Source organism: Polypterus senegalus, chromosome 1 (assembly GCF_016835505.1).
Source record: "Polypterus senegalus isolate Bchr_013 chromosome 1, ASM1683550v1, whole genome shotgun sequence".
Taxonomy (NCBI): domain Eukaryota; kingdom Metazoa; phylum Chordata; class Cladistia; order Polypteriformes; family Polypteridae; genus Polypterus; species Polypterus senegalus.
In genome coordinates, this window is record NC_053154.1 from 284,498,540 (window position 1) to 284,732,346 (window position 233,807).

General features: G+C 38.8%; 2 protein-coding genes across 5 annotated transcripts; one reads left to right on the forward strand and one right to left on the reverse strand.

The window, feature by feature from the left end:
* Window positions 1-101,908: 101,908 nt before the first annotated feature.
* Window positions 101,909-202,817, reverse strand: nhlrc2 (NHL repeat containing 2). 3 transcript variants are annotated; one of them, XM_039775972.1, is made up of 12 exons: window positions 202,634-202,817; window positions 181,908-181,967; window positions 181,482-181,634; window positions 152,853-153,308; window positions 150,131-150,252; window positions 148,795-148,924; window positions 116,262-116,355; window positions 114,161-114,392; window positions 112,072-112,194; window positions 108,984-109,193; window positions 106,692-106,902; window positions 101,909-103,456 (listed from the first exon to the last, which is right to left on the reverse strand). In XM_039775972.1, the coding sequence occupies exons 1-12, from the start codon at window positions 202,797-202,799 to the stop codon at window positions 103,203-103,205; spliced, it is 2,211 nt and encodes a 736-aa protein (XP_039631906.1). In that variant the 5' UTR covers window positions 202,800-202,817; the 3' UTR covers window positions 101,909-103,202. The 3 variants fall into 3 exon arrangements, with proteins under 3 accessions (XP_039631906.1, XP_039631925.1, XP_039631915.1); XM_039775981.1 differs by lacking the exon at window positions 181,908-181,967 and having other exon boundaries at window positions 101,911-103,456; XM_039775991.1 differs by lacking the exons at window positions 181,482-181,634; window positions 181,908-181,967 and having other exon boundaries at window positions 101,910-103,456.
* Window positions 202,818-203,286: 469 nt separating this feature from the next.
* Window positions 203,287-224,655, forward strand: dclre1a (DNA cross-link repair 1A (PSO2 homolog, S. cerevisiae)). 2 transcript variants are annotated; one of them, XM_039775950.1, is made up of 9 exons: window positions 203,288-204,302; window positions 210,796-212,268; window positions 213,711-213,844; window positions 215,606-215,724; window positions 216,105-216,248; window positions 216,377-216,522; window positions 219,348-219,502; window positions 221,706-221,847; window positions 222,292-224,655. In XM_039775950.1, exons 1-9 carry the CDS (start codon window positions 203,846-203,848, stop codon window positions 222,462-222,464), a joined length of 2,943 nt encoding a protein of 980 aa, XP_039631884.1. In that variant the 5' UTR covers window positions 203,288-203,845; the 3' UTR covers window positions 222,465-224,655. The 2 variants fall into 2 exon arrangements, with proteins under 2 accessions (XP_039631894.1, XP_039631884.1); XM_039775960.1 differs by lacking the exons at window positions 219,348-219,502; window positions 222,292-224,655 and having other exon boundaries at window positions 203,287-204,302; window positions 221,706-221,821.
* The last annotated feature ends 9,152 nt before the right edge of the window (window positions 224,656-233,807 follow it).

A 233,807-nucleotide genomic window follows, 5' to 3' on the forward strand; every position in this document is an offset into this window, starting at 1 on the left:
CCTGCTAGTGGTGCACTTCTTATGCAGCATTTGCTGTGTTGTTTCTGTTTTTATTGTACTGTTTCAGTTTTTAGTTTGGCACTAAATTATAATCTTCTTGACCATTGTGATGGTGTATGCTAGTAATGTCTGTTTGTACTAAAAGATATTAAATTATTGACTGTAGTTTGCTTCTCCTGAAGAAGGTTAAAGCTAATTCCTGAATCTGCTTAATCCAAGTTTAGGGTCACCGGAAGGTGGAATCCTCTCTGTCGACACCGGCTGAGGTTGCTGTCCATCACAGGCCACATTCATACACATCAGCTCAATTTATAAATGCGAAGCAACCTAATCTGTACATCTTTTGATTTTGGGAGGAATACTGGAATATCCAGTGAAGAGAACAACCTCAGCTACAATCGGTGTGTTGACTATTTGTGTGGGCAGCACAATTGTGTGTGAGAAGAATCTCACAATATACTGTGGCCTGAAGCGAGCGCTCCAACTCCCCAAACCTGACACAGACAACACAAGCACAAGTTTAGCAACACACACAGGCTTTTATTATGCTGTGGGAAACTCTTCCCCACCACTAGAGCAAAGTACAGCAAATAACACACAGCAATGCCCTTTTTCTTCATCATTTTCTCTTTCTTTCTCTCTGCCTCCACTCTTCCCAGTAAGCTTCGTCTCCTTCCTCCTGAATCTGGCTCTTGGAGCAGTGGCAGCTGGCTTCTTTTATGTAGTACCCAGTAGGCATGGTCCGAAAGCACTTCTAGGTAAGGTGGGAGCCCAGTGATGCAGGGCTCTGCAGTCCCTGCAGCAGTCCCTGGCAGCACCCCTGGAACCCAGCAGGTTTGAACCACTTAACTGTCCCAGCATGCCCTGTTGGAGTCTGGGGTGCTGCAGAAATTGAGAGGCACTGCCATCTAGCGATCTGGGGTAGATAATGCCCTGAGCACGCTTTCTCCCCTGCTCCTCCCATTAAGAAGGAATCCCGGCTGGGCATGGGCGCCAGCCGTCTGCCACAACACATTAATCCATTTGTTGCTTTGATGTGGCCACCATTTTGTAATACTTTATGTAATACAGCAACACCGTTGGAAAGGTTAATTAACTTTTTTGTTGTGAACCACTGAGCTCCTAAACAAATAGTAAAAAAAAATACTCAAAATGCACACTTGATAGGGAAAAACTGTCAAACCCTGTCTAGTACCTGAAAGGGACATGTTGAGTCTTTTTAAATAAAGAGATTTAACTTACAAAAATGCTCTGTAAATATCAAAGTTCCAATTGCCTGAAAAAAAGCATTGCAAAGGCAACAAAGTCTCAATATGCAATTCTGAAGGCAAAGTTGAAAATAAAAATTCAGGTAAAAGTGAGAATAACAGAAATAAAATTAGCAAAAAAAAAACCAACAGAACTCACCAGTCAGCCAGCGTATTAATGAACTGCAAGGTGTTGTGGGATTTTCTTCGCCTTTATAGGGCCGAGGGCAGCCCCGTGACAGAGGTGGGCTGGTGGCCCTGCATCTTGGGGGACCAACCACAAAACACAAGGAACATAGCAGAAGATACTTGGACATACAGAAACTGAAAAATCAATAAAGTTAACATAAATATTAACATAATAAGCATAAATGAGAGTTCTGAACCCCAGCCAATGGGAGGGGAACCCTGGCTGAAACTTGACACTGTTTTTAATCATCGCCCATTTTCCTTTCCAAATGTTCTGGCTAAAATCAAGAGCTTTATGTGAAACCATTTTAAATTTGACATTGAATTGAGTTCTTTTGTGCCTTCATAAGCATCTGTTAATAGTGTTCTTTGTGAAAGGTACCATATGAAATAAAGATTGTTTCATGACAAAAAGGAACATGTAGTGGCATGGCGGATTTAGCTAGAGCTGCTTTCACTTCTCAGTTGTCTCACTTTGTGAATCGTGTACGTTTTCTCTGTGTCTGTTTTTTGTCCAGATTTTCATGTTTATAAGTGAACATGAGTGAGTATGTCATGTGATTCCTTATGCCCTGTCCAGGTTTGGCTCCTGCCCTGTGCACAGTACTGCTGAGAATGGCTCCAGCTACCGTACATGTGACATGTGAGCAGTAAAGGGATGGACTTCAATAAGTACCACACATAGCATATCTGCATTTTACTCTAAAATGAGCCCTGCACTCCCAGCCAGACACGGTATTTTGAAGAGATTTCACGGAAGAACTGCCTTTGAGCTCTGGGTTGTGAGAGGTAGCATGACAACAGTCCTGGCTGCCTTCTGGACTTGGATGTTTGAAAACAAACTACAACAGCAAAACCCAGTGATTTTGGGCATGTGGAAGAAGAAAGAAAGGAGTCTGACTTGATTGTTTGAAGAACAGTCAAAAAGTAGAAAAATGTAAATGAAGGGTAAGGAGATTTGGGCATGGAATCAGTGCTGGAGAAACTCCTGCTGCCACAATAAAAGATCATGACATGCAACTTCTGGGCCTGCATCAAGTACAATTACTACAAGCAGAATGTTCCTCTTGTTGTGATGTGCTGTCTCTAACAACAAAATGGATGTGAAGCCTCCTAAAAGGACCATGAAGGCGGACCAAATGATGATGATGATGGTGATGATAATAATAATAATGATATTAATAATAATAATAATTTCTTTATATAGTGCCCCTCCTCTTAATATCAGCTACTCTTCACTACTGATTGCTGGATTCAACTTATCAGACTCTAAAACAGGGAGAGGTGGCAAAATCAACAGAAAATTATTAACTTGTAGCAAAAGAGTCTACAAATAGGCAGACCCCGTTTTTACATGGATGGGCAAACAAGGAAACTTTTAAAAATTAGGATTTCATCACAAAAAAGCAGGCAAGAAAATGCTCAAATGTGCAATCCAGAAATTGTAATCCTTAAACATAAGCAAGAAGCCAGAACAATTTCAAAAAAACTAGCACCACTCACAAAAACTGAATGATCTCATGTTCCTGAGCCTTCTCTGCTCTGGCTTAAATAGTCAGAGGGAGGGCTCAGGAGTGGCGATGGCACGGTGGCCCGTGCTCTTGAGGCTCCACCCATAAAGAACAAAGAAACACAGACAAACTTAAAGATAGTGTGCAGAAGTTAACCCAATTATGGACTGGTGGCCCTGCCTCCTGGAGGACAACGCACAAAATACAAGGAACATAGCAGAAGATACTTGGACATATAGAAACTAAATAGTCAACAAGGTTAACCCTTAAACCGCAACAACTGGCTATAGTCGGTTGTAGCGGTGCCAAATAGTTAGTGTTTAAATGTCAGTTCTGAGTGTGTCTCGTTTCATTGTTCCATTGGCTGTGTGTATGTGTATCAGTTAATGCTGTCCCCGTAAAGGAGGACGGATGATGGGAGGAGTTCACAACCACAAATCTGGAAAACACCTGTGTCAAATTAACCAATTACTACCGTCACCGACTATTTAAGTGGAAGGAAGGAGGAGAAAAAAAAAAGACCCGTTTTTGTGTTCACTACTACAACTTGCTTGCTGACTCATTTTATTGCGCTTGGTTCCAGTTTGTTTTTCATTCATCCGGACTGTCTTTCAACCTGCATCTGCTGAGACCCCGGGGTCGATTCATCATCCACCATACGCCGAGGAATCACGGTGAGGTTGCTCCAAATGCCGGGAAATTCAAACACCACAATTGCTGTTAATCAGTCATCCGTATTCAGGACATTTTTCACTTTCGGACTCAAGTTCACGATCATTCTGTTTGCTAGTCATTTTGTCGTTTGCGTGGTGTGTGTTATATGTTACGAGGACAAGGGAGGGGTTTTGTATGTATATTTTTCGGTGTTTTGGGATTGCTGGGTTGGAGGAATATTTATGTGTGCATTTGTTTTGTGGCATGTTTTGTCTCATTTAATACATTTACTCCGTTTAATTTTACATTCTGCCTTTGTGTTATTGCATTTAAGCCGTCGATTGTGGGGAAAAGTTTATTTGTGTAGGAGTACGGTTTGACAGGTAAGGTTTCTCAGTAAATTATCCAGGCCACAGGTCTTGGAGGTGTAGCTGCCGGCTGGGTAAAAAGGGGTCGGCCGTTACACGGTTCCCAGTGCAATTTGCCAGCACACCAGAGCTGATCAGTCAGTACCGTACATTCGTTGAGCAGCCAGCTCATGACCCCTGCCGCCCCCTAGCGAATCAGCATCAGTGTTCCTTTGGACTCAGCCGCTGCACTAGACTAGCCTGCAAGCATCAGTGTTGGCCTCTGTGTGCTTGTGGACAGCCAGTTCAAGCACAGTTGGCTCTTGTGATTTACTGAATTTCATCAATGGCATCAATTGCACCTTGTACATATAATAATAGATTGGTGTAGTAGTTTTGTTTTTTTTTATATAGTTTTTACAGTTCATTGGCAGTGTGTAAAATGATCAGTGTTGCAGTAACTGTGCTGCTCATTGAATGAAAAAAATGTGTTCCATTTAAATTGCACTTTTTCTTGGTAAATTGTGACGTTTCCTTAAAAGGTGCAGCAAAAAAGTATTTGGCATCCGGGGGGGCATTAACTCTCCAAGTATGTGGCAGTTTAAGGGTTAACACAACCAATTAACAAAATAAACATAATTGAGTGTCTGAACCCTCGCCATTTCAGGGGAACGCTAGCCTCCTGCAGTTAAACAATTATAAACTAAATCAACAGACATAAAAATATTTCTCTATTATATAAAAAAAATCCTGGAACGAGACGTGACTTTTTCAGAGAGAGAGAATTTCAAGTCCCATGAGACGAGACTTTGTGCCGAGAGATTTAACCAGGGGCCGGAAATAAAAGACAAAGAGTAGATGATAAAGTAGAACGTCGTAAAGAGGTTCAAAAACATTGGTGCGATACACATACAGAGCTGGTTAGAGATAATGAAAGTACTAAAATTGAAAAGTCTCAAAAAATTGATAGTAAAGATCGCATTAGCGTAAAGCGTAAAGAAATGGAAATTATTACTTGGTGAAATAACAGAACATCGAATATACGGACATAGGTGATATGACAGAAGTATGTAGATATTGTTCAGATTTAAAGTTTAAGTCGGAGACTTGTAGATCGTCTAATTTGTGTTGGCATCAGGGGAAAGTAGAGTATCTGTGAGAATTAAAAGATTTGTTGTTCGGTGAAAGTGAAATCCACATACGTGAGTGGCAGAGATGGAAAATGGCTGGCACGGTCTGGAGGTTGGAGAGTGAAGCGAGCAGGGGGCAAAGCCCCCTAGTATAAAAACAAAATTCAAGACTGACAAGAAATCATAAAATACTGATAAATTACAGAGTATTACATGACACTACCCTAATACCTGAGTTAATTTGTTTATATCAATCAGCGACTACTTTAAGAATTTAAGAATCCTCCACCCACAGGATGGCACATGAAAAAGCAGCTACAAAAATAAATACTACATTATCCTTGAATATTTATTTTGTTATTTTATTATTCTTAGAGGCTTTTGTTAATTTGACTGATCATTTTAAAGACTATGCCGAATAAGGTCTCCATGCAGAGTGAAGCAAAGTTCCGTCTAAATAAAAGAAGGTCATTGAAAGTTGTTTGGAGTTTATTGTTCTCCCTTTTGATTTGTCGGTTTCTTCATATTTTGGCTTCTGTTTTTGAGATTACGATTTCTGGATTATGCATTGAGCATTTTTCACTTTGGATTATTTTTAACTCCGCTACTTTTTATGCTTTTTCACTTTTAAAAAATAATTTCTTGATTTATTAAAATTCTTTGTGGGACTTGTCTCACTGAGCCAGAGATTTTACAATTCCTCATAAAGCATTTTTTAGCATTTTGAACTTTTAAAAAGAGGAAGCCTCGAATATAAAATTAGCTTATGCTCAGAAACATGCAGGGACTATTTTTTTTTTTTTTACACAAAAGTCGTGATTTATAAAACACGAAGCTGCTGTTGAAATGAACGTTCTAGAAACGTTTGACCATCGATAAGCCATACACAGACTTATTTTAACAACCCCAGGTGGCAGGACAATGAAGTGAACAGAAAATCTTGTTTTATTGCTCATTTCAATGATGTGTCAGTCTCATTCTGATGTTTTTGAACTAATTTATATCACAGTTTCATCGTTGGTAGTAACATTAAGCATATGCATTAATTATTAATGATCTTAATATGTAGCCTGTTATTTTGTCTATAGAAAGGGTGTGCTGTGTAACTAGATATGGTAGCATTACCAAGAAGCCAGCCATCACAGACAGCATGACCCTGAACTCTGCTTCCCACACTACTAATTGACATAACAGAGGAATTGCCAGTTCTGCTGGTCCACTTTGCAACAACGTTAATCAGACACATTGAGCATCACATATTAGTTGTATATTTATTGAATGAAAGTGCTTTCTGTTAACAATAGCTGACTCATTTTGTGATGGCATCTTTATTGTTAATTGCACCGATTACACCAGCAAAATCAGCAATCACTTGAAATTGCCCTTTGATCTCCACTTGCTCCCCCTGACTGTAAGGAAATTGCATGTGTCTGGCTAGCATCTTAATTATACCATCTCATACAGATGGCATAACACGGCTCAAGGACTGACTGCAAGATTCCTGCCCTGTCAGCCAGTTCATACTGAAAAGCACCCCTTGCCAGATACAGCTGTTAAAACCCATAACGGAAAACAGATTGTGTGATTTCTACGTGATGGTCTCCAGTTCAGCACATAACTCCAAGACGATGGCTCTAGGAAGTCTAAATCGGTTTATAAGTCATCATCATGAAAAAGTACTTAAGTACTGTTAACTTTATATTTAAATAACAGAAAATAGTGCTTTTTTAAGTTTTAAGCAATTGTGGCAAAATAATCACTTACTTATTTTAACAGGTTAGTTAAATTTCATGATTATTTTAAACTGATATAAAAGTTATTTGCTTCCTCAAAGAGATAAATCTAATTTTTATTTTTGAAGTATTTTGTCATGGGGTGAGTGTGATGTGTGACCGAGATTTGCACAGACCGCCACGCTTACATTTATATTTTATACAGGTAGCCCATGCAGGCAGAAGCCCTGCAGATGTTTTAATCTCTCATGTTGAATACTGAACATTGGTTTTGCTTACAGGAGTGGCTACTGGACATGTAAAAGAGGATAATACTGAATACAAAATATTCCAATTAAAATAAACTAAACAAACTAAATTTGAAACAGTAAACTAACCTGCAATTGAAACTGTGAAGAGTAGGACAGATTACAGTATTTATTGATGCAGTATGTCCATCATCCAAACCCACTTATTCAGGGCTGGGGGCAGCAGGAGCCTATCCCAGTAACACACACACATATTAAATTCTGTGTCACCACAAACCTAATTTATTGATTACTAACACATCTACATTAACTGAGGACTTCAAAAAGAAAATTCTGGAAAAAAATATCCTTTATTTAAGATTTATTTTAGTAACATAGTGCAGGGGTCGGCAACCTACGGCACGCGAAACGATTTTCAATGCTAATCTGATTAAATTGAAATATAGTAAAAAAAAAATTATATTTTAATTACAGCGAACGCGTTCGACCCTCTCCTACGTTTTGCAAATGCGACTCACATGTCAATGCAGGCAGTGGTACATTAAAACAAACCTCTTGTTATTATTAAGTAATAAACTGCCCTAAAATGACTCATCAAAGGCAAAAACTTGATGTTCGCTCTTTTCAAGACTCTTGGACAAATGAATACGGATTTGTACAACAGGATTGTGCTGTGTGTGCGTTATGCTGTGAAAGTGTCGTGTGCCCTACGTCAAGTGTACAAAGATATTATCAAACTAAACATCAGTCCACGTTTAAAAACTCAGATGAGAAAAGTGAAGCTATAAAAAGGGCTGTTAAGCAAACTAGTTATTTTAGTCAAATAATTGGAACCAAAAATAAAGCCACCGAATGTAGTTATACAATTGCTTCACATGAATTGATTAATAGCTCTGATTAATAATAAAGAATGATCAATCATATTATAATTCTTTTTTCTTATTCAAACTATTTATTTATTGTATTGAAGAAATATGTAATTTATAATTTGTAGTACAATTTTTAATAAATGTGTTGAAAATTAAAATTTGACATATGATCCAATATATTTTAAAATATGACCAATAGTATAAGATCTGGTTATTATGGGCTTCAAAAGTATGCCCATTATAACTGGACCAATTTTTATACTATACTGTATACAGTGATCCCTCGCTATATTGCGCTTCGACTTTCGTGGTTTCACTCCATCACGGATTTTAAATGTAAGCATATCTAAATATATATCACAGATTTTTCGCTGGTTTTGCGGATTTCTGCGGACAATGGGTCTTTTAATTTATGGTACATGCTTCCTCAGTTTGTTTGCCCAGTTGATTTCATACAAGGGACGCTATTGGCGGATGGCTTAGAAGCTACCCAATCAGAGCACGTATTACATATTAACTAAAACTCCTCAATGATATGCGATATACTTCCCGAGCGGTGCTTGATTGTTTGCTTTTCTTGGTCTCTCTCTCACTCTCTCTATCTCTCTGCCTGACGGAGGGGGTGTGAGCAGAGGGGCTGTTAGCACAGAGGCTGTTTGCCTAGAAGATACGGACGCTACTCTAAAAATGATGAAAGACTACCTTCACATTGCTCCCTTCTGTTGCGGCTGCTTTATCGCGTTGTGCATACTTAAAAGCCCAACAGCACGTATTGATTTTTTGATTGTTTGCTTTTCTCTCTCTCTCTGCAATTCTCTGCTCCTGATGCAGACACTCCTTTGAAGAGAAGATCTATTTGCATTCTTTTAATTGTGAGAAAGAACTGTCATCTCTGTCTTGTCATGGAGCACAGTTTAAACTTTTGACTAAAGGGTGTTATTTCATGTCTAGAGGGCTCTAATAATGTTAACAGTGTGGGAGAGTTTCTAAGGGCTTAAAATATATAAAAATAACCATACAAACATATGGTTTCTACTTCGCGGATTTTCACCTATCGCGGGGGGGTCTGGAACGCAACCCCCGCGATTGAGGAGGGATTACTAGTGTCACAGATGACCAGGGACACTGCCCGGCCAGGACGCCTGGATAGTCCCCGAGTTGGACAATACTTTTCCTTGGCCACTAGAGGGCAGCCACCCGGTGCTATTTGGGGGCCACAGGGACACAGCTGGGACGCTCTTTATGAGAGGACGTGGCCACCGCCAGGGGGCGCCCGGACAATGAGAGAAGCTTGGATGACAACATTTCCGCCACACCAGGAAGTGCTGTCGGAAGTAATTCCAAGGTCACCTGGAGGTCTTCCAGGTGCTTTCCTGACACTTCCGCCACACCAGGAGGTGACGTCAAGGGGAGCACCTGGGGCTCATCCGGGTCATGATAAAAGGGGCCGCCTCCTTCCAGTAGACGAGCCAGAGTTGGGAGGAAGGAGACGAAGCTTGTGAGGAGGAGGAAGGAGGTCGAGAGAGAGAGAGAGAGAAAGAAAGAAGATGAAGAAGAAGAAAGGAAAGACAGTTGGTGAGAGAAGGCATTGTGGTGCATTGGAAAAATAAAATAAAGGAGTGTGCTTTGGACATCCTGGTGTCAGTCTGTCTGTGTTTGGGGGTGCGTTCTCCACACTGTATAACAAAAATGGTAGAATTATGTCAGCACGTGGAATAACATTGTAACATAGGTTTGGCATGACTCCACTAAAAAGGCTGCCAACCCCTGACGTAGTGCATCTGTTTTGGGGTTGGGCAATAATATCTCACTAATACCACAAGTTCACATTGACTGAAGTTTTGTTTCCTCTATTCTCCTTCATTTTCCTCTGTTCTAATACTTTAGTTACGGCAATGTATTACTCACTTACTTTTATGTACCAAGACCTTACTTAACAAAGGCTTCTTTTGTTCCACATAAAACATCAGTAGATAGGTTATTCATCTCTGTGCCGGGTGGTTCATCAAGATTCTTTGATATGCCGATAACATTACTTGTTAATGTGAACGATTCACACATATGCAGTATGCAAGGACGCATGTCTCCCTTGAGCCACCTTGGACCATTCCAAAGTGAACTTATTTTAGGAGATTGCATTGTAGGGATGAATAACCACTTAGTGATGCCCTGCAAGTGTTATGAAGACCAAGAGAAGGCTTTGTTAAGGTCTCACTACATAAGAGGAAATGAGTAATCAATGCATTTTTGCAGTACTTAAACTAAGATGTTAGTGGTATGAATATTCAAAAAAAAAAATTTTAAGCCATACATGGTTATAGGAGGGAAGGAAAGGGAGAGGCTAAAATGGAGGGCATGAGCAAGCTACTTTTAAGTTGATTTGACATTTTTATAGGAACTTGCCATAGCAATTAAATTTTTTTGTGTGTACTTTGTATTTTCCTTTCGAGTGTAAGCAAAATTTTAGTATGGAATATAAGCAAAATTTTATATATGAGGCCTCAGCAACCCATTTTCGGGCCCGTGTAGGCTGAAGCCTGCTGGTTGTTGTTGCCATATCTGGCCAAACCAGAAATGTCCTAGCCTGCTTTGAGAAACTCTTAAGAGACCTTGCATCCCTTTTGTAAAATTAGTAACTGAATTTGACATCAGACCCTGGGTATGACTTACTTTAGCCTGGGAGAGCTGACCTGAGACTTCCAGAGATTAATGAGTCCCCTTCTCCCCATGAAGGCTGATTTTCTAAAAGATTTCTGCTAACTGAAGTTTTCATTTTCCTTATCGTTTATTGTCAAATGGTCATATTCTTGGTTAGCTGAACATTCTACCAGCACAACTTTTGTTACATTTTTGGCAAAGTTTAAATTAATATGTTTTCTTAGGTATGCAATTGATTCATGGTCATCTACTTTCTTACATATGTAAATTTGTGTAAATGTCTCTTGTCACTGAAGAGTACTATATATAAATGAAGTGAACTGAGTAAAACTGAACTGAGCTGCACAACCTCCTTTAAATCTAAAAGGTGTAAATGGGTACAGAAAATGGACAGAAGGATGGTTGGAGAGATTGATAACACGGGGAATTATTAAACTGCAATGCTGTATTCTCTATTAAGGAATGTAATGTAAGAAGTTTACTGGTGTCTTTCCATTTGTTCCAGGGTGCATTGCGGTGAATACCACGTTTTATTACCAGCATGGACACTTTCTGCTTCTTCCTTTAACAGCCTAACTCAAGTAAATATAAAGATTTTCTTCAACAAAATTTTATTGTCTGCATGGAAAAAATTCTCCCATCATTCTTTAAAAATTAGATTCAATTGTAAATGCATTTATTTAGAATTTGAAACATCCACACATCCAAAGGGGATCTCTACAACGACCTAAAGCAGGACGTGGCATGGCACTACCTAACTTTCAGTTCTATTATTGGGTGGCAAATATACAAGCTATAAAGACCTGGGCATGATGAACACAAGCCTGGTCTGCAAATGAAATAAAGTCTCGCTGTACATCTGTATATGCCATGGTTTGTGCTGCATTAAGAACATATTATCATCAATATACTAATAATCCAATTGCCCATCATTCACTTAGAATATTGAACCAATTCAGGAAGCACTTTAAGATGGAGAATCTTTTATCTGTTGCACCTCTACACGATAATCACCTTTTCTACCCTCTCAGACCTACACAATATTTAAAACACTTAGAGAACTATATATATAGATAACATCTTCACATCTTATGAACAATTATGCTTAAAATTTAACTTCCCGTCAATACAATTTTTTTTACTTTCAAATCAGAAGCTTTGCTAAAAGGAACCTGCCCAATTTTCCACACTTCCCACCCATTTACATTTCAGAGGCAATACAGAACAGTCTTGAAGACTTGGACAGCATCTCAATAATATATAAAAACATTTTAAAGTCTCTTCCTTTCAAAGATCACAGGGTACGATGGGGAAAGGATCTTTCACTTAACACTTCAGGAAAGGAGTGGAAGGCAGCCATGGATAAAATACACTTCAGCTCCATACACTCAATGCATTGAATCACTCAACTTTTAACAAGCACATTTATCTTGTTTAAAATTTTTCCAAAATGTATCCAAAGCAAGATTCAACCTGTGAATGTTGCTGTCTATTTCCAGCCTCACTTGGTCACATGTTTTGGACGTGCACCAAATTAACAGCTTTGAATGCCTATCAGACAGCCTTGGAGTTACAAACACTCCTAACTCATTAACAGCCATGTTTGTTGTACTCCCAGATGGGATTAAAGTCCATCAATCCATTATCCAACCTGCTATATCCTAACTACAGGGTCACGGGGGTCTGCTGGAGCCAATCCCAGCCAACACAGGGTGCAAGGCAGGAAACAAACCCTGGGCAGGGTGCCAGCCCACCGTAGGGTGTGCACACACACACACCAAGCACACACTGGGGACAATTTAGGATTGCTAATTCACCTAACCTTTGGACCTTTGGACTGTGGGAGGAAACCGGAGTAACCGAACAGAACATGCAAACTCCACGCAGGGAGGACTCGGGAAGCAAACCCAGGTCTCCAAACTGCGAGGCACTAGCGCTATCCACTGTGCCACCGTGCTGCCCGGGCTTAAAGTGGAGAAGGACAAATTGGTTGTAATTGCTTTTACCTCACTGCTAGCATGTAGTCTTATCTTGCTCAACTCTATTCTCAATCTTTTATAAGTCAGTGGGTAAATGATGTTCTGTATTATTTGTAATTGGAAAAGAATAAATTCTCACTTAGAGGATCTGTTCAAAACGTTTATAAAATATGGCAGAATTTAATTAATCAAATCTTAGAATAAGCATTTATATTGGGAAAAAGGGACATTACGGGTCGGCACAGTGGCGCAGTGGTAGCGCTACTGCCTCGCAGTTAGGAGACCTGGGTTTGCTTCCCGGGTCCTCCCTGCGTGGAGTTTGCATGTTCTCCCTGTGTCTGCGGTGCTCCGGTTTCCTCCCACAGTCCAAAGACATGCAGGTTAGGTGCAATGGTGATCCTAAATTGTCCCTAGTGTGTGTGTGCCCTGCCTGGGGTTCGTACCTGCCTTGTGCCCTGTGTTGGCTTGGATTGACTCCAGCAGACCCCCGTGACCCTGTGTTAGGATATAGCGGGTTGGACAATGGATGGATGGATGAAAAGGGACATTCTCCTTCCTTTGTTGTTTTTGAAGATTTGCTCTTGCTGTTGGCTCTCCTCTCTTTCTCTTGGACAGCGAATTGAATTCTGGTTTGTTTAGTTTTGTATAGAAAGCTGTTTTCTTTAAATAAAAACAACAAAAAACTAACACAACAAATGTGAGGAAGGACAATATTATCATAAAGGTGGAGAGTATATTTACATTTTTATTGCTCTAAAGCTTTTGAATTAAGTGCTTTATGATTACTCACACTGTGAAAGGCACTATACTCATTACAGCTCCAGTACCTCTACGGCGTGTATTCTCAGTCAGCTGCTAGACATTTACTGTCTGTTCAGGATTTTCCATTACTAAAGCTTTAAACAGTGGATAACAGATGAATGACACAAAGATATGCTTTGGAAAAATAGAGTTCATATCACTCTGATTTAATGAGCCTTTTAATAGTGAAATGTGAAACCCTGATTAAAAAACTGAAAGCCTGTAGTTGAAAGGCATGAAATGTGTGGCAGGTTCTGAAAAATCTGAGGGCAGCTTTATCATCGATCAGCTTTGAAAAGCAAGCAGAGTACAGCTGCTGCTGCTGAGCGTCCAATAGTTTAAAATGGACCAGACGTGCTGTGGTTCAGCTGTGAGTGTGAAGTGTTGGGGATAAAGAATCTCACAATAAGTGCTAACATCTGAAAGCTGCATAGATATTGCGTTAGCTGGCAAATGGTAAATTGAACTAAGTCGCAAACACTATGTCTGAAGGGCTTACTTCAAAATGGAAGAGCTACGTCATTATCTGATGTCTACAGATCTTCGATGAGGGTGGGAGTGTCTGAAAGTCGCTCCTTATTATTTAGTTTGGAATATTTGTGTTACATAATCAGTTGCACTCACACCAGTTGTCGCCGAGACAGAGTTTCAGTTCACACATTGTAAGATTATGGAGCATCAGTCATAATAGCAAATACTGTACATGTTCTTGTATGCCCTGCTTTCTCTGCTGTTCTTTTTCCGGTTTTCTGTGGTGCTGATCTGCGCCACCACCAGCTGATCAAAGCACCATGCAGTCCCAACATTGATGGATTGAAGCCTAGAGGTCCACATGGCCATCATCATCTAATTCTTCCACATGAAGCCTGAAAACCACGAGGACTGATTGAGATCATTTATGTTGGGTAGAATGTCTAGTGGAGGCTGGGTAGTCCCGTGGCCTTGGAACCCCTGCAGATTTTGGTTTTTTTCTTTTCCAGCCCTCTGGAGTTTTTTTTGTGTTTGTTTTTTCTGTCCTCCTCGCATTGGACCATACTTTATTCTTTGTTGCTTAGTATTGCCTAATCTTATTTTTTTAATTTTTTTTTCTTCTTTCTTCATCTGGTAAAGCACTTTGAGCTACATCATTTGTATGAAAATGTGCTATAGAAATAAATGTTGTTGTATAAAAAGAATTTGGCAGATTTTTCGTTAGCCGTATGTAATTTTCTTTTAGACGTCTAAAATAGAGTTTAGATAAGCATTGTGGTCTATGGATATACAGTACAACATGTTACTATGTAGCAGCTATTTTGTGAAGGCATGTTTACACTTACAGTTCGAAAGTAATGTGACATTTCTTTGAGTATTCATTTAGACGTGCAGTCCGGAGGTGGTGGATGTTGTGCAGCCTCATCTGTGCATCTGCTGGTGGTGTTAGGCAGATTTGTTAATTCCAATTTCGAATACTGAAATCCGCATCTCCTGTGGCTCTTCATTATCAGCTCTCTTCACAGCAGACATTTGACAGAGGGGAACACATACAGTGGTGTGAAAAACTATTTGCCCCCTTCCTGATTTCTTATTCTTTTGCATGTTTGTCACACAAAATGTTTCTGATCATCAAACACATTTAACCATTAGTCAAATATAACACAAGTAAACACAAAATGCAGTTTTTAAATGATGGTTTTTATTATTTAGGGAGAAAAAATCCAAACCTACATGGCCCTGTGTGAAAAAGTAATTGCCCCCTTGTTAAAAAATAACCTAACTGTGGTGTATCACACCTGAGTTCAATTTCCGCAGCCACCCCAGGCCTGATTACTGCCACACCTGTTTCAATCAAGAAATCACTTAAATAGGAGCTGCCTGACACAGAGAAGTAGACCAAAAGCACCTCAAAAGCTAGACATCATGCCAAGATCCAAAGAAATTCAGGAACAAATGTGAACAGAAGTAATTGAGATCTATCAGTCTGGTAAAGGTTATAAAGCCATTTCTAAAGCTTTGGGACTCCAGCGAACCACAGTGAGAGCCATTATCCACAAATGGGAAAAACATGGAACAGTGGTGAACCTTCCCAGGAGTGGCCGGCCGACCAAAATTACCCCAAGAGTGCAGAGACGACTCATCCGAGAGGTCACAAAGACCCCAGGACAACGTCTAAAGAACTGCAGGCCTCACTTGCCTCAATTAAGGTCAGTGTTCACGACTCCACCATAAGAAAGAGACTGGGCAAAACGACCTGCATGGCAGATTTCAAGACGCAAACCACTGTTAAGCAAAAAGAACATTAGGGCTCGTCTCAATTTTGCTAAGAAACATCTCAATGATTGCCAAGACTTTTGGACTGATGAGACAAAAGTTGAACTTTTTGGAAGGCAAATGTCCCGTTCCATCTGGCGTAAAAGGAACACAGCATTTCAGAAAAAGAACATCATACCAACAGTAAAATATGGTGGTGGTAGTGTGATGGTCTGGGGTTGTTTTGCTGCTTCAGGACCTGGAAGGCTTGCTGTGATAGATGGAACCATGAATTCTACTGTCTACCAAAAATCCTGAAGGAGAATGTCCGCCATCTGTTCATCAACTCAAGGTGAAGCAATCTTGGGTGCTGCAACAGGACAATGACCCAAAACACACCAGCAAATCCACCTCTGAATGGCTGAAGAAAAACAAAATGAAGACTTTGGAGTGGCCTAGTCAAAGTCCTGACCTGAATCCAATTGAGATGCTATGGCATGACCTTAAAAAGGCGGTTCATGCTAGAAAACCCTCAAATAAAGCTGAATTACAACAATTCTGCAAAGATGAGTTGGCCAGAATTCCTCCAGAGCACTGTAAAGACTCATTGCAAGTTATCGCAAACGCTTGATTGCAGTTATTGCTGCTAAGGGTGGCCCAGCCAGTTATTAGGTTCAGGGGGCAATTACTTTTTCACACAGGGCCATGTAGGTTTGGATTTTTTTTTCTCCCTAAATAATAAAAACCATCATTTAAAAACTGCATTTTGTGTTTACTTGTGTTATATTTGACTAATGGTTAAATGTGTTTGATGATCAGAAACATTTTGTGTGACAAACATGCAAAAGAATAAGAAATCAGGAAGGGGGCAAATAGTTTTTCACACCACTGTAGTTTACTTCAAATCAGTATTTTGCTGTTCATATTTTCCTGAATATAGCTGCCAATTCATTCAACTTACATTGACTCCTATACTATTGCCATAACAGAGAGCACACACAGCACCTATGATGACGTATCGTTCGCATTTACTGCTCGTCCATTAATGCTGTTGAATGCCAATGTGTAATCTAATGCTACAGAAAGATTTTTCCTTTGCATCAGGTTAAAGCATGTAATGTGCTCATGTAGATGCAACACACATTATATGTCTAATAAGGTTTCTGAGGAGGCTTGTCAACTGTAGATGGTTCATTGTAACCAGAAGCTTAACGAGTTTAACGAGAGCACCTCTGATCGTTGTGGTTCAAAATCATGAGGTGTTGGATTGTTTTAGAAAAGTGACACTCAGTGAGATGTCTAATTGTTCCCACCCATATTTAAGTAAAATTCACTCCTGGTTGTCTCCAGACGTAATACATCTGGCTTCAGCGAGATTAATGAAGTAACTGAATACACTAACTGTTGCATTGTAACAATAGGTACATGGTTAGTCCTCATTATAAGCTTTATTAAGCAGACTTTTATAAAGCAACTTAAACCCTGTACATATTTAAATAAAGAATATAAAAGGATTTACACATATTATATAAAACATTTTAAAATATATGTATAACAATACAAATAACACATTTAAAAATTAAAGTAATATCCTTAAATTCAAAAAAGTTAAACAACCCAATTTCTAGGCAATCTAAGTAAACATTTCTTTCCATAGGTTTCTGGAGATGGGGCAATCAAAAAATAAAAGTTGTTGAACTTCTAATTATGAAGTACCAAAATGTGCATTTAATATCTGTATCTGGAAACATTTGACTTATAAGGGCATTAACTGGGTACATTTTATGAAGAATTTTAGATTGGGTTTCATAAACCTTCAACAAGAGAGCTTAATTCTCAGTACTTAACCAAGCTTTCTGACAATTCTTTTTATCTTTAATAATCACGCCCCCCCATGACTATACACTCTTGGAGTAATCTGATTTAATAAAGAGAGATGTCATATTATCACCCACTTAACCTGGATCACAGTTGCTGGGTGTGCTAGACCTATTTAGCTAGCATAGGGTGCAAGGCAGGACTTACGCACACACATCCATCCACTAAACACACACTAGGGACAATTTAGCATCGCCATTTGATTTAACTTGCATGTCTTGGGGCAGTGGGAGGGGACCAGAGCAGCAGCAGAAAACCAATGAGGAAAACATGGAAATTCCATGCAGGGAGGACCGGGGACGCGGACCCTGATCTCTTTACTGTGACGCAGCAGCGCCACCATGCCGCCTTAAAGAGATATGAGTGCTGATGTATGTATTATTACATTTTTGCTCCAAATTATTTAGAGTGCCAATAAATAGATCAAGAAGGCTTGGAATAATGGTATACTAATTCTTACATAAGTAAAACAAGCTCAATAGAATAGCATTTAAAACTAAAATACATTTTGGAAAAGATACATAGCAAGTATATTTTTATATAAATTTTGGTAATGTATAATACTGCCATAAAAGTCAAAAAAGTCAAAAGGAAATCCTGGGACGAGACTTTCTCGAAGGTAATTTCAGGTCCCAAGAGACAAGACTTTTTGCCAAGAGATTTTGACAAGTCCTGCCCTCCTCTCAAACATTTACAGCTACACCCATGGTTCCAATCACTTCTCATTCGTGTGAATGCTATTGTCAGACTCAGTTCCTGTGCTGTCAGCGCCAAGCGGGGTCGGAAATAAAAGACGAAGAGTAGAAGACAAGGTAGAACATCGTAAAGGGCTCAAAAATATTGGCTTCATACATATGCAGAGCAGGTTAGAGATTATGAAAGTACTGAAAATCGAAAATCTCAAAAAACTGATAGTAAAGATCACATAAACACTAACAAATGGAAATTATTACTCAGTAAAATAACAGAACATCGAAAAGAGATCAAATATATGGACATAAGTGATATGACAGAAGTATGTAGATATTGTTCAAATTTAAACTTTAAGTCAGAGACTTGTAGATCGTGTAATTCGTGTTGCCATCAGGGAAAAGTAGTGTTTCTTCACAATGAAGGGGCGTATCCGTGATAAATAAAAGATTTGTTATTTGCTGAAAGTGAAATCCACATACGCGAGCGGTAGAGATGCAAAGTGGCTGGCTTCTTTCATTTGACAATTTTTACTCTAATACATTTGGATCTGTCTACCTCTCAGATTAATGGAACATCCTTAGAAAACATTGAGATTGGTCCACCTCAGTTTCAAAAATGAGAACAGAATTATTTGATGCCTGTTGACATCACAGTTGCAGCACAATTAGGTTCATTTGGCAGTGTTCCCTAATTATTGTCCTTCTCTTTATTTATGCATTTGTTAAATTTATCTCTGCTGCTAGCCTCTGGGGGGTGGCTTTGTGGAAGGGTACTGGGCACCATTTGGGGCATACATATTTATTCTTTTCCCTATGAATTTTTTATGTGTATGTTATATTCCTTAAATTAGCAAAAAATTTATCACTTAAAGTCACACTGAAGAAGAAAATTAAAACCAGCATATTTCATAAAGATTAGAGTTTAAATTGATCCATATGGAACAAAACCTTTTTAGCTACATAATTCTAAATGCACTCACTAAACTACTAAAACTTACAGCTTAAATTCTACAAAATGAGTTTCTGTTTTTAAGTACTAAGTTAAAAAACGTCAAAAAGATTAGCAGCAGAAACGTATTGTTTTCTGTTTACTGCGATACAGCACATTCCTTGTGGATTACTTGACATTAAACATATGTCTGCATGGCTTATTTGAACTGACTTCTAATTAGATTTTTTGATCTTTTGGATGCTGGGTTAGTTTGAACAATCTTGTAAACCTTTTGTTTGCATCAGATATGGTGAATGGAGCATAGACATATATAGGTAGATGCTGCATTCACTGTGTTGTCCAGTCGACACAATACGTCAGCGTGTCCACCATATTGCGAGTGGCAAAAGTGCCATTTAAACTAATTCAGGTAGACGTGAAAACCGGGATTTCTGATGAAAAAACAATAACGTTTAAAACAGTATCGTTTACATACAATAGATTTTGGCGAATCGTTTAAATGCAATTGTTTATATCCTTTTATACATTAATAATGGCAATTATTAAATAATAATAATAATTATCATTATTGTTATTAAATAATTCCTCCTATATAAGTAACATTTCTCTGGCTGCCTTCTTCCATCTCCGAAACATTTCTAGACTTCGTCCTGTTCTTACGCAACACAGTACTGAAGTATTGGTTAATGCCAGAGTCACCTCACGTATAGATTACTGTAATGCTATTCTATCTGGCATCCCACAAAAACGTATCCATTGCTTATAACTTCTTCAAAATTCTGTTGCCAGGATAATAACCTGTTCTAAATCAACTGAACATATTACATCTATTCTCTCTCAACTTCACTGGCTCCCTGTTAACTACAGAATACAATACAAAATACTGCTAACATGTAAAGCTCTCCACCACCTCACTGATCTCCTACAGACTTGCACTCCTCTCGCTCACTCGGATCCTCATCTGCAGCTCTACTTTCCGTACCACACATCAAACTCTGTTCTATGGGAGCTCAAGTGTCTCTCCTAGTGCTCCTCAGAGGGAATTCTCTTCCCTCTCATATATGTCAGCTCGATTCAATAACACATTTTAAAACTGCCCTCAAAACTTATCTTTTCAAACTGGCTTACTGCCAGTTATCTTTCTTTGTTTGCTAATTGCTGCTTTTTGATTTACTTTGTATCATTCTCTTGTTTTAATTTTACTAATGTTGTTTAATTTTATTGTAAGGTGAACTTGAGTGCTAAGAAAGGCGCCTATTAAATAAAATGTATTATTATTACTAATTATTGAGATGAAAACTTGACCAATGTCTGAAAGTCAAAATAGTAAGAACGCAACTGGCAGTCTGGTCTTTCTTTTAACAGTGAAATGATTATCTCAATGACAAAAATAAACAACTTTATTGCATACAATTTGGCTTAATAATTTCTGAAAACATTTCACTCATTCCTCTCTCAATCTCTCTCTCTCTCTCACACACACACACGCACACATACACAATGTAGTTAATTAAATATATACAGGATAGAATCTAAAATCCTTGAAACAGAACTGTCTTACATAGCTTTTTCCATGTGTTGCCACTCTGTAATTTGAGAGTATTCAGTCTGGCAATATGGTGCAGCCTTAGTTTTTGGAAGACAGACACAACTAAAGACATGAGCATGAAATGATGGTTGTCAATTTCAAGCTGTGTTTCCTCAATGTGCTCCTTGAGAGAAAACGCATCATCTGAACCAATCTCAGCTCGAACAAAGTGATTGATCAAAGATACACTGACAGCTTGCCCTAATGTCGACTGTCAGATAACACGTTCAGCTACTTTGACCACCTTGACTGGACCCTCAGAAGGAATCATTAAACCTCCTTTGTTGTTTAATGTGAACAAGTGGTAGCTTTGATCATATGATGCCAGTACAGCATCAGTTACCAGACTAGCACGGCACATATCACAGGACAGCTTTCTCAAAATCCCGTCTAAGGGCTAACTCCCACTGCTTCCTGAGGTGGATTTCTTTGGGAAACCTTCAGAGTTTGGGAAATGTTAACAACTAACAACAATCTAAATAGTTAGTGACTAAATACGTTTAGCCAAAACATTGTTTGGAGGCTTACTTGAGCACATAAATGCATAGCTTTGCTATCTTAGCCTGGTGTAGCTAAAGTTAAGATTATAAAATGGGATTTTCTAATGGCCAAATATAACCAAAACAATTGTTCAGCCTTACCTATGAAATGTAATCCCCCAGGATCTGGTTTGGAGCGTACAGCGGTTTGTAAAATTCCAAGCAGCACATGCGTCAGGCATCTTTATCCATTACTTCACTCCACAGCAGTGCCACTCGCAATATGGCGGCAACGTTGATGTACGATGCTGCTGGTCATGCGGCGTCTAGTAATTCTATGTCTATGGAATGGAGTAACGTTAAAAAACTGATCTTTTCCCGAAAAGAATTGAAAGACCAACTATCACACTCTCTCCTCTTCCCAATGCTTTTTCTTGCCTTTCTTGTCTAGAACCAGGAATTTGGATTCAATTTAAACAACATTTAAACAAAACAACTGACATGGTTATGAAGTCTGTAGATTTTCCTCCTCTACAGCTGAAGTGTGTGTGGACCGGGCTGAACCAAGGTGGCTAAAAGAGAGGGGGGAAATACAATGTTACTTAAATTGCTACATTTGGAAAAAAAAAAAATTTAAATTGTAAATAAATTTTTCTTTAAAATGCATTTTTGATAACTGGCTTGTAAAACCTGATAAAATTATGTTTTATTATTTCTGTCAGTCACAAGCCCTTGGAATTGTTCTAAACTTTGTTCCTGTTATGGCGCCCATCCCCGCACACGGTGTCAGTGATACGACATTCCAGTGTTGTGTACCATTCAGATGTCTATGTTTGTGGGTATTTTCCAGACTTTTAGCATATTAACTGAATTCTTGGCTTGTTCTTTATGACTATGACTACTGGGTTTGGTTATATTGTTGTTCAGGTTTGACTCCTGCCTGTCCTCTAAGATTTTATCTCCCAGTCCTGTTAACACTATTGCATTAATGGCCTGCCCACTCCTTCTTTAGCCAAACAGCATACACACTGTATATTGTTCTGTTCAATTTTTTTGTTGGTAGTGTTATATCACTGTCACTATTCTGAGGAGCCATGCAAGGAAGGATTTCATTGTATTCTGAACATATAAACCTGAACTTGAAGATCTACAGTGGATGATACAATCAGGCTCCTTTTTATAATATTTGTAATTTTCTTTTTTTGATGAATTATCTTTATAACCATGACGACCCTGTATAAGGTGCTATCTGCCAAGTACAGAAGTTGCCTATGGCTGATAGCAGAGAACACCCTACTTTGTAATTTTCTTATTTGCCTGAACGGCAGGTGTTTGTACCCATTCTTGAACTATCTGTACAAAGAGTGGTCGGATCCCAGAAAGGATGATGGGGAAATGTACAGGCACTCTTTAGAAGTGATGAGTGAACCTTGCGGAATTCACTTCACTGTGAGTTTGCCGACACTTCATATATATAAATCATTGCGCTCACAGAATTTCATCCTTTAGGTCATACATTGGCTGTTTCGTGAAGCAGCAGCATGGCACTGGTTCATTCCAGTGTCTAAGGTCACAATTCCAGGTGCAGCTCAAATATCTTTTCCATTTCTTATGCATCTGTGCAGATGCTTTGCACTATTTTTTTCCATCAAGAAGATAAAGATGCCTTGTAAATAGTGAAAGTCTTGTGTTAATATTATGTGACGGACAGCCGGGTCCCATGCCCGGCAGGGACGCCCCTGCTTCTTCTGTTCCGGGGGAGTCGCCATGGGCAGTCCAATATCTCCCCCGGGACGCTTGGTGGCAGCCTCCCTGGCCGACGGTGATTCCCCAACCGCCCGCAGGGCTCCATGGGAGATGGAGTCCTCCACAGCTTGGTTGGGGCCCGGCATGGCCGCTAGGGGGAGCTGCCTGCTTCCCACAGCCCGGCTGGACGAGCTTTCAGCCCCACCCAGAAGTTCAATTAGGACCAGGTGGTTAATCACCTGGAATGCTTCCAGGTGGGCTATAAAAGGCCCCAGCCACCACCACTTGGAAGAGCCAGGGTTGGGAGGAGGAGGACTAAGCTTGCGGAGGAGTGGTGGAAGAGAAGGTGGAGAAGTGAGTTTTGTGGCTTTGTGCTTTTGGGACTGTGTTTGGGGCTGTGTGGGAAGACGTGTCACACAGCTGAAGAAAAATAATAAAAGCCTGTGTGTTTTGTACACGTTGCCTCTGCGTGGTCTGTGCCGGGTCGGGCGCTATATAGCGCCTTTTACAATTATTATTTTATAGGGTCTTGTGTTTTCTGACTTGGGGATCAGGAGGGAGAGGTCTCTTTTAAGACTTTATTTTAACTTGTAGCTGCTGTGTGTTGGTTAATTATTCACGTGCATGTGAAATTATCCTTGCAGAGCAATAATGAATGGCAGAGTGCACAAGGATCGGAATCATTTATTTGGTGGCAGTACTCATAATATTCTTATTATGGTCAGCTAATGTACCCCTCAAATGAAAATAGTGCAAGTTTTGTTACATTTTTTTTTAAGCCTGTTGGGTGAAAGGCTGAAGTACGGATCGAGTCGTGATAACACACATGTGTGAAGCAGATCGGGATGTGACATCAAATTTGAGGTGAAGTACGCTTACAGTACTCATGCATGAAAACTCTGTGCATTACTGTTACAGTCCTGCGGTATCACATTGGCCTTGCAAAGTGTTACGGGGTGCCGAAAAATAATGTTTGTCTTAGCCAGCTGCACAATGAATTTCCAGGAAAATATTCAGTCAACAATGGCAGTGGTGAGCATATTTGCTGTAGAAAACGCTTTGGTAAATTTTGGTGATCAACACCAATCATTAGGGATGGGCCCTTAGGATGTGATTGTGTCTGCTCAGGAGTGCAGTAATAGAAGAGCCACAAAGCACTTATATAGACTAACACTGGGCCTTTTAAAGGAAGAATTTATACAAACAGGACTTAAAAAACAGGACTAGACTACTTGAGGGAAAGAGCTTTAGATAGCCATGAAAATCTTCATTGTGGAGATGTGTGGTGTTTTAAGGTTCAAACACTGGCACAACCTGAGTTTAGTAAAGCCCAAAGAGTGTTGTTGTGGATTCGGGGTTCTTAACTCCTCTCCCATTATCTGCATATATCATAAGCATAAATCATCTCTGTTATGGCAGGAACCGGAGCCCTATCTATGGGTGGAAAAAAAAATTAGGCCAAAAAGGAGAGTAAAGGACTTTTAAAACTTCTGCGATGACTCTGTAGTACCACTGATTGTACGTCCACCGCTAGTGTATCGCCTTCACCATTGAGTCATAATGAACTGATAAAGATGGAATTGCTGTTGAAGATCTGCGTCTGAGAAGGAATTTCAAAAGTGACTTGATTCTTGTATGAGGAAGGCACTAAACCTGGAGGAGTACTGTAATAACTGTTAATTATAAAGTGAATAGAGCACTTTCTGTAGTCAAATACTTGGGAAAAACTGTGATGTGTTGAAACTACTGTAAAAAGTAGCATTAAGCTTGCTCCAGTACACTAAAATCCATTTTTTTTAATGAACTTATAGCGGGTTGGGCAATGACTGACTGACTGACTATCTTCCTGTATAAAAAGCTTTAACTATAAGGCTCAGAATTGACTCTTGTGCAGGTAGGTGGCTTGAGTTCTCTTGTGCTGCTCACATTGGCTGCTGGTGTGCACTCCCAAACATTTCTGAGAATTTCTTTAAGAGCGCCTGCTTTATTTAGCACTTTAATGGACTTCATTTTCTTTGTCTGAAGGTTCTCAAGTTTTGACAAGACATCTGTGAAGACAGCAACTCTTGACTAATGAAATCAAGGTATAGTCAGAGTGATCTGAACAATGCCAGCATCACAAGGCAGGTTGACGTACTCTCATTGTTTTTTAAGACATACATACTCATACATTACAGAAGGAAAATCTGTGGCTAAAAGCCCTATTAACAATGCTGGCAAGCAATTAATGAACTTGTTTCTTTTTTCGACTGCTAAAAAGCAAAGTAGTCCGCTATACTGCTCAAATGTTAAACACATCAAAAGACTGATGGCTTATTAAAAGGTTGGCTCCCTTTTCATATTCTCATCCATGTGCCAACATAAAACAACTCCTAATGCATTGTGAATGTTACTTAATTTCATGTTCAGGCAATTTAGCACTTTAAATGCTTAGCAGGACTGAAGGAAAGAAAGTGGAATTTACTATAGGCCCTTCAGAATTAATTATAAATATAGGAAATGGCTAATTCTGACTCCCTATTCTTATGTGTCATCAGTTGTCTCCAGAGGTTGTGTCTATCTGTATTCTATAGACAGTGTTTCCCATAAGCTCATTTGTATTATGTTTGAGACTCCATTTTATGACAGCCTTACAGTTTGGTTCTGGTTGCCAGCTCATTTTCACTTCTTTCTCCAAACCTTTGCTTTTCTGCTTGATTATTCCTTTTCCAAAACTTTTAGGTCTTTGTCTCATTGTCCTTGCCATAAAATTCTGTCCATTTTCTTTTGACTCTCAGGCTATAATGCACAACGTACAGTATATGTACACTTGATAGAGTGTTTGAACTACCAGACTAGAAACCTCGGTGTGGGATTTCCTTCTTGACGATGACATTGCCAAGATCTTGTATGAAAGTATAATTTCATTTGATGCCTGCTTTGGTGGAAATGCTTAAAAACAAAATGGTGGATCCCTTCCACCACGAATCCCACATTACCAATCCAGTCTCTTTTAATCACGATTTATCCTTATTGTTTAAATATAAGCAGCCTTGTTCAGAGCCAGAATTTCTGATGTTTTTATAAACATTTTAGGCTTCTGGCAACACAAAGATTATATTATTCCAAATTATTAAAAACGATGTGGAATTTTTTGCACACTCAATAGTCTATTGTGACTCTTCAGTTTACATTTTATTGAAGGCTGCCCACAGGGAAATAAAAAGGAGGCCCATTTTCTTACATGCATGATGTACACAAAATAAAGAAAAATGTTGACTTCTTCAGTTTCAGATTCGTACGACTGGTAATGGATGACTAATGTGAAGGGATCTCCTTATAAGGGAGCCTGTGCCAGATGTTGGTGTAATGTCTCTGGGCAATGTCAAGCAGCATCAGATTTGGCAAAAATATATAAATTAGCTAAAGAAAACAGTAGAGTGTCACTGTGTGTGTGTAACTGCGTGCTCTTCATACAGTACAGCTGCTGCTGCTGCGCCACTCACCTAAAGAGACCGAGATCCTTGGAGATAGCCGTGCAGCCCACGTATTCTGGTAAGCTTGTTTTGAGCGTAGGAAAAGGCGAGCAACTTATCAGCTTCAGGCAAGGGTCCTGGTATTGATTTCTTTCCCGCTGCAGTGTGGCTTAGCATGTGTGCTGCTAATTTCCTGAACTGTCTGTCTAAAACTTTTTTGCATTTTGACTAGAAATATCAAGTAATCATTTTGCATCTACTATGGCACTTTCCAGGTTGTAATGCATCACAAAGTTCTCTATTTACTTGCTTGTCCTTTGTCTTCCTGTGTTCTTTATAATGAAACTTGTAATGGTGTAGAACAATTAGTGATTGATTGATCTATTAATTTATAGTATACTACGATAGCAAACCTTGTGAGCACTTATAACGTCTCCTAACTCACCACCTCTTCTCACTCATTTCAGACACTTTGTTCAAACAAATGGATCATCTCATCATCTCAACCACTGGTGAGGGTCACGATGGCAGCAGGTTAAGCTGAGTAGCTCAGCAACTTGCAAGGCTGAATGCTAATGTCTGTTATAGTTGCATCTGTATAGTCATAAAGTAATGCAGAAACAAGCTGTGTTAGTCAGTCTGTAAGGCTTGTGACTAGAAATCACAAGATGATTGACTCTAATCCCACTTATGGCCCACTACATTTCAACAGTAACTGCCAGGCATACTGTACGTGTGCAGAATCAGTGTAGGGAAACACTTCCAAATGGTGACTAAACACCTTTCTTTCTGGCACACACTCTACTGGTTATCAAACACCATTTATTTTGTGAAAATTTTTATAAAGCAAAGCTGAAAATTTTAGCTGTGAATCACTGGCTCATCACTACAAATAAGCAGTCATGTTACCAATCAATCTCATTAGCTGATGGGAACACCAAACTATGGAGTATCTACATTGTTTTTATTAAGGTTCATAACGATCTTATAACTTCCCAGCTCTCCCTCCATTACACACACGCAACACTAAAATAGCAAAATGTGGGTGAACAGGCCTATAGATAAACAAAAACCTGACCAGAACTTAACTGGGCAGTCTCAGGACCAGGCTTCCACACTGGAGAGAGTTATCGTCGCCTTTATTTGAGAGACACTTTATGATGTTTTGGGACATTTCAAGTTTATTTTTGAGGCCAGTGGAGCTGAAATTGAGCTTTTGGGTTTGGGCCTTTTTCAGGAAGGCAAAGTAGGCCTGGTCTGTCTCTTAACAGGAAGGTGGTGTGAGGCCTTTAGAAGGCTTAAGTTCGTGACTCCATTTCAGAACACCTTCTTGACGTGACAACTGTTGCTGTAATCGGGCCTAAATAAGAATTGATGAATTAGCCGAATGCTGAGGCCTTGGCTCCTGCTCATGTTGTTTGGCTTCCTGTTCTTGGATTCCCTTCTGTCTTTTTGTAAGTTCTCATGTTGATTTTCATTTGTTAATAAACGGTATAGTTTTGTGTTCTTTTTCGGCCAGGGGTTTTATGATTCATCTCTCCCTTTTGAAGGCTTGTCTCTTTTTTGGGATTCTCCACTGATGTTACTTGATTGGTGGATTCTTATACTGATTCAGATTTTTTTTCCCTTTATCCCATTAAAAACTTTTTGCACTAAGCTCATGCTTAACCAGACACATAAAAGCCTTCTGTCTATACTGTATACAGTACATACACATACAATTAGTTACTTGGTATTGGCAATTAACACTGCTTAAAAGTAAATATGCCTGCACTTATGGGTTTTAATCATTTTTAATCATTAATTGCTTTTATTGCTGTTAAAATATACATTTTCTATATTTATACAGGTTTTTTTTCTTTAGTGTATCTGCTAGACATTCTTAATTCTTGAGTTGTAATTATAAATATGGATTGCCGTTTTAATAATGCAGTACTTGTTTCTTACCAAGATTTACACTGTATGGCACCTGGCAACAAATAATACAATACAAATCTTAAAAAAAGTCAAAAATATATCAAATGTTCATAAGCAGTTTATCAAGAAGACACAAGACTAACTTAACAGGTATATAAATAAGACATTTTGCTGTTAAGCTAACAAGACTATTGTTAACTAAGCAGCAGTTTCCAATTCTTCTTTTACTTTTTCCAGTTGAAAAGCTTGCTGTTTAACTACACATGATGACTTCTCCGACTCCTTTTTCTCAGTTTCTTACTCCACTTTCTTTAACATAAAGACTAATATTTCGATCTCCTTTCGCTCTCTTGTAAAACGGGTCTTGACTTGCTTTGTTTACACTACATGAAGTTAGCTGGAAAAAAAAGATGCACCTGGCTCAGTTACCATAATATTTTGTGTAAAGGAGCACTGAAATTTAAATTACCATAAAGCCTGAAAAGATTGTTTTTTGTGTTTGGCCAATTTACCGATCATCAATCTTTTTTTAGATCAGTGGCCAATCAATCGGAGCATCTCTAGTTTTTTCTTGAATTTGCAAACCTGCTTTAGTGGTTTAGTGTCAGGTCTACTTTGTGTTTTATTTAATAATAATTCTTTACATTTATAGAGTTTTTTTCTCATTACTTAAAGCACTTTATACAGAGTGAGTGGGGAGCCACGTCAACCACCACTAATGTGCAGCATCCACCTGCTTGATGCAATGGCAGCCATTTTTGTGCCAGTACACTCATCACACCTTAGCTATTAGGTGGGTAGGTGGTGAGAATGAGAGACAATTAGAGACGAGTGATGATTAGGGGGTCAGAATGACCAGGCCATAGAGGGCAATTTAGCCTGGACATCAGGAGACACACTGCAGTTTATGAAGGATGCCCAGGGATCTTTTATGACCACAGAGAGTCAGGACCTCGGTTTTATATCTCATCTGAAGGACAGCACCATTTTTACAGTGCACTGTTCCCACAGTGTAAGTGCCCCCTGCTTATCTCACCAACACCTCTTCCAGCAGCAACCCAAGTTTTTCCTTGATGGTCTCCCATCTAAGTATTGGCGGATGACCTCTTCTGAAGTGCATGTGGTATGGTTGCTGGATTAAAAAAGCATCCTTTAGTTTTGAGGCCTTGTTTTGAAGTTGAAGCCTGCATTTGAGTTTTCTGGGCTAGTTGCCTCAACGCTAGGGAACACCAAACAATTCTAAAATATCAAACAGAACATAATACCGGATTATATTTACAGAAACCCATCACTAACATCCATAATAAGAGAATATGTTAACTGAAACCCCACCTCTAACACTGATTTTTTTCTTCTTCTTGTTTATCTACTATGCAGAGATACAGGAAGATATTCAGAGAAGGGGAATGCTGCCAAGATAAAAACAATAGATAATGGCTTTAGGTGTTTTAATTAATACCTCATGTTTTGAAAAAGACCTTTAAATTACTTATTTAGCACACCACACACACACACACACACAAGTTTAATGGCCATTAATTCATCAAAGAGAGAAATGAGTAAAACGCATCACTAAACTACAAGATCATGTAATTAGAGAGATAGCTTTGATCAGCCTTTTCTGGTAAGAGTTATATGGCCAAAACAGAACAGTCCACCTGAACTTCAGCAAATGTCTTCAGTTCCTCCTGAGTAAATGGTGGACTGTCCCCCTTTAATGTGTCCTTTGCCTTCTCATAAATGGCCATATTTGGTACACACCCTGTAGACACCTGCAGGGTGTCGAAACTACAATCTTCTTACTGTGTGCTAGCTCCCTTATTCTTTTAGTTACCATCTAGCATTTGCAAAATCAAAAGCTTTGTCAGAGAAATTAGTTTTATCTCTTTTGCGGCAGCAAAGCTGCTGCTGCACCCATCCTTTAATCAAATGCTTGATCAGCTCTACCCTGGGTGAACAAGACCCCTTTTGTGCTGTTATCTGGGAGATGACCTTCACCTCAGGTTTGGAGGTGCTAATTCTTATCCCAACCTCATTATACTCAGCTATGAGGTTCACCAGGATGTGCTGGATATCTCAGCTCAAGTATGTTATGAGAACACTCATGTTATTCTTTAAATGAATTACCTAAAATTCACTCTCCTCAATTATCTGTTTTTGACCAATTCCAACTGTCAGTAGCACTACATTTTGAATGATTGTTTTAATCATCTTTATAAATTTAAAAGTTGTAAGATACGCGTGTTGCACCTTCTAGCAGCATCGTCAGCCTGTCTGTGCCACCATACCACCAGAATTTTGTTCAGCTTGTAAATCTCATTAGTTTAGCCAAAAATACAGTCAGCATTAAATTTCAGACATTTACATTTAAAATTACATTAAGTCAGACTCGGCATGTCTCTTCCCATTATTAGGCAGATCCTCCTGTTTATCGTGACATCAAGTGAGGTTAACCAGAAGCCAGTTTTCTGTGGATCAACACTTATAAAGTGCCGTAAGTTAATTTTGAGTTGTACTTATCTCCTCATGGCTTATCATGAGTTGAAACTGTTGCGTATCAGACACTGATACTTTGAATTGCATTTCTGTGTGTTGTGCTAAATGCTTGTGACAGCTGCTACATAAAGTCAAGACTGATAGATGTGACAAGAGCTTCCCATGCCACGCTCCCTTAGATTCAGATGCCAGATACTGAGCGGGCACAGTTTACCCTCTGTGTAGCTTCAGAACTGCAAGTCCTAAGAAAGCAATCAACGTCATGTTTGAACTGAGCGGACATAAAGGCACATTACATGGCCAGCATATAGAAACCCCAAAGCTTTTACCGTATATGGGCTGAGCAGATCTTTAGCAATTACAGACCAATTAATGAATTTCATGCTCTTGTGTACTCGGCTGATGATTATCAGACTTTTGACAGGAATTTGTGCACAGAAAACATTGGCAGGCTTCATTACACCCCTTCATTTCCAGGAAAACCAGAGGACAAAAAAAAAAAAAGAAAAACAAGATTAGAATAGATTTTGTGAGCAGAAGAATAATAATGTTTGAAGTTGTGGCTAACTGTGTTTAATAGCTAGAAAAATAATGAAAAGTGCCAACAGCAATGCTAAAGGTTTCTATGGTTCTTAACCAGAGAGCAAGCAGACAGAGGTCTAGAAGCAGAAATGAGCCACCAGGGGAAGAATTGTGTGGGCCGAGTCTGCTGGAGGTCTCCAAGTCTAGGATAACCGAAAAGAAATGTGCGAAGGTCTCTAAAATGATGAAACCTTACTTCTGTCCTTCTACCCTGAGGATACATCAAAAAGGAACCTGGCAACGAACTACCAGGATAGCAACAGATGCAAAGTATTCAGAAGGGATGAAGATGCAAAAGAAGAAAATATGTTGAAACGTCTGAGGACTGCTAGAAACGGCTTACAGCCTTTTGTAAAGTAAGCTGCATGGAGCCAGAAGGCCGGTGTCCAGTGTGTGGATGTGAGTTGAACTCGCAGACTATCAGGAGCTGTTGGTGTTTGTAGTGGTCCGGTGCTACTCAGATTCACACTGTCGATGGAACGGTGATTTATTTATTTTTTCGGTGGGGATTCCAGGAATGCACCCAGCCTAGGCCCGACCCGCACACAGTCACAGACAGAGACACGTAACAAACAAATGAATAAATAAGATATTAAATGGAAAAATCAAAGACAAACAACAAAAATGAGACAACCGTCCCTTCCCCTTTGGCGATACAATTTTAACACAACAATCAACCACAACAATAAACACTCACGACAATGTCCTTATACAGTACTAATGTGGCAGGAACGGATGAAATGGGATGAAGTAAAGATGACAATCCTGGGAACAGCTTCCGTAACAAATGAATTAAACAGTCCTACCGGTAGTCTGGAACATCGAGGGGTGAGATTTGCAGGAGCGCTCCCTCTGAAGATGACTAATCCACCACAATTCACACGACAGGCTGGCACAAGACAGTCCGTTCATCCTTGCGAGAAACAATTACGGGTACAAATGACTTTACTGTGGTTACGTGGGACGGGACACATGGGATACACAGAACACAGATCCCCCTCTTGCTGCTTCGCCGGCCCCTTTTCACGTTTCCCGCTGGCCCTTATTGTCCCCAGCAGCCCCTGCGCCCATTTCAGATATCCAATGAGGGCAATCCCCTTTTATGCTGCTGGGAAATGGAGTCCTTCCAGTGGTAGCACTGCTACATGTTCATTCTAAGCAAATTTGTAACCAGAGGCCAATTCTTCTTTAACATGCAGGACACTGTAAGCAGTGTTGTGCACTATAAACCTTATGTGTAGAGATTAAGCATCTTATTTTATTGTGTTTACTTAGCAGCATCATTTGCTGCCAAGATAGGCTCTGCACCCCCTGTACTGGCACCTGACCCCTAAGCAGTTTTGAGAATGTTGTTTAGAAATATTAGAATTTGTTTGAAGTGAACAGGCCATTCAGCTCAACAAAGCTTTCCAGTTCTGTCCACCTAAATTTTAGAGCATACCACCAAGTCAGCATTTGAAGGTCTCAAAGTCCTACTGTCTATCACACTACCTGGTCATTTAGTCCATGTGCTTATGCTTCTCTGTGTGAAAAACAACATCCTGTGATGTCCAGGTTGCCTGCATTTCCTTAAACCTGAGACAGAGATAGTCAGGAACAGGATAGGCTTGTGCAATGAGGACACACAAACAACAAGATGGATGCAAAAAATGGCATTGTGACCAAACAAATAAGTGCAGTGCAGTTTTGGTTCTTTAATAAATAAATATATTTATATAGTATATAGTTACATAAATACAAGTGAGAGTAAAGGATACAATGAGTTCCAGTAATATGTTAGAAGAAAATGAAGTCTAGTTTGGGTTCCCCTTCATTTCCTCACCAAACCCAGCAAGTCTTTCTCTTCCGTCTCCTCTGCTCACCCTGTGGGTCTTCTCAGCTGGTTTGAGATGCTGGTAAATGGGTTCTCCCCTCCAGTTCTAATCTCAGCCATCTCAGTCAGGTATCTATGGGATTCATCCTGCTGCCTATCCTCAGTCCAGCAGAAGTCCTGGAGCACCTGATTGCTCCTACTCCTCCATATTGTTAAGGGGGAGCGACCTGCTCCTTGAGTGCCATTCTCCTCTCTAAATGCTGAACCCATGACCGTTTATTAGAATACACTGGTGCCTTACTCTGGACAGTACATCTGTTTTTGAACTGCAGTGCAGATGTTATTGGGGGACAAAGCTCTTTGACTGTTTCATTCCTTATCAGTGTGCCAGCACCTGCTGCTTCCCGGGGTCTCCAATGCCTTAACCCCCTTGATCGTGTATCATTTCCTCATGATTTGCGGGATACCTCAACCCCCAGATCGTCAATCAACTGTTTAAGCTTTACAGGGGGCACATTTATAAGATTATTGTGATTTATAAAGGTAAATTAAAAAAGATTTAAATTTTATGTACAGTTAAAATCTTATTTTTTTAGTTCAATTTATTCACCGTCAGTACTGTATGTGGTTCAATTTGCAAACATAAATCAAATATTTTTTAGGGGTACGAGGCATAAAAAAGGAAGCACTGGTCTACAGAATATCTGTTTCAGGGTCTCCGCACCATCAGACCAAAGACAGGAAGCCACCTGGAGTTGGGACTAACAAAACACTTACTAGCTAATTGTAATAATCTGATTTACTTTCTAATACTAACTTTATTAATAAGTGAATCTCATCCTGTCTTTCTACAAGATTTTAGGCGCTGGGAGTGTGGAAACTGGAGTTAGGAGTAATAATAATACTACATTTTATTTATATAGCACCTTCCCTATACTCAAAGCTCAGGTATGGTGACTTGGTGCTTTCTGTTAAGTAATACAAGCTTGTTTATTAAGACACAGGACAGTGGTAACGTGTTGCATGCAGTTCATGTATCCCAGTAAGATTTCACTGCACCGTGTACACTTGACAAAACTACTACTACCATTTGTGATTACTTGTACTCATTAATTACAGTAAAATCGACATATTGCATGTTGATTAAGAATTTCACTGTACGTGTGACAGCAATGACCCTGTAAACCCACTGTATTACTGCCAGAAGGGGTCCTGCTCCACTGTGCCTTTGAGAACCTGAAAATTGCTCTAGGGGGCGCTGTACAATGGTTGACCCTGCGCTCTGACCCCACTACCCAAAAGTCTTAGTTCTAGTAGAGAAACATCACCACTAATTATGGTGGCTGGGTCCATTTATTAATCATTATCAATTACATTTAATCGTTACTTACAGCCTATAAATTGCTCTAATGATTTCATAATATTTATTTAAATTACCAAGTGACCATGGGTTTGTGAAAGGCGCTATAAATGCAACTTATTATTATTATTACACTGTATTATTATTCTTACTGGTTAGTTCTACTTTCCCTGACTAATTACACTTATTTAATCACAATTACTAACTCTCTGGATTATCTGTCCATCCACTTTCTAACCTGCTTATCCAGCTCAGGGATCATTTGAATTACTTATTATTTATGTTAATTCCTTTCACTCCTTAAGTAAAGTGCTATCTGGTTCTCCAACTGTAATTCTCACAAAATATCTACTCTACATCCTACCCATCTATCCATACTGGTTACATATATCCACAACTTATAATTATTTCTGTTAATATTCATGTTCACTCACTAAATAGTGTTTGTAATTAACTCTTATGGCTGACAGTTATTTCTAGTAAATACCCTTCCTCACTAATTTCACTTTCTAGTCCCTTTTAAGAGATATTATGTATCAAGGGACTGAGCTGAAAAATACGCCATCCCTGACCACCTCAAAGAAAGGTAATCAAGTTCACGCCAGCAGGACTGCAAGTTTGTTTGTTAGATATTTATTTATTTAATTTTATTTTCCAACTCAGTTACTTATTTCGAAGCCAATCCTCAGCACCCCCAGATCTTATTTAATTTTATAGCTTCTTAGTGTTTTCTTCCTGCCGTATCAAGTTGTTCAGATATTGGAAGTTTTCTCAGGACTTCATCCAAATAACATGTGGTCCAGAACTGATTATTAATTCTTAGTCATTCACTTTTTTCTCTTCCACTCCTTTCTAAATATTTTATTAAAATAGATCTTTAATGTTGAGCACACATAAGTGCAAACTCAACCAAGTTAGATACTGTAGCTGTACTGTTTGTAGTGTATGCCACGGTTATATGGAAGCAGCTGGAAACTAAAAGAAGCCATTAAAGGCTGGGAGTCTTAACAGGCGAGTTAAACTGATAGCACGTTACGTGACTTCTAGTTGGAGAGGATGTCAAACTTGACGACTGCAGGTGCTGATGTCGTCCCTAAGCATGGCAGAATACTGGACTGGAAATCACAGGATGACAAATTAGACGACTTTTCAGTACAGTGTTTACATTTTCAAAGTATTGCGAGGTTTCCCTTTTATCTGACGGTCTAACAAAGCTGGTGCTTTGCTTGTGCGTGAGTTCAGCTGCAACCACTGGCCTTATTTTTTAATAGTTTTTCATTCTGTCATGGTACGTAAAAGATGAGACATCAGACAGGCGAGCCTCGCTTCTGTTTGCAAGTCTAAAACCCTGTGTTCCTTATTCTTTGTAGCTGCGTTTTTATATATATATATATATATATATATATATATATATGTATATATATATATATATATATATATATATGTATAAACTCTCACTCGCACACGGACCTGCGCTTACAACTTAAGACAAACCTCTCTGACTTAGTCAGGGCAAGTCACGGACTGGTTGGACTGAGCCGCTGGCCATCACAGCAGTGTGTGACGCATCTGCTCCTGACTTGCTAAGATTGTGTAAATGAAGTCTGTGGCTTAAACATTGCTAGAAAAGTCATGAAAAGTGAAAGGATCTTTTATTGCAAATGAATCCCAAAAACGTTGTTTGGGCTGTAATTAGTTCAGCAGCAATTATTGCCTATGAATTAAGAAAACTGAGCAAGAGCAAATACCTGCAGCCACAGCAGTCGTTCATAACTGAACTTGAGGACCTTAACTGAACAGAGGCCACTAGCATTCAGACATCTCCTCTTGAAGACTCAGCTTTTCACACAACACCACCGTATAGCGTGTGTTTTCTACCGTACTTAAGATTCTCATATCCTTTTACAATTCTAATAGACTTTTGATTATTTTTCTTTGTATTTGTTGGTATTTATATCATATTGTCCTGGTACTAACTGTACTAATCAATGTTTGCGTCGTTCTCAAATCAGTTAACTAAATGCTGGTATGGGTTTTTATCTTTCTAAGTTGCTTCAGTGAAAGGTATAATTCATTACAGAGTCTAACCCTCCATTTTGTAAACCCGCTTTATCCTGAGTCTGGGCAGGGTGCCAGTCCATCGCAGGATCAACTTACTCACACTGGTGCACATATTTAGCGTCCCCAATCCACCTAAGCTGCATGTCTTGAGACTTGGGGAGGAAACCCACGTGGACCTGGGCAGAACATGAAACCTCCAAGCAAGGAGGACCTGGCATTTGAACTGCGAGGCAGCAGCGCTACCACTGCACCACCCTGAACATAATCAATTAGTCCTAATTACTCCTCCTGATTATATTTACCCTATTTATATTTAATAAAGACTCACCCTTTATTTTTTTCCCGTTTAAATATTTTCTTCTAACATTTTGAGCTGCCATTTATTATTCTTCTGCTAACTGGCCCCAGTTTTACATTGCCTGCCATTGTTTCCACACATTTTTTTTGGTTTGGTTTAAGAAAGCTAGAAGCCCTTCCTCATTTATTGTGCAGTCATATAAGTTGTAATTTATTTATAATTAGTTCCAGAAGTTTTTGACGTTGCCTCTGACCTCTTTGCCTCTCTTCTTCATCATGTGTTTTCCAAGCGCTAAAGTCTTTTCTGACTACTGTAGTACTTGTAATCGTTGCATACCCACGAGACTTTCAGTCTGGTGCTGCATTGTGCTCTTATTTGCTGTTTAGAGCATCCTGTGTTGTTGGTCCATCCACCCACCTGGCCATTGCTTAACCCGATTTAGAGCAGAACACAACCTCTCGACACATGATGATCCATTGCAGACACTGCAGTAAAATCCAAACTACAGTATGTGCCACCATCAGAGGCAGATCTACCATCAAGGAATTCTGGGTGGGCGCTATGGACAAATGGTAGCAAGAGGCTTTTACACCAAGGTCAACCTCACCAGGGTCGGTGAAATGATCGTGGGGGACCTGCTGTAGGGGTTCATGAGGTTCTGGATTTTTAAGATCTTGAAGGATGGTTAAATTGCTTTTCTAACCATGCAGTGAGTCAAAATGACCAAGTGGAGACCACTCAACCCTCCCAACTCGATTAAACACTTGATTATCCGCGAGACACAATCAAGTCTCACACCAAAATTAAAAGTGAAAAATACAATGCTGCATTAAACAACCCGATGTCTACACGCTGCATTGTTGAAAGTATGATCAGCTCTCTGTTCAGTAGCTAAGACACCCAGGGGCCTGTGGGGGTCTTAATTCACCCTCAGCCACCACGCCTCCCCTTACTGTGAGCGCTTGTATATGTCGGGCATGGGAAAAGGCACTTCCCTAATTCTCATATTTTACTGAATAGCAAATCCCACGCTTAATTTTCTTTTCTCTGTGAATTTTACATTTAAGAGTCAGTTTTTTAAATATGACATTGTGTTATGAAAAAAATCAGTCTGAAGAAATATATTGAAGAATTTATCAAAGGTATGCATATTTTAATATAGAAAGAGGTTGGTTTATGATCTTGTTTTCATGGCTCACAGCAATGCTCATATAAACATTAAGAGTTTCAATTATTTTATTAATAAGCTAAATTTAAATGAGATTAATGTGATAAAATATTTTTGTGACTGAGCTATATATCGGATCATATTAAAAAGACGTTTTCAAAGCTTGAATTCCAACTGTACACATTTCAAACCGTATGCCAGCATTTCTCAACCTTTTAAATATTTGCGACCCGAGTTTTCATAACAGTTTTAATCGTGCCCCCCCTAACATTTTTTTGAAATGTAGATGCATATTTTATTATACTTACTTAACTTCTATTGACATTTATCTAACTCTATATTTATTGTTCTAGTATCAGAATGTAGTTTAAGTTCATTTGTTTTGGTTTCAACAGATGTTTTTCTCATATTTTTGATTCTTGTTTTTTTTTTTCACATCTTCGTGCCCCCCTTTTTGTTACTTGGCGCCGCCCTAGGGGGGCCCACCCCACAGGTTGAGAACCACTGCAATATACAAATGTACATATTGTAGAAGATAAAAGTTTATGTCATCCTATTCTGAACTTTTAAACAAAAAGTAATAATTATGAATTAGAGAACATGCCTCTTTTTTTAGTATAACAACACTGTGTATAATGAGATGCAGTTGATTGAGTTACTAAAATAAACCTTGGGCCCTGCTAGTTACAGAAGGGCATGTCTCATGTAACTCCTTAAACATCTCCAGATTTTGGTGTCTTTCATGCTTTCTAATAAAATTCAATAACATTTGCCTGCGTGCTGTGGATTAACAAATAGGGTTCTTTTGGGAGGAACAATGTCAACATATTAGATGGATCTGGTTATAAGATTGAAATGAAAACATTTCCAAAGCACCTGGCTAGCAAGCACGTTCTCATAGCATCGCTCCCGATAGTATTTAAAATTGAGCTGCTGCCAAATGAGACATTAATTAGATCCTGCCAAAGGATACCACCCTCCTGCCAGGCTACGATTTTCCATTTAGCCAATGGAAAATCTCCTATGGCACTGAACGGCCAGCTGTTAGTTTCATTCATGCCTAATGCTGCAGCTACCCCTCTCTGTCACGTTGCACCCGTTGGGTCTAAATGACCTCCTAATTAAGTCCAGCAGAATTATTATAATGTTGTCCCCTGGGATCTTCTGATCTGCTGCCCTCACTGTTTCCTTGTAGGGCATCCAAAATGAATGGATGTATTGGATGTGTTGTATTCAAACTTTCTCTTCTTGTGACAGATATATCTTTTAAATCAAGCAGCAGTGCCCTCCATCACCAACTTTTTGAATGGCTGTGACAAACCCTCATTGTTCACATAAGCACAGCACCTGTGGAAAAGGGGCAGCCTACTCCATTACTGGGAAGAACAATTTCCTGTTGTGAAGCGTGATGCTGAGAGACGTAAGCTTCAGCCTGATGCAGACTTGGCAGACAAACTAAAAATGTCACTTTTCCAATTGAAAAGAGTTCAGTCCTGACAGATCTGGCTATTAGCCTGGAGTTTTATGGCCACAATTCTCCCAAATATCTGGTTTCACATTTTTTTTCTTACTGTGCTCGAACTTAGTTATGGGAAACCATTAGAAGACATGTGTATATGTGAACACATGCCTACTTCACATGAAATATATTTAAATTAATTTATAGAAGACTTCATGGTAAAATCTGAATTTGCAAAGGAATTGCTGAAGAAAAGGTCTGCAATGAAGTGTGAAGCATGGCGCACATGTGGGAAATGATGGCAGAACATCAATGAGTATCTTTAAAAGCAAGTAAAAGAAAAGAAGCTTTGATAAAAAAAAAAGTTGTACAGCACCTCAATTGCATGAAACCACCAATGGAATGCCAGTATGGTGAAGTGTTAAGCTCCAGGCCAACACTAGAGGTCTACATATTGAACTCATCTTGTAAAGATGACACCAGATATGACAGTGGGATGATAGGTTTAGGAAGATCTTATATTTGTCCAGAAGAATTTATGTAGTCCAGGGGATCAAAACCACTTACAAGTTTAGATTTCTCAGTACCTGCATCAACTTTTGTTCACAGTCTACAGAGCTGTAGATCCCTCTGTGGATCACCAGTAAGCACCCTGGACCTGGAGATGGTGATTCAAAGTAGGGAGTCCATTCCTGACCTCCATTAGGACATTTGCCATGAGCTGCTTTTGAAAGTCTCAGGCTCAAGCAGTATGACCTACCTTTGACACATCTTCAGCAGTTGGGATGGATTGCAACTGGATTTGTAAATGGAATTAATAAAGACATGGCACAAGACCAAATAAGCAGGTTTTACCGTTTAAGGAGGCTTGAGTAACAAATAGTCGTCTGTGATTGCTTACCTGGGGCTGTTTGACTATGCAATGCTACTGAAAATATCTATATCTATAAGCTTCCTGTTGTCGTTTTCCGGCAGTTCATGACCATAGATGGCTGTCATCTCCTGGGAATGGCAATGCTATGTCAACAGAAGTTCATGGCTGGCTGTATCCTCTTGCCTCTTCCAAAACAGGACATTTATGGATCAATCTGGGATGCAAAGTACACCCACCACAGACATTAACTTTCTGGAACACATCGCCCACATTGCACACATTGTTTGGAAAGATGGACAGATAGATAGATAGATAGATAAAGGCACTATATAATTGATCAATAGAAAGATAAATTAGCCAATAACTGGTAGGTTGCAAGATGAAAATGTAGTATTGGAGCAGCCTACAAATATTAACAGCAGTCTGGTATACAGCAAAACTACACTTGAATCTCAACATTGAAACAAATAAATACAGACATACACTAAATGGATAGGATGTAAATAAAATATGTCCGTAATTTGTTTGAAATTAGCATGTTAAAATGACTAAAGCATTTGACCAGAATCAACCATCATTTGAGGGCACCCACCCACACTTACCTGATTTAGAGTTGCTGTTTAACTGAACAGATGTGACCCAGAGCTAGATAAGTGGGTTAGAAAATGGATGCATGGATTTCTATTAAAGTGGAAGAAAATACAGTTTAAAAACAGGGTAGTCCATAAAGTCTGATTCCACTTGGTAAAAAAGATCTCTATTGACACACCCTGGTTCTCAGGCCCTTTTTACGCAAGGCCCACATTAATTCAAGCATTTTAGCTCCTCACATGTTAGCCTTCGCTGGCATATAATTTATTGCTCATGCGTTTAGTAATTGGGGGTAAATATTACCAATATACAGTATTATGTAATTTTTTCTGTACATGTTTAGTTGCTCATTGCTTGCTACACAAATACAATAATAAATAGAGAGACAACGATAATCATCTGGTTTATTTTATTTTCATTTATGTTAGTACAGTTGTCAAAGATGATCATCCTCCATGTTCATTCTTGACCGATATTTTGTTTTCATGGCAGTCAATGCAGAAAATGAAACCTAGCAACAAATAAGTTGTTGAAAAAGGTATAAGAACTTTCATCGCTAGTGCTGACAACAACGGATATTCAAGCGAAACTATGCACCAAAAGGAAGAGATATCCGTAGCAGGATCATCAAATTTGATTTGTAATGTGCGATCGCTAGACAGCTCCTTTAATTCATCGACCGGTTAATTCAGAGGATGCACACTGAAAAGGATTACGAATCCAGTCAATCAATGTCTTTGGACATGAAGTTTTTGTCAAAATATTCAGCAAGAGATGTCAGATGCTGTCTTATTACACCAGTGACCCGTTTCAGCATCTCGCCGTTGACTTCATTGCTCTCTATAAATTCACAAAATAACTGAAACATGTCATGTGAATTGCTTTCGAGTCGCGTGCGCCAAAGTCGTTGCTTCTTCTTAAAAGCTGCCACTTTGTCATATGTCTTGAGTAAACTGGCATCTTTACCCTGCAGTGATGTGTTCAGACTGTTCAAAAGACTAAAAATGTGATCAAGGTATGCCAATATGGCAAGCCACTCAGTATCTGCGACCTTACCGGCCAGGTCGAGATTGTGTTCGGTCAAAAACTGCAACAATTCGAAACGAAGTTCAAACACCCTTGCGAGAACTTTCCCTCTGGATAGCCAATGAATAGTCGAGTGCAATAGGAGATGCTTGTGTTCTGCATCTGCCTCGATACAAAGTTGAGCAAATAATCGACTGTTCACTGTTCTAGTTTTAATGAAGTTTACAATCCGTACACAGTCATCGAGTACAGATCCCAGCGTTTCGTGCAAATTCTTTGAAGCCAATGCTTCACGATGGATCGTGCAATGAGTGTCTACAATTTCAGGTGACACTTGCGGGCTACAACACCATTGTTACGACCAGTCAATTTGGCAGCACCGTCGGTACAAACACCGATGCAGTTCGTCCACTGCAGGCCAAAAGTTGTGAAAAATTTGTTTATAACACAAAATAGTTCATCTGCTGTTGTTCTTGATGGCAATGACTTGCAAAAAAGAAATTCCTCTTCCATAACATTTTGCCAACAATAGCGAACATAAACAAGCAGCTGTGCTTCGCCAGCGATATCAGTTGATTCATCTAATTGAATCGCAAACTTAGTGGACTGTAACCGTTCAGTTAACTGCGTGACAATGTCCCCCGACATTTCAGAAATTCTTCTGCGGACAGTATCATTCGAGATGGGAATGCTTTTCAGTTTTGTAGCATATTCTGAGCCAAACAATACATCACAAATCTCAAGAGCAGCCGGCATGATAAGATCTTCTCCAATTGTGTGTGGTTTCTTTGCTTTTGCAATTCTCTGAGCATTCAAGTAGAATGCTTTAACAGTTTTTTCGTTGAGAGTAACTCTTGTTTTTAACACTGTCTTCTGTTTATTGTATTCCGTGGCTTTACGCTCAAAATATTCAATGGTTTTATTCTTTGGTCACTGAGTAGAAATAAACTTGATTTAAACAAGTATGAGTTTAGTATTAGAATTAAAAATATACAACCCCAAATCAAAAAAAGTTGGGACAGTATGGAAACTGCAAATAAAAATAAAAAAAAACAAAACGCAGTGATTCTTAAATTTACTTTGACTTTACTTTTATTTCATTGCAGACAGTACGAACCCAAAAGATTTCATGTTTTGTCTGTCAATTTCATGTCCTTTGTTAATATACGTCCATTCCTGCATTTCAAAAAATGTTGGGATGGTAAAGAATTCACCACTTTGTAATGTTTTCATTTCTTCTCACAACGCTTAAAAGACATTTTGGCATTGAAGATACCAAGCAATGAAGTGTTTCAGGTGTTATTTTGTCCCATTCTTCCTGCAAACATGTCTTAAGGTGTGCAGCGAAGTCATTGTCACATTTTTCGTTTGAAAATTCTCCACACCTTCTCTATTGGGGACAGATCATGACTGCAGGCAGGCTAGTTCAGAGCCCATACCCTCGTCCCCCGCAGCCATGCCTTTGCAATGTGTACAGAATGTGGTTTTGCATTGTCTTGTTGAAAAATGCATGGATGTCACTGGAGAAGATGTCATCTTAAAGGCGGCAAATGTTGCTCTAAAATCTCAGTGTATTTTTCTGCATTCATGCTGCCATCACAGAAGTATAAATTAGCTTTGCCAAGGGCACTGACACAACCCCATACCATAACAGACCCTGAATTTTGGACCTGTTGCTGATAACAGTCTGGATGGTCCTTTTTGTCTTTGGTGCAGAGAACACATTGTCCATTTCATCCAAAAAAGGTCAGGAATACTGAATGACTGACCACAATACACGTTTCCTCTGCATGATGGTCCATCCTAGATGCTTCCAAGCCTAGAGAAGTCGATGTCACTTCTGGACATGGTTAATACAAGGCTTCCTTTATGCACAGTAAAGTTTTAAGTGGCATTTGTGAATGTAACTCCGTATTGTAGTGCTTGACAAAGGTTTGCCAAAGTAATCCTATTGATGAGTGACGGTTCTTAATGCAGTGCGCCTGAGGGATCGGAGATCATGACTGTTCAGCTCAGGCTTGCGCCCTTCCCCTTTATACACTGAAATTCCTCCAGATTCCTTGAATCATTTAATGATATTATGCACTGTAGAGGGAGAAATATGCAAATCCCTTCAATCTTTCTTTGAGGAACATTGTTTTAAACATTTCAATAATTTTCTCATGAATTTGTTAAGAAGCTGGAGACCTTCTGTCCATCTTTGCTCCTCAAAGTCTCATCCTTTAGTGGATACTGCGTTTGTACCAAATCCTGTTAGAAATTGCTTCACTGTTTAATTATTTTGACCTCATTGCTGGCCCTAATTTCCTCCCGTATCAACTCTTTTTTTAGAATGTGTTTCAGGCCTGAAATGTAGGAATGGTTGTATGTTAACAAATGAAATGACGTTGATCAGACAAAACATGAAATATCTTGGGTTCATACTGTGTGAAGTGAAATAAAAGTCAAAGTAAATTTAAGAATCACTGCATTTTATTTTTTTATTTGAATTTTCCATACCATCCCAACTTTTTCTGATTTTGGGGTTGTAGTTTAACATTTTGAAATATGCTTTGTTGCCATGTAAAAATGGTAGTTTCTGATTACTGTCACTTTTCCAAGAACACCAGTGAGTAAAAAAAGAAAAAAAAAAATGTAGACATGACATATGGTGCCTTATATTGTAATATAGTTTACTGTTAGTTTATGTAAATGTATTATGGTACTACTAACTAGAAAAACACCACAACAAAAGCAATAAGTGGTTTTGAACATTTTACAATAATATTCTCCAAATTAGAGAGAATACTTGATAATAATTAAGTTAATTGCTGCTGATATTCTTGTTTATGGGAAAGAGAATGTATTACAATTGATAAAAGAATGCTTTAGTGCTTGATAATACAGGTACAATTCCATTACAACAAACTCCCAGGGACCTAAAAAATATTTCGTTATAACAAAAATTTAGTTGTAATGAGATTCTGTATTTGTCGCTAATAATTCTTTAACTTACGCCCAGGCATTTGCAATCATTTCAATAGCTTCTCCTGCCTACAAGTTATGCTGATGAGAATTTTTCTCAGCATTTCCTTGCGATAATACACTTTCCTGAAGTGCGATTGCAGCATCTGTGGAAGATTGTTTGTCCATTGCTGGGGCAGGGCAAAAACAGGCTCACAGTGCTGCAGTGGAGTCACACAGAAGCAAATCATAAAAGATCGGGATCGCGCTATAAGTCCATGTCTTGCACCCCCCAAAACACAAGGCTGAGTCTCAGTACGTTAGGAAAACCAACTTAATTCAGCTTGAAATAGGAACGGCACACTTATTTATTCTAGCGTGATCTGCCACTTTGCTATACACAACACAACAGTCAGGCTGCATCACCCATTGATATCTTTTCTATTTGCTTTGGCAGAGAGACTCAGAATATCTTTGAGCCAGCTGTTGTCCCGGCAACAGATAAACAGTCTTCCATAGACGCAGAGATCAGATTTCGCGACGCACTTCGGCGTGTCGTCCGGTTAGGGGAGGTCCCAAGTGAGTTTACAAACCTCACATTTTCTTGAAAGAGTGCCGCATTAATAGGAATGTTTCTTGAACGAGCATCTCTGAACCACATAAAAATTGCTTTTTCAACGTCTTCAAATGCAACAGTTCACATACATTTGCAACCCGATATTTTTTTTTTTTGCTCGATCTTTCAAGAAACTTGACAGTGTCAATGGCGAAATTCCGAATTCAATGGCAATGTCTTTTTTTTTTGCCACAATCGAGAGCAGCAAAAATGTAAAGTTTTTTTTTCTCTAATATGAACTGTTATTGTTTTTTCGTGTAGTGTCGTTTCTATAGGTGGGTGACAATGAGTTAAATTCCAATGGATGTTTTTTAAATGTTGATGAGCAATAAGCAAAAGGTATCACTGAAAACCGCAGGAAACAAAAAAGGGCAAAAAAAAAACAGTACAAGGAAAGTTCGAAGAAAAAAAAATTACAATGTTTCTGTTTGGGGGATTGTTGTGCACAACTGAGCTGCGACCACAGAACTAGCTGCTCTGCAGATGATTCATTCAGGCATTTCAAGGTCTTTTGGGCACTTCGTTGTAATGAAAGTTTCTGCTGAATGTACTTTGTAGTAACGAGATTTCTATTGACTCATGTCATATGGGGAAACTGTCGGGACCATAAAAATACTTCATTGTAATGAAAATTTTGTTGTAAAGATAATTGTTATAACGGAAATTTACCTGTATTAGTAAATATTTTCATATTTTAGGGATTTCATGCCATTCGTAAGTTATGTGTATTTAGTCTTGAGTAATAAAAATAAGAAACCTATGTTAAAGAGCTGCATATGTTACACGTATAAGTTTATGCATTATGTGCCTACTTATTATAAATTAAATTGTATTATGTGTGACAAATATAAATGAGGTTTGCTGAAATACTGATTGCTGTGCTGCAGATTGTTTTCTTTTCCCCCGTGGATTTAACGTCCATGGTGAATCAGCTGACTGGACACTGTAACTATTCTTCATTGCATGCAATGACTTCATGTCTTGATTTCTGGAACATTCTCCACAACAAACTATTTATCTGATCCGGATGCAGATAAGCAAGTATGCAAACTCTTCAATTAATTTGAACTGCTATTGAGTGGTTTCGGGCTCTTATTTTTGTCTGGTGCATTATTTTTCCTGTTTTCTTTTCCACAAGCCCAGTCTTATTCTGTGTTCATGCGCTCTCAGAGTTTTCGGAGCTATGAGTTGTGATATTTCACCTTTCACGTCAGACCTGGCGACACTGCTTCCAGTGTCAGTGCATTCACGTGAATTTCCAGTCAGATGTTTCAGGGAAACGTGAGGTCACTGTTGATTTGTTACTTGGTCTGCAAAAAAAAAAGCAATTTGAGAGATACTATTTTTTTAATGAAAGTAAAGCACAAGTTAAATGTATCACTTCGCTCCAAATGCTGTTTTACCAGACACCTGGCTAACCAGGCTAGATTTTATACAAATGACTAAGGTGGAAGGTCAACATTAGTCACAACTCCGAGAATTCGTAGCTTTCTTTTCTCTCAGTTTTCCGGCTAGCTTCAGATTTGTTGGGAATTCACGTTCCAACTTGGAAACTCATATTTACCATCTGTTTGATAACATGTCAGTGCAGCGTAATGCTGGTGTATTTTTGCTTTAATAAATCTGCCATTTTTTATGCACAGTCTTCTCTCTCACTCCCATTATCGGAACCTGGAATACAATTTTAAATTGAAATTTCAAAAGTTGAAATTTGGAGTACCAGCAACAAATGGCTGTCTCTTCCTTGTCACCTACTAGGCACGCATTGTAGAACAGACCTGGAGGTCAGGGAGCACCTAAAGGTCCTTTAAGGATGAAGGGTCCAGTATGATGTGGCTGTATTTCCCTCTTAGAAATGAATCCAACATTGACCACTAGAATGGGGAGAAAAGCTGCCCAAACATGGGTTACTAGGTCCATTACTGTTACATGTACCGAGTTCAGGCACATTCTTACTTACATGTACTAATCAGCATGCAACACATCGCTGTTCTTCAGAACCATAAATAGTAAGTAGTTCTGACTTGTCTCAAAACATCTGCCTTCTTACCTGATAAGTCTTCAAATATGTGTGGCATTGGTGTCTGTGTGCTTTGCTCATTCTGGTGACTCTAAATGCATACAGTATGACTGATGGACATGCATATTCTCCTCAGAATCTCACTGAATTTCACGTAAATCTTAAATAACTGTCAACTGAATATTTCATTCACCCAAGAATTACAGGAAATTCATCATATTGCCACATTCACCGTCTCAATTCAAAGCGTTAGCTCTACAGAATAAATGAAGCAGCTTGCAGATGAACAACAACTGTGCCGCCACTTGTTCGTAGTCATTTGTGTTACTTTGCAAGGCAGGTCCTCAGATCCCATACCTGGAACACCATTCAGGAGATCCACATAATTGTGGGGCTTTTGAACATATATTCATTTTTGAACTTCAAACCAAGCTATTCTTCTTTAAAAAAAATGGTAAGCAGATCTTCTACCATGGGGACTGCTTTTACAGACAGTAATTACTCCCTTTGGAAATGACAGAGAGTTTTTATGTGTTATCATTTCTCCCATGCACAATGCAACCAACAGAGAGAATTTGAGAATGAAGATACATGTGGAGTGAGAGGGGCTCAGATATGAAACCACAAATGTGGCGTCAGTGTCATGAGAAAAACTCAGGAGAACAGAAAGGAGAAGATGCCTGGGACAGCAAGGACTTTTATAGAGAGGATTGTGATAAATCTACACTAGACATTAATTTTCTGTATATTGTAACCAGAATATAAGTTTAATATGTCACTGTGCTCTGTGCAAATATTTTAAATCTGCTTTTCTTTTCTTCTCACATGTACAGCTAACACAAAGCCAGATTTAGCACACAGGGGCTCATCATTTAGAATTGCTAGGGAAGCATTTTAAGACAAGACAAGTTAAGAACAACTGCAAATGATCAACGTGCACTATTTCTGTGTGTTAGAGTCAGCATGAAATTGTATCCTCTCTTTGCCTTTTTTGGATTTGTATTATTCACCTAAGTTGGGGCCTGCATAAATGAAGAAAGGGTATAAAACCTTGGAACATTGCCCGGCACACCTTTAAAGCCGACAGATGGATGGGAGATAATGTCATCCGATACTGAAAATCCTTCCAACGCAGAGATGAAAAATGGCAGACTCTACACAAGGTCTTGTCATGGCTTCCCGCCTGTTATACTGTCATTAAAGAAAGCTGTTATTTTCTCTTATGTGATTTCTTACCACCATATCACTAAGGGAGGGATATCGCCTCTTTATAATATATCTATTTAGGTTCAGGTTACTTAAGATGCCACAATTGCAAAACAAACGTATTTCCTGGGAGCTGGCACCTCCTAGTGGAAACACATATTTCATGGGTGGTTAGAGCTTTTGCTACAATGGATGCCAGCCCATCTAAGATGGCACAAGCTTGTATTGGGTTGATTCTTTCTAACCCGATATAACTCAATCATCTTTTTGGGCTGTAGGGTCAGAGAGGCAGTGAATGCCGCAGAACTAATCACTGCACCAGCAGGCTGCTCACAATACACATTCTTGTTATAATTGCCGGTGTTTTATAAACCAGTAGCATATTAAATGCCTAAGGTTTTAATGTAGATTGTAGGTGGGTGATCTAGCCTGGCCTCACTCTCTGGAGGTCATTTTTTGTCCAGAAGCTGGGGCTCGTTGGTAACTTTTCAGATCTGCTGTTTAGATAATTAGTTTTAACACTGGCATGCCATCTAAACAGTTTTTCAGGTATGGATTTGACTCTGTGCCCAAGTGCATATAAAGATAATCCATGTTCTATTTTGGGTATACAGTGGAACCTCAGGTCACAACCGTAATTTGTTCCAAAACTCTGGTCGTAAACTGATTTGGTCGTAACCCGAAGTAATTTCCCCCATAGGATTGTACAGTATGTATATACAATTAATCCGTTCCAGACTGTACGAACTGTATGTAAATATATATTTTTTAAAGATTTTTAAGCACACATATACCTTGAACAACACATAAAACTAACAATGCAAGAGTTCGTGCTATAGCGCTATGAACCGCTCGCTAAAAACACTTTTTTCTAATGAGTTTTAAGCACAAGGAAGAAAACGAACATTTGAAAAATCCGTAATTTAATAAACCACCAAGAAAAGTAACATTGCAACAATGCACGCTACGAACCGATCGCTGTAAACAGAAGTGAATTGGAGGTTAAAATCCAACAGAAAAAAGTCTTCATTAAATACAATGAGGTTAAAACAATGCTAGAATCTCTCTTTAAAAGCAAGCCTGGTGCATTCTTTAACTGCCTTCTCGGCCTTATGCGGTCAGCCCTCTCTCTCTCTCTCTCGCGTGTGTGTGTGTGTGTCTCTCTCTCTTGTGTGTGTCTGTGCGTCGCTCTCTCTCTCTCTCGCTCACTCCACAGCGAATGCACAGGGAGAGACTGAACACGTGCGGAAACCGAAAGGGAAACTGGCTTGTTCGTATACCAAGTGTGTAGTCGTGAACAGATGCAAAAGTTTGGCGAACGTTTTGGTCATAACCCGATTTGTACGTGTTCAGAGACGTTCATGAACCGAGGTTCCACTGTACTGTGTATTAAATGTAAACGATTTAAATTAATTTAATGACTATTTCTACAAATCCATAAAAGCAGATCAACTAGTATAAAGGAGAACACTTAAAATGCAATGAATGATTAGATGCCCATAGGCCTCTTCTAACTTAAACTTATATAAAAAGACACGATTCAGTTTCAGCTTTGACTTCATTCTGTTTAAATAAAGCAAAAGAGAGAGATGCATTCACTGCAATGGCATTGTTTGATTAGAAAGAAAAATGAATATGTATTTCAAGAACGACAGAATACAAAGGAAAAGATTTGGGAATCCACTCTGTATACTGTGAAATGATTTTGCAAAAGTGAGTAATCAGAAAAGACTGAGTCCAGACGCTTAAACATGCAATGAACTGAGGAGATATGGCAGCTAGGTCAGTATTGTAGTAGGAAGGCAGGAATGGCCTGTTTTAGGGCCGAAAGTGGAAGTGAGGTCATCATCAGAACCCAGACGTGAGATCAGGATTGGAGGCAAACATGAGATCAGGGTTGGAGGCGGAAGTCACATTTTCACGCGGGCTTTCCTTCTGGAGATCTGTAGAAAAAGAAGAACAGGCATTAGTGCTCATTGCTAACCCTCGGTCCAGCATGTCATTACCCTGAGTTGAGCCCTTTGATAGCCTCCCGGGCACACGAGTGTGACAGTATAAACCTGTACATTATTACTGAAATGTAAGTCATACGATGCTAGTATAAGTGTTGTGTTCGGGGGTCTGAGTTTCCACAGGAGACATCGTGGGCCTTCACATTGAGTGTTACTGGCACATGTGAGATTTTGAAGGTTATGATGATGCCATTTGTTTAGGAGTGCCCATCACAATTCTGCCAAAAGTGTAAAGCGCAAAATGTGACTACAGGGAATACTGCAATTTGGGGGCCTAGAAAACGCATAATATTATGATAATATGTATTAATATTAATTTTCATAATCTGCTATTATGCATTATTAACGAAACTGATCATTTGTTATTAATACCAAAGTAATTGAATGCTGAGAATTGCAGCAGAGCTGATTAAAATGAAGACAATTAACTATGAAACCAAGGACTTTAGGGTCTTCATGAGGTGTGCAGCTGGTCAGCTCCTAAAAATGGACACCTTGTCCCATAAAGGATCACAAAGATGGACTTCATACAGGCTAAGGAATCTGCTAGCAGTTCATGAAAACTCATGATGATGATTAGAATACCATTCTTTGATAAAGTTAATGAAATAATAAAATATTTATCAACTTAATGTACTTATAGCTTATTAATATTGATGATAATAAAAAGGTATGAAGTAAAATAAATTGTAAAATAGAAAAAATGGAAATAAATTAGTGGTCACTAACATTTGTCACATTGTCTACATTTTATGACTGAGATCTCATGGCAGGAAAGTTCCACAAAGTTGAAGATGACTTTGATGTCCTGTGCCAGCTAGGGTTTTAAAGATATTTTTACATTACTTTGATTACTGGCACCATCAGGACTTCTACAAAAGCAGCTTGGCTATGCGTGCAGCGTGCTAAAGATGCTCACTGTAAAGGATGCACTTAAGACACAAAAACACATCATTGCAAGCCTGATTTTTGTCTGTAAGCTCATCACAATATTTAGAAGTGTGTTACGGGTCACACATAGGCAGGGGCCGGATTGTAAACTACAAGGGACCAGTTTCAGACCTTTTAGCCAAAGACCATATAAATAAAATAATTAAAATCATTTTGCACTTAGCAACTCCATAATCCAACATAGACAAATAAAATGTGAAATTTAAAAATATAAAGAAAAGGAACAAATAATATGAAAATGAGGTAAGCCAACGCAGAATTACTTAACAAGAAAGACCACCGTCCAAAACATGCAATGCAAAATATAACTTGAAACTCAGAAACTGCTAACGTTTCTAAAGGAGACGTCACAAAACAGTGCAGATTAACACAGTTTTGGAAACTAATGGCACTGCAATAAAGCAGTGGCTGCCTTAAGTTTCTATAGCCGCTGCATTTAAAGAAGCTGCAGTACCTGAGGCCTGTGGTGCTCATTACTGGTCACGTGCCTTGATGGCCATTCTACATGCACTGTCACACTTGCAGAAGAGGTGGCAATGCTAGCACCCAAGTTTTTGAAGATTTGAACAAACAAATGATTTATGTGCATTCGTGATTTTGGGATTGGATCAATTCCATTACTTTACTGGATATGTAGGTAAGTATGACTAGCACCACTTATGTCTGTTGAGGCCTCTAGTGAGTGCTGTTGAGCCAAGCTCAAATGTTGCCTGTGACGAGCAAATAAATAAAAAAAAAATAAAATAAAAATAAAAACAAATGACCGTTTTACTGGGTTGGTAAGTGTGTTCGATACCAATCGGATGCCACATGTGTTCTACATGCTGGCTTAGTACTGCTTGGTGTGCACTGTTCATGTTGCAATTCACATCATGCCTCAACATATGTGTTAATGTAGACTGAACTCTTTATGATCGAATGCTTTATACATGAGCATGTATTGAAGTGAATGTCAGCGGAGAAAAATGTATTTGCATTAAATCAACCTGCCTGCCGCCTGCAATGAGCACAGCTCACAACAGTCCGTCTGTAGTAACCACAACTCAACATTACATCTTGTAAGAAGAAACAGTAAAACCTCCACTACTTCGGGTCCACGTCCCCTGCCTCTACTTTAAAATTAGTTCACATCTCTGAAATATCGGATTCCATAATCAAGCATGCTTTATACGTTCTAGCGGCTGGACTAGTATTTAGGTTGGCAGGACTTTTGCATTGTTTTCTTGACTTCTGAATTTTTCTAATTTGTCTTTGACAACTGGTTTTGTTTTATTTCCTGTTTTGATCCATGAATGTTCTGTGACAATGTTCACGATTATTCCATTTGGCAAGCTTTATTTCCAGTTCCTTATATCTTATTTTTCCTTTTGGACAAAGCATTTCATCTGATGAGATATGTCCTCCGCAATTAAATACTTGGCACAGAATTGTATATCACTTTTGGAATAATATGGAAAAATGTAATTTAAACATCTGACTTTTAACATCTAGATTCCATTACCTAGAAGAATCAACGAAGATCTCAGATTTATTCAAAACAACTCATCAACATGCCTCAGATCATTGGAGTTAATTATCTTTGTGCTATTTACGTTGGATTAGAGCATTAGGGTGTATCAGATATCTGAATGGACATTAAAACATGGCCATTCTAACTGAGAAAGTTATAATTTCATTTAAATCAGCCTCAATGTCATCACTCTGTGCTAATCGTGGTGCTCATGTGGTGATTTACTGCATTATTCCAGCTAAGCTTTCATATCATTTGTTATCGTTGCTGTGATTCTGTTAGAGTTTTAGCATGCGTACCCCAAAAGCTTCTGGGGTGGGCTTCAAATCAGACGCCAGGCCCCACCAGTGTGGAGTCGATACATTCCACCTGCGTGTGCCAGTTTTCTGTAGTATCCATTACAGGTCACCGCTGATGGACTGGAGCCTCATCCTGGGTTAGTTCTTGCCTTGTGTCTGAGGCCGTCATAATTATGCACAGTTATTTTGTGTTTTTTTCAGATTACAGACCCTATTTTAAGGGTTTTGATTTGATTTTACCAAGTTTACTTTTGTTATGTATTTATTTGCATCTCATGACCACAGTAGTCACACCATAATGTAGTGGATGCTACACTGTAAACATGGCTGCAGGTCCGTGTAGCAGCATCCTGCAGTTGGATGAACAAATCTTTAGCAGTAGTTGTTTTCTTCAGACAAGCAGATTGAGTGTTCCATTCTGATTTTTAAACTCCTCCTTTCTTTTCGACTTCTGATTCTCGTTTTTGCTCTTTTGCCTTGGTTGCCAGGTCAGTAGTGTTTCTGGTTATGATTACTTTATTTTCACTGTGAGAGAAGATCACGCTTCCATCTCCTGGGACCTCATGTATAAACGGTGCGTACGCACAGAAATGTTCCGTAAGAACGTTTTCACGTTCAAATCGTGATGTATAAAACCTAAACTTGGCATAAAGCTACGCACATTTCCACGGTAGCTCATACCCTGGCATACGCAAGTTCTCCACTTGGTTTTGCAGACTGGCGGCACCCAGCGTCAAGGCAATGCTACTGTTCCTGTGTGGTTATCCTTTCCTTTCCTGACGTGGCTTTATAAATACACTGAAATTAACTGCATATTGTTTATTCGTTTAATGCATCTGATTGTAATTAACCTGTAACAATATAATGGTCCACAGAATGGTCAAACTATTCCAAATATCATAGCTGCTTTAGCGTTGTTACTCTCACTGCACCTTATTTTACTTCTTTCAGCTGCTCCCGTTAGGGGTTGCCACATTGGATCATCTTTTTCCATATTAGTCTCACTGCACCACTCGGAGCAGCTGATCGGAAAGAGAATTATCGGTATACAGCATCAAGCACACGCTGCCTCAGCCATGCTTCCTATTTGAAATGCTTCTCATATGACAAACGCTTCAAACTTTTCCTGTACGGACCTCGCAGTTCAGAAAGAGTTTCATCCCAAGAGCTCTAAACGCACTCAGTCAAGTGCTGCTTGTAGAACTGTTTGTACTTATAAATACAATTACCTCACTGTAAACTTGCACTACAGTTATAATATTACACAACCTGCGCTACTTTATACAGCGCGTATTTACATATGATGACAATATCATTTTTAAGATGAAATGCAGCAAAATATGTTTATTATATTATACAGATAAAACTTTAACTTCATTTAAATAATCTATATTTTTAATAATTCAAGGTTGTTCCTGCCTCGCACTGTATGCTTCACTGAGACTGGTGTGAAGGATTGAATAATTAAACATGTACTACAAAGATATTTCAATGTTCCTTAAAAGTTTTGAAGAATCGGCGCTCTAAGCTTACAAATGGCTTAACGTCTATTACAGAGCTGATTGTGTGGTGATCGGGTATTTGGAGAAAGAAAAGTAAGGACAGGAATTGGGGGTGAGTACCTTTGAAAGAGACAGTACTGCGGGGTGGCCATGCCAATATATATTGAATATAAAACAGAAAGAGAAAATAACGACACAGCTAAAAACACAGCGGCAAATTTCGACAAAAGTTAAACGTTTGTGTCATGAGCACAAGGTGGCTATGCAGTGTCTGCAACGGATGTGGCCATCCGAAGTGCATAAGATACCATATTGACTTTGGCGGACAAAGGGGCCACTGATTCTTTCTCTGCCCAGGGCCGCCATGAGCCTAGAGCCACCCCTGAGTACTGCTACAATAAATTATTTCATCGAAGGCCGCGCACAATCACTGCACCACCGTGTTTCCATGTTTAATAACATGCTTTAACTCCTATCTTCATGAAAATGATATCACATTTACATCTCAGTATTTTAGTTATTCAGAGAGCTGTGATATTACGAATGTAATGGATTCTGTGTCCTGTCGGAGGAAGAGAAAGACAGTTTAAGAAGGACATAGTGATTCACACACATAGAGCACATACAACATTTAACGTGCTACTTTAATTACGATGGGATTTGAGAAACTAGTAAATTAAACAATTTTAAGATGGAGTTTATGATGTTCTACTTTAATGACAAAATAAACTATGTGATTAAAGTCGAAATTTTGAGATTGAAGTTGACATTTAATGCTTTTTCCCCACTGTGTGCCTTTTTTTTCTCTGTACCCTAATAAGCTTTCATATGACACTCAGACTGTGGGCTACGACTTGCCTTTTCACGGCGACTTTGATATCTGACAAGTTCTTTTTTATTTAGGGCACTGTGCGACTTTGTGAACTTGAGCTTTCGAATTTCTCCGACACTCTGTCAGTCAATCAACTTCCTTTTGTTGTTTATACCTCTATTTAAACCAACAAATAGTAAGTTTTTCCTCCCCTCCACTTGGTATTCACTGAAATTCTTCCATTTTCCCTCTTGCTTTTCTCATTGTCTTTTCACAGAATGCTGATCTTAAGGGCTATTTATATTGATTTGCATATTCAAAGAGGCGTATTTCTTTGAGGAGTTGGGGCGGGACAGCACACGCGTGCACGAGCGTTACTTTTCACGCTGACCAGGATTTATGTAGCAGAAGAACGCAGAAGTTGCTCAAATTCCTGCATCTGGATTTTTCTGTGCGTAAGCACATTTCGGCTTTTGTGCTTAATTCAGTGCGAATTCTATGCACGGCGTTATGCATCAGGCCCCTGGTCCTTTACACTTGAAATAATCCTCTAAGATGCTACTGGGGTGTGCTGCCTTTTGCCACAATTGTGAGACTGTATTAACTTGTGTCAGTGTATGGAATAATCAATGGACAAACACTGAGCACAAACTAAATTTCAGAACAAATTAAGGCTGAATTTGTAAAATGAGTGTAATAGAGTAACAGGCCTGGTGAGACTGGCTCTAGAAGGTCACCCCAAGAATAGAAAACAAAACAACATACCACATCGAGCAAGAGGAGCTTTAGCTTTTCATTACACATACATTTGTTGGGTGTAAGAACTCTGCCGTTTTGAACTTTGATGCCATGGTATTGTCTACCAGACTGTAAAGTTTTTTTGCTCGTTGTTGGGGGCTCAGATTCATTAACATAACACAGGATTAGTAAGGCAGCTTTGGAAGGCAAGTCAGACTTTAAACTTACTCAGGTACCTCAGCAGGTTGAATGCTCTCCTGGGCCTTTTTCCATTTGCCCTCTGTGCTGTGGGTTCATGTTGGATTATGTGTAGAGTGCCTGTCTGCAATCTGAGAAACCTGCTGCTCCATTGATGTCATTTAAGGTGCGACTCTGTGTCTCCTAGTTAGATTCTTTGTCTGCGTGGTCTTCACTGAGGTTCTTGTTGTCATACTATAGTGCCTTGCTAAAACATTCAGTCCCCCAAAAGTCATTATCATTCTCTGGATTTCAAAAGACTCCTCACCTATTCCTTCTATTAATTTTTTTATTGACAACCCAAGTGTTCAAACAGTTTAATTTTAAAGCCAAAGTAAATCATTTGTCAAGAGTATATTTCTAAAAAATAACAGCTGGGAAAATGGAGGTAGCAGAAGTATTCAGACCCTACACATTAATATTACATATGGCCTCTTTTTGCCTCTATAACAGACTTTTGGGTAATTGTTAATTGGTTTTGCAAGCTGCAGTTCTGTCTCATACTTCCTGGCAGAATCTCTACAGCTCATTCAGGCTGGTGTGAATGGCTGGAGTGTCAGAGATTCTCAGTGGGGTCCTGACTTAGTTGAACCAGGCCATTGTAGGCCATTGTAGAATATTTGGATGTTGCTGAGCTACTCTACTGGTGTCTTGGCCTTGCACTAAGGATTCTTGTCTTGCTCATGGGTGATCCTACTCCCAAGCCTCAGTTTCTCAGCTGAGTGGAAGACATTCCCTTCTAGTAGCTCCCTGTTTTCTCATTCCATCTATTCTTCCATAATTACTGTAACTGCAGAGATAGTGTTTTTTGAGGCATGGACAGTGTTTAGTCTGCACCATAAATAGAACTTTCTGCCAAAAACTCTTTCTTTAATTAATGTGACAACAAAACCTTTTCCCAAATCTTAGCTGGGTCTCTCTCATCTACCAAATGTAACTGTTCATGGATATTCCAGAGTAATGTCTTCTTTCTTGCCACCCTCCCAGGTAGACCACTGTTATGGAGAGCTCTTGACATTGTGGACTCATGCATGCACACTCCAGTTACAACAACTGACTTCTGTAGGTCCTACAAGGTGATATCTGGCTTCTCTGCTTCCCTTACCTGTCCACATCTTGCTTGGGCCGACCGCTATTGGGTCGTGTAACTATTTGGCAAGTGGGAGTCTCGTTCGTTTTCGGAAATAATCAGCCAAATCGCTCCACCAATTAAGAACTGCCATGCACCACCACCCACAGATTCGAGAAAGAGCTATCAATCTGTCAATCCTCTCCGTGTCCAGGCCGGGTGAGGTTTCCTGTGTTGAGTCAAATGAAGCGAAAGGCTTCACACCTGATGGTGCCCTTCCGTCAATTCCTTTAAGTTTCAGCTTTGTAACCATACTCCTCCCTGAACCCAAAGACTTTGGTTACCCGGTTGGCTGCCCTGTTGCGGGCCTGCATTGGTGAAGCAGGTGAGACGGTAATGAAACAGAGGCACAGGGCTTATTGGTTTTTAAAGACTGCTTCCTTCATTGGGTTTTAACCAATGCACGGAACGAACCAACACACAATCGTCCGTGTGGCGCGGAGGGTGGAACGGGAGGAGAGGAGAAGGACATCCACTCCGCTCCCTCCGTCATGCTAGTCTGCTGATTTCTCGTTCAGTATGCACTGCTTGCTCATGTGCTCACCTTCAACTTGTTACTCGAGTCATTGTCGTCTTTGTACAGTCCAGATGCACCTGTGACTCACTTAGACTTTTCATTGCTCTGTGCGGTTTTGGCTGCCTTTCTATATTTAATCCACCAAGACACCCGACCACGGTGGGAGGGGGGTGTGTACAAAGTGCAGGAGCATCTAAGAAGACGCACGTTTGTCGCGGATGCGAATTGCTGTATGTAGCGTGTAAAACAGTTTGCCAGGGTGCACGCGGTCGTGCGTCGTAACCAAAAACTCGTTTTTTAAAGACTGCTTACTTTATTGTGTTTTAACCTCAGTTGTAAAGGAACGTTTTAAGAATCCCCGTTTTACACGCTGCATATGGCGATTCACCTCCGCGAGAAACATGCCTCTATTAACAGTCAGCGTGGGTCGGAGCTGCATGTTGCCTCTACAACAGACGAATATAAATGACGCCATTTTTTCTGTGTCGTCGCGTCTGAGTTGGTGGGCGTGGCTCTGCGAGTTGTCATCGTATCCAATGGTCTTGGAGTTGGTGGGCGTGGCTCCTTCCTGCGTGCGCCATAGGTGTCTAACTTGTCGGCGGCTTAGTGAATCCACGCCCCTTCCGGCGTGCTTTCCATGGTCGTCTTGCCTTAGTGAATTATATATATAGATAATCAATAAAAATTCTTATTGGAGGAATATGTGTATGTAGCTTTTGAAATATGGAAAATGGTGATGAGTTTGAAGAGAGCTGAATATTTGTGCAAGGCACTATACTTTGTCAGATTTGCCATGTCATTCCTATAGTCCACATTGTGTGACGGTGCAATCGGCTCCACACTACTGGTTGCATCCCAGGAGCCTCTTGAACCTACTACTGCCAATAACGTACATGAGGGATGAGCCAGCGGATGAGGACACTCGCACAAAGCAAAGGGTAGGTGCATAAAAGTGCAAAAGTGCTTTTATTAAAAACTTCAAAACAGTAAAAACCGAACAGTGTTCAAAAGTGCAGTGCTCTAAATCAATAATCCAAAAAAAAGTGACGGCAGAGGTTAAAGTCAATCATATAAATGATGCAATAAAAATGAGGCTAAAAACATAATGCAGGAAGCTGTCCTTAAAACACAGTCTCCAGTGTAACCCGATGAAATGGAAGTCTCCTTAGCTTAACCCCAAACGGGTTCTTTCAGCCAAGGAGACACCTAATCGGCAGTTCTGCCAACCTTCTTAGCTGCTCCTAGGCTTGAGCTCCCTGCTGCCATCTGTGGCCCCAACAGGGCACAACGCCAAGCCTCCGACTCCCGCTGCCAGGCTCGCATCCCTGTGGCACAATGGCTCCACCTGCAGGACACCTCAGTACGCCTTCCAATTCCACTGCAGCTTACACTGCCTTTCTCCCATCCTTACGCGGATAGTCGTTCCAAACGAGCAGTGCTTTAATCAACCAAGCTCCTGGATCGCTTGACTGAAGTGGTCTCCTTCCGCCCCTGAGTGTCAGCTGCACACTCCCTCAAGGGACTTCCACCCGGCTGCCTGCCTTCTCTCTCTTGTTCACCTGCACCATGTCTCTCTCTGCCTTCTGTCTCCATCCTTTAACCTCCTTACTATGATCTTTCGTTCTGTCCCCTCTTCCGATTTTTGTGCCAGCTCTTCCTAATATACCTCTGTGGGCACAGCGCCTCAGTTGTGCACCGCAGGAAGCTGATGAAGCAATCGAGCTGGACCCTCACGTGTAGGTGCATCTCACCCCAATTAACTCACCACCCTCCTGCAGCTGCGTGAACCCCCACACCCATGGAGATCGAGCCGGCCATTCAACTATTTATTTATTTAAAAATCAGCCACCTTTTTCTGAGCTGCAGACCTTCTATACCACAAATTGTTATGTCAGAGTTGTCACAAAAAGAACAGATTATTTCTCAAAACTTTTGGTGAGTTTAGAAAAACCTGCGTGTTAATGAATGTATTATACAGTGTGTACCTTTACTAGCGTCTTTTACAGGACGTCTCGACAAGGAAATTCTACGATTTCTCCTGATATACAGCTTTTACTCTGCTTAACTATGATTTGGCTGTTTGAAAATGAAACAATAGGTCTATTAATTTTATTCTAAAAAATTTCAGCATAACAAATGTACCAGAATGACAGGTTATTTTCAAGATGGATTTTTCCCCTTATTTATTACAGCTGTAATACATTTGGTTGCCAAAAGCTAAGTAAATAAAAATGTTAAATTACAGCCATATTCATGCAGTACAGATAGGATGACCATCTGGCTCCATTTTCTATGGACATGTTAATCTTTCTTGCTTATTCTTAAAAAAAGAAAGGGTTTCAAAGGCCAAGACAGCAGATTGAAAAAGTTGCCCTTGAAGAGAAACCGTAAGGACGGCTGATCAATGCTGATTACCAAATAGATTACATTTCTAGCTAGGAACTTAGAATATTGCGATTTGCGTCATGACAAGGCAACAGGGCATTAGTGGAAAGATCATGTCCCTTCATTGTCTCATTCCACTTAAGTCAAAATTGCTTTCACACTTCTGCAGAATACAAGACAACAAGGAGAAAGTTGCAAGCAATTTTGAGCAGGGGGACCAAGCAGCCTGAGAAAGGCTGAATAATTGAACTGCACTAAATAAATGTCAGGTACTGGAAAAAAGCTGAATAAATAATACATTACAAAAGACCAAGTTAATATTTATTTATTATCTTTATCAAAAACTGAGTTTGGGTATTACAATTTTAATAGTTCTCTGTACTTATTTTAAGATTATGCAATTAGTAAAGCTTCTCTGTATTTTAGCAAGTGTGCCTCCCCTGGCAGAGAGGGTGGGTCCTGGACTGCCAAGTCATTTTCCAACCCTCTTAACATTAGAATCCCTGAAGCCTACGAAAAAATTGCAATGCCAGGCCACCTTAGATTCCTTTGCAAAGGTATAATGAAACAAGTGTGATTTTGTTCAAGAATAAAACTGAATAACAAAAAATTCAAGTGACACCATGATGACAAGCAGACGTGATTCACCAGTGTCCGATATCTTTTACAGGTAGCAAAAATTTTCACCGGCTGCTACAGACTGAAATCAAATGTATGTTCTTATTATGAAATAGTAAGAGCAGCTCACTACAACAACAACATCAATATTTATTTATATAGCACGTTTTCATACAAAGTACTTGTACTTCAACATTCTTCATCTCTTTCTTTACAGGATGAAGAAAGAGAAAAAAAGACAAAATATAAAAAAATAAAATTAGGCAATATTAATTAGCCTATAATAAAAGTAAGGTCCGATGGCCAGGGAGGACAGAAAAAACAAACCAAAAAAATCTCCAGACAGCTCCGAGGCCACGAGACCACCCAGCCCCCACTGGGCATAGAATGACCTCACAATCGGTCCTCATGGTCCCCACTACTCAAAATAGAGAAAGTCCGACCTGAAACCCACAACCTTTTGCTTATGAGGCAGCAGCAGCTCTTCCCTCTACACCAGCCAAGCAGACTTGTTGACTTTCTTTCCGTCAACTGATATTTGGACTTGAGTTTTTACTCATTGACAGCAACATGTAAGTTGAACAATTTGTTTTCTTTGCTTATATTCTTAATTATAAGTCCACTTGTTTTGTTATACTTGTACCTTTTGTGAAAGTGTTTATTTGATATTTGGACTTCAGTCTTCACACATTATACACTTCATATCATTATTAGTAGAACATGAAAAAACTTTCTGTTTTCAGCAATTCTTGCCTGGCATTTCCTATCATCCTACACTTACCCATATCGTTGTAGACACGGAACACACATGAAATGCATGTATTACAAATAACAATATATTATTCACCCTATACAACTCCAGGCACCTCACACCCAGATTAACAGACTGGAGCTGAGAGAACTTCAGCTGTGTCAGTGGGGTATGGAATAGCAGGCTGCCTGCTGCTTGTGCTGATCGACACATTTACAAAACGAAAGATGCTGATGAGGAGGTGAGAAGGAATTTAAGATGGCCCGGTATTACGACTTTTCTCATAGGCTTCAGGGATTCTTGTATTAATCCAGACCAAGGGTGCAGGTATGGGCTGGAGCCTATTCAAGTGAGCATGGGTCACAAGCTCAGAGCAGGTTACCAGTCCATTGCAGGGCAAACACACACAAATAAGCGTCACCAATTCATCTAACCTGTGAGGAAACCTTAATAGACACGAGGGTAGGGGAAGATACAACTGCCATGCAGGGATGATCTGGGCTGTAAACCCTGGTCTCCTTATTACAAGGCAGCAGATCTGCCACTGTGCCACTGTGCCACCCACATCATGGACTGCAGCTGACAAAATATATCACATTTTCAACTTCCTGAACCTCAAGAAATGACAATTAATTAAGCAGTTTCAGTAATTTTTAACTCAACACTATGAGCAAGTTGCCTATTGTGTATGCCACACCAATGTGAAGCCATGGCCCCGTGTGCCCATGTACTTTACAGGTTGTTTTTTTATTAAGCAGCCTGTGGTGCTGTTCTGCTATTATAGCCACTCAAATCAGTTTGTTCACTGCCATAGAAGAGATGAGGCCAATTTTTTTTTTAATGAGAGAGGATCAGAAGATGAAATGTAAAGTCTAGCAAGGTTCATGAAGCAGAAAAATGAAAGCCAATCTGTTGTCAGGCACAAATACGCACAAGAAGCAAAGTCAAAAGAAAACAAAGCTTTGAGTCGTAACCAGAAGGCTTTATAAACAAAACGCTCATGCCACTATTAAGATTTTTATTCAAAAACTCAGATAAGTGGGAAGTTCCTGTGCTGACCTTCTGACCTTTGATGTGATGCTCTGATCACTTCCTGCCATCTGAGGCGATCAATCTTTTAATAACAGAAACTAATGTTGGGGCCCATGAAGAAAACAAAATAGTGCTGTGGGAAGACATTAAAATATTTTAGTGTTTAAATAAAGGCTTAAATGAAATTCAAAGTAAAAGCCACAACATATGATTAATATGAAATTAAGCCCTACAAAATTCAGAATAATGACAAATCACAACAGTTCAGGAAGATGGGGCCAGAACCTGTCTCAAAAACACTGGGCACAAGACAAGGACCAACCCCGGCTCCGTGCTGAGCAGATGCACACTGGCACTCATGCTGGACTGCTGCCGAATGACCAGTGAACCTGTGGATGTGGGAGACGAACAGGGGCATCTTGAAGAGAAACCTTCTGAAATGCAGGGAAGATGATGTGCACGCTCCTTGCCTAAGGGCCGGACTGGGATTGGAGCCCATCTTCTGAGGCAGTGCTGACCCTTTCTATCAGTGGAACAACATTTGTTTTAAAAGAAATGCACACACAGTGTCTACGCATCTACAGTAAAAGCGAACAAGCTGAGGAAACCTAAAGCAAATGCTGCGTTAGGCACGAGATAACATTTTGTTGTATTGAATTTCGGTTACAGCACATTGGTTCATTCAATAAGTAAAGCTCCTCTGAATTTTAGCAAACGTGCCTCCCCTGTCAGAGAAGGTGGGTCACAGAAATGGAAAGCATCATGGACTGTCACGCCATTTTCTAATCCTCTTAATCCAAGTGAACATGGGCTGCAGGGTGGGAACAAACTCGAGACAAGCGCCAGTCCATCGCAAGGTGAACACGCACTCCTGACACGCACACCAGACACGCACATCAGACGCGCACACCAGACACGCACACCAGACACGCACACCAGACACACACACCAGACACACACACCAGACACACACACCAGACACACACACTATGCTCAATTTAGCATCACCAGTTCTTCAAACCTGCGTCTTTGAACAGTGGGAGGAAACCGGAGGGCACCCACGCAGAGAACATGAGGAGACCCTGGTCTCCTTACGGTGAGGCAGCAGCCCTACCACTGCACCACCTTGCTGCTGTGTTTTCATTTATACATGTATAATAAGAAGTAACACTAAACATACTGCACAGTTCTTTTATAATATGTTTTATTGTGGAAACACTATATTGTAAAGCCTAATCTCAGTATGGAGTGCATCGTGAGTTAAGTGTGTTGTCTTATACCTGCTATGTATGGCCTGAAAACATCTGAATTAGATAAGTGGTGCATACATTTAAACGATGATAGTGTCTCATTTGATTGACTTCAGAACAACTTTCATTTTAAATGGTTGGTTTTAATTGCTATAAGGCCAAAAGCTGGTAGAATTCAGTTAAATACAAGTTAGTTTGGATCCCTTAAATTTATATACTCTTCAAACAATAAAAAGTAGAAAGATAAATAGAGAGATGAAAAGTAATCGATAACCCAAGTAGATACATAGAATTAAAGGGCTCTATGCTGTGAAGTGCTTTGAGCATGGGAAAGGCTCTATATAAATAAAATGTATTATTATTATTATAGATAGCATCTAGTAATACAGTAGATACAGTAAAGTCACTATAGAGAGAGACAGAATAGGAGTGACTAATAATGGATGGATAGATAGATTGATAAAGGCACTATATAATTGATAGGTTGGCAGATAGCTAGATAGAGTCACTATATAACAGATAGATAGATAGATAAAGGCACTATGTAATAGATAGATAGATAGATAGATAGATAGATAGATAGATAGATAGATAGATAGATAGATAGATAGATAGATAGATAGGAATGAGACAATATAACAGATAGGTTGATAAGATGCTATGTCATAGCTAGATAGTGTTCAGGGGTCAGAGTGCGTATGGTGGGGTGACAGGCTGTGACGATTTCACTTGACCAGACTTCTCCTGTACAAGAAGTTCTTAATGGAGGAAGCTGAACACCAATGACCTTTGATGGCTGACCTGTGCTGACTTTTGGCCTGACATTCTCCTCAGCGTCTGTTCAAGTTAAAAGTGCTTCTCAATTTCAATTTCATTTGTACAGAATTAACCTTTTTTTCCCCTTACTTTATATTTTGTTAGCTCCTAGGAAAATAGCTGCCATTAGGGGTGTTTTTATTGTGAGTGTTTCTGTAAAACAAATGCAGTTAATTTTTCAGTAAAAAATCTGTAATGAAAGTTGGTTAAAATGTTTTAAATAGGTAAATGTATATATTGTATACAGTATTTATATTTAAGCAGCATTTTAGTAATTGTTTTAATGTGTCTGAAGATTGTATACATAATTGTTGCAATACCATAAACTCCCAATGATACTTTATTAAAACAGTGAAAATTTGTATGTTATATCAAAACATTGCAGCTCCCAGGTTTTTTTTAATTATCTGACTCAAGTCATTTAGGGTTTTCCTAATATATTATTAAAATAAAAAAATCCTAACACTTGGGATATTTTGTTGAATGGAGCAATGAATAACAGAACCGTATAATACATTCTTTATTGGTATTTTAGATTTCCTTACATAGAATTGTTCATTTTACTGACACTTCTGTCTGTTTTAGATGCTCTTTAAACTCTTTCTGGTAAACTTCTTTCTTTTCTTTTTTTTCAGTGCATATAAATCTATCTATCTATCTATCTATCTATCTATCTATCTATCTATCTATGGATACAAAGGACTGGGCCACTAAGACCTGGGAGACTTTTGTATTTTTTATAACTTGAAATAATCTGACACCGGTGAATTAGACACACTGTTACATTCCTGTATCCCAGTATACTATATCTGGTGTTCTCTTGTAATCACATTCATGATTTTTTTTTTAATAAATGTGAGTTTTTCCACATCTTTGGGGAAACCGTGTCAGACCAGTGCAGTCACAAAGAACAGACAAAGGCAGCAGCAGCAGCACTACACACTGTGCCGCCACGCCATCTCATGAGAGCAACAGCAAATGCAAAAAAGACCAGTAAGGAAAGGCATTAGCTAAAGTCTTAAAGTTAGGCAGGTCTCTCTTATTTAAACAGTTCAGTTCACCTCACTAGAATCAGGGTTGGCTAATTACCTTCCAGCAGTGGCGTAGCTAGGGGGGGTAAGGGGGGACATCTGTCCCCGGGCACAGCATGCAGGGGCACCAAATTGATGTTACAAAATTTTAGAATGAAATGTTTTCCATTCTTAAATGCACTAAAAAGTAAATGAAAAACATTTGCATACTCAATCCATCACTCCATCAGTATGAGGACATCTTTTTCCTGTGTTTTTTGTCTCTTTCTGATTTCGAGGCCTATATTAGTTCTGTATACCCAAGAGACAATAATTTATCCCCTCCACTACTCTAACATGCTTGACTCCCACCCAGAAACATTTTTGACGTTATTCAACAGGTCGCGCGACTGACATAAGGCATTAGTGTATCATTGTCTAAGTCGTTGTAAACGCCATTTCTGTGCGCCAAGTGATTTGTGTTTATGTGTTTGATAGAAAATTGATTGGCCTGTGGTGAAGTATTCTAGCAGATGGCTGCAAAAGTCTACACGTTTCCCCATCATATGTTCGTACGAATAAATTGTAAATAATGCAGTTTTTATAAATATATAATTATTGTGTTTTATAATTTGCTATATACATTCTTTAAAATCATTTTAAAATGTGGAAAACTCATTTTTTCTTACAAAAACTAATGACGGATTCAGATTTTAAAGGACACGAAGTGGTGTTGTCATTTTCGGAGACTTATATGATTTTTTTTTTCCTAAAATACCATTATTTTAAATACATTTCCCTTCCCCACTGCATTTTGGCAAACAGGAGGGGGCGTGAAATCTTCAGTTGTCCCCGGGCGCTGAAAACCCAAACTACGCCTCTGAATACCAGATTATGGCTGATATGATTATCATGATGGGCGGCCTGGTGGCACAGTGGCTAATGCTGTCGGCTATCTAATGACCTGAGCTTGACTCCTAGTCTAGTGAGCAACTGAGCGCAGTTTTGATTTTGTCCCCGTGTCCTCTTTCCTTCCTAGTCCCAGACATGCGAGTGTCAGGTTAACCAATGACAATGGGTGTGGATATGTGAGTGTCTAATAGAATGGACTCGTGTCCACTGAAGATGATGTAAAGGAGACAAGATGAGCTTAATGGAAAATAGTAAAGCAAAACATGTTTTTCTTTACATATTTTATATAAATATATGTTTTATATAAACTGCTCAAAAAAATTAAAGGAACACTTTGAAAACACATCAGAATTCAATAGGAAAAAAAAATCCTGCCGGATATCTATACTGATATGGGCTGGGTAATAAAGGATGCCACATCATTTGATGGAAATGAAAATGATCAATCTACAGAGGCCTGAATTCAAAGACGCCCCAAAAATCAAAGTGAAAAAATGATGCAACATGCTAGTCGATTTTCCCGAAATTTCATTGCAGCAACTCCAAATCGAATTCAGTAGTTTGTATGGCCCCCACGTGCTTGGATGCATGCATGACAGCGTTGGGGGGTCATGCTCCTAATGAGATGACGGATGGTGTCCTGGAGGATCTCCTCCCAGATCTGGACCAGGGCATCACTGAGCTCCTGGACATTCTGAGGCGTCGGATGGGACGAAATATAATATCCCAGAGGTGTTCTATTAGATTTAGGTCAGGCGAGCGTGGGGGCCAGTCAGTGGTGTCAATTCCTTCATCCTCCAGGAACTGCCTGCATACTCTCGCCACATGAGGCCGCATTATTGTGTACCAGGAGGAACCCAGGTCCCACTGCACCAGCATAGGATCTGACAATGGGTCCAAGGATTTCATCCCGATACCTAATGGCAGTCAAGGTGCCGTTGTCTAGCCTGTCCCTCCATGGATATGCCTCCCCAGACCATCACTGACCCACCACCAAACCGGTCATACTAAATGATGTTACAGGCAGCATAACGTTCTCCATGGCTTCTCCAGACCCTTTTACATCTGTCACATGTGCTCAGGGTGAACCTGCTCTCATCTGTAAAAAGCACAGGCACCAGTGGTGGACCTGCCAATTCTGGTATTCTATGGCAAATGCCAATCGAGCTCTATGGTGCCAGGCAGTGAGCACAGGGCCCACCAGAGGATGTCAGGCCCTCAGGCCACCCTCATGAAGTCTGTTTCTGAATGTTTGGTCAGATACATTCACAACAGTGGCCTGCTGGAGGTCACTTTTTAGTGCTCTGGCAGTGCTCATCCTATTCCTCCTTGCCCAAAGAAGCAGATACCAGTCCTACTGATGGGTTAAGGACCTTCTACAGCCCTGTCCTGTTCTCTTAGAGTGACTGCCTGTCTCCTGGAATCTCCTCCATGCCCTTGAGACTGTGCTGGGAGACACAGCAAAACTTCTGGCAATGACACGTGTTGTGCCATCCTGGAGAAGTTGGTCTACCTGTGCAACCTCTGTAGGGTCCAGGTATCACCTAATGGTACCAGTAGGGACACTGACCATAGCCAAATGCAAACCTAGTGACAAAACAGTCAGAAAAGATGAGGAGGGAAAAACATCAGTGGCCTCCACCTGTTAAACCATTCCTGTTTTGGGGGTCGTCTCATTGTTGCCCCTTTAGTGCACCAAAGAAGCTGAAACTGATCAACAAGCCCCTCTGCTACTTAACTGACCAGATCAAAAGCCCAGAATTTTCACTGACTTGATGCTATACTCTGATTAAAACGTGTTCCTTTAATTTTTTTGAGCCGTATATATATTTAAATATATGACAACGTTCCCAGTTTTTGGCTCAGATTAGGGCTTTACTAAGAGAGCTCAAGTTGAGTTGCTAGTGACGTCTCGTGTGGTCATATGAACTCCTGTCACAATCATGTTTCCCTTACTAACAGTATGGAATTCCACAGAGTCACCTGTACTGAAACTTCTCCACACAAGATCAAACTTGGGATAGATGAGATAACAACAACAACATTTATTTATATAGCACATTTTCATACAAATAATGTAGCTCAACGTGCTTTACAGGATGACGAAAGAGAAAAAAGACAAAATAAATAAGAAAATAGAATTAGGGAACACTAATTAACATTGAATAAAAGTAAGGTCTGATGGCCAGGGAGGACAGAAAAAAACAAACAAAAAATAAAACTCCAGAAGGCTGGAGAAAAAAAAAACTAAATCTGCAGGGGTTCTGAAACCATGAGACCACCCAGCCCCCTCTAGGCATTCTACCTAACGTAAATGATCAGTCCTCATTGTATTCAGGGTTCTCATGGAAGGACTTGATGATGACGGTCACGTGGACTTCTGGCCTTTAATCCATCAATGTAAGGACGTCACGGTGCTTTAATTAGGTGGTGGTGGCGCAGGTCGCCACCACAGAAAACCAGAAAAAGAACAGAAGAGAGAGTAGGGGTTAGTACGGATTTTGGTGCCACCATGAATGGTATTTATAATTAATTGAATATACAGAGCATCAGGATTAAACTAAAATGAAGTTATGAGAAAGCCATGTTAAAGTAATATGTTCTAGCAGTTTTTTAAAGTGCTCCACTGTGTTAGCCTGGTGAATTCCTATTGGCAGGCTATTCCAGACTTTAAATGCATAACAGCAGAAGGCCGCCTCACCACTTCTTTTAAGATGTGTTGCAACTGGCAAGATTACAGCTTGGCAGATAGCATTATGGATTCAGACCCCTGAGGCTTTGGTTCCATAAACAGTTAGCGTGTGTCAGGCATCCTTGTGGTACTTCTGACAGTCCAGAGACTTACCGAAAGCCAAAACCCAGTTTAAGCGAGAGTGCCAGTGTCTGTGGGCACCAGAGATAACTCCTGTTCACTCCAGAACTGGGTGCTCGGCTCAGACCCCTCAAGACAGTCGTACCTGGATGTGCGTCTTCTTCACAGGGTCATGTCCTCAGTAGCTGAGCCGCTAAATCGAAATAACAGCTTAAAAGTTTGTCCTACCAAAGAACTAAAGAGCTCACCATGAAGCTTCATATATTCATATACTCTTCAAACAATAAATAGTAGTAAGTTAACTAGATAGAGGAAGAGCAACTGCTAATATAAGTAGATAGACAGATAGAGAGGGAAGACTCTATATAATAGATAGATAGAAAGAAAGATTATATAATAGACTCTATATAATAGATAGATAGGGAGAGAGGAAAGACTCTATACAGTATGATAGATAGATAGATAGATATTTTGGATGAGTTAAGCTGAATGGGCACAGCACCTCATGGTTGCCCTTGTTGACTTATTGGAGTTGAATTTTCAGTTGTCTACTTAGAATCATCGGTGTGAAATGTGGTGGCCCGAACACACCAAGCCAAGCAAACTGCATCAGGCTGATTAAACACTTAAATCCTAATTAAATTATGCAATACTAGTTGTAAAATGATGCTATTGTCAAAGAGGAAAAGCAGCAATACAAACAAAATCAATGCTTCATACAATAGGCTACTGGCCGCACTGAAGGAGCAGTTGTTTCTAGAGAGATAGAGAGACAGAGAGCCGGTGTACGCATCCAGCCCCACGTATTCAGCGCCACTTAATTAGCCTGGAGATCTTTAACACGAAACACAAGCTGTCTGCTAACTGGCGCACGTCAGAGCTGAGAAGGCCGAGGCCACCTGCTATTGACAGTTTGGTGAGCAACGAAAAACACACCTCAGCACCTGAATATCAGCCAGGGCGTCTCGAGTGGACTGCTGCCCAATTTGTTGACCCCTCCAGTTTTTAGGGTGTGTTTAGTGCTGAATTGAATGCAGTGAGTGGGGTTTTATGACACATCAGCACAATAATTTTCAAAAAATGTCCAGTCAAGCAGTGGACGAGGAAACAGATGTGACACTGCAAGGTTCACAGTGGCCTCTAACTGAGGCCGGACCCTTAATTGGTTAAATAAAGGCAGCTGCCATTTCAATAGGTACGTCTCTCTAGTACAGGGTCACTTCACCGTTTTCATTTCAGTTTTCAGGTGCTGATTTTGCTGCTTGCTGACTTGATGGCAGCCCCTGTAGATGTTAAGCCTCACATTTCTGATGTAGACTTTCTGTTCCTTCTCCAGTTTTGGGGACTGTGAGGTGACTGGAGTAAAGAGATGAGGTGGTACTGGCACATTGTCCTGCTGGAAGTATTCGTTTGAAAAGGGCTGACCACTGGTTTTCTCAAGGACCCTCACGGCTGCAGGTTTTAATTCCCACTGGTCTCATGACCAGGACACAATCTTCCTTTTAATTGATCTCATTGTTTTGCTGTCCTGCCTACAAATATTGCTAAGAAATGCATGAAGGTGTATTCTTTGCCATGACATCAAATGCTTATCTGTTTGCTCTTTTAGTTTTAATTTATCATTTGCTGTGGAGTTTGCTACCTTCATTGTATATCCAAAATGCTGATGGGTATGGTTAAGGGAGAAAACTACACTAAAAGGTAAATTTAAAAACAAAATGGCAAAGGACTCTCAAGCATATAAAGTCTATGATGCAAATATTAAAGAGTTTCTTAGAATAAGAAATAAAATAAAAACAGCACAGCTCAATAAACAATGAAATCAGTTAAAGTTAAAAATGATGCACCTATTAGCTAGAATAAAAAACTGCAGCCATGGGGGTCCCCCAAAACTGGGCGTAGGAACAACTGGGGTAGACGGTGACCACAGAAGAGTGTGTATAACCAGCAGCAATATTAAGGTAACACTGCTGCACTGAGATGACGCCAGATTGGTATTAAAAGGCCAAACGTGGTATGCCAAGAAGACACCATCATGCCATCATCCCCAGTGCGTATCACTGACACAAGACGCGGTAGATCCATGGACCAGGCCTGCCGCCAGAAATATTTGGGCCCCAGACAACTGGGTATGTGTGGGCCCCTCTGCCTCAACCCCCAGAGTCCCCACATGCCAAAACCTTCAAATACGTATACAAAATGATCGAAATGTAGTTTATCCGATAGCAACAACACTGCATTTATGAATACCATACTTGATGAGTTAAGCCTTCTCGCACATCAAAGTTTGACTGCAAGAAGGAAAGCCAGTGCTAACGGAAGCTTGTAGCGGAACTGAAACAATACATTAATGAGATAGGCCTATGTATTATCTAACGTGTAACGGTACAATTATACCAATGCAATGAATAGGAGTAACATCTGAACACTTTAATATATGCTAACGGATAGGGTTATCTACATGGTGTACAATCAGTATGGTAACTTGCTGTATCAAACTTCAAAGTTTTCAAAAAATCCGGGTGATCCAGAATCTTTAGTGATACACACAAAACCAACACACACTCCTCACTGCTTTAAAAGCAACAATAAACACCCAAGCGAATGAATTATCAAACTACGGAGATGGACTTCTGCTACACCATACACGTCAACCTCCACCCTGCGGAGGAAACTCATTTCAGCTGCTTGTATTCGCGATCTCGTTCTTTCGGTCACTACCCATAGCTCATGACCATACAGTAGGTGAGGGTAGGAACGTAGATTGACTGGTAAATTGAGAGCTTTGCCTTACGGCTCAGCTCTTTTTTCACCACGACAGACCGATGCAGAGCCCGCATCACTGCGGATGCCGCACCGATCCGCCTGTCAATCTCACGCTCCATTCTTCCCTTACTCGTGAACAAGCCCCGAGATACTTAAACTCCTCCACTTGGGGCAGGATCTCGCCCCCAACCCTGAGAGGGCACTCCACCCTTTTCCGGCTGAGGACCATGCTCTCGGATTTGGAGGTGCTGATTCTCATCCCAGCCGCTTCACACTCAGCTGCGAACCGATCCAGAGAGAGCTGAAGATCACGGCCTGATGAAGCAAACAGGACAACATCATCTGCAAAAAGCAGTGACCCAATCCTGAGTCCACCAAACCGGACCCCTTCAACACCCTGGCTGCGCCTAGAAATTCTGTCCATAAAAGTTATGAACAGAATCGGTGACAAAGGGCAGCCCTGGCGGAGTCCAACTCTCACTGGAAGCGGGCTCGACTTACTGCGGCAATGCGGACCAAGCTCTGACACGGTTGTACAGGACCGAACAGCTCTTATCAGGGGTCCGGTACCCCATACTCCCGAGCACCCCACAGGATTCCCGAGGGACACGGTCGAATGCCTTTTCCAAGTCCACAAAACACATGTAGACCGGTCGGGCAAACTCCCATGCACCCTCCAGGACTCTGCTAAGGGTGAAGAGCTGGTCCACTGTTCCGCGACCAGGAAAACCACACTGTTCCTCCTGAATCCGAGGTTCACTATCCGGGACCCTCCTCTCCAGAACCCCGAATAGACTTTTCCAGGGAGGCTGAGGAGTGTGATCCCTCTATAGTTGGAACACACCCTCCGGTCCCCTTTTAAAGAGGGGACCACCACCCGGTCTGCCAATCCAGAGGCACTGTCCCGATGTCCATGCGATGTTGCAGAGGCGTGTCAACCAAGACAGTCCTACAACATCCAGAGCCTTAAGGAACTCGGTATCTCATCCACCCCGGGGCCCTGCCACCAAGGAGTTTTTTGACCACCTCGGTGACTTCAGTCCCAGAGATGGGAGAGCCCACCTCAGAGTCCCCAGGCTCTGCTTCCTCATTGGAAGGCATGTTAGTGGGATTGAGGAGGTCTTCGAAGTACTCCATCCCACCGACCCTAGCGTCCCGAGTGAGGTCAGCAGCGCACCATCCCCACCATATACGGTGTTGACACTGCACTGCTTCCCCCTCCTGAGACGCTGGACGGTGGACCAGAATCTCCTCGAAGCCGTCCGAAAGTCGTTCTCCCTGGCCTCTCCAAACTCCTCCCATGCCCGAGTTTTGCCTCAGCAACAACCGAAGCCGTTCGCTTGGCCTGCGGTACCTATCAGCTGCCTCCAGAGACCCACAGGACAAAAAGTCCTATAGGACTCCTTCTTCAGCTTGACGGCATCCCTCACGCGGTGTCCACCAACGGGTTGGGGATTGCCGCCACGACAGGCACCGACCACCTTGCGGCCACAGCTCCGGTCAGCCGCCTCAACAATAGAGGCACGGAACATGGCCCATTCGACTCAATGTCCCCACCTCCCTCGGGGCGTGGTTGAAGTTCTGCGGAGGTGGGAGTTGAAGCTACTTCTGACAGGGGACTCTGCCAGCCGTTCCCAGCAGACCCTCACAACACGTTTGGGCCTACCAGGTCTGACCGGCATCTTCCCCCACCATCGAAGCCAACTCACCACCAGGTGGTGATCAGTTGACAGCTCCGCCCCTCTCTTCACCCGAGTGTCCAAGACATATGGCCGCAAGTCCGACGACACGACCACAAAGTCGATCATCGACCTGAGGCCTAGGGTGTCCTGGTGCCAAGTGCACATAAGAACACCCTTATGCTTGAACATGGTGTTCGTTATGGACAATCCGTGGCGAGTCCAGTAACAAAACACCGCTCGGGTTCAGATCGGGGCCATTCCTCCCAATCACGCCCTTCCAGGTCTCACTGTCATTGCCCACGTGAGCATTGAAGTCTCCCAGCAAAGCGAGGGAATCCCAGAAGGTATGCCCTCTAGCACCCCCTCCAGAGACTCCAAAAAGGGTGGATACTCCAAACTGCTGTTCGGCACATACGCACAAACAACAGTCAGGACCCTTCCCCACCCGAAGGCGGAGGGAGGCCACCCTCTCGTCCACGGGGTAAACCCCAATGCACAGGCTCCAGTGGGGGCAATAAGTATGCCCACACCTGCTCGGCGCCTCTCACCGGGGGCAACTCCAGAGTGGTAGAGAGCCAGCCCCTCTCAAGGAGATTGGTTCCAGAGTCCAAGCTGTGCGTCGAGGTGAGTCCGACTATATCTAGCCGGAACCTCTCGACCTCGCGCACTAGCTCAGGCTCCTTCCCCTTCAGAGAGGTGACATTCCACGTCCCAAGAGCCAGTTTCTGTAGCCGAGGATCAGACCGCCAAGGTCCCCGCCTTCGGCCACCACCCAACACATACTGCACCTGACCTCCTTGGCCCCTCCCATAGGTGGTGAGCCCATGGGGATGTGTGTGTGGAGCGTGCAGCTATTAAAATACTCACTTGTATTGTTGTAAGCTAAATGATTTAATTTTTCTATTACATGTAACTTGAATAATTGTCCGAATATATATCTACGTGCACAACATCAGCATAAAAGGCCCCCTTCCGTTAGGGCCCCGGACCAGAGTCCTGTTTGCCCCCACGGCAGCGGGCCTGCATGGACACTTGCTGTTCATACAGTTTACAATACAATTTATTTTTGTATAGCCCAAAATCACACAAGAAGTGCCACAATGGGCTTTAACAGGCCCTGCCTCTTGACAGCCCCCCAGCCTTGACTCTCTAAGAAGACAAGGAAAAACTCCCAAAAAACCTCGGGAAAGGCAGTTCAAAGAGAGACCCCTTTCCAGGTAGGTTGGGCGTGCAGTGGGTGTCAAAAAGAAGGGGGTCAATACAATACAATACAATACACAGAACAAAACACAAGTAATCCTCAATACAGTATAAAAATATGGAGCAGAATTTAACAGTGGATGATATCACATAATAGGATTTGGATTTGTGTAGAGTCTTGGAGACCTCAGCCATCTCGCTGCCTCCCCCAATTGGCCTTTCCACAGCAGAAACAGCTCTGGGCCAGCCAATCCAATGAAAGGACCCCTCTACCCCACGATTCCTGCGATCCTCCATCAGGGATGACTTTACCTTAGTCAGGCAAAACAACTTGGCAGGTGGGCCGTGACACCAAGTGCCACATTTGAGTACCAAGAAGAGAAACAGAATAGGTGAGGGTTAGTAACAAATTAGAACTATAATGTTACTTATGTTTTAGTGCAGTGGTTCTCAACCCGTGGGGCGGGCCCCCCTAGGGCGGCACCAAGTAACAAAAAGGGGCGCGAAGATGTGAAAAAAAGAAAACAAGAATCAAAAATATGAAAAAAACATCTATTGAAACCAAAACAAATTAACTTAAACTACATTCTGATACTAGAACAATAAATATAGTTAGATGAATTTCGATAAAAGTTAAGAAGGTATAATAAAATATACATCTACATTTCAAAAAAATGTTAGGGGGGGGCGCGATTAAAACTGTTATGAAAACTCGGTCGCAAATACTTAAAGGTTGAGAAATGCTATTTTAGTGCTAATGACCTACAACAGAGATGCAGTCTGTACAGTTAATCAGCAGCTCTAGTCAGGGTGTGCTAAACTGAAGTAGTGAGTCTTCAGCCGGGATTTAAAAGCTGAAACCGAAGGGGTATCTCTTATAGTAGCAGGCAGAACAGTACACAGTTTAGGGGCCCTGTAACTAAAAGCTCGACCTCCCACTGTTATTTTATTAATCCTTGGAATCAGAAGCAGACCGGCATCTTGAGATCTTAATGTGCGCTCTGGTTTGTAAGTCACGATAAGTTCAGACAAGTAAGCTGTTGTTAATAATGTTAATACTTTATATGTTAAAAGGAGGATTTTGAAATCTGCCCTAAACATACCTTACCACCTGCTTGTTGCAGTCTTCATTTATTCAGTTATGGTGATCACTGTTGCCCCATCTTCCTGTTCTTACCTGACAGGAGGTGAGCCCACCATGGTCTTCTACTGCTGCAGTCCAGCTAGGTTTGTGTGGCGCCTTGTGTTCTGAGATGACCATCTGCACATCACCTTTATGCAGAATCACAGCACAATCACCAAGGTGCCCACTAAAACTCCTGAGCGTGTCTGCGTAAATTAGGCTGCAGCCACACAACTGGCTCTTTGTAAGAGCTGGTCATTTGTGTTAACAGCTGCTACGTATCTTGGCACAGCAGTCTATTCCAATTGTGTAAACTCCTGGTCAGGGTTCCTTAAAGAATCTGAAACAGCGCTGGGGAGCTTTCTGGTTGTTTTGGAATAACGCAAAGAAAGAAAGAGCAAACAGATCACCCAGCGTGACAGAAGCAGACGGATTGCCAGGTGATCATCTCTCCGTAAGATAGTCACTAGATCTGTGTGAGCGTGTGTCCCATTTAGGTGTGGGACTACATGACCTCCTAAACTTTTGTCCTGCTGGTGCAGTATATGCTGTAATGGGTTTTGATGATGAGCTTTAATGATTTGCATTTAATTTATAAGGAAGTGCAACTGCAGACTTAATGAAAGCATAAGTGTCTGTGTGTCCGTCTGGTTGCTCTGCTATTTCAACAGATGGGCATCACAAACATTTGCAGTAATAAAATGCATTGCATGTGTCATTCCAATAGATGGCACATCACAAATCATAACACTGCTTTCACCAATCCCATACCAAATGGTATATAACTGAGACACATGTATTGCGTGGTGCACTGCAACGTTAACACGATGATTATGTAGACTACTTGTATGATAGCACAACTGGTTTCACCTAATTCTTTCAACAGATGGTTTCCAAGACACTGTTTGGGAGCTTAGCCCATGTATACATTGTGTCTTGTGAAGAAATACTTTCTAACACTTGTGTGAAATTTATCCTTAATCAGCTGTAGTCTGTTACCCCGTGTTGCTGTGCAAGAATTCCTTTTAAAGAAGGGTATTCTACAGTTACTAATTCAGGAGAGTCAACAATATAGAATAGAGTGGAGAATAAAGAGGACTGGGATAAAGTCTACAAATGAAGAACAGAGCAGAAGGACACGGAGTAACAATGAGCACCAGTGGGGCACAAGTGACAACATCCATCTAATAGGACTGTGGTCACAGGGCATTGAAAGAGAACATTCAGTAAAAAATACAGTTTAACGTATAAAACAGGTACTTAGCAACACACATTAAAGTAAAATCAATAAATACCATGAAAAAAGCAGGACAGAGAAATGCAAATCAAAACAAAGTTGGAAAAAAAAATATGAATGCGATGCAATAACTAATACAGCAGTACAATTAATAAATCAAAAGAATTATCCAGAAATATTTACCAACAATACAAAAGAAAAACTAAAGAATAAAAATACAATTGAAAATATTTATAAATCTTACAATACCACAAATATAAATTGCAGTTAAATTTTTGTTTTGTCATTTTTTTGTTTCCTTTTTCTTTGTTCTTCTCTATTCTTCTAATTTTTTTCACAATTTGCAGACCGTACCCTGTTCTTTTTTAGTCTCCTGTTTATTCTATATTAGCCATGGTGCCTGTCAAAGACGAGTCATAGATTAATTAAAATAGTACTTGCTCTCTTTTGCACTGCGTAGACCTAAAGTGCCATTCCTCTGTATTTGTGTGTGTGAAGCGGTGGTCCGCCTCTCGGGTGTGTTCTTGTAAAGCCTGCTACTTTATTATAAAACTTACAACGATCCTCTTTTAGTCACTGTCATTGAGATACAATAAGTTCATCAATGCAGCAGTGTAGTGTAGTGGTAAAGGCTTTGGACTTCAAACCCTGAGGCTGTGGGTTTAAATCCCACTTCTGACACCAAGTCACATAACCAATTGTGTCATAAATGATGTAAGTCGCTTTGAATAAAAGTGTCAGCCCAATAAATAACTGAAAACAATACGCTTGTCCCAGCACTTCTTCCATTCCTGTTAACATTTCCTGCTTTTGTCTTTTGTTACCATGCCTAGAGCCTCCTGCATTTCTTGCTTGGTTTCTTCCATGGTAGAAAGTCTTTTTCCCTTCAGTCTCAATTTTAATTTTGAGGATGAGATGTAACAAATACTGGAGTCGAAACAACAACCACATTGTTTTTGGTCAAAAGCTCTTTGATGATGCAGGTGTGCTGTCATGATGTACAATGTACAGTAGATCTGATGCTTTCACTTTTCCAGGCGTTTGTTTCCCTGAGGTTTCCTGCAGATGCCTCAGCACTTCAATGTAACGTCTTTGATTAGCAGTCTGTTCATGGAGAACAAACTCTTTGTGATCAAATCCATCAATGCTGAAAAACACGACCATCGTTGTTGCTTGGAAGTCTGTTGTGGTGGCTTGGAGAAAAAAAAAATTAAAATCGCCGAAGTCATGTGCACATCACTAGAATAAACACCAGAGATATGGACTCAATCATCTTGGCACGATGCCGCTCAGCGGACTGATTACCCAGACTAGTGGCACATTCGATAACTGCACCCACTTCCTGTGCTATTGACCGGTTCTAGAGAACTTTTGGTTCCCACCTCGTATTTCCTTTGTGCTTTTGGCTTTGCACTGGGTGATTCCAGAAATGGTCACAGCTGTTCTTATTCCTGTCAACCTGCTCAGACAGGGATACTGTAATGCAAAGCAAGACCGGCATTACCACTTCATTGAGGTCTTGAGTGTGTGAAGGCCTGAAAGGCCACTTATTGTGCTAATACTTTACCATTCATCCAAACCTGCCAAGGACTGCAAAGAAAAGCAGACCCATGACTCAGTTGACTTAGTTGTCCAATCAGATATACAGGGTGGGCCAAACGTAGGTATGTAGTATTTATTCATACTTAACCTATGAACTTCTATTGTTTTGGGGCGTAGTAAAGGAGAAGGTCTTTGAGAGGAAGCCTCACGCATTGGACGACTTGAAGGAGTTCATCCCACTAGCTTTTATGGACAGCTTGTGTGTTATTGTGTGTCACAGTGTCGGGGACTGGTTCCCAGAATGTTACAACCTTGCTTGAGGACATTTTGAGTACCCAGGAGACTAAACATGGCTGTACAGTATTGCATAACTACTCATTACCTGTAAATTAAAAAGAAATGATGAGCACATGCGGCATATCTACTCTTGTCTCACCCTGTATTGTTAGTTAATGGCAACTTTCATTGACTTAAGCAAGAGCGGCTTTTGACACCAACTTGGAGGTCACCCACAGACAATGCACAGTGGAACCTCGGTTTACGAGTGTTTTGCAAGATGAGCTAAAATTTTTAATAAATTTTGACTTGATAAACGAGCGACGTCTTGCAATACGAGAAGTATGGATATGCTTTGTCTGCTAAGCGTCATGTGATCACAACTGAGCTGATGGTTCTTCGTGTGTGTGTGTGTGGGTCAAGCATGTGTCTCTCTCGTGTGCGTGTGTGTGTGTGTGCGTGCGTGTGTGCGCGTGTGTGTGTGTGTGTGTGTGTGTCTCTCTCTCTCTCTCGTGGGCAATCGTCTCCTATTCTCCGTCTGAGTCTGCGTGCCTCACTCATATAATCAACCTTCGTACGAGCGTATACTGTTTACTACAGCATTGTGACTGTGCATGCGTGTGCGCGTGTGTCTGTGTGTGTGTGTGTGCGTGCGTGTGTGTTTGTGTGTGTCTCTCTCTCTCTCTCTCTCTCTCTCGTCGGCAATCGTCTCCTATTCTCCGTCTGAGTCAGTGTGCCTCACTCATAGTCAACATCCGTATAAGCGTATACTGTTTACTACAGCATTGTGACTGTGTCTGTGTGTGTGTGTGTGTGCTGTGACGTGCGAGTCCCCGTCTTGCACCACCAGCTGTATTTAGCTTGAAACAGCAACAGCGCGGTTATTTATTGTAGCAGGATCTGCCACTCTCCTATACACAGACACAGCAGTCAGGCAGGGTCATGGCCAAGCAGTACTGTGCCCTGCGCGTTTATAATGTTCCTTGTATCACCCATCGACAGCTGGAGCTTATAGCATGTCGGCGATCTTTTCGGATTCGCTTTTACAGCGAACTGCTACAGCGCTGGGAGACTGCGATTGCTTTGGGACGCTCTTCCGCGCGTCGTCCCGTTGGGTGGAATCCCACAAGAATTTAGAAAGTCACTCACACCAGCCATGATTCTTTTCAAAGGTAAAGTGCAGGTTAATTTGTTTTATGTATTTTTACTTTTGTGGTAGATAAGGGGCGCTCTCGCTCCCTTGAACCCCTGTCCACGACTCCAAACACCAGGTAAAAGTCCTCAAATTGACTTTATTCAATCGCCACAGTGCACAAAGCAGACTCTTCACCACAATACTCATATAAACCACAATACTAACTCACAAATACAATCCTCCACTCCCAGACACGTTGCCACCCTTCCACCCAGCTCAGCTCGCTGTCTGGGAGCTCCCACAGTCCTTTTATATCTCCTGACCCGGAAGTGTTCCTAATCCCCAGTCCATGTGACTCTCAATCATTTCCGGGTCAGGTACAAGTTCTTTTCTTCACCCTGGAAGCACGTCATTCCTCTTGTCTACGTGTGCTTCCGGGGCGTAGGGAAAATATCCATTATTCCTCCCTGCAGCATCCCCTAGTGGCCCCCACGGCATCCAGCAGGGCTGCGTATGAAAACTACATTGTCCATGATGCCCTGCTGATCTTCTGGGGACCTCCATACTGCAAGGAGGGCTTCACCTGGAGGCTTGGGGGTATTGGCCGGGATAAACGGCTGGCCATCCACCACACTTTATATTTTGTATTAATCATTTTTATATGAATAGTTCTGGGTTGTTGAACAAATCACAAATCATCTGAGTTTCCATTATTTTTATGGGGAAATTCACTTTGATATACGAATGCTTTGGACTGCGAGCACGTTTTCCGGAACAAATTATGCTCGCAAACCGAGGTTCCACTCTACTGCTAGACACACATGCCACCTGAATCATGAATGGGAAAGGACTACTTGCTCAGAGTCGGTGGAGGATGATTTGGTTAACTAGCTAACAGTATCAGGGTGCCTTCAGTGGATACCAATGAAAGAGGTTATTCTGGGGAAGACGGGTGGCAACAGGAGGGCACATTGTCTCCTGCTTTGTTACAGATAGAGGTTCAAGGCCACATGCAATCCTGAGGCTGCTAGGGGTAGCAGTTAATGGATGGTCTCAAGAAGTTCTGTGAAGCTTTCCGGACTTTGGAAGTGGTTTGAGGCAGGGATGTGAAGGCTCTTCCAGCTCTTCCTGGACTTGAGCTATATCAGCTTAGAATGAGGTGAGGGAGATGAGGAGGACTGGGCTTTCTGTAGTGGGGCAGTGGACCACAGCCAGGGCTCATCACCTGCGCCACCAAGACTCAGAAGGGTGTGGGGTTTCTTGTTTTTGGTTGCAGTCCTCCCTGAATGATTCCTCCCTTTGTTACTATTACCTGAGTTTCCCTGGCATTGTTCTGGGATTGGCGTCTACTCACAAGGACGCTTTAAGAACTGAAACTATTTGGCACTTCAGGGGTGACATGCTGTTCTTTTGAATCCAAAGTTGCAGGAAAGGTTAATGGTGTTTTTCAGGCTGGTGGGCTGGAGCTCGGTGAGGGAAATGAGTCCGAAAGGGAAAATGCCACCTCTGCTTGCCTGTTGAAGGCATTAAAAAGGTGGAGCACATTTCTTGATATAATGGACAGCGCTGGGATCACCTCAGGAGTCTCTGGAGATGACATTTGAAAAGAATTACTGTACTAACTTGGGTTATTATATTTAATGTTTACTTTGCCCTTTCTGAGCGCGTCTAACTGCAAAATCAGAAAATAATAAATAGACACTCCTGCTCCTCACCAGCAGTGCGTGGTAAATGACTTCTTGCAGTCATGTATTAGAATGTAAATGTCTCTAAGGCCTTTCCTCCATTTCAAATGTGAAGATGATAAAAGAAAGAATATTCTCATGCATTTTCTTGTTTGCCCAAAGAAAGCCTTAACATTTAGATTTTTAGCTATTCCCATATTTTGGATTCCTGCTTTTCATGTGTCTGAGTCAAAGCGAGAGCAGTTCGGGGGTCTTTATTTATAGGCACCTAGAAGGGCTTACCTGATTTTAATCTGTCGATTCATCAGTCAGTCAGTCAGTCAGTCAGTCATATATATAATGTGCCATTTCAAGTCTGCCACATCACAAAGCAACACTCGTCAACTGATCGATCCATGCATTTTCTAATGCAGTGTGTAAGGCCTTGGAGCAACAGGGCATACTTCTGGCATACATCAGGTTGCGTCCTCCATCTTCATGGTGCTCATAGCAAATGCCAATTAACCTGTAATCATGGATTCTAGAAAGAAGAAAAGCACCAAAGGAGGCTCAGATGCAGACTTCACTCCGGAAGCACTTCAGCTCTGTTAAGGTGTGCAGATACTGTGACAAGATGAGCCCAGGATGTCTCTAGAAATTTTCATCATTCCAGTTTCTGGTTGTTTCTAAAGACGGAAGGATTTAGAGCTCAGTTGTCTCTCTCCATTCTGATCTCAATCTACAGAGTCTGCCATCTTGATTTCACAGTTGACGTCAGCAGCCAGTGCCGAGGGACTTCCAGAATCCACCTCGTCAGTCTTCTACAGGAGGGCATTTTCTCTTGATTCAACCTGGAAGATGTCTGACATCCGCTGGGACTCTGATTAGTGAGACTGGTTTGTTTTGTCTGGCCCATTTACTTCAGGATTGGCCATCATTTCTGTTCATTACACTTCAAGGATGTAGGCTGCCTTCATCAATTTCCACCACAGTTGCTGTCCCAATCTGGACTTTGTGTGTTTGGTTTGTGGTAGTTTTTGTATATATTGTGTAGCACTAGGGTGTTGTGCCGTGTTAGCCATTATGGATGTAATGAGAAGTCAAGCAAAATGACACCTTTTATTGGCTAACTAAAAAGATTACAACATGCAAGCTTTCGAGGCAACTCGGGCCCCTTCTTCAGCTTAAATATTGTGATCTCTTTAGTTAGCCAATAAAAGGCGTCATTTTACTTGACTACTCATTGTATGTATTGTGTGTGATGTTTATCTGGTGTAGAATGTACAAATGTAAATCAAGAGGTAGAGGCAATTTGAAAATTACCGAGTAACTGCAATGGATAGAATCTGACGCAATACAACATGGCTTATGGGTAGTTTGACCTTGGCTTCAACTAGACTAACACCAAAGCTCTGTCCTGCGCTTGTTCAAACAGACGTGGATGCTCTGAAGCAGGATTGCACCATTGTTGAACAATGCACGCGAATGAGATTTATTTTATATATTATTTTTATTTTATACCTGTTGAAATTCACCAAAGGATGTTGGCTCAGTATGGAAGTGAAAACAGCACGACTCAGAGAAAAGTTTATTAACGGGTAGAACAGTTTAAAGCAGGAAGAACAACTGATGAAGTTCGATCTGGGTGACCATCAATATCGCCCACGTCGACAGGGCGAGTCCCTTCATCAGAGAAGATCGATGAATTACATTGTCTGCTGTTTACACATAATGGGTACCCAAACAGCTTTCTGATCAACACAAGTCAGCATCCTTCAGTGAATTTCAGGAGGTTTCACTTACTGTGCCTAAAGAAATCTCACTACGGCGTGTTGTTCAACACTGGTGCCGTCTCACAGCGGATTGTCCAAGTTCATTTGATTTCAATGGCTTCAATAAGGCAGAGCTCTGTGCTGGGTGCATCCAAATTACCCATAAGCCATTGCGAACGTGTTGTACTGCGTCAGCTTCTATCCATTGCGGTAATTTTCAAATTGCCTTTACTTTTGAATTTACCCCATATAAAGTGTTTCTTGACTGAGGATACAAGGGAGGGCAATTTTCTGGTGTATGCTGTTCAGTTTTCTTATTTCTTATTTCACTGTATATGTGGTGGAACTTTCTATTATTTATGTTTAGATTCACCTTGCATTATAATATGTTAACTTTTCTTCTTTATATTTTGTGATTTGCTGTCTTTACATTGCCAGTCAGGGGAAATGAGATTAGGAAACTTGTGAGCAGTCAAGTCCAAACCTTTTCCAGGGGGTCTGTCCGGGGAAGTGAACCAGCCAGTCGCAGTATTCCTGAGCCGGTCGTTTATAACTGCTCTTTTCGGAATATGAGAATCAAAATAAAAACAACAACAACAAGAAATGAAAGAAAATCAATGTGAGATGAAGCGACTCAGTGACTGGGAAAGTGGCAGGGAAACCAGACCTGCTGCCCCAGGATTTGATGTGATCCTTCTTTCTCAGGCCGCTTCAGATGCAGAGCTCACTGAGGAGCCGCGACGCGCTCCCTTTCTATCTGTTCATCTGCACCTCCTGATTGGACGACAGACTTGTGGGTTTTTTTTTCCTTTTCTTTTAAAAACATTGTGCCTTTCGTCATTTGCTTGCCGTGCAGCACTAGCAGGTGTCTTTTTGGCAATTAATCATCCCTAGGTATCTGAACCTTATTTGAACTTGAACGCTGAACCGGTTTATACCACCCAAAGCCGACTGATGGAGGACTTTCCAGCTGCCCGTAGGCCATGCAGTTGTTTACCAGCCAGGCTTTCTAACTACGGCATTGTGATGCTGTGCTTTTACAGATTGTGAGCTTACACCCTGACAGTTTGCTTCTGCTGCTTGCTTTTCACTTTTTTAAGCTCCGAGTAGAGACGAGTCCAACTAGACAGCTTGGAGTGGACTCATAATCTCGACAGAAGCTTTTTTCCCCTTTTTGGTTTTTCTTTAATGTCTGACTTATTGGCAAGAATGCTGAGGTCAGAACTTGGGCTTAGCCTGGACCAGTGGACATGGAGGGGTCTTCTGGCATTATTGGGTACAAGGCAGTACTCCGCCCCAGATGGAGTGCCATTCCATCACAGTGCTGCCAGTCACCCGAACTTGTATGGCTTTTGGAATGAAGGAGGATGAAACCAGGAAACCCAGAGAAAACACACAAGGACACTGAGACACCACAAAAACAGAAAATGGAGACTGAGGTGGAAGCCTCCAGGCCACCACACAGCATGCAAGAGACAAATATTTAGCTTGCATTTGAACAGCGAGACCTCAGGAAGTCAACAAGCAGAATGGTAAAGTGAGGTCTCTGGCTGATTGGCACCTTTTTAGGTAAATAACTGGTGCACTCAAGGGCGCGGTAGCGTGATGAGAATTGTTCCCAGGCGCGATGCGGGAGAGGGCAGTTCTACACTAAGTGCACTGGTATAGGATCGTCCGTCACCCTAATTGGACCCGGGAGTTGCTAAGCGACACAGCTGTGCCACGTCCCCATTTTAAAAAGGGAAGAGTGAGTGTGAGGTAAAGAAAGAAAGGAAAACGAATGGAGGCTAAAGAGAGTCGGCGGCAGGAGGAGCCGGTGCGGGAGTAAGTGAGCTGAGGAGAGCAGGCTCGAAGGTGAGAAGACAGGCAGTTGGGAAGGAAAGCAACTCGAACGGCATGAAAGGTCAAAGCCCAGGGGCTGAAGGAATGACCTCTATGGCTGAGCAACTCAGGAAGCCACAGTGATGTGCGGAACTCGCCGTGGTGGTTGAGGAGACTTGGCAGGAGAGCCTCAGCATGAGCATCCTGGCCGTTGGGGACCCAAGTCTTGCTCTGGTAAGGGAACCTGTGCATAGCCATGAGACAGCAGGCCACCGGATCTAAGGAAGGTCAGCTGCGTTTGCTGTTAGGGCGACTCCTCTGCTGCAAGGCCCGCATAGGATAAGTAGGGGAGCCGCCAATGTTCAAAGGAGAAGACACCGGGTTTTTAAAAAAGACAGTTTCCTGCCAGCTGTTTTTAACCTTGTTTTAATGGATCGATTTATTATGATTTTAACCTCCACTTCACCTTTGTTTTTTGTATTGGATTATTTATTTTTGATGGAGCACTGAACTTTTTGAACACTTTGTTTTTATTAAAAGCACTGAACACTTTTTGTACCTTCCCCTTGCTTCATGTGATGTCCTCATTTGTACAGCTCATGACTATCGATGGTGCCGGGTTCAAGAGGGTCCCAAATGAGAAGTGGGAGCATGCAGCCGGACCTGCACCATCACAAAGCTGACGCATCAATAACGGCTTCAGAGGGGAGGCACTGCCATGAGGCTCAGAGGTAGTTTAGTAGCAAGCGGCCCACTGGTGGTCAGCCTGCTCTTTGATATGAACGCCAGGGTGGCCAAGTAGTTAAAGCCTTGGACTGCTAACCACTGGCAGTTGACCCACTCCCTTGTTTCAGAACAATGAATAGAACTGCATGAGACACTCACTATGAAGAAAGTGCTACATAAAATGAACAATTGACACCACCCTGCTCTAGTAAGTTAGCGGAAGTGACAATTCTGGTCATCAATCTTAGGGAGCAATTTTGTAACTCACCTTATAAATAGATGTGGGGCAAGTCCTAGAAAATGTGTAACAAGTTTAATTTGCAGGTAGTGTGGTGTAGTGGTCAAGGGTTTGGACTGTGGGATCAAATCCCGTTACTGACACTGTGTGACCCTGTGTAAGTGACTTGACCAGCCTGTGCTCCAATTTGAAAACCAAATGAAATACAGCATTCGTGATACAATTTGCCTGGGATAAAAGGTTCAGCCAAATACGTAAGGGCACATTTGTGCCAGGGGCCCACCTCATAGTTTCAAACTGAGAAGGTCCTGTGGTGAGAGAGACACAACAGCAAAGTTCAGGGTGTTAAAAGTATAATGTGCAGGTTTATCATAACTAAAAAGTATCCAATGTGCAGTGAATATTCAATTATTAAACGTTCAATAAATATTTCATAAAAGGAAAGGTCATAAAAATCAGTGAAAATTCCTCAGCAACATCTTTGTAAGCGTCCTTTCGTTTATCCGGCCCACCAATAAAACCCACCCACACTCACTCCATAAGCGCAAACCACATCCCCATAAGTGGCAGCCACCTTCCAAGCAATGAATTATCACCCTGCTCACCCCAATCTTGTGCTGCGTCTCCAGTGGCCAGTCGACTGCAGTTCATCACCCGGCTAATATCATCCGTCTCCGCTTCTCTGAGTCCGCAGCCCTGAACCTGGCCACGTCTCCAGCTCTATTACTGCCACCTCCAGTCGGTACCCACAGAGCGTAACCTAATCTGCTGTCTCCCCCACCTCCCCAATCCTGACGCAGGTTCGACAAAACAACTTCAAGCTGCCCGAGTTTGCTCCAACTGGCCTCTTCACCACGATCTCCAAAACTGCCCTCTACAATGGACATCCAAAGCTAATTCCCTTCATTCTCCTGCACTGTCCATTTACCCTTCGTGATGGAGGCGTTGCCCCGATTAACCTCCTCATTCATGCCTCAATGACAAGGAGTGTCCCCGTTTGTAACTGTTGTCTCTCTTTGCCCTATCTGTCCTCTACTGGTCATGCTACGCCAGCTGTCACAGCTTATTTAAACTGCCTTGGACATGTACGCTCTGCGAGGGGATTGCAAGTTCTCCTCATGGCCTGTTAGGTTGCGAAGTGACCAGCCATTGTACACTGGGATGATGTGTGCTATGTGATGGTCTGGAGCGCCGGTCCCTTCACTGTTTGTAAGAGTTTCAAACCCTAAGCTCCTAAACCGGTTGAACAGACAGTTGCTGTGAGGATTGTGAGAATTACTTTGAGCAAGGCATGAAATATGAAAAATCTAATGAACTCCTTGGAATGGCATATTTGGGATTAAAATTCTGGTCTGCAGACTGTGAGAAGGGGCAGAGTCACCTTGAGGAGCTGGTCATGGTGAGGACGTGCGTGTGAGAGAGAGACAGTGAGATGTGATCAGACGATTAAAAAGCAGCACTGACTTTCACTTCCAGCCATTGCATTGAGTTTGTCTTGGGAGTCTTGGTAAACATCCTGGCTTGGATTGACTCGTAGATTTCGGGAATACGAGTGCAAATGCTGTTGATTCAGACCCCAAATGTATGGTATTAGGAAGAGCCAGGCAGGTAGGCAGAAGACACAGCAGAGAAATGATCGTCGGAGATGTGTGGAGAAAGCCATGGAAGAACGGAGGGGCTACCAGTATCCTTGATGATAAAATGTCAACCGCATAGTGCTACAACCAAAGACGCACAAAATGAAAACTAATAATTATATATTACTCATAAAGTACAACCACCAAAGGACAGCATTAAATCTCTTATATATATTTCTCTTCTGGTTCGTCCTGCTTCCACTGCAAAACAGGTCCTGTCCCCACGCAGCCGACATGGCATTTCTCGACAAGCTACTGAAGTAAGCTTACAAAATAAAGCAAACTCTGTATTAGGCAAAAATTTAATTCTTCAGCTAGATTCCATGCTCAGAACCTTCAACCCCTTCGCTAAATCAAATACGTGCATGAAATCGATTTGCATCTATCCCATAGGCAACTCCTGTAAACAGATTTCCACGGTCAATATGAATTCCGATCCTATGGTTTACCCACTTTTATTCCCTTACGGAGACATTGGCTGGCACAATAGATTTACAACATGATCTCGATAAAAGAACAGCCAAACGAATAAGGCTTACTCAATGCCAGTTTTACGAGTACAGATTAGCAATGAGGAATACATTTAGTATTTTGCACTCCAGCGGCAAACTATTCCAACAGTACATCGTAGATGCGTATGTTAAAACAGAGGGCGCGCGTCTCAACTATCTCAGATTACATCAACAAGATCTGCACGTGGAACAATAAAAAGGACTATCAGACGCGCTACAAGAAAACGCGGAAAATAACAACGTACGTGTAGGCAAAATGATCATATTACCGTCCACATTTCCAGGAAGTCTAAGATACATGCATCAAAACTATCAGTATGCCATGGCCATAGTACATAAATTTGAACAGCCTCATTTATTTATCACTTTCACAATTTAATCCTGCTTAGCCGGAAATTCTACATGCACTGTTGGATACCTAAAGACCAGAGCCCAGACCTGATATTGTAGTACAAGTCTTTTGGATTAAGCAGCAGGAATTACTTAGAGACATTTTACAACAACATCTTTTTGGGGTTGTTATTGATTATATTTACGTAGTCGAATTTCAGAAGCGTGACCTTCCTCATACCCACATGCTGTTTATCCATCCATCCATTATCCAACCCGCTGAATCCGAACACAGGGTCACGGGGGTCTGCTGGAGCCAATCCCAGCCAACACAGGGCACAAGGCAGGGACCAATCCTGGGCAGGGTGCCAACCCACCACAGGACACACACAAACACACCAAGCACACACTAGGGCCAATTTAGAATCGCCAATCCACCCAACCAGCATGTCTTCGGATTGTGGGAGGAAACCGGAGCGCCCGGAGGAAACCCACGCAGACACGGGAGAACATGCAAACTCCACGCAGGGAGGACCCAGGAAGCGAACCCGGGTCTCCTAACTGCGAGGCAGCAGCGCTACCACTGCGCCACCGTGCCGCCATGCTGTTTATTCTTCACAATAATTGTAACAACCAGTCTTCAGCCACGGTCAGTTGTACGTGGCTTTTTCTAGGGTTAGATCTTTCGACTCATTATCTGTCGTCTCCACCAAAACACCTATTCACAACTGCGTCTTTCAAGAAGTATTTATTTCTTCTTGATTTCTGAATTCCTTTCTCACCGTTTTCTGTTCCTATTCTTACACCGTCGTATGCTATATTTAGTATATTATATTACTCATAAAGTACAACCACCAAAGGACAGCATTAAATATATTTCAACACACATCAAATAGTCAACACTGAAAGTAGAAACCCAAATGAATATCCATACATAGCTGTCAAAGCTCAACACATTCACAACCTCAGTCCAAGGTCCTAGAATCTAATTCTTCAGGCTTATGTGGTTGTGATATAGCGAGTCCGTGGCTCAGAAAGAACGGTCAGTTTTAAAATAAATAATCGCCACACTTGCAGCTTAAAGAGGGGGTGTGGTAGTGTGGCCAGAGCGGGATGTGGTGCGGGAGTTTCCTCACTTAAGTGCCCAGGTGAGGAATCGTCTGTATCCATAACTGATGGTGGGAGCTGCTAATTACCGCACCTGTGCCACGTCCCCATTATATATAGTAGGAGCGCGAGTTTGGGGGGAGGAAAAAAGATCGGAGGTTAAGAGTGGGAAAAGAAGGCAGGAGGTGAAGAAGCCAGTGCTGGAGCGAGCGAGAGTGTGAGCGCGAGCAGGTTTGCTGGAAGTTGCATGCAGCTAGTAGGAGAGCCCCTAAGAAGGAGTGTTAGGCCAACACTTGGGAGGGCTTAATGAAGTGGTCACTCCAGCTGAGCAGTTCCGAGGAGCTGGAGTGACTGGCAGACTGGACGACTCGCTGTGGAAGAAAGCGGCAGTCAGGGAGGCTTGGGAGTGTTGAGCCCCAGCATGAGTGTCCTGGCCACTGGGGAGCCCTACATAACCGGGGAACAGAAGGCTACTGGACCAGATAGAACTCCCCTGTTGCAGGGTCCATACAGGAGAAGCAGGGGAGCCGCCAGGCAGAAAGAAGAAAGCACCGGGTTTTGTTTTAAAAAGACTGCTTCCGCCATTATTGTTGTTTTAACCTGATTTTAAAGGAATTATTTCTTTGAATTTTAAGCTCCACATTTCACCCTGGTTTCATGGATTATTTATTTATTGAAACTTTTGAAACACTGCACTTTATTTGGACACTGTTTTGGTTTTGACTGTTTTTAATGAAAGCGCTGTTTGCACTTTGCACCTTTCCCTTTGCTTCGTTTGGCGTCCTCATTGTCCAACTCATCCAGCTACATTACCGATGGTGTCGGGTTCAACAAGCTCCCAAAAGAAAGATGGGAGTATGGAGCAAGAACCCGCATCATCACATGTGGTCTCAGATATTCCCTTTTCAGCTTTTGTTCAATATGCAAAGTGCTAAATCGTATTGTGCTTAAATAATCACGGTGATTCATGATGATGATGATGATGACCACTTGAGTGCAGCTTGACGTACAGATTCATGCAGCCCTCAAACTGCATCATGGATCCTTCACGTGCCAAGGTGGAATCGAGAAGTTCAGGCTGCTCCACATGTGCACACCCGCTGAAAGCTCTGCCAAGAACATTGCAGTGTCTAAGTGTGCACAATTGTGGTCGCCGGGGGGGACTGCAGCTCCCTGAACACCCGACACAAACAGGCTTGGACCCAGGTTCTTCAAGCACATAGGATTTATTCGTGGGAAACTCTTTATAAGCAAGCGTTTCGCACACCACAACCACAATTCATACTTTGTCTTCATCTTTCTCCTCCACAAGTTTTGCCCATCTTCCAATGTCCTGAAGGTGTGGGTAATATTGGAGTCTGTCCAAGTAGGACTTGCCATTCCCTTTAGCACCCCCTGGTGGCACCCACGGAACCCAACAGGAACGAGTTGACGATCTCCAATTCCCAAGACGCCCTGCGGGAACTGGTGGCAATGCTGTAGTCCTGGGGGGCTGCCATCTGGTGCCCTGGGGGGAAAGGGGCAAAGCCCTGTCCTGGCTGGGTAAGGTTCCTGGGTGGTATCCTTTACAACACTCCAGAAAAGAAATACATTTCCTGATATGAAAGTGCATTAAGCAAATCACAGAAATTGGGGAAAAATTATAATCGCTAAACTGGATTTGCTAACTAACATTTTAACAACATGTTAAATTACTGAGGCGAGTTTACTATTTATTTACATTTTGCAAAACAGTGCCATCTGTCAGAATGTGGAGCAGTGCCCCATTTGCCCCTAATATAGACAACCACAGATCCTTTGGACTCTCTGAAAGCTTGATAATCAAAATTGTGGGGAAGACCCGGAAAGTACATTTTCCAAACTTTGTTCTTAACTTGCACAGAGCCTGAGCCATCGGGAAGTCCGTGGAATGCAGGCACCTGCCAGGGCCTGGCAGCAGACTGTCTGGCTGGGCATGAAGCACACGCCCTTTGACGAGTCTCAGGAGGTGTCAAGACAACAGGCAGAGTCAGAGGCTTTCAGAGAAAAAGTATAAATAAGGGTCCGAGAGAACCATTAGAGCCCCCCATTATGTCAGTGAAACTTTGGGTGCATTGGTGGACTGCAGAATGTGGCACCGATTGCTGCTGCTTTCTGCACCTTCTGCACTGCAAGTTTAATGGATTAGACTTGCAGTGCTGGTCTGCAGCAGGGTGGTGAGCGGGTTCATTATGCAAAATTACTGTAATCTTCACAATAAAACGGGCATTTTAATGTGGCACATATGGCGTCTAAGAGTGGATGTGTCATATAAAGAGCTTGTTCTTCATGGTGCTGTGCCTTTGTGTCACACACTGCATATTCCTCTATGACGTGACTGGCCTGTTTATGATCTTCACAAGTGATAGCATTTTGTATGTAGCAACTAATGGCAAATTTCACAACACAAAAAGTACTGCAAGGTTTCAGTGTTTAGCCAACTCTACAGTAGAGCACTAACGGACAGGACCCCCCACTCTGAGGTGCCATGGGCACTGGCAGCCAGCCAGCCAGCCATCCAGCCTTGTGAAGAGTGCTGTGGTGTGAAAGGAGCTATAAAACTGATGGATTAATGTGTGTCCAGTCTGCCATGCTGTCAATTGTTAGAGGAAGCCACTGGTCTTGGTGCTCTGTGGAGCCAGTCTATCTGATGTGACCGCATGGAGAGTCAGCCACGCTGGTCACGTTTCTGAACGCTGGGCTCAAGTTACACAATCACACTGCCTGGAAAGCAAATGTTTTACCAGTTATCAAGCCATCTTTTAAGGAAAAATATGCCAACTAACAGATGTGGTTTTCATATCTTGGCCTTTATCTTTCAGTGGGGTCCAAGCTTGATGAAATGATGTGTGGGGGGAATGCAAGCGAGGATTAAAGAAGAAAAAGACAGGAAAAGAGGAGAAAAGGTTGAGTTTAGTAAAACAATGTGCATGTATGTGGATTCGTAGCACTCTGCGGCGGGCGAACCTCACTTAAATCAGCTTGGTGATCTGACCTGTAGGCCACCATAAGTCTGCCATGACTGAACCTGTCAGGAAATGGCCCTGGATGAAAAAAGACAATTAAAAAAAAAACTATTTGATGTAATTAAATTCAGAATTGGTTAAATTGATTCAAATGTCCATATTCCTAGCTTTACTTACTCCAGTACATGACTGAAGATGTGGCAGTTAGAGCAACAAGGTAGGAACCATCACTGGATGGAAAACCAGTCCACCACAGGGAACTTCATCTGCACACCACACACCTAATTACTAATCAAACTAACACACGCACATATTTGGTAGGCGGAAGGCCAATTGGTGTAACTCAAGGAAAACATGCGTGCAATCTCCACATCGACAGCCACCGACTGGGGTCCTGGAATTGGGAGGCAGTAGTGTTACTCGCTGTGTCACCTCAAATGCGCATTTCAAAAGTAAGCTAACAGATGCAAACAAATTCAGAATAGTTGAAAGTATTCATCTGCACATCTTTTATCCCCCACTGATTCTAGTGCAGATCAATGGCACATGTCTGGAAATGTCCCTGGATGGGACGCCTGTGCACCATAAATCATACTTAACCTTAGGAGTTGAGAATGATTGAACAACCTGACATTAGACATCAGGGACGGATGACATAAACGTGGACTGATCGTGCAAATGATAAAAGTTCCTGGTTATTTCCATACTGAAATTACAAGCCAGTGTCTCACAGTTACTTTCTCTCCAGCTCCTCCAGTCTCTGGTACACTAAAGGCTCTCTACCTCTTTCAGAGTTCCTTAGACTCGACTGCCTCTGCAGCAATGAGGCAGACTTCTATAATGAATGAGGAGTCTTGAACCCCTTTCTTGTGTTGTGGACAGGCCCTCAATCACGGCACGAGTAGACCCTCATAACATGAACCCCAATAATGAAACTCATTCCACCCTGACAGTCTGTACTTATTGACCTGTTGGGTAGACGATCTCCCAGTTTTGCAGAGTGATCCTTCCACAGGAGCCTTTTATCCAAACCCTCCCTAAACCTCCATCCATCAGCCACCTAACCGATGCAAATGTCTCATCCATAGCTCACAGAGCAGAGCCACAATTCATCCTCAGGCACTTTGAAGTGTAACAAGATCCGCTGTGTCACCTGCAAATACGTCACCAACCACACCCTTGCATTGGTCCCTCTGGTCAAACCAACATTAGACAATGGGCCTCTTGCCAGTCTAAAAATCGAATTGCATTTCTTGTAGGAAGCATCCAGCCATCTACATAGGTGAAACAGGGAGACGGCTAGTTGACCATGTCAGGGGGTACATCGAGCTGATAATACTAAAGGCCTCACATCTCTTGATCATAGCCACGCTATCTCCGCATTTATGTTCTCTCACAGGGCTTTATCAGAAGAAGCTAAGCTCATCCTCTGCCAGGGGTCACACATTTCTACAGGACTTACTGACCAAATCATATTTAAATCTCTCCCCTTGTCTTCTCTAATGGCAGCTTTTCCTCACCTACTCTCACCTTTTCTCTGTTCATCTGCCTTGGCTTTGTTTCCCCTTTCCCTTCCTATATTTGTCACCTACTCCTCTCATACTTGATGAAGGCTCTACAGCCAAAATGTTGTGTGTTTAATCTTCTTTCCTTTTCAGCATGGAAGTAACCTTTAATCTTATTTTCTTTTGCAGATGCCCTTGACGCAGCCCCACAATAAACACACAAATACCTCGCTGATGGCCAGCACTTGAACTGGGATTCTAAGTCTGGGAGGGGGCAGTGCCATTCACTGTGCCACCACACTCAGCAGTACAAATGACAGGTATCTATAGAACTGCGGCCTCCAAAGGATTTACAACAACAACATTTATTTATATAGCACATTTTCATACAAACAGTAGCTCAAAGTGCTTAAAGTTGACTTTAGTGTCTCCTCTGACCAAACATTGCAGGCTGTCAGCCAGCTCGCCTCACTCATTCTTGGTAGACATCACATTTCATGTAGGACGTCAGAGAGGCTGCAACTGCTTTGTCAGTGTCACCTTACCGCTCGTGATGAGGCATGCTGCTAATTATAAAAATGCATCAACAACAAAGAAAATCTCCTGACTTCACCAGAAAACAAATGTCCTTTCCTGGGATCCACGTAACTTGGCACTATTCTCACACTCACAGCTGACCACGGGACCTCAACAAGGTTAGAAGGCCAAATGACTGCAAAGCCTAACTGAAGGGCATCAAATCACAAAATAAGGTGTGGGGGTGGGGGGGCATCAGGAAGCTAAAGAATCAAAGAGAACAAGGTGTGCCTCTGCAGAAGAGCCCACACACCCGATTCAGAGCTCACTGGGTGCCCAGCGTGAACCGCAGGACACCAGTCCATTGCAGGGAGCACTCATTTTTATCAGCACATTTGGTGCTGCGAGGGGAAACTTCAGCGACTAGGAAGTCAAGTCAAATTGGGGCGCATGCACGTACAGTGCGTTGCCACACGCACTACATGACGAAACAACTCAGATCCCGGTTTGCAAACCCCCAGGCAGACACACGGTCCAGTCCCACTCTCCGGAAATGACCCTCTATCTGCCACAGCCAGGTGTTACGTGGGCGACCCCTTGGCCTGGTCCAGCTATTTGGGTCCCCAACAATAAGGATCTTACGAGCCGGATCACCTTCGGGGAAACTTGCCACATGGCCATAGTGTCATAATTGACGCTCCTTCACAATGCAGGTAATGCGCTCAGACACTCAGACTCCTCACTCAGTCTCTCAAGCGCCCCGATCACAGCCTCCATTGACTCTGCGAAGATCACAGCTTCATCAGCAAAGTCAAGATCTGTGAATCTTTCTTCACCAACAGATGCCCCACGACCTTGCCCAACACCTAGTCCATAAAAGCATTGCACAGAGTAGGAGCAAGAACACACCCCTGACAAATCCCAGAATCAAATGGGAAAAATGCTCACAGTACCAGTGTACAGGCTGGCCATGATATCCAGCAATCTTGAGGGGATCCCAAGAACCCTCAGGATGTCCCACAGGACAACTCGATCAACTGAGTTGAACGTTTTACAAAAATCGACAAAGGCTGCAAAGAAACTCTGCCAATATTCGCGTTTGCGCTCCATGAGAACCCTCAGTGCCAGGATGCGGTCGATGGTTGACTTCTTAGGCGCAAAACCAGACTGTTCCAGTAGCTGGTAGGTGATCAAGTGATCACTGATGTTATTGAGGATGACCCTAGCAAAGACCTTAACTGGCACCAACAGCAGTGTTATCCCCCTGTAGTTGCTGCAAACCAGGCGATCACCCTTCCCTTTCCAGATAGGGACGACAAGTCCCATTTTCCAGTCAGTTGGGATGATGCCAGTCTCCTAAATGGAAGCAAAGATTGCTTGCAATGCCAGGAGGACAGCCTTACCACCAGTCTGGAGAAGTTCACCCTGGATACTACAGATCTCTGCAGCCTTTCCACCCTCAGCTGGTTCACCACCTGTAAAATCTCAGTGAGATTGGGTGGTTTACAGCTAATTGGAGGATCAGCCTGTGACGATGCGGGTTTGTTGAATGCTCTCATCTTCTGTCTGGGAGCCCTTGAACCCGTCACCGTCAGTAATGTCACCGATGAGCTTAGCAGTGAGGCAACAACAAAGCAAGGGGATGGTGCAAAAGTGTCAAGTGCTTTTATTAAAACAGTCAGTCATCAAAACAAAACCAAAAGTGTCCAATTAAAGTGCAGTGCTTCAAAAGTCATTAAATAAATAATCCATTGAAACAGACGTGGAGGTTAAAACCAATAAATAGAAAAAGTCTTAAAAATAATGAGGTTAAAATCCATCCATCCATTTTCTAACCCGCTTAATCCGAATACAGGGTCACGGGGGTCTACTGGAGCCAATCCCAGCCAACACAGGGCACAAGGCAGGAACCAATCCTGAGCAGGGTGCCAACCCACCGCAGGACACACACAAACACCAAGCACACACTAGGGCCAACTTAGAATCGCCAATCCACCTAACCTACATGTCTTTGGATTGTGGGAGGAAACCGGAGCGCCCGGAGGAAACCCACGCAGACACGAAGAGAAAATGCAAACTCCACGCAGGGAGGACCCGGGAAGCGAACCCGGGTCTCCTAACTGCGAGGCAGCAGCGCTACCACTGCGCCACCGTGCCGCCCTGAGGTTAAAATACTGCAGGAAAACAGTCTACAGTCTCCTTTAAAAATCAAAACACAACACAAAGCACGGGTCTTCTTTTTACTTATGGCTCCCCTGCTTCTACCGTGTGGACCAGGGCGCCCACACTGGGGAATACACTCCCCAAGTCCCAACTCTCACTGCCTTCCACGGAGAGTCATCTGCCTTACAGCCAATCCCGTTCTATGATCACTCAGCGGGAATGACCACTACTACTATTCCCTGTGTATCGGCCCAAACACCCAGGCTCTCTGTCCAACTGCAATGCGAGCCTACACTCGCTCACTCTCCTGCACCGACTTTCTTTCTTTCTCTCTCTCTATATATCCCCTGCTTCCTGCTTTCTTCCTGCAACCTCTGTTCTTTTCTCTCCTTTCTTCTTTCTCCCCCCTCTCTAACCGACTCGCGCTTCTATTTATCAAGAGGGCATGGCAGCTGTGGCAAATCAGCGGCCACAGGAACAATCAGGGATGTGGACAGTTTCTAACCTGTGCACTTCGCCCACACCGCGAATCGCCCCGAGAACCGCTTCAGCCACACTACCAAGCCCCCTTGCTAAGCCACGAGAGTGGTGATTATTTATTTAAAAGTGGCCCTTTTGTTGTGTCCTGTGGACCCGCTACACAACACAGCCTCAAGGACCATGGACCCAGAGATATCCAACGTCCTAGCCGGAGGATCAGTTTTGAACAACTGCTCAAAGTAGCCAGCCCAGCAGGTCACAACTGCAGTGTCACCAGTAAAAACTGCTCCATCAGCCGTCCTGACTGTGACTCTCTGAAGAACAGATTCGGATGTGTGTAATGCTTCGATTTGTCTGTAAGCAGGACGTGGGTCGCTAGACCACAGATGGTGTGTCACTTGCTCACAGATTCCTCTAACAAACGCCTCCTTATCTGCCCTCAGAGCCCTCGCAGCCATTCTTGATCTTATACAGTATCTACACGCAATGTCAGTTTTTCAACTATCAAATAATTTAGGATTTTTTTTTCCATGGGAAATGTTCTTGGAAGCTGTGAGGATAGTTACAAGCTTCATTCTAAATGAAAGGTAAGCTATGCAGCCATCTAGACTTTCTAGTGGAGTAAGGTGCTGAGCTTCCAACATTTGGTTGTGCAATTGGCTCAGATGAAAAAAGGACTTTGACTAGATAAAGCCTGAAGAACAAAATATGCAGGGTGTCCCGTGAGTGTTCAGTAAACTCCTATGTTTGGAAATTAACAGTAAGGAATGAAGCCAGAAAAAAATATTTACTTGAAGTTGTGGGAATCTGCAAAAATGACTTAAGACATGGAATTAAAGCAGAAACCTTAACAACCTTTGACAAACATCTGGATGAGATATTGGGACAGTTCAGCGATTAGCTAAACAAACTTGATGGACTGAATGGTTGCATTCTGTTTGATATAATCTCATGGTCTAGGTTTGGGATGAGTTCAGCTCTCACCTCTTGTATGGCATCTCTCAAAATTCCATGGGATTCCATATGTTGGAGATCCAGTTCTAAATATTTGAGAAGTGGAGCTAGTTATAAGGTGGTTGAAAGGTGGCTGGTGCCTGTCCTGGTGACAACCCTCTGACCCTCCTGATGGACATAAAAAGTGGATACAATGTCAGTGTCAAGGAGATATTCATGATGAGTGTCTCCTGGCCCCTGGGTCTGCTGCTCTCTCCGCCCTGCCAGCCATTCACCTCATTGCAGCACATACGGGAAGCACAAAGCTGCATACAAAGAAGTTCAGTAACTCACTTCTGAACGACCCAGCGGTTATTGCTAAATTAATGTTGTTATGCCATTTCCTTTTACAATGATAAGAACTATGATAAAGATTGATGCTAAAGGTGAAAGTCAGTGATTGGGAGGATCAAGGCACAACTGTGAAAGAGAAAAAAAGTTGGAGGTTAAGCTTTCTACTGAGTTTAGTTACTGCAAGTGTTGTAAGAAGCAAAGGTTGAAGGGCTGAAGGTTTGGTAAAATTGTTAACATGTGCAGGCTTGGCACATCCCTTAATATGTACTGCTCAGAACTAAGATTTAAAAAGGATAGAAAGGAAAGCAGTGGCTCATTCACATAGTTAGGCCAAAGAAAAATAAGAAATCTTTTACAGTGTGGGGACAGCAGTCTGGAACAAACTACTTTTTCACCTTCCATAGCTTTTTTTCGTTTGCATTTATATTTTGGCAGCCCTCTGTCTTTATATTTAAAAAAAAAAAAGTACCCAACATGCATAAACTGGTTAATATTGATGGTCAGAATTGAAATTAAACTGATTAGCAATGCAAAGCTGAAAATAAGTTGATTTACAAAACAATATCAGATAACCAGAAAAGTTAACCAAGATACAAGCAAATTATATAAAACAGAAATCAAAATTTAACGACAGAAATAACACTGTGAAGAAAGTTCACATAAAAAAGGCACAATTCAACATCATATTGTAGAACACAAAAGTAATATTAAGACCAATTTCTGCATCTAGAGATTTTATTGGGGAAAAACCAATAAGCCTTGGACTTTGTTTTCAAACTGCAGTCCAGATGAGGTAAATTTCGGCAGTCTGCTCTGGTGCAAATCTTTAAATTAAATTCTCTTCATCCTATTGGTTTAAATCAGGGTGGGCAGTGTCAGTCCTGGAGGGCCACAGTGGCAGCAAGTTTTTGTTCCAACCCAATTGAAACCAATCCTTGTCAGTCTCAGACCTTATTTAATTTTGTGGCTTGTTATTTTGTAATGTTAGGCTCCTATATCATAGATTTTTTTTCCTTTCCATAGATATCATCTAAATAATTTGAAGCCTAAAATAGTTAATTACATCTTGCCTGAAGAAGAGGCCTAAGTTGCCTCGAAAGCTTGCATATTGTAATCTTTTTAGTTAGCTAATAAAACTTGTCATTTTGCTTGACTTTTCTCTACAAGCCTAAAAGAGAGAATTTCAGTCTATCATATTTTTCTCTTAAGTGTTTTATTAAACCAATAGGGCATTATGAATCCACATAAATGTAAATGGAAACAAGTTACGCATAGAACTGCTTCATCTAATTGTTAATAAGGAGCCATCAATAGCAATAAGTAATTAAGGGTGGGGAACCTTGACAAATGAGACCACTAAAATGAAGCATCAAGATGTCACTTGAGAAAGAAGTGCTTCATCAGCAATAATTGACTTCTCATTAAAAAACTTGGTTAGAACAAAAACATGCAGCCACTGTGACACCTCCAGGAACGATGTTGCCTACCCCTGGTTTAAATGAATCACCTGATTTATTGAGATTCCTATAACAGTTAATCAAATCTAATATAAATCATGAATGTATTACTTTAATTAATGGGGCACAGCTATAAGGAATTAAGATTTATCAAAGATTCTAAGTATTTTCTAAATACACTGGGTGATCGCATGCAGCACAAAGAAAAAGGAAAAAATTGAGAAAAACAAAAAAACAAACAGCCACTATGTCTTATGAGTGTAAAGTATGGCAGCAAATGGTACAAAATGTTAAAGTAATTACTGTATCTTTGAATCTTCAACCAAATAACAAAGCATATGGAAAAGTAAATATTTTGAAAGGACTTTTACTAACACTGTCACTGCCATTTCCAGGAATAACTTGATCAATATTTCTAGCTACAGATAAATATATACATCTATAAAGAAATAACTCAATATTTAGCATAATGCAACTGTAAGCACAAAAATATACATTGGTAGACCAAAGGGCTGCATTTTCTTGGAAACTGCAACATATTAAAGGTCTAGAGTAATTAACATTATATAAAAATGAATTTCCTTCACAAAAAGCACTAATAAATGCTCCACCTTAAGGTAATCTCATGTTTCTCTTAAATGTACTTGTGTTCTTCATGTTAATGTAAGATTCCCTTCACTGAGTCTGTGCCTACCGGAAGCAAATCCACACTAATAGCTTCCATATCCGCTGCCTCCAGAGGATCCTGGGCATCACTTAGGAGGACAGGATTCCATGTAACTTGGGTCTGCCTTTCCCAGACTGGCTTGCTCTCCCACCAGTGTACACATAGGAGGGGGAGTGATGGAGATGGACAAATGGATGGACAGCGTCATTGTCTGATCAACGGACAGCCATGATGAATGTAAGATTGTCAAATTAATTTTTGGACCAATCACTGTCCTACAAGGAAAAAGTCATCGGATAATTATGTAAATATTATTAATATGTCTGTCAAAAAACAAGCACCATGGATGCTGCCAAACCTTATATACACAAAAGGAAACTTTTTTTTTTTTTTTTTTTTAATTATACAGATGCATCTTTAAAATCCATATATATCATGTATATAAAGTCAAATAATACAGAAACGGGCATCTGGTTAAAATAATAATGCGACTCCCAGTTGCTCGTACAGCAAAATAATGTACAATGATTAATGATCTAGAAAATGACTAAGATAAAATATATAAATAGAAAAGTAACACTAAGAAAAGACAGAAGTTAAGGGTTAACTTATCGATATAAGGGAGATTTTTTCACATTTATTTTAACACAAGCTGGTGTATGCTGAATGTGATGCAGACACACAATTTATGTACCTATATTACATAGTATTTTAAGTTTTACCTACTTGTATTATATATCTTTGCCTTGAAACATCCAATGGGTAATGTCATAAATAATATACTGAACTTACTTGAAAAACGTGATTGTCATGAAGATATTCCAAACCCATTTTTACCTTTAAAAAAAAGAGCCACTGCTGGGATGACAGCATTTAATTATATTGCCATTTTTAAAAAGGAAGTCGTTCACAAAAACAAGTGGGTCAGAGAAATAAAATCTTTATTATTTTCTTAGTTGTAAATATTTTAGAAAATAATATTTTAAAAAACTATGTTGCTTTAAGGCAGTTTTGTTAAATAAAATCCACAAGTACTTAGCTTGAAAAAGTTCAAGGCTAACGGAATATTTTTAGTAATTATCAGCAAACTGTACACACTTCGTTCTTCTTTGTGTTAAATTACACATTTTGAAGAGAGAGGAAAATGTAATACCATACAGAAATAAAATAAATAGTTTTAATTATTAAAAGTATAAGAGCAGGAGTACAAAACCAAAAATATTCTCATCCACACAGTGTTTTCATAACCAGAATTATTTGGTATCTGTTTACTAGAAGCTATATTGTAACATGACTTTTGATGTGCTTGTTTGGTTTGAGCTACTTATTTGAAGAGGCTGCCTGAATGTCACCCCCTTCATCATGCAGGCCCCATCCTTTTTACTGCAAAAGTACAGGAAGACGTCCACAACAAGCACAAGGCCAGTGACAGGCTGACCTAAAGGTATGGTTACAGGGATCAGCTGTGGTATTGATAGGTCCTGTATTTGGCCCATCGTATTCTGCCCTTGAAGCCAATCATTGCCTTAAAAAAAAAAGTAAACATTAGCAACAAATGTTCATACACCAATTCTTAAAAAGAAAACTAAAACAGTGAAGACTCATACAACAGCACTGTAATATAAAGCACATATTTTAATGCTGGCAATTCTATCAATCAGTTCATTCTTTAACATCACGTATGTCCATTTACTGTTGTTAGATAACCTAGCACCAAGTAGCTGACACAAGAGAAAACCAGAAATCCCAAATGAAGTCCTAACAGATACAGGAGAACAGAAAAAATCTTCAGAGAGGCCATTTTATTTGTGAAAAAAAAAAAAAACAGTTTCCACTCCTCTTGGAAGACATTTCACAAGATTGTGGAGTGTTTCTTTGGGAATTTGTGCCATTCACTCTGTAGAGCATTTATGAGGTCAGACACTGATGTTGGATGAGAAGGACTGGCTCACAATTTCCATTCCAGTTCATCTCAAAGGTGTTCAATGGAGTGGAGGTCTGGGCTCTGGGCAGGTCAAGTTCTTCCACACCAAACTCATCCAACCATGTCTTTATGGACCTTGCTTTGTGCACTGGGTCACAGTCACGTTGGAATATAAAAGGGCTATCTCCAAACTGTTTCCACAAAGCTGAAAGCCTAGCGTTGTGCAAAATGTCTTATTATGCTGAAGCATTAAGATTGTCCTTCACTGGAATTAAAGGGGCTAGCCCAAACCCTGAAAAACAGCCACACACAATTATTCCTTCTCCATCAAACTTCACAGTTGGCACAATACAGTCAGGCAGGTAGCATTCTCCTGGCATCATCCAAAAACCAGATTTGGCCATCTGACTGCCAAACAGAAGCGTGATTTGTCACTCCAGGGAACACATTTCTACTGCTCCACAGTCCAGTGGCAGTGTGCTTTACACCACTCCAACTGCCGCTTGACATTGGACTTGGTGATGTGAGGCTAGCATGCAGTTGCTCGGTCACTGAAATTCATTCCATGAACCTCCCACTGCACACAGCTTTGTGTGCTTACATTAATGCCAGTGGAAGTTTGGAACTCTTCAGCTATGGAATCAGCAGAGTGCAGGCGACTTTTATGCACCATGGACCAGCAGTCGTTCTGTGAATTTACATGGTCTTACGCTGCGTGCCTGGGTTGCTGTTGTTACTAAACGTTTCTACCTTCCAATAATACCATATACAGTTGACCACGGAATATCCAGCATGGATGAAATTTCATTAACTGTCTTATTGCAAAGGTGGCATCCTCTCATTGTACTATGCTTGAAGTTACTGAGCTCTTCAGAATGACCTATTTTGTTTCACAAATGTTTGTACATGGGGACTGCATGGCTAGGTGCTTGATTTTATATACCTGTGGCAATGGATCTGATTGAAACACCCGAGTTCAATAATTAAGAGGTGTGCCCCAATACTTCTGTCCATATAGTGTATTTTTTTATATTTTGTATTTTAAACCGGAGTATAATTATAAGAAGTGCATCCCACTTGCTGCATTATCATTTATTACTCACCATAATTAGATGTCATGATTTACATATAATACTCATAAGATTACCTGTACATCAAATAGCAATGGTAATATTTTTAATAAACATGTAAAGCATCTGCACCAATAATTCATTTTAAGGAAAATTCGTCCATCCATTTTTAATAGCTACTACTCTGAGTCAAGACGGAGAGATTGAGTGTATTTTCAAAACAACAGGTACAGCTTTAGGATAACAAGCAATTCTAAACTGTGATGCTATGAGTGAGCATGGCTGCGTCCATGACAGTATTCCGTGAAGGTTTAAAGCCTCATTTAGAATTAACTTCTGCATTGGACTCCACATGACGCTAAACATGAAAATGAATTGATAGATTTTGATCCTGAAGTTTTCCAGGCATTCACTGGCTTACAATCCATGGTCAGGCCAAAAGTTCAAAGTGGCAATGGGAAAACAAACATTGTGCAACTCAGTTGACAGTGGGAAAGTTTCAGAATTTGTCCAACAGTTATACGATGCTCAGGTCATCAACAAAGCAAATTTATTTCAACAACTTAAGGATGGAGCTTCTTTAGTGATACTCTTAATTTAAGTAAACATAAATTTATATATAAGAGCAGGATAAACAGACACCAACCCACTGCTTTAATAATAGAGACAACAGCTTATATTTTAATGAAAAATTAAGACACACATACTTTGGTTTATTGCTGACAAAATATATTAGTGAGACTCAACAAATGCATCTTGTGTTTATATTGCACCTTTTACTGATTAAGGAAGAGGAATTAAAGTAGCAGGGTGCACCGCAGAAGGCCAAGTGCTTGTCTCAGACTACATAAGATAAAAAGTTCAAAGGTAAAATTCAACCATTTATTTACTCAAGATTGTGCTAGCTGAATACTCCAGTTAAAAAAAAAAAGAAACAACATAATAATAACATCAAATCAACTAAGCCAAAAGTGAATCAAAATGCTTTGAAAAACAAGGCACATCACCTTTTTAATACAACGTGTTAACAGAGATGTGTAATCGCCAAAACATGTAGTTAATAGGACAAGCAATACAGCATATTTCACTGCTAAATATGATCTGCGAACACTGAACTCATTTGGCTTTTGTAAGCAAACTACTGTTCTTTAGTGTAACCCGTAAGTGAAAGTTCATGTCATATATATGAATGGTTCATTGAAAAATATGATGCTGTCTTAAATTTATAAATTTATTGAGTACAAATAACAACAACCCAAGTGGTTTGGTAGCAGTACCAGTGTGCCCTTGGAGAATCACTGATAATGTCAAAGTGGAGTAATGTCTATTGCTTAAACAACCCATGGCAACCCGTTGCGAGACCCTTCACAAACTTATGAGACCCACTGGCATTAAATACAATGTTGAGTTACAACCATATGTGACCAAACAGTGGCAATCAGAGTCCCACTTTGTGATATAACCCATAATTTAAGAAACTGTGATTTAAGTGATAGCTGGCTAACTACTGTATTACAGAAAAAAGCACAATACTGTTCACTTCAATAAATAGAGGTACAGTACTTTGAAAAAAGCCACTGAATGGGATTCCTGTTTTTGCCATGGTATTGAAAGATATGGAGTACTAGAAAATTTCAGTGGCATCGAATACAAAAATTCTGGTAACGTGGCATCCCTAATTGAATTACAGAAGATTAGTTCTATGACGATTAGCATAGATACAGTGAATGAACAGAAGCAATGTATGTTGCCAAAATAACATGTACCTTCAGAAGATAGGGCCCAAAGACTTGGAGCTTCCTCTGTCAGTTTTGTGTCTGCTGGGAGTGATAGTGCAAGCTCACACTGAAGACTCTGCCCCACAGACACAATTACAGATGACATTTCAATCCTTGGGGAGGATCTGGACTGCTTGGGCGGTCTTATTGGACTACGTAAACTATCGACTGTATCAGCTGGCCGCAGAGTGACAGGTAACTGAAATAAACAAAAAGCAAGAATGACATTTTCTGTATCACCATAATCAAATGTGTGATCTATATTAAATATGTACTGAATTTTTTGTGTTTCTTTAACTAATTTATTCACACCAGGTAAAATAAAGAATACAGAGATAAAATGGATACTGTACACTGATTGGATATAAGGAGACATTTATTTATTTGTAATTTTTATTTTATTTATGAACAGCAGGACTTTAACACAACATATACTTATCAACATACATACTTACTTATGCTTATCACATAACTTGTGAAATTACAGCTATATTCACTTTACCCTCATCTTATCAGCTATTGAAATGCACACTCATCCATTTTAACACTAACATTAGTACCTGAAGTGAAGACTGAGTAATCCAGGAATACTATATTCATACATCTTGCTGTTTATCATGCTTTATTTTGATGACTGTGTATATGACATTCACAGCTGCCCATGGCTTGTGCCCATTGCTGTCAGGGGCTTTAGAATACCAGGAAATAGGATACACTAATTTAAACAGTTCAAATGTACTGCTCATCCCTCACTCCAAGAATGTTCATGGTACACATACCTCAGCTATGTGGTATAATACAAGGGATGTGAAAAACAGATTTTTTAACAGAAAAGTAAAAATATTATAAAGATATATACCTGAACTTTGCATAACTCAGAACTACATTATAACAGCCAACCAACTCACCTTTGGCAACATTTTGATTCTGGTATGTTTGCTGACATTATGGATAAATGCAAAAAGTAGCATTAAGCTGACGTGACATAACATGACTTCTAGGGATTTCCAGTTGTAGACTTCATTTATGTAATGTTACCGAGTCAGTGGTGTCCCCTGTTATTTCCATTTGTGCAGTTTGATATACCCAGCAACTCAACTGAAACAGGTTTGATTTTCTCAGAAGTCATAGGGGTGGGCTCTTTGTAAGCATTTGTTGAAAACCAATGAAGACTAAACTGGTAGCACAGTGAATATAATGCAACAACAAGGAATAAGAAATATGGGTGTTTTGGAGTTTTTCTATCATTTGTCTCACATTTTATGTTTAATGAAAAGGAGTTAAACTCCTCAGTTCGCACACCCACTGGTTCATTCAGGGAGCATGTTATTAGCTATGAGAAAAAGGGGACAAGGTGCGATACTTTGGAAACATACAAATACCCAGAGATTTCCAGCATGTAAACTGACATGCTTAGGTGTTCAGGTGCAGTCATCAATTTGACATTCCCTAGAAGTTGTGGAACATGACAGAACATCTGCTTTACAGTACTCTCATTTTTATACAGACTTAAAAACTCCATATCTTTAGTAATTTTGTGTCAGTAAGGATAAAGGCATTCTGATGCCAGGATAGGCTTGGGCCACACCACATGCCTGAACTGAAATAAGTTGGTCCAAAAGATTGATGTTTAGCAGCTTCTGACTTAACACTGATCCATATACATTAAATACTGTACATATCTGATTTTTTCACAGTCTCCTGGTAAATACCTTGTTCAGTATCATCCACTAGTCACAATTTCAACATTAAAGTACTTTCAGTAATTGTAGTAGAGGCAAACGTGCATTTGCCAAAGTAAGTTATCCATAAAATGTCACATGAATGCAGTACAGATCTAGGCAGCAAGAGACGGAAGGCTGAAACTTAACTTGAATGTCATGCAAGTCTATTTTAGGTCACAACAACCCTTTAAAGACCTGCCAGTGCAAAATTCAGATGTCAACCAAAGGGACAGCATATCTTTGGACAGTGTTACATGAAGATCATTGAATGAATATTTATTTAAGCTTCAGCATATATAATGTAAAACTGTATTTCAGAAATGTTGTTCAGCTATAACTGATACATTTCTAATAGGATTACTACAACACACATCTACTTCTAAAACTAAAGCAAAACTAATCGGTGCACCCAAGCTAGAAGAAAAAGAACCATCATTCTTGGGCAATTACATTTTCAGGCAAATCTCATCCATGAAATAAAATATTATGTGCTTAATTTCTTTAAGGGACTAGCAATAAGAATATTTTTTAAATAATGTTAGTATTTGCTTCTTACCAGTGACACATGTTGTGCTTCCAAATCCAGTACTTTAATCTGGTGATTATTTGTATCTGTTATATATAATAATGTTCCATTTTCATTGACAGCCAGTCCACCGGGCTCATTAAAAGCACAATCAGTAAGGTTTTGGGCAAAGGAGCTGCCAGCTTCACCCGTACCTGCCAATGTAGTGCACTCCTTTGTTTTGGGGTCAACAACTTTAATCTGTTTTTAGGAAGCAAAAACAAACAAACAAACAAATAAGCACAAATCCACAAACCATTAAAATGTAATTTCCTGACATAGCTGAATAACACACATTGCCAAATATTTTATCTGATTTGTTGAGAGCAAATAATTTTAAGGTCTGGGTTTACAGGAATGCTATTACTATTAACGCAAATGTTTGGTCCTATGTTGTAAAACAAAAAACTCTCTCTAAATCTAGAGATTCATTTCCTTTAGGATATGTAAAGTACTCTGAAATGTCATTTAATGATGATTTTTTTTTAATGTTCTTCAAAACATTAAATTACAATGTGTATGGCAACAGTATAACTCAATGTTTTAGAATAACACATACCTCCTAAACAAAGAAAAAAGTGTAGAAATTCGTATTTAATCTTTAGGTTGCAAAGACAGAAAGTAAGATTCTTCTTTATTGTAACTGTGATCATATGGGCCTTAGTATTATTATCAGAGGATTAAACAAAATGCAAACTCAAAAATCATATTAAAAAAAAAGTAAAAAAAAAAAAGAGAAACCACAATATCAAATAGACAAAAACAAATACAAAATAGCTCTTTTTACTTTCTAAAAAACTTTAAGCAAAGTACTGCATCTTGAAACAGAATTTAACTTCCCCTCCTCCCAAATGACCACCAATATATAATATGTGGATTATGAGCACTCCAATTGTGACACAGTAAAATGGGGTTAAAACAGCTTACTACTTAAATGTGACAATCTGAGATTTGTTTAAACTGACCTGTTGTAATGTTCAAACTGAAAATGCACTAATCATACGACTACTGTATTTAACTTCATAATTGCTGCTAGTTAGGAAAGTAGGCATAAATGTAAGTTTTCATTAGTATTAAAATATTTTAAAATGAAGCATAATTAACAGTCACTGCATTAAACAAGATATGACAGATTATGTTTGGTAGTTTGCTAAAAATCTACTGTAATTCCACAGTTCCCCAGATGCTTTTAATTAAAAGTCTTTTTGACTACTTGACCTCTACAAAATAAGTAAAAGACTGTTGATAGGGTGAATGAATACCATGACCATTTATGAGAATAGGAAAACAAAACATACTTTTAGAATATTCCTACGTCTATAACATTCCAAGTTCCTGACTGGAGGACATGCAGCTTTGAGAAAACAAATATAGGATTTAACATTACAGTATTCTGTTATTTACAAGAGTATATGAAGCAAAAGACAAAAATAAAAAAATCTGGTATTACCAGCACAATCTTCTCTGCATTTACAATAAAAGTGCAGTAGACTCTGTGAATTTACCAAAATATATGAAAGATACAATACCACTATAGGTTAATTTTTTACATTTCATTTTGCTTTAAAAGCAGATCTAAAAAGCCAACTTCTTGTAGTAGAAAATTTTTATTAAAAACTAGGGGGCTCTGCCCCCTGCTCACTTTGTTTGCCAAGCTCCAGGGTGGGCCTGAGCTGCTCGAAGGGCATCAAGGTGCTCCTCTGTTAGAGAAAGCAATTCTCTTTAAAAGAGATGGTATATTGAAGAGTATGTAGGGCAGGGGAGGAAAATAGTTTGGCGCTTACAGTAGTTATTATAGATAGAATATCAGTTACTGGAGTATTTAACTACTGTACAACTGTCTATTTAAATAGCAATGAATAATAAAACATAGTAAAAAGTAAAAGTAGAAGTAAAACAACAAAATGTAATAAAAAGTAAATAAAAAATTTAATTACAATAAATCCTTGTCAAAAACAATATTATGAATTACTTTATTCTCTAACTTACATTTTATAATCATTGCTTTTTTGTATTTCTGTTTGCATATTGTTTGGGATATTTTTCTCTTTTTCATTTATTGATGATTTTCTTTCTTCTTGATTTTTATTATATGCTGCTCTCTTTTGTTCATTCTTTATCAGCTCTTGACACTCTTTTTCTATCATGATTTAAAATTCGAAGTTCTTGAATAGATAATTTGCTTTTGTGCCCGGACATTATAACCGACTGCATTGAAAGGCAAATTAGCACTGAGAGTGTCATGGGGTGGTACGGACAGACTTCTGTGCACAGCAGAAGTAATGTCGCGGACACGACAGAAAACTTATTTAATATAATAGAGAGAAAAATCCCTGCCACACACAGGCACCCTGACAATTACAAAAAAAAAAAAACAAACTATAAAATGTAAACACTATTTTATTTTTTTAATTAAAGAGTTTAGATATTTTTCTACTGTGTTAAAAAACACAAAAACATTTAAAGATAAGAACACCACATTTAGACTGAACTGAAAAATTCACCAGTCTTTCTTTCAAGTCCTAAATGTGTATGACAAATTTTGCGAGCTTCTGACAGTTGGTTAGGCTGAAGCTGAATAGCTGGAATTCCAATAATACAAAATAGTGTAACGATTGGTCAATTCATTCTTCATTTACAGTGTACACAGAATATTTTTAGCACACAAACATTGGAACTCAAATGTAATATGTTCTAGTGGAAAGTGCATTTACAAAGTTTCCATTAGTACATTTACATTGTTACTGTCATTATTTTGATAAATTTTGTTCTAAACATCTTTCCTTACATGCTTAAATCCAAAAAACATGACAGAATATTCTGACATATGCCTGTTTTATACCAAACTGTAGGTGTGACCATTCTTCCATTCACAGAAAAGACTAAATATTCAGGTATTATTGATTAATACTGATGACTACTGATCAGCTATAATGTATGGAGTGACTAACATCTTATCAACCAAACAATAAACTGAGAAATTAAATAATGTTTATGCTGTCTAACATGCAGAAACAGAAAACATGAAGGCTGCTTTAATTTTATTTTAATATGTGCAAGAAGTATTTTCTAACTTTACCTTGTGGTTATATGAGTCAGCAACATAAAGCAAACCTTTCTGTTTATTCCATGCAACTCCAAGCGGATGCTGAAGCTTTGCATTAAATCCTACTCCATCAATGTCTCCAAAGGCAAATAAATTCTAGGAGAAAGAGGTAGAAAACAATATATTCATTATTACACTTCCATCCTAGAATACTTCTATACCTGCAACTGCTAATTATCTTCAATATAACAACCTATACTCAATACATAATACATTATATTAAGTACATAAAACTATGAAAAAATTATACCGCACTTCAATATGTAGGTCAAATTTCTCCGCTTTTAGAAATATACTTTTAGGTACAATTTTTTCACAAATGCAGCAGCATAGATAAATCAGTGATTGAAAGTTTCTAACAGCAGCATAGTTTTTCACACCACTGTATTTCATATTCTATTTGCCCCCTTCCTGATTTCTTATTCTTTTGCATGTTTGTCACACAAAATGTTTCTGATCATCAAACACATTTAACCATTAGTCAAATATAACACAAGTAAACACAAAATGCAGTTTTTAAATGATGGTTTTTATTATTTAGGGAGAAAAAAAAATCCAAACCTACATGGCCCTGTGTGAAAAAGTAATTGCCCCCTTGTTAAAAAATAACCTAACTGTGGTGTATTACACCTGAGTTCAATTTCTGTAGCCACGCCCAGGCCTGATTACTGCCACACCTGTTTCAATCAAGAAATCACTTAAATAGGAGCTGCCTGACACAGAGAAGTAGACCAAAAGCACCTCAAAAGCTAGACATCATGCCAAGATCCAAAGAAATTCAGGAACAAATGAGAACAGAAGTAATTGAGATCTATCAGTCTGGTAAAGGTTATAAAGCCATTTCTAAAGCTTTGGGACTCCAGCGAACCACAGTGAGAGCCATTATCCACAAATGGGAAAAACATGGAACAGTGGTGAACCTTCCCAGGAGTGGCCGGCAGACCAAAATTACCCAAAGAGCACAGAGACGACTCATCCGAGAGGTCACAAAAGACCCCAGGACAACATCTAAAGAACTGCAGGCCTCACTTGCCTCAATTAAGGTCAGTGTTCACGACTCCACCATAAGAAAGAGACTGGGCAAAACGGCCTGCATGGCAGATTTCCAAGACGCAAGCCACTGTTAAGCAAAAAGAACATTAGGGCTCGTCTCAATTTTGCTAATAAACATCTCAATGATTGCCAATACTTTTGGGAAAATACCTTGTGGACTGATGAGACAAAAGTTGAACTTTTGGAAGGCAAATGTCCGTTACATCTGGCGTAAAAGGAACACAGCATTTCAGAAAAGAACATCATACCAACAGTAAAATATGGTGGTGGTAGTGTGATGGTCTGGGGTTGTTTTGCTGCTTCAGGACCTGGAAGGCTTGCTGTGATAGATGGAACCATGAATTCTACTGTCTATCAAAAAATCCTGAATGAGAATGTCCGGCCATCTGTTCGTCAACTCAAGCTGAAGCGATCTTGGTTGCTGCAACAGGACAATGACCCAAAACAAACCAGCAAATCCACCTCTGAATGGCTGAAGAAAAACAAAATGAAGACTTTGGAGTGGCCTAGTCAAAGTCCTGACCTGAATCCAATTGAGATGCTATGGCATGACCTTAAAAAGGCGGTTCGTGCTAGAAAACCCTCAAATAAAGCTGAATTACAACAATTCTGCAAAGATGAGTGGGCCAAAATTCCTCCAGAGTGCTGTAAAAGACTCATTGCAAATTATCGCAAAATGCTTGATTGCAGTTATTGCTGCTAAGGGTGGCCCAACCAGTTATTAAGGTTCAGGGGGCAATTACTTTTTCACACAGGGCCATGTAGGTTTGGATTTTTTTTTCTCCCTAAATAATAAAAACCATCATTTAAAAACTGCATTTTGTGTTTACTTGTGTTGTATTTGACTAATGGTTAAATGTGTTTGATGATCAGAAACATTTTGTGTGACAAACATGCAAAAGAATAAGAAATCAGGAAGGGGGCAAATAGTTTTTCACACCACTGTAAGACATATCCACTGTGATTTCTCCGTATTTCATTACAGCTTGATCAGTCACCAGACACTTACCACTGGATCTCTTTCTCCTCCTACAAGATGTTTCACTGCACCATCCTTTAGGGACACCATGCGGATGGTGCTGCTTTCACTGTCTGCAATAAAGATACAATTCCAAGGCTCTTCCAAAGCAAGAGATAAACCTGATGGCTGAGCAAACCCAGCTTTATGAGGATAGGCATTATTCCGGTTTTCCTCATTCCCACTGCCAGCAAATCGAACACATGTTCCCTTTTTTATTTCACTATAAATTAAAACAATGTGTTAGTGTTGAGAAATGCACCACATACACCACACTCCAGAAGAATATGTAAGTGAAGTCAAAGTTTTGATATGTGTTGCTATACATGTAATATATTTAGTTATTTTAACAATATCAATTCTCATGCTAAAGTATTCATCTCAGGAGTCAATACAGGTTTTTGTGCTGGGCGCTTTTATCTTAAGAATTAATTTGTCAAAACCTAGAGTAGTCATTGATACTTTTAGCCTTGATTTTCATTTTTGGAAAGACAATGTTAAATTTCCATTAAATCAGATGATTTCAAGTCTACTGGTTATCAAACTGTGTTTCTAACATAAACAAAAAATGACAATTCTATCTAATAAAATGAATTTTATTTCTTGAAAAGGTTATATCATGAACTATCATAACATTTCATGCTCATATTAATAATATTATTATGTTAGATTGCATCCTTTCCATCTCTTTTGTGTGCAGTGAAACTGATGCACTCACTGATTATAACTAGCAGAGTACTGTAATGCTTTAATTTGTGGTTTCAATTTTCATACTATGAAAAAGATTTGGAAAATTCAAAATACTACAATATGGGCCTAGGCATTTCTTAGCAATTGAGAACTGCATGCTTTCCTCATTAAGTACCCCACTCATTTCATTTGCATTAACATAAATTACCTGCTCAAACAAACCTATGAATGAAATATACATGGGATTTTCAAGTGGACGGCTTATGGCAACAGAGGACCATGCAGGGTTCTCCTGCTATCAGCTAAGAACAGGAAGATGATGTGATTTTTAGGCACATTTCCAATAAAACTGGTGCTACTGAAGACTGTAAAGTGATTGCGTCTGACAAATCTCACTTTTGGTTCTCACTTATAGATGGCCTGTCTGAATATGATATATACTGTTCCTTCTGTGAATCATACAATCTGCTAGTGGTAAGAGTGTATGAATATTTTCTTGTCATACATTAAGCCTCTTAATATCAAATATGTGATATCTGCATTCAATGGCATGTCTAAGGAATACTGGTGACCATGTGCATCTCTTTATGGCTATAGTCTACCCTGTTCAAATGGATACTGCCAGCAGAATAATGAGCCATGTCACAAAGCACGCTTCTCCTGGAGATCCTTCCACAAACATGATAGTTACTTCAGTTTACTCCATTGACCTGTACAGTTTCCAGTTAGAAAAGCATAGACTAAATCTCTAAGGCAGGGGGGTCAAACCCAGATCCTGGAGAGATGCCATTTTCTTAACTAGAAACCAGTTATTACCGCTAATGGAACATACAACTTTTGCCTTGTTTCTTTTTTTATTTAAACCTTTGTTTCTATATTCTTTTAACCATCAGCCTTACAATAACATACAAATGAAACCAATAAATAACAAACCAACTCAGGGGTCTCAAAATTGGTTCTTGGAAGGCCACCATTTTTTCAACAAAGAATTTCTTAGAGCCCAACTCTTGCCGTTAATGAAACATATTAAAATGAAGCCAAATCAATTATGTGTGGTTAGTGGCAGTAACTACTTACTAATTTGAAATAGAACAAAACCCCACAGCCACTGCAGCCCTGAGCTGGATACCTCTGCTCTAAGGAATGTTTCAAGAACTTTGTTGAACTGATGCCTCCAAAAATTCGTTCTGGAGGAAACATACCGAATAAAGTGTCTACATAATATGTTCATACACTATATGCTGTATATGTTTTTTTCTTATTACAGTATTTTAAGGAACAGGAATATTCCAAGATTGAAATCAATAAACCATGCATGCAAATATGTTACAGTATAAGGTTAAAGAAGTATTTATTCTATTATTAGTTTATTCTATTTCACTTTGATTATTTTTCTACTTACCTTCCTTTTGGAAGTTTTCCATCATCAAGAAACAAAGCCCAGATCTGATGAGTCCCAGCCATTGCAATCCATAAAACATTATACTCATTGCTACCTGTACAAGAAGGAACACATTTGTATCTAAATTAAAATTACTCTGACAATATAATTAACATGTCCAAAATTATATACTACGTAATGTCATAACAAAGGTAAAGTAATACAGATTATTGTAGCTCAGATTTGAATTGTGAAACATTAAATTAAATTATATTAATAATACCCAAGAGGAATTTTATGTCCCCATACCACTTCCCTCCTATTTATAATCACCTCATAATATGCTCCATAGGAGTGCAGGCTTGAACCATGAGGAAAAGAAATGAAGCCTTAGTCAGCATGAAACTTTGTTTTCTAATACATTCATAAATATAAGCAGGCAAAGGCAACATACAGTAAGTAAATTTAACGAGTTACTTAATGGGTGGAACCATTTTTGTGAAACTGTTTAACAGCCAGTGTGCTTTTATGTAGTACTAGTTATTATTCTACTTGTAATAATCCAAATATGTTACGCTATTACAAAAGTTTGTTATTGTTTTGTAATGTAATAGGGTTACAAAACTATACACTTATTAGTAAACAAAGTTCAGTTTAAGATATTGTCATTTTCAAATGAAAAGAGATGAAGACAGCCTGCTTAAAACACACTAACGTACAGCATATCTTTATTTTTTTAAATTTAATATCTTACAACAGTTCTGTTTTGCTTTAACTGTTTATGCAAGTAGTGTTTCTAAAGGCATAACAGACTGCTTTTACTATTGTCAAAAAGTATTCCACCCACTTGGGACCTTTTTTTATCAATTTTATTTCAATAAAGAAAGCACCTCAACTGCAAATTGAGCAGATTATAGATCATTAAATAGATATACTGCTTTACAAATAGAGAAAACAATTCTATTAAGAGGAAGAATTACAACTTCAGCATTGGAACACAAATTATTTTTATAACCTTGTTAGCTGAAACATATGAATGACAACATTATTTTAAACAAAAACCATACAGTAAATCAAAACGTGTCATTTTTCATTAATGAAGAAACCATCCTGAATTTCCATTTAATTAAGAAAAAATATATATTTTCAGCAGCTTTTACATTCTTTTAGTAGAAAACAGCTTGAATGTTCCACAATGCAATAAAACACATTAAAAACAGATTGCTTTCTAAATGTTGAGCATTACAAAATTGTTTCCTAATGAGATTTTTAAATTCTGAAGTCACAACAACAAATATCTAAACACTAATGACTGCTGCTGCCAATTCATCACTGTTAACATACATAGTTGATACAAAATATTTCAGGTTCATTTTTTAAAGAACGTTAACTTCAATTGAATATATGCATACACTTCCATCATTTCACTTGTCAGAGCTATGGAAAAATACACAGAAATCCAACAACAATGTATCAAAACACGGTTTCATAACCTATATCACCCCTTTTATCTTGTGGTAACTTTTTGAAAAAAAATTTACCCCCATCCTGTTTTGATCATTAATTTGAGTGTATACTTCTGCCTATACTTCTGATAATCAGTACATAATCTAATGCTATCAGATGTCACTCTGAACAATGCTGTTGAAGGATTAGGACCACTAATTGGTCTTACATTAAGACAGTCAAAAAAAATATATAAACTAGTGAGCCCAGTGCTAGATGTGTACAATGCACAATTTTGTTTGCAACAATGTTTTGCTTTGAGTGAATTTGTATTAAAAATTACTGAGCCTCTGTTCCTTTCCTAAGATATTAACTGAGGGGGTCAATTTCCCAATGTCATCTAAGGTCATCTAGAGGTGCACGGTGTGGCATTATTTGATATATTCTAGGAATGCCACCAACAATTCTTCTCATTACTTGCTAAAATGAATTCAGGAATGGATACTGATGCAACATCAGAGACGTTAGAAGTTCCTTTTAACAAAGTTATAGGTTTGTTGAAGGAATTCCACATTTAAGACACATATTGATAATGTGTTTGCATCTTTTGATCGACTAAGTATCTGTAAAGGTCCACAGACCCAACGACTTACATGTATTAAATCTAGTGGAACCTCGGTTTGCGAGTAACTTGGCTTACGAGTGTTTTGCAAGACGAGCTAAATTTTTTAATAAATTTTGACTTGATAAACGAGTGATGTCTTGCAATACGAGCAGTATGGATACACTGTCTGCTGAGCGTCATGTGATCACAACTGAGAAGATTGTTCTTTCTCTCTCTCTCGTCTCCTATTCTCCATCCGAGTCTGCGTGCCTCACTCATATAGTCAACAGCCGTACGAGTGTATACTGTTTACTACAGCATTGTGACTGTGTTTGTGTGTGTGTGTGTGTGTGTGTGTGTGCTGTGAAGTGCGAGCCCCCGTCTTGTGCCACAAAACACGAAGCTGAGTCTCAGTACTTTAACAACACCAGCTGTATTCAGCTTGAAACAGCAACAGCGCGGTTATTTATTGTAGCGGGATCTTTATAATTTTTCTTGTATCACCCATCGACGACAGGCGCTTACAGCATGTCTGCGATCGTTTTGGATGCACTTATACAGCGAACTGCTACAGCGCTGGGAGACAGTGACTGCTTTCTTCCGCCTGTCCTTCTGTTGGGTGGAATCCCACAAGAGTTTAGAAACTCACTCACACCAGCCATGATTCTTTTTAAAGGTAAAGTGCAGGTTAATTTGTTTTATGTATTTTTACTTTATATTTTGTATTAATCATTTTTATATGAATAGTTTTGGGTTGTAGAACGATTCATCTGAGTTTCCATTATTTCTTATGGGAAAATTCACTTGATATATGAGTGTTTTGGACTGCGAGCACATTTCCAGAATGAATTATGCTCGCAAACTGAGGTTCCACTGTACTGTATATATTAAAGAGGGCTAAAATATTAAATTATCTTGCTATGGAACCAAAGAAAACAACATCTTTGCCTTTTCTACATTGGACTCATATTTGAGCGAGTGATGGAAAATCAAATTGCAAGTAAACTGATGATAATTAAAATAATAATTAAATACAATATTCTTTTAACAATGGTGACTGTGTACTACTTATGCTTTTGGATTTAACAGCAGCCTTTGACACGACAGACCATGAGATCCTCATCTCCAGGCTGGAGCAGTGGGTGGGAATCACAGGTTAAGCTCTCTAATGGTTTAGGTCCTATCTCTAAGATAGAAGTTTTTGTGTCAGTATTGATGATTTTACTTCCACCTCTGTTGCCCTCCCCTGGGGGGTACCACAGGGTTCCATCCTGGGACCTCTTCTGTTCTCCTTATACCTTCTGCCACTTGGCACTATTTTTCAGAAACACGGTATTTCCTTTCATCTTTATGTAGATGATTGTCAGGTTTATTTCCCTCTGAAGCGCCAAGGCCTATGTTCTTTCCAGCCCCTGCTTGACTGCCTTATTGACATAAGGAGTTGGATGGCATTGAATTTTCTTAATTTTAATGAGAACAAAACAGAAGTCATGCTATTTAGATCCAATAGCACCAGCAGGATCCCCTGCATCGACCTTTCCACTGTGGCTCAATTTCAGAAAACCACAATCACAAATTTAGGTATGAAAATGGATCCAACTTTGAAACTTGATAGCCATGTGAACGCAGTGGTAAAATCTTGCCTTTTCCAGCTGAGACGGCTGTCAAAAATCAAGCCTGTCTTGTCTAAGCGCAACCTTGAAACAGTGATACATGCTTTTATAACATTTTGTCTAGATTACTGCAATGCTTTTCTTTTTGGAATTAGCCAGGCCTTCATTGCTCGCCTACAGCTGGTGCAAAATTCTGCTGCCCGATTTTTAACTGGCACAAGAAAGCATGAGCATGTTACCCTGAATTATGCTTCCCTTCACTGGCTTCCAATTCGCTTTCGAATTCATTTTAAGATCCATGTATTTGTTTTTAAATCCTTTAATGGCTGTGCCCCTCTTTATCTGTCGGAACTGCTGCACTCTTATGTACCATCTCGTTCTCTCAGGTCAGCAGACCACATGCTTTTATGTGTTTCAAAGGCACGATGCAAACTCCGAGGTGATCGAGCCTTTTCAGTTGCAGCCCCAAAACTAAAATTTGCCGTTGTACGTTAGGCAGGCTCCTTCGCTAGCTGCATTTAAATCATTTTTAAAAACACATTTTTACTCTCTGGCTTTTAACTGAGTATGGGATGTTGGCTAATTGTATATTTTTTTTAATTAAGAATCTCTTCAGTTCTTATGTGCTTATTTGTTTATGTGTTTCTGTTTCATTTACCCTTTGGTTTTGTGTGTCTGATATGCTGTGTTTTTATTGTACAGCACTTTGGTCAGCCTTGACGTTGTTTTTAAAGTGTTTTATAAATAAATAAAATAAATAAATAATATAGATTGAAGCATAAAACAAGGGGGGTTTGAATAAGATTTCTTTCCATGTTAAACCAACCAGGTGCATTCACATGACCTTCCACTTCCTTCCACTGTGAAAGTAAAAATATTCATAATAATGGGATTAATAAAGTATCTATCTATCTATCTATCTATCTAATAAAGTAGAAAAGTTGGAAGTCAGTTAATGCTATATCACCATGTACTTTCAATCATTGCATTGTCACACTCTACAAACTTTAGATTGTAGTGAAGCAGACACTCGTTTCAATGACTTCCTCAGAAAATTAGGAATGTTGCAGATCAATACACTGTTTATAGAAGTTGATGAAATTCAAGATGTTTTAAATTTTCTATGAAGTGGGAAAGCCACAGGTCTATAGGTCTATCCAGCTGAATTTTACAAAAAGCTGTCGGTTAAATTAATCCTATTAATGGCTGTTATGTTCAAGGAAGCTAGACAACATAATATTCTACCACATACACTACACCAGGCATTGATTACAGTCATGCACTAAGAAGAATAAAACACCTTTACAAGGCAAATTTTAAACTAAATAATGATGTTAGCAAGAAAAATAGAGAAGGTAAATTTTCAGTAATGTCAGAGGATCAATGCAGACTTGATAAAAGTAATGGTGGACCATCATCAGTCTAAGTCTGATACAAAAAAAAGAACAGGGAAAAAAAGGCATGGAGCTTTGATCTTCGCTACAGCAGCAATTAAAATTCTGAAATTATGTCTTGCTGCAGTGAATCTGAACTAAGATTTATAATGAGGAATGGGAATAGAAGAAAACAATGCAGTAAAGCTAAGTCAAACAAATCTTTAGAAAAAGAAGTTAATCTAAAGAAGAAAAAACAGACAGCAGAAGAAGTAAATGAAGAAGAAGAGGTTATAGTGCTCTATAAAAAATGAGTAAAAATAGGCATTATAGTCAGAAAATGCTAGTAGAATTTAAATTTTCAATTGCTCCAAGAACTTGCTTCAGAGAAAATTAGTTCAAGGCTAAAATTGCTGAACAAATTTATTTGTTGGTCATAAAAAATGTTTTTTTTGGGCCACCTGTACAACTATTTGATGGTTAGCATAGGCACGAGTAAAAAAGGGCAAGCATTTTGAATCATACTTGTTGAAAATGCAATCATCAGGTGGTTAAGGCAAATTGGAACAATAAATTAAGTGGTTTTTAATTTTACCTAAAACACACCAAGCTTAATTTTTACCTTTCTCACATTTACAAAGTTAATAAGTCAATTATTTTTTGGTTTGGCAGGGCTTCAAAGTGGTTAGATCCAGAGCTCAGGATTTAAATCCTGGACCAATCACTGTACGTATTTGAGTATGTGGAGTCTACAACTTCTCCTAGTGTCTTTTTGAAATCTGATTTTCAAAAACTCTAAACTCTAATATCAAGACTAACTTTAATTCAGTTAGCAACATATAAATTAATTTCTTTTACCATATTAACACTTAGATAAAAGAACAATTTATAGGTAAGCAGACCACGAAGCCACGTTTCATTGAACCTTTAACTTAAAACAGGCTCAGCAACATGATAATTTACCTCTTAGGAACAGTACAATTTAAACCTGCTCTGACCTTTAAATATATTACAAAGGTAAGACAAAGTCAAGGTTGTAGGAACCTAAATATTTGAATACAAAGAAAAGAAAGCTGCAAGCTACTAATTCGCCCTGTGAGAGAGTAAAATACATCTTAAAAGAGCCTAAAACAAAACTTGCAATGATAATCTTTCTTTTGTTATATGCTCACATATAACAATATTGTAACAGATGTAACCTTCAGTTTAGGCCTTTAGGATCAAATGTCACAGTTCAAATATAATTTGATTGTATTAAAAAAAAAAACTTGCAAGACCAAGTGGCATTCAACAGCATCATGTTACTCCAGACATTTTTTCACATCACTTCCTGGATCAGCTAATTTGTTTTTGCATTGCTTGGCCTGCATCACTATTGGTAAAACAGACTTCTTCTTAAAAACATCCCTTTACAATGCATTTTATGAGAAGTCAAGCAAAATGACACCTTTGATTAGCTAACAAAAAAAGATTACAATATGCAAGCTTTAAAGACAGCTCAGACCCCTTCTTCATGCTAGATGTATTCAGATGTAATCTGAGGCTAGAGACCTGTGCCAGCAATTGGAAGGCTGCTGGGTCTAATCCTGTTGTGCCTTAACCTACAAGCTCTGCCCTGGGTATGATGTTAACCTTCTTCTAGTCCTGCAAGCAGGTCATTCAACTTGCAGGGAGTGTAAAAAAACTCACCACTCCATTGGAATTAATGCAGTGCTGAGTTGTTACCTGTTGCACAGTTGTGCTTGAGTCCTAATTTGGGACCCTGAGGTGGTTCGTTGTGTGGGAGGTAAGGCATCACTGCATGCTCCCAACCACTTCTCTGCTGCTAGATCTACAGCTGGATTAAGAACAAATACTATAACTATACTATACTATAACTATACTATATAAATAACACTATTATTCTGATTCTGATTTGAACGAATAATTCTCGTCCTACTAATTTAATGCTACAACTGTTAAGGATCCACCACATCATTCAAACGCTGATTTCCTTTTTCATTAAGGGATAATGAAAAGAAAAACTGTAAATTTCTGGTTAATCTTTTTTATTTTAATGGATTAAAACCACCACTTTAAAGTGCTTTTTCAGTGTTAGCTACCTCAGATAATAAGCAGTTTCATATAGCCTGTGTAATAGCTGGCTCTTAACTTGACTTTACTTGACACACACTGCCTAAAACAACAAAGCATTATGTAAAAAATTATTCAGGTCTGAAACAACTTTGTTTTCCTCGTATGTGTGCGAGTTTCCTCTCAGAGTTCAAAGACAGGCAAGTTAGGTGGATTGGTGACACTAAATTGTCCCTAGTGTGCACATGTGTGCTCACCATCAAAGGATCATTGCCCTTTTCAGAAGATTGTTTGTGCCTTGCACCCTCTGCTAGCAGAGATTGGCTCAAACCCTAGCAAACCTGCTCAGGATTCAGAAGGCTTAGAAAATAGTAAGCCTACTCCTTGCTTTAGCACTGAATTGGCATCTTGCACCACAGAGCATCAACTTGGGTCCCGCTTTTTTTTGCTAGTTTTCATCTAATCAATTAAACTAACTGTAGCTTATGGTTCCTGCGCTTTACTTAAAATTTTTGTTTGGTTTCTGACCCAGTTTACAGATTTTTTGGTATGTTGCTTTTAATAATGGTGTCTGCTGACTAATTGATTATAATGAGGAAGAGATACTTACAGTGGTGTGAAAAACAATTTGCCCCCTTCCTGATTTCTTATTCTTTTGCATGTTTGTCACACAAAATGTTTCTGATCATCAAACACATTTAACCATTAGTCAAATATAACACAAGTAAACACAAAATGCAGTTTTTAAATGATGGTTTTTATTATTTAGGGAGAAAAAAATCCAAACCTACATAGCCCTGTGTGAAAAAGTAATTGCCCCCTGAACCTAATAACTGGTTGGGCCACCCTTAGCAGCAATAACTGCAATCAAGCATTTGCGATAACTTGCAATGAGTCTTTTACAGCGCTCTGGAGGAATTTTGGCCCACTCATCTTTGCAGAATTGTTGTAATTCAGCTTTATTTGAGGGTTTTCTAGCATGAACCGCCTTTTTAAGGTCATGCCATAGCATCTCAATTGGATTCAGGTCAGGACTTTGACTAGGCCACTCCAAAGTCTTCATTTTGTTTTTCTTCAGCCATTCAGAAGTGGATTTGCTGGTGTGTTTTGGGTCATTGTCCTGTTGCAGCACCCAAGATCGCTTCAGCTTGAGTTGACAAACAGATGGCCGGACATTCTCCTTCAGGATTTTTTGGCAGACAGTAGAATTCATGGTTCCATCTGTCACAGCAAGCCTTCCAGGTCCTGAAGCAGCAAAACAACCCCAGACCATCACACTACCACCACCATATTTTACTGTTGGTATGATGTTCTTTTTCTGAAAAGCTGTGTTCCTTTTACGCCAGATGTAACAGGACATTTGCCTTCCAAAAAGTTCAACGTTTGTCTCATCAGTCCACAAGGTATTTTCCCAAAAGTATTGGCAATCGTTGAGATGTTTCTTAGCAAAATTGAGACAAGCCCTAATGTTCTTTTTGCTTAACAGTGGTTTGCATCAGTGGTTCACACAGGGCCATGTAGGTTTGGATTTTTTTTTCTCCCTAAATAATAAAAACCATCATTTAAAAACTGCATTTTGTGTTTACTTGTGTTATATTTGACTAATGGTTAAATGTGTTTGATGATCAGAAACATTTTGTGTGACAAACATGCAAAAGAATAAGAAATCAAGAAGGGGGCAAATAGTTTTTCACACCACTGTAGTTGTTTCATTTGTAAAATATGTGAAGAGTAGCACTACCTTTTAAACATAAGAGTGTTGGTAGGGCCACTAAGCCTTCTAGACTCTCTATTGTTAGAAAAAGAAAGGAAAAAAAGATTAATTGCTGATTTTAAAGTATTTGAACAATTTTTGTCCGGGGGTTAATGTACATCACAGTTAGAAGTGGGAGTGTAAAGTGTGCCCTATTCCTCTTTCTTTGTGCATAAACAGAATTCCATTTTTTGTGAAAGGCTGCGTTTTCAAGCATTAAAAGCTTCAGATAGCATCTGAAACCTTCTGTTTTCAACTGTGTTTATTAGGCAACAGTTCACAAGTCATAACTACTTCATGTTTGTAGACGTCCCTTAAGCAAAAAGGTAAAAAATATAATAAAAAAAAAAAGAATAATTAAGAAATAGCACATACGGTACAAATACAGGTAGTCCCCAAGTTACGGACATCCGACCTACGGCTTACTCACGGGGCAGCAGCTACGACGCATGCACCTCAGTGAGTGCTGCTCCGTCATCTTCAGCCTGGGGACGCTGCAAGCGGTGGCTGGACGGAGGCAATTTTGCTGCTTGCGCAGTGTAGTGTCCCTCGGATGGCTCCCGGCGGCAAGCGGTAACCCGTGGTCCATAGTCACTGGGGCCACAGCTATTGCTTGTGTGCAGGACGGAGGCTTGATGGGGCGGTTCACTGCCCGCCCACCACACACAGCGGCCCCATTTGTTCTCAGTGGGCAGCTGGTAATGCTGCAAGCAGTGACCCGGTTGTGGCTGAACGGAGGCCATTTAGGGTGAATAGGGCGGTGTTATTGGTTAGCATTGTAGTGTGCCTTGGGTGGCTACCTGTTGAATGGGGGCGGTGGTGAGTGATTCACTACCCGCCTTTGGCCACACCGTGTTCGTTCTCGGTGGGTGGACGTTGCAGGCGCCATACTGTAGTGGAGGTGACTGTGTGGTGGGTGGGTGGTGAACCGCCCCTCGCCGCCCCCATTCATTCTCAATAGCAAGCCTGCTTGTACTGTTATGCACATAGCAGGAAGTTGCCTCTTGTCAGTACATAAGACGTGTTGACGACGAGTGCCTACCTGCAGTGACAGCGTGTAGAGTGCTGTGCAGAAGAGCTCATCTTAACCTTTTGTCTTCACCCTTAAAGAATGTCTATGAAACACAAATCTGATGCAAGTGCTGGTGATACAGTAAAGAAGAGAAAAACCATCACCATTGAAAACAAAGTAGAAATAACAAAAAGGTCAGAGAGATGTGAAACTCCATCATTCTTTGGCAGAGCACTTGGTTACAGTTGGTCAACAATAGCATTTATTAAAATAATGTACCTGTTCTGATTTACATACAAATTCAACTTAAGTACAAACCTACAGTCCTTATCTTGTACGTAACCCAGGGACTGCCTGTACACATAAATCACTCTGGATTCTTAAAGTACGTTTGGATATATATATATACTTTGAATATATAATAGACTTTATTGTGCTCCTTGAGATTGATAAAGCCTTTGAGATTTTTTTGTATCCATCTCCTGCCTTATGTCTGTCCACAACTCTATCCTCGAGATCTTTTGAAAGTGGCTTGCCACCCACAGTCAGTTGCACTACCAAGCAGGGGGATGCTCCAGGAACAGCTGTTTTTATGCTTCACTAATCACACTGATTACAATTGATCACAGGTAGAAGCCAGTAACCAATGCAATGGACATGGTGGATACTTACACCTGATTGAGTTTACAAATATTGTTTGGTTAATCCTTTATTAATCTCAGTATTCCTTGTTTTTTACTTTTTAAACACTGTAGCTTTGATATCTTTTACTTGGCGGTTATACTTTTCATTGAGAAGGTAAAGCTGGAAAAAATATTGGTTTGTGTGTTATATATATATATATATATATATATATATATATACACACACACACACACACACATATACATACACAGTGCATCCGGAAAGTATTCACAACACCCCATAATGACAACATGAAAAAAAGTTTACTTGAGGCTTTTGCAAATTTATTAAGAATAAAAGAACTGAGAAAGCACATGTACATAAGTATTCACAGCCTTTGCCATGAAGCTCAAAATTAAGCTCAGGTGCATCCTGTTTCCCCTGATCATCCTTGAGATGTTTCTGCAGCTTAACTGGAGTCCACCTGTGGTAAATACAGTTGATTGGACATGATTTGGAAAGGCACACCACTGTCTATATAAGGTCCCACAGTTGACAGTTCATGTCAGAGCACAAACCAAGCATGAAGTCAAAGGAATTGTCTGTAGACCTCCGAGACAGGATTGTCTCGAGGCACAAATCTGGGGAAGGTTACAGAAAACCTTCTGCTGCTTTAAAGATCCCAATGAGCACAGTGGCCTCCATCATCTGTAAGTGGAAGAAGTTTGAAACCACCAGGACTCTTCCTAGAGCTGGCCGGCCATCTAAACTGAGCAATCGGGGGAGAAGGGCCTTAGTCAGGGAGGTGACCAAGAACCCGATGGTCACTGTCAGAGCTCCACAGGTCCTCTGTGGAGAGAGGAGATCCTTCCAGAAGGACAACCATCTCTGCAGCAATCCACCAAATCAGGCCTGTATGGTAGAGTGGCCAGACGGAAGCCACTCCTTAGAAAAAGGCACATGGCAGCCCGCCTGGAGTTTGCCAAAAGGCACCTGAGGGACTCTCAGACCATGAGAAACAAAATTCTCTGGTGTGATGAGACAAAGATTAAACTCTTTGGTGTGAATGCCAGGCATCACGTTTGGAGGAAACCAGGCAGCGCTCATCACCAGGCCAATATCATCCCTACAGTGAAGCATGGTGGTGGCAGAGATATTTTTCAGTGGCAGGAACTGGGAGACTAGTCGGGATAAAGGGAAACATGACTGCAGCAATGTACAGAGACATCCTGGATGAAAACCTGCTCTAGAGCGCTCTTGACCTCAGACTGGGGTGACGGTTCATCTTTCAGCAGGACAACGACCCTTAGCACACAGCCAAGATATCAAAGGAGTGGCTTCAGGACAACTCTGTGAATGTCCTTGAGTGGCCCAGCCAGAGCTCAGACTTGAATCCGATTGAACATCTCTAGAGAGATCTTAACATGGCTGTGCACCAATGCTTCCTATCCAACCTGATGAAGCTTGAGAGATTCTGCAAAGAGAAATGGGCGAACTTGGCCAAGGATAGGAGTGTCAAGCTTGTGGCATCATATTCAAAAAGACTTGAGGCTGTAATTGCTGCCAAAGGTGCATCGGCAAAGTACTGAGCAAAGGCTGTGAATACTTATGTACATGTGATTTCTCAGTTTTTTTTTTTTTTTTTTAATAAACTTGCAAAAACCTCAAGTAAACTTTTTTCACATTGTCATTATGGGGTGTTGCGTGTAGAATCCTGAGGAAAAAATGAATTTAATCCATTTTGGAATAAGGCTGTACCATAACAAAATGTGGAAAAAGTGATGCGCTGTGAATACTTTCCGGATGCACTGTAAATGATGTTGAACACTGCTTACTATACTCAAGCATACTGTGTCCAGAATCTGAGAAAGTTATGATACTTCTTTTCTTAGTGTGAACACTCATACTCACACCTCAGTATCTCAGTTTCACAGAAGTACGTTTTCTCTCTACTTTTATTGCTCAGCGCTTGCGGCCACTGTTAGTGCTGGTGCACTTGCTATATTAATTAGTTCTGATCGTGCATGCCATTGGAAAATGTAAAATGAAAAGAACAGTAAGGAAGGGTTCCAGTACCCATTTCAACTGAGTAGAAGCTACTTTGTTATAATACTCTATTTTGATTCCATTGTGTAAATTTGGTCTACAGAAGCAACCTGCAATTTGTTGAACTTTTGAGACTCTGTAAAGTACATTATGACTGGGGTTAAGCATAGTAAGGGCTATCTCAAAAGTACTAATTTAAAAAAAAAATTCCTAAACAGTTTCAAACTCCCCATTGGCCAGATGTTTCAACATTTTTTATTTACATCACTACTTTGGACAAACACGGTTTTCCTCCTTCTAACATGGCCCAGATCATTACTTAGGATATACAAGGGACAAGGTCATTTTGAGAGAGAGAAAAAGAGAGGGAAGCCGACTTTCCATTTCTAAACAATCCACAAATAATAAATTGAACCTAATTGTCTATCAAAATATTAATAATTTTACTGATTAATTACCCCAAATGCACCTCAAAAATGCCAACCAACAAATAACCTCTGACAAAGTAAATGAGAATAAAAATATAAATATGCATTAAACAAAAAATGAATAACCAGGTAAAAAAAATAACCGAACACCAGAATGGTCTGCAGGATTGAATTATTAATGCAAAAAGATTGGCATTGGTATTTCATCTGTAGACATACAGTCCCCCCAAATGTATTAAAACAGCAAGGCCAATTAATTTGATTCTGCTGTGTGCTGAGGACATGCGACATAAGATCAAAATATGAATATGAGAAGACAGATCAGAGTTTCAGATTTTATTCCCTGGTATTTACATCTAGATATGTAAAAATAACACAGAACACTGCACATTTTGTATCAAACCACCCAGTTTTACAAGTGAGCAAAAGTATTGGAGCGGAATGCTTTCAACTAAGTTAAAGTCGCAATGCTTAATATTTGTTAGGTCTCGCTGTTCCAATACTTTTAGAGGGGAGTGTATATATTCAAGACGGGAAAAAGAGCAGCATCTGTGAATAAGACCATCATTGATGCTTTATATCATATGCGGAAACTAATGGTGAGACAGCAGCATGGTGGCGCTGTGGTAGCGCTGCTGCCTCGCAGTTAGGACACCTGGGTTCGCTTTCCGGGTCCTCCCTGCCTGGAGTTTGCATGTTCTCCCCGTGTCTGTGTGGGTTTCCTCTGGGCACTCCAGTTTCCTCCCACAGTCCAAAGACATGCAGGTTAGGTGAATTTGGTGATTCTAAATTGGCCTTGGTGTGTGGGTGTGTTTGTGTGTGTCCTGCGGTGGGTTGGCACCCTGTCCGGGATTGGTTCCTGCCTTGTGCCCTGTGTTGGCTGGAAATTGGCTCCAGCAGACCCCTGTGACCCTGTGTTCAGATTCAGCGGGTTAGAAAATGGATGGATGGATAATGGTGAGACAGCATTATTCTCAACTGAAAGTCATTAACCATTAAAAAAAGAAATTACACTTAACTTTACTATTTCTCTGAATTCCTTGTCTACCTCGAAATCATCCAGGCTTTACATTAGCAATTTAATTTCAGATTGACAACATGGTTCCTCTCACTGCAAATGTACTAATTTGAAGGCTAACTTTATGAGCTAGACTAGAGATGAGACAGTCTCAACACAAATGTATCTACCTGCACACTCCCACATGGAAAACTCTCAAAAGATCTGAAAACAAAGACTGTTCAGTATCATGGTTTAGGGGAAGGCTCTAAAAAGCTATCTCAGAGGTAGAAACTGTCAGTTTCAACTGTAAGGAATGTAATCAGGAAATGAAAGGCCACAGGCACAGTTGCTGTTAAACCCAGCAGGTCTGGCAGGCCAAGAAAAATACAGGAGCGGCATATGCGCAGGATTATGAGAATAATTACAGACAACCCACAGATCACCTCCAAAGACCTGTAAGAACATCTTGCTGTAGATGGTGCATCTGTACATCGTTCTACAATTCAGCACAATTTGCACAAAGAACATCTGTATGGCAGGGTGATGAGAAAGAAGCCCCTTTCCGCACTCCCGCCACAAAACAGAAATTGCTTGTTGTATGAAAATGCTCATTTAGACAAGCCAGATTCATTTTGGAACAAAGTGCTTTGGACTAATGAGGCAAAAATTGAGTTATTTGGTCATAACAAAAAGCACTTTGCATGGCGGAAGAAGAACATCGCATCCCAAGAAAAACACCTGCTACCTACTGTCAAATTTGGTGGCGGTTCCATCATGCTGTGAGGCTGTGTGGCTAGTTCAGGGACTGGGGCCCTTGTTAAAGTCGAGGGTCAGATGAATTCAACCCAGTATCAACAAAGTCTTCAGGATAATGTTCAAGCATCAGTCACAAAGTTGAAGTCACGCAGGGTTGGATATTCCAACAAGACAATGACCCAAAACACAGATCGAAACCTACAAAGGCATTCATGCAGAGGGAGAAGTACAATGTTCTGGAATGGCCGTCATGGTCCCCTGAGTTGAATATCATCGAAAATCTATGGGATGATTTGAAGCAGGCTGTCCATGCTAGGCAGCCATCAAATTTAACTGAAGTGGAGAGATTTTGTATGGAGGAATGGTCAAAAATACTTCCATCCAGAATCCAGATACTCATCAAAGGCTATAGGAGGTGTCTAGAGGCTGTTATATTTGCAAAAGGAGGCTCAACTAAGTATTGATGTAATATCTCTGTTGGGGTGCCCACACGTACGTACCTGTCTAATTTTGTTATGATGCATATTTTCTGTTAATCCAATAAACTTAATGTCACTGCTGAAATACTACTGTTTCCATAAGGCATGTCATATATTAAAAGGAAGTTGCTACTTTAAAAGTTCAGCCAATGATAAACAAAAATCCAAAGAATTAAGAGGGGTTCCCAAACTTTTTCATATGACTGTACATCCAAAAAAAAAAAAAAAAAACCCTAGGAAATTTCTGCAGGTTATTCAGTGGTTAACAACCACAACAACCAATTCCCTACCGCATGTAAAAATGGGTGTCAAGATTACTGATGAAGTGGCTTCAGACTGGTGTAAGAAGGTGTATACAGGCAGTGCCCGGGTTACGTACAAGATAGGGACTGCAGGTTTGTACTTAAGTTGAATTTGTATATAAGTCGGAACAGGTACATTATTTTAATAAATGCTATTGTTGACCGACTGTAACCAAGTGCTCTGCCAATGAATGATGGAGTTTCACCTCTCTCTGACTTTTTTATTATTTCTACTTTATTTTCAATAGTGATGGGTTTTCTCTTCTTTACTGTATCACCAGCACTTGCATCAGATTTGTATTTCATAGACGTTCTTGAAGGGTGAAGACAAAAAGTTAAGATGAGCCCTTTTAGCAAGCGCTGTACACGCTATCACAGCAGGAAGGCACCCATCGTCAACACGTCTGATGTACTGATAAGAGACAACTTCCTGCTATGTACATAACCGTACAAGCAGGCTTGCTATTGAGAATGAATGTGGGCGGCAAGGGGCGGTTCATCACCAGCCCACCTCACAGTTACCTCCATTACAGTATGCTGCCTGAAGCGTCCGCCCATCAAGAACGAACACGGAGCAGCAAAAGGCGTGTAGTGAATTGCCCACCACCACCTACATTCAACAGGCAGCCATCCGAGGAACACTACAATGTTACCCCTCGCCGCCCGGTTCACCCTCAATGGCCTCCATTCAGCCACAACCAGTTCACCACTTGCAGCATCACCAGCCGCCCATCGATAATGAACGGGGCAGCCGTGTGTGGTGGGCAGGCTGTGAAATCGCTTGCCGCCGGGAGCTGCCCAAGGGACACTATACTGTGCGAGCAGCGAAATTGCCCCCCTGAAGCCTCCATCCAGCCACCGCTTGGAGCGTCCCCAGGACAAAGATGATGGAGCGGCAGTTAGTGAGGCACATGTGTCGCAGCTGCGGACCCATTCGTATGTCGGATGTCCGTAACCTGGGGACTACCTGTACTCTTTTTATCACATGTGCAATGCTGTTGAAGTTAATAGAATATCAAAAAAGGAGTATAGAAAATAAATCTAGTTATCCTTTAAGTATGCCCAAACAATTCTACGATAAATTACTAGCAATAAAAAAAAATTTGCAGTGCTTTCTGGTTAAACCTAATATCTTTTTAAAAGTTGACATTAATGAGATTTAAAAGACTCTGATCACGTTTACATGCAAGCATTATGACTGTTCTTGAAACATATTTAAAGAGCCAAGTTTCCAAAAATCATCTCTGAAGCTTTCCAGATGAAAAGCCTAGAATACTACAACATGCTTAGCAAATGAGAATTAAACCAGTGCTCCTGTCTCTATACTTTCAAAGAACTTACTATGCATAATGGGCTGCTATTTGCTTGCATTCATAACTGGTTTTTAGGTTGATGTTCAATGCAAGCAAGTGTCACCTTCCTAATGTGGTTGCTACTGTAACAACACAGATGCCTACATTGTTTTAAGGAATATTTAGAATACCTAACAACTTTTCACAAAATATAATCGTTTTTCCTAAAGGGCAGCATGGTAATATAGTGGTTAGTGCTGCAGCCACTTAAATCCTGCATTCTTGGTTCGAATCTCATACATTGTTATTTTCTGTGTGGAGGTTTCAAATTTTCCACTGTGTCCACAAGGATTTTTCTCTGTGTACCTTGGTTTTCTTCCCACGTCTATAAAAACATTTGTTAGGTTGACTGACAATTTGAAATTGACTCCCAGTGAGTATTGTGCTTCTAGCACTGGTTCTGGCCCTGTACCCAATACATTGGGAGGAGCTCTGCACTTCCACAACCTTCAATTGGATTAAGCGGGTCGGAGAAGGTTATGCTTCTCCTTACTGCAAACATCAAAGCACCCTTTAAGTAAGACTGGAAAACAACAATGTAATTATATATACTGTACAAGACTTCAGTAAATTATTGAAAGCCTATTTGCCTTCATTTTGCAAAGCAAAATAAATCAGAACTGAAAAATAAAAAAGTTGAACCAGCTACTGCATGTAACCCAATAAAAGTGCTGATTTTCAGGTGCATTTGATGCTTCATCTTTACCTAAAATAAACTACGGCAGCTTTTGATATGGGTCATGGAACAAAAAGATGGTTCTAATGTAATATATATTATTAGAAATCTTGCATCAGAGAACACTTTTGCCTTCAATACTCTATAAAATAAAAGCATGAAATTTCCAATGACACCTATGGCTTATCAGCCACAGAGACACTTCAAAATTTTTCATCAAAAGACATCCTTTTACCTTAACGCTTGGTGTGAGTTAGCAAATGTTTGAGAGAGTGTATGATGGAATCTGCCCCATCCAGGGATGGCTGCTGCTTTTCATCATATACTGCTGGAGATTCATGATCAGGTTCTGTGTGCATAGATGGATATGACTAAACACGCTAGAAAGTTCTCTATAACAGTAATTATTCTGTAAGAACTATCATTTTAGCTTTACTTAGCTTTAAAACATTTTTTATTGAAACTGTCTTAGGCATATCAAAATATTTTTATTGGAAATGACAAATAGTTTTCAAAGTGAATTGTAATGTACTGTGTATGCAGTACAATGCAATTCTTACATGCAAGCCTTCTCAGAAAGTTGACAATAATATCAAAAAAGTCACTCACTCACACAGTACAGGTGGTCACTGACTTACAACCTATGCATAATATGACCATTCGACTTATGACCGCTACCACGTCTCATGGGCAAACGGTTTTCGCCTTTCTAGCTCTGTATGTTGTGACTCATTCATCTCAATCTTAGTTTGTTACCTGCAGCGGTTTTGACTATGTTCAGTTACATTTGTCTTATGATTACAGGAAAAAAGGCACTTGATCTTGACACAAAAATGAAGGTGATCAAGCAGTATGAGGGAGGCAAGAAAGAAAATGCGATCGCATGTGATTTTAAGTTATCTGATTGCAACCAGTGTTCACTGCATGCATTGCACTGCTGTGCTATGGCATTGAATCTGGTCAACCGCCTAAGCTTCTGTGTTGTAACTCACAATGTGCTGCTTCGTGCAAACAACCACAAAGGGATAATATAACCACTTTGAAATCCTACCAGTTGCTCACTCCAATTTATCTTAGCCCATAAATTGATACCCTATTTCTCAGATCTTTTCGATTGTCATAATTGATAGTCATTGGAGTATATACTTAAAAAGTTAGAAGGTACCATTCTCTTATTCATCACTGCAACACCGGCTTTTTTTTGGCAATGCACCCAGGAGACCCTTTAAAATTACTTACATTAAATCTAACATATCCTGTGGATGCCCCAGCTGTACTCAGAAGACGAGAGGGCTTTAGGCTGACCCCTTGACAATTTTCCAACATACTGTAATTCCCCGGTGAGTTTGCAACTCAACTTGTAAGGCAAATACTGTACATTATTTGGTTTCAGGGGCTCTAGTTACCCACAACAACTTTATTTCACTATGAAAAGTTAAGTCCTTTCTAGAATGGTGCAGCATACTTTTTTTTTTTGTCCATTTGCCCTCTATGTCTCTTCACTTCTGATATTTAAAATTAAATATATAAATAAAACTCAACACGTTGTGCTTTTACATATTTACAAATATTGTAAGAATACTAAGCCCTCAGTTACAACAGACTGGATGTATGCCAGTTCTTGTGATCTGACCCTATGTGAACTGTGTTCCCATTTATTTTAGTTTGCGGTTATCAGCAGTTGAAGAAACCCTTGAGATTTTACGTCATTTCATTGCTGTACAGATGTAATGAGATATAATGGATCATCTGTCTAAAAATAATTAGATGGTAAAGAATACACTACAAAATGATCTGCATTGCACTTCACAAATTAACTTTGATTATTAGTTTCTTTTGACTACAAGATGTATTACTATAACCTACATTCATATAATCATTTACATTTTCAAAGACTCATAAAAATCATAAATAGTGGTGGCATACCACATACTGTTAAGCTTTATTCTACATAAACAGTTTTTAATTTCCTTTTCTTTATGTCAAATTTGTGAAATACAAAATTTTGTACACAGAATATATTTGAAACTTATTTCATTAATTTAAAAAACATTATTAAATCTACTTTTATTTAAGAAAGATTAAAAGAAAACTAACACTACATATGTTTTACACATTTTCATGGTGTATATGTGGGTGTTTCTCCCACATCCTGAGCATGTAAGTTAAAATAATTGGTGAATTGGTGACTCTAAATTGCACCAGTTGAAGTGATTTTGCTCTGAAGTAAAATACTTCTGATATCACAGAATGCGTGTTATCTTGTACCTAAGGGCTCACATGACTATAAACATGTAGAAAATTAATGAACACATGGACATTCTTTATGTTTTTAAACAAATTCTTCAAAAGACGTTATATAACTTTAATACAATACAGAATGAAGGGAAGAAAGTTACAAGGTCAAAACCAAAAAAACAACTTGTACTAAAAACTAGCAAGCTTTATGTCACACATTTGATTTACTACATCAGGATATCACTTGCTTAAAAGAAGCCTCACAGACTCTACTAAGCGGCAGGATATAATAGGCTTGCCTTACATCCACGCTCCCTCTATTAGTTCATGAAGACATTTATTAAAATTGACGCCTCAGCGAAGTTGCATCAGTAAATAACCCTCTAGAGACTTTATTACAATTTTTGTCACAATTTTTCCCACTTAGATTCCAGTTTATCAAAGCTTACCTGTAATAGATATTTTGAGCCTTTTGAGCAATTTTGTGATTACTGTATATAATGTAGCCAAATGCTGCACATCTTCACAATTATTTTGCAGCAGTCCTCTCAAAATCTTTACATAATTATTTAAAAAATATTGTTGCAATCATCTGACTGAATTGGGGGGGATGTAGCAGGTTGCATTTTACTAAACCACACATTTACAAGACAAAAGCGGGCTATTAGTAGAGTGATAAGGAGCTACAAGCTTGTTGGCATATGCCTGGAAAATTTATGATGGTCAGAGACAGCGAAAACAAATTGTACGCTAAAGGGATTCCAGTGTTGTTATTAATATAGCACCTTTCCTACACTCAATACACTTTGAAGAGTTTATATATTATCCTTTTGAAAGTACACTGTTTATCACCGCAAGCATCAAAAAAAACAGGCACTCCTACCACAATATACAGGGGATTCAGAAAGTATTCAGACCCCTTTACTTTTCTGCACACTTCTGTTTATTCTGTTGTAGATTTAATTTTAAATGCATATAATTGCCATGTTTGACCATAAATCTACTTTTAACAAGCCATAATGACAATATCAAAGGATTACAAATTTATTAAAAATCACAAACTGAAATATCTCATTTATATAAGGATTCAGACCCTTTGCTGTGGCACTCTAAACTGTGGTCAGGTCATCTGTTCACTTTAATTATGTTTGAGATGCATCGAGAATATCATCTGGTGTCTACCAGTGGTAAACTGTATTGACTGGACATTGTTTAGAAAGGTACATACCTGTGTATGTCAGGTCCTACAATTCACACTGCGCGTCAGGGAAAAATTCAGGCCATGAAGTCCATAGAAAACTCTATAGACCTCAGCGATAAAACCATGTTTAACGATGTTCCCAAGAGCACAGCAAGTGTAATAATTGTGAATTACATGTAGTATGAAACCAACAGAACTCTTCCTGGAGTTGGGTAACCAGCCAAACTCAGTTACCGGGCAAGAAATGTCTTGATCAGGGAAGTGACCAAGAACCCAACAGTCACTATAACAGAGCTTCAGAAGTCCTTTGCTGAGATGGGAGGACATGCCAGAAGGATGACCATCTCAGCAGCACTCCATCTACCAGGCAAAGCTAGGGGCCACTCTTAAGTAAAAGGCTTATGACATCCTGCTTGGAGTTTGATAAACAAATTTTAAAGGACTCAGATCTAATGAGACAAACATTTAACTCTTACAGCAGCACTCTAAGCACTACGTCTAGCAAAGCCCAGGCACTGCTCATCACTTGCTTAGTACCATCCCTACAATGAAACATGGTGGTGGCAACATTATGTTATGAGGGTGCTTCTCAGAGGCAGGGACAGGGAGAATGGTCAGAATTGAGGGAAAGATGAATGTAGCCAAAAACAATGAGCTTCTTGAAGAAAACCTGCTACTAAGTGTAAGCGACTTCAGACTAAGGCAATGGTTGCATGACACTAGCCTGCAGCATAGAGCAAAGACAACAGTGGAGTGGCTCTGGACAAGTCTCCGACTGTCCTTGAATGGTCCAGGCAAAAAAAACAGACTTAAAACATGTGGGGAGAGACTTGAAGATGGTGGTTTACAGATGCCTCCCATTCAATCTAACTAAGCTTGATAGGACCTGCCAGGAAGTATGGGAAAAGAAGATTGTAGACTTGCCCAGCCTCAAAACTTTAACTGCTACCAAGAGAGGGTTATACAAAGTACTGGATTAAGAGTCTAAATACTTCTATGAATGACAGTTTTTTTTATTTTTTTATTACATTTGCAAAATGCTCTTGAGTGAAAACAAGTTTTCACTTTGTCATTTGGGTTTATGGAGTGTAAACTGATGGGCAAAAGTGGCAAATTCATTTTTAATTAAAATTAAATCTACAACATAAGAAAGTGTAAAGAAATTGAAGAGGACTGAACACTTTGTAAATCACAGTAAATACAGATACTGAATGTTTGTAAAGTTAAAAAATTCTAAATGAAATGCAAATAGTGGATTACAGTATATCTGGTATCTTGTACCTTGCAATCCTGTGAGCAGTACAATATATACAAAACATTAATTATTTATTCTAAAGATGAGCTCCCTCTGTTAAACTTTATTTGTTTAAACTGTAGTAATTACAAAAATAATAAAAGAATAGAAATACAGAGCTAAATGATCTTGTTGAAACATCGTAATACCAGAACAGACATAATAAGATGTACATCAGAACAACTTTTTAGCAGTAAAGTGAACAGCTTGCACAAATCCATTAGAGTGCAAATACTGAACTGAAGATATTCAAGATGCATACAGCTGGAATTCGCCCAAGTAAGGTCAAGAATGAATAAAGTGGAAGCCAAAACTACAACATTCTCAGAAGAATAAATCTATATGCTAGTTTGAGCCAATGTGCCTGTGTTCATACTGAGTTTACCATACGAGAATGTTCAAGATTCGAAAGACACAACAACCACTCTTTCTGTGTCATGCCTAAGAGAGCAGGTTTGGCGGAAAGTCAAGAGATGAAACCTGCAGCTATGAACATTCAGGTTAGTTTTACGGATTAAAAGATGTTGAGATTTTCCAACAGAAACAGAAATTCTGGAACAATACAGCATAGAAAAAGAAATACTAGTGATGGGTCCAAATATATAATAAATATTATGAGTGTTCCAAGAAAAACAACAATGAGAAAGCATTTCAATACTCCTAGGAAAAAATTAACTGATCCAGAACTTAAAAAAAACTGATGTCCACAAATTTCCCAGCATTTCCAATAATTCCAGAATGATTGACTCTTATTGATAATTTAAATAGATGGACTGCTTTGAGTAATAAAGGCACCTTATTTTTTGAAGTGTATATGTAAGAAACATCTCACTTGCTCTGCTTTTTCTTCCTCTACAACATCCTCATCAAGTCTGCCTTCATGATTTTTGCCATTATTTTAATTTTAAAAAGCATCTCTCTTTGAAATTGAACTGTGAACTACACAAAAGGAGATTCCAAAATGCCAGTTTACAGAAGCTTTTCAGTTTCATCTTCACCAAGTTTAAAAGGTGTATTTTGCTCTGTTAGAAATTAAATAAATTCTTTAATGAAATCTCTTCAAAACAAAGATAAAAATTGATAAGTTTCTTGACACACAAAAGTGATTACAAAGTGAGTAAAATGTATATAAAACTACAGGTAATCTATACTAATAAAAGGCAAAGCCCTCACTGACTCACTCACTCATCACTAATTCTCCAACTTCCTGTGTAGGTAGAAGGCTGAAATTTGGCAGGCTTATTCCTTACAGCTTACTTACAAAAGTTAAGCAGGTTTCATTTCGAAATTCTACGAGTAATGGTCATAACTGAAACCTATTTTTCTCCATATACTCTAATAGACGTTAGCCCTATGGCCGTGGGGGGCAGAGCTGTGTGTGACATCATCACGCCTCCCACGTAATCACGTGAACTGACTATGACCGCAGTACGTAGAAAATTAGGAAGAGCTCCCAAAGAGCGCTGAAGAAAAACGCTGAATACTTTATTCGCGAAATACAAGTTTAATGAGAAGACACAAGGTATAAACGAGACTTTGGATCACTTTGTAATGGAGTTAAAATTGCTGTAGCGAGAAACTTTTAAGTGCCGGGTCTTAGCTAACATTAAATAATGCCATGGACATCGCAAGATCACACGAGATAGCACAGGCACAGCTCAGAAGCTTTGATGTATGTACTCCGAGCGGCTCACGTAAACTGACTACGAACGCAGTACACAGAGAAAGCAAGACCTCTAAAGAGTGCGGAGAGTTTTGCTCACGTGACCGTGTCTGCAAAAAGTGGCGTTTCCTGCACTGTAAAAATACTACAAAAGTCGGGCAGCGGCGCGCACGCGCGCGTGCGTGGCTGTGTCGGCCTTTGAGACGCTGACTGCGCTTCTGCCTTAAGTGAAAGTAAACACTTTTAATTTTTTTCCCCCTTCCCATGAGCTATAGCCCAGACAACTGTAAACACAGGATCCCATTTCTAGACCGCAGCAAACTAATATTAAGTTGCTTCGCACTTTCTTTTACACATATACGATTTTCTTTTAATTGCTGGTAATGCACATTACCACAGGCAGAAATTTGGACGTTCACATAGAAAATGTAATTTCTATACCACAGCCGTCGTGTAGCGCCTTTCAAAACGAATCTACTACCGAGAGATCATCCATATACATTTTAGCTGCTGTTAGTACTGCTTACCTGTTGTGTTACACCGTCTTTAAAATGTAGTTTACCCGAAACCACTCCAGTAATGCTCAATGTAGCATTACTTCTTAAAACGTTAATGTTTTACTGTTTAATAACTTAGACTACATTTTATTATTTTTCCCTTGCACTCAGTGACCAAAGCTATACACACACATATCGATATATATATATATATATATATATATATATATATATATATATATATATATATATATATATATATGTAGACTCAAACCGATTATAACAGCAGCAAAGAAAACACTAAAAAGGAGGCGTGTCAAACATTGTGGTACCTCACTGACTGACTCACTCACTCACTCACTCATCACTAATTCTCCAACTTCCCGTGTAGGTAGAAGGCTGAAATTTGGCAGACTCATTCCTTACAGCTTACTTACAAAGGTTGGGCAGGTTTCATTTAGAAATTCTACACGTAATGGTCATAACTGGAACCTATTTTCGCCCATATACTGTAATAGACTGCAGGTCGATGGCCGTGGGAGGCAGAGTTCTGTGTCGAATCATCACGCCTCCTACGTAAGTACGTAGAGAACAAGGAAGAGCTCCAAAGAGCGCTGAACAAAACACGCATTTCACAATAGAGAAGGCAGCAAAAGATTATGAAGTGAATGACGCATACAAGCATATTCATAAGTGCAGCTACTGCGGTAACAAAGCACGGTGTGAATCGTAAGTTTAAATTAAGTTTATAGACACTCTCCAGCTGCCGTTTGTCATGCCTACGACGAAAACGGTATTTTTGCGAGATAAAAGTTTAATGAGAAGACACGAAGTATAAACGAGACTTTGGATCATTTTGTAACGGAGTTATAATTGTTGTAGCAAGAAACTTTTAAGTGCCGGGTCTTAGCTAACATTAAACAAAGCCGTGGACATCGCGAGATCGCACGAGATAGCACGAACACAGCTGAGAAGCTTTGATGCATGTACTCCGAGCATCTCATGTCAACTGACTTTGCAGGACTGGAAAAGATTAAATTAAGTTCATACACACGCTTCCGCTATATATTCGCAGGCAAATCCACAACTTAATACCGGGAATGCCTGTTGAACACCTTACATTCACGAGTACCGATTTGGGTGCTGAACACTTCGATGTGCCAGCAACACTCATGACAATTACAAAAAATTACATTGTCAATCATGTTACGTTATTATTAAAATGTTTCCTTTTCTTTTTCATTACTTCTTTAACACACTACTTCTCCGCTGCGAAGCGCGGGTATTTTGCTAGTCACATATAAAATTCTTTTCATTTCCTTGTGCCTCTCCTTCATTTCATACCAGAAGGAAACATTTTCATGAGGCTAAGAATCTTGAAGAATATTGCCAAAAAACTGTACGTCACACCCTGTGGTGTTTGTTATTTCATGGAGAGTAGAGAGGCTTGCACGTGGGTTGGGATAAATTTTCAGTAGCTGGCAGGGCCTTTTAATTTTGGGTATTGCTTTTTAACAAAAGATAATTTGCTGCCAGAATTATTAAGTCTGGATTTTGCATTAGTAGATATTATGTTTTACATAAAATATGGTGGAAAATGTGTGCTGCCAAACAAGGACAGTAACAACCTGGTACATATTGGGCAAGTGTGCAAATAGGAATTTCATGTACATGTGACAGTAGCTCTTACAAGAACTACTGACACTACATTTTTTATCGAAACAAAACCTTACATTTTTTAAATGTGGTTTTACACCTGCGTATCATTACTAAGTGTGACAGAAATAAGACATAATGAAACATATTTTTAGTGCATTAATATGGTAGAAAGAACAACAGAGGTTGGCATTAGTAACCTAGTATTTCTTGTTAGTAGATATTTTATTCAAGTCCATTTTTTGGTGATGCAGTTATTTAGTGTTTGGTGCCAATTCGATTTAAGGATCTGTAACAATTTTAAGTCAACATTTAATGAATCAACTTTGAATAATTTTTATGACATTATTGAATGGCCATCACTGATGCTGTCTCCAGTAATAAAATGGAGATCTGCAGCAATGTCTGTAAACCCCAAGCCCTCCCAGCTCCAATACTGTAGATGTAGAAGCCATCCAATTTATTAATATGGGAGTACACATACACTTGTAAACCACACTAAATGAGAAAATATAAATAGTGTTCATGGTTTTAATGCAGCAAGGAGTTACCTCAACTATTGAATCCAAACATACACAACTATTCTCATGACAGTAGAGAAATTAATAGTTAGAGAGGTAATATAGATGACAGATGGAACATTTGTATTTCAGCCAAAAACGACAAAAGGGTACTTCGCCTAGTAAATAATATTAAAAATGACAGTTAGAGGTGAATGAAATACATCCTAGCAGCATCAGTCACATGGCAAGAACCAAAACATAGGACATACTGCCGAACTTATTGTTTCAGGGTAGTTTAATTTCACAAACTGACCGAACACACACATCTTTTGCCTATGAAAGTTAAATCTGAGTACTTTTGGAAACACCAATGCCAACACTGGAGAATGTATAAACTCATAAAGGCAGAGACCAGTAGGACTTTAAATAGAAGCATACTGTATGAAACAGCAATGCTCACCATGTTGTTAACATGTGTCACTCTACTACCTGGAGATTTAAACTACAACTGTTTAAGTTTAAATTTGGTGAGCCTCAACAGAGCAAGTCAAAAGTGGGAGTAAAATAGGTTTAAAAAATGCATTCTCTGCAGATTTAAAATGAGTACACTTATGCCCTGGTTTGCAGCTAACTGAGCTGAGGGTATTTGTACCAACAGGCAAATATTCCATGCAATTTTTATTTGTTTTTTTTAATGATGAGCTGGTGTGAATAATAGATAAGCTGGTTCTTTCCTTTAATAACCGATTTCTTCAATCCCACTGTACTACACAAGTTGTCCCCTGTAAAGTATTGATCAATCACTGCAAAGCATAATTAACAAATAAACTACGAATTTTATCCATGATATAATAAACACCAGCGAAAAATCAACCAGTGAAGTAGGAAAGATCGTCTTGAAGCACTGACACATGTATGGCAAACGTGGTCCCCCGTGGAATTTTGAACGCACAGCTGAGCAGGAGAGGGAATGAATGGTAGTTTAAATGTGCTTTATGGTGGCCTAAAAAAAGGCAGCTAAGATTCTAATATCGGTTTCTGTTAATTGGCGGATAAAAAAAGTGTAGTGGTAACCCACAGAGCCTTAATTGCAATGACCTGTACACTTTCTGACCGAAATATGGCCAATCTGGCATATAGCCAGATGGTCAGTCCAAAATGGAGCTGTAAGTCAGTGCATGACTTTATTTAAGAAATGCAGCATTAAAATACCAAACTGGTAAAAATTTTGCTCTCTCTCTTTTAAGCATGCTCTAACTTATATTATTCACTCGGTGCCCTATATATATGTATTACCTACATACATTATAATTAAACACACATCTGCTTAAACATACATAAATACATACATCCATCCATCCATTTTCTAACCCGCTGAATCCAAATACAGGGTCACGGGGGTCTGCTGGAGCAGGTTAGGTGGATTGGCGATTCTAAATTGGCCCTAGTGTGTGCTTGGTGTGTGGGTGTGTTTGTGTGTGTCCTGCGGTGGGTTGGCACCCTGCCCTGGATTGGTTCCTGCCTTGTGCCCTGTGTTGGCTGGGATTGAAATACATACATATACATATAAATATATACACATATATGTGAGTAGAGCATAGTCGGAACAGACTGTATTTCAACAACCTCTGATATTACACTAAAAGTAGTAAATTCCAGAGATAATGACAATTAACAAATGAAATGAGATAGAACATTATTACCGTTAGAAGTGTAGGTCTTTCTTGAAATACTGGCTGTGGACTACTGCAGACTGGAAGAAAGTCTTATGGACCGATGAATCAAAATTTGAAATCTTTGCTTAAACACAAAGGGTGTTTGTATGCCATTGAGTTGGTGAAAGGATGGTTCCTCAGTGTGTGACACCAACTATCAAACATTCAGGAGGAAGTGTGATGGTCTGGGGTTCTTTTGCTGGAGTTGGTGACTTGTACAGAGTGACTGGCATTATGAATCAAAAGGGTTGCCATTGTTTGGCTGTTATATCAGTAAAAAAGGTGGCTACTACAATAAATCAAAAAATTTGAATACAATTTTGTACATTTAATGATTCCTTGACTTATTTTTTATTTGCCATTGTTTATTCTATGCCTTGATTTCTTGATAATCAGTCACGTTATATTTACAAGAAATAATATTTAATTTAATGTTTTACTGTCTGTGAAAATAATAAGGAATTTCAAAAAGCTAGTGTGAAACCTGTCTGTACTATATACTTTATATATATATATATATATATATATATATATATATATATATATATATATATATACTTTATATACATATATATATATATATATATTTTAGTTTTGCACCTTTTATAACAAAAACTACTAAAGAAAAGACAGTATTCAATACCAAAAATGAAAGGCACATTTGTCTTTTTCAGCAATAAAATGCAACAAAAAATTATTATCAGACTATGGGGCTTTGCCCCCTGCTCGCTTCACTTGTCCACCCCCTCCCCCCCAGGGTGCGCTATGTGCCAGCCACTTTACTGCTCGTGTTGTGAAGGTTTGCTGAATACATGCTAAGGAGATGTGGTCGGATCACCTGCTGGCTTGCTGCTGCCGAGCTGCGTGCTCTGCTTGTCGTGCTGCGCTTTGATCATTTAAAAGCCTTTACAGCAGCTGTCCTTTTGTCTCACTGCCTTGTCTCCTGGGACGTTAAAGTGTCTCTGAGAAAATCACATATCGTCTCCTTTCAAGATTTTTTTTATAATAGAGAGATATGCAAGTTTGAATTACACATATTCTTATAGGGCAAATACTATTTGGGCTGGGCACTATGCCTTCCCCATTCAACACACACACACATAGACAATCGTCAAACATATGCTGCATTGAAATTCAGTCTGGGGTTATTATTATTCCAAACAAGCGTGGTCAATCGTTTAAATTCATTATTTTTCCCCTCAAGAAAAACCACAGTGGCTGTTCCCAATCTTATAAATTTTACTGTGTGGCCAGAAAGTGACATTCAAATCTCTCATTGCAAGTTGCTTATCAAAATGAGTAAAGCAGCAAATAATGTTTGTCAAAATGCCTTAAGAAAATTGTAATTTCAATGATGAATGGATCAGTCTGAAATGTTTTATGTGCGAGTGTGACCTGTTTTATTTGCAGTGAAGCAGTGGCATTTATATAAGTACTCAATGTGAAGCTCTGCTTTCTACAATTTATTAACTATCACTGATTCTTATCCACAATTTGTCAGAGAGCTGGAGCATGAAAACCAAGGTTGTGAAAGCAAGCTATAATCACAATAAGAAGAAAACTCACACATTCACTACCTCAACAAGAATGAGCAACACAGGTTTTCTTCCAACTACATGAATACTGGCTAAGCACAGTAAACCCGTGGAATTATAAAATAATGCTTTATAGAAATGTCATAGGAGCTTGATCGAAATAAATGAATGAATAAAGCTGTTGAATTTGTGAAAGTAGTACCTAAGTCAGTTGCAACCGTTGCAAGTCTCGTTCATGTTATGGCAAAGAATATGTAAAGTCACGCTGATCATATAATCAATAGCTATTGATAAATCAACAGACTACATAAACAAAATTGTGCTATGTCCATGTCTAACATTTGATGAAACAGAATTCACAGTGGATCAGAAGACATTTGTAGGGGGAATAACTGTGCCTGAGGCAGATGGGGCGGGCAAAGGGATGAAGCAGTTGAGTGATGCCAGCAAAGTGATCATTGAGTGCCATGATGTAGATAAGCATGTTTACGAGATATAATGCATTTGTGGCTAGAAGAATAGTGGTGTGCCTTGGAATGATTTTGGTTACAGAAAGTGTGCCACCACAGAAAGAAGGTTGGGAAACCCTGGCCTACACTATTACAAGATATTTTGGATGAATCAGTAGTAATCTAAGACTAAAAATACCTGTTACACTAAATAAACATGACTTCATGACAAAAAGATCGTACCTTTAGAATATTTATAAATCCTCCTGATTTATATTTGAATATTCAAATATCATTTACAACACTATATAGTATATTTTACAATATTACAGTCAATTTAACAAATGCACATTAAATTCAGTCTTATCTTTTAATGTGTATGGTGTATCGGTAGCACTAATGAGACTGAGATGTATACATGAAGTTTTAAATGTACCTTGCTGGTTTTGACAAAAAAAAGTTAATGTCAAGGGAAAAAGGAGTTGTATTGTGAATATGATTAAAATGTATTCTATTCAAGAAAAATTAGAAAATAAGTGGAGAAGGAACAGGTGATGAGCTGAAAAGATTCTACATAACTGGAGGACAAAGAATGTCAGATGTCACTTATTCATAACAAGATTTCAAAGACTGTAAACACCAATTTTGTGAATACTAAGCATGAACCACCCTGCTCCATAAAAGGATAAACTTTCTATTTTTTGCAGTTGACTATGCTCAATAAATAGTACTGAGTATAATATACTAGTATCCAAAAACTTATTAGCACAAGGTAAAAATGCCAAGTAAAATAATATGATATTCCAGATGACATACAGTAGATCAAGGAGGTTGGAGGAAAATAATTTGTGGGCAACAGTCAAATCTGGTCAAATGCAGATAATAGCCACACATACTGTAGTTTACATTTGTTTTACAGTTAACGTATCACTTATGCAGATTGGAAAGTACACATGGATATTTTACATTCCGTTTTCTAAATGCATTTTCTTTACAGTTCTGTCAAAAAAAACAAAAAAAAAAACAAAGTATGGTCACGTTTCTGCAGTTGCAACACTGATGCCATAGTATACAAAGAGTAACCTGGATATCGACTACAACAACAAAACATTTAGCAATTTAATAATCATTTTAAATTTCTAAAATACACAAACAGTACAGAAATGAAAATAACCTGTTTAAACGTATCACTGACACATACTATAGAGGTGGGGACATTTCAGCGCAACAATAGCTATATGTATGTGAGATTTAGAAATGATTTCAAAGAAAGGGACAGAGAAGAGGTCACTTTATATTCACAAGGCTCATAGTAGTTTAGTGGTCCTGCAAAGGACAACTTCACAATAAAAATGTCTCACAACTTAGGTCTCAAATGGTTGAAAATCAACATTCTCAAACCCTAGTATGAAACCAAATGTCAACAGAAGGTGCAAATAAAACAGAGGAAATTCTTCCAAGACAAATAAACAATAACTGACTGAAAAAATTTACATAGCAGAGAATATCAAAGTAATTTTAGTTATGCAGAAAGAGTTTGTAGAGGTGGAAGATTATTCTAAAAAATACAAAACACTGTGATTTTAGTTTGATCAGATAAATTAATATTTATCAATGAATAGTTATGCTTAAATATCAGCACAGAATTTGAAGATATAACTACAAAAATGAGGAAATGGACAAGGCTTTAATTTTTTAAAAGCATCAAAGATGGGGATATAATTCAAGATGTAGGTAGTATAAGCTACGATTCACTACCACTGACTGTGCACCTACAATAACTGGTCACTCCAATGGGTTTATTGCCAAACAAAAGGAAAAGTCAAGCATTTTGCCTAAATTTTTAAACTTGCATAAAAAGATAAAAGAAAAATAATAGATGTTTGATTCAGTCACTAAACTAACTTGCTGTCATGATAAATATGACAAAAAAGAAGATTCAGTTTAACAGCTTAAAACATAATACATGAGAAAAAGTATTGAAACTTTAGGTTGTTATGTATGAAATGAGGAAATCACTTTATTGGTATTTCAATGTGGAATACAGTATCTACTATGGAGTGAACAAAGTGGTCGTGATTTCTACTGTAATTCTGATCTCACAAACATCTACCACATGACCCAAACCTGAGACAGTTTTAGTTAGTGCTAAAACAGGATGAAACAGAAATAAAGGAATAACAACAAGGATTATTGACAGAGGAAACTTATGAATATAGGCCTTTTGTGCTGGAAGCACCATAATTAGTAACAGCTAGACTTTCACCTGCAGTGCCTAATGCCAAGTCCCACGGAGAGCTGATGGGCTGCTGCTTCCCAAAAGCTCCTCCTTCTTTGTCTGTTCCTTGCATTCCCACTCCAGCTATAGTGCTTACTTTTTCTTCTAATAGGTCAACCTGCAAACACCATAATGTTTCAATATACTATTAAGAAATACGGAAGCATATGAAATATATTTGACTGCCTAACTTTAAAAATTCCTCTAGAAAAACTTTACATCAAGTTATTAAAATGTAACAAATGTTAAAATTTGTTAGTAATTAAAAATGCAAATACAGTTTAATGTATATTTATTTCTCTTCCTATTCCATGCTTCTTTCTGCACTTACCTGTACCATTTCACAAAGACACAGTGACAACACTTAATTACACAATTCTTATTCTTATTCCATGCCAAACTCAAATTACAGATCAATAACAGAATCTATATACCATGTTTGCATTTATCTCCCTGTTAAAGGATAAGTTCTGTACTTTTCCCATCAAAAATATTTTTTCACAATCATGGTATAAGACATGAAGCAATGGCATGGGACTGGTCCATTGCATTGTTTGAAGATGGGGTTCTCGGTACAGCTGGAACATCTGTTTTGTTTACTATGTACCTGTGCAGATGCTTTGCAGTTTTTTTTCTTATATCAGTAACATAGAAACAGCTTGTAAATAGCAATAAATCATTAAGTTTTTATTATTTTACATGGTCCCCTATGTTTTCTGACTCAGGGACGGGGATGAGGAAGGCTCCTTTAAGGCTTGTTTGAATTAAAGCTGCAGCACAGTTATTTGGAATGGAAAATTGTGTTCTTAAGTGAAGCATTTTTAAAAAATACTGTGCCTGTTCTTGAGGTTTAAAATTGGGTCTATGATGCACTAGTGCAGACATGAAAAGAAAGGCATTAAAACTTACCAATCATGTCCTTTTTCTAGACAAGGAAGATATTAAAAACTTATTGTAAAACAGCGCACCCATGCTATCATCAGGATTTTTTTTTTGGTAAGATTCTGCCATTTTAAAAGAACTCAAGCTGTCATATTCATCTCAGTGCCTGACTTACTCCATGGCAACCATTCAGCACCTAAAATGTAGTTAACTTAAAACTTGGTTCATGAATTTTCCTTAGCAAATTAATGCATGCCATGATTCTAAAAATATAACTAACCTTAAAAAAATATCAACCTTATCCTTTAATGATCATTTTCAGATCATGAAAAAAGTTAAAAAGTAAAGAATGCCACAAATTATATAAATATAAATAACCCCTATACCCCAATAATCAAATAAATAATAATCTTTAGAAATACTGTGTAATAGAATACTGTACCATTCTTATCAAATGATTCTCTGTATCAGCTACATAGATTGTGTTTTTTATGACTGCAATGCCTTGAGGTGAATTGAACTTTGCCACAGCAAAACTTCCATCTTTCCATCCACTTGTTGGACCTAACAAATAAGAAAAAAAGAAGGAAAAATATAACAGTAAACTTTTGCAATAAAATATATTTTGATACACAATTTTAATAAAAGTATAGTAGTAGTTGCCATTCCTGCTTCATAGTTCCACTAATCTGATTTTGATTTCAAGCCTGGTCAGTGTTTGGAGTTTATACAGTATCCCTGTGCATTCATTGGTTTTCTATTTTAAACATATTTATTTTAATTTTTAATAGTGAACAAGTGAATCATGAAATTTACTAAGTTTTCATCCTCTGCTGGGATCGCTTTATGCCTAATGCTGCTGAAAGGATACATTTTTGTCAACCTAGCAAAAAAGGCATTGTTTTAAATGTGAGTGCATTTTTATATATACACAATTGTTTCTTAGCAAGATTGATTACTGATTTATTATCTTAACACTAAGTCAGCAAATTACTTGTACACACTGATAAATATTATTATAAAATAAGAGGAAGGACCTTTAAAATAAAAAATATTTTTAAATCTGCAACATCGTTTAATCTTGGTTTTATGTAGCTAATGAAAAGTTACAAACATCAGCTTCATACAAATAGTGTCTTAGATAAAGTTAGTATTGTGCAAAAGATTAATGCATTATTTTAAAAGCCCTAGTTTAATATTTAGTCACTTAATTATAATCATTAATTTTCTTTTCTCAGATATTAAAAATCTGAAACTAATTTAATCACCATATATTAAAAGTAAGCCCACAAATCTGTCTATCCAATGCATGACTCATCTATTCTGATAAATTAAAGCCGTGCAGTACATTCAGAGAACAGCAGATGGGTAATCAAGGCAATCTTGAATCACATTTGTTAATGAAATTAATTTAGTTTTGCTGATGCAAGAAATCCAGTGAATTTCAGATGATTCTGACATTTAATTCTTTTGGATTACAGGACAATGTTGCATATGTTATGTGTAAAATGTGTTACACAACAGTTAGATATTTTGTTACAGCATAGGCTATCATTAAACTTTAATCAGAACCTGAGTTCTAGCATGAACAAATTTCTGTTTGGATTTTACAGATTCACTCTTTGTCTGCATGGGTTCTCTCTGTGTATTCTAGTTTACCCACACAATTCAAAGATAAGATGATTTAGGATGCTGAAATTATCTGTTACAAATGTGGCAATGTGTGTAAGTGCATCAAGTGTCATATCCAGAGTGTTTTGCATCTTGTGACCTATGTTGTTTAGACAGATATGGATTTTCTACCTCTCGGTAAACGAGAAAGTAGTTTCTAAAACATTTTAAGTGATGTATCACAGAGTACTCTTTCAATGATCAAATGCAAGTAAAATGTATGGAGTTCTCAAAATAGTGTAAACAACCACTGTCATATAAATGTTTGCCAATTTTGCAGAAATCCAGTAAATTCATTAAAGTCAATAGGAAAGGGGGGGGGACTGAACTAGTTTAGAGTGTATTATAATGGGGCAGTGGTCTTTCAATTGTCCCTGAGGGCTAGGGAAGTGTCTGCCAACTATGCTGTACTGATAAGGCAGCAACTCTAACCACTGTGCAACCATGCCTCAAACAGCAAAAGAAACAGTCGGAATAAATACCACAAAAATACAAAACATACTGGTCACAAACTAGCATATTTTTGTTTGACTAATAAAACAAAAAACAAAACATTTTCAAAATGAATATTGAACAAAAGTAAAATATTTCTGTTTCTTATAATTGGTTGTCTATTGGAGTAGATACAATCCTCAGTTTTGTTGTTCTGGATTCTGTGGTGAAGTGGGGTTGATACAGGCTGAAGTGCATATAGGTAAGGAAGCCTAGATCATTGGCTAGTACTTCTATAAGGGTGTGACTTTCTTATATTTTGTGTATAATTTCGATTGGAGGTCAGTGACCAAACAACATTTTTAGTTTATCCAACATACAAATTTATAATAGTCACTTTTTATAATGACGTTCAGTGTAGACAACAGTTTGTATTCTCTGGCATCATGCACAGGGATACAGAGTATGGCACTGAATGCTGCCAATTGGACGGACACAAGGATATGAGGCCTCATGATGTTCAATAACCCTGGATTATAATTAGTGTAATGTTTTGTCCATCAAGGACTAAATATTTTATCATTCTTTGGCCTAGTGTTTTGTTTGGTTCCTAGATGACTTGTTCCTAAATAAACCTTCAGAGATATCACATTATATTCACAGATGAAATTCTGATCAAATCTAGGTTTTTAAGAGAAATAATGTACAGTTGCTATGTATCAAGGATATTATGGCACAACATAACATTTTCCAAACAAAATTCCAGACTTCTTAACACACTGCACTGTCTGCTAAAATAAGGATCGATGTCTTATGAAAATTGCAGGATTTCTGCTCTGTTGGTCCATGGTTTGGGAGGAAGCCATAGAATACCAGAGCAAAGAAAATGGGTAGAAATAACTTGGTGCAACATTTATCCTAATTAAATTTTCCAATATTACAATTTGTTTAATGTCACTAAAGTTGTCATATTTTTATTCACCAAAATGAATTTACTCTTGCTTTATTAGTTCCTGGCCAATTAAATTACTTTATAACACATCAGAATATGCACATCTTACCTCCTATTGTATAAAGCAGTTGTCCATTTCTCTTGGCAATTAAAATTCTGTGATGCCCAGTGTCTGATATAACAAGCTTTTCACCAGTAGAATCCAAAATCACTTTACTGGGAAATGCTAACAGGGATGAAGGAGCAGAATTCCCATATAGATCAATTCCTATTCTGTGATCTTTGATTTCACCTTTTTCTTTGTAAAAATGTAAAGCAGTTGAACAATACAGTAACAATTGATCTTTGTGACCTTCTCCAACCAGAGAATAGAGCATATTCCCATGAGGGCCAAGTATGACTAAGGTTGGCCAACAGGATACTTCAAGATCTTGCCAAAGAATGGCGTCTGGATCATTCACAACTGGATGAGTTATATTGTAACGAATGATGGCACTTTTAATGTTATCCAGGATCTTCTCATTTGGAAATTTTGCTGAATGGACACCAATAACAACAACTCCATCTAGAAAATGAAAAGCACAGAATGGTTCCATTTTATGAAGTAAAATACCCAATGCAAATTAAACAACTGCATACAAGATTAATAAAATGTGTAAAATAGCAAGTAAATATTACAGTCAAGGAGATGTTAAGCTGATAAGAACAATTAATATGCTTGACTACATTTTACTATGTTATGAGAAATTTTACCTATATTTAAAAATAGGATTGAAAAATTGTATTATCAAATCACTTCAATACAAACATAACCGCCAAATTGGCATCAGTCTTTATTTTAGTTATTTACTTAGTTATTACTTATTATTTATCTCATATTTAAAATTCTATTAATGGTTTCTGATATTTATAAAGTCGTTATTATTATTATTATTACTTTTATAGTCTTCTTAAAGGCACAATCATGGGAACTGAGCAACTAGGCCTTTCACTACATATTGTACTATGTATAAAACTTGTAACAAATTAAATGTGATTTGTCTGCTCTTCACCACACACATTAGGAGAAGTGGCTCATCTCCAATCTAAACATGCTTGTAAGGCTACTCAAGGCTAATAAAGGTGGAAAAGGTTTCAAAACAGTTTAAGACTTTAAATTATTTTCTACATTATTTTTAAATTCAATTTCAAGGAATTATAAAAATATTCTATAATACTTTATAAACAGAAAGTTTATTACAATTGCTGCAATATAAATGGGGAAGATAAACAACTAATGGCTCAAATACAGAAGTGATTCTTAATGTCTTGTCTCTTTCTTGATATAAAAGAAACATCGTTATAGATAATTCTTGAATTTCAATCCAGATTTAATTATTTATCACATTTGCCAGAAAGATGAGAAGCCTGACTGTAAAGATACCAGGCCCTTCATATTTCTGGATTTTAAAGTAGCATTGAACACTTCAGAGTGATTTCTTTTCACATCCTCCAATGTAAGACTTTCATGATTGAACCCACATGAAACAATACCATCCTCTGACTGAGAAGGTTTTTGGATGCTAAGAACTACAGAAAGCAGGTTTCTTCTCTCCTTGATATGAGCAAAATCAGCAATGTAAACCAAGCAAATAATAACTAAATCAATTAAAGCTGCTGTACACATTTGAAATTCCACCTGAAGACCACAATTAAGTTAGAAAAATTAAACAAATATACATACGGTTAGCCATTATTATGTTGGGGCATTTGGATATTTCATCTTCCTTTTTTGGGCATCAAGGCATCATTTAAACATCCACTACAGCATAGTGAAATTGTGGAACACAAGTGTACTTTTATAGTGTTCATGCATGGGTGTGTATGAAAATATCAATTGTAACATATTACCTTATAATATCATTTTGCTTATATGAATTTCAAGTTGGACATTTGTGAAAAAGTAGTTGTGAGATGACCAAGAGATAATAACAAGTATGCAATTAAAGATTTGCCCTCAATTTTATGTAAATATAAAAACTACCGTAGATACTCACCTATTAGTCGACCTCACAGATAAGTTGAGTGTATTGTTTGAGCTGAAAATTATGAAATTTGTTATGCGTATAAGTCGAGGGTAATTTGACAGCCTATCAAATTCATTGAATTTCATAATTATACCCAATGTACCTGGGCCCAGACTTTCAACATTTTAATCTTTGAAGAATTTTAGTAAGCCAAAATTAAAACTCCAAAAACATTTTTATTCATTTACTTACAGTTAGAATATTTCAATTAAATTCGTTTTCAAATCCCTTGCATATAATAAAGTGGCCCTAAGTGTCTTCTTCAAATCCTTCAAAGTCTGACTCTTCCTCATCAGAATGTCTGAATAAAACGTGAAAGTTTTCTTCCATGACGTCGTCAGCATAAACATCATGAGCATATAGCAATAACGGAAACCTGGCTAAATAACAAAGATGGGGATGAGTGTAACATAGAGGGATACACATTTTTTAGGAAGGATAGACAGAACAGAAAAGGAGGTGGGGTTGCTGTTTATGCCAAACAGGAATTAAATGTAAGTCATCTTCAGTTGGATGATGAGCCCCATCTTAGTGAGGACATGTGGCTTCGCCTGGAAAATATTAGGGAAAAAGGTCTCATTTTAGGAGTGTGTTATAGACCACCCAATTCAGACAGTAATTTCAACACACATCTTTTTAGTAATATCAAAAAGGCAAGTTTACAGGGGGATATTATAGTCATGGGGGACTTTAATTATCCAAATATTAACTGGGATAAACTTACAGATGGAGGAGCACAAGAGCAGGAGTTTTTAGAAGTAATCGGCGACTGTTTTTTAACACAGCATGTTAAAGCACCAACAAGGGGTGAAGCCTATCTGGATTTAGTATTCTGTAATAATCAGGATAGAATTGAGGGTGTAGAGGTGATTGAACCACTAGGGTCAAGTGACCATAATGTAATACAATTCTCAGTATTTTGTAAGAGTACAGATGCAAAGACTAAAATTGTTAAGTTGAACTTTAGTAGGGCTAATTTTGAGCAGATGCGACAAAGTCTAAGTAGGATAGACTGGGATAAGCTTTTAAATGTGGAGACAGTCGAGGAGCAGTGGAACAGGTTTAAAAATGTTTTACATGTAATGCAGGACAGATACATACCTAAATTTGGAAGTAATAGGAAACTAAAAAATCTCCACGATGGATTAATAAAGATTTAAAAAGAAGTTGCAAAGGAAAAACTGCTGTATAAGGCATATAAGACTAATGACTGCAAAGAGAACCGTAGCGTATGAGAACATGAGGGCAACCATTAAGAAGGATATCAGAGAGGCTAAAAGACAGTTGGAGAGGAATATAGCAGATAAGGCAAAGAAGACCCCAAGAGATTCTTTCAGTATTTTAGTAGTAAAAGAACAGTTAAGGAGGAGGTCAAGTTCATCAGGAATAGTAAAGGGAATTAAAAGATACAGACAATGAAATAGCAGATGCCCTAAACTTACATTTTTCTGAGGTGTTTACAAGTGAGCAAGTGGATAACCTGCCAGAGGTAAACACAACTACTAAGGAGGTACTGAGGGATTTGGAAATTGTAGAGGGAGAAGTGCTGCTCAGATTAAATAAGATGAAATCAAACAAATCACCAGGCCCAGATAATATTTATCCTCGTGTTCTTAAGGAGGCTAGTGAGTACATATATAAACCCTTGACACATATTTTTAGGAAGTCACTGTGCACTGGAGAGATTCCAAAGGACTGGAAAATGGCAAATATCATCCCATTATATAAAAAGGGTGACAGGGCAGATCCAAGCAACTATAGGCCAGTAAGCTTAACAAGCATCACAGGAAAATTAATGGAAGGAATTATTAAGGATAAGATTGAGCAACACATGACAAGGACAGGAGTTATTCTGAACAGTCAGCATGGGTTCAGAAGGGGAGGTCGTGTTTTACTAACATGTTGGAATTCTATGAGGAGGCAACAAAAGGATACGATCAAAGTGGAGCTTATGATATTATTTATCTGGACTTTCAGAAAGCATTTGATAAGGTGCCACATGAGAGGTTGGGCATCAAGTTAAAAGAAGTGGGAATTCAGGGTGATGTTTTTAGATGGGTGCAGAATTGGCTCAGACACAGGAAGCAGAGGGTGATGGTGCGAGGAACCTCATCAGAACTGGCTATGTTAAGAGTGGTGTTCCACAGGGGTCAGTGCTAGGGCCGCTGCTATTTTTAATATATATAAATGATTTAGATAGGAATATAAGTAACAAGCTGGTTAAGTTTGCAGATGATACCAAGATAGGTGGATTAGCAGATAATTTGGAATCCGTTATATCATTACAGAAGGACTTGGATAGCATACAGGCTTGGGCAGATTTGTGGCAGATGAAATTTAATGTCAGTAAATGTAAAGTATTACACATAGGAAGTAAAAATATTAGGTTTGAATACACAATGGCGGTCGAAAATCGAGAGTACACCTTATGAGAAGGATTTAGGAGTCATAGTGGACTCCAAGCTATCAACTTCCAAACAGTGTTCAGAAGCCATTAAGAAGGCTAACAGAATGTTAGGTTATATAGCACGATCTGTGGAGTACAAGTCCAAGGAGGTTATGCTCAACCTTTATAATGCACTGGTGAGGCCTCATCTTGAGTACTGTGTGCAGTTTTGGTCTCCAGGCTACAAAAAGGACATAGCAGCACTAGAAAAGGTCCAGAGAAGAGCGACTAGGCTGATTCCAGGTCTACAGGGGTTGAATTATGAGGAAAGATTAAAAGAGCTGGGCCTTTACAGTTTAAGCAAAAGAAGATTAAGAGGTGACATGATTGAAGTGTTTAAAATTATGAAGGGAATTAGTACAGTGGATCGAGACTTGTATTTTAAAATGAGCTCATCAAGAACACGGGGACACAGTTGGAAACTTGTTAAGGGTAAATTTCGCACAAACATTAGGAAGTTTTTCTTTACACAAAGAACGATAGACACTTGGAATAAGTTACCAAGTAGTGTGGTAGACAGTAAGACGTTAGGGACTTTCAAAACTCGACTTGATGTTTTCTTGGAGGAAGCAAGTGGATAGGACTGGCGAGCTTTGTTGGGCTGAATGGCCTGTTCTCGTCTAGATTGTTCTAATTTTTCAATCATTGATATTCCAAAGAAGGAAAATGTGGAAAGGCATTTTCGAACTGTTCATCATTCTCTTCGCTGTCGCTGATTGTTGAATCATCTGCTGCTGATTCTTTGTCTTCATAGATGGCATCATCTTCTGATCCATCCATAGCATTACTGATGCCGCATTTCAAGAACGACTTTTTGATTATTTCTGGTGGAATTGAGTCCCAAGCTTCCTTTACCCATTTAGCTACTAAATCAATGTCTGGTTTCTTCAAATTCCCTCCTTTTGTTAATTTTACTTCTCCAGAACACATCCACTGCTGCCACATGCTGCGTACTCTGTCCTTGAATGGCTTGTTCAAACAAACATCTAATGGCTGGAGCATCGATGTCAATCAGCCGGGAATAACAGCTAACGTAGTAGCCATTTTCCTGGCTTCATCCTTCACATCCTCTGATGTATGAGCGCGGAACATGTCCCACACCAAAAGTGACGGGCGTTTACTTTGCCCTGCTCCTGATCGTCTAGCCCACACATCTTGAAGGCACAATTTCGTTCCAGCCTCATCCATCCAGCCTTTGGGGTGTACATGAACAGTAACGCCTGCAGGAAATTTTATGTTCTTTGGGAATGACTTCCTCTTGAATATTATCGTTGGGCGTAGCTTTGTACCATCTGCCAAGCAAGAGAGGATAACGGTGAAATGGGTTTTTTCATGGCCCGTTGACTTAATAAGTACGGTCTTCTCACCAATACCTGCTACAGTTCGATTCTCCGGCATATCAAATGTCATTGGCGTTTCATCCATGTTACCAATGTTACTGTGATCAAAGTCATGCCTTTTTCTTTGCTTGATAATAAATTTATGAAAGAAACTGACCTTTTCTTCCAGATCTATTGGCAGCTTCTGCGCTATTTTTGTTCGCTGACGAAGGCACAGCCCATATCTGTTCATAAACTGCATACACCAGCCAGCCAATGCTTGAAATTTCAACAAAGGCTTACCATCGATCGTTAAATACTTTCCTTCTTTTGCCAATTGAAGTGCCCGTAACCAAATGCTCGAACGAGTCACAATGTATCCATTTTGCCTGCATTCCACAATCCAGTCATTCAAGTCCTTTTCCAGTCCACTGAAAGGCGAAAGTCTAAAACGCAATGCTTTCTTAGACTTTGGCATTGCTTGTAGAGAAGACATATTTTTTCTCCAATCTCTTACAAGATTTTCGCTAACGCAAAACTCTCTACCAGCCACACAATTATTGGTTTCCTCAGCACGTTGAATAACTTTCAGTTTGAACGATGCAGGATACGATGCTCTTGTCTTGTTTTCAGAATTCATGATCGTATCGGTAAGAACTTAATATATTGATCTATTTTACTAAAAAAACTGCAATTAAATATACGTAGGCTAATAATGCAGAGCATGTGGGGTCATCAAGCTTCTTCCAGAAACAATTTAATGCAAATTTAATAAAGAGCTGCAAAACATTGTGCCAAATGAATGTTGAGTAGATTGTATTAAATCCATCCATCCATTTTCCAACCCGCTGAATCCGAACACAGGGTCACGGGGGTCTGCTGGAGCCAATCCCAGCCAACACAGGGCGCAAGGCAGGAAACAAACCCCGGGCAGGGCGCCAGCCCACCACAGCATCACCTTGATTTCTTCATGAAATCTTTCTCCATGCTCATCTCTCACATTGCCCAGATTGGGTGGAAAAAAGTGGAGATGAGAATGTAAAATAATGCGTCACATAGGGCACAAGGCAGGAGCCAATCCCGGGCAGGGCGCCAATCCACCGCAGGACACACACAAACACACCCACACACCAAGCACACACTAGGGCCAATTTGGAATCGCCAATCCACCTAACCTGCATGTCTTTGGACTGTGGGAGGATGTTGTTGATTATTTTTCGGAAAATAAGGCGCACTTAAAATCCTTTAATTTTATCAAAAATCAACAGTTTGCCTTGTAATCCAGTGCGCCTTATGTATTAATTCTGGTTGTGCTTACGGACCTCGAACCGATTTTATGTGGTACACGGTGCTCAAAAATCTGTCAAAATGTTTTAGAATGACTTTGGTAAACTACAAAGTTGCACCGCTTGATGGATTGTTGGAGCATTACGGCTACCGTAATCAGGAAGTTTACATCAGGAGACCGGATGGTTTTTTCCACAAATCTCTGTCTCTATTGATCTGCGACTCCATGCCCGCACATCTCACCGATACTGTCAAAATCCAAGTGAAGCAAACTAATTTGAAGCTTGCCATCATTCCGGGTGGATTGACCAAAGAACTCCAACTGTTAGATATCGGTGTCAACAGGTCGTTCAAAGTTAAATTGCAAGATGCATGGGAGCATTGGATGACGGAAGGCAAACACACATTCACCAAGACAGGAAGGCAACGCCAGGCGAGTTACGCCACTATCTGCCAATGGATCGTGGATGCCTGGGCTAAGGTATCAGTCTCAAGTATCTTTGAGCTTTCATCACTAAACAGCTAAGTAACAGCAATGAGACTGACTCGGGTATGTTTGTTATCCAAAACCTGCAAAAGCTAATGCTCAAATTCAAGTGCGGTATTTCACAGTTTAAAGAATTATTTAATGAAATTAGTGTTGCCCCGTGGATAAGTCGACTTTGTGTTTTTGAATGAATTTTAAGGCATAAATTTTTCACCTTATACATGAGTATCTACGGTAGCTAAAATGTAGCATCTCAATGCTTAATATATAAAACAAGTGCTGTTTCTGGATAACTTTTGTATGGTACAGAAAAAATGAGGTAAGAGTTCAGGATTACTGTAAAACCTAGAAGAAAATAGAAAAACCTAATTAAAACTCTATTTCAATTTCTTCGCTGGAAGATTATCATTCGGATGGGAGACACATGAAATGTCCCAATGTGGTGATCGTGTTTCATTACTTTTTGATAGCATGGGGGTGTAGTGCTAAAGACAGAATTCACTTGGCTATCAGTGTTGGTAACCTCTGTCAGACAGTTTATTCTTACATCTCATAAATGTGTATTATAAATGATCAACAAAGAACCAACTGAAGCCAATTAGTACTTCAAACCAATGGCAAGGATTTCCACTAGATTTACATAATTACATGCAGTAAATAGATCACTGGTTTCTCTGAAAAGTGTAGAGTACTGCGTTTCATCTAGAAACAAAATAGATGCCTTCCACTGTGTGCTAAACATAGGTTAGATTGGGAGCATTTCTAGGGAAAAAAGTGTGCTGCAAACTAAATAATAATATGCTGAAACAGAAAAAGGCACCACATCTACAATGCATTTCCACATACAAAATAGACATTTCCCTGGAAACACTGGACTACAGAAATCTAGCAAATCAGGAAAAAAAAAAAAAAGATGATGTCCAGTGGTCACAGGAAATCAGACAGAGGAACTGTATAGTGATGAAACAAGATATGTTACCAACCAACAAGGTTGATAGTACCAGCTTTACGCAGCTAATCAACTATTTTAAGCAAGGGTAAAAGAATACCAGATCTACAAGTAGTCATCAGCTACATACATGAACATTTCTTCAAGAACACATTAGAGCTGAAAGGCTATCTCAACAATCTCAACATCTTATCACACACACAACTAACAACAGAGAATCATATCACAAATACAAGTATTTGACATCTTAAGACTGTTATTGTTACTAGGGGTCAGTGAAATATACAAAAATGTATAGCACAACATAATTAACACTTGTTACAGGTATGGTATATATCACAGTATAATCTACGAACATATACTTTTCAGACCAGTCCAGTTTAATGTGAAGTTTCTTTCCATAAGGACCATATTAAATCTACTAAAGTAGCAGTAATAATAATAATAATAATACATTTTATTTATACAGCACCTTTCCAATGCTCAAAGTGCTTCCCAGAGTTTCAGAATGAACAACAGACAAAAGGCAGAAAAAGATCAAATACACTGGATACAAAATAACATCAGAATAAAACACTATATAAAGATAAATACAGGAAACAAAACTTTTAATTTGAACAACAAACAATAAACCACTACAGACAAACTACTACAAGAAAACCCTGAACAAATAACAAATAACAATTTGTGATACAAAGGTAAATCATCCTAAGCACATAGACATTGTCATAAACTGGAAGAGGGGTCTGAATATTAGGGTAAATGTAATTCATTCCTGAACAAACAAGTTTTAAGTTGTTTTTGAAAAGAATTAATTGAGTCAGATGATCTATTTAAATTATATTCAAAATATCTTACTTGTGCAAATCAAAAAATACTGAACAAGAAATACACAAACATGGACTGCACACACAATTAAAAAGACAAATGAATTATTAAAAACTGACTATACAGAAAAGAAAAAAAAAAAAGACTGACTTAACATTTTCAAATAGGTATTCTCGCCAATTCCTTTGGTTCCTCATTGAACAATAAACAAGCAAGCTCACCTAGACTTTGCCTTTCAAAACATATTTCTAAACATGAAGAAAATTAAATAAAGGCAAACCAAAGAACATTTAGATCTACACTGACTGAGTATTGCCTCAGCAGATACTATGAAACCAATAATAAACAGCCAAATAAAGAAAGCTTTCATACTTATCATGCTACCGATTTTCAAAATCATCATTCTACAGAAATTGATGTTGATGGAGAATCTTTTAAAAAGGGTATTAATGAAGAGAGATTTTGAAGTTATTCAGTATTTCAACATATATGGTTCAAAGCATTTAAAAATAGTTATTGTTGCCTACTTGTCAGTTTTTCGTTTTTTTTTTTTTAAAGTCTGTGCTGCTTTGTGTTCCTACTTTAACGACTTAATAAACGTGTTTATTTTGCATAATCCAGGGCTACTTTATCATCAGTGTTTGAAGTGGAACAAATAACCATATTGTTTTCATGGATTCTTAATACTTTCTTCAATGATCGTAGGAGTGGGGAAATTGTCCTCTTTAAAGTCCGGAAGGTACGATCGTAAATAGTTTCATTGGCAGGAGAGTTGTGAGAACCACCAGCAGCGTCTTAAGGTAACTGAACCCCCATTCTACACCATACAGTTTTGCTTTGGCAACAAGTAACACAAGGTGTTTTCACAGTGCAGGAACTTTGTTTTCAGGAACCAATGAGTTCCTGTATGAGGTAGGCACATTTAAAGTGTATCCGGAAAGTATTCACAGCGCATCACTTTTTCCACATTTTGTTATGTTACAGCCTTATTCCAAAATGGATTAAATTAATTTTTTTCCTCAGAATTCTACACACAACAAAATTGCAAAATTGAGTTTCCACTGATCATCCTTGAGATATTTCTGCAGCTTAACTGGAGTCCACCTGTGATAAATTCAGTTGATTGGACATGATTTGGAAAGGCACACACAATATAAGGTCCCACAGTTGACAGTTCATGTCAGAGCACAAACCAAGCATGAAGTCAAAGGAATTGTCTGTAGACCTCCGAGACAGGATTGTCTCGAAGCACAAATCTGGGGAAGGTTACAGAAAAATGTCTGCTGCTTTGAAGGTCCCAATGAGCACAGTGGCCTCCATCATCCGTAAGTGGAAGAAGTTCGAAACCAGCAGGACTCTTCCTAGAGCTGGCTGGCCATCTAAACTGAGCGATCGGGGAAGAAGGGCCTTAGTCAGGGAGGTGACCAAGAACCCGATGGTCACTCTGTCAGAGCTCCAGAGGTCCTCTGTGGAAAGAGAGAAGAACCTTCCAGAAGGATAACCATCTCTGCAGCAATCCACCAAATCAGGCCTGTATGGTAGAGTGGCCAGACGGAAGCCACTCCTGAGTAAAAGGCACATGGCAGCCCGCCTGGAGTTTGCCAAAAGGCACCTGAAGGACTCTCATGCCACAAGAAAAAAAATTCTCTGGTCTGATGAGACAAAGATTGAACTCTTTGGTGTGAATGCCAGGCATCACGTTTGGAAGAATCCAGGCACCGCTCATCACCAGGCCAATACCATCCCTACAGTGAAGCATGGTGGTGGCAGCATCATGCTGTGGGGATGTTTTTCAGTGGCAGCAATTGGGAGACTAGTCAGGATAAAGGGAAAGATGACTGCAGCAATGTACAGAGACATCCTGGATGAAAACCTGCTCCAGAGCGCTCTTGACCTCAGACTGGGACGACGGTTCAGCTTTCAGCAGGACAACGACCCTAAGCACACAGCCAAGATATCAAAGGAGTGGCTTCAGGACAACTCTGTGAATGTCCTTGAGTGGCCCAGCCAGAGCCCAGACTTGAATCCGATTGAACATCTCTGGAGAGATCTTAAAATGGCTGTGCACCGACGCTTCCCATCCAACCTGATGGAGCTTGAGATGTGCTGCAAAGAGGAATGGGCGAAACTGGCCAAGGATAGGTGTGCCAAGCTTGTGGCATCATATTCAAAGAGACTTGAGGCTGTAATTGCTGCCAAAGGTGCATCGATAAAGTATTGAGCAAAGGCTGTGAATACTTATGTACATGTGATTTCTCAGCTTTTTATTTTTAATAAAATTTGCAAAAACCTCAAGTAAACTTTTTTTCAAGTTGTCATTATGGGGTGTTGTGTGTAGAATTCTGAGGAAAAAAATGAATTTAATCCATTTTGGAATAAGGCTGTAACATAACAAAATGTGGAAAAAGTGATGCGCTGTGAATACTTTCCGGATGCACTGTATGTTCTGCATTCCCACCGCACAACAGCAACTGTAACCTTTATGCAAAATAAGCAACATGCAAAGAAGAGTGATGAGGTGTAAAGTGCAGCACTATTGGGAGTTCATGGGGGAGATTACTCTAATGTGGTGCATCGCATTGAGCTGGAAATGAAGAGCGATGCTGTGCGAAGTGCAGCGCTTCATCTTCACCGATAACTCTCTACATACAAACTATTAATATATTTGGTTTAAGTGCTTGTCATCAACCAATCAGCATAATTCATCTCCCAAGCCCCATAATAGTTCCTAGTTAAACAAAAAGTAAATAACCCGGATAAAAACCTAAAAAAGTACCAGAAAACTACCAACCAGGATCTATAAATGGCTCAAGCAGCAGTAGAATGCTACAAAAAGTTCCCCAATTTTTAATAAGTCCCAGGTTCCTAAAAAGTTCCTGCAGAGAGGGAAAGTGCCCATTGGTAGTTTCCTAATATCTTCTACCATGATGGAAATGATATATAACATTTCTACTGGTTGACAAATTTCTACCAGCGTCTCATTTCTACCACTATACCATAAACCCTAACTGTTACGTTTATTGATTTTATTTATTTAGCAATACAAGGTAAACCAGTCAATTTGTATGCTAGTATACCATATACAAATATGTGCCAAGTGTGTTTTAATTTAAATGCATGTATTAGCCAAAGATTGTGAATGTTACAAAATTCTCAGGGATTTGTTTTTGGAATGTTTTGGGAATGCAAGCTTTATGTATTTTAATATACTGTATTCATGTTTATCATGACAACAGACAATGTTACAAGTATTTCACTCTTCTCTGTGCATGTGACAATATTTATCCAATATTATAACTACTTCAGTAACAAAACACTAAACAGATAAAGACTAACAAAGGAAATCATTGGTACCAAAATTGCCACAAAGCTTTCTGCTGTAACAAAGACTTATGTGTGTAGATGATAATGGAAAAAAAAAACATTTATACTGTTAATTCGCCCAAACCTGATCTAGGCTTTAGTAGCATGTTTTGCTCATACACTGCAGATTTTTAAAAGTAACTAAACCCTGAAGAGAAGCCACTTAAGAACACCATTGGTATCATTATAGTCATGTAATGTTCTCAGCTGGTGGCATAATAGTTAAAAGTAGCCTACACAAACAACTAATTGCTAAGCATGCTAATAAGCTCAAATGTCTAAAAAAGTGGGAAACATGTTTCAGCAACAGAAAAACAATTTGACTGATTTTCTCCTAATATTAAAACAAATTCTTACAGATACTACATAAATAAAACCTTTTCTGTGTAATTTAGTTTTGCATTCTTTTCTTACTTACTAAGGAGAGTATATTATTTTTAACAATTATAGGTTATTAAATTATCAAACACTGTCAAATATTATTATGAAATATTAAACAAATCATTTTATCCCTAGCAACACTTCTGCCAAAAAAACAAATGGACTGAATAAAAGGAGGGTACAGTGATTGAAAATGGCATCACTTAATTTAGAAAAAAAAACAACATTTAGCAAAATATCTGTTGTTTTCCATGCTTAAGCTAATTCTTCACCCATCCAAACACTATACTCTAAATTTCACTCTCCTGTAGTCTGAAGACTTCCCTTTTATGGGATACCAAAGAAACAGATGCCTTGGGTAATTTCTCATAAAATGCTACTATAACAGCGAAATATGATTGACTGTCAATTAACACATATTACTGGTTAATTCTCTATCTTGTCTGGTACACTTTCTCTATCATAGTAAGATCATAAGGTTCAATAATCTCTATTAGAGTCTAATTCAGTTTAGAGGAAGACAATAATGAAACTTGTTTTTTTGGCTCCATTTCTGTTACTATCAAATTGAAAAAGAAAGAATTAGTTTACTTTATACACAAAGCTGAAAATATAGTTAAAGGGAAAAGATGAAAACGATTGGCCTTTGTGTAAGAGAGGAAATTATAATATAACCGGAGCAATCCAGGCCCAATTTCCTTATCTTGCATCAATCCTTGCAGTAGTAACTGCAGAATCAACTAACATCAATATTATTTTATCCATACTTATTCCAATTATTTATTTTTTTAAAGTAAATGGAATGCCAGCTAACTGACAAGTTTCTTCAAGCATAACTACTAAATAACTACTAAAACCCCAGTCTTGACTTAAAGAAACAAGTGATCATTGTCCAAGTTGTGATAAAAATGTTTCAAGTTTCCTCTTGTACATTTAAAATCCAACGTTGTAGCCAGATGCTTTGCACAACAATATTTAGTGTCTACTAAATCACTAATAACCTGTTAATCTACAGTTCACATGAATCACATTTCCTTATACTTTTTAAAAATGTGATTTTACTGAGGTTCATCATATTACCCTTGCTGTATTTGATCCTAAAACCGAAGGCAATCTAATGATTTAATATTATGCTTTTACATAAAAAGGCAGGTACTCTAAGAAATCAGACTATGATTAATAAAATACAATAACAAGTCAGCAGTAATAAAATCCTGGTAAATCAAAAAGCAACAGTGTATTTCATTGACATGTAAGATGTATGCCAGTTTTACAAGTACAAGTACAGCAACAGAATATAATGGGTCTTTCAGTTTCAGTTACCCAAAATGTTTAAATATTTTTCTTTCTAAAACTTGAATGTTCCACAATAAAAATGTATTAATTTTTGCCAACATGGCTCTACATTAAGCATTTTTAAAATAGTAATAAGAGTCGATTTCTGGCTGTCCAGAAGTCTCACTCTGTTAGGGATATTCAGCAGTTAACATTTGTGATGTTCCATCTGTTGAAATGTATTTTGTACGGCATATTATAAAAAAAAATAAAAAAAATTACAATTTTATTTTCTGCAAACAATAGCTCTGCTATTAAGAATCCTTTTTCAAATGCTGTATTACTGAGGTAAGAGACAAATGGATACTACAAGTAAATAAAAGAAATTTTAAATAGTAAATAAAACAGATAATAAAAAGGAAATGAAAAAGCAAGTACTAATCTCATTAATTTAGCACAATGAGAACAGAAATCTATAATATAAATAAAAACATTCCATTAACGGCAATAAAGAGGGCATGTTGGCCTTCCAGAAGTTTCAGACCCTCACAGTCAGATACTTTCAGCTGTGCAATAGTCAATAGGGTGAATGAAAAGCAAAAGGTGTCAAATTCACAAATACAATGACTGATCCACTTCGTAGGTAAATATATAGTTGCGATGAGAAAGAGGAAAGTGGCCACCTCTCCTTTCCACTTAAAGAAAATAAAGGAGGAGTTGGAGATGTGTTTTTGAAATCTTCAACTGTGATCTGTACACTCGTCTACCTACAAATTGCTTTAACAGTTCTGTATCAAAAGTGTGATGACTCAAAGTGTATTTGGGATGGGAATGAAAAGAAGATGGGAGAAAAAGGGAGAATGCAGTTGGACTGAACAAAAAGTGTGAAACTGAATTTCAATACTATAGCCAGTGTCTTATGATACTGTATTTCCAATCTGCACAGCAACAAATAGTGAAATTCCTCCCTTCCAATCTTTCAATTAGTTATTTCCAGTTTTCTTTCACACTAAAAATCAGATCATTATGATTATTTTTTTAATAAAAAACATGTCTAACGAGAACATTTTAATTTTAAAAATTTCATTCATCATGATGAATAGTATATTTTTGTGAAGGGTCCAAGAAATTTTAAATAAAAATGCAATTACTTTGCAATATGTTATCTTTAAACACATCTTCAAAATCTGATACTAAGCTTTGTTAATTAATTTTCAGTTAGAGAGTCTCTGCTTTGAGGCTTTTACATGCATATTAAAATCTGCCAGAATTTTGTAGGGGTTGCTTAGCATCAAGTAACATGTAAAAGTGAGAACAAAGTCATTGTAATATTTTCTGGCAATTATTTCTTCTGTCAGTATGAACCTGTGTTTTGCTTTCAAATGTTGCACTTTTCAATGGATCAAACAATTTTGACACTGTACGTGAAAGAGTGCTGATTTTATAAGTTAGGCAAAGATTAGCTCCAATGTAGTGAAATGTGAAGGACAAGTTTCTAGTAATTGCAGATTACAGTGTTTATTTCTTTACTTAAAACCACGCAGCATGGATACTGATAGCTAAATACTCATTTTGTAGTTATAGATGATATAAAGTCTGGCGGACCTTTAACACTAACAATGGAAGAACATTTTGCCACTATGGAGCATATCATAATGGAGAATTGAAGAGTAACTGTGTGTCAGATACACAATACAGGAATTATTTATAGAATAGCTGAATTCACTCTTCAGAAACAAATAAAAGCATGGTCTGTACACATACATTTCCAAGGAGAATCTAAAGCTAATAAATACAGACTGGGAAAAATGTAAGTTTTATGACTAGGGATGAAATCTTGCTACATCACTATGGCCCAGGTGCAAAGTTCAAACAGTCCCAACAATAAAAGCATGGCAGTTCTCTAACACAAAAAAATAAATAAATCATGACCTCAACTAGTGTCACTAAGATCATGTGCATATTTTAGAATGTCCATACTGATTACATGACACTAAATTACATTGGAAGTAGTCAAGCAGAGAAAAGTAGCAAGGAAAACTGGTCACTATTCTGATTCTGCTACACAAAAATGCCCTTCTCCATGCTGCAAAGGCTGCTGCCTGCAACCCACTTAGACGCAGCAAACTGACTTTGAAATAGGTGGCTTCAAGTAACTGCATATACAGTTTTTTCTTGCAAAGCTGTTGATGTCAGGAAATGCTATGATGTCTACACTGTCCTTTAAAATTGATTTATTTTTTTTAAACAAATATGTAGAATGGGTAGAACATGGATAATGCTACAGGGTTGTTACCAGAGAAGTGATTTTTATTCTGCATTGAATTTAACCAAAAACATCTGTTTATAAATCATCTGTATGAGTACCAATCATACTTCTATTTTACTTGCTGATATTCAATTACAAAACATTTTGTATTGTTATCTCTCAGTAATGGATGCCACGGTAGCACAGAGGTTGTGCTGCTGCCTCACAACAAGATGACTATTTGTTTACAGGTGCACCCTGCATGGAATTGTCATGTTATCCCTGTATCCAAATGGGCTTCATCCAGGTTCAACCGTTTCCGCCTACAATGCAGAGACATACAGGTTAGTGGTTTTGCCACTGATGATGTTGGCTCTAGAGTGTGTTGGTGGTGTGTAAGTATATCTACACTGCAATGGACTGGCGCCCTGTCCAGGGTTTGTTCCTGCCTTGCACCCGATGCAGGCAAAGAAAGGCTCCACCTTCACTTCACCATAACTCTTCTCGGGATAAAAAGGTTTGGACTTTTTTAAATAGCAAAGAGGTAAAATACAATTAATTTATATGAGGTGCAATTAAATCTATTTAATTCATGTTACTCTATTATTATGCAATAAAAATACAAACAATTTAATTGACTCCAAAAGGTACTGATGTATGGCATTTTTTCCTTGTACATTACATTACTATGAACATCACTGTGCTACTCAGTTTTAGTGGTTTAATGACTAGTTAGAACTTTCTACAATTAAATTAACTTACTGTTTTTTTTCTTTTGCCTCATTGTTGTCAAAAAGGGCAATGAGTATGAATGATGTAATAATTTAAATGTTGTATATTATTAATTATTTGTGTTTCCAATGGATAGCTTAGCTTATAATGAAATACCATTTTGTACTGAACATATAATAGATAGATAGATAGATAGATAGATAGATAGATAGATAGATAGATAGATAGATATTAATAATATTTAATCAAGAGTGCAGCAACATTAGACAGTCTTTAAAAAAGCAAACAGAACATATCATCCTATTGATTGAATTTGTCTATTTGTTTTCTCTCTCTCATTATTTTATTGAATTTATTAAAAGCAAGTAACATTCCATACAAGCAAGTCAAACTTGACAAAACTAAATTCAAATACGCCACCACCCACAAGAAACAGCAATGCCAACAGCCAGAGTAAACACTTTAAGAATAGAAAAATGAGGGAGATAATCATTTTCCCCCAATTGAAATGCTTATTCTAAAATGTTACTTATTAGATCCTGCCAGAATTTAAAATTTTTTTTGCAATTTTTAAATAGTATATAACATCAGTTACCCACCGACTTAAAAGAGGTAGGCTAGGATACTTCCAGTTGACCAAGGTAAGTCTACGTGCCAATAGTGAAATAAAGGCAATTAAAGTTTGTTTGTCCTTCTCCACTTTAAGCTCATCTGGGAGTACACCAAACGCAGCTGTTAATGGATTAGGAGAGACTGAAGCACCAAGGCTATCTGAAAGGCAATTAAAGATTTTGGTCCAGAATGATGTTAATTTGGTGCATGCCCAAAATATATGGCTCAATGAGGTTGGATCCTGATTGCAACATTCGCAGGTTGGATCTTGCCCTGGAAAAATTTTGAACAATTTTAAATAAGACAGATGTGTTCAATAAAAGTTTTTATGTTGAATAATTGTATGCTTTGCGCATATGGAGCTAAAGTGATTTCTGTGCATGGCTGCCTTCCACTCCTTTTGAGAAATGTTCAGAGATCATTTCCCACTATACTCTGGAATCTTTGAAAGGAAGGAACTTTAAAATGTTTTTATATATTACAGAAATGCTGAATGAATCCTCAAGACTGAACAATATTTCTTCTGGAATAGAAGCAAGGAATATAAAAGTAATATTTCAGGATTTTATTTCTATTGCAGACCAAGCCTGTGTTTGTTCATCTATTTGTGTCAATGTCCAGGTTTTTATAGGATGTCTATTTGTCGCTCAGTAATAAAACTGAAAGTTAGGTAGAGCCATGGCACCTTCTGCATTTTGGTGTTTGAATGCATGGGTGTTTTGAATTCCAAATAAACGAGGTTATGATTGAATCTAACTTCTTAAATATGATTTGTTAATGTATATGGGGATGGTCTGAAATAGAAAAAGAAGCTAAGGAAGGGTATTCATCTTGACAGTGTTAATTCATCTAGCTAAAGTGAAATGGAGGGTAGCCCATCTATGCAAGTCTTGTTTAGGTTTTTCTATGCAGACTGTACAATTTTGTTGATAAAGAAGTTTATGTTTACTCAGAATGTTTAACCCTAGGTATTTCAACTGATCTTTGATGTTAATAGGGATGGTGTCTAATCTAATATTGTGCGCTACAGAGTTTACTGGAAAGAGCACACTTTTATTCAAATTAATTTTGTGTCCAGAAATCTTTTGAAATTCTGCTAGTGCTGTCAGGACTGCAGGCATAGTATTTTGTGTATCTGATATATCTATAGTATCATATCATATGTATATAGTGATATTTTTTTGTTCAAGTCCTTCTCTAATATTCCCCTTTATCTTAGAAGATATGGCTCAATGGCGATTTCAAATAGCAGTGGTTACAGAGGGGCATCATTGCCTATTACCATGTTCTAGTTTGAAGTAGTTTGAAATAATATTGCTAATACAAACTGAAGCTTCTGGACTTGTATACAGTAGTTTGATCCATGCACATATCTCCGGACCAACACAAAAACTTGTCCAATGTAGTGAAAAGGTAGTTTCATTCAATCATGTTAGATGCAGAAAAAACATTTGATATCATCATCTCCGGGGTGTTAGACCTTGAGGGTAAATATATTATATTAAACAGGCATCGAAGATTGGAAGCTAAATGTCTGCATTTAATAAAAGCAGTTTGGTCTTGTGATATTACCGAAGGAATCTCTTTCTCAGTCCTTCTAGCTAGAACTTTAGAGAGTATCTTAACATCATTATTCAGAAGTGAGATTAGTCTGTATGATGCACATTATAAGAAGTCCTTATTTTTCTTAGGAAAGATGATAATTAATGCTTGGCAAAAGTTTGAGGTAGAATTTTATTATCTCTAGCTTCTATAAATGTTGCTAATAAAAGGGGGGGGTAACTTAATTGAAATTTTTCTTATAAAATTCGACAGGGTAGACATCAGGGACTGCTGCTTTACCACTCAAGTGAGTTTATAGCATCTAGTAATTCTGAGAATGTCAGAGGTTTATCCAGTTACTCTGCACTGAGAGTACCTAGCTGTGGTATCTGTAATGCATCCAAAAATGCATTAGATTGAGCCTTGTCGTCTTTAAACTGAGTAGAATATGAGGACTTATAGTAGTCTCTAAATGTGTGCATTATATTTTTATGGTCAATGATTTTGTCTCTGTCTGTGTTGGTAATTACTGGTATTGCACTGCAAAAGTCCTGCTTGTGGATTTGTTGAGCCAAGGTCTTATTATCCTTCTCTCCATATTCATAGTAATGATGTTGCAATTTAAAGATGAGTTGTTCCATTTCTTTTATTGTCAAGAGTTTGAGTTCTAAATGCAAAGCCTGTCTTCTCCTATAAAGTGCCTCATTTGGAAACCTGGGTTTTTATTGATCTATTCTGGCAATTTCACTGATTAACTCTGATGCCTTCTTGGTTTCTGATTTATTTTTGTGGGAGAGATGAGATGGCAGTATTCCTGCAGAGACCTCCAAGGATGTATTTGTCTCTTAAAAAAAAATAAAAAATTTGCTTGGATATAAACTCTGTATAGTTCTCGTCTGCTAATAAAAGTGGGTTAAGACGCCAGCTGCAACATGAATATGTGGTGCATAATGAACTCCATGATCAAAGGGGTGTGAACGGAGATAACAATAGCATCGTACTTGCAAGATTTAATTGCGGGCAAAAAATTGTAATCTATAAAGAAATAATACATTTTTGAGTAACAGTGATGTACTGGTGAGAAGAATTAATATGCTCTTGAGTTAGGATTTAGAAATCTTCAGGGGTCTGATAAGTTGTGATCAATTACAAACTGTGTAATTGTTTTTGCAGTGTTAGATTTGATCGCCCCGGTGGCAGAAGATCTACACTGGTCTGGATTTAAAACACAATTAAAGCCTTCAGCCATTATCATTTTATGAGTGTTAACATTAAAAAAATGGATGAAAATACATTTTGGATGAAGTTCCTATCATCCACATTGGGTACGTAGATATTTATCAAATCATTTTACAGTTAAATAAATTGATAATCACATATCGCTCTTTAGAACAGGATACTACATCGGACACTAAAAATGAAATTGTTTTAAGTATAAGAATTCCCACACCTCTAGTTTTTTGTATAGCTGGAGTGGAATATTTGGCCACTCCAATCACTGTGCAACCGAAACTCAACCTTGCTTAATAAGTGGGTCTTATGTAAAAATGCTATCATGGCGTTCAGACCTGCTAGGTGAGAGAATACTTTCTTTCTCTTTAATTCATGATTGAGACCTTTAACATTCCAACTCACAAAGTTAACTGGTCATAAAGACATTGCTTCTGAGCTTTTGTTGACATTTTGTAGTCTTAGATTAAGGTAGTACATTATTACATAAGATAGTTTTGACCTAAATTTCAAATTTTTCAAGGAGTTATTGCCATAAAGCATATTGTTACGTTGGTACTTACAATTGTAAGGATTAAAAGCATAAATTAGAAACACCTTGCTCTCTTTCTCGGCCCCCCATTTTGCCTCCCCAAGTGAGGCTAGAACACACTTCATGAAGTACCAGTCTTCTGACATACCTAGAGAGAGCACGTCCAAAGCAAAACAAGCCCTCCAGCAGCAGTGTATAAGGATTAAAGTAGAGATATCTGTTGACAATACAGTCCATGTACAGTACTATAAACATAACATGTAATCTTAAACAGTCCTGAAAGAGTAAACGCTGGGAATGATGTTAAGCAGTAGCTATGGATAAGCAGATAGCTTGTGACAGTTAAGTCTTAATACAATATACCAAGGCTCTGATGGTAAAAAGTCTCCTTTAGGGGTCTGGGGGGGTATGGGGAGCGTCACGTTTAGCAACTGCCAAAGCTGAGAAATCAGGGAAAATACGATTGCGGTTATTTTCACATATAATCTCTTGTTTCTGTCTGAGAAGTAATATAACAGTTAATTAAATATTTATTTTCTTTTAACCGGACAATAAAGAAAGGGATATAATATTAAACCTAAAAAGCAGTCTAAGGTCCCTCTATTGCAGCTAACAAGGAATTATGGAAAGTCCATGTACTTTACTATGAGTATTCCGTCTTATTACATATCTTAAACTATTTCTGTCAACTATGATCAATATATAAAAGTAGAATGGTTACGGATTGTTTAATGAATTAATTATTAACGAATAGGTGGAACGGGGAAGTACAGGAGAGTACACAGGAAGAGGATGGCAAAGAAGAAGTGGGATAGTCAGAGAGATGTAGAAAGTAGACAAGAGAACAAGGAGATAAGGCGCAAAGTGAAGAGAGAGGTGGTGAAGGCTAAAGAAGAGGAGCATGATGAGTTGTATGAGAGGTTGGACAGTAAGGAGGAAGAAAAGGACCTGTACCGATTGGCTAGACAGAGGGACCAAGCTGGGAAAGATGTGCAGCAGGTTAGGGAGATAAAGGATAAAGATGGAAACTTACAAGCGAGGAGAGTGTGGTTAGCAGATGGAAAGAGTGCTTTGAGAGGCTGATGAATGAAGGTAACGAGTGAGAGAGAAAGTTGGATGATGTGGAGATAGTGAATCAGGAAGTGCAACGGAATTGCAAGGAAGAAGTAAAGACAGCTATGAGAGGATGAAAAATGGAAAGGCCGTTGGTCCAGATAACATACCTGCGGAAGCATGGAGGTGTTTAGGAGAAATGGCAGTGGAGTTTTTAACCAGATTGTTTAATGGAATCTTGGAAAGTGAGAGGATGCCTGAGGAGTGGAGAAGAAGTGTACTGGTGTCGATATTTAAGAATAAGGGGGGTGTGCAGGACTGTAATAACTACAGGGGAATAAAATTGATGAGCCACAGCATGAAATTATGGGAAAAGAGTAGTGGAAGCTAGGTTAAGAATTGAGGTGATGATTAGTGAGTAGCAGTATGGTTTCATGCCAAGAAAGAGCACCACAGATGTGAGGTTTGCTCTGAGGATGTTGATGAAGAAGTATAGAGAAGGTCAGAAGGAGTTGCATTGTGTTTGCTTTGTGGACCTGGAGAAAGCATATGATAGGATGCCACGAGAGCAGCTGTGGTATTGTATGAAGAGGTCGGGAGTGGCAGAGAAGTATGTAAGAGTTGTACAGGATAAGTATGAGGGAAGTATAACAGTGGTGACGTCTGTGGTAGGAGTGGCAGATGCATTCAATGAGGAGGTGGGATTACATCAGGGATCGGCTCTGATCCCTTTCTTATTTGCAATGGAGATGAACAGGTTGACAGACGAGATTAAACAGGAATCCCCGTGGATTATGACGTTTGCTGATGACATTGTGATCTGTAGTGATAGTAGGGAGCAGGCTGAGGAAACCCTGGAGAGGTGGAGATATGCTGCTCTAGAGAAGAGAGGAATGAAGGTCAGTAGAACAAGACAGAATATGTGTGTGAATGAGAGGGAGGTTAGTGGATTTGTGAAGATGCAGGGAGTAGAGTTCACAAAGATGGATGAGTTCAAATACTTGGGATCAACAGTAAAGAGTAATGGGGATTGTGGAAGAGAGGTGAAAGAGACAGTGAAGGCAGGGTATAATGGTTGGAGCAGAGTGTCAGGAGTAATCTGTGACAGACAGGTATCAGCAAGAGTAAAAGTGAGACCAGCTATGTTATATGGGTTGGAGATGGTGGCACTGAACAGAAAGCAGGAGACAAAACTGGAGGTGGCAGAGTTAAAGATGTTAAGATTTGCACTGGGTGTGGCGAGGATGGATAGGATTAGAGTATGAGTATTAGAGAATGAGTACATTAGAGGGTCGGCTCAGGTTCGACAGCTGGGAGACAAAGTAAGAGAGGCAAGTTTGCATTGGTTTGGACATGTGCAGTGGAGAGATGCTGAGTATATTGGGAGAAGGACGCTAAGGATAGAGCTGCCAGGGAAGAAGAAAAAAGGAAGGCCTAAGCAAAGGTTTATGGATGTGGTGAGAGAGGACATGCAGGTGATGGATGTAACAGAACAAGAAGCAGAGGACAGAAAGATATGGAAGAAGATGATCTCCGTGGCAACTCCTAACGGGAGCAGCCGAAAGAAGAAGAATGGTTACGAATTGCAGTGTCCAAATCTAAAAAGCTTTTAGAGACATAGAAATCAAATGAACACAACATTTTTAGGTTACAAACTTAACCCCTGCATATTTCTGCACATTTCAATGCACAATTTATATCTACTCAAACTTTGATGAACTCATTAGACATTAAATTCATTCAGGCAAAGACAATTTGTAAGCTAAAGAAACACTCCTAAATTTGCAGTGCACTGTAACTGTTCTTAGCAAGAATGGGACCCTCACCAAGCTGCTGAATGAATAGGAAAAAACATTAAACTAAAGCTGAAAAAAGGCTGGATACTTCAGGAAGGCAATGATCCAAAACATGCTTCAAACGTCAACCATGAAGTACTTACAAAAATGGAAGATTAGGGTTTTGGACTGACCTTCACAGTCCCCAGAATTTAATGTTATAGAAAATGTGTGGTGACCTTAAACATGTACTGCATGTTGAAAGTCATAACAATCATTTTGAACTATTTGTGCAAAAAAGAAAAGGGAAAAGAAATTCAAATCTATTAAAGAAAGGCTAAGCTTTATCTGGCTACAAGAAATGGTGATTTAAAAATTAAAGGGGTAATTTGTGCATCACTTCTGAAATCTACTATATATAACAAAATATATCCTTTACTCTCTAATTTCAAAGGAAACTAGTTTTTAATGAAAATAAACTGGAATCACACTTTTGCAATATAAACACTTAAAAATGTACACCTTTTTTTCTTTTATATTTTCCTGCTTGTCATGTTTTGGGCGTCTTATACAGCACATAAAATTCTGACATTTTCCAGAACTTCAAGTACCTATTTGTTACGCCACTGCCTATAAAAGTAACGAGGCATTTAAAGACTTCTAAAAACTTCTTCCATTCAGTTATGTAAAAATGCATATCAACTGAAATTTAAAATAGGCAGCTGCACGTCATTTGGAATGTTCAAATAATGAATGCCAAAGATAAGCATTCAGAAGGTATCTGATAAAGCAAGTTGTCTGGCAAGTAATTTTGCAGACTGCACTCACTCTTCTAGGATGAGTCCATTTAAGCTAATGATAGCACAAGTCAGCTGCAAGGGAATACGGTCTGGATAGTGGGCTATAAAAAGCAGCTGAACAACTGTATCACCCTAAGGTAAAAAGGTCATTTAAATCACAGAACAGTTAAACATACTTGAAGTTCCTACACTTTAAAGCAGAACAAGATAAAAAGCTGGTAAACGCAAGAGTAAATGATAATAAGTTATTATTGGACATCTCTGAATTGAATTTTAAGTTTCAATCAATCCTGTAAAGAGTACACAAAAAAAACCAAAACTCATGCATTGTGATTTCTTTTGAAATTGAAGACATGCATGTAACACAAATAAGCAACCTATAATGAAGTGAGTAACTGAATGTTAAAAGGTAATTTATCTCAATTTTAAAACACATTTACAATCAATAAGTTGATAAAACATGGTTGGAAAGCATAAAGTCTATTATATTTAATGAGCAACAGAATATTTAGTTATCCACTTTCAAACCTAATTAATCCAGTCCTGGTTTTGGAAGTTTATGCTGTTCCTAGCAGTATCAAGTGTAAGGCAGGAACGAACAACGGAAGGGGCCACTTGAATGCAGGGAACATTCACAAATACAGACACACACACACAGCTAGCTACTCATCCAATTTAGAGTTATCAATTATCTTAACACACATATTTGGGATATGGGATGAAAATAGGAATGCTCAGTAAATATAAACATTTTCTTGGATCAGCAAGTTACAAAATAGATGGATGAATAAACACTATTTTAGATATAACGAGAGGTTGATGATTGTTGTAGATTTGTGTCAGTAGTTCATTAACTCCATGCCATATTATTTCTTTATATTTAATTTTCAGTTTTATTTTTCAGCATGGAATTAATTTTTACTCCAAATGGTAAGTTTTTACCGGTCCATATATTAGTAACTGACAAGCATGCACTTAACACTAAATCTACTGAAGATTTAAAGAGTGAACTGTTAAATGGCTGTAAAAGTGCTGCTGTCGATTTTTTACATTATAAAAGTAAAAAACATTGAGCAACAATAAACAAAAGACAAATCTTACAAAATTAAAACAAGCTTTTTTTTAAAAATCAATGGGCAAAAGAATAAAATACTTTACTTGAGTTAGTATATGTGAAATTGGAAATTTGACCACATTATATTTTAATTTACATTTAGCTGGAGTTGGACTCTGACTCAAGTAACTTAATAATTGCTTCTGACTCTGACTCCACAGCCCTGACTGTGAGCTAACAATGCTAATCACTAGGTCACCAAGATACCTACTTCCTTTGAAACTTTTCTTCATGTTAGAACAAACTAATGTGGTTTAAATATACAAGGACACTGTCATTTTAAATTGCCAATTCAACATTTCTCACAAGGTTTCTTTCTAATTTTGGAGTTATGTACTCATGTCCACTGAACAGGATCATCTCCAGACAAAGGAGTAGCTTCATCAACAGACTGCTGTCACTGTCCTGCTCCACTGACAGACTGAGGAGATCGTTCCCCCTCACACTATGCGACTCTTCAGTTCCACCCCGGGTGGTAAACATTAACATTATACAATGTTATTGACTGTTATATCTGCCTTGCACTCTTCCCTCTTACATTTTTTAACTTGCACTGCATTTTTATCAATCTTTAATTAATATTGCTTTTATCAATATGCTGCTGCTGGAGTATGTGAATTTCCCCTTGGGGATTAATAAAGTATCTATCTAATCTTTGCTGAAATGAGAGTCCCACAGATCCCTAGAAATGTTTCCTTTCTACAACACAGCAATATTAAAAATAGCCTTGCAATCCTTTCCAAATTAACTGACAAAAGTTTTCTTGGACAATGTACTTTGTGCAACATATTAAAAGACCAAATTCATTGTGAAAAAATGCACTAATACTAGAAACCAGAAACAACAAATTGTTTGTCACAAAAGCAGGCACTGTGATATATTGACTAGAAAAGTGGATTTTAAACAAGAAGTCTGCCAGTTTAGTTTTCAACTTTGGCTTGCTGTGACACTTTGAGCAAGTCATATTCATATACTTTGCATAAGCTCCAAATGTAAAAAACATATTTGTAAGTATCTATAATGTATCCTGATCTGCCATGTTATTACTATAGTCATCTTCCAAATACATGGTATACACACTAGGGGCTCTGCAGCTGCTGAATTTAAGATCCAGCTGGACGAGTCTAGCTTTAATTTCCAAATCCCTTATTGCTCTTCTGGCGTACATTTAACATTTCCATGTGACAATTTCCTCAGCACAAAAAAAGTCAATGATGCAAGTAATTTACAACACAACTTTTGTGAACTCCTAAATTATTTCATTGGCATTCTATCACTAGATTTTAGCACTTTAGCAATAATAACAAATCACTGCCAAAAATGGGGCCAACTGAAAGCAACTGACAAAATTCAGTGTTGCTATGAAGTGGAGAGCCCAACAAGCAAACTGAGCAGAAACAGAACCCTTGGTATATAATTTAAAAATTTCTTTCTAAACTATGCCTGCAAATTTTCAAATTTTTTGAGGTTAATGGTAGTGATCACACTGCTCAAATGAATATAAAGCATATCCAATTTTATTCCCATCCACACGATTTCAAATGCTTATGCCAGTGAACATGCTACTCAAGTAAGAATAACTCATATACAACTTTATTCTCATCTAAACTATTTCAACTGCACATGCCACTGCAAACAGTATGTCTTTTCTCAGTGTGGAGCCACCAGGCCATCTTCAGCAGACACATCATATTTTAGGAATCCATTAAAAACATATTAGTTGGCCAATTGCCTATATACACACACATTTATTGGATGTCACTGAACATGCAATCATTGCAATCTAATATGACAAATGTCACATCCCTTTGGAAGATGAAAGAAAAAGATAGAAATAACCTGAAGTGCCAAATGGAGGATATTTGCAAAGCGGAGCCTATCAAATGTTAATAACCAATATGCTCTGTCCCAAATGGCTAAAAGCATACTCAGGACTGACTACTAAAAGCACTGGACCCCATAATCATTCACTGCCAGTATAACTTGTTAGTATCATGCTTATGGTAATTTTTTTTATGCAGCACAACAGACAAGCGACACTCCTCCAAATTTCACATCTTTTCACTCTACTCATCGCTCTAAGAAATCTTGAATATAATAAAAAACTGCACTTGAACAAGCACTGCACTTGGATATTCATCAAAATTAATTCTAAAAGCAGAAAAGGAATGACTAAGCAGGAGAATGTTGATGTTCAAAATCTTTTGCAAGAAAAATGCAAATTTTGCTCCTTATAATTTACCTCAGTTCAGTATGGCCCCATAGTAGCATTTCACCATCAAATGTACAAAGCAAGGATAAACAAAGAGAAAGACCACAGTGTCTTAATTAAATGCTGAAGGCAGACACAAAGTAAATCCTAAATGTTACACTGCTCCTGCCTCTACAGTCTTAATGTTCATTTGAGTTTGGAGGAGGCCAAGTTACCCAAATACTGTTAAGCCATTATCCTACAAATACCACCACCACCAACTTTATTTACAGCATTCAGTGCAATCTGTAGATAACTTTCAGAAACACTTTTAAAAAAAGCTTTATAGGATTATTATTTGCAAAATACTGTGATCATAAAAAAGAAAACAAAATCTTGATAAAAAGGTACATTTGAACCATTATAATTAAACACTAGCAGATATACTGTACAAGGCAAAAAACTACAAACTATACAGCATAATAAACTGAAACTGAAAATCCCATACCTTTATCTGAATGTTTTTGCTCCAGTGCATGAAGGTCTGGGAGAATATGCATACAGTTAATGCAACAGTATGTGAAAAAGTCCAGCACAACCACTTTGCCAGAAAGCTGTTTTGATAGAAATAGAGGTTCCTTGGTGTTTAACCATTCCAGCCCTGCACAAATTCAATATTATAAAAGAAAAAAAAAAAGATTAATCTTTTGAAGCAAATGGTTTATGTTCACTGAATAAAAAAAAAAAAAGTTTATTTTCTACAAACCAGTTTATATTTCCATTCTGGCACAGAAACCTTTCAAAAGACTATATAAATGCAGATTACGCTTATGTGTTAATCAAAGCAGAAAAAAAGTCTGATGTTAAATTAGCATCAAATCTAAATGGCATAAATGTATACAGTTTGGGTGAATCACTAAAATGCTATATATACCTTCAATTGTATTATATTTATCAGATGAAAAAGAGATTGTTATGCAGCCTTTTGTTGACCCTGCAAGAAAATATTCATACACAAATTAACTAAAATGTGCACGATGCCTCTTAAGCATTATTATTATGGATAGAAAAAGTAGTATGGTATACTACTACTGGATCAATAGTAATCATGAAAATTGAATTACATGCATTGATGAACTACTGAAACATTCTACCTTTACTAAATACATTTCACATCTGTTATTTTTCAATCATTAACAATGAATACTGTCAGATCTCAATGCATATTTTAGTCTTACAAAGAAAATAGGAACACCTGGAAACTACTTACAATACTAATGTAAAAGTTTGGGAACACGAAGGCTGTCAGCACTAATGCAGCAAAATGCCTAATGTATCTCAAAAGACAGATGAAATTACCTAAACATTTTTGAAAGCAAATGTTTAAAGATTGAATAACAACATTCTTCAAAGATTGTGTTTTGGAACATGAGGAGTACAAGTGGGCATAGCATAAGACTAATTCAAATATAAAAAATGTAAATTTATCCAAGCAACAAAAATAATTAAGATTTATCAATCTTAATCTCTGCAATCGACTGGTGCCCTGTCCATCTTTTGTTCCTGCCTTGCACCCTATACTAGTTGGGATAAGTTCTAGCATCTACCACAACCCTGTTCAGGATTAAGTGGGTTAGAAAATGACAGACTGACTGACAGACTGACAATGTTAATCTTAATGGACACTAGGGGGCTCCGCCCCCTGCTCACTTCAATCACTAACCCCCGGGTTTGGTCCTGGAGAAATACAATGTAAAGTGTTTGTTTTTTCATGGGAATTGTTTTCATGGGAATAATATATGCATTATGTTCACTTTTTATTTTAAAACTTTCTAAAACACAATATTAGGAATAAACGTTTCTTCACGATCGCAGTGAACTATGATTCTTTGTTTGGTCTCACACCCTGATAATGCAATGTATAACTGGCTATGAGTGAATATCGTTTCTTTGTCTCTTATAAATAAACTGACTTTTTCAAATGTTTGTCCTTGTGATGTGTCAATTGTTATTGCAAAAGTTATTCTGACAGGAACCTGTCGTTTTAATATGAATGGCACATCAAGATTTCCGTTTTGCCCGAACACGTTTCAAGTTAATTAAAAAAAAATAAAACTTTCTGATAAAACAAACTACTTAGAAAAGTGTGAATATCCAGAGCCAATGTAGCCGGTGGCATTGTGGATTGCACGTCATTGTAATAACTACCTTGACATGATGATGGTAATAATACTGCTGTACCTATTTTGAATTTGTCTTACCTATTAATATTTGAATTGTGAACGTGATCAATGAGACCTTGCATATGTTCCGTTCTAAGTTTAGCGTGATTCGATTTAATAAAGAAGAGGCGATTTGGTGCGACTTTTACCCAAAATATTGTGTGGGTGTTATTTGTTTTTCTGAATGCGTTTGTTTCATATTGTATGACCAACCTGTTTCGCCATCTGGGAAAAGCAAAGGAAAGAGTACAAGGTCTGACATACATGACGAACCATGCTTTGCCTTTGGATATACTGTACACGAATATCTACTCTTCTTTGATATCTCCATTTTTCTAAAGTATTATCGCTGACAATTCTTTACGTGTGGGTTTTTTATAAATACAACAGTGATCTTTCGGATTCATATAGTCATCCAAGATAACTTATCAGCAAAACACAAAGAAATTTTGTGTAAAGTGCGATACTTTTGGACGTATGGATTTGTATCCATTATTGGCTGTATAATTTATATTACGTCGGATCATTTAACTCTTTTGATTCTATGTTGCATCGCTTCTCCATGATCATAAATATACACCTGACCAAACTGTTTTTTTTTCTAAATTAAACTTGTAATTGTTGCGCGAACAGATTTTCATAGTGTATGGGACTTTTCCTGATGGCAACACTGTACAGCCTTACAATATCTACATACTTCCGACATATCACCTATGTCCATATATTCCATCTCTTTTTTGCTGTTCCTTTATTTCAACTAGTAATAAATTTCTGTGTGTTTGCGCAAATGCGATTTGTACTCTCTGTTGTTTGACACCTTCGAATTGTAGTACTGTCATGTATTTTTAATTTGCTCTGCGTATGCATCACGCCAAGGTTATTTTTGAGCCTTTTGAATTCACTGCTGTCATAATCTGTAACCGGCTCTGTATGTGTATTTTTGAACCTGCCTTTTTTTTTTTTTTATTATTTCTGACCCCCATTATTTCACATAGTAATAATTTCCGTTTGTTGCCGCGAATGTGATCTGTGCTCTCTGTTGTTGGATACCTTCGAATTGTAGTACTGTCATATTTTTTAAGCTGCTCTGCATGTGTATCACACCAAGGTTCGTTTTGAGCCTTTCGAATCCCACTTCTGTCATAATCTGTAACCTGCTCTGCATGTGTATGTTTGTACCTGCCTTTGTCTTTTATTGCTCAGCCTGTTTGGACCTGCAAGGTTTTCAATTCCACTTGTTCCGGCCTGATTATTACTTTCCTTGCCTAGATTGCCATCTCATGGGAACATGATTCCAACTAATGTCAATATGACATGACTTGAGCGTGATTTGACCGTGAAGCGGGAAGTGAAAGTGTCTCTACCTCTCTGAAGTGTCTCTGTCTCTCTTCAGAACATCACGTCTCATCGCAAGATTTTTTTTTTTCAATAGAGAGATAGGAAAAAAAATGCTGGGGTTAAAAATCTTTGATAATATGTTAAATAATAAAGATTGAGAATACCTATAATTAAAATAGTAATAATAATAAAGAATAGGACCACCTACTTTGTGTCTAAAATGAACAGAACATATTCAATCCCACTTAAACCAATTTATAGTCATGGGCAGTTATTTGGAGCCTAGATCAGGAATACTGGGTGCAGCGCAGGAACTGCTCTTGACAGGGCCACTTTGGTACAGTCAGTTACCTTAACATGCCCTTCCTTGAAAGTGTGGTAGGAAAACCAGGAGGAAAATCCATGCAGATTTATGGAAAATGTACAAACTCCACACAAACATAGCCTGGGCACAGGACTCAAACCTAGGACTCAGGATCCATAATGTCAGAAATTCAAGACTAATAAACTAAAATCTCCAGGCATTTGTTAGTAAAGATGACTGTGACATTTGCAAAAGCCACTAAAGAAAATGTACTGTATTCAATTTCCTAGAAACTGACGATACCAATAGAGTTTCTTTATTCAACTTTAAAAGACTGCATTTCTTTATTAAAAGGATAAACTCAGTTTCTGAAATCCACAAAACAATTGTCAAAAAAAAAATCTTCAAGAGTAGTTTACAATTGTGGACAAAAGAGCAGTAGTCCAAATATGAGATATTGAATTGGGTTATTATTTAAGACTATCTTGAAAAAGTGTATGGTCCTGCATATGTTTTCACATTTTCAGGCACCACACATATTACAGAAGTCCTTATGTACTTAAAGAATTTTTCCTTTACTGTACTGTTAAAGGAAATCAAGGTTCCCTTGGCAGATTCCCTTTCATCACCAGGTAATGGATATTAAACTGAGAGAGAGAGAGAGAGAGAGAGAGAGAGAGAGAGAGATATTAATTATATATTTTCTTAGCATTAGGTTTAACAGATTGCCATTTATACTAATGAAGTCTCCAGCTGTGCAAGTGCCAATAACAAGTTTACACTTGGTGCTAACCCTTACCTATATGAGCCAGAATACACCAGTGAAGAGTTGTAGCAACAAACTGAGAACAAGAGAATAAAGAGAGAGGTATAATTAGAGAGACAGACACAGGAAAATACACAGTCTGTAGCTGTTGTAAGGACAGGTGGACTAGAGACCACCAGTGAATAAAAATGTGGGAAAACTTCAATAGTGCCCATTGAACACCATTGTCTAAGTGTTAAGGAGTGGAGCCTAGCTGCTACTATCAATGTTGGGAAAAAAAAAGGACACATCTTGCCATGAGATCACTTTCTTCCCAAAATGCAGCAATTCATGTTACTGACAAGTTTTCAGCCATCATTAAGCATGCAGTTCAAAAGACCCTTTTGCTTTTTCTAAAACACAAGTTGGATGATTCATTAGGGACTGGAAAAAAATCAAACTAAAGTTTGATTATTAATCTTGTTAAGGTGCAAACTGATTACCTTGATGGCTGCCTGTTACAATGTGGTCTGGCAGATGCTAGATCTCACTACCTTCACAGTGCGATCAAGGCACATTCTGAAATATTCTCTTGCACACTACATAGATTATTGGGGAACAGAATCTAATCTACACAAAACACCCATAGCTGCCAAACTATTTGGTGACATCAGGAGCTTTGCAACTTTGATTTCCAAGTCTCTTACATAATACAGATGAAGATTTTTCCTCCCACTTTTCAATGATAGTACCGTTTTCATTTATGTTTTAGAATATTTGCTTATGCAAGCTGTCTTAAAGTTCTGATGCATCATATTAATGAGTCTGAGATCTTAAGTTTGACTTGGCCACTGCAAAACCTTTATTTTATTTTCAAACATTCAGGTCAGATTTGTTAGTGTTCTTAGGAACTTTATTCTTGTGTATGATTCTCTTTTACCAGACTCTTAAGAGTCTGAGTATACTTTATACATAAAATATATGTTGCTGTACCTTGCATGACTGAATAACCTTTATGGCACAATAACAATTCAATACATTTATGGTCACTACAGTATTTGGATTTAATAATCTTCATGTAGGAAAAGGCTGACTCACATAAATAAGTTGAGCCGAATAATGCAGTTAAGGAGCTTTTGAATTCAGCAGAGTGAAAAATGACGGCTGTCCGATTAACTCCGATTTTAGTTCCCTTTCCTTTTTCTCAGATCGCTTTTCAGAAGGAAGTCCGTTTAGTAGTTTTTATGAACAGTTCGAAAGTGCCTTTCCACATTTTTCTCCTTTGGAATAGCAATGATAGATTGACAGATAACAACAACATTTATTTATATAACACATTTTCATACAAACAGTAGCTCAAAGTGCTTTACATAATAAAGAATAGAAAAATAAAAGACACAATACGAAAATAAAAGTCAACATTAATTAACATCGAATAAGAGTAAGGTCCAATGGCCAGGGTGGACAGAAAAAAAAAACTCCAGACGGCTGGAGAAAAAATAAAATCTGTAGGGATTCCAGACCATTAGACGGCCCAGTCCCCTCTGGGCATTCTACCTAACATAAATGAAACAGTCCTCTTTGGATTTAGGGTTCTCACGGAAGGGCTTGATGATGATAGTCACGTAGACTTCTGCCTTTTAATCCATCCATCATTGTTGGAGCATCATGAAGCTTTGAGTAGGTGGAGGTGGCGCAGGCCACCACCACAAAGAAACCGGAAAAAGAAACAGAAGAGAGTAGGGGTCAGTACAGATTTTAGAGCCACCATGAATAGTTATTATGAAGAATTGAACATACAGAGTATCAGGATTAAGTTAAAGTGAAGTTATAAAAAGGCCATGTTAAAGTAATGTGTTTTCATCAGTGTTTTAAAGTGCTCTACTGTATTAGCCTGGCAAATTCCTATTGGTATGCTATTCCAGATTTTAGGTGCATAACAGCAGAAGGCCGCCTTACCACTTCTTTTAAGTTTTGTTCTTGGAATTCTAAGGAGACACTCATTTGAGGATCTGAGGTTACAATTTGGAATATAGGGTGTTAGACATTCCGATATACAAGATGGGGCGAGATTATTTAAGGCTTTATAAACCATAAGCAGAATTTTAAAGTCAATCCTGAATGACACAGGTAACCAGTGTAGCGACATTAAAACTGTAGAAATGTGTTCGGATTTTCTTTTCCTAGTTAGGATTCTAGAAGCTGCATTCTGCACTCGTTGCAAACGATTTATGTCTTTTTTGGGTAGTCCTGAGAGGAGTGTGTTACAGTAATCTAGTCTACTGAAAACAAACGCGTGAACTAATTTCTCAGCATCTTTCACTGATATAAGAGGTCTAACTTTAGCTATATTTCTTAGGTGAAAAAAAGCTGTCCTAGTGGTCTGATGAATATGCGATTTAAAATTCAGATTACAGTCAATTACCCCTAAGCTTTTTACCTCCATCTTGACTTTTAATCCTAATGTATCCAGTTTATTTCTAATAGCCTCATTGTATCCATTATTGCCAATCACTAAGATTTCAGTTTTCTCTTTATTTAACTTGAGAAAGTTACTATTCATCCATTCTGAGATACAAGTCAGACATTGTGCTAGTGAATCAAGAGAATCGGGGTCATCAGGTGCTATTGATAAGTACAGCTGTGTGTCATCAGCATAGCTGTGGTAGCTCATGTTGTGCCCCGAGATAATCTGACCTAACGGAAGCATGTAGATTGAGAAGAGCACCGGACAGGATATTGGATATCATGTGACTTTGAGCTGTAATTTCCACAACTAACAAAGAATTTTCTCCCTGTCAGGTAGGATTCAAACCAAATGCAGATCAGACAAATGCACTTCGATTGTGACATTGTGAGGAAAAAAAAAAAAAAAAATAATCCTCTTCCAGTTCCACATCCAGCCCATACCCTCCCCAAATTTTTTTTTTTTTAAAAATCCCTTCTTTAGTTGATATAAATTGGAAGGCTAACTAGATCACAGCCAGAGTTTTGCAGTAGCTCGCGCGTTTGATCGTGTGTGCGGGATGACCAGTGTCGTAGAAGAAAAGAGATCTCAGACTGGCCACCCTGTATGTCAATCAAGTGGCAAATGCCATAGGGAGGATATACAGACTAACGTTTAAAAATATTTTTTTGGAATGCAATGCGACCTACCTGCACCACCTTTGCGATCTACCAGTCGATCACGAGCGACATATTGGGCACCCCTGCTCTCAGACATCCAAGTACTGAGGCTACAAATCAACTTAAAAAGTATACAACTTCCACCAGTGTTCTTGATGATTTGTTAAAGCTCTGTTGGTTTTCAGCAAACATGATGTTGTACATTGTACAGTACATACGTAACCATATAACTCTATTCTTTCCGAGCTGCCCTGAGGACACTGTTCCAAAAGTATATTTCACACATTTTAAAACCTTAACCATGTTGTCACGCTCTTTCAGAAAGCTAGGGATATAGTTTTTCAGTTCTTTGCAATTTCTCAAAGTGTCATACAGTCTGACCTTTGTGTGAATTTGTCTGGTCTTGCACTTCTGAGAAGATAACCTTTGGGGGATATCCCTGACAACTGCCAAAAATCACAGTAAAATGGTGGCTTTCAGATTGTGGAAAAGACCTTGTAACTCTTATCAAACTGGTTAACATCAACAAGATTTCCTTGATATTACTGCAGATGGTATTTGATCTTTTCATGGAGTTATCATAACCCAAAACCGAAACATTTAGAGTAAAAAAGTTCACCACTATGGTAGGAATTTGTAGTTGGGGACTACACTGTAAATGAGACTTGCAGCCCCCACCACCATTAATTTTCTTTATCACACACCACAAACAGTTTTATCAGAAAAGACATTTAAACTATTTTATAATAAATGTAGGTTAATAAAAGAACATAAAACGGTGATGGGGCGGGACGGTGGCGCAGTAGGTAGTGCTGCTGCCGCGCAATTAGGATACCCAGGTTCGCTTCCCAGGTCCTCCCTACGTGGAGTTTGCATGTTCTCCCCGTGTCTGCGTGGGTTTCCTCCGACTACTCCGTTTCCTCCCACAGTCCAAAGACATGCAGGTTAGGTGCATTGGTGATCCTAAATTGTCCCTAGTGTGTGCATGCCCAGTGGCTGGTGCCCTGCCTGGGGTTTGTTTCCTGCCTTGCGCCCTGTATTGGCTGGGACTGGCTCCAGCAGACCCCGTGACCCTGTAGTTAGGATATAGCGGGCTGGATAATGGATGGATGGGTGGAAAACAGTGATGCATATAAAAAACTATGAACGGTACAAATAACTATTATCAGTTACAACATCTAAATCAGAGGTGAGTAGAGTAGCCAAAAATTGTACTAAAGTAAGAATAGCGTTACATTAAAATAATATTACTCAAGTAGAAGTAAAACAGTCATTCAAAAAATTACTCAGGTAAGAGTAAAAAAATATTTGGTGAAAAGACTACTCAAGTACTGAGAAAACAATTATAATAAATGATATATTTTTTAGAAATGTTGTAATAAGACAAACATATAAAATAATGTTCCAATTCTGCCATTTCCAAATAATAAAATAAAAAATGAGTACAGATAAATAACATCTTTACAAAATAAAGATGCACAAATAACAAAGTCCCAAATCTGTTTTTCACAACAAAGCTGTGAAGCCAATACCAACAGTAGGTAACATGTATGTTTGAACAGTGCAAATTATTTACAGTGACAAGATATACTGTACACTGACAGTATAATACTGCATATTCACTTGCCCTCCAAATAGCACAGCTGATAGAAAATAACATTAGAACAAGGCAGCTTGTGCACGTACAAGAAGTCTCACTTTACCTTGACGGTCTGTGTCTGTGCATGTTTGGTTAAAACATGCTTGTTCTTCACTCAGTGAAGTGATGGTTAAGCTTCAGCAGGAGTTGAATCTCATTTTTCATTTATTATTTCTTTCCCTGTCTGTCTGTGAGAAGTTTGTGCTGCTATGCAGCCACAGTTTGTGTATGGTCATGCGACTTCATGGCTACGTCTGATTTGTGAAACGGAGTCTTGGACGTAGCAACAATAATCACAATTGGTGAAACGGAGCCATGTGATTATTGTTGCCACGTCTGATTGGTGAAACAGTCATGCAGTAGATCCACTGGCGGATTCTCTCTGGCAAAAATATAGCATATCTTAAAGGAAAAAACTTAACAATTTGAGTGTTGCCCAATGTAGTGGAGTAAGAGTAGCGTTTCTTCCTCACAAATGTACTCAAGTAAAAGTAAAAAGTATGGTGCAGTAAAACTACTTTTAGAAGTACATTTTTTTTTAAAAAGTTACTCAATTAAATGTAATGGAGTAAATGTAACTCGTTACTACCCACCTCTGCATATAATATAGTCCAGATGTTACTGTACCAGACATGACTGTTCACTTCACGTAAAACATATTTGATTTGCTGGAAAAGTTGGCTTAATGGTACTACAGTAGTTAAAACCTTTTCAAAAGAAGGATAAACCGTTTTATCAAATCAATAGAAGAATCAAAAAAGGATTTTAGAAGTGCCTTGGAAGTCAAGCTCTGGTAAGAATGCCTGGTTCCTTGTAAACAAACATCTTGTCTTGTTAGAAATAGACCTCATGACATCTGTTCCTTCCAGCAGGAAAACAAAGACCTTATTGAAGATGCTAGAGGATAATTTTACTAAAGTGGGTGGAGCTACTCACACCGATCAATGCAAAAGTTGAAAAGACTGATTTAAACCTAAAAAATATGAGAAGCTCACCTGAATGGTTCTAAAAATCATCTTGTCAGATATGGGTTGTTAAGATCAAGATTGGTGATGAAGGAGTCTAAGAGAACAATGAATTTTGGAAATGTGCAATACTGGCTGATCGGTATACTGGATAAAATTCTTCTGGCACAGATTGCATAAAACATGTTTTACTGGTACTATAAAGGGAAAGAGAGAGAGAGAGAGAGAGAGAGAGAGAGAGAGAGAGAGAGAGAGGAATAACACTAAGAGACCAAAATTTTGTCTGCTCAGCATCAAAACAGAGTAGTACTTTGGCACTGGTGAGGAGGATCAAAGATCGAATTCTTAAAAGTAAAGAAAACTTTGTCAGTCTTAGTGTTAGATAAAGCGAAATGATGCAGCCATTTCATGAAATAATCCACTAACTCTACCCAAGGTATCTTCCTGATATTACTCTCCTGAATGTGACATTATAATTGACCATAGCTGTTCTAAAGGAAAACATGAATGCCTTAGACAAACTGCCACAGATTCTACTTTGAAATGAAGGTGGGAGCCAGAGTTGTCAGATATGCTGATTTGAGCAGAACTGTCCTACACTGCCTCTGAAAATCTCAATTGAACAAAAACTGTATATAGAAAAACAAATCTTAATTCAGTTTTAATTTTGAATATTTAGTTAAAGTGTCTCTCTAAATTTTTGTAGAAAGCCTGGTGTACCACCTTTTATTAATAAAATTTGTAACTGTCAGCTGAATCCGAGTGTTTGAATCGTGTGTGTTTGTGCCATCATACATTTCTTGTGCTCATCATTGCTGCTCGTGTGTAATTTTAAAAAGTAATACTGTTAAAAACTTGGATAACACATTTTAATTTTAATAATACCTGGAAATGTATTATTAAACTAAGACCATCTACTAACACAGAAGAAAAAAAAAAAAACAATCCATCTGCTCTTGGACAACTGACCCTCCACTCAATTTCTGGACCCTACAAAAATGCACCATAATGGAAACAAACATCAATGATCTGGCAAAAGATAACAGCAAATTGATAATAATGCATCCACTACACACCTAAATTTAAGTACTGAGAGGACTAAGCTGATCAAAACTGCAGTGATGAAAACAATACCACAGGACACCAGTAAGAGAAAGAAAATGGGGAGGACAGCCAATTGCAGCAATAGTCACAGTTCTTAAAGCAACAGGAAAAGCCCTACCAGCAACTCCAGTAAGATTGTATTTTTGCTAAATTTAGTAATCAGCTTTGACTAAAGAACAATGATCTGTATTCTTTTGCACACATTTTATCAAATTATCAGTCCCAATACTACAGGCTTTACCTCTTAACATAGTATTTTACTTATCCTAGGGATTCTCATTCAATTATTATGGAATGTAGGCATGAGTAAGTTCTGCAAGGTAACAGTGATCAAAGCTAATATGAAATGAAAGATTTTAAAATCAGCCTTAAAACTTAACCAGAAGCCTGTGTAAAGGTTTAAAATTGAATTAAATGATTACAGTTCTAGCTTAATTTATAATTCTTTCTTACGCGTTTTGATTAAACTGTGAACTAGTTGATTTTAACAGCCTGACAATAAGCACTGCAATAGACAATTCTCCTTGACATAAATGAAAAAATTAAATGTTCTGTACCCTGAATTAAAACAAAAAAAACACCACCTTCATTTTTATTTTGAAATTTCTATACCACAAAATGAATGGACGATGGTGAATTTGCTTTAACATATTTCACCTTTCTTTCTTTTTTTGTATTTTATTGATTTTATTTGAAGAAAACAACATTCCATACAATCATGCCAAAATAAATAAACCATAATTCAAGCCCTGCCCAACAGAAAGAGAGGAGAGCCAACAGCATAAGCAAATCTTTAAAAACAACAAAGAAAACAGAATGTCCTTCTTCTCCAATATAAATATGGGTGGCACGGTAGCGCAGTGGTAGCGCTGCTGCCTCACAGTTAGGGGACCCGGGTTCGCTTCCCGGGTCCTCCCTGCGTGGAGTTTGCATGTTCTCCCAGTGTCTGCGTAGGTTTCCTCCGGGCACTCCGGTTTCCTCCCATGGTCTAAAGACATGCAGGTTAGGTGGATTGGCGATTTTAAATTGGCCCTAGTGTGTGCTTGGTGTTTGTGTGTGTCCGGTGGTGGGTTGGCACCCTGCCCGGGATTGGTTCCTGTGTTGGCTTGGATTGGCTCCAGCAGACCCCCCGTGACCCTGTGTTCGGATTCAGCGGGTAGGAAAATGGATGGATGGATCCTGCCATATTTTAAAAAAAGTTTTCAACAGATCCTCTAAGTGAGAATTAGATTTTTTCCAGTTTCAAATAGTATAGAACATCATTTTACCAACTGACGTATAAAAGGTGGGCTGGGATTCTTTCAGTTGAGCAAGATAAGACTACGTGCTAGTTGTGACGTAAATTTACAATCAAGTAATTACAATCAAATTTGTCCTTCTCTACTTTAAGACCATCTGGAAGTACAACAAACACGGCTGTTAATTGGTTATGAGCGACTATGACACCAAGGCTGTCGAATAGGCGTTCAAAAATTTTGGTCCAGAATGATGTCAGTTTGGTGCACTTCCAAAACGTGTGGCCTAGTGAGGCTGGAGCTAGACTGCAATGTTCACAAGTTGAATCTTCCCCTCGATACATTCTGGACAATTTAAAATGAGATAAATGTGATTGATGAAAGATTTTAAGTTGAGTGATTGAATGCATTGCACATATGGACCTGAAGTTTATTTTGTCCATGATTGCCTTCCACTCCTTTTTTGTTAAGTGAAAGACCCTTTCCCCATCATACCCTGGGAGGTTTAAAATTAAAAGACTTTAAAATGCTTTTATATATTATTGAGATGTTGTCTGTGTCTTCAAGATTGACCTTTATTGCCTCTGAAATAGAAATTGGTGGAAGGGGAAAACTGGGCAGGTTCTTTTAGCAATGTTTCTGATTTGAAAGTATTGGAAATATTGTGTTGATGGGAAGTTAATGTCTTTGCATCTTATAAACAATTATGTTTCAAATTTATCTACATATAGTTCTCTAAGTGTTTTAAACTCAAATGTTTTCCAAACATTAAATACTGAGAAGATTTTAGAAGGTATAAAAAGGTGATTAGCAAGTGAAAATGCAACAGATAAAAGCTTCTCTGTTTTAAAGTGCTTCCTGAATTGTTTACATATTCTGAGTGATTGATGGACAATTGGACTATCAGTATGTTGATGATAATTTGTATTTACTGTGGCACACAGCAGGGCATATAAAGAAGTGCAACAAGATTTCATTTCTAGTGCAGACCAAACTAGTGTGTGATCATCATTATGTGTCAATGTCCAGGAGCCTCATGCATAACACCGTGCGTAGAATTCGCACTATAGCATGACGTAAGCACAAAAGCGGAAATGTACTTACGCACAAAAAAATCCAGATGAATAAATCTGTGCGTTTGCCAACTTCCACGTTCTTCCGCTACATAAATCCCGGTCAGTGTGGAAATTAACGCATGTGCACGCGCCTGTTGTCCTGGACCAACTCATCCCAGAATTATGCCTGTTTGAATATGCAAATCAATATAAATAGCCCTTACGCTCAATGTTCTGTGAAAAGGAAACGACAAAAGTAGAAGGAAAAATAAAGGAATTTCAGCGAATACCAAGTGGAGGCAAAGAAAAACGTACTATTTGTTGGTTTAAACAGTGGTTTAAACAACAAAAGGAAGTTGATCGAGTGACATAGCGTGTCGGAGAAACTCGAAAGCTCAAGTTCAAAGTTGCACAGTGCCCACAATAAAAAAAAGAAGTCAGATATCAAAATCGCCATGAAAAGGCGAGTCGTAGCCCACCGTCCGAGTGTCATATGAAAGCTTATTAGGGTACAGAGGGGGGAAAAAAAAAAAAAAGGCACACAGTGTGAAAAAAGCACGAAATGTCAACTTTAATCTCTAAACTTCCGCTTTAATCACATAGTTTGTCATTAAACAGAACGTCATGAACTTCATTTTAAAAGCACTCAATTTACTAGTTTCTCAAATCCCGTCGTAACTAAAGTAGCATGTTAAATGCTTTGTTTTGTATTTGATCTTCTATGTGCTCTATGTGCTTGAATCATTATGTGCTTCTGTTCTTTCTCTTCCTCTGACAGGACACAGAATCCATTACATATGTGATATTACAGCTCTCTGAATAATTAAAATACTGAGAAGTATATGTGAGATCATTTTCATGATGATAGGAGTTAAAGCATGTTATTAAACATGGGAACACAGTGGCGCAGTGATTGTTCATGTCTTACGCAAGATGCTTGCTGCGCCATGCGTGACCTTCGATGAAATGCTTTATTGCAGCAGTACCATCTTTTTCAAATGTACTAACCTGCAATTCCTTTCCTTCCTTTTCTTTGCCCAAATACCCAATCGCCACACAATCAGCTCTGTAATAGACGTTAAGCCATCTGTAAGCTTAGAATACCAATTCTTCAAAACTTTTAAGGAACATTGAAATATCTTCGTAATGTTTAATTATTCTATCCATCTATCCTTCCAGTGTTGTGCCAGCCACAGCAAGAATACAGCGCAAGGCAGGAACAAACGGTAAATGAAGCTCAAATTACTCGCTAGTGCTGTGGCACCGTGTAGTTTAAGTTTTATCTGTATAATATAATAAATATATTTTGCTGCATTTCATCTTAAAAATGATATCGTCATCATATGTAAATACGTGCTTTATAAAGTGGCTCAGGTTGTGCAATATCATAACTGTAGCATAAGTACAATTACCTCACTGTAAACTTGCAAGTACAAACAATTCTACAAGGAGCACTTGATGTAATGATTGAGTGCGTGTATAGTTCTTGGGATGAAACTGTTTGTGAACTGCGAGGTTCGAACAGGAAAGGCTCTGAAGCCTTTGTCAAATGAGACCAGTTCAAATAGCGAATGGCTGAGGCAGCGCGTGCTTGAAGCTGTATACAGATAATTCTCTTTCCGATCAACTGCTGTACTCCTGTCATTTACACTCAGATAGAGTGATATAAATACTCCAAGTGGTGCAGTGAGAGTGAAATGGAAAAAGATGATCCGATGTGGCAACCCCTAACGAGAGCAGCTGAAAGAAGAGGAAGGTGCAGTGAAAGTAACAACGCTAAAGAATAGTTTGACCATTCTGTGGACCATTATATTGTTACAGGTTAATTACAATCAGATGCATTAAACTAAAACAATATGCAGTTAATTTCAGTGGATCTATAAAGCCGCGCCAGGGATGTGGATCTGAAAAAGAAAGATGAACCACACAGGAACAGTAGCACTGCTTTGACGCTGGGTGCTGCCAGTCTGCAAAACCAAGCGCAGAACTTGCGCACGACAGGTTATGAGCTACCATGGAAATGTGCGTGGCTTTACACCAAGTTTAGGTTTCCTACATAGCAATTTGAACGTGGAAACGTTCTTACACAACATTTCTGTGCTTACGCACCATTTATACATTAGGCCCCATGTCTTTATAGGTTGTATATTTGCCACCAAGTAATAAAATTGTAAGTTAGGTAGTGCCATGCCACCTTCTGCTTTAGGTCGTTTGAGAGACACCCTTTGGATGCGTGGATGTTTCAAATTCCAAATACTGTATACACTCGTATTTAAGTTCTCCCGTGTATAAGTCGGGGCTTGATTTTACTGTATAATTTCCGGTATTTTATAATGTCGGTCATATAAATCGAATGCAGAAAACTCCCGCTATTGGTCCAAGAGATTATGGTATGCTAATGTCCATCTGAGAGTGTAACTACGAAGCACACAGCTTTTTTTTTCTTATTTATTGTGCCTACGAGACCACATGGCAATACCCGAACTATTCAAGCGACGTTTGTACGTTTAGTGTTTTTTGTATCTCACACCCTTGTACACCTTTATTGTAAGACCATCCTTTATCTATGATGGAGCGTTTGAACAGAAGAAAACATGAAACTGGTTTTAAATTAAAAGACATTGAAGTGGCGATGGAAATTGGTAACTGCACTGCTGAAAGAAAATTTGATGTGTCTGAGAAACTGGTGCAAGACTGGAGGAAGCAAGATGATGTTTTTAAAAAAAAAAAAAAAATTAAATTTAAGTGTCGTATTTTTGAACGGGTGAATAAGTTGAGGTCTGATTTTATGAGTTTCAAGACCCAACTTAAACACAAGTATATACGGTAAATGTGGTCATAAATGAATAGAATTTCTTAAAGAATGACTTGTTAATGTATATGGGAATGTTCTAAAATAGAAGAAAGCATTTATTCGAAAATATTTTAGCAGGTTGGAATGGTGTTGTAGTGATAGTGCAGCTGCCTCATGATAAGGAGACCAGTGTTCTCATCACGCATCCTCCCGGTACAGAATTTGCATGTTCTCCCCATGTCTGTGTAGGTTTCCTCCCACAGAGCAAGGTATTGAAATATCAATAAGTATCAATTTTAACATTTTTAAATTACTTCAATACTTGGTTTTCATGGTATTGATTCTGCAACCTGCAATATTAATGCTCTTCCATTCACCATGGCTAGAATTGCAGATCTGTTTCCATGCACACACTGGTGTTAATAAGGCAGCTTCAAGGATTTTGCCTGCTTTGCGCCCAGTGCTTGCTAGGATATGCTCCTGTTCCCCCACAAACACGCTCAGGATAAAGCTGGTTTAGAAAATGGATGCATGGATGGATATTTTAGCAAAAAATACATTTGTTCTGGACATTGTGAGTTTTCAAATGGATAATGGACACAAAGATTATGTGAAAAGAGTAATATAAGATTTTTTCATCAATGTTATCTATATTGTTTAATGTTGACCCCTGCTGGCCACCACTGAAGCCAACTATATCAGAACATTTCTTATCTCTACTCTCTATGAAAACATGACATTTGCTTGTTTTTTTTCATGGCCAGCAGTACAAAAACAGGAAAGTGACAAATAAAATATATATATATTTTTGGATGACCCAAAAGTATGAGCTGAATGACTTCTGGCCTGTCGCTCTGACGTCACATTTGATGAAGACAATGGAGCGGCTGCTGCTTCACCACCTGAGGCCACAGGTCCGCCACGCCCTTGACCCTCTGCAGTTCTCATACCAGCAGAAGGTTGGAGCGGAGGATGCCATCATCTATATGCTACACCGATCCCTCTCCCACTTGGACAGAGGCAATGGTGCTGTAAGAATTATGTTTCTGGACTTCTCTAGCACTTTCAACACCATCCAAACAGACAGGAGAATCTATGACTGACAACAAAGCTTCCTTTGACCTAAATACAGTTCTAGGATGATTTAGTGCACTCAAACATACAGATGTCAATGAGAGCGTCATAAACAATCTCAAAAATGCGAATGAAGGAGAAGATAAAAGTAGCAAGTATGACTGAATGAACTCGAGTCGACAGAGCCGACTATACTTCCTTAGAAGACTGGTGTCCTTCAACATCTGCAATGGTGTTGCAACGCGGTGGTGTGCTGGGGAGGCAGCATAAAGAAGAAGGATGCCTCACACCTGGACAAACTGGTGGGGAAGGTAGGCTCTATGGTAGGCACAGAGCTGGACAGTTTGACATCTGTGGCAGAGCGACGGGTGCTGAGCAGGCTCCTGTCAATCATGGAGAATCCACTGCATCCACTGAACAGGATCATCTCCAGGCAGAGTAGCAGCTTCAAACTGTTGTCACCGTCCTGCTCCACTAACAGAGATCGTTTCTCCCCCACACTATGGGACTCTTCAATTCCACGCGGGGGTTAAACGTTAACGTTAACATTATAGAAAGTTATTGTCCGTTTTACCTACATTTTTTATCACTCTTTAATTTAATATTATTCTTTATCAGTATGCTGCTGATGTGTACGAGTACGTGTTTTTCCCCTTGGGATTAATAAAGTATCTATCCATCTATGACCCTACCTTGGATAAGCAATTTAGAAAAATGGATGGCTGGATGGAGCATTACATTAATAGTGCTTAAGCAAGTTTTCTACAATGAATTGGCAAACATTACTGAGTGCATAATGACTGATATTTTATTTAGCTGATTTATCCACCAATTTTCCAAAATGATTTATCCAATGTCAGTTATGGCGAGTTGGAGCTTATTCAGACAGCTCAGTGTAAACATGCCAATATAACTAAATATTTAGTATAGCCAATTTTAAACCTAGTATCCTTGAGGCACTGGCACTAAACACCAGGCTATACTGAATTTACAGTTACTTAAAAACAATCTAAAACACAAACCAATGTGGCAGGAGATAGCTGGGATTCTCCACTGCACCATTGACTAAGGCACAGGACTGTAAAACCACAATGATAATGGTACAATCCCTGCCTCTGCTTCACTATGTGACACTGAATAGTTCACCTTTACTTGTTTCAGTTGTAAAAACTGCAGAGCAGACTCTCTGGTCTTAGTAGATTGTGTTCCTTTAATAGGAATAGTGAAAAACTTTCTACAACTTTGTGATAGCCAGGGTGACTTTAATGCTGTGGAGTGCTGGGCTGGTAATTATTACTTCAAGAAAAGTCCACCAAAACAACAAGCAGATTAAAACCACAGGATTAGTTATTAGATGCACTGTCAATCCCCTAAAGATATCATTGTAGGTAAGAATAAAAAAAAAAAACAAAAAAAAACAACTGAATACCATTATAAACAATGCTGCAAATTCCTCTATGTGACAACCCAATGCAGAGTACTATCAGCCATCAAATTATTCAGCGTGTAAAGAAAAGCTACTGGGGCTCCTTTATACCAAAGGATAAACAGCTCTATAATACCTCACTGCCTCACAGTTATGTTCTATAAATTGATTTCTATTCCTACGACTGTTGCTTTCACAATATACTGTAAACTGTAAAGTCAGAGGTTTCCTTTCTTTTTAGTCATTCTAGTGTATATCTGAGAATGATATACACTAGAATATCATTTTATTGAGGGTTTATTGCCTCTTCTTATATATAAACGTCTACACGTGAAAGTGTGCGTGTCTGTCCAGCCTGGACTCCACCTCTGAGGATACACAAGTGAGGCCAGCACGTCGGCAAACTAAACCTCTAAAGAAAGAATCACTTGCTTAGCGGCTAATACAGAAGCGAGGCGAGCACACTGGCAAAAGGAAACCTCCGAAGAAAGACAGTTGCTTAAAAGCTAATGCACAAACGATACAAGCATATCAGCAACACGAAACCTCCTAAGAGAGAGATGCTCAAAGTATTTCCTTCCAATTACCTGACATCTCTATATTTCAATTTTTTTTTCTGATGATTTTAATAGTTTCTAGGACTCCATGCTGGCTTACACAGCTAGTGTAATATAATGGTATTCATTTTTTTTAGTTATTGAGCTTATGCAAAAAGTCAAATTTTCCCCTGGGGACAAATAAAGTTCTCTCTTTCTCTTCTTCTTCTTCTTCTTCATCTTCACCATCTCCAAAGAGCTTGGTCCTGCACCTCCTCACCAGCGAAGCCCTTTGCCTTCAGATCTTTTTTTTTACTTTACTCATTCTTCTCCATTTTGTCCTCCCTTGTTCTTCCATTCTCATTCTTTTGCCCACATCTTCATTGTCTCTCCTCATCATGTCCATACCACTGTACTACTGCCTTACATATCTCTTTCGCCTCTTTAATACTTCTGATGGTCTCATTTCTTATTGTCCTCCACACATCCATCTCAACATTGTAACTTCTGCCACATCTAACTTTTTCCTCCTGCACTCTCTTTACTGGCCATGTCCCAGCTTCATATATCATTGCTGGTCTTACCACTGTCTTAAACAACCGTTTACCTTTATTTACCTTAATTCTTCAATCACACAATACTCCTGATACCTTCTTCCTATTGTTCCATCCACACTGCACTCAATGAGTTTTCTCTGCATCTAGTTTTTCCATCTTGTGCTACCACTGAACCTAGATATCTAAATGTATCCACTCTTTTCAATAGCTCTCCAAAAAAAGGCTAACTTCTGGATTCTGACCATAATTAAACATAATATACAGGGTGAGTCAAAATTATGTTAACACTAATGGTACTGCTATGTATATACTTATATGCAATTTATATGGACAATTTATGTGCCACATATGTTACATTTGTTGAACAAGTTGAAACATTCCTGTAAATCATCTTGCACATATGAAGTATGTTTTGTGAATAAATAGTTTCCGCCATTCAAATGTTAACATAATTTTAGCTCGCCCTGTATGTATTTCGTCTTTTTCCTATTTAATTACTCAACCTATCTAAATTCTACCAATATTGGGTATAGCCCTTTCAAACGTGTGATGGAATAAACAAGTTTTACAAAGTGTATATAACGGTTGTATTCAACACAATTAAACTGGTCCCAAGTTCAACTATGCCTTATTTATAAGAACTCTTCAACATTTTCACCTGTGTACTACTTATATTAAACCTAAAAAAGCTTCTGGCCGAATTTTAAATTTGATCAACATTTGACCAAATTAGTCCAAATATTTTGTAATTAGCTGGAAGGCATCTGACTATTTTGTAATAATAATAAAAAAAATCGTCAAAAATGACAGTGCTAGCACCTTACTCTAAGGCAGGGGTTCTCAAACTCGGTCCTGGGGGCCCACTGTGGCTGCAGGTTTTTGTTCCAACCAGCCTCTGTTTTTAACTCCTGGGCTAATGAAGTGAACTATCGTTTCCCAGATTCCCCGTTTTGGGAACAATATACAAATTAGAAAACTAAGTTTGTTAAAAAAAGTATTAAAATGTACTAAGCAGTTACTGTATATGTATTTTTTTCTTTTTAACATTATTTTCATCTTGATTGAGAGTTAAGCATTTAAATCCATAGCAAAACGAGAAATATTTCTAAGTTTCTTGTAAATGTAAAAATCATGCTGCTGTGCTTCTCTGAATGTAGAATTAAAGATAAATACTACCAGCTAATTAAATGAGATCAGTGCCATCAGGTGTTGTCACTGATTAGGATTCTAGTTGGAACAAAAACCTGCAGCCACAGTGGGCCCCCAGGACCGAGTTTGAGAACCCCTGCTCAAAGGTGACGTCAACAAAAACAGCCTGACGGGCGGAGCTAAAGCAGGACAGCAAAATAAACAAAAGCACATGTAAAACATACTGTCAGAAACACTTATGATGATGAGAACACTTATGACCTCTACGCACTAATATTCTTTTACTTAACGTTAAAATATTAATATATCCGTTAACTTTAGAGCCCGTCTTTTATTTAACGCATTCAACAGGTGTGTACATTTTATTCGAAATCTCTGTAAAGTCGCTTACCTTCTTGAAATTCAGGAACTTTCAGATCTGTTTCTCTTTCGTCCACCTTTTTTAAATACTGATATATCAGCGTTTCCTTTTCCTGAACAGAATCGGCATCCTCGAGCCCGTATTCCAGTGAAGTTTGAAGTGACAGCAGTGAGGAAAGGCTGCACACAGCTGCCATTTTAACAACACGTGACAAAATAAACTTATTTTCCAATATTCGCAGATTCATTAATTCAGAACACGTTCTTACATGAATTTAACTAAATGTAAGTGTTTGTTTCTGCCTTAAATGTTATAAAAATATAATCATATTTTAATGGTAAATTTATAATCATAAATTTCTTAGTTGCTTAGCGAACGCTTTGTTTGGAATGTGCATCTCGTAATATGAACGTGACGTTTTTATGCAAAGTCATTACTCGTTTCTACTGTCAACAGATTATCAAATATTTTACATTTTTTATTTAAAATTATTTTCATATCGACATAAATTATACACTCTCAATATTTTCTAAATGTTTAATATATCTGGCAAATACGGTGCATTACGTAGACCTTTGCTTTTTGGTGATGTTATTATTTAAGCAATGCTAGAGACTTTTTAGGAATGACTGTGTTGATGGTCTTTCGGCTGACGAAAGTGCCAGTACGAATGTGCTGACTAAATAACTGTTCAGTCGCTGGCGGTAAGTGTGGAGCGGACAAAAAGAAAGGCTGAGCTCGAAAAATTAATATCCCGATGGCATTAACAGAGTTCTCGTTTTAATTTGCTCTTTTTTATTTAAATGGGAATATATTAAGTCTTAAATGAAATGAAACGTCATTCTATCTTCCATAGCTTCCAATTTTTTATGTAGTTTTAAATGTTCACGGCTGCTATTTTTTAATATTAGTTGACTTTTCTGAACATTTGTGGCATGATGCAGAAATTACGTTTAAAACGACAAATAATAGCGGCCATTGTTATGTTCTATAAATATGTTCCTATTTATATGATCGTTATTACGTGATTGCTTTCAGAATACATCAGAATACAGTACTGTATACTGTACTGTCTATTATGTACACATATGTATATGCGCTTTCACAGTCCTAGGAAGCGTGTCGCTTCATTGTTGGTCTTATTTACTACTTGTAAAATAATTTAAAACATTTAGATGACTCTTGTGCTGTAACAGTTGTAAACCTGTAAAGGAGTCAGCAGCCTACCGACTCGAAAGTATAATGAACTGTCCAGAAGATGTAATGGACAGTGCAGAAGATGAAATTTGGAATTATAAATCAAAACGAAAACTAAAAAGTGGAAACGTCAAAGTCATTGAAAAATGTACATTAGTCCCGAACAGGAAAGAGAAAAATCCAAATATAATTTCAAAAAAGTATGGTAATGTTAGCGTAGCACAGAAATTATCTAAAAGTAGAAGTTCCCAAATTTGTATTTCTACTTCGTGCAATAATCAAGACCAAGTCGATCCCCAGTCCGCAGATCGATGGACCTCACCCAGTGAACCAGGCGAGCATTCAGCAAATGTTCAAGAGGAGCAGTCATTCAGATCTTCCAAAACAGTTTATGAAGGTTTTTGTCCCAGCTGCCAGGTGCCATTTTCGGTTCTTTCGGTTCAGACACCCGAGTGGCATGTAGCAGAATGTTTGGAAAATCCTGTTCATGAAAATGTTAACGGTAAGAGGCACTTATGAATATAAATTGATTTTACATAATTGCACTAACATTAACAACATATTTCATTTCATTCAATGCTTATACAATGCATTTAGTGGTGGTATGTTTTTTACAGCTCGGTTTTAAGATTCTTTATTTGTGTGTTGATTAGATATTAGGTTGTAAAATACAGCATTACCAGTTGGGTCCTCTGCACTCTATTTTTAAAATTTTATTTCAGGAAAATTAAATTGCATACATTCAAGTTGAACATATACAACAAATGACTTCATAGTCAAACTAGTAAACCAAAAATGAAACGGAAAAAAACTTCAAAGTTAAAGCAACAAAACAGAATTCAACCCCCCATCCAAAACAAAGAGTGGAGAGACAACAGCATGGATAAAAATAAAAGAAAAAAAGACAAGGGAGAATATCCCCCCCCCCCACCCATATAAATGTTTCTTCCAAGATCGTATTAATTAAATCTTGCCATATTTTAAAAACCTCACACTGTTCCACTCCGTTCGAGCTTGTGTGGTGCTGAGATGTCACCCGTTGTATATGGGTGCACTCGGGTCCTAATTTGGGATCCTGAGGTGGTTTGTCGTGTGGTGGGTATGGCAATGTGCTGCAACAGAGCATGCTCCTAACCTCCTCCTCCATATTTTAAAAAAGTTTTAAACCGATCCTCTAAGTGAGAATTTGACCTTGTGACTCTGAACAAGTCCTTTAATTTATAGGGATATGGAAACAGATGCATTCTATATAAAGACATGGTTTGTGAATTGCTTAGGATAGACGTGTCAGTCATGTAAGTGTGATAAAGTTGGGGTCCACCATAAGACAATCATCTCAACACATACGCTTAAGTAGGAATGGAATTTGAACTAGCAAATCTGTCATATCAATTCATTCTGCTAAGACACTTGGCCACACTCCTTGCTCATGCAGCCATTTAATAAACGAAAATGTGAATTCTGAGCAGTTCTTCTAATTGTGTAATATGTACACCTTATATTGTGATTATACATACTAACTGGCATCCTCTGTAAAATAAAATGCACAATTAAATATTTTATTAAATAAAAATATAATACCGTGTTAAAAACAATGTTTTCCCTCAGTTCTTTCCTTATAGAATATATAGAATATTTTTTGCAGACGGTATAGTCTAGTAGCTGTTGTGCCAGACTTTAAGCTGCATGTTTGCTAGTGCAATCCCCCTTCTGTTTCATTTCATTACATAATAAGTATTTTGTCATTTAATCATAATTTGTACAAATATATATGTAAAATATTGTAATCTGTATTTGAAGTTTCTTGGAATGGTGATCACTCTGGAAATGACCATTCCAGTATTTTCTTGCTTAAACTATTAAAGGCATGATGGTCGAGGGAGACTCCTTCTAAGGACTTTTTACTTCAGGTATGATGACTTTCTGCCTTGCCCTGTAATGCTGCTTAAAGTAATTTCTGTATCCCTGTGATGTTGGATTGAAATAGAAAGGCTTAGAAACTGGATATATATATGTGGCCTCGTTATATACCATATTTCTTGTCTTTTTTTATTTTAATCCTTTTTTGGTATTGCAACTTATGTATGAAAAAATTTTATGGCGGTTGTAAAACCACAACATGAAATAAAGTTTGATTATATTAATATTGTGGTACTGTGTTAAACTTTGAAGTTGTCACTTGCTTCAAAACCTGTTTATGATGGTGGGAATATAGTTCAAGTCATATATAATATGTATTTTATCTTTTGATAAGAGGCGGGGAATGGTGGCTTTGAGGTTAGGGATATGTGCCAGCAATTGCAAGGTTGCTGGTTTGAATCCCAAAAGTGCCAGAAGTGACTCTACTCCGTTGGGCCCCTGAGCAAGGCCCTTAACCTGTAATTGCTCTGTCCTGGGTGTCACATTAATCTGCATCCAGCCCTCCAATTTATAGGGAAAACTTGGGGGTTGGTGGCATGATTGGCGCTCCAGCCATTGTAAAAAAAAAACAAAAAAAAAACTCACATTGTTCTGTGTGGTGCTGAGGTGTCACCCATTGCACAGCTGCACTTGGATCTCAATCCAGATGGTTCGCTGTGTGGTGGGTGCGGCAACGTGCTGAAATCAGTCCATGCTCTCAACCTCTCTCTGTCTCTTTCTCTCTATCTTTTGACATACTGTCTTAATTATTTGCGACTGAGGCTGAAAAAACTTTACAGAAAAGCATAACATTCAAAAACTTGCTTAATCAAATACTGATTATCAGGGGACTAGATCATTTCCTGATATCATCAGCCACAAATCAATGAGCTGAACGTCAGGCACTAGTCCGTTACAAATGTCACCCATAGCTACACTCCCAATGAGCTGCTTAACCTAACACCAGTCTTTGGACGTGTAAGCAAAGCCATGGTGCCGAGAGAAAATGCCACACAAACTTTAGTGGAACAAGCAAACTCCACATAGACAGTGTCTGGGCTGGGAATCAAGCCAGGAATTCTAGATCTGGTAAGCAGCAGCACTGACCATTTTATCACTTCAACCCATAAGACACATTGGTGAGTATTAAAAGGCTTCCTGATAAATGTTTACAGTTCAGGAGTAGTATGCTTTAATGTTCTGCACAGTAAAATATATGAATGTTTGCCAGAAGGTTTTTCATCAAATATACAGTATGTACGTTATTTAAAATAAATAACTTAATTTAAAAAATGCTGTGATTTCTTATATCATTTAGATTAAACATGAAACAAAAGCCTACATATCAGTTAAATGGGTTTCCTTACTCTCATTCAGAAAAGCAGAGAGTTACAGTTTTCAATTACATATTCTTCCCAGCTATCCACATGAATATTTTGTAGTAAAGGAGTTACTGAAAAGGTGAACAACATTTTTCATTGATATTAGTTGTCTAATAAGTCTGAAAACAGACTTATTAGAATGAATGAATATAAAGTGTACATTTGAAAACAAAATTCAATTACAATTAAAGGTAAACAAAATTAATCATTGCTTTGAGAAATCAATGCCATTTTCAGTCTATAAATAACTGTACGGTATGCCCACATTTGAAGGAAATCCCTTAAGTTGTGTTTGTTTCTTTTCACACCAGTAAGCTTCATAACTCTACAGCAGGTTAAAAATGATTTTTTAATTTTAATATGAAATTAGAAAATCCATGTCTACAATTCTTTAAGGAATGAGTTCATTCCTATTTTGACAGTTTGTGTGATTGGGAAATTAAATCCAGACAGCTTTACTCAATTAAATGCATAGTCTTAAGTGAGGTAGTATTTACAGAAATGATTATATCTGTATAGAACATATTCATAGGGGTGGTTGTTACTAGGTCCTCACAAATCTAGCATCCTGGGTTGGAGTGTTGCACCTGATCATTGCCCATGTGGAGTTTAAATGTATTCCACGTGCCTGTCTGGATTTCCCTCTAGGTAAAGATATGCCCAGAACTGTTTAGTGTCAGTGCCCAGTGCAAGTACAGTAGCCTCCAGCACTCTGCTGCTTCAAATTAGGTTAGGAAGGTTTGAGAATGTTATGCAGAGTTTCTAACGTTCCTTTATCTTCCATGCTAAGCTATTAGAGGCAAACCCAGTTTTTAAGTTTGAATCACTTTGAATTGCAATTCACATTTTTATGGATTGGTACAGCAATTAGCACTCCCATCTCACAGCTGCAAAGGCCTGGACTTAAATCCTGGCCTAATGATTATAAAATAGACGCTTGCAATTCTCTTAAGGTGTTTTTCATTCTAAAGTCCAAAGAGATGCCCATTAGGTTAATTGACGATTTTAAATTTATACCTGTGTGGGTGTTTGTTTCAGTGGGCCTTGCGATGGACTGGCACCCTCTCCATCCTACCTGGTACCTGATTTTGCCAGTATAGGTTCTGATCCTCTTCAGGCCGGAGGTGGATAAAGCAGGTTAAGCAAATTTTTAGGAACACTATATTGACACTGGTAGAGCAGCCTGATGCTTTCAAAACAGCTTCAATGTGTGATGGCATGGATTCCACAAGAAGTTGGTAACATTTCTTCGAGATTCTAGTTCATGTTGATTGCATCACACAGTTTCTGCAAATTTATCAGCTGCACTTTCATGCTGTAAATCTCCTGTCCTACCACATCTCAACTGTGGATTCATATCTGGTGACTGGGTAGGCCACTGAAGAACACTGAACGTATTGCCATATTCATGAAAGCAGTTTGAGATGACTTTTGCTGTGTGATTTGGTGTATTATCATGTCATTAGAAGATGGCTAAATTGTGGTCATGAGGACACACATGGTCAGCAACAGTACTCAAATAGGCCATGGCATTCAAGCAATGATTGATTGGTATTAACATCCCTAATGCTTGTCAAGAAAACATTGCCCACAACATTACACCACCACCAGCTTGGACTGTTAACATAAGGCAGGGTCGGTTTGTGGATTCAAACTGTTGGCACCAAATTCTGAACCTACCATCTGTGTGCCTCAGCAGAAGTCGTGATTCATCAGTCCAGGATACGTTTTTTCAGTCTTCAGCTGTCCAGTTTTGGTGAGCCTGTGCCTACTGCAGCTTCAGCTTTCTATTCTTGACTGACAGGAGTGCAACCTGACATGGTCTTCTGCTGTTGAAGCCCATCCGCCTCAAGGCTTGTTGCGTTATGCACTCTGAAATGCTTTTCTCCTCACCACAGTTGCACAGAGTGATTTTCTGAGTTACTGAAGCTTTTCTGTCAGCTCAAACCGGTCTGGCCATTCTCCTCTGACATCTCCCATCAACATTTCTGTTCACATAACTGCTGCTCACTGGATGTGTTTGTTTTTTACACCATTCCAAGTAAATTCTAAAGACTATTGTATGTGAAAATGTCAGGAGATCAGTAGTTAGAGACATACATGGTTGAAATCAGACTTCTTACCTGTGTTTGATGTGAACATTAACTGAAGCTCCTGAACTGTATCTGCATGATTGTATGCAATACACTGCTACCACATGATTGGATGATACGACGATTGAATGAATAAGAGGTGTACAGGTGTTATAATAATTTCTTCAATGAGTATATGTTACATTAAATAAATTTGTTGTGCTGGAAGGGGGGCTCATTCTGAATTGGTTCCTTGTAAACTGAGCTGCAGGGATAGGCTCTGAGCACCAAAGGTTAAACAATGGATCAGTAACTGCAATATTGCTCATTCACACAAATGTTTGATATTTTAATAAATGTTTTTGGCTATGACTTAATGTCTAGAGCCACTTGTTGTATTATGTTTTGTTTTCAAATGTGCTGTTACTATTTATGTTTTAAACTGCCTTTTAGTCAGGTAGCTTGGGAAGCCAACAACTGATGTCAAAGCATACTTTTACATGACAGGAAAGTATAGTTCCTAAATTAATTTGTGGCATGTCTTTGAACTATGTATGAAAATCAGACACTCTGCCTAGAAAACAACTTAAACACAGACAAATTATGTAACTTCATCTGAAGATACCACAGCTGCTACCTGAAGCACCACCTGTATCTGTTGTGTTTTGGAAGAATCCTCATTTAACTTTTCTGAACTTTTCAACCTAAGCAATTAATAATTTATTTTTGTGCAAAAGTAAATGATTAGTTCTATGTGTATATTAAACATATTCTTAAACAACTGCCACTGATTTTATAACAAAGGTTGTGTCTGAAGTGCAGATTTTCTTTGTAGAATTTAAATGATCTCCCCAAGTAATATTTTCTCTGTTCAACTAGGCTAATAATAACTGAAATATTTGCCTAAACATTTTTTTGCTTTGTAGAAACTGATGACAGTTTAGACTTTAATACAACCAGCAATAAATTGTTCAGTCATAATGTTGAAATATTGAAAGATCTCTAGATTATTAATGCCATGGTGCACACACTGCATTTTCCAGCCACGGAAATCTATACACGATGTAAATGATGTTCTCTGCTTTGGCTCTACATTAGCACATTCGAATGCCTTTGTGTATGTTGCTTAATAGACTGGCATGTGCATGTGTTGTCAGGATGACCACAGAAGCTTTCTATCTGAATAATATACTCAAGTCCCAAAAGAGTATACACATCAAATTTCCCCTTGGAGACAAATAAAGATCGATCTATCTATCTGTCTATCTAATATTTAGTACCATTCATATCTATATATCTATCATTTTTAGTAAAATAAAATCCATAATCAGCAGGTAACATATGTAAACAGTAATGGCAAGTAAGAGAATATAGCAGAAATACACTGTTAACCTGTAGATAACATTAAGTTTACGCAATAAAGTGTCAAATACTTGTTGTATCGTTTGCTGGGATGGCTGTACACACTTTTGACCCAGGACGTGTTTAGTGCATGTCTTAAAGCCAGAGGAGAAGTTGAAGAGTGATACATTTTTAAATAACGAATATACAGTACTTGGTTTTGTGGGCTGTTGCCCCCAGCACAATATTATTCATATTTACAATCAATGCAATTTGAAATGTTCTCTTTTTCTTAATACAGAATGCCCAGATGGTTTAAAGTGCACTTCCACCAAGCCAGATCATTTTAGAAGATACACACATTTCCAGCTGGCTCATAGCAGAGCGGCAGGTGACAAAACCAGCTTTGTCTTTGAAAGTCTGCAAGAAAGCTTGGCCTCCACTTCTAGCTGCAGTATCCAGAGTATTCATGATAGCCCTTTGAAGAAAGAAGCCATTGTAAAACTTAATGACACCACCACAAGCATTAAATCAAATGCATTGCTACTCTTAAGATCACCTTCTAAATTAGACATCAAGAAAAAGGCAAAGAAAAATTCCTCTCCTAGAGCATTTAAGAAAAGAACAACCAAACTGGTCGACAATTGTGATTTAATTGGCTCTCAGGGAAGTGGTGTGTCACAGCTAAGCCAAAATCACAGTCAACCAAATGAATCGTCAGGGCCTGATTGTCACAATTTACTTATTAAACCAGCTAATAGTTCATTGCTGAAGGAAGATGACATCTCATACTCACCACTTTGCAGTGATGCTGAAGAGCAATTATCAGAGCTAAGCTCAAAAGGGCTGCCCCTTGTCAAAAGCAATACCGCTACTATTAAGAAGAATTTTCTTGACATTCAAGATACAAATTCAACCAGTGACCAACACTGTCAGATAAGCAACTCTCAAAGTGATAGCAGTGCTCCAGATTTATGGAATGAAGACTTAAGTGATGACCTCTTTTTGGACTGTTTTACTCAATCTCCACTGGAAGGTTTTGATAGCAGTAAGGCAATTAACGCTGATTGTGCTGGTGGCTTCACTCAGTCAGGCCAGACAAATCCTGCATCCCAATATAATGAACACATTAAAGAAGAGGCCTGGCCACCCACGTTTATTTTACCAGCAAGTGCATTCCTAACAAGCAGTCCTGTTTGTTCTGAACTGAAAACTAGGATTGTAGGAAATTTGTCATGTGTTAAAAAACAAGCAGTGGGTCAAATCCCATCTCCCCAGAGTCTAATCTTAGAACAATTAAGGGACCACTTAGGACAACCAAGTGAAAGGAATAGCAGCTCTGCTTTAGTTGTAAAACAAACTGCATTACTTGAAAAATCCATGGCAGAAAATGCAGTTTCTGCTAAGTCTTCATCAAAAATTTCCAAGAAGCCTTCTATTTCCGCCAGAGGCCTTAAGCAGACAGACATTGGAGTTTTCTTTGGGTTAAAACCTCTAAAGGAAAAAGCAACAAAAATACCTGAGGAAAATCCTGTTTTAATAAGTAAGAGTAGTTGTTTGGGAAGCAAGCTAAAACCAAGGAAAAGAAAATCTTCCACTCAAGAGGAAAAACTTTTAACAACCAAAGAATACAGGAGCACTGGTTCACAGTCTGTCCAAAAAAATGAAGGCCAGCCTGACAAAAGGAAGAGGTTTAAGAGAGGAGTCCAAGAAACAGCAGGCAGCGAAGTTGCTGCTCTTGGCAAGCGGTGTCCTTTCTACAAAAAAATTCCTGGTGAGATTTTAGCTTTCTTGTGGTAACTTACAACCTAAATCACCCAATTTTTAAATTTGATTTGAATCCAGTTAAAAATGTTGTAATGCTGTATAGAACTGTGGAAAAATGAGAATTCTTAATTTGAATATTTACCTTGGTTTTCTCATACTGGTTTTGGATTTCCTATAAGGAAAACTTTTGGTTATTTTTGTTTTTACTGTATTACAAGGTATTGTGATTCTTAGAATATCTGGCTTTATGGCATATAACCCCATGTGAGAAAAGACAGCAGCCACTTAAAGATAACTAAAGTTTACATTCCTGATAACACACCATGTGTATGTGCATGTATAAATTTATATAGTACATCGTTATTGCATGTATCTTTTAAATTTTAGTACTACTTTGATATTGTAGTATTTCGGTAACCTATAATGAAGTGTACTGAATGTAAACTATTTTAAACAGAACTGTTACATTTTACTTTTGATGTAGCACAGGAAATAAGTTTTGCAATTATAAAGTTTAGATGAGGGACTAAAGTAAAAAATGTACATTTTATTTCTAGGTATTTCAGCACACATTTAATTTTTTTTTTTTCTTTTAATGATACTACATACGTATGTACAGACATGCTCATATCCCCCTGTCCGTTTTAAATTGCTGATGTACACAGAAAATAGACCACTTTTGACTTCACTGCCAGGATATATATGGAGAACACTGGATGTGCTAATTCTTGTTGGGGCATATTTATTTTACTTTTATGGGAGTCAGATGTGATATTTAAATGTTTTGTATTTTTTTTCTGCATTTGTTCAACTTCCCCTAGAAAAAACAAAAGTGTTATGCTAATTACATAGATACAGTATCTGTAAATCATGTCAACGTTGGAATGCCGTATGTTAGTGTCATGTTTTGTTATTTAAATGTACCAGAAACTTTTACTTGCATGTCTACTCAGGACAGTGATAATAATAATATCCCAACAATGGTGATAATATACTAACAAAGATGGACACACACAAAAGTATGTAGAGCGTACAGGCTAGCACATGTATACGTACACTAACTTTCAAAAGTTTGGAATCACTTTTAATATTTTCATATTCATATACATTTTTTTTTTTTTTTTAAATCAAGGTATAAAGTCCAAAATGTAGATGCTGAGGTGGGTGCAAAGGCTGGTTAGGTGAATTGGAGATCCTAAATTGTCCCTAGTGGGTGCTTGGTGTGCATGTGTGTGTGACCTGCGGTGGGCTGGGATTTTTTGCTGCCTTGCGCCCTGTGCAGGCTGGGATTCGCTCCAGCGGACCCCCATGACCCTGTGTTGGGATGTAGCAGGTTGGCAGATGGCTGATATTCTCTCTATTTCCACAAGCTTCCCCAAGGTTACATTACATCACTGGTGCCAAGTTAATTTACTGTGAGTTTAACGTTTAACTCTGTCTGTTTTGCAGGAACTACGTTTGTTGTGGATGCTTTTCGGTATGGTGTTATTGAAGGGTGTACTGGATACTTCCTAACTCATTTTCATTCAGACCACTATGATGGTCTCAAGAAGAGTTTCCAGTGTCCTATTTATTGTAACAAAGTAAGTTTGACATTTTATAATTCTTCTTCTATAGAAAAATTGTTTCTAAATGTTTGGAAGGGATGAACACATTTTGTTTCTTTTGTTTTGTATTTTGTGTTACCTGTGTATTTCTTAAAAACTTTAGCCATAACAGTGTTAAGAAAATTACATAATTTACACCGATCAGCCATAACTTTAAAACCCTTTTGTCAAGAAAACAGCTGTGACCCGTCGAGGCATGGACTCCACAAGGCCTCTGAATTTGTCCTGTGGTAGCAGCTGATCATTTAAGACCTATAAAATGTGAGGTGGAGCCTCCATGGATCAGACTTGTTTTTCCAGTACATCCCACAGTTGCTTGATTGGTCAAGTCAACGTCGAACTCATTCATCAAGCCATTCCAAAACAATTTTTGCATTGTGGCAGGGTAAATTATGGGAATACCGTTACCATGAAGAGTTGTACATGGTCTGCAAAATGAATGCCAGGACCCAAGGTTTCCCAACAGAACATTTTCCAGAAAATCACACTGCACATGCTGGCTTGTCATGTTCCTATAGTGCATCCTGCTGCCAACTCTTCCCCAGGTAATCAACACTCATACACCTGGCCATCCACATGATTTTAAAAGAAAATGTGATTCATCAGACCAGGCCACCTCCGTTCATTGCTCCATGGTCCAGTTCTGACTGCCACGTGGTGAACAGGGGGCAGCATGGGCACTCTGACTGTTCTGGGTTTATGTAGAAAGCCACACTGCACTTTGTGTTCTGACACCTTTCTCTCATGGCAAGCATAAAGTTTTCAGCGGTTTGTACTACAGTCCCACAGACAGGCTAGCCATTGCTCCCCACATGCCTCATGCCGGTTCACTGGTTGTGCCTCTTTAACCCCTTTTGGTAGGTACTAACCTCTGTATACTGGGAATATCCCACAAGACCTGCTGTTTTGGAGATGCTCTGACACTGTTGCCTAGCCACTACAATTTGGCCCTTGTTAAAGTCACTCAGATCCTTATCCTTGCTCATTTTTCCTGCTTTTAAAACATCTCCTTCAAGAACTGACTGCTCACTTTCTGCCTAATTTATCCCATGCCTTGACGGGGACCACTGTAGCGAGATAATCAATGGTATTCACCTGTCAGTGGGTTTAATGTTGTGGCTGATCAGTGTAAGTTTTATTATTGACCTCCAGCTCACTGAATGCAAGCCTTGAGTGAAACGTTCAGCTCAATACATTACTGAACAAGACAGCGCAGAAAATGTAGTGTTTTCCCTATCCATTTCATTATGAGCCCACAGTGAAAACTGAATTTTTTGAGAGTCATATTCAACAAGCCAAATACTCTGGGTAGTTTATGTCTGCTTAGTCCAATTTAGGCTGATAAGGAATAAAAACAATATACAGTACTGTATTGCCATAAAAATAAGTGGCTTGGAGGATCACGTAATAGCATTCAAGAAGACATAGATGAGGTGACAGCATATTTTAAAGTCTTTGGTTTTAAGAAAATCTGGTATTATAACAATATTAGCTCTTGTGACATCCATAATCCCTTTCAATAAGTACAAATAGATTTTTCAAGATACTTTCCAATGAGATGCTAGACTCATTTATTAAAAGTCCTTCCCTCAAATTGATGTGTGGTGATTATAGAAGAAAAATTAACCTTGTGGCATTTGTTGGAAGATTTTTCATTAAAGAAATGTATAGGAATTATGCATGACTTGAACTTAATGCCCTCATTTTCATTAGAGCTGAGCAATGCCCTGTGTTCAGATTACAGGCAATTTGGTGAAAAGCAAGCTTCGAGTAGATGAGCAGTATGTGAACATCCTGCCTATGAATGTGGAATGCAGTGTGGATGGAGTCAAGGTTGTACTGCTCGATGCCAATCAGTGAGTATTGATGCTTTGGTTGTGTCTCCTCAAATGATAACATATTTACTGCACTGCACACATTTACTATCATGCTATTAAAGAGTAGACTAATTTTCCAATATGTTTTTGCAATTTAGAATTTTGTGGTGGTGTTTTAAAATATTTCATGTTTCTAATTACAATTTTGTTCACATACAATAAATTCAAGTAGACTTCGCATATGTCGTATGGTAAAAAGCATATTCCATTTTTGCATACTGTTTTTCACATTTCTCTCATTAATTACAAGAAGGAACATTACTTTTGACGATGTAACTATGAGTCTGATTATCTTTGTTGGATTATCCCCTCTTTAGTAGCATCCATCCCACCTTAACAGTAATTGTCTTATTTCTTAGTTGTCCCGGAGCAGCAATGCTGCTTTTCCATTTGCCAAACAGAACAACTGTGTTACACACTGGTGATTTCAGGGCAGACCCTTCAATGGAAAAAGACCCTGTGTTAATGAACACCAAAGTACAAACGCTGTACCTGGATACGACGTGAGTAAAGCAGTTACAGATTCTGAGAAATGTGTAGGATCCAGTGTACTGATGAAAGAGAAGTATATTTCAAAAGCTATCGACTTTAAGGACCTGTATGTGTGTGTGTTTGTTTTATGATATTAAAGGTACTGCAGTCCTGAGTACACTTTTCCAGCTCAACAGGAGGCCATTAATTTTGCTGCTACAGTTGCTTTTGAAACATTAACCCTCAACCCAAAAACCCTTGTGGTTTGTGGAACATACTCTGTCGGGAAAGAGAAGATATTCTTGGGTAAGAGAACAAAAAAAAATGTTTGTTATTCATCCAATTGTATGTTTGTGATTTGTATTCTGAAATATTCACCATTTTAAAAAGAAAAGTACCAAACATTGTCTGTTGTGCAGTGTTAAATTATCCTTGGCCTTGAAACTTCTGTAACTATGCTTATATGGAAGTTTGTTTATAAGTGATCAGATTACATTTTGACTTGTCTCATTATTACCCATTATGCTTAAATTTGATTCTTTGGGTCCTTTTTAAATCTGCATTTTACTTGAACAGACTTTAGATTCATTCTGAATGCTTAAATATATAAAGTTTACAAAATCGCGAAATGAACATTGTCTATATTATATTCAAGTATATGCCTGTCTTTGCTTACATGCTTAACACACTCTTTAAAGTTAACAGGTAATGCACAATAATCAAACACACATATGTGATATTGTTGCTCCAAAACATGTATCTATTATGCTGGACAAATCATTTACATAAAACCTCCCTGAATTATAACTCCTGTGGTGGGCTGGTGCCCTGCCTGGGGTTTGTTTCCTGCCTTGCGCCCTGTGTTGGCTGGGATTGGCTCCAGCAGATCCCCGTGACCCTGTAGTTAGGATATAGCGGGTTGGATAATGGAAGGATGGAATTATAACTCAAACCAGAGTTTTGTCAGAAAATTATATTAAATGCTGACAAAACTTTCTGTGGGGCAAACTATTAATGCATAATAAATCACTTGGAAAATGTTATAAACTAGTAAACAAATGTATAAAGCTAGAAAAGAACCAACGTCTGATTCTAAAAATGTTTGCAATGTAAATCTGCTACCACTATGAATATCCAGGACTCGGACACAGCACTGTTGGTTTACACAGCTTTAATTGTATTTGTGCATAATATTGTAATATACAGTATTTACAGAATATATATATATATATATATATATATATATATATTTTTTTTTTCCCCTTTCCAGTTCTGATTTGCTTATATCTAGAAAATCTTAGTTTATTGTTTTTGTACTGACCCTAAGAGGTGAGAATTACTTTTCATTCATGTTCATTATGATTCAAGGCTAAGTTCGTCATCAGTATGGATTCCAGTGAAATTCTTACTTGCATCTTACTTGTCTGAAAAAGCGTGAATCATGTCTCATGATCAGTAAACGGTAATAATCAAACTGAGACCTTACTGTAATTTATTTAAAGTAATTTGTTTAAAAAGTAACCTGACAGTTTTGACGGTAAGGGTTGCACAAACAACCATTAAAAGCTAAAGGAGAATGGCTGCTATATACAGTAAGGTAAATGTATGGCCTCATTCTAGTCCTACCAGTACCTCACCTTGATTAATGTGGTTTGCTAGTGATCTTGGTTTTTTAATGATGTTAGTGGTATTTGGTTTAAGGTCACAGGAGGTGCAAGACCTGGCATCCCAAGTTTTTCCCAGATTTCCACACCACTTTGACTGTATCTTCTTAATGGTATTAGTCTGACTTCCCACCCACCTATCCAGGGTTTGTTAAACAGATTCCTCAATTTACCTCAACATGTGTTTTAGCATTCACCATGGAACCAGTTTTCCTGATTTAAGCTTCTATCATCTTAGGAAATAATGTGATCCCTTCTGAAAGTCATTTCGACAGTGCCTCCTTCAAAATTTCTGCCCATCACTTTACAGTCGACAAACCAGTCCAGTTCTTTATTGTAGTTTTAATTGCCTTCGCAGTATCACTCTTAGGAGATTTTAATTTCCTAGTGGAAATACTTTTTGTTGTTCACAGCAGAGGATGCAGCCTTATGGTAACACATGGAAGGTATACTATGCATCCTTTCACATGTAAGCTTGCTGCTAAATGTCATTTCTCCTGCTCCATCTAGAGGTGGTCTGTACCTTGTGTCCAACGCTGAGTGAATAGGCACCAGCCACTCCATGACCATGAATTTGATAAAACAGAATTCAGAATATTATGTTAGTTTGCAAAAAAGTTGTAAAATGCCATGTATAACATCAGAGTGTTAGCAGGACCCATAAAAATCTTGTATGTAGTCATAGGTTTCCAGTGCTATCCCAAATGGCCAAACGGACACACACACACACACTCCCCTTAAAGCAGACAGCAGAGAACAAAACACATGAACACGAGGGAAAAGAAGCACTTAGCTATTAAATCTGGTTTAACCTTTTTCAACAAATGGCTGTGAAAACTGCACATCAACATCATCAAACAAGAATCTTTGTTAAAGCAAGAGCAGGGAAAGTGTCTCGTCGTTGAGCTTCTTTGATTCTTCAGCAATTCCCTGATGAATTTCAACAACACAGAATTCCAAATTTCTCATGAAGACACAGCAAATAGCAGCAGGAGCAACTTGTCCTTCCTTTCGCCATATATTCAACAACTGTTTGCAGTATTTGACTTGTATTGAAGTTGAATCAATCATATGTTCTCATCTCATTGTTGTCATATATAGGCCTGCAGCTGTAATTTTCTTTTTCAGTTTCTCTCAGGATGTTAACATTTCAAAAAAGACAGGTTCTGCAGGTCTCATGTCGAACATGTCATGTCGAGCTGCATCCATATGTCGAACATAAGACATGTATAAATATGTAAATGTGTGACCAATTAAAGCAAATCACAGTGACATACAAATTATTGATTATATTTCCTGCACTCTGTGCCACTTTTTTAAATGGGCCCTTGAAAGTCTGGTTGACCTTACCTATCGAATCAGTTTGAAGGTTTGAAGAATTTTAAATTTGTATACTTTAAGGGTCTTTTCTGATTGTTCGTTAAATTTGAATTACTTGGCTAAATATGCTCTTTGCTTTTGTTACAGCGGTGGCAGATGTTCTAGGATGTAAAGTTTGCATGTCTCGGGACAAGTACAACACCATGCGTTGTCTTGAGTTAGACAGAATTCAAGATAAGATCACGATGGATTGGAATGCCACACAACTGCATTTGTTGCCAATGATGAGAATCAATTACAGAGTAGGACCTGCTTTAAGTTTTTTTTTCTTAAAACACATGTTCTCTGCCAAAATAACAGTGGTGAAATATTGCCTGTTGGTATTTCAAGCTTCATTTTTTTTCCAGCAATGCTAACTTTTAAACTTGTACATATTTTAGTTTACCGTAGAATATAATGAACTGAAAAATTAATGTGAAGATGCTGCTTGTACTAACAAAATGAACAGCAGCAAATAATGTAAGAAATGTGACAACCGACAGAAGACCTTTCAGTGCATGATTTAGCTATGATCCTTATTATCCTAGTAGCAGTCAGTGTTTCCAGTTCAACTACAGCACTTACTAGGATTTTCCAAGGCCCACAAGAGAGTATTCGTCAGTTTACATTTTAAATATTTTCTACTAATTTCTATAAGTCTCCTCAAGTATGTGAGTGAATCTACCAAATACAGTACTTAAAAAAAATTCAGCTATTTATGGAACACACAATTGTAGGTTAGAGCTTGGCAATTACTTTGATATTAAACCAATGACTCTGTGACTGTGAACGTGATGGAGGAAGTTTGCTATTGAACAGATGGATAACGATTTTGGAAAAATGTAGGTCAAATGTTTTTCTTGGTTTAGCTTATTTTAAAACCCAGGTATGCACACTTGCACTTTTGTTGGGCTGATGGTTGCCTTGTGCCCCGTGATTACATGTCCTCTGACATTTTGCTTAGTAAGTTCTCCATTTACTGGTTTGCTGTGGCAAGAACCACTTTTTCTCTCTACAGTACACAACAGCCAGTTAGAATAACCTATCGGCGGTTCTTTTTGATTAGAAAATGAATGTGGAATTCTGTCCACACTGATTCAAAACAGGAAACAGCCCTGCCTAGACATCAGCGACCTGCACTGTCATGCAGTATAATACAATACAATTTATTTTTTATACAGCCCAAAATCACACAAGAAGTGCCGCAATGGGCTTTACAAAGCCCTGCCTCTTGATAGTCCCCCAGCCTTGAATGTCTAAGAAGACAAAAAAAAAAACTTCCCTAGTAAGGGAAAAAATGGAAGAAACTTTGGGAAAGGCAGTTCAAAGAGAGACCCCTTTCTGGTTAGGCTGGGCCTGCAATGGGTGTCAAAGAGAAGGGGGTCAATACAATACAATACGCAGAATAAAACACAAGTAATCCTCAATACAGTATAACAGTAAAATAAAAATATTACAAGTACAGAGCAGAATTTAATAGTACACGATATCACATAGGAGGCATGGGGTGGCGCAGTGGTAGTGCGCCTGCCTCACGGTTAGGAGACCCGGGTTTGCATGTTCTCCCCGTGTCTCTGTGGGTTTCCTCCCACATTACAAAGACATGCAGGTTAGGTGCGTTGGCGATCCTAAATTGGCCCTAGTGTGTGCTTGGTGTGTGTGTGCCCTGTGGTGGGCTGGTGCCCAGGCTGGCGTTGTTCCCAGTGCTGGCTGGGATTGGCTCCAGCAGACACCCCTGTGACCCTGTGTTAGGATATAGTGGGTTGGACAATGACTGATGACTGACTGATATCACATAATAGCCAGCCATGCATTTAATTCCATCCATCCATCTATTAACTGACCCGCTATATCCTAACTACAGGGTCACGGGGGGTCTGCTGGAGCCAATCCCAGCCAACACGGGGCGCAAGGCAGGAAACAAACCCTGGGCAGGGCACCAGCCCACCGCAGTGCATTTAATTCTCAGAAATTAATACTTCTCGTAAAATGTAATCTAACAGAAATAGTTACATGCAGTAACAGCAGCAATGTTTCAACATATAACACCATATTTAGGCAGTGAGCAGAGTAGCCAGAGATCTGATAATACAAAGTGCGCCATTCATCTTTGCTCAAAGTCAGTGTCTGTTTGCAGGGGACTACCAGTGTTTTCTGAGAATATCCATTAATCTTATTTTTAGATGGCGTAGGTTCCTCCCTTTATTGGGTTTTTGCCGATGGCTGAAAATAACTCTGCCAGTCTGTGAGTGATGTGCCATTGCAAATCATTTATTACCCTATTAAAGACATGTATCAAGAAGAGATATTCAGGACTCATTAGCAAATAAATTACTACTGCTCTTGGGGAAAGGTCTTATTTAAATATAACAATTCTTAGTAATTCTTATACCTGACTTCAGCTGCTGCACTGAATTAATGAGCGGATGGAGTGTTCCAGGCTTACTTCTGTTCTCTCCCTTACAGGATCTGTATACGCATTTAAATAAGTTCTCGGGCAAATATGACAAAATCTTGGCATTTAAACCTACTGGTTGGACATATTCTGGTGTAAGTAATTCAGTGGCAGACATCAGGCCAGATGTCAAAGGAAATATAACTATTTATGGTAAGCAGTTTTTTATTTTTTCTTTGTATTACAAGTCATGCTTATTAACTAGACTTCCACAATGAGGAAATTTTTTGTTTTGTTTTTCTTGGCTTGGTGTTTAAGTCAACTACACTACTGACAAGAAGTAATATTTTTTGAAGTAAGAGGTTGTATCTGTCCTGCTTTGTCACCGCTTAAACAAAGTTTAAAAAAAAAAAAAAAAAGGGTTAGGTTTTCCACAATTAAAGTAAATGTATTCCTATAAAGGGATGTGATCGGGCTTTATTTTATAAGCTTGCAATGCATTGTTAATAAAAGAGCATATGATAAGAAGCACTGCATGTCAACATTCCTGTACTAAATGTTTGGAAATATTGAAATTTTGGCCTGTGATTATATGTTGTTTATTTTGTCGACGCAGACTGCAATGCTCAAATAACTGATTGTTCCTTAATTCTGCAGGCATTCCTTACAGTGAACACAGTAGTTACCTGGAAATGAAGCGCTTTGTTCAGTGGCTGGGGCCAAAAAAAATCATTCCAACCGTAAATGTGGGGAATTGGAAAGAAAGAAAGGCGATGGAGAATATTTTCAGTGAATGGATGCTTGAAGCAGAGAGTAGATTAAAGAAATAAATAAGCACTGCCGATGGTCTACAGCCTTCATATTTAATCCAGTTACTCATTCACAGCCCACTGTGCCAAGGTGCAGTTTCAAAAAGCAAGCCGCGACACTTGAATTTTGGCTTCTGTAACACTTTACATTAGATGCGTAGTTTTTTCAGGAAATTTACTCTCCCATTTTTTTTTTTTTTTTTTGCTAGTGAAATACAGAACTTTGTATTTTCGGTGGGACCTTGCAGTTTTATTACACTACGAACACCCAAGTTGAGAGCAAAATTAATGTTTTGACAGAAACTTTTTGCCCTACTTAGAATGATTATTTTACTAATATCCAAAAATGGATCTGTCATTTTAAGAATTTGTTTGAAAATGTGTCCAAATTGAACGTATTTAATAATGTAAACTATTTTAAAAAGCAAAATATCAATTTCTTTTAATAAAATATGTATTTATTTAAAACGGTCACTTTTTATTTTTGCTTAACAGCATATCAATTGAACATTTGTCTTGTATGCAATGTATGTTCCTGATTACCTCTAATGCTAGATGATGGGATTGGTCTTTGTTTATTGGGGGCTCAGTGCTCATCCTGGAGGGCTAGGGTGGCTGCAGACTTTTCTCAAACATCATTTTTTGATTAGAGACCATATCATTTGATTTATGTAACCTGTTGTTTTAGAGCCTGTTGTATCAGAGGGACCTTACAGGCCTATCTTTTACTTTTCTGAAATAGACAACAGAATAAATTCCTCTTCTGTTTTGTCCAGCTAGTTTGCTTCGAGTAGCCATTTAATAGTGTATTTAACACAGACGGGCACCTGTTTTTTTGACTTATTAGCCGCTGTTTGTCTCGTTACATTTGCATATATTTGAATTGCCCTTTGGGTAGTAAAAAAAAAAAAAACACTTCTTGACAATGAAGCAAATAATCAAAATGAAACAAAAGGGTGTTAGAATCAGAGATTTTTAGGCATGAAAAACAACAGCAGTAGGATGTTTTTCTGAATGTCAAAGGAGAGTAAAAGTTACATTATTTGAGTAAACCTCTATCTATCCATCCATTATCCAACCCGCTATATCCTAACTACAGGGGCACGGGGGGTCTGCTGGAGCCAATCCCAGCCAACACAGGGTGCAAGGCAGGAAACAAACCCCGGGCAGGAGTTTGAAAAGACATAATGGTTCAAACAATACTAAAACGTCTGTAAACTCGGAGACAACAAACCAAATTAGAACTGAAATTACAATTAGTTACAAACACCACAGTATGTATAAAAAGTAGAAGAACAAAAGGCATTTTGAGCTTTGTCACTGGGTGGCTTGTTCTCATTATGACTGTTCTAATAATTGGAGAGTTTAGCTGAAGAGCCCATTTTTAAGACTGAGCCTTAACAAGAATGCACTAAAATATTTGAAACATTGCGGTTGAGGTTTGTTAAATAGATGTTTGTAAGATGACTTTTTTTTTTTTTAAAACTGTAGACAGGGCTTCTTTATACAAACATTTTGAATTCATTTTTGCACTTCACTTGTTTTCTTTGGTCTTGTTGCCCAACAACTTCAAAGAATAAATTGCTCTGTTTGATAAAACTAAGCAATTGTACAAATATTTGGCTAGCTACCCACACTCTGATAGCTTTAAAATCACACAGGACTTTTTATTGAAACCTTCTGTTCATCAGGCTAGACCACATAATACCTTTTGTATTTTAATCGGTATAGTCTTCAAAAAACATCTACATGTAAGAGATGCATCCTTTGATATTCTGTGTGGTTATAAAGAATATTCACTTTAGCAATTCAATCTAGGTATGTCTGATGTGATAGACGGTCAGCAGCTCAATCCGGCCGGGACGTCCCAGAATGGGAAGAGTGGAGAAGGGCAGCTTTTCCAGGAAATTGCCTCCCCCAGGACGCTAGGTGGCAGTTCCCCTGGATGGTAACTGTTCCCCAAATTCCCTCGGAGCATCATGGGACATGGATTCCATTTTCTCAGCCCTGTTGGGTGCTGTGGGTCCTGCCATGGGGAACTCATAAAGGACCTGGGGACTCCTATTTTTTCCTACAACCCGTAGAAAATCCTACAATCCCAGTATTTCCGGGATGTTTGAGGACTGATGATGTGGTGTTTGACCCGGAAGAAGAGAAGGAACACTTCCGGGTCAAGGAATATAAAAAGGACTGTTCGAGACCCAGCAAGCGGAGCCGGAGTTGGGAGGGTGTGTGATGGAGCTGCTGGGAGTGGAGGATTGTATATTTGTAATCATTGATATTGGAGAATTGTGGCGAGTGTGGTGCTTTGGGCACTTTATTGGAGAAAATAATAAAACATTCTACTTGGTGCTTTTATACGTGTGTCCAGGATGTCTCTGTTGGGTTTCATGGGGCAACAGCGACCCCTAGTGCCCACACTGATTTTTAATCTGCCTGTAGTTCCTCTCTTCTTGAGAAGAACTTCTTTACTTACTGTCTTGTTTCTATGCACTCTGTGGGATTATCTTTTATTTCTCAGCCCTCAGTTGCTATATATTACAGTAGATGTACCCCTTCATGGCACAGTTTTATTTGCACTTAAGATGTGCCCATTCTTCATATTTGACTATTTGTAGAAGTGCTGATAAACAATGCACTTGTGCTTTCCACTTCAATTGTTTTCCAGTTCAGCAGCATTAGGGACCAGGATCCAACCCTGACAGCAACAGACAAAGGAAGGAACCAGCACAGAAGAGGCATGAAAGTGCCACATACAAACTCATGGACACAGATTTACCACTACTGTACTCTGATCAGGACTTTGGACCTTAAATACGCTCCGAATGTGTCTGAATGCCACAGAGAATGTAGACTACTGTTGAATTTCATTGGGATGCAAGACTGTAACACTGCACCCCTTTTCTTACCAGTTTTTAAGATGATTTGTTTTCAGCAAACCTTTCATAATGAGCAACAAAATGTTGTATTAAACAATATATTCTCACTCAAAATTTCTAAGAAGCACAATATCTAAACATTCTTATCACGAAAGCCTGCTCTATTACAGCGTGAACCCTGAACACTGAAGCTGTTGTGAAAAAAGAGGATGGTGGAAAAATCGAATGCCATCATGAAAAATCTCCTCCAGGACGTGCTGTCTTGGATCATTTTTAGCCACAGGCTCGTTCCCCCCAAGGCACCTTATTTTCTGTCCCCTTTACTCTCAGGCAATTCAATGCTTCCACCCAATGTACTTGTCAAGCTTACTTTTATCTGATTATTTACCGATCAATCGATTGATTGGCTGTATTATCTGTTCTGCGGGTCTGTCTCCTTGTTTTTTATGTTTCTGCTGCTGTATGTATCTGAATTTCCCCATGGGATTAATAAAGTTTATCTAATCTAAATCATATCAAGAAAGGAATCTCTCTATATATTATAATCAAGGCAGGAAACATAAAGACAGCATTAATTACATGAAAATACCAAAAGAGCAAAAATGTCTGTTTTTAGCAAATGATAAAGAAGACTTTTGTTTTGGGTCTGAATTTTCAATTTTAAGCCTTAGCTACTGTATACATGTATTCACACTGTGGTGTGAAAAACTATTTGCCCCCTTCCTGATTTCTTATTCTTTTGCATGTTTGTCACACAAAATGTTTCTGATCATCAAACACATTTAACCATTAGTCAAATATAACACAAGTAAACACAAAATGCAGTTTTTAAATGATGGTTTTTATTATTTAGGGAGAAAAAAAAATCCAAACCTACATGGCCCTGTGTGAAAAGCAATTGCCCCTTGTTAAAAATAACCTAACTGTGGTGTATCACACCTGAGTTCAATTTCCGTAGCCACCCCCAGGCCTGATTACTGCCACACCTGTTTCAATCAAGAAATCACTTAAATAGGAGCTGCCTGACACAGAGAAGTAGACCAAAAGCACCTCAAAAGCTAGACATCATGCCAAGATCCAAAGAAATTCAGGAACAAATGAGAACAGAAGTAATTGAGATCTATCAGTCTGGTAAAGGTTATAAAGCCATTTCTAAAGCTTTGGGACTCCAGTGAACCACAGTGAGAGCCATTATCCACAAATGGCAAAAACATGGAACAGTGGTGAACCTTCCCAGGAGTGGCCGGCAGACCACAATTACCCCAAGAGTGCAGAGACAACTCATCTGAGAGGTCACAAAAGACCCCAGGACAACATCTAAAGAACTGCAGGCCTCACTTGCCTCAATTAAAGTCAGTATTCACGACTCCACCATAAGAAAGAGACTGGGCAAAAACGGCCTGCATGGCAGATTTCCAAGACGCAAACCACTGTTAAGCAAAAGAACATTAGGGCTCGTCTCAATTTTGCTAAGAAACATCTCAATGATTGCCAAGACTTTTGGGAAAATACCTTGTGGACTGATGAGACAAAAGTTGAACTTTTGGAAGGCAAATGTCCCGTTACATCTGTCGTAAAAGGAACACAGCATTTCAGAAAAAGAACATCATACCAACAGTAAAATATGGTGGTGGTAGTGTGATGGTCTGGGGTTGTTTTGCTGCTTCAGGACCTGGAAGGCTTGCTGTGATAGATGGAACCATGAATTCTACTGTCTACCAAAAAATCCTGAAGGAGAATGTCCGGCCATCTGTTCGTCAACTCAAGCTGAAGCAATCTTGGGTGCTGCAACAGGACAATGACCCAAAACACACCAGCAAATCCACCTCTGAATGGCTGAAGAAAAACAAAATGAAGACTTTGGAGTGGCCTAGTCAAAGTCCTGACCTGAATCCAATTGAGATGCTATGGCATGACCTTAAAAAGGCGGTTCATGCTAGAAAACCCTCAAATAAAGCTGAATTACAACAATTCTGCAAAGATGAGTGGGCCAAAATTCCTCCAGAGCGCTGTAAAAAGACTCATTGCAAGTTATCGCAAATGCTTGATTGCAGTTATTGCTGCTAAGGGTGGCCCAACCAGTTATTAGGTTCAGGGGGCAATTACTTTTCACACAGGGCCATGTAGTTTGGATTTTTTCTCCCTAAATAATAAAAACCATCATTTAAAAACTGCATTTTGTGTTTACTTGTGTTATATTTGACTAATGGTTAAATGTGTTTGATGATCAGAAACATTTTGTGTGACAAACATGCATAAGAATAAGAAATCAGGAAGGGGGCAAATAGTTTTTCACACCACTGTATGTAGCCATGGAAAAGGACTGTAAGTTCAAAACCACATCTAATTCTAAGGGCCTATGAGTTCCATGTCACAAACTTAATAAATCTCATGTAATAAATATGAAAAGCCTTTTGAAACAATGCAAAGATAAATGGTCACTAGGTAAACATTGAAAAAGTGGCAATAAGTACATCTACTTCTAATTGTTTTGTCAATTCTGAGTTTTGATGTACATTCAAGTTTGTAACACAACTTAAAACAAATTTAATTTGCACCAGAATGGTCTTTGTACCAGACGTGTGTTAGGTTTGCCTGACAAAAATGCATTTGTGCTGACAGACTGTTATGGGGAAATCTTCTTCTTCTTGTTTCAGCTGCTCCCGTTAGGGATTGCCACAGCGGATCATCTTCTTCCATATCTTTCTGTCCTCTGCATCTTGTTCTGTTCACCTGCATATCCTCTCTCACCACATCCATAAACCTTCTCTTAGGCCTTCCTCTTTTCCTCTTCCCTGGCAGCTCTATCCTTAGCATCCTTCTCCCAATATACCCAGCATCTCTCCTCTGCACGTGTCCAAACCAACACAGTCTCGCCTCTCAGACTTTGTCTACCCACTTGAGCTGACCCTCTAATGTACTCATTTCTAATCCTATCCATCCTCCTCACACCCAGTGCAAATCTTAGCATCTTCAACTCTGCTACCTGAGCTCTGTCTCCTGCTTTCTGGTCAGTGCCACCGTCTCCAACCCATATAACATAGCTGGTCTCGCTACTGTCCTGTAGACCTTCCCTTTCACTCTTGCTGATATCCGTCTGGCACAAATCACTCCTGACACTCTTCTCCACCCACTCCACCCTTTCTGCACTCTCTTCTTCTCCTCTCTTCCACAATCCCCATTAATCTGTACTGTTGATCCCAAGTATTTAAACTCATCCCCCTTCGCCAACTCTACCCCCTGCATCCTCACCGTTCCACTGACCTCCCTCTTATTCACACACATGTATTCTGTTTTGTTCCTACTGACCTTCATTCCTCTCATCTCCAAGGGAAATACCTCTATATAAACAGGAAACTCAGGGCAGTACCAGATCCAATAAATCTGGGTCTGTTAAATTGATGATTTATTATGCAGCATTTTATGATGATATTACTCATTTTTGCCCAGTACAATTTTAATACTTCTTATCTGTCCATTACAGAAAAAGTTGCTATACTCTACACAGGACGCAATGACTGAATAAATATAAGCGTAAATAATATATAATGAAGCCGTGACAATGCATAGCATAGAGGAATGGAGTGGCTTATAGGATCTGAAATTCAAAGCCTGGCCTTTGTGTCATGGTGAAGATCTCACAGCAGTTTGCAGGATCACCAAACAGCAGAAGCTCTGCTCGTTCTTCAGCTTGACATACTTAGCTTCTCAGAACTAACAGACTATCAACCCTTTTCTCGGATATTGCTCCCGGGCAGTGCTGTTGCCTCACTGTTCCATGACGATGGGTTAGAATCAAATCCCAGTCCCTGTCTGTATGGAGTGTTCATGTTTTGTGTGTTGTCTGTGTCTGCTGATGTGCGTCTGCTCTGTGGATCACAGCTATGGACTATCAAGTTCAAAATGAGCCAATTTGCCCAAAAAGAAAGAGAAATTGCTCTTTTAGCAAAGAGAAAAAAGTTGATTGTTCCCCAACCTACACACTGTTGCTTCTGCAGCTACAAAATGCAGTTAATTTTAAAAATGTTTTTATGTATTTTCTTAGGCTTCATGAATTCTCAGGAATGCACTTGTTCACGTTTGTCAAGGTAAGGTGAGAATCACTTTAAGGAATTGCTCCGAATAAAGGTGAGAACATCTATATGTATTTGCAAGGGACAACTCGAGAAAATCGGGACAAATGTCGTAACAGACAAGCACATCAATCAGGGATTCAGGGTTGGTTTTTTTAGTAGCCGATAAAAAATGGTCACCCTGTTGAGCTCTCATCCTATTTATTGGGTTGGGCTTTTCTTATATTTTAAATGGGAATTTTCTTGCCAGTTGAAAAGCAAGTAACACTCAATGTCTGTTTTTGATATTTTTTCAGTTGATACTAGTTATTACAACTTGTTGATAAGAGCATAAAACAGGATGAAGACTCATTTAGCCCCAATAACAGTAATATATTCGGACAAGCTGACAGAGATGGGAGTAGACTCACACCTGGTGGCATGGATCGTGGACTATCTTACAGACAGACCTCAGTATGTGCGTCTCGGGAACTGCAGGTCTGACATTGTGGTCAGCAACACAGGAGCGCCACAGGGGACTGTACTTTCTCCGGTCCTGTTCAGCCTGTATACATCAGACTTCCAATACGATTCGGAATCCTGCCACGTGCAAAAGTTCGCTGATGACACTGCTATTGTGGGCTGCATCAGGAGTGGGCAGGAGGAGGAGTACAGAAAGTTAAAGACTTTGTTAAATGGTGCGACTCAAACCACTTACACCTTAACACCAGCAAGACCAAGGAGCTGGTGGTGGATTTTAGGAGGCCCAGGCCCCTCATGGACCCTGTGATCATCAGAGGTGACTGTGTGCAGAGGGTGCAGACCTTTAAATATCTGGGAGTGCAGCTGGATGACAAATTGGACTGGACTGCCAATACTGATGCTCTATGTAAGAAAGGTCAGAGCCGACTATACTTTCTGAGAAGGTTGGCATCCTTCAACATCTGCAGTAAGATGCTGCAGATGTTCTACCAGACGGTTGTGGCAAGTGCCCTCTTCTACACGGTGGTGTGCTGGGGTGGCAGCATAACGATGAAAGACGCCTCACACCTGGACAAACTTGTGAGGAAGGCAGGCTCTATTGTAGGAATGAAGCTGGACAGTTTAACATCTGTGGTGGAGCGACGGGCGCTGAGCAGGCTCCTGTCAATCATAGAGAATCCACTGCATCCACTGAACAGTATCATCTCCAGACAGAGGAGTAACTTCAGTGACAGACTTTTGTCACTGTCCTGCTCCACTGACAGACTGAGCAGATCGTTCCTCCCCCACACTATGCGACTCTTCAGTTCCACCTGGGGGAGTAAATGCTAACATTACTCAAAGCTATTGTCTGCTTTTACATGCGTTTTTATTACTCTTTAATTTAATATTTTTTTTTGTATCAGTATACTGCTGCTGGATTATGTGAATTTCCCCTTGGGATTAATAAAGTATCTATCTATCTATCTATATATAGTGGGATGCAAAAGTTTGGGCAACCTTGTTAATAGTCATTATTTTCCTGTATAAATCGTTGTTTATTCACGATAAAATGTCAGTTAAATATATCATATAGGGGACACACACAGTGATATTTGAGAAGTGAAATGAAGTTTATTTAAACTTCACATTGCACACTTTCTGTAAATCCAATAAACTTCACATTGCACACTTTCTGTAAATCCAATAAACTTCATTTCACTTCTCAAATATCACTGTGTGTGTCCCCTATATGATATATTTAACTGACATTTTTTATCGTAACAACCAACGATTTATACAGGAAAATAATGACTATTAACAAGGTTGCCCAAATTTTTGCATCCCACTGTATCTATCTATCTATCCAACTATTTTTCCACTCAATTAAATTTAGTGTAAGGTTGCAGGAAGCCCAGAGCCTATCCTATCAACACTGGTGGCCCCAGTCCACTGCAGCACACTCTCTCTTACACTGTAAAATCAACCCAGACATGGAGAGCATATGCAAACTCTATACCGACCCTGGCTAGGCCTGAATTAGACCTCAGAAATCTGGGCTTGCGAAGCAGCAACACCACCATGTTCTTCGGTCCCTTCCAAATTAATTACCATGATTAAATATCTAAATTCCCCCTTAATGTCCCAGACTTTGTAGGTTTGTTTTTTTGGAAACATGAGGGCAATACTCTTGGAAACGCCTCACACCAACCATACATGATGCTTATTTTGCAAAGGTGCAAAGAAGTTGTTTGTTAGCTTTGCGGGAGGTCGCTACTTAAGAGGTGTCCTGGAGGCCTCACTAGTGCAATTTACTCCACAAAACCCTCCATTATGGGCAAGTGTCACTATGTACACCATTCACCCAACATCTAAATGCCTCCTTACAAGTAAAGTCATGATCCACTTAGCCTGGAGCTGCATGTGTGTCTGCAGATTTGAAATCGTACCTCACACACCCATGCCACGCTATCCTAACTTCAACGCCAAGACATCCATAATGAATAAAATAAGATGACTCACATCCTACTAGCGAAGAAACAAAAGGGCCTGCTGCTATGTCTGTGTTAAAGGGTGTGATCGCATGTCCATTTTGCAGAGCACACTCCTCAATGAGATAAGTCTCTAATGTGCTCTTGTTGGCTCAGCCTTCTAGTAATGAAGCGATCAATCAAACCAGCTTTATATTATACGGGCCTTTCACTGAGCAGACCAACACAACAACAATATGGCTACTACAATACCATATCAAAAGGATGATATTAAACATATAGATTGTTAAAAGATTATGAATTGTACATTTGAGTTAAAAAGTAAACTCCTTAGAATGTGGCCAATAATGTAGTAGCTTTGTCATTTCAGGCACAGGAGACCTCTCTTTAAGAAAGTTATTGCACACAGATAGCTGGATCTGTTTTTCTTCTGTAAGCTAAATACGATTCACATTTAAATAAATAAGCTCTCATTTAAGGGGAAGGGTAATCCACAGAGGGGCGGCATGGTGGCTCAGTAGGTAGGTTTGCTGCCTCGCAGTTGGGAGACCGGGGTTCGCTTCCTGGGTCCTCCCCCTGTGGAGTTTGCATGTTCTCCCCGTGTCTGCGTGGGTTTCCTCCGGGTACTCCAGTTTCCTCCCACAGTCCAAATACATTCAGGTTACAGTTGTGCTTGAAAGTTTGTGAACCCTTTAAAATTTTGTATATTTCTAACATCATCAGATTTTCACTCAAGTCCTAAAAGTAGATAAAGAGAACCCAGTTAAACAAATGAGACAAAAATATTATACTTGGTCATTTACTTATTGAGGAAAATGATCGAATATTACATATTTGTGAGTGGCAAAAGTATGTGAACCTTTGCTTTCAGTATCTGGTGTGACCCCCCTTTGCAGCAATAACTGCAACTAAACGTTTCTGGTAACTTTTGATCATTCCTGCACACCGGATTAGAGGAATTTTAGCCCATTCCTCCATACAGAACAGCTTCAACTCTGGGATGTTGGTGGGTTTCCTCACATTAACTGCTCGCTTCAGGTTCTTCCACAACATTTCAATTGGATTAAGGTCAGGACTTTGACTTGGCCATTCCAAAACATTAACTTTATCCTTCTTTAACCATTCTTTGGTAGAACGACTTGTGTGCTTAGGGTCGTTGTCTTGCTGCATGACCACCTTCTCTTGAGCTTCAGTTCATGGACAGAGGTCCTGACATTTTCCTTTAGAATTCTCAATTCAGAATTCATTGTTCCATCAATGAAGGCAAGCCATCCTGGCCCAGATGCAGCAAAACAGGCCCAAACCACGATACTACCACCACCATGTTTCACAAATGGGATAAGGTTCTTATGCTGGAATGCAGTGTTTTCCTTTTTCTAAACATAACGCTTTTCATTTAAACCTAAAAGTTCTATTTTGGTCTCATCCGTCCACAAAACGTTCTTCCAGTAGCCTTCTGGTTTGTCCACGTGATCTTTAGCAAACTGCAGACGAGCAGCAATGTTTTTTTTGGAGAGCAGTGGCTTTCTCCTTGCAACCCTGCCCTGCACACCATTGTTGTTCAGTGTTCTCCTATTGGTGGACTCATGAACATGAACATTAGCCAATGTGAGAGAGGCCTTCAGTTGCTTAGAAGTTACCCTGGGCTCCTTTGTGACCTCGCTGACTATTACACGCCTTGCTCTTGGAGTGATCTTTGTTGGTCGACCACTCCTGGGGAGGATAACAATGGTCTTGAATTTCCTCCATTTGTACGTAGTTTGTCTGACTGTGGATTGATGGAGTCCAAACTCTTTAGAGATGGTTTTGTAACCTTTTCCAGCTTGATGAGCATCAACAACTCTTTATCTGAGGTCCCCAGAAATCTCCTTTGTTCATGCCATGATACACTTCCACAAACAAGTGTTGTGAAGAGCAGACTTTGATAGATCCCTGTTCTTTAAATAACTCAGGGTGGCCACTCACACCTGATTGTCATCC

Excerpts from the sequence above, each read along its gene's own strand:
- nhlrc2 (XM_039775972.1), bottom strand. The coding sequence starts at position 202,799 with ATGGCAGCTGTGTGCAGCCTTTCCTCACTGCTGTCACTTCAAACTTCA. Across the intron at positions 148,925-150,130 it reads AGAATCATTTGATAAGAATG|GTTGACCTATTAGAAGAAAA; the intron begins GTACAGTATTCT and ends TGGTGTTTGCAG. Across the intron at positions 109,194-112,071 it reads CTGACTCATATAACCACAAG|ATTAAAGTTGTTGACCCCAA; the intron begins GTAAAGTTAGAA and ends TCCTAAAAACAG.
- dclre1a (XM_039775950.1), top strand. The coding sequence starts at position 203,846 with ATGAACTGTCCAGAAGATGTAATGGACAGTGCAGAAGATGAAATTTGG. Across the intron at positions 204,303-210,795 it reads TGTTCATGAAAATGTTAACG|AATGCCCAGATGGTTTAAAG; the intron begins GTAAGAGGCACT and ends TTCTTAATACAG. Across the intron at positions 212,269-213,710 it reads TTTCTACAAAAAAATTCCTG|GAACTACGTTTGTTGTGGAT; the intron begins GTGAGATTTTAG and ends TCTGTTTTGCAG.